Genomic DNA, 288,358 nt, shown 5'->3' with positions numbered 1-288,358 from the left:
ATCTAATGATTAATTATCTATCCACCTAACCAACCACCCACCTACCCATTTATATACCTAACCATCTATCTATCTTTCTGTCTATCAACAGTTAATGCACTCAGTGAAAAAAATATGTGGGTCCCGAAGGATAATAACTCCCTGCTGGCCAAGCTGCACTATTACACAAGGAGTGAGGGATCACCCACATATTTTTTTAAGAGGTATTGCACTTCACCCACCTATCTATATAATAATGTACCATTTATCTACCCTCCCACCCACTTATCTGTCTATCTTATGATTCACTATTTATCCACCTACCCAACCACACACCTACCCATTTATATACCTAACAATCTATCTATCTTTCTATCTATCTACAGTTAATGCGCTCAGTGAAAAAAAAATGTGGGTCCCAAAGGATAACAACTCCCTGCTGGCCAAGCTGCACTATTACACAAGAAGTGAGGGATCACCCACATATTTTTTTACAGGTATTGCACTTCACCCACCTATCTCATAATTTACCATTTATCTACCCTCCCTCCCACTTATCTGTCTATCTAATGATTCACTATCTATCCACATACCCAACCACACACCTACCCATTTATATACCTAACCATCTATCTATCTTTCTGTCTATCTACAGTTAATGCGCTCAGTGAAAAAAAAATGTGGGTCCCAAAGGATAACAACTCCCTGCTGGCCAAGCTGCACTATTACACAAGGAGTGAGGGATCACCCACATATTTTTTTTACAGGTATTGCACTTCACCCACCCACCTATCTATCTCATAATTTACCATTTATCTACCCTCCCTCCCACTTATCTGTCTATCTAATGATTCACTATCTATCCACATACCCAACCACACACCTACCCATTTATATACCTAACCATCTATCTATCTTTCTGTCTATCTACAGTTAATGCGCTCAGTGAAAAAAATATGTGGGTCCCGAAGGATAACAACTCCCTGCTGGCCAAGCTGCACTATTACACAACGAGCGAGGGATCACCCCACATATGTTTTTACAGGTATTGCGCTTCCCCCCACCCACCTATCTAAGAGTTTAACATTTATCTACCCACCCATTTATCTAATGATTTACAAAATACCTACCTACCCACCTAAGGATCCCACCCTTCCTGTTGGTCAAGATGCCCTATTATACAAGGAGTGAGGGATCACCCACATATTTTTTGTGGGAGGTAGGGCACTGACTGAAATAAAAAGTGTGTTACTGAGTTCCCTTCCTTCACCTCCATGTCCGCCAAGCTGCCCTAGTGGACAGTGAAGGGGGAAGGTATGTTTATTTTTTACTCTTTTGATTTCTCTCTAGCTATCTCTATTTAACTGTACACTTAGTTATCACAATATACAATAATAGAAGAGTCCCTAGCGAGAACTCCTATTTGTGAATTTCAAATGTATACCAAAACATATTATCAGTAATTAATTTTCATTAATTACCTGACTTCGTTTTTGTTCGTTGACGTGAGGACAATTCTGCAGTCCAGGTCACCTCGCAGTAGTCGGCTGGTATGACCTCATCATCTGTTTTATGGAGAATTCTCACTTAAAAAATGAAAAGAGGCATGATAATATGTTCGCAGTATACAATGACCCTTAAGCCCTTTACACACTGGGAGTATAGGGGCCCCATCTATATAGTTAACTATATTAGTGGTTCCCCTATTCACACTGAATGAAATCGGTTACCGAAATCGTTCAGTGATGTCCCAGTGACCTGCTGAACATGCGGGTCATAGGCTATATGGCCAGAGTTGACCTGGATGTTCAAGTGAAGGCGGAGGTCGTTAATGATGCGCGGGAGCGCACATCATTACTGATATTGAGTATACACACAAGAGATTTTTTTTCAAAGAAAAGAGTTTGCTGAAAAATGCTCTTCTGAGTGATATCTTTTCATTTCTCGTGTAGCGTGTATGGGGCTTTAGAAAAATGAGAGGGAGGGATCACCCACCTCTTTGTACATGCCTCTACTTTACAAATCAATGCAGCTATGATTTGTCTATTTAATGGATCATTTAGCATCTATCTACCTATCCACCCATCTATCTGCCTATCCAATAATTGACTAACACTGTAATATGACAGTTAGCAGGTGATTGGCTGGATGTTTATCTCTCTTTATCATCCTTGCATTTATCTCTTGTTAAGACTTAATACATCTGCCCCTATGTACCTATCCAACCATCTATATATCTAATGAATTATCATCTATCTACCTACACAGCCATTCATCTATATGTCTATCTAATGATATAGTATCTATCGGCCAGCCCACCTATCTGTATCTCTATTTATTTAATTACAGGTATTGCGCTCAGTGAACAAAATATGTGGGTCCCAAAGGATAACAACTCCCTGCTGGCCAAGCTGCACTATTACACAAGAAGTGAGGGATCACCCACATATTTTTTTTACATGTATTGCACTTCACCCACCTATCTAATAATTTATCATTTATCTACCCTCCCGCCCACTTATCTGTCTATCTAATGAGTCACTATCTATCCACCTACCCAACCACACGCCTGCCCATTTATATACCTAACCATCTATCTATCTTTCTGTCTATCTACAGTTAATGTGCTTAGTGAAAAAAATATGTGGGTCCCGAAGGATAACAACTCCCTGCTGACCAAGCTGCACTATTACACAAGGAGTGAGGAATCACCCACATATTTTTTAACAGGTATTGCACTTCACCCACCCACCTATCTATCTAATAATTTACCATTTATCTACCCTCCCACCCACTTATTTGTCTATCTAATGATTCACTATCTATCCACCTACCCAACCACACACACACCTACCCATTTATATACCTAACTATCTATCTATCTTTCTATCTATCTTCAGTTAATGCGCTCAGTGAAAAAAATATGTGGGTCCCAAAGGATAACAATTCCCTGCTGGCCAAGCTACACTATTACACAAGGAGTGAGGGATCACCCAAATATTTTTTTACAGGTATTTCACTTCACCCACCTGCCTATCTATCTAATAATTTACCGTTTATCTACCCTCCCACCCACTTATCTGTCTATCTAATGATTAATTATCTATCCACCTAACCAACCACACACCTACCCATTTATATACCTAACCATCTGTCTATCTTATGATTCACTATCTATCCACCTACCCAACCACACACCTACCCATTTATATACCTAACAATCTATCTATCTTTCTATCTATCTACAGTTAATGCGCTCAGTCAAAAAAATATGTGGGTCCCAAAGGATAACAACTCCCTGCTGGCCAAGCTGCACTATTACACAAGGAGTGAGGGATCACCCACATATTTTTTTTACAGGTATTGCACTTCACCCACCCACCTATCTCATAATTTACCATTTATCTACCCTCCCTCCCACTTATCTGTCTATCTAATGATTCACTATCTATCCACATACCCAACCACACACCTACCCATTTATATACCTAACCATCTATCTATCTTTCTGTCTATCTACAGTTAATGCGCTCAGTGAAAAAAATATGTGGGTCCCGAAGGATAACAACTCCCTGCTGGCCAAGCTGCACTATTACACAAGGAGTGAGGGATCACCCCACATATGTTTTTACAGGTATTGCGCTTCCCCCCACCCACCTAATAGTTTAACATTTATCTACCCACCCATTTATCTAATGATTTACAAAATACCTACCTACCCACCTAAGGATCCCACCGTTCCTGTTGGTCAAGATGCCCTATTATACAAGGAGTGAGGGATCACCCACATATTTTTTGTGGGAGGTAGGGCACTGACTGAAATAAAAAGTGTGTTACTGAGTTCCCTTCCTTCACCTCCATGTCCGCCAAGCTGCCCTAGTGGACAGTGAAGGGGGAAGGTATGTTTATTTTTTACTCTTTTGATTTCTCTCTAGCTATCTCTATTTATTTAACTGTACACTTAGTTATCACAATATACAATAATAGAAGAGTCCCTAGCGAGAACTCCTATTTGTGAATTTCAAATGTATACCAAAACATATTATCAGTAATTAATTTTCATTAATTACCTGACTTCGTTTTTGTTCGTTGACGTGAGGACAATTCTGCAGTCCAGGTCACCTCGCAGTAGTCGGCTGGTATGACCTCATCATCTGTTTTATGGAGAATTCTCACTTAAAAAATGAAAAGAGGCATGATAATATGTTTGCAGTATACAAAGACCCTTAAGCCCTTTACACACTGGGAGTATAGGGGCCCCATCTATATAGTTAACTATATTAGTGGTTCCCCTATTCACACTGAATGAAATCGGTTACCGAAATCGTTCAGTGATGTCCCAGTGACCTGCTGAACATGCGGGTCATAGGCTATATGGCCAGAGTTGACCTGGATGTTCAAGTGAAGGCGGAGGTCGTTAATGATGCGCGGGAGCGCACATCATTACTGATATTGAGTATACACACGAGAGATTTTTTTTCAAAAAAAAGAGTTTGCTGAAAAATGCTCTTCTGAGTGATATCTTTTCATTTCTCGTGTAGCGTGTATGGGGCTTTAGAAAAATGAGAGGGAGGGATCACCCACCTCTTTGTACATGCCTCTACTTTACAAATCAATGCAGCTATGATTTGTCTATTTAATGGATCATTTAGCATCTATCTACCTATCCACCCATCTATCTGCCTATCCAATAATTGACTAACACTGTAATATGACAGTTAGCAGGTGATTGGCTGGATGTTTATCTCTCTTTATCATCCTTGCATTTATCTCTTGTTAAGACTTAATACATCTGCCCCTATGTACCTATCCAACCATCTATATATCTAATGAATTATCATCTATCTACCTACACAGCCATTCATCTATATGTCTATCTAATGATATAGTATCTATCGGCCAGCCCACCTATCTGTATCTCTATTTATTTAATTACAGGTATTGCGCTCAGTGAACAAAATATGTGGGTCCCAAAGGATAACAACTCCCTGCTGGCCAAGCTGCACTATTACACAAGAAGTGAGGGATCACCCACATATTTTTTTTACATGTATTGCACTTCACCCACCTATCTAATAATTTATCATTTATCTACCCTCCCGCCCACTTATCTGTCTATCTAATGAGTCACTATCTATCCACCTACCCAACCACACGCCTGCCCATTTATATACCTAACCATCTATCTATCTTTCTGTCTATCTACAGTTAATGTGCTTAGTGAAAAAAATATGTGGGTCCCGAAGGATAACAACTCCCTGCTGACCAAGCTGCACTATTACACAAGGAGTGAGGAATCACCCACATATTTTTTAACAGGTATTGCACTTCACCCACCCACCTATCTATCTAATAATTTACCATTTATCTACCCTCCCACCCACTTATTTGTCTATCTAATGATTCACTATCTATCCACCTACCCAACCACACACACACCTACCCATTTATATACCTAACTATCTATCTATCTTTCTATCTATCTTCAGTTAATGCGCTCAGTGAAAAAAATATGTGGGTCCCAAAGGATAACAATTCCCTGCTGGCCAAGCTACACTATTACACAAGGAGTGAGGGATCACCCAAATATTTTTTTACAGGTATTTCACTTCACCCACCTGCCTATCTATCTAATAATTTACCGTTTATCTACCCTCCCACCCACTTATCTGTCTATCTAATGATTAATTATCTATCCACCTAACCAACCACACACCTACCCATTTATATACCTAACCATCTGTCTATCTTATGATTCACTATCTATCCACCTACCCAACCACACACCTACCCATTTATATACCTAACAATCTATCTATCTTTCTATCTATCTACAGTTAATGCGCTCAGTCAAAAAAATATGTGGGTCCCAAAGGATAACAACTCCCTGCTGGCCAAGCTGCACTATTACACAAGGAGTGAGGGATCACCCACATATTTTTTTTACAGGTATTGCACTTCACCCACCCACCTATCTCATAATTTACCATTTATCTACCCTCCCTCCCACTTATCTGTCTATCTAATGATTCACTATCTATCCACATACCCAACCACACACCTACCCATTTATATACCTAACCATCTATCTATCTTTCTGTCTATCTACAGTTAATGCGCTCAGTGAAAAAAATATGTGGGTCCCGAAGGATAACAACTCCCTGCTGGCCAAGCTGCACTATTACACAAGGAGTGAGGGATCACCCCACATATGTTTTTACAGGTATTGCGCTTCCCCCCACCCACCTAATAGTTTAACATTTATCTACCCACCCATTTATCTAATGATTTACAAAATACCTACCTACCCACCTAAGGATCCCACCGTTCCTGTTGGTCAAGATGCCCTATTATACAAGGAGTGAGGGATCACCCACATATTTTTTGTGGGAGGTAGGGCACTGACTGAAATAAAAAGTGTGTTACTGAGTTCCCTTCCTTCACCTCCATGTCCGCCAAGCTGCCCTAGTGGACAGTGAAGGGGGAAGGTATGTTTATTTTTTACTCTTTTGATTTCTCTCTAGCTATCTCTATTTATTTAACTGTACACTTAGTTATCACAATATACAATAATAGAAGAGTCCCTAGCGAGAACTCCTATTTGTGAATTTCAAATGTATACCAAAACATATTATCAGTAATTAATTTTCATTAATTACCTGACTTCGTTTTTGTTCGTTGACGTGAGGACAATTCTGCAGTCCAGGTCACCTCGCAGTAGTCGGCTGGTATGACCTCATCATCTGTTTTATGGAGAATTCTCACTTAAAAAATGAAAAGAGGCATGATAATATGTTTGCAGTATACAAAGACCCTTAAGCCCTTTACACACTGGGAGTATAGGGGCCCCATCTATATAGTTAACTATATTAGTGGTTCCCCTATTCACACTGAATGAAATCGGTTACCGAAATCGTTCAGTGATGTCCCAGTGACCTGCTGAACATGCGGGTCATAGGCTATATGGCCAGAGTTGACCTGGATGTTCAAGTGAAGGCGGAGGTCGTTAATGATGCGCGGGAGCGCACATCATTACTGATATTGAGTATACACACGAGAGATTTTTTTTCAAAAAAAAGAGTTTGCTGAAAAATGCTCTTCTGAGTGATATCTTTTCATTTCTCGTGTAGCGTGTATGGGGCTTTAGAAAAATGAGAGGGAGGGATCACCCACCTCTTTGTACATGCCTCTACTTTACAAATCAATGCAGCTATGATTTGTCTATTTAATGGATCATTTAGCATCTATCTACCTATCCACCCATCTATCTGCCTATCCAATAATTGACTAACACTGTAATATGACAGTTAGCAGGTGATTGGCTGGATGTTTATCTCTCTTTATCATCCTTGCATTTATCTCTTGTTAAGACTTAATACATCTGCCCCTATGTACCTATCCAACCATCTATATATCTAATGAATTATCATCTATCTACCTACACAGCCATTCATCTATATGTCTATCTAATGATATAGTATCTATCGGCCAGCCCACCTATCTGTATCTCTATTTATTTAATTACAGGTATTGCGCTCAGTGAACAAAATATGTGGGTCCCAAAGGATAACAACTCCCTGCTGGCCAAGCTGCACTATTACACAAGAAGTGAGGGATCACCCACATATTTTTTTTACATGTATTGCACTTCACCCACCTATCTAATAATTTATCATTTATCTACCCTCCCGCCCACTTATCTGTCTATCTAATGAGTCACTATCTATCCACCTACCCAACCACACGCCTGCCCATTTATATACCTAACCATCTATCTATCTTTCTGTCTATCTACAGTTAATGTGCTTAGTGAAAAAAATATGTGGGTCCCGAAGGATAACAACTCCCTGCTGACCAAGCTGCACTATTACACAAGGAGTGAGGAATCACCCACATATTTTTTAACAGGTATTGCACTTCACCCACCCACCTATCTATCTAATAATTTACCATTTATCTACCCTCCCACCCACTTATTTGTCTATCTAATGATTCACTATCTATCCACCTACCCAACCACACACACACCTACCCATTTATATACCTAACTATCTATCTATCTTTCTATCTATCTTCAGTTAATGCGCTCAGTGAAAAAAATATGTGGGTCCCAAAGGATAACAATTCCCTGCTGGCCAAGCTACACTATTACACAAGGAGTGAGGGATCACCCAAATATTTTTTTACAGGTATTTCACTTCACCCACCTGCCTATCTATCTAATAATTTACCGTTTATCTACCCTCCCACCCACTTATCTGTCTATCTAATGATTAATTATCTATCCACCTAACCAACCACACACCTACCCATTTATATACCTAACCATCTGTCTATCTTATGATTCACTATCTATCCACCTACCCAACCACACACCTACCCATTTATATACCTAACAATCTATCTATCTTTCTATCTATCTACAGTTAATGCGCTCAGTCAAAAAAATATGTGGGTCCCAAAGGATAACAACTCCCTGCTGGCCAAGCTGCACTATTACACAAGGAGTGAGGGATCACCCACATATTTTTTTTACAGGTATTGCACTTCACCCACCCACCTATCTCATAATTTACCATTTATCTACCCTCCCTCCCACTTATCTGTCTATCTAATGATTCACTATCTATCCACATACCCAACCACACACCTACCCATTTATATACCTAACCATCTATCTATCTTTCTGTCTATCTACAGTTAATGCGCTCAGTGAAAAAAATATGTGGGTCCCGAAGGATAACAACTCCCTGCTGGCCAAGCTGCACTATTACACAAGGAGTGAGGGATCACCCCACATATGTTTTTACAGGTATTGCGCTTCCCCCCACCCACCTAATAGTTTAACATTTATCTACCCACCCATTTATCTAATGATTTACAAAATACCTACCTACCCACCTAAGGATCCCACCGTTCCTGTTGGTCAAGATGCCCTATTATACAAGGAGTGAGGGATCACCCACATATTTTTTGTGGGAGGTAGGGCACTGACTGAAATAAAAAGTGTGTTACTGAGTTCCCTTCCTTCACCTCCATGTCCGCCAAGCTGCCCTAGTGGACAGTGAAGGGGGAAGGTATGTTTATTTTTTACTCTTTTGATTTCTCTCTAGCTATCTCTATTTATTTAACTGTACACTTAGTTATCACAATATACAATAATAGAAGAGTCCCTAGCGAGAACTCCTATTTGTGAATTTCAAATGTATACCAAAACATATTATCAGTAATTAATTTTCATTAATTACCTGACTTCGTTTTTGTTCGTTGACGTGAGGACAATTCTGCAGTCCAGGTCACCTCGCAGTAGTCGGCTGGTATGACCTCATCATCTGTTTTATGGAGAATTCTCACTTAAAAAATGAAAAGAGGCATGATAATATGTTTGCAGTATACAATGACCCTTAAGCCCTTTACACACTGGGAGTATAGGGGCCCCATCTATATAGTTAACTATATTAGTGGTTCCCCTATTCACACTGAATGAAATCGGTTACCGAAATCGTTCAGTGATGTCCCAGTGACCTGCTGAACATGCGGGTCATAGGCTATATGGCCAGAGTTGACCTGGATGTTCAAGTGAAGGCGGAGGTCGTTAATGATGCGCGGGAGCGCACATCATTACTGATATTGAGTATACACACGAGAGATTTTTTTTCAAAAAAAAGAGTTTGCTGAAAAATGCTCTTCTGAGTGATATCTTTTCATTTCTCGTGTAGCGTGTATGGGGCTTTAGAAAAATGAGAGGGAGGGATCACCCACCTCTTTGTACATGCCTCTACTTTACAAATCAATGCAGCTATGATTTGTCTATTTAATGGATCATTTAGCATCTATCTACCTATCCACCCATCTATCTGCCTATCCAATAATTGACTAACACTGTAATATGACAGTTAGCAGGTGATTGGCTGGATGTTTATCTCTCTTTATCATCCTTGCATTTATCTCTTGTTAAGACTTAATACATCTGCCCCTATGTACCTATCCAACCATCTATATATCTAATGAATTATCATCTATCTACCTACACAGCCATTCATCTATATGTCTATCTAATGATATAGTATCTATCGGCCAGCCCACCTATCTGTATCTCTATTTATTTAATTACAGGTATTGCGCTCAGTGAACAAAATATGTGGGTCCCAAAGGATAACAACTCCCTGCTGGCCAAGCTGCACTATTACACAAGAAGTGAGGGATCACCCACATATTTTTTTACATGTATTGCACTTCACCCACCTATCTAATAATTTATCATTTATCTACCCTCCCGCCCACTTATCTGTCTATCTAATGAGTCACTATCTATCCACCTACCCAACCACACGCCTGCCCATTTATATACCTAACCATCTATCTATCTTTCTGTCTATCTACAGTTAATGTGCTTAGTGAAAAAAATATGTGGGTCCCGAAGGATAACAACTCCCTGCTGACCAAGCTGCACTATTACACAAGGAGTGAGGAATCACCCACATATTTTTTAACAGGTATTGCACTTCACCCACCCACCTATCTATCTAACAATTTACCATTTATCTACCCTCCCACCCACTTATTTGTCTATCTAATGATTCACTATCTATCCACCTACCCAACCACACACACACCTACCCATTTATATACCTATCTATCTATCTTTCTATCTATCTTCAGTTAATGCGCTCAGTGAAAAAAATATGTGGGTCCCAAAGGATAACAATTCCCTGCTGGCCAAGCTACACTATTACACAAGGAGTGAGGGATCACCCAAATATTTTTTTACAGGTATTTCACTTCACCCACCTGCCTATCTATCTAATAATTTACCGTTTATCTACCCTCCCACCCACTTATCTGTCTATCTAATGATTAATTATCTATCCACCTACCCAACCACACACCTACCCATTTATATACCTAACAATCTATCTATCTTTCTATCTATCTACAGTTAATGCGCTCAGTCAAAAAAATATGTGGGTCCCAAAGGATAACAACTCCCTGCTGGCCAAGCTGCACTATTACACAAGGAGTGAGGGATCACCCACATATTTTTTTTACAGGTATTGTGCTTCACCCCCACCCCCTACCTATCTAATAGTTTAACATTTATCTACCCACCCACTCATTTATCTATCTAATGATTCACTATCTACCTACCCACGCAATCACCCACCCATTTATCTACCTATCTATCTACAGTTAATACACTCAGTGAAAAAAAAAATGTGGGTCCCAAAGGATAACAACTCCCTGCTGGCCAAGCTGCACTATTACACAAGGAGTGAGGGATCACCCACATATTTTTTTTACAGGTATTGCACTTCACCCACCCACCTATCTATCTAATAGTTTAACATTTATCTACCCACCCACTTATTTATCTATCTAATGATTCACTATCTACCTACCCACGCACCCACCCATTTATCTACCTATCTATCTACAGTCAATGCGCTCAGTTAAAAAAATATGTGGGTCCCAAAGGATTACAACTCCCTGCTGGCCAAGCTGCACTATTACACAAGGAGTGAGGGATCACCCAAATATTTTTTTACAGGTATTTCACTTCACCCACCCACCTATCTATATAATAATGTACCATTTATCTACCCTCCCACCCACTTATCTGTCTATCTAATGATTCACTATCTATCCACATACCCAACCACACACCTACCCATTTATATAATTAACCATCTATCTATCTTTCTGTCTATCAACAGTTAATGCGCTCAGTGAAAAAAAATATGTGGATCCCAAAGGATTACAACTCCCTGCTGGCCAAGCTGCACTATTACACAAGGAGTGAGGGATCACCCACATATTTTTTTTTACAGGTATTGCACTTCACCCACCCACCTATCTATCTAATAGTTTAACATTTATCTACCCACCCACTTATTTATCTATCTAATGATTCACTATCTACCTACCCACGCACCCACCCATTTATCTACCTATCTATCTACGGTCAATGCGCTCAGTTAAAAAAATATGTGGGTCCCAAAGGATAACAACTCCCTGCTGGCCAAGCTGCACTATTACACAAGGAGTGAGGGATCACCTACATATTTTTTTTACAGGTATTGCACTTCACCCACCTATCTATCTAATAATTTACCATTTATCTACCCTCCCACCCACTTATCTGTCTATCTAATGATTAATTATCTATCCACCTAACCAACCACCCACCTACCCATTTATATACCTAACCATCTATCTATCTTTCTGTCTATCAACAGGTAATGCGCTCAGTGAAAAAAATATGTGGGTCCCGAAGGATAACAACTCCCTGCTGGCCAAGCTGCACTATTACACAAGGAGTGAGGGATCACCCACATATTTTTTTACAGGTATTGCACTTCACCCACCCACCTATATAATAATGTACCATTTATCTACCCTCCCACCCACTTATCTGTCTATCTTATGATTCACTCTCTATCCACCTACCCAACCACACACCTACCCATTCATATACCTAACAATCTATCTATCTTTCTATCTATCTACAGTTAATGCGCTCAGTGAAAATAATATGTGGGTCCCAAAGGATAACAACTCCTTGCTGGCCAAGCTGCACTATTTACACAAGGAGTGAGGGATCACCCACATATTTTTTTTACAGGTATTGTGCTTCACCCCCACCCCCCTACCTATCTAGTACTTTAACATTTATCTACCCACCCACTCATTTATCTATCTAATGATTCACTATCTACCTACCCACGCAATCACCCACCCATTTATCTACCTATCTATCTACAGTTAATACACTCAGTGAAAAAAAAAAATGTGGGTCCCAAAGGATAACAACTCCCTGCTGGCCAAGCTGCACTATTACACAAGGAGTGAGGGATCACCCACATATTTTTTTTACAGGTATTGCACTTCACCCACCCACCTATCTCATAATTTACCATTTATCTACCCTCCCTCCCACTTATCTGTCTATCTAATGATTCACTATCTATCCACATACCCAACCACACACCTACCCATTTATATACCTAACCATCTATCTATCTTTCTGTCTATCTACAGTTAATGCGCTCAGTGAAAAAAATATGTGGGTCCCGAAGGATAACAACTCCCTGCTGGCCAAGCTGCACTATTACACAAGGAGTGAGGGATCACCCCACATATGTTTTTACAGGTATTGCGCTTCCCCCCACCCACCTAATAGTTTAACATTTATCTACCCACCCATTTATCTAATGATTTACAAAATACCTACCTACCCACCTAAGGATCCCACCGTTCCTGTTGGTCAAGATGCCCTATTATACAAGGAGTGAGGGATCACCCACATATTTTTTGTGGGAGGTAGGGCACTGACTGAAATAAAAAGTGTGTTACTGAGTTCCCTTCCTTCACCTCCATGTCCGCCAAGCTGCCCTAGTGGACAGTGAAGGGGGAAGGTATGTTTATTTTTTACTCTTTTGATTTCTCTCTAGCTATCTCTATTTATTTAACTGTACACTTAGTTATCACAATATACAATAATAGAAGAGTCCCTAGCGAGAACTCCTATTTGTGAATTTCAAATGTATACCAAAACATATTATCAGTAATTAATTTTCATTAATTACCTGACTTCGTTTTTGTTCGTTGACGTGAGGACAATTCTGCAGTCCAGGTCACCTCGCAGTAGTCGGCTGGTATGACCTCATCATCTGTTTTATGGAGAATTCTCACTTAAAAAATGAAAAGAGGCATGATAATATGTTTGCAGTATACAAAGACCCTTAAGCCCTTTACACACTGGGAGTATAGGGGCCCCATCTATATAGTTAACTATATTAGTGGTTCCCCTATTCACACTGAATGAAATCGGTTACCGAAATCGTTCAGTGATGTCCCAGTGACCTGCTGAACATGCGGGTCATAGGCTATATGGCCAGAGTTGACCTGGATGTTCAAGTGAAGGCGGAGGTCGTTAATGATGCGCGGGAGCGCACATCATTACTGATATTGAGTATACACACGAGAGATTTTTTTTCAAAAAAAAGAGTTTGCTGAAAAATGCTCTTCTGAGTGATATCTTTTCATTTCTCGTGTAGCGTGTATGGGGCTTTAGAAAAATGAGAGGGAGGGATCACCCACCTCTTTGTACATGCCTCTACTTTACAAATCAATGCAGCTATGATTTGTCTATTTAATGGATCATTTAGCATCTATCTACCTATCCACCCATCTATCTGCCTATCCAATAATTGACTAACACTGTAATATGACAGTTAGCAGGTGATTGGCTGGATGTTTATCTCTCTTTATCATCCTTGCATTTATCTCTTGTTAAGACTTAATACATCTGCCCCTATGTACCTATCCAACCATCTATATATCTAATGAATTATCATCTATCTACCTACACAGCCATTCATCTATATGTCTATCTAATGATATAGTATCTATCGGCCAGCCCACCTATCTGTATCTCTATTTATTTAATTACAGGTATTGCGCTCAGTGAACAAAATATGTGGGTCCCAAAGGATAACAACTCCCTGCTGGCCAAGCTGCACTATTACACAAGAAGTGAGGGATCACCCACATATTTTTTTTACATGTATTGCACTTCACCCACCTATCTAATAATTTATCATTTATCTACCCTCCCGCCCACTTATCTGTCTATCTAATGAGTCACTATCTATCCACCTACCCAACCACACGCCTGCCCATTTATATACCTAACCATCTATCTATCTTTCTGTCTATCTACAGTTAATGTGCTTAGTGAAAAAAATATGTGGGTCCCGAAGGATAACAACTCCCTGCTGACCAAGCTGCACTATTACACAAGGAGTGAGGAATCACCCACATATTTTTTAACAGGTATTGCACTTCACCCACCCACCTATCTATCTAATAATTTACCATTTATCTACCCTCCCACCCACTTATTTGTCTATCTAATGATTCACTATCTATCCACCTACCCAACCACACACACACCTACCCATTTATATACCTAACTATCTATCTTTCTATCTATCTTCAGTTAATGCGCTCAGTGAAAAAAATATGTGGGTCCCAAAGGATAACAATTCCCTGCTGGCCAAGCTACACTATTACACAAGGAGTGAGGGATCACCCAAATATTTTTTTACAGGTATTTCACTTCACCCACCTGCCTATCTATCTAATAATTTACCGTTTATCTACCCTCCCACCCACTTATCTGTCTATCTAATGATTAATTATCTATCCACCTAACCAACCACACACCTACCCATTTATATACCTAACCATCTGTCTATCTTATGATTCACTATCTATCCACCTACCCAACCACACACCTACCCATTTATATACCTAACAATCTATCTATCTTTCTATCTATCTACAGTTAATGCGCTCAGTCAAAAAAATATGTGGGTCCCAAAGGATAACAACTCCCTGCTGGCCAAGCTGCACTATTACACAAGGAGTGAGGGATCACCCACATATTTTTTTTACAGGTATTGCACTTCACCCACCCACCTATCTCATAATTTACCATTTATCTACCCTCCCTCCCACTTATCTGTCTATCTAATGATTCACTATCTATCCACATACCCAACCACACACCTACCCATTTATATACCTAACCATCTATCTATCTTTCTGTCTATCTACAGTTAATGCGCTCAGTGAAAAAAATATGTGGGTCCCGAAGGATAACAACTCCCTGCTGGCCAAGCTGCACTATTACACAAGGAGTGAGGGATCACCCCACATATGTTTTTACAGGTATTGCGCTTCCCCCCACCCACCTAATAGTTTAACATTTATCTACCCACCCATTTATCTAATGATTTACAAAATACCTACCTACCCACCTAAGGATCCCACCGTTCCTGTTGGTCAAGATGCCCTATTATACAAGGAGTGAGGGATCACCCACATATTTTTTGTGGGAGGTAGGGCACTGACTGAAATAAAAAGTGTGTTACTGAGTTCCCTTCCTTCACCTCCATGTCCGCCAAGCTGCCCTAGTGGACAGTGAAGGGGGAAGGTATGTTTATTTTTTACTCTTTTGATTTCTCTCTAGCTATCTCTATTTATTTAACTGTACACTTAGTTATCACAATATACAATAATAGAAGAGTCCCTAGCGAGAACTCCTATTTGTGAATTTCAAATGTATACCAAAACATATTATCAGTAATTAATTTTCATTAATTACCTGACTTCGTTTTTGTTCGTTGACGTGAGGACAATTCTGCAGTCCAGGTCACCTCGCAGTAGTCGGCTGGTATGACCTCATCATCTGTTTTATGGAGAATTCTCACTTAAAAAATGAAAAGAGGCATGATAATATGTTTGCAGTATACAATGACCCTTAAGCCCTTTACACACTGGGAGTATAGGGGCCCCATCTATATAGTTAACTATATTAGTGGTTCCCCTATTCACACTGAATGAAATCGGTTACCGAAATCGTTCAGTGATGTCCCAGTGACCTGCTGAACATGCGGGTCATAGGCTATATGGCCAGAGTTGACCTGGATGTTCAAGTGAAGGCTGAGGTCGTTAATGATGCGCGGGAGCGCACATCATTACTGATATTGAGTATACACACGAGAGATTTTTTTTCAAAAAAAAAGAGTTTGCTGAAAAATGCTCTTCTGAGTGATATCTTTTCATTTCTCGTGTAGCGTGTATGGGGCTTTAGAAAAATGAGAGGGAGGGATCACCCACCTCTTTGTACATGCCTCTACTTTACAAATCAATGCAGCTATGATTTGTCTATTTAATGGATCATTTAGCATCTATCTACCTATCCACCCATCTATCTGCCTATCCAATAATTGACTAACACTGTAATATGACAGTTAGCAGGTGATTGGCTGGATGTTTATCTCTCTTTATCATCCTTGCATTTATCTCTTGTTAAGACTTAATACATCTGCCCCTATGTACCTATCCAACCATCTATATATCTAATGAATTATCATCTATCTACCTACACAGCCATTCATCTATATGTCTATCTAATGATATAGTATCTATCGGCCAGCCCACCTATCTGTATCTCTATTTATTTAATTACAGGTATTGCGCTCAGTGAACAAAATATGTGGGTCCCAAAGGATAACAACTCCCTGCTGGCCAAGCTGCACTATTACACAAGAAGTGAGGGATCACCCACATATTTTTTTTACATGTATTGCACTTCACCCACCTATCTAATAATTTATCATTTATCTACCCTCCCGCCCACTTATCTGTCTATCTAATGAGTCACTATCTATCCACCTACCCAACCACACGCCTGCCCATTTATATACCTAACCATCTATCTATCTTTCTGTCTATCTACAGTTAATGTGCTTAGTGAAAAAAATATGTGGGTCCCGAAGGATAACAACTCCCTGCTGACCAAGCTGCACTATTACACAAGGAGTGAGGAATCACCCACATATTTTTTAACAGGTATTGCACTTCACCCACCCACCTATCTATCTAATAATTTACCATTTATCTACCCTCCCACCCACTTATTTGTCTATCTAATGATTCACTATCTATCCACCTACCCAACCACACACACACCTACCCATTTATATACCTAACTATCTATCTTTCTATCTATCTTCAGTTAATGCGCTCAGTGAAAAAAATATGTGGGTCCCAAAGGATAACAATTCCCTGCTGGCCAAGCTACACTATTACACAAGGAGTGAGGGATCACCCAAATATTTTTTTACAGGTATTTCACTTCACCCACCTGCCTATCTATCTAATAATTTACCGTTTATCTACCCTCCCACCCACTTATCTGTCTATCTAATGATTAATTATCTATCCACCTAACCAACCACACACCTACCCATTTATATACCTAACCATCTGTCTATCTTATGATTCACTATCTATCCACCTACCCAACCACACACCTACCCATTTATATACCTAACAATCTATCTATCTTTCTATCTATCTACAGTTAATGCGCTCAGTCAAAAAAATATGTGGGTCCCAAAGGATAACAACTCCCTGCTGGCCAAGCTGCACTATTACACAAGGAGTGAGGGATCACCCACATATTTTTTTTACAGGTATTGCACTTCACCCACCCACCTATCTCATAATTTACCATTTATCTACCCTCCCTCCCACTTATCTGTCTATCTAATGATTCACTATCTATCCACATACCCAACCACACACCTACCCATTTATATACCTAACCATCTATCTATCTTTCTGTCTATCTACAGTTAATGCGCTCAGTGAAAAAAATATGTGGGTCCCGAAGGATAACAACTCCCTGCTGGCCAAGCTGCACTATTACACAAGGAGTGAGGGATCACCCCACATATGTTTTTACAGGTATTGCGCTTCCCCCCACCCACCTAATAGTTTAACATTTATCTACCCACCCATTTATCTAATGATTTACAAAATACCTACCTACCCACCTAAGGATCCCACCGTTCCTGTTGGTCAAGATGCCCTATTATACAAGGAGTGAGGGATCACCCACATATTTTTTGTGGGAGGTAGGGCACTGACTGAAATAAAAAGTGTGTTACTGAGTTCCCTTCCTTCACCTCCATGTCCGCCAAGCTGCCCTAGTGGACAGTGAAGGGGGAAGGTATGTTTATTTTTTACTCTTTTGATTTCTCTCTAGCTATCTCTATTTATTTAACTGTACACTTAGTTATCACAATATACAATAATAGAAGAGTCCCTAGCGAGAACTCCTATTTGTGAATTTCAAATGTATACCAAAACATATTATCAGTAATTAATTTTCATTAATTACCTGACTTCGTTTTTGTTCGTTGACGTGAGGACAATTCTGCAGTCCAGGTCACCTCGCAGTAGTCGGCTGGTATGACCTCATCATCTGTTTTATGGAGAATTCTCACTTAAAAAATGAAAAGAGGCATGATAATATGTTTGCAGTATACAATGACCCTTAAGCCCTTTACACACTGGGAGTATAGGGGCCCCATCTATATAGTTAACTATATTAGTGGTTCCCCTATTCACACTGAATGAAATCGGTTACCGAAATCGTTCAGTGATGTCCCAGTGACCTGCTGAACATGCGGGTCATAGGCTATATGGCCAGAGTTGACCTGGATGTTCAAGTGAAGGCTGAGGTCGTTAATGATGCGCGGGAGCGCACATCATTACTGATATTGAGTATACACACGAGAGATTTTTTTTCAAAAAAAAAGAGTTTGCTGAAAAATGCTCTTCTGAGTGATATCTTTTCATTTCTCGTGTAGCGTGTATGGGGCTTTAGAAAAATGAGAGGGAGGGATCACCCACCTCTTTGTACATGCCTCTACTTTACAAATCAATGCAGCTATGATTTGTCTATTTAATGGATCATTTAGCATCTATCTACCTATCCACCCATCTATCTGCCTATCCAATAATTGACTAACACTGTAATATGACAGTTAGCAGGTGATTGGCTGGATGTTTATCTCTCTTTATCATCCTTGCATTTATCTCTTGTTAAGACTTAATACATCTGCCCCTATGTACCTATCCAACCATCTATATATCTAATGAATTATCATCTATCTACCTACACAGCCATTCATCTATATGTCTATCTAATGATATAGTATCTATCGGCCAGCCCACCTATCTGTATCTCTATTTATTTAATTACAGGTATTGCGCTCAGTGAACAAAATATGTGGGTCCCAAAGGATAACAACTCCCTGCTGGCCAAGCTGCACTATTACACAAGAAGTGAGGGATCACCCACATATTTTTTTAAATGTATTGCACTTCACCCACCTATCTAATATTTTATCATTTATCTACCCTCCCGCCCACTTATCTGTCTATCTAATGAGTCACTATCTATCCACCTACCCAACCACACGCCTGCCCATTTATATACCTAACCATCTATCTATCTTTCTGTCTATCTACAGTTAATGTGCTTAGTGAAAAAAATATGTGGGTCCCGAAGGATAACAACTCCCTGCTGACCAAGCTGCACTATTACACAAGGAGTGAGGAATCACCCACATATTTTTTAACAGGTATTGCACTTCACCCACCCACCTATCTATCTAACAATTTACCATTTATCTACCCTCCCACCCACTTATTTGTCTATCTAATGATTCACTATCTATCCACCTACCCAACCACACACACCTACCCATTTATATACCTAACTATCTATCTATCTTTCTATCTATCTTCAGTTAATGCGCTCAGTGAAAAAAATATGTGGGTCCCAAAGGATAACAATTCCCTGCTGGCCAAGCTACACTATTACACAAAGAGTGAGGGATCACCCAAATATTTTTTTACAGGTATTTCACTTCACCCACCTGCCTATCTATCTAATAATTTACAGTTTATCTACCCTCCCACCCACTTATCTGTCTATCTAATGATTAATTATCTATCCACCTAACCAACCACACACCTACCCATTTATATACCTAACCATCTGTCTATCTTATGATTCACTATCTATCCACCTACCCAACCACACACCTACCCATTTATATACCTAACAATCTATCTATCTTTCTATCTATCTACAGTTAATGCGCTCAGTCAAAAAAATATGTGGGTCCCAAAGGATAACAACTCCCTGCTGGCCAAGCTGCACTATTACACAAGAAGTGAGGGATCACCCACATATTTTTTTACAGGTATTGCACTTCACCCACCCACCTATCTAATAATTTATCATTTATCTACCCTCCCGCCCACTTATCTGTCTATCTTATGATTCACTATCTATCCACCTACCCAACCACACACCTACCCATTTATATACCTAACAATCTATCTTTCTATCTATCTATCTATAGTTAATGCGCTCAGTGAAAATAATATGTGGGTCCCAAAGGATAACAACTCCCTGCTGGCCAAGCTGCACTATTACACAAGGAGTGAGGGATCACCCACATATTTTTTTTACAGGTATTGTGCTTCACCCCCACCCCCTACCTATCTAATAGTTTAACATTTATCTACCCACCCACTCATTTATCTATCTAATGATTCACTATCTACCTACCCACGCAATCACCCACCCATTTATCTACCTATCTATCTACAGTTAATACACTCAGTGAAAAAAAAAATGTGGGTCCCAAAGGATAACAACTCCCTGCTGGCCAAGCTGCACTATTACACAAGGAGTGAGGGATCACCCACATATTTTTTTTACAGGTATTGCACTTCACCCACCCACCTATCTATATAATAATGTACCATTTATCTACCCTCCCACCCACTTATCTGTCTATCTAATGATTCACTATCTATCCACATACCCAACCACACACCTACCCATTTATATAATTAACCATCTATCTATCTTTCTGTCTATCAACAGTTAATGCGCTCAGTGAAAAAAAATATGTGGATCCCAAAGGATTACAACTCCCTGCTGGCCAAGCTGCACTATTACACAAGGAGTGAGGGATCACCCACATATTTTTTTTACAGGTATTGCACTTCACCCACCCACCTATCTAATAATTTACCGTTTATCTACCCTCCCACCCACTTATCTTTCTATCTAATGATTATCTATCCACCTAACCAACCACCAATCCTACCCATTTATATACCTAACCATCTATCTAACTTTCTGTCTATCAACAGTTAATGCACTCAGTGAAAAAAATATGTGGGTCCCGAAGGATAACAACTCCCTGCTGGCCAAGCTGCACTATTACACAAGGAGTGAGGGATCACCCACATATTTTTTTACAGGTATTGCACTTCACCCACCTATCTATATAATAATGTACCATTTATCTACCCTCCCACCCACTTATCTGTCTATCTTATGATTCACTATCTATCCACCTACCCAACCACACACCTACCCATTTATATACCTAACAATCTATCTATCTTTCTACAGTTAATGCGCTCAGTCAAAAAAATATGTGGGTCCCAAAGGATAACAACTCCCTGCTGGCCAAGCTGCACTATTACACTAGAAGTGAGGGATCACCCACATATTTTTTTACAGGTATTGCACTTCACCCACCCACCTATCTAATAATTTATCATTTATCTACCCTCCCGCCCACTTATCTGTCTATCTTATGATTCACTATCTATCCACCTACCCAACCACACACCTACCCATTTATATACCTAACAATCTATCTTTCTATCTATCTATAGTTAATGCGCTCAGTGAAAATAATATGTGGGTCCCAAAGGATAACAACTCCCTGCTGGCCAAGCTGCACTATTACACAAGGAGTGAGGGATCACCCACATATTTTTTTTACAGGTATTGTGTTTCACCCCCACCCCCCTACCTATCTAATAGTTTAACATTTATCTACCCACCCACTCACTCATTTATCTATCTAATGATTCACTATCTACCTACCCACGCAATCACCCACCCATTTATCTACCTATCTATCTTTAGTTAATACACTCAGTGAAAAAAAAAATATGTGGGTCCCAAAGGATAACAACTCCCTGCTGGCCAAGCTGCACTATTACACAAGGAGTGAGGGATCACCCACATATTTTTTTTACAGGTATTGCACTTCACCCACCCACCTATCTATCTCATAATTTACCATTTATCTACCCTCCCTCCCACTTATCTGTCTATCTAATGATTCACTATCTATCCACATACCCAACCACACACCTACCCATTTATATACCTAACCATCTATCTATCTTTCTGTCTATCTACAGTTAATGCGCTCAGTGAAAAAAATATGTGGGTCCCGAAGGATAACAACTCCCTGCTGGCCAAGCTGCACTATTACACAAGGAGTGAGGGATCACCCACATATTTTTTTACAGGTATTGCACTTCACCCACCCACCTATATAATAATGTACCATTTATCTACCCTCCCACCCACTTATCTGTCTATCTTATGATTCACTCTCTATCCACCTACCCAACCACACACCTACCCATTCATATACCTAACAATCTATCTATCTTTCTATCTATCTACAGTTAATGCGCTCAGTGAAAATAATATGTGGGTCCCAAAGGATAACAACTCCCTGCTGGCCAAGCTGCACTATTACACAAGGAGTGAGGGATCACCCACATATTTTTTTTACAGGTATTGTGCTTCACCCCCACCCCCTACCTATCTAGTAGTTTAACATTTATCTACCCACCCACTCATTTATCTATCTAATGATTCACTATCTACCTACCCACGCAATCACCCACCCATTTATCTACCTATCTATCTACAGTTAATACACTCAGTGAAAAAAAAATATGTGGGTCCCAAAGGATAACAACTCCCTGCTGGCCAAGCTGCACTATTACACAAGGAGTGAGGGATCACCCACATATTTTTTTTACAGGTATTGCACTTCACCCACCCACCTATCTCATAATTTACCATTTATCTACCCTCCCTCCCACTTATCTGTCTATCTAATGATTCACTATCTATCCACATACCCAACCACACACCTACCCATTTATATACCTAACCATCTATCTATCTTTCTGTCTATCTACAGTTAATGCGCTCAGTGAAAAAAATATGTGGGTCCCGAAGGATAACAACTCCCTGCTGGCCAAGCTGCACTATTACACAAGGAGTGAGGGATCACCCCACATATGTTTTTACAGGTATTGCGCTTCCCCCCACCCACCTAATAGTTTAACATTTATCTACCCACCCATTTATCTAATGATTTACAAAATACCTACCTACCCACCTAAGGATCCCACCGTTCCTGTTGGTCAAGATGCCCTATTATACAAGGAGTGAGGGATCACCCACATATTTTTTGTGGGAGGTAGGGCACTGACTGAAATAAAAAGTGTGTTACTGAGTTCCCTTCCTTCACCTCCATGTCCGCCAAGCTGCCCTAGTGGACAGTGAAGGGGGAAGGTATGTTTATTTTTTACTCTTTTGATTTCTCTCTAGCTATCTCTATTTATTTAACTGTACACTTAGTTATCACAATATACAATAATAGAAGAGTCCCTAGCGAGAACTCCTATTTGTGAATTTCAAATGTATACCAAAACATATTATCAGTAATTAATTTTCATTAATTACCTGACTTCGTTTTTGTTCGTTGACGTGAGGACAATTCTGCAGTCCAGGTCACCTCGCAGTAGTCGGCTGGTATGACCTCATCATCTGTTTTATGGAGAATTCTCACTTAAAAAATGAAAAGAGGCATGATAATATGTTTGCAGTATACAATGACCCTTAAGCCCTTTACACACTGGGAGTATAGGGGCCCCATCTATATAGTTAACTATATTAGTGGTTCCCCTATTCACACTGAATGAAATCGGTTACCGAAATCGTTCAGTGATGTCCCAGTGACCTGCTGAACATGCGGGTCATAGGCTATATGGCCAGAGTTGACCTGGATGTTCAAGTGAAGGCGGAGGTCGTTAATGATGCGCGGGAGCGCACATCATTACTGATATTGAGTATACACATGAGAGATTTTTTTTCAAAAAAAAAGAGTTTGCTGAAAAATGCTCTTCTGAGTGATATCTTTTCATTTCTCGTGTAGCGTGTATGGGGCTTTAGAAAAATGAGAGGGAGGGATCACCCACCTCTTTGTACATGCCTCTACTTTACAAATCAATGCAGCTATGATTTGTCTATTTAATGGATCATTTAGCATCTATCTACCTATCCACCCATCTATCTGCCTATCCAATAATTGACTAACACTGTAATATGACAGTTAGCAGGTGATTGGCTGGATGTTTATCTCTCTTTATCATCCTTGCATTTATCTCTTGTTAAGACTTAATACATCTGCCCCTATGTACCTATCCAACCATCTATATATCTAATGAATTATCATCTATCTACCTACACAGCCATTCATCTATATGTCTATCTAATGATATAGTATCTATCGGCCAGCCCACCTATCTGTATCTCTATTTATTTAATTACAGGTATTGCGCTCAGTGAACAAAATATGTGGGTCCCAAAGGATAACAACTCCCTGCTGGCCAAGCTGCACTATTACACAAGAAGTGAGGGATCACCCACATATTTTTTTTACATGTATTGCACTTCACCCACCTATCTAATAATTTATCATTTATCTACCCTCCCGCCCACTTATCTGTCTATCTAATGAGTCACTATCTATCCACCTACCCAACCACACGCCTGCCCATTTATATACCTAACCATCTATCTATCTTTCTGTCTATCTACAGTTAATGTGCTTAGTGAAAAAAATATGTGGGTCCCGAAGGATAACAACTCCCTGCTGACCAAGCTGCACTATTACACAAGGAGTGAGGAATCACCCACATATTTTTTAACAGGTATTGCACTTCACCCACCCACCTATCTATCTAATAATTTACCATTTATCTACCCTCCCACCCACTTATTTGTCTATCTAATGATTCACTATCTATCCACCTACCCAACCACACACACACCTACCCATTTATATACCTAACTATCTATCTATCTTTCTATCTATCTTCAGTTAATGCGCTCAGTGAAAAAAATATGTGGGTCCCAAAGGATAACAATTCCCTGCTGGCCAAGCTACACTATTACACAAGGAGTGAGGGATCACCCAAATATTTTTTTACAGGTATTTCACTTCACCCACCTGCCTATCTATCTAATAATTTACCGTTTATCTACCCTCCCACCCACTTATCTGTCTATCTAATGATTAATTATCTATCCACCTAACCAACCACACACCTACCCATTTATATACCTAACCATCTGTCTATCTTATGATTCACTATCTATCCACCTACCCAACCACACACCTACCCATTTATATACCTAACAATCTATCTATCTTTCTATCTATCTACAGTTAATGCGCTCAGTCAAAAAAATATGTGGGTCCCAAAGGATAACAACTCCCTGCTGGCCAAGCTGCACTATTACACAAGGAGTGAGGGATCACCCACATATTTTTTTTACAGGTATTGCACTTCACCCACCCACCTATCTCATAATTTACCATTTATCTACCCTCCCTCCCACTTATCTGTCTATCTAATGATTCACTATCTATCCACATACCCAACCACACACCTACCCATTTATATACCTAACCATCTATCTATCTTTCTGTCTATCTACAGTTAATGCGCTCAGTGAAAAAAATATGTGGGTCCCGAAGGATAACAACTCCCTGCTGGCCAAGCTGCACTATTACACAAGGAGTGAGGGATCACCCCACATATGTTTTTACAGGTATTGCGCTTCCCCCCACCCACCTAATAGTTTAACATTTATCTACCCACCCATTTATCTAATGATTTACAAAATACCTACCTACCCACCTAAGGATCCCACCGTTCCTGTTGGTCAAGATGCCCTATTATACAAGGAGTGAGGGATCACCCACATATTTTTTGTGGGAGGTAGGGCACTGACTGAAATAAAAAGTGTGTTACTGAGTTCCCTTCCTTCACCTCCATGTCCGCCAAGCTGCCCTAGTGGACAGTGAAGGGGGAAGGTATGTTTATTTTTTACTCTTTTGATTTCTCTCTAGCTATCTCTATTTATTTAACTGTACACTTAGTTATCACAATATACAATAATAGAAGAGTCCCTAGCGAGAACTCCTATTTGTGAATTTCAAATGTATACCAAAACATATTATCAGTAATTAATTTTCATTAATTACCTGACTTCGTTTTTGTTCGTTGACGTGAGGACAATTCTGCAGTCCAGGTCACCTCGCAGTAGTCGGCTGGTATGACCTCATCATCTGTTTTATGGAGAATTCTCACTTAAAAAATGAAAAGAGGCATGATAATATGTTTGCAGTATACAATGACCCTTAAGCCCTTTACACACTGGGAGTATAGGGGCCCCATCTATATAGTTAACTATATTAGTGGTTCCCCTATTCACACTGAATGAAATCGGTTACCGAAATCGTTCAGTGATGTCCCAGTGACCTGCTGAACATGCGGGTCATAGGCTATATGGCCAGAGTTGACCTGGATGTTCAAGTGAAGGCGGAGGTCGTTAATGATGCGCGGGAGCGCACATCATTACTGATATTGAGTATACACACGAGAGATTTTTTTTCAAAAAAAAGAGTTTGCTGAAAAATGCTCTTCTGAGTGATATCTTTTCATTTCTCGTGTAGCGTGTATGGGGCTTTAGAAAAATGAGAGGGAGGGATCACCCACCTCTTTGTACATGCCTCTACTTTACAAATCAATGCAGCTATGATTTGTCTATTTAATGGATCATTTAGCATCTATCTACCTATCCACCCATCTATCTGCCTATCCAATAATTGACTAACACTGTAATATGACAGTTAGCAGGTGATTGGCTGGATGTTTATCTCTCTTTATCATCCTTGCATTTATCTCTTGTTAAGACTTAATACATCTGCCCCTATGTACCTATCCAACCATCTATATATCTAATGAATTATCATCTATCTACCTACACAGCCATTCATCTATATGTCTATCTAATGATATAGTATCTATCGGCCAGCCCACCTATCTGTATCTCTATTTATTTAATTACAGGTATTGCGCTCAGTGAACAAAATATGTGGGTCCCAAAGGATAACAACTCCCTGCTGGCCAAGCTGCACTATTACACAAGAAGTGAGGGATCACCCACATATTTTTTTACATGTATTGCACTTCACCCACCTATCTAATAATTTATCATTTATCTACCCTCCCGCCCACTTATCTGTCTATCTAATGAGTCACTATCTATCCACCTACCCAACCACACGCCTGCCCATTTATATACCTAACCATCTATCTATCTTTCTGTCTATCTACAGTTAATGTGCTTAGTGAAAAAAATATGTGGGTCCCGAAGGATAACAACTCCCTGCTGACCAAGCTGCACTATTACACAAGGAGTGAGGAATCACCCACATATTTTTTAACAGGTATTGCACTTCACCCACCCACCTATCTATCTAACAATTTACCATTTATCTACCCTCCCACCCACTTATTTGTCTATCTAATGATTCACTATCTATCCACCTACCCAACCACACACACACCTACCCATTTATATACCTATCTATCTATCTTTCTATCTATCTTCAGTTAATGCGCTCAGTGAAAAAAATATGTGGGTCCCAAAGGATAACAATTCCCTGCTGGCCAAGCTACACTATTACACAAGGAGTGAGGGATCACCCAAATATTTTTTTACAGGTATTTCACTTCACCCACCTGCCTATCTATCTAATAATTTACCGTTTATCTACCCTCCCACCCACTTATCTGTCTATCTAATGATTAATTATCTATCCACCTACCCAACCACACACCTACCCATTTATATACCTAACAATCTATCTATCTTTCTATCTATCTACAGTTAATGCGCTCAGTCAAAAAAATATGTGGGTCCCAAAGGATAACAACTCCCTGCTGGCCAAGCTGCACTATTACACAAGAAGTGAGGGATCACCCACATATTTTTTTACAGGTATTGCACTTCACCCACCCACCTATCTAATAATTTATCATTTATCTACCCTCCCGCCCACTTATCTGTCTATCTTATGATTCACTATCTATCCACCTACCCAACCACACACCTACCCATTTATATACCTAACAATCTATCTTTCTATCTATCTATCTATAGTTAATGCGCTCAGTGAAAATAATATGTGGGTCCCAAAGGATAACAACTCCCTGCTGGCCAAGCTGCACTATTACACAAGGAGTGAGGGATCACCCACATATTTTTTTACAGGTATTGTGCTTCACCCCCACCCCCTACCTATCTAATAGTTTAACATTTATCTACCCACCCACTCATTTATCTATCTAATGATTCACTATCTACCTACCCACGCAATCACCCACCCATTTATCTACCTATCTATCTACAGTTAATACACTCAGTGAAAAAAAAAATGTGGGTCCCAAAGGATAACAACTCCCTGCTGGCCAAGCTGCACTATTACACAAGGAGTGAGGGATCACCCACATATTTTTTTTACAGGTATTGCACTTCACCCACCCACCTATCTATATAATAATGTACCATTTATCTACCCTCCCACCCACTTATCTGTCTATCTAATGATTCACTATCTATCCACATACCCAACCACACACCTACCCATTTATATAATTAACCATCTATCTATCTTTCTGTCTATCAACAGTTAATGCGCTCAGTGAAAAAAAATATGTGGATCCCAAAGGATTACAACTCCCTGCTGGCCAAGCTGCACTATTACACAAGGAGTGAGGGATCACCCACATATTTTTTTTTACAGGTATTGCACTTCACCCACCCACCTATCTATCTAATAGTTTAACATTTATCTACCCACCCACTTATTTATCTATCTAATGATTCACTATCTACCTACCCACGCACCCACCCATTTATCTACCTATCTATCTACAGTCAATGCGCTCAGTTAAAAAAATATGTGGGTCCCAAAGGATTACAACTCCCTGCTGGCCAAGCTGCACTATTACACAAGGAGTGAGGGATCACCCAAATATTTTTTTACAGGTATTTCACTTCACCCACCCACCTATCTATATAATAATGTACCATTTATCTACCCTCCCACCCACTTATCTGTCTATCTAATGATTCACTATCTATCCACATACCCAACCACACACCTACCCATTTATATAATTAACCATCTATCTATCTTTCTGTCTATCAACAGTTAATGCGCTCAGTGAAAAAAAATATGTGGATCCCAAAGGATTACAACTCCCTGCTGGCCAAGCTGCACTATTACACAAGGAGTGAGGGATCACCCACATATTTTTTTTTACAGGTATTGCACTTCACCCACCCACCTATCTATCTAATAGTTTAACATTTATCTACCCACCCACTTATTTATCTATCTAATGATTCACTATCTACCTACCCACGCACCCACCCATTTATCTACCTATCTATCTACAGTCAATGCGCTCAGTTAAAAAAATATGTGGGTCCCAAAGGATAACAACTCCCTGCTGGCCAAGCTGCACTATTACACAAGGAGTGAGGGATCACCTACATATTTTTTTTACAGGTATTGCACTTCACCCACCTATCTATCTAATAATTTACCATTTATCTACCCTCCCACCCACTTATCTGTCTATCTAATGATTAATTATCTATCCACCTAACCAACCACCCACCTACCCATTTATATACCTAACCATCTATCTATCTTTCTGTCTATCAACAGGTAATGCGCTCAGTGAAAAAAATATGTGGGTCCCGAAGGATAACAACTCCCGGCTGGCCAAGCTGCACTATTACACAAGGAGTGAGGGATCACCCACATATTTTTTTACAGGTATTGCACTTCACCCACCCACCTATATAATAATGTACCATTTATCTACCCTCCCACCCACTTATCTGTCTATCTTATGATTCACTCTCTATCCACCTACCCAACCACACACCTACCCATTCATATACCTAACAATCTATCTATCTTTCTATCTATCTACAGTTAATGCGCTCAGTGAAAATAATATGTGGGTCCCAAAGGATAACAACTCCTTGCTGGCCAAGCTGCACTATTACACAAGGAGTGAGGGATCACCCACATATTTTTTTTACAGGTATTGTGCTTCACCCCCACCCCCCTACCTATCTAGTACTTTAACATTTATCTACCCACCCACTCATTTATCTATCTAATGATTCACTATCTACCTACCCACGCAATCACCCACCCATTTATCTACCTATCTATCTACAGTTAATACACTCAGTGAAAAAAAAAATGTGGGTCCCAAAGGATAACAACTCCCTGCTGGCCAAGCTGCACTATTACACAAGGAGTGAGGGATCACCCACATATTTTTATTACAGGTATTGCACTTCACCCACCCACCTATCTCATAATTTACCATTTATCTACCCTCCCTCCCACTTATCTGTCTATCTAATGATTCACTATCTATCCACATACCCAACCACACACCTACCCATTTATATACCTAACCATCTATCTATCTTTCTGTCTATCTACAGTTAATGCGCTCAGTGAAAAAAATATGTGGGTCCCGAAGGATAACAACTCCCTGCTGGCCAAGCTGCACTATTACACAAGGAGTGAGGGATCACCCCACATATGTTTTTACAGGTATTGCGCTTCCCCCCACCCACCTAATAGTTTAACATTTATCTACCCACCCATTTATCTAATGATTTACAAAATACCTACCTACCCACCTAAGGATCCCACCGTTCCTGTTGGTCAAGATGCCCTATTATACAAGGAGTGAGGGATCACCCACATATTTTTTGTGGGAGGTAGGGCACTGACTGAAATAAAAAGTGTGTTACTGAGTTCCCTTCCTTCACCTCCATGTCCGCCAAGCTGCCCTAGTGGACAGTGAAGGGGGAAGGTATGTTTATTTTTTACTCTTTTGATTTCTCTCTAGCTATCTCTATTTATTTAACTGTACACTTAGTTATCACAATATACAATAATAGAAGAGTCCCTAGCGAGAACTCCTATTTGTGAATTTCAAATGTATACCAAAACATATTATCAGTAATTAATTTTCATTAATTACCTGACTTCGTTTTTGTTCGTTGACGTGAGGACAATTCTGCAGTCCAGGTCACCTCGCAGTAGTCGGCTGGTATGACCTCATCATCTGTTTTATGGAGAATTCTCACTTAAAAAATGAAAAGAGGCATGATAATATGTTTGCAGTATACAATGACCCTTAAGCCCTTTACACACTGGGAGTATAGGGGCCCCATCTATATAGTTAACTATATTAGTGGTTCCCCTATTCACACTGAATGAAATCGGTTACCTAAATCGTTCAGTGATGTCCCAGTGACCTGCTGAACATGCGGGTCATAGGCTATATGGCCAGAGTTGACCTGGATGTTCAAGTGAAGGCGGAGGTCGTTAATGATGCGCGGGAGCGCACATCATTACTGATATTGAGTATACACATGAGAGATTTTTTTTCAAAAAAAAAGAGTTTGCTGAAAAATGCTCTTCTGAGTGATATCTTTTCATTTCTCGTGTAGCGTGTATGGGGCTTTAGAAAAATGAGAGGGAGGGATCACCCACCTCTTTGTACATGCCTCTACTTTACAAATCAATGCAGCTATGATTTGTCTATTTAATGGATCATTTAGCATCTATCTACCTATCCACCCATCTATCTGCCTATCCAATAATTGACTAACACTGTAATATGACAGTTAGCAGGTGATTGGCTGGATGTTTATCTCTCTTTATCATCCTTGCATTTATCTCTTGTTAAGACTTAATACATCTGCCCCTATGTACCTATCCAACCATCTATATATCTAATGAATTATCATCTATCTACCTACACAGCCATTCATCTATATGTCTATCTAATGATATAGTATCTATCGGCCAGCCCACCTATCTGTATCTCTATTTATTTAATTACAGGTATTGCGCTCAGTGAACAAAATATGTGGGTCCCAAAGGATAACAACTCCCTGCTGGCCAAGCTGCACTATTACACAAGAAGTGAGGGATCACCCACATATTTTTTTTACATGTATTGCACTTCACCCACCTATCTAATAATTTATCATTTATCTACCCTCCCGCCCACTTATCTGTCTATCTAATGAGTCACTATCTATCCACCTACCCAACCACACGCCTGCCCATTTATATACCTAACCATCTATCTATCTTTCTGTCTATCTACAGTTAATGTGCTTAGTGAAAAAAATATGTGGGTCCCGAAGGATAACAACTCCCTGCTGACCAAGCTGCACTATTACACAAGGAGTGAGGAATCACCCACATATTTTTTAACAGGTATTGCACTTCACCCACCCACCTATCTATCTAATAATTTACCATTTATCTACCCTCCCACCCACTTATTTGTCTATCTAATGATTCACTATCTATCCACCTACCCAACCACACACACACACACCTACCCATTTATATACCTAACTATCTATCTATCTTTCTATCTATCTTCAGTTAATGCGCTCAGTGAAAAAAATATGTGGGTCCCAAAGGATAACAATTCCCTGCTGGCCAAGCTACACTATTACACAAGGAGTGAGGGATCACCCAAATATTTTTTTACAGGTATTTCACTTCACCCACCTGCCTATCTATCTAATAATTTACCGTTTATCTACCCTCCCACCCACTTATCTGTCTATCTAATGATTAATTATCTATCCACCTAACCAACCACACACCTACCCATTTATATACCTAACCATCTGTCTATCTTATGATTCACTATCTATCCACCTACCCAACCACACACCTACCCATTTATATACCTAACAATCTATCTATCTTTCTATCTATCTACAGTTAATGCGCTCAGTCAAAAAAATATGTGGGTCCCAAAGGATAACAACTCCCTGCTGGCCAAGCTGCACTATTACACAAGGAGTGAGGGATCACCCACATATTTTTTTTACAGGTATTGCACTTCACCCACCCACCTATCTCATAATTTACCATTTATCTACCCTCCCTCCCACTTATCTGTCTATCTAATGATTCACTATCTATCCACATACCCAACCACACACCTACCCATTTATATACCTAACCATCTATCTATCTTTCTGTCTATCTACAGTTAATGCGCTCAGTGAAAAAAATATGTGGGTCCCGAAGGATAACAACTCCCTGCTGGCCAAGCTGCACTATTACACAAGGAGTGAGGGATCACCCACATATTTTTTTTACAGGTATTGCACTTCACCCACCCACCTATCTATCTCATAATTTACCATTTATCTACCCTCCCTCCCACTTATCTGTCTATCTAATGATTCACTATCTATCCACATACCCAACCACACACCTACCCATTTATATACCTAACCATCTATCTATCTTTCTGTCTATCTACAGTTAATGCGCTCAGTGAAAAAAATATGTGGGTCCCGAAGGATAACAACTCCCTGCTGGCCAAGCTGCACTATTACACAAGGAGTGAGGGATCACCCACATATTTTTTTACAGGTATTGCACTTCACCCACCCACCTATATAATAATGTACCATTTATCTACCCTCCCACCCACTTATCTGTCTATCTTATGATTCACTCTCTATCCACCTACCCAACCACACACCTACCCATTCATATACCTAACAATCTATCTATCTTTCTATCTATCTACAGTTAATGCGCTCAGTGAAAATAATATGTGGGTCCCAAAGGATAACAACTCCCTGCTGGCCAAGCTGCACTATTACACAAGGAGTGAGGGATCACCCACATATTTTTTTTACAGGTATTGTGCTTCACCCCCACCCCCTACCTATCTAGTAGTTTAACATTTATCTACCCACCCACTCATTTATCTATCTAATGATTCACTATCTACCTACCCACGCAATCACCCACCCATTTATCTACCTATCTATCTACAGTTAATACACTCAGTGAAAAAAAAATATGTGGGTCCCAAAGGATAACAACTCCCTGCTGGCCAAGCTGCACTATTACACAAGGAGTGAGGGATCACCCACATATTTTTTTTACAGGTATTGCACTTCACCCACCCACCTATCTCATAATTTACCATTTATCTACCCTCCCTCCCACTTATCTGTCTATCTAATGATTCACTATCTATCCACATACCCAACCACACACCTACCCATTTATATACCTAACCATCTATCTATCTTTCTGTCTATCTACAGTTAATGCGCTCAGTGAAAAAAATATGTGGGTCCCGAAGGATAACAACTCCCTGCTGGCCAAGCTGCACTATTACACAAGGAGTGAGGGATCACCCCACATATGTTTTTACAGGTATTGCGCTTCCCCCCACCCACCTAATAGTTTAACATTTATCTACCCACCCATTTATCTAATGATTTACAAAATACCTACCTACCCACCTAAGGATCCCACCGTTCCTGTTGGTCAAGATGCCCTATTATACAAGGAGTGAGGGATCACCCACATATTTTTTGTGGGAGGTAGGGCACTGACTGAAATAAAAAGTGTGTTACTGAGTTCCCTTCCTTCACCTCCATGTCCGCCAAGCTGCCCTAGTGGACAGTGAAGGGGGAAGGTATGTTTATTTTTTACTCTTTTGATTTCTCTCTAGCTATCTCTATTTATTTAACTGTACACTTAGTTATCACAATATACAATAATAGAAGAGTCCCTAGCGAGAACTCCTATTTGTGAATTTCAAATGTATACCAAAACATATTATCAGTAATTAATTTTCATTAATTACCTGACTTCGTTTTTGTTCGTTGACGTGAGGACAATTCTGCAGTCCAGGTCACCTCGCAGTAGTCGGCTGGTATGACCTCATCATCTGTTTTATGGAGAATTCTCACTTAAAAAATGAAAAGAGGCATGATAATATGTTTGCAGTATACAATGACCCTTAAGCCCTTTACACACTGGGAGTATAGGGGCCCCATCTATATAGTTAACTATATTAGTGGTTCCCCTATTCACACTGAATGAAATCGGTTACCGAAATCGTTCAGTGATGTCCCAGTGACCTGCTGAACATGCGGGTCATAGGCTATATGGCCAGAGTTGACCTGGATGTTCAAGTGAAGGCGGAGGTCGTTAATGATGCGCGGGAGCGCACATCATTACTGATATTGAGTATACACATGAGAGATTTTTTTTCAAAAAAAAAGAGTTTGCTGAAAAATGCTCTTCTGAGTGATATCTTTTCATTTCTCGTGTAGCGTGTATGGGGCTTTAGAAAAATGAGAGGGAGGGATCACCCACCTCTTTGTACATGCCTCTACTTTACAAATCAATGCAGCTATGATTTGTCTATTTAATGGATCATTTAGCATCTATCTACCTATCCACCCATCTATCTGCCTATCCAATAATTGACTAACACTGTAATATGACAGTTAGCAGGTGATTGGCTGGATGTTTATCTCTCTTTATCATCCTTGCATTTATCTCTTGTTAAGACTTAATACATCTGCCCCTATGTACCTATCCAACCATCTATATATCTAATGAATTATCATCTATCTACCTACACAGCCATTCATCTATATGTCTATCTAATGATATAGTATCTATCGGCCAGCCCACCTATCTGTATCTCTATTTATTTAATTACAGGTATTGCGCTCAGTGAACAAAATATGTGGGTCCCAAAGGATAACAACTCCCTGCTGGCCAAGCTGCACTATTACACAAGAAGTGAGGGATCACCCACATATTTTTTTTACATGTATTGCACTTCACCCACCTATCTAATAATTTATCATTTATCTACCCTCCCGCCCACTTATCTGTCTATCTAATGAGTCACTATCTATCCACCTACCCAACCACACGCCTGCCCATTTATATACCTAACCATCTATCTATCTTTCTGTCTATCTACAGTTAATGTGCTTAGTGAAAAAAATATGTGGGTCCCGAAGGATAACAACTCCCTGCTGACCAAGCTGCACTATTACACAAGGAGTGAGGAATCACCCACATATTTTTTAACAGGTATTGCACTTCACCCACCCACCTATCTATCTAATAATTTACCATTTATCTACCCTCCCACCCACTTATTTGTCTATCTAATGATTCACTATCTATCCACCTACCCAACCACACACACACCTACCCATTTATATACCTAACTATCTATCTATCTTTCTATCTATCTTCAGTTAATGCGCTCAGTGAAAAAAATATGTGGGTCCCAAAGGATAACAATTCCCTGCTGGCCAAGCTACACTATTACACAAGGAGTGAGGGATCACCCAAATATTTTTTTACAGGTATTTCACTTCACCCACCTGCCTATCTATCTAATAATTTACCGTTTATCTACCCTCCCACCCACTTATCTGTCTATCTAATGATTAATTATCTATCCACCTAACCAACCACACACCTACCCATTTATATACCTAACCATCTGTCTATCTTATGATTCACTATCTATCCACCTACCCAACCACACACCTACCCATTTATATACCTAACAATCTATCTATCTTTCTATCTATCTACAGTTAATGCGCTCAGTCAAAAAAATATGTGGGTCCCAAAGGATAACAACTCCCTGCTGGCCAAGCTGCACTATTACACAAGGAGTGAGGGATCACCCACATATTTTTTTTACAGGTATTGCACTTCACCCACCCACCTATCTCATAATTTACCATTTATCTACCCTCCCTCCCACTTATCTGTCTATCTAATGATTCACTATCTATCCACATACCCAACCACACACCTACCCATTTATATACCTAACCATCTATCTATCTTTCTGTCTATCTACAGTTAATGCGCTCAGTGAAAAAAATATGTGGGTCCCGAAGGATAACAACTCCCTGCTGGCCAAGCTGCACTATTACACAAGGAGTGAGGGATCACCCCACATATGTTTTTACAGGTATTGCGCTTCCCCCCACCCACCTAATAGTTTAACATTTATCTACCCACCCATTTATCTAATGATTTACAAAATACCTACCTACCCACCTAAGGATCCCACCGTTCCTGTTGGTCAAGATGCCCTATTATACAAGGAGTGAGGGATCACCCACATATTTTTTGTGGGAGGTAGGGCACTGACTGAAATAAAAAGTGTGTTACTGAGTTCCCTTCCTTCACCTCCATGTCCGCCAAGCTGCCCTAGTGGACAGTGAAGGGGGAAGGTATGTTTATTTTTTACTCTTTTGATTTCTCTCTAGCTATCTCTATTTATTTAACTGTACACTTAGTTATCACAATATACAATAATAGAAGAGTCCCTAGCGAGAACTCCTATTTGTGAATTTCAAATGTATACCAAAACATATTATCAGTAATTAATTTTCATTAATTACCTGACTTCGTTTTTGTTCGTTGACGTGAGGACAATTCTGCAGTCCAGGTCACCTCGCAGTAGTCGGCTGGTATGACCTCATCATCTGTTTTATGGAGAATTCTCACTTAAAAAATGAAAAGAGGCATGATAATATGTTTGCAGTATACAATGACCCTTAAGCCCTTTACACACTGGGAGTATAGGGGCCCCATCTATATAGTTAACTATATTAGTGGTTCCCCTATTCACACTGAATGAAATCGGTTACCGAAATCGTTCAGTGATGTCCCAGTGACCTGCTGAACATGCGGGTCATAGGCTATATGGCCAGAGTTGACCTGGATGTTCAAGTGAAGGCGGAGGTCGTTAATGATGCGCGGGAGCGCACATCATTACTGATATTGAGTATACACACGAGAGATTTTTTTTCAAAAAAAAAGAGTTTGCTGAAAAATGCTCTTCTGAGTGATATCTTTTCATTTCTCGTGTAGCGTGTATGGGGCTTTAGAAAAATGAGAGGGAGGGATCACCCACCTCTTTGTACATGCCTCTACTTTACAAATCAATGCAGCTATGATTTGTCTATTTAATGGATCATTTAGCATCTATCTACCTATCCACCCATCTATCTGCCTATCCAATAATTGACTAACACTGTAATATGACAGTTAGCAGGTGATTGGCTGGATGTTTATCTCTCTTTATCATCCTTGCATTTATCTCTTGTTAAGACTTAATACATCTGCCCCTATGTACCTATCCAACCATCTATATATCTAATGAATTATCATCTATCTACCTACACAGCCATTCATCTATATGTCTATCTAATGATATAGTATCTATCGGCCAGCCCACCTATCTGTATCTCTATTTATTTAATTACAGGTATTGCGCTCAGTGAACAAAATATGTGGGTCCCAAAGGATAACAACTCCCTGCTGGCCAAGCTGCACTATTACACAAGAAGTGAGGGATCACCCACATATTTTTTTACATGTATTGCACTTCACCCACCTATCTAATAATTTATCATTTATCTACCCTCCCGCCCACTTATCTGTCTATCTAATGAGTCACTATCTATCCACCTACCCAACCACACGCCTGCCCATTTATATACCTAACCATCTATCTATCTTTCTGTCTATCTACAGTTAATGTGCTTAGTGAAAAAAATATGTGGGTCCCGAAGGATAACAACTCCCTGCTGACCAAGCTGCACTATTACACAAGGAGTGAGGAATCACCCACATATTTTTTAACAGGTATTGCACTTCACCCACCCACCTATCTATCTAACAATTTACCATTTATCTACCCTCCCACCCACTTATTTGTCTATCTAATGATTCACTATCTATCCACCTACCCAACCACACACACCTACCCATTTATATACCTAACTATCTATCTATCTTTCTATCTATCTTCAGTTAATGCGCTCAGTGAAAAAAATATGTGGGTCCCAAAGGATAACAATTCCCTGCTGGCCAAGCTACACTATTACACAAAGAGTGAGGGATCACCCAAATATTTTTTTACAGGTATTTCACTTCACCCACCTGCCTATCTATCTAATAATTTACCGTTTATCTACCCTCCCACCCACTTATCTGTCTATCTAATGATTAATTATCTATCCACCTAACCAACCACACACCTACCCATTTATATACCTAACCATCTGTCTATCTTATGATTCACTATCTATCCACCTACCCAACCACACACCTACCCATTTATATACCTAACAATCTATCTATCTTTCTATCTATCTACAGTTAATGCGCTCAGTCAAAAAAATATGTGGGTCCCAAAGGATAACAACTCCCTGCTGGCCAAGCTGCACTATTACACAAGAAGTGAGGGATCACCCACATATTTTTTTACAGGTATTGCACTTCACCCACCCACCTATCTAATAATTTATCATTTATCTACCCTCCCGCCCACTTATCTGTCTATCTTATGATTCACTATCTATCCACCTACCCAACCACACACCTACCCATTTATATACCTAACAATCTATCTTTCTATCTATCTATCTATAGTTAATGCGCTCAGTGAAAATAATATGTGGGTCCCAAAGGATAACAACTCCCTGCTGGCCAAGCTGCACTATTACACAAGGAGTGAGGGATCACCCACATATTTTTTTTACAGGTATTGTGCTTCACCCCCACCCCCTACCTATCTAATAGTTTAACATTTATCTACCCACCCACTCATTTATCTATCTAATGATTCACTATCTACCTACCCACGCAATCACCCACCCATTTATCTACCTATCTATCTACAGTTAATACACTCAGTGAAAAAAAAAATGTGGGTCCCAAAGGATAACAACTCCCTGCTGGCCAAGCTGCACTATTACACAAGGAGTGAGGGATCACCCACATATTTTTTTTACAGGTATTGCACTTCACCCACCCACCTATCTATATAATAATGTACCATTTATCTACCCTCCCACCCACTTATCTGTCTATCTAATGATTCACTATCTATCCACATACCCAACCACACACCTACCCATTTATATAATTAACCATCTATCTATCTTTCTGTCTATCAACAGTTAATGCGCTCAGTGAAAAAAAATATGTGGATCCCAAAGGATTACAACTCCCTGCTGGCCAAGCTGCACTATTACACAAGGAGTGAGGGATCACCCACATATTTTTTTTTACAGGTATTGCACTTCACCCACCCACCTATCTATCTAATAGTTTAACATTTATCTACCCACCCACTTATTTATCTATCTAATGATTCACTATCTACCTACCCACGCACCCACCCATTTATCTACCTATCTATCTACAGTCAATGCGCTCAGTTAAAAAAATATGTGGGTCCCAAAGGATTACAACTCCCTGCTGGCCAAGCTGCACTATTACACAAGGAGTGAGGGATCACCCAAATATTTTTTTACAGGTATTTCACTTCACCCACCCACCTATCTATATAATAATGTACCATTTATCTACCCTCCCACCCACTTATCTGTCTATCTTATGATTCACTATCTATCCACCTACCCAACCACACACCTACCCATTTATATACCTAACCATCTATCTATCTTTCTGTCTATCAACAGTTAATGCGCTCAGTGAAAAAAATATGTGGGTCCCGAAGGATAACAACTCCCTGCTGGCCAAGCTGCACTATTACACAAGAAGTGAGGGATCACCCACATATTTTTTCACAGGTATTGCACTTCACCCACCCACCTATATAATAATGTTCCATTTATCTACCCTCCCACCCACTTATCTGTCTATCTTATGATTCACTATCTATCCACCTACCCAACCACACACCTACCCATTAATATACCTAACCATCTATCTATCTATCTATCTACAGTTAATGCGCTCAGTGAAAAAAATATGTGGGTCCCGAAGGATAACAACTCCCTGCTGGCCAAGCTGCACTATTACACAAGGAGTGAGGGATCACCCAAATATTTTTTTACAGGTATTTCACTTCACCCACCTGCCTATCTATCTAATAATTTACAATTTATCTACCTTCCCACCTACTGATCTGTCTATCTAATGAGTCACTATCTATCCACCTACCCAACCACACACACCTACCCATTTATATACCTAACCATCTATCTATCTATCTACAGTTAATGCGCTCAGTGAAAAAAATATGTGGGTCCCAAAGGATAACAACTCCCTGCTGGCCAAGCTGCACTATTACACAAGGAGTGAGGGATCACCTACATATTTTTTTTACAGGTATTGCACTTCACCCACCTATCTATCTAATAATTTACCATTTATCTACCCTCCCACCCACTTATCTGTCTATCTAATGATTAATTATCTATCCACCTAACCAACCACCCACCTACCCATTTATATACCTAACCATCTATCTATCTTTCTGTCTATCAACAGGTAATGCGCTCAGTGAAAAAAATATGTGGGTCCCGAAGGATAACAACTCCCTGCTGGCCAAGCTGCACTATTACACAAGGAGTGAGGGATCACCCAAATATTTTTTTACAGGTATTGCACTTCACCCACCCACCTATATAATAATGTACCATTTATCTACCCTCCCACCCACTTATCTGTCTATCTTATGATTCACTCTCTATCCACCTACCCAACCACACACCTACCCATTCATATACCTAACAATCTATCTATCTTTCTATCTATCAACAGTTAATGCGCTCAGTCAAAAAAAATATGTGGGTCCCAAAGGATAACAACTCCCTGCTGGCCAAGCTGCACTATTACACAAGTGAGGGATCACCCACATATTTTTTTACAGGTATTGCACTTCACCCACCCACCTATCTAATAATTTATCATTTATCTACCCTCCCGCCCACTTATCTGTCTATCTTATGATTCACTATCTATCCACCTACCCAACCACACACCTACCCATTCATATACCTAACAATCTATCTATCTTTCTATCTATCTACAGTTAATGCGCTCAGTGAAAATAATATATGGGTCCCAAAGGATAACAACTCCCTGCTGGCCAAGCTGCACTATTACACAAGGAGTGAGGGATCACCCACATATTTTTTTTACAGGTATTGTGCTTCACCCCCACCCCCTACCTATCTAGTAGTTTAACATTTATCTACCCACCCACTCATTTATCTATCTAATGATTCAATATCTACCTACCCACGCAATCACCCACCCATTTATCTACCTATCTATCTACAGTTAATACACTCAGTGAAAAAAAAAATGTGGGTCCCAAAGGATAACAACTCCCTGCTGGCCAAGCTGCACTATTACACAAGGAGTGAGGGATCACCCACATATTTTTTTTACAGGTATTGCACTTCACCCACCCACCTATCTCATAATTTACCATTTATCTACCCTCCCTCCCACTTATCTGTCTATCTAATGATTCACTATCTATCCACATACCCAACCACACACCTACCCATTTATATACCTAACCATCTATCTATCTTTCTGTCTATCTACAGTTAATGCGCTCAGTGAAAAAAATATGTGGGTCCCGAAGGATAACAACTCCCTGCTGGCCAAGCTGCACTATTACACAAGGAGTGAGGGATCACCCCACATATGTTTTTACAGGTATTGCGCTTCCCCCCACCCACCTAATAGTTTAACATTTATCTACCCACCCATTTATCTAATGATTTACAAAATACCTACCTACCCACCTAAGGATCCCACCGTTCCTGTTGGTCAAGATGCCCTATTATACAAGGAGTGAGGGATCACCCACATATTTTTTGTGGGAGGTAGGGCACTGACTGAAATAAAAAGTGTGTTACTGAGTTCCCTTCCTTCACCTCCATGTCCGCCAAGCTGCCCTAGTGGACAGTGAAGGGGGAAGGTATGTTTATTTTTTACTCTTTTGATTTCTCTCTAGCTATCTCTATTTATTTAACTGTACACTTAGTTATCACAATATACAATAATAGAAGAGTCCCTAGCGAGAACTCCTATTTGTGAATTTCAAATGTATACCAAAACATATTATCAGTAATTAATTTTCATTAATTACCTGACTTCGTTTTTGTTCGTTGACGTGAGGACAATTCTGCAGTCCAGGTCACCTCGCAGTAGTCGGCTGGTATGACCTCATCATCTGTTTTATGGAGAATTCTCACTTAAAAAATGAAAAGAGGCATGATAATATGTTTGCAGTATACAATGACCCTTAAGCCCTTTACACACTGGGAGTATAGGGGCCCCATCTATATAGTTAACTATATTAGTGGTTCCCCTATTCACACTGAATGAAATCGGTTACCGAAATCGTTCAGTGATGTCCCAGTGACCTGCTGAACATGCGGGTCATAGGCTATATGGCCAGAGTTGACCTGGATGTTCAAGTGAAGGCGGAGGTCGTTAATGATGCGCGGGAGCGCACATCATTACTGATATTGAGTATACACACGAGAGATTTTTTTTCAAAAAAAAGAGTTTGCTGAAAAATGCTCTTCTGAGTGATATCTTTTCATTTCTCGTGTAGCGTGTATGGGGCTTTAGAAAAATGAGAGGGAGGGATCACCCACCTCTTTGTACATGCCTCTACTTTACAAATCAATGCAGCTATGATTTGTCTATTTAATGGATCATTTAGCATCTATCTACCTATCCACCCATCTATCTGCCTATCCAATAATTGACTAACACTGTAATATGACAGTTAGCAGGTGATTGGCTGGATGTTTATCTCTCTTTATCATCCTTGCATTTATCTCTTGTTAAGACTTAATACATCTGCCCCTATGTACCTATCCAACCATCTATATATCTAACGAATTATCATCTATCTACCTACACAGCCATTCATCTATATGTCTATCTAATGATATAGTATCTATCGGCCAGCCCACCTATCTGTATCTCTATTTATTTAATTACAGGTATTGCGCTCAGTGAACAAAATATGTGGGTCCCAAAGGATAACAACTCCCTGCTGGCCAAGCTGCACTATTACACAAGAAGTGAGGGATCACCCACATATTTTTTTACATGTATTGCACTTCACCCACCTATCTAATAATTTACCATTTATCTACCCTCCCACCCACTTATTTGTCTATCTAATGATTCACTATCTATCCACCTACCCAACCACACACACACCTACCCATTTATATCCCTAACTATCTATCTATCTTTCTATCTATCTTCAGTTAATGCGCTCAGTGAAAAAAATATGTGGGTCCCAAAGGATAACAATTCCCTGCTGGCCAAGCTACACTATTACACAAGGAGTGAGGGATCACCCAAATATTTTTTTACAGGTATTTCACTTCACCCACCTGCCTATCTATCTAATAATTTACCGTTTATCTACCCTCCCACCCACTTATCTGTCTATCTAATGATTCATTATCTATCCACCTAACCAACCACACACCTACCCATTTATATACCTAACCATCTGTCTATCTTATGATTCACTATCTATCCACCTACCCAACCACACACCTACCCATTTATATACCTAACAATCTATCTATCTTTCTATCTATCTACAGTTAATGCGCTCAGTCAAAAAAATATGTGGGTCCCAAAGGATAACAACTCCCTGCTGGCCAAGCTGCACTATTACACAAGAAGTGAGGGATCACCCACATATTTTTTTTACAGGTATTGTGCTTCACCCCCACCCCCTACCTATCTAATAGTTTAACATTTATCTACCCACCCACTCATTTATCTATCTAATGATTCACTATCTACCTACCCACGCAATCACCCACCCATTTATCTACCTATCTATCTACAGTTAATACACTCAGTGAAAAAAAAAAATGTGGGTCCCAAAGGATAACAACTCCCTGCTGGCCAAGCTGCACTATTACACAAGGAGTGAGGGATCACCCACATATTTTTTTTACAGGTATTGCACTTCACCCACCCACCTATCTATATAATAATGTACCATTTATCTACCCTCCCACCCACTTATCTGTCTATCTTATGATTCACTATCTATCCACCTACCCAACCACACACCTACCCATTTATATACCTAACCATCTATCTATCTTTCTGTCTATCAACAGTTAATGCGCTCAGTGAAAAAAATATGTGGGTCCCGAAGGATAACAACTCCCTGCTGGCCAAGCTGCACTATTACACAAGAAGTGAGGGATCACCCACATATTTTTTCACAGGTATTGCACTTCACCCACCCACCTATATAATAATGTTCCATTTATCTACCCTCCCACCCACTTATCTGTCTATCTTATGATTCACTATCTATCCACCTACCCAACCACACACCTACCCATTAATATACCTAACCATCTATCTATCTATCTACAGTTAATGCGCTCAGTGAAAAAAATATGTGGGTCCCGAAGGATAACAACTCCCTGCTGGCCAAGCTGCACTATTACACAAGGAGTGAGGGATCACCCAAATATTTTTTTACAGGTATTTCACTTCACCCACCTGCCTATCTATCTAATAATTTACAATTTATCTACCTTCCCACCTACTGATCTGTCTATCTAATGAGTCACTATCTATCCACCTACCCAACCACACACCTACCCATTTATATACCTAACCATCTATCTATCTATCTACAGTTAATGCGCTCAGTGAAAAAAATATGTGGGTCCCAAAGGATAACAACTCCCTGCTGGCCAAGCTGCACTATTACACAAGGAGTGAGGGATCACCTACATATTTTTTTTACAGGTATTGCACTTCACCCACCTGCCTATCTATCTAATAATTTACCATTTATCTACCCTCCCACCCACTTATCTGTCTATCTAATGATTAATTATCTATCCACCTAACCAACCACCCACCTACCCATTTATATACCTAACCATCTATCTATCTTTCTGTCTATCAACAGGTAATGCGCTCAGTGAAAAAAATATGTGGGTCCCGAAGGATAACAACTCCCTGCTGGCCAAGCTGCACTATTACACAAGGAGTGAGGGATCACCCAAATATTTTTTTACAGGTATTGCACTTCACCCACCCACCTATATAATAATGTACCATTTATCTACCCTCCCACCCACTTATCTGTCTATCTTATGATTCACTCTCTATCCACCTACCCAACCACACACCTACCCATTCATATACCTAACAATCTATCTATCTTTCTATCTATCTACAGTTAATGCGCTCAGTCAAAAAAATATGTGGGTCCCAAAGTATAACAACTCCCTGCTGGCCAAGCTGCACTATTACACAAGTGAGGGATCACCCACATATTTTTTTACAGGTATTGCACTTCACCCACCCACCTATCTAATAATTTATCATTTATCTACCCTCCCGCCCACTTATCTGTCTATCTTATGATTCACTATCTATCCACCTACCCAACCACACACCTACCCATTTATATACCTAATAATCTATCTATCTTTCTATCTATCTATCTATAGTTAATGCGCTCAGTGAAAATAATATGTGGGTCCCAAAGGATAACAACTCCCTGCTGGCCAAGCTGCACTATTACACAAGGAGTGAGGGATCACCCACATATTTTTTTTACAGGTATTGTGCTTCACCCCCACCCCCCTACCTATCTAATAGTTTAACATTTATCTACCCACCCACTCATTTATCTATCTAATGATTCACTATCTACCTACCCACGCAATCACCCACCCATTTATCTACCTATCTATCTACAGTTAATACACTCAGTGAAAAAAAAAATGTGGGTCCCAAAGGATAACAACTCCCTGCTGGCCAAGCTGCACTATTACACAAGGAGTGAGGGATCACCCACATATTTTTTTTACAGGTATTGCACTTCACCCACCCACCTATCTATCTCATAATTTACCATTTATCTACCCTCCCTCCCACTTATCTGTCTATCTAATGATTCACTATCTATCCACATACCCAACCACACACCTACCCATTTATATACCTAACCATCTATCTATCTTTCTGTCTATCTACAGTTAATGCGCTCAGTGAAAAAAATATGTGGGTCCCGAAGGATAACAACTCCCTGCTGGCCAAGCTGCACTATTACACAAGGAGTGAGGGATCACCCCACATATGTTTTTACAGGTATTGCGCTTCCCCCCACCCACCTAATAGTTTAACATTTATCTACCCACCCATTTATCTAATGATTTACAAAATACCTACCTACCCACCTAAGGATCCCACCGTTCCTGTTGGTCAAGATGCCCTATTATACAAGGAGTGAGGGATCACCCACATATTTTTTGTGGGAGGTAGGGCACTGACTGAAATAAAAAGTGTGTTACTGAGTTCCCTTCCTTCACCTCCATGTCCGCCAAGCTGCCCTAGTGGACAGTGAAGGGGGAAGGTATGTTTATTTTTTACTCTTTTGATTTCTCTCTAGCTATCTCTATTTATTTAACTGTACACTTAGTTATCACAATATACAATAATAGAAGAGTTCCTAGCGAGAACTCCTATTTGTGAATTTCAAATGTATACCAAAACATATTATCAGTAATTAATTTTCATTAATTACCTGACTTAGTTTTTGTTCGTTGACGTGAGGACAATTCTGCAGTCCAGGTCACCTTGCAGTAGTCGGCTGGTATGACCTCATCATCTGTTTTATGGAGAATTCTCACTTAAAAAATGAAAAGAGGCATGATAATATGTTTGCAGTATACAATGACCCTTAAGCCCTTTACACACTGGGAGTATAGGGGCCCCATCTATATAGTTAACTATATTAGTGGTTCCCCTATTCACACTGAATGAAATCGGTTACCGAAATCGTTCAGTGATGTCCCAGTGACCTGCTGAACATGCGGGTCATAGGCTATATGGCCAGAGTTGACCTGGATGTTCAAGTGAAGGCGGAGGTCGTTAATGATGCGCGGGAGCGCACATCATTACTGATATTGAGTATACACATGAGAGATTTTTTTTCAAAAAAAAGAGTTTGCTGAAAAATGCTCTTCTGAGTGATATCTTTTCATTTCTCGTGTAGCGTGTATGGGGCTTTAGAAAAATGAGAGGGAGGGATCACCCACCTCTTTGTACATGCCTCTACTTTACAAATCAATGCAGCTATGATTTGTCTATTTAATGGATCATTTAGCATCTATCTACCTATCCACCCATCTATCTGCCTATCCAATAATTGACTAACACTGGGGCAGATGTATTAAACCTTAACAAGAGATAAATGCAAGGGTGATAAAGAGAGATAAACGTCCAGCCAATCAGCTCCTTACTGACTTTTTTTCAAACACAGCCTGTAATATGACAGTTAGCAGGTGATTGGCTGGATGTTTATCTCTCTTTATCATCCTTGCATTTATCTCTTGTTAAGACTTAATACATCTGCCCCTATGTACCTATCCAACCATCTATATATCTAATGAATTATCATCTATCTACCTACACAGCCATTCATCTATATGTCTATCTAATGATATAGTATCTATCGGCCAGCCCACCTATCTGTATCTCTATTTATTTAATTACAGGTATTGCGCTCAGTGAACAAAATATGTGGGTCCCAAAGGATAACAACTCCCTGCTGGCCAAGCTGCACTATTACACAAGAAGTGAGGGATCACCCACATATTTTTTTACATGTATTGCACTTCACCCACCTATCTATCTAATAATTTATCATTTATCTACCCTCCCGCCCACTTATCTGTCTATCTAATGAGTCACTATCTATCCACCTACCCAACCACACGCCTGCCCATTTATATACCTAACCATCTATCTATCTTTCTGTCTATCTACAGTTAATGTGCTTAGTGAAAAAAATATGTGGGTCCCGAAGGATAACAACTCCCTGCTGACCAAGCTGCACTATTACACAAGGAGTGAGGAATCACCCACATATTTTTTAACAGGTATTGCACTTCACCCACCCACCTATCTAATAATTTACCATTTATCTACCCTCCCACCCACTTATTTGTCTATCTAATGATTTACTATCTATCCACCTACCCAACCACACACACACCTACCCATTTATATACCTAACTATCTATCTATCTTTCTATCTATCTTCAGTTAATGCGCTCAGTGAAAAAAATATGTGGGTCCCAAAGGATAACAATTCCCTGCTGGCCAAGCTACACTATTACACAAGGAGTGAGGGATCACCCAAATATTTTTTTACAGGTATTGCACTTCACCCACCCACCTATATAATAATGTACCATTTATCTACCCTCCCACCCACTTATCTGTCTATCTTATGATTCACTATCTATCCACCTACCCAACCACACACCTACCCATTAATATACCTAACCATCTATCTATCTATCTATCTATCTACAGTTAATGCGCTCAGTGAAAAAAATATGTGGGTCCCGAAGGATAACAACTCCCTGCTGGCCAAGCTGCACTATTACACAAGGAGTGAGGGATCACCCAAATATTTTTTTACAGGTATTTCACTTCACCCACCTGCCTATCTATCTAATAATTTACAATTTATCTACCTTCCCACCTACTGATCTGTCTATCTAATGAGTCACTATCTATCCACCTACCCAACCACACACCTACCCATTTATATACCTAACCATCTATCTATCTATCTACAGTTAATGCGCTCAGTGAAAAAAATATGTGGGTCCCAAAGGATAACAACTCCCTGCTGGCCAAGCTGCACTATTACACAAGGAGTGAGGGATCACCCAAATATTTTTTTACAGGTATTGCACTTCACCCACCCACCTATCTAATAATTTACCATTTATCTACCCTCCCACCCACTTATCTGTCTATCTAATGATTAATTATCTATCCACCTAACCAACCACCCACCTACCCATTTATATACCTAACCATCTATCTATCTTTCTGTCTATCAACAGGTAATGCGCTCAGTGAAAAAAATATGTGGGTCCCGAAGGATAACAACTCCCTGCTGGCCAAGCTGCACTATTACACAAGGAGTGAGGGATCACCCACATATTTTTTTACAGGTATTGCACTTCACCCACCCACCTATATAATAATGTACCATTTATCTACCCTCCCACCCACTTATCTGTCTATCTTATGATTCACTCTCTATCCACCTACCCAACCACACACCTACCCATTCATATACCTAACAATCTATCTATCTTTCTATCTATCTACAGTTAATGCGCTCAGTGAAAATAATATGTGGGTCCCAAAGGATAACAACTCCCTGCTGGCCAAGCTGCACTATTACACAAGGAGTGAGGGATCACCCACATATTTTTTTTACAGGTATTGTGCTTCACCCCCACCCCCCTACCTATCTAGTAGTTTAACATTTATCTACCCACCCACTCATTTATCTATCTAATGATTCACTATCTACCTACCCACGCAATCACCCACCCATTTATCTACAGTTAATACACTCAGTGAAAAAAAAAATGTGGGTCCCAAAGGATAACAACTCCCTGCTGGCCAAGCTGCACTATTACACAAGGAGTGAGGGATCACCCACATATTTTTTTTACAGGTATTGTGCTTCACCCCCACCCCCTACCTATCTAGTAGTTTAACATTTATCTACCCACCCACTCATTTATCTATCTAATGATTCACTATCTACCTACCCACGCAATCACCCACCCATTTATCTACAGTTAATACACTCAGTGAAAAAAAAAATGTGGGTCCCAAAGGATAACAACTCCCTGCTGGCCAAGCTGCACTATTACACAAGGAGTGAGGGATCACCCACATATTTTTTTTACAGGTATTGCATTCACCCACCCACCTATCTATCTCATAATTTACCATTTATCTACCCTCCCTCCCACTTATCTGTCTATCTAATGATTCACTATCTATCCACATACCCAACCACACACCTACCCATTTATATACCTAACCATCTATCTATCTTTCTGTCTATCTACAGTTAATGCGCTCAGTGAAAAAAATATGTGGGTCCCGAAGGATAACAACTCCCTGCTGGCCAAGCTGCACTATTACACAAGGAGTGAGGGATCACCCCACATATGTTTTTACAGGTATTGCGCTTCCCCCCACCCACCTAATAGTTTAACATTTATCTACCCACCCATTTATCTAATGATTTACAAAATACCTACCTACCCACCTAAGGATCCCACCGTTCCTGTTGGTCAAGATGCCCTATTATACAAGGAGTGAGGGATCACCCACATATTTTTTGTGGGAGGTAGGGCACTGACTGAAATAAAAAGTGTGTTACTGAGTTCCCTTCCTTCACCTCCATGTCCGCCAAGCTGCCCTAGTGGACAGTGAAGGGGGAAGGTATGTTTATTTTTTACTCTTTTGATTTCTCTCTAGCTATCTCTATTTATTTAACTGTACACTTAGTTATCACAATATACAATAATAGAAGAGTCCCTAGCGAGAACTCCTATTTGTGAATTTCAAATGTATACCAAAACATATTATCAGTAATTAATTTTCATTAATTACCTGACTTCGTTTTTGTTCGTTGACGTGAGGACAATTCTGCAGTCCAGGTCACCTCGCAGTAGTCGGCTGGTATGACCTCATCATCTGTTTTATGGAGAATTCTCACTTAAAAAATGAAAAGAGGCATGATAATATGTTTGCAGTATACAATGACCCTTAAGCCCTTTACACACTGGGAGTATAGGGGCCCCATCTATATAGTTAACTATATTAGTGGTTCCCCTATTCACACTGAATGAAATCGGTTACCGAAATCGTTCAGTGATGTCCCAGTGACCTGCTGAACATGCGGGTCATAGGCTATATGGCCAGAGTTGACCTGGATGTTCAAGTGAAGGCGGAGGTCGTTAATGATGCGCGGGAGCGCACATCATTACTGATATTGAGTATACACACGAGAGATTTTTTTTCAAAAAAAAAGAGTTTGCTGAAAAATGCTCTTCTGAGTGATATCTTTTCATTTCTCGTGTAGCGTGTATGGGGCTTTAGAAAAATGAGAGGGAGGGATCACCCACCTCTTTGTACATGCCTCTACTTTACAAATCAATGCAGCTATGATTTGTCTATTTAATGGATCATTTAGCATCTATCTACCTATCCACCCATCTATCTGCCTATCCAATAATTGACTAACACTGTAATATGACAGTTAGCAGGTGATTGGCTGGATGTTTATCTCTCTTTATCATCCTTGCATTTATCTCTTGTTAAGACTTAATACATCTGCCCCTATGTACCTATCCAACCATCTATATATCTAATGAATTATCATCTATCTACCTACACAGCCATTCATCTATATGTCTATCTAATGATATAGTATCTATCGGCCAGCCCACCTATCTGTATCTCTATTTATTTAATTACAGGTATTGCGCTCAGTGAACAAAATATGTGGGTCCCAAAGGATAACAACTCCCTGCTGGCCAAGCTGCACTATTACACAAGAAGTGAGGGATCACCCACATATTTTTTTACATGTATTGCACTTCACCCACCTATCTAATAATTTATCATTTATCTACCCTCCCGCCCACTTATCTGTCTATCTAATGAGTCACTATCTATCCACCTACCCAACCACACGCCTGCCCATTTATATACCTAACCATCTATCTATCTTTCTGTCTATCTACAGTTAATGTGCTTAGTGAAAAAAATATGTGGGTCCCGAAGGATAACAACTCCCTGCTGACCAAGCTGCACTATTACACAAGGAGTGAGGAATCACCCACATATTTTTTAACAGGTATTGCACTTCACCCACCCACCTATCTATCTAACAATTTACCATTTATCTACCCTCCCACCCACTTATTTGTCTATCTAATGATTCACTATCTATCCACCTACCCAACCACACACACCTACCCATTTATATACCTAACTATCTATCTATCTTTCTATCTATCTTCAGTTAATGCGCTCAGTGAAAAAAATATGTGGGTCCCAAAGGATAACAATTCCCTGCTGGCCAAGCTACACTATTACACAAAGAGTGAGGGATCACCCAAATATTTTTTTACAGGTATTTCACTTCACCCACCTGCCTATCTATCTAATAATTTACCGTTTATCTACCCTCCCACCCACTTATCTGTCTATCTAATGATTAATTATCTATCCACCTAACCAACCACACACCTACCCATTTATATACCTAACCATCTGTCTATCTTATGATTCACTATCTATCCACCTACCCAACCACACACCTACCCATTTATATACCTAACAATCTATCTATCTTTCTATCTATCTACAGTTAATGCGCTCAGTCAAAAAAATATGTGGGTCCCAAAGGATAACAACTCCCTGCTGGCCAAGCTGCACTATTACACAAGAAGTGAGGGATCACCCACATATTTTTTTACAGGTATTGCACTTCACCCACCCACCTATCTAATAATTTATCATTTATCTACCCTCCCGCCCACTTATCTGTCTATCTTATGATTCACTATCTATCCACCTACCCAACCACACACCTACCCATTTATATACCTAACAATCTATCTTTCTATCTATAGTTAATGCGCTCAGTGAAAATAATATGTGGGTCCCAAAGGATAACAACTCCCTGCTGGCCAAGCTGCACTATTACACAAGGAGTGAGGGATCACCCACATATTTTTTTTACAGGTATTGTGCTTCACCCCCACCCCCTACCTATCTAATAGTTTAACATTTATCTACCCACCCACTCATTTATCTATCTAATGATTCACTATCTACCTACCCACGCAATCACCCACCCATTTATCTACCTATCTATCTACAGTTAATACACTCAGTGAAAAAAAAAATGTGGGTCCCAAAGGATAACAACTCCCTGCTGGCCAAGCTGCACTATTACACAAGGAGTGAGGGATCACCCACATATTTTTTTTACAGGTATTGCACTTCACCCACCCACCTATCTATATAATAATGTACCATTTATCTACCCTCCCACCCACTTATCTGTCTATCTAATGATTCACTATCTATCCACATACCCAACCACACACCTACCCATTTATATAATTAACCATCTATCTATCTTTCTGTCTATCAACAGTTAATGCGCTCAGTGAAAAAAAATATGTGGATCCCAAAGGATTACAACTCCCTGCTGGCCAAGCTGCACTATTACACAAGGAGTGAGGGATCACCCACATATTTTTTTTTACAGGTATTGCACTTCACCCACCCACCTATCTATCTAATAGTTTAACATTTATCTACCCACCCACTTATTTATCTATCTAATGATTCACTATCTACCTACCCACGCACCCACCCATTTATCTACCTATCTATCTACAGTCAATGCGCTCAGTTAAAAAAATATGTGGGTCCCAAAGGATTACAACTCCCTGCTGGCCAAGCTGCACTATTACACAAGGAGTGAGGGATCACCCAAATATTTTTTTACAGGTATTTCACTTCACCCACCCACCTATCTATATAATAATGTACCATTTATCTACCCTCCCACCCACTTATCTGTCTATCTTATGATTCACTATCTATCCACCTACCCAACCACACACCTACCCATTTATATACCTAACCATCTATCTATCTTTCTGTCTATCAACAGTTAATGCGCTCAGTGAAAAAAATATGTGGGTCCCGAAGGATAACAACTCCCTGCTGGCCAAGCTGCACTATTACACAAGAAGTGAGGGATCACCCACATATTTTTTCACAGGTATTGCACTTCACCCACCCACCTATATAATAATGTTCCATTTATCTACCCTCCCACCCACTTATCTGTCTATCTTATGATTCACTATCTATCCACCTACCCAACCACACACCTACCCATTAATATACCTAACCATCTATCTATCTATCTACAGTTAATGCGCTCAGTGAAAAAAATATGTGGGTCCCGAAGGATAACAACTCCCTGCTGGCCAAGCTGCACTATTACACAAGGAGTGAGGGATCACCCAAATATTTTTTTACAGGTATTTCACTTCACCCACCTGCCTATCTATCTAATAATTTACAATTTATCTACCTTCCCACCTACTGATCTGTCTATCTAATGAGTCACTATCTATCCACCTACCCAACCACACACACCTACCCATTTATATACCTAACCATCTATCTACAGTTAATGCGCTCAGTGAAAAAAATATGTGGGTCCCAAAGGATAACAACTCCCTGCTGGCCAAGCTGCACTATTACACAAGGAGTGAGGGATCACCTACATATTTTTTTTACAGGTATTGCACTTCACCCACCTATCTATCTAATAATTTACCATTTATCTACCCTCCCACCCACTTATCTGTCTATCTAATGATTAATTATCTATCCACCTAACCAACCACCCACCTACCCATTTATATACCTAACCATCTATCTATCTTTCTGTCTATCAACAGGTAATGCGCTCAGTGAAAAAAATATGTGGGTCCCGAAGGATAACAACTCCCTGCTGGCCAAGCTGCACTATTACACAAGGAGTGAGGGATCACCCAAATATTTTTTTACAGGTATTGCACTTCACCCACCCACCTATATAATAATGTACCATTTATCTACCCTCCCACCCACTTATCTGTCTATCTTATGATTCACTCTCTATCCACCTACCCAACCACACACCTACCCATTCATATACCTAACAATCTATCTATCTTTCTATCTATCAACAGTTAATGCGCTCAGTCAAAAAAAATATGTGGGTCCCAAAGGATAACAACTCCCTGCTGGCCAAGCTGCACTATTACACAAGTGAGGGATCACCCACATATTTTTTTACAGGTATTGCACTTCACCCACCCACCTATCTAATAATTTATCATTTATCTACCCTCCCGCCCACTTATCTGTCTATCTTATGATTCACTATCTATCCACCTACCCAACCACACACCTACCCATTCATATACCTAACAATCTATCTATCTTTCTATCTATCTACAGTTAATGCGCTCAGTGAAAATAATATATGGGTCCCAAAGGATAACAACTCCCTGCTGGCCAAGCTGCACTATTACACAAGGAGTGAGGGATCACCCACATATTTTTTTTACAGGTATTGTGCTTCACCCCCACCCCCCTACCTATCTAGTAGTTTAACATTTATCTACCCACCCACTCATTTATCTATCTAATGATTCAATATCTACCTACCCACGCAATCACCCACCCATTTATCTACCTATCTATCTACAGTTAATACACTCAGTGAAAAAAAAAATGTGGGTCCCAAAGGATAACAACTCCCTGCTGGCCAAGCTGCACTATTACACAAGGAGTGAGGGATCACCCACATATTTTTTTTACAGGTATTGCACTTCACCCACCCACCTATCTCATAATTTACCATTTATCTACCCTCCCTCCCACTTATCTGTCTATCTAATGATTCACTATCTATCCACATACCCAACCACACACCTACCCATTTATATACCTAACCATCTATCTATCTTTCTTTCTATCTACAGTTAATGCGCTCAGTGAAAAAAATATGTGGGTCCCGAAGGATAACAACTCCCTGCTGGCCAAGCTGCACTATTACACAAGGAGTGAGGGATCACCCCACATATGTTTTTACAGGTATTGCGCTTCCCCCCACCCACCTAATAGTTTAACATTTATCTACCCACCCATTTATCTAATGATTTACAAAATACCTACCTACCCACCTAAGGATCCCACCGTTCCTGTTGGTCAAGATGCCCTATTATACAAGGAGTGAGGGATCACCCACATATTTTTTGTGGGAGGTAGGGCACTGACTGAAATAAAAAGTGTGTTACTGAGTTCCCTTCCTTCACCTCCATGTCCGCCAAGCTGCCCTAGTGGACAGTGAAGGGGGAAGGTATGTTTATTTTTTACTCTTTTGATTTCTCTCTAGCTATCTCTATTTATTTAACTGTACACTTAGTTATCACAATATACAATAATAGAAGAGTCCCTAGCGAGAACTCCTATTTGTGAATTTCAAATGTATACCAAAACATATTATCAGTAATTAATTTTCATTAATTACCTGACTTCGTTTTTGTTCGTTGACGTGAGGACAATTCTGCAGTCCAGGTCACCTCGCAGTAGTCGGCTGGTATGACCTCATCATCTGTTTTATGGAGAATTCTCACTTAAAAAATGAAAAGAGGCATGATAATATGTTTGCAGTATACAATGACCCTTAAGCCCTTTACACACTGGGAGTATAGGGGCCCCATCTATATAGTTAACTATATTAGTGGTTCCCCTATTCACACTGAATGAAATCGGTTACCGAAATCGTTCAGTGATGTCCCAGTGACCTGCTGAACATGCGGGTCATAGGCTATATGGCCAGAGTTGACCTGGATGTTCAAGTGAAGGCGGAGGTCGTTAATGATGCGCGGGAGCGCACATCATTACTGATATTGAGTATACACACGAGAGATTTTTTTTCAAAAAAAAGAGTTTGCTGAAAAATGCTCTTCTGAGTGATATCTTTTCATTTCTCGTGTAGCGTGTATGGGGCTTTAGAAAAATGAGAGGGAGGGATCACCCACCTCTTTGTACATGCCTCTACTTTACAAATCAATGCAGCTATGATTTGTCTATTTAATGGATCATTTAGCATCTATCTACCTATCCACCCATCTATCTGCCTATCCAATAATTGACTAACACTGTAATATGACAGTTAGCAGGTGATTGGCTGGATGTTTATCTCTCTTTATCATCCTTGCATTTATCTCTTGTTAAGACTTAATACATCTGCCCCTATGTACCTATCCAACCATCTATATATCTAACGAATTATCATCTATCTACCTACACAGCCATTCATCTATATGTCTATCTAATGATATAGTATCTATCGGCCAGCCCACCTATCTGTATCTCTATTTATTTAATTACAGGTATTGCGCTCAGTGAACAAAATATGTGGGTCCCAAAGGATAACAACTCCCTGCTGGCCAAGCTGCACTATTACACAAGAAGTGAGGGATCACCCACATATTTTTTTTACATGTATTGCACTTCACCCACCTATCTAATAATTTACCATTTATCTACCCTCCCACCCACTTATTTGTCTATCTAATGATTCACTATCTATCCACCTACCCAACCACACACACACCTACCCATTTATATCCCTAACTATCTATCTATCTTTCTATCTATCTTCAGTTAATGCGCTCAGTGAAAAAAATATGTGGGTCCCAAAGGATAACAATTCCCTGCTGGCCAAGCTACACTATTACACAAGAAATGAGGGATCACCCAAATATTTTTTTACAGGTATTTCACTTCACCCACCTGCCTATCTATCTAATAATTTACCGTTTATCTACCCTCCCACCCACTTATCTGTCTATCTAATGATTCATTATCTATCCACCTAACCAACCACACACCTACCCATTTATATACCTAACCATCTGTCTATCTTATGATTCACTATCTATCCACCTACCCAACCACACACCTACCCATTTATATACCTAACAATCTATCTATCTTTCTATCTATCTACAGTTAATGCGCTCAGTCAAAAAAATATGTGGGTCCCAAAGGATAACAACTCCCTGCTGGCCAAGCTGCACTATTACACAAGAAGTGAGGGATCACCCACATATTTTTTTTACAGGTATTGTGCTTCACCCCCACCCCCTACCTATCTAATAGTTTAACATTTATCTACCCACCCACTCATTTACTAATCTAATGATTCACTATCTACCTACCCACGCAATCACCCACCCATTTATCTACCTATCTATCTACAGTTAATACACTCAGTGAAAAAAAAAATGTGGGTCCCAAAGGATAACAACTCCCTGCTGGCCAAGCTGCACTATTACACAAGGAGTGAGGGATCACCCACATATTTTTTTTACAGGTATTGCACTTCACCCACCCACCTATCTATATAATAATGTACCATTTATCTACCCTCCCACCCACTTATCTGTCTATCTTATGATTCACTATCTATCCACCTACCCAACCACACACCTACCCATTTATATACCTAACCATCTATCTATCTTTCTGTCTATCAACAGTTAATGCGCTCAGTGAAAAAAATATGTGGGTCCCGAAGGATAACAACTCCCTGCTGGCCAAGCTGCACTATTACACAAGAAGTGAGGGATCACCCACATATTTTTTCACAGGTATTGCACTTCACCCACCCACCTATATAATAATGTTCCATTTATCTACCCTCCCACCCACTTATCTGTCTATCTTATGATTCACTATCTATCCACCTACCCAACCACACACCTACCCATTAATATACCTAACCATCTATCTATCTATCTATCTACAGTTAATGCGCTCAGTGAAAAAAATATGTGGGTCCCGAAGGATAACAACTCCCTGCTGGCCAAGCTGCACTATTACACAAGGAGTGAGGGATCACCCAAATATTTTTTTACAGGTATTTCACTTCACCCACCTGCCTATCTATCTAATAATTTACAATTTATCTACCTTCCCACCTACTGATCTGTCTATCTAATGAGTCACTATCTATCCACCTACCCAACCACACACCTACCCATTTATATACCTAACCATCTATCTATCTATCTACAGTTAATGCGCTCAGTGAAAAAAATATGTGGGTCCCAAAGGATAACAACTCCCTGCTGGCCAAGCTGCACTATTACACAAGGAGTGAGGGATCACCTACATATTTTTTTTACAGGTATTGCACTTCACCCACCTATCTATCTAATAATTTACCATTTATCTACCCTCCCACCCACTTATCTGTCTATCTAATGATTAATTATCTATCCACCTAACCAACCACCCACCTACCCATTTATATACCTAACCATCTATCTATCTTTCTGTCTATCAACAGGTAATGCGCTCAGTGAAAAAAATATGTGGGTCCCGAAGGATAACAACTCCCTGCTGGCCAAGCTGCACTATTACACAAGGAGTGAGGGATCACCCAAATATTTTTTTACAGGTATTGCACTTCACCCACCCACCTATATAATAATGTACCATTTATCTACCCTCCCACCCACTTATCTGTCTATCTTATGATTCACTCTCTATCCACCTACCCAACCACACACCTACCCATTCATATACCTAACAATCTATCTATCTTTCTATCTATCTACAGTTAATGCGCTCAGTCAAAAAAATATGTGGGTCCCAAAGTATAACAACTCCCTGCTGGCCAAGCTGCACTATTACACAAGTGAGGGATCACCCACATATTTTTTTACAGGTATTGCACTTCACCCACCCACCTATCTAATAATTTATCATTTATCTACCCTCCCGCCCACTTATCTGTCTATCTTATGATTCACTATCTATCCACCTACCCAACCACACACCTACCCATTTATATACCTAATAATCTATCTATCTTTCTATCTATCTATCTATAGTTAATGCGCTCAGTGAAAATAATATGTGGGTCCCGAAGGATAACAACTCCCTGCTGGCCAAGCTGCACTATTACACAAGAAGTGAGGGATCACCCACATATTTTTTCACAGGTATTGCACTTCACCCACCCACCTATATAATAATGTTCCATTTATCTACCCTCCCACCCACTTATCTGTCTATCTTATGATTCACTATCTATCCACCTACCCAACCACACACCTACCCATTAATATACCTAACCATCTATCTATCTATCTATCTACAGTTAATGCGCTCAGTGAAAAAAATATGTGGGTCCCGAAGGATAACAACTCCCTGCTGGCCAAGCTGCACTATTACACAAGGAGTGAGGGATCACCCAAATATTTTTTTACAGGTATTTCACTTCACCCACCTGCCTATCTATCTAATAATTTACAATTTATCTACCTTCCCACCTACTGATCTGTCTATCTAATGAGTCACTATCTATCCACCTACCCAACCACACACCTACCCATTTATATACCTAACCATCTATCTATCTATCTACAGTTAATGCGCTCAGTGAAAAAAATATGTGGGTCCCAAAGGATAACAACTCCCTGCTGGCCAAGCTGCACTATTACACAAGGAGTGAGGGATCACCTACATATTTTTTTTACAGGTATTGCACTTCACCCACCTATCTATCTAATAATTTACCATTTATCTACCCTCCCACCCACTTATCTGTCTATCTAATGATTAATTATCTATCCACCTAACCAACCACCCACCTACCCATTTATATACCTAACCATCTATCTATCTTTCTGTCTATCAACAGGTAATGCGCTCAGTGAAAAAAATATGTGGGTCCCGAAGGATAACAACTCCCTGCTGGCCAAGCTGCACTATTACACAAGGAGTGAGGGATCACCCAAATATTTTTTTACAGGTATTGCACTTCACCCACCCACCTATATAATAATGTACCATTTATCTACCCTCCCACCCACTTATCTGTCTATCTTATGATTCACTCTCTATCCACCTACCCAACCACACACCTACCCATTCATATACCTAACAATCTATCTATCTTTCTATCTATCTACAGTTAATGCGCTCAGTCAAAAAAATATGTGGGTCCCAAAGTATAACAACTCCCTGCTGGCCAAGCTGCACTATTACACAAGTGAGGGATCACCCACATATTTTTTTACAGGTATTGCACTTCACCCACCCACCTATCTAATAATTTATCATTTATCTACCCTCCCGCCCACTTATCTGTCTATCTTATGATTCACTATCTATCCACCTACCCAACCACACACCTACCCATTTATATACCTAATAATCTATCTATCTTTCTATCTATCTATCTATAGTTAATGCGCTCAGTGAAAATAATATGTGGGTCCCAAAGGATAACAACTCCCTGCTGGCCAAGCTGCACTATTACACAAGGAGTGAGGGATCACCCACATATTTTTTTTACAGGTATTGTGCTTCACCCCCACCCCCTACCTATCTAATAGTTTAACATTTATCTACCCACCCACTCATTTATCTATCTAATGATTCACTATCTACCTACCCACGCAATCACCCACCCATTTATCTACCTATCTATCTACAGTTAATACACTCAGTGAAAAAAAAAATGTGGGTCCCAAAGGATAACAACTCCCTGCTGGCCAAGCTGCACTATTACACAAGGAGTGAGGGATCACCCACATATTTTTTTTACAGGTATTGCACTTCACCCACCTATCTATCTCATAATTTACCATTTATCTACCCTCCCTCCCACTTATCTGTCTATCTAATGATTCACTATCTATCCACATACCCAACCACACACCTACCCATTTATATACCTAACCATCTATCTATCTTTCTGTCTATCTACAGTTAATGCGCTCAGTGAAAAAAATATGTGGGTCCCGAAGGATAACAACTCCCTGCTGGCCAAGCTGCACTATTACACAAGGAGTGAGGGATCACCCCACATATGTTTTTACAGGTATTGCGCTTCCCCCCACCCACCTAATAGTTTAACATTTATCTACCCACCCATTTATCTAATGATTTACAAAATACCTACCTACCCACCTAAGGATCCCACCGTTCCTGTTGGTCAAGATGCCCTATTATACAAGGAGTGAGGGATCACCCACATATTTTTTGTGGGAGGTAGGGCACTGACTGAAATAAAAAGTGTGTTACTGAGTTCCCTTCCTTCACCTCCATGTCCGCCAAGCTGCCCTAGTGGACAGTGAAGGGGGAAGGTATGTTTATTTTTTACTCTTTTGATTTCTCTCTAGCTATCTCTATTTATTTAACTGTACACTTAGTTATCACAATATACAATAATAGAAGAGTTCCTAGCGAGAACTCCTATTTGTGAATTTCAAATGTATACCAAAACATATTATCAGTAATTAATTTTCATTAATTACCTGACTTAGTTTTTGTTCGTTGACGTGAGGACAATTCTGCAGTCCAGGTCACCTCGCAGTAGTCGGCTGGTATGACCTCATCATCTGTTTTATGGAGAATTCTCACTTAAAAAATGAAAAGAGGCATGATAATATGTTTGCAGTATACAATGACCCTTAAGCCCTTTACACACTGGGAGTATAGGGGCCCCATCTATATAGTTAACTATATTAGTGGTTCCCCTATTCACACTGAATGAAATCGGTTACCGAAATCGTTCAGTGATGTCCCAGTGACCTGCTGAACATGCGGGTCATAGGCTATATGGCCAGAGTTGACCTGGATGTTCAAGTGAAGGCGGAGGTCGTTAATGATGCGCGGGAGCGCACATCATTACTGATATTGAGTATACACATGAGAGATTTTTTTTCAAAAAAAAGAGTTTGCTGAAAAATGCTCTTCTGAGTGATATCTTTTCATTTCTCGTGTAGCGTGTATGGGGCTTTAGAAAAATGAGAGGGAGGGATCACCCACCTCTTTGTACATGCCTCTACTTTACAAATCAATGCAGCTATGATTTGTCTATTTAATGGATCATTTAGCATCTATCTACCTATCCACCCATCTATCTGCCTATCCAATAATTGACTAACACTGGGGCAGATGTATTAAACCTTAACAAGAGATAAATGCAAGGGTGATAAAGAGAGATAAACGTCCAGCCAATCAGCTCCTTACTGACTTTTTTTCAAACACAGCCTGTAATATGACAGTTAGCAGGTGATTGGCTGGATGTTTATCTCTCTTTATCATCCTTGCATTTATCTCTTGTTAAGACTTAATACATCTGCCCCTATGTACCTATCCAACCATCTATATATCTAATGAATTATCATCTATCTACCTACACAGCCATTCATCTATATGTCTATCTAATGATATAGTATCTATCGGCCAGCCCACCTATCTGTATCTCTATTTATTTAATTACAGGTATTGCGCTCAGTGAACAAAATATGTGGGTCCCAAAGGATAACAACTCCCTGCTGGCCAAGCTGCACTATTACACAAGAAGTGAGGGATCACCCACATATTTTTTTACATGTATTGCACTTCACCCACCTATCTATCTAATAATTTATCATTTATCTACCCTCCCGCCCACTTATCTGTCTATCTAATGAGTCACTATCTATCCACCTACCCAACCACACGCCTGCCCATTTATATACCTAACCATCTATCTATCTTTCTGTCTATCTACAGTTAATGTGCTTAGTGAAAAAAATATGTGGGTCCCGAAGGATAACAACTCCCTGCTGACCAAGCTGCACTATTACACAAGGAGTGAGGAATCACCCACATATTTTTTAACAGGTATTGCACTTCACCCACCCACCTATCTATCTAATAATTTACCATTTATCTACCCTCCCACCCACTTATTTGTCTATCTAATGATTCACTATCTATCCACCTACCCAACCACACACACACCTACCCATTTATATACCTATCTATCTATCTTTCTATCTATCTTCAGTTAATGCGCTCAGTGAAAAAAATATGTGGGTCCCAAAGGATAACAATTCCCTGCTGGCCAAGCTACACTATTACACAAGGAGTGAGGGATCACCCAAATAGTTTTTTACAGGTACTGCACTTCACCCACCCACCTATATAATAATGTACCATTTATCTACCCTCCCACCCACTTATCTGTCTATCTTATGATTCACTATCTATCCACCTACCCAACCACACACCTACCCATTAATATACCTAACCATCTATCTATCTATCTATCTATCTACAGTTAATGCGCTCAGTGAAAAAAATATGTGGGTCCCGAAGGATAACAACTCCCTGCTGGCCAAGCTGCACTATTACACAAGGAGTGAGGGATCACCCAAATATTTTTTTACAGGTATTACACTTCACCCACCTGCCTATCTATCTAATAATTTACAATTTATCTACCTTCCCACCTACTGATCTGTCTATCTAATGAGTCACTATCTATCCACCTACCCAACCACACACCTACCCATTTATATACCTAACCATCTATCTATCTATCTACAGTTAATGCGCTCAGTGAAAAAAATATGTGGGTCCCAAAGGATAACAACTCCCTGCTGGCCAAGCTGCACTATTACACAAGGAGTGAGGGATCACCCAAATATTTTTTTTACAGGTATTGCACTTCACCCACCCACCTATCTATCTAATAATTTACCATTTATCTACCCTCCCACCCACTTATCTGTCTATCTAATGATTAATTATCTATCCACCTAACCAACCACCCACCTACCCATTTATATACCTAACCATCTATCTATCTTTCTGTCTATCAACAGGTAATGCGCTCAGTGAAAAAAATATGTGGGTCCCGAAGGATAACAACTCCCTGCTGGCCAAGCTGCACTATTACACAAGGAGTGAGGGATCACCCACATATTTTTTTACAGGTATTGCACTTCACCCACCCACCTATATAATAATGTACCATTTATCTACCCTCCCACCCACTTATCTGTCTATCTTATGATTCACTCTCTATCCACCTACCCAACCACACACCTACCCATTCATATACCTAACAATCTATCTATCTTTCTATCTATCTACAGTTAATGCGCTCAGTGAAAATAATATGTGGGTCCCAAAGGATAACAACTCCCTGCTGGCCAAGCTGCACTATTACACAAGGAGTGAGGGATCACCCACATATTTTTTTTACAGGTATTGTGCTTCACCCCCACCCCCCTACCTATCTAGTAGTTTAACATTTATCTACCCACCCACTCATTTATCTATCTAATGATTCACTATCTACCTACCCACGCAATCACCCACCCATTTATCTACAGTTAATACACTCAGTGAAAAAAAAAATGTGGGTCCCAAAGGATAACAACTCCCTGCTGGCCAAGCTGCACTATTACACAAGGAGTGAGGGATCACCCACATATTTTTTTTACAGGTATTGCATTCACCCACCCACCTATCTATCTCATAATTTACCATTTATCTACCCTCCCTCCCACTTATCTGTCTATCTAATGATTCACTATCTATCCACATACCCAACCACACACCTACCCATTTATATACCTAACCATCTATCTATCTTTCTGTCTATCTACAGTTAATGCGCTCAGTGAAAAAAATATGTGGGTCCCGAAGGATAACAACTCCCTGCTGGCCAAGCTGCACTATTACACAAGGAGTGAGGGATCACCCCACATATGTTTTTACAGGTATTGCGCTTCCCCCCACCCACCTAATAGTTTAACATTTATCTACCCACCCATTTATCTAATGATTTACAAAATACCTACCTACCCACCTAAGGATCCCACCGTTCCTGTTGGTCAAGATGCCCTATTATACAAGGAGTGAGGGATCACCCACATATTTTTTGTGGGAGGTAGGGCACTGACTGAAATAAAAAGTGTGTTACTGAGTTCCCTTCCTTCACCTCCATGTCCGCCAAGCTGCCCTAGTGGACAGTGAAGGGGGAAGGTATGTTTATTTTTTACTCTTTTGATTTCTCTCTAGCTATCTCTATTTATTTAACTGTACACTTAGTTATCACAATATACAATAATAGAAGAGTTCCTAGCGAGAACTCCTATTTGTGAATTTCAAATGTATACCAAAACATATTATCAGTAATTAATTTTCATTAATTACCTGACTTAGTTTTTGTTCGTTGACGTGAGGACAATTCTGCAGTCCAGTTCACCTCGCAGTAGTCGGCTGGTATGACCTCATCATCTGTTTTATGGAGAATTCTCACTTAAAAAATGAAAAGAGGCATGATAATATGTTTGCAGTATACAATGACCCTTAAGCCCTTTACACACTGGGAGTATAGGGGCCCCATCTATATAGTTAACTATATTAGTGGTTCCCCTATTCACACTGAATGAAATCGGTTACCGAAATCGTTCAGTGATGTCCCAGTGACCTGCTGAACATGCGGGTCATAGGCTATATGGCCAGAGTTGACCTGGATGTTCAAGTGAAGGCGGAGGTCGTTAATGATGCGCGGGAGCGCACATCATTACTGATATTGAGTATACACATGAGAGATTTTTTTTCAAAAAAAAGAGTTTGCTGAAAAATGCTCTTCTGAGTGATATCTTTTCATTTCTCGTGTAGCGTGTATGGGGCTTTAGAAAAATGAGAGGGAGGGATCACCCACCTCTTTGTACATGCCTCTACTTTACAAATCAATGCAGCTATGATTTGTCTATTTAATGGATCATTTAGCATCTATCTACCTATCCACCCATCTATCTGCCTATCCAATAATTGACTAACACTGGGGCAGATGTATTAAACCTTAACAAGAGATAAATGCAAGGGTGATAAAGAGAGATAAACGTCCAGCCAATCAGCTCCTTACTGACTTTTTTTCAAACACAGCCTGTAATATGACAGTTAGCAGGTGATTGGCTGGATGTTTATCTCTCTTTATCATCCTTGCATTTATCTCTTGTTAAGACTTAATACATCTGCCCCTATGTACCTATCCAACCATCTATATATCTAATGAATTATCATCTATCTACCTACACAGCCATTCATCTAAATGTCTATCTAATGATATAGTATCTATCGGCCAGCCCACCTATCTGTATCTCTATTTATTTAATTACAGGTATTGCGCTCAGTGAACAAAATATGTGGGTCCCAAAGGATAACAACTCCCTGCTGGCCAAGCTGCACTATTACACAAGAAGTGAGGGATCACCCACATATTTTTTTACATGTATTGCACTTCACCCACCTATCTATCTAATAATTTATCATTTATCTACCCTCCCGCCCACTTATCTGTCTATCTAATGAGTCACTATCTATCCACCTACCCAACCACACGCCTGCCCATTTATATACCTAACCATCTATCTATCTTTCTGTCTATCTACAGTTAATGTGCTTAGTGAAAAAAATATGTGGGTCCCGAAGGATAACAACTCCCTGCTGACCAAGCTGCACTATTACACAAGGAGTGAGGAATCACCCACATATTTTTTAACAGGTATTGCACTTCACCCACCCACCTATCTAATAATTTACCATTTATCTACCCTCCCACCCACTTATTTGTCTATCTAATGATTCACTATCTATCCACCTACCCAACCACACACACACCTACCCATTTATATACCTAACTATCTATCTATCTTTCTATCTATCTTCAGTTAATGCGCTCAGTGAAAAAAATATGTGGGTCCCAAAGGATAACAATTCCCTGCTGGCCAAGCTACACTATTACACAAGGAGTGAGGGATCACCCAAATATTTTTTTACAGGTATTGCACTTCACCCACCCACCTATATAATAATGTACCATTTATCTACCCTCCCACCCACTTATCTGTCTATCTTATGATTCACTATCTATCCACCTACCCAACCACACACCTACCCATTAATATACCTAACCATCTATCTATCTATCTATCTATCTACAGTTAATGCGCTCAGTGAAAAAAATATGTGGGTCCCGAAGGATAACAACTCCCTGCTGGCCAAGCTGCACTATTACACAAGGAGTGAGGGATCACCCAAATATTTTTTTACAGGTATTTCACTTCACCCACCTGCCTATCTATCTAATAATTTACAATTTATCTACCTTCCCACCTACTGATCTGTCTATCTAATGAGTCACTATCTATCCACCTACCCAACCACACACCTACCCATTTATATACCTAACCATCTATCTATCTACAGTTAATGCGCTCAGTGAAAAAAATATGTGGGTCCCAAAGGATAACAACTCCCTGCTGGCCAAGCTGCACTATTACACAAGGAGTGAGGGATCACCCAAATATTTTTTTTACAGGTATTGCACTTCACCCACCCACCTATCTATCTAATAATTTACCATTTATCTACCCTCCCACCCACTTATCTGTCTATCTAATGATTAATTATCTATCCACCTAACCAACCACCCACCTACCCATTTATATACCTAACCATCTATCTATCTTTCTGTCTATCAACAGGTAATGCGCTCAGTGAAAAAAATATGTGGGTCCCGAAGGATAACAACTCCCTGCTGGCCAAGCTGCACTATTACACAAGGAGTGAGGGATCACCCACATATTTTTTTTACAGGTATTGTGCTTCACCCCCACCCCCCTACCTATCTAGTAGTTTAACATTTATCTACCCACCCACTCATTTATCTATCTAATGATTCACTATCTACCTACCCACGCAATCACCCACCCATTTATCTACAGTTAATACACTCAGTGAAAAAAAAAATGTGGGTCCCAAAGGATAACAACTCCCTGCTGGCCAAGCTGCACTATTACACAAGGAGTGAGGGATCACCCACATATTTTTTTTACAGGTATTGTGCTTCACCCCCACCCCCCTACCTATCTAGTAGTTTAACATTTATCTACCCACCCACTCATTTATCTATCTAATGATTCACTATCTACCTACCCACGCAATCACCCACCCATTTATCTACAGTTAATACACTCAGTGAAAAAAAAAATGTGGGTCCCAAAGGATAACAACTCCCTGCTGGCCAAGCTGCACTATTACACAAGGAGTGAGGGATCACCCACATATTTTTTTTACAGGTATTGCATTCACCCACCCACCTATCTATCTCATAATTTACCATTTATCTACCCTCCCTCCCACTTATCTGTCTATCTAATGATTCACTATCTATCCACATACCCAACCACACACCTACCCATTTATATACCTAACCATCTATCTATCTTTCTGTCTATCTACAGTTAATGCGCTCAGTGAAAAAAATATGTGGGTCCCGAAGGATAACAACTCCCTGCTGGCCAAGCTGCACTATTACACAAGGAGTGAGGGATCACCCCACATATGTTTTTACAGGTATTGCGCTTCCCCCCACCCACCTAATAGTTTAACATTTATCTACCCACCCATTTATCTAATGATTTACAAAATACCTACCTACCCACCTAAGGATCCCACCGTTCCTGTTGGTCAAGATGCCCTATTATACAAGGAGTGAGGGATCACCCACATATTTTTTGTGGGAGGTAGGGCACTGACTGAAATAAAAAGTGTGTTACTGAGTTCCCTTCCTTCACCTCCATGTCCGCCAAGCTGCCCTAGTGGACAGTGAAGGGGGAAGGTATGTTTATTTTTTACTCTTTTGATTTCTCTCTAGCTATCTCTATTTATTTAACTGTACACTTAGTTATCACAATATACAATAATAGAAGAGTCCCTAGCGAGAACTCCTATTTGTGAATTTCAAATGTATACCAAAACATATTATCAGTAATTAATTTTCATTAATTACCTGACTTCGTTTTTGTTCGTTGACGTGAGGACAATTCTGCAGTCCAGGTCACCTCGCAGTAGTCGGCTGGTATGACCTCATCATCTGTTTTATGGAGAATTCTCACTTAAAAAATGAAAAGAGGCATGATAATATGTTTGCAGTATACAATGACCCTTAAGCCCTTTACACACTGGGAGTATAGGGGCCCCATCTATATAGTTAACTATATTAGTGGTTCCCCTATTCACACTGAATGAAATCGGTTACCGAAATCGTTCAGTGATGTCCCAGTGACCTGCTGAACATGCGGGTCATAGGCTATATGGCCAGAGTTGACCTGGATGTTCAAGTGAAGGCGGAGGTCGTTAATGATGCGCGGGAGCGCACATCATTACTGATATTGAGTATACACACGAGAGATTTTTTTTCAAAAAAAAGAGTTTGCTGAAAAATGCTCTTCTGAGTGATATCTTTTCATTTCTCGTGTAGCGTGTATGGGGCTTTAGAAAAATGAGAGGGAGGGATCACCCACCTCTTTGTACATGCCTCTACTTTACAAATCAATGCAGCTATGATTTGTCTATTTAATGGATCATTTAGCATCTATCTACCTATTCACCCATCTATCTGCCTATCCAATAATTGACTAACACTGTAATATGACAGTTAGCAGGTGATTGGCTGGATGTTTATCTCTCTTTATCATCCTTGCATTTATCTCTTGTTAAGACTTAATACATCTGCCCCTATGTACCTATCCAACCATCTATATATCTAATGAATTATCATCTATCTACCTACACAGCCATTCATCTATATGTCTATCTAATGATATAGTATCTATCGGCCAGCCCACCTATCTGTATCTCTATTTATTTAATTACAGGTATTGCGCTCAGTGAACAAAATATGTGGGTCCCAAAGGATAACAACTCCCTGCTGGCCAAGCTGCACTATTACACAAGAAGTGAGGGATCACCCACATATTTTTTTACATGTATTGCACTTCACCCACCTATCTATCTAATAATTTATCATTTATCTACCCTCCCGCCCACTTATCTGTCTATCTAATGAGTCACTATCTATCCACCTACCCAACCACACGCCTGACCATTTATATACCTAACCATCTATCTATCTTTCTATCTATCTTCAGTTAATGCGCTCAGTGAAAAAAATATGTGGGTCCCAAAGGATAACAATTCCCTGCTGGCCAAGCTACACTATTACACAAGGAGTGAGGGATCACCCAAATATTTTTTTACAGGTATTTCACTTCACCCACCTGCCTATCTAATAATTTACCGTTTATCTACCCTCCCACCCACTTATCTGTCTATCTAATGATTAATTATCTATCCACCTAACCAACCACACACCTACCCATTTATATACCTAATCATCTATCTATCTTTCTGTCTATCAACAGTTAATGCGCTCAGTGAAAAAAAATATGTGGATCCCAAAGGATTACAACTCCCTGCTGGCCAAGCTGCACTATTACACAAGGAGTGAGGGATCACCCACATATTTTTTTTTACAGGTATTGCACTTCACCCACCCACCTATCTATCTAATAGTTTAACATTTATCTACCCACCCACTTATTTATCTATCTAATGATTCACTATCTACCTACCCACGCACCCACCCATTTATCTACCTATCTATCTACAGTCAATGCGCTCAGTTAAAAAATATGTGGGTCCCAAAGGATTACAACTCCCTGCTGGCCAAGCTGCACTATTACACAAGGAGTGAGGGATCACCCAAATATTTTTTTACAGGTATTTCACTTCACCCACCCACCTATCTATATAATAATGTACCATTTATCTACCCTCCCACCCACTTATCTGTCTATCTTATGATTCACTATCTATCCACCTACCCAACCACACACCTACCCATTTATATACCTAACCATCTATCTATCTTTCTGTCTATCAACAGTTAATGCGCTCAGTGAAAAAAATATGTGGGTCCCGAAGGATAACAACTCCCTGCTGGCCAAGCTGCACTATTACACAAGAAGTGAGGGATCACCCACATATTTTTTCACAGGTATTGCACTTCACCCACCCACCTATATAATAATGTTCCATTTATCTACCCTCCCACCCACTTATCTGTCTATCTTATGATTCACTATCTATCCACCTACCCAACCACACACCTACCCATTAATATACCTAACCATCTATCTATCTATCTACAGTTAATGCGCTCAGTGAAAAAAATATGTGGGTCCCGAAGGATAACAACTCCCTGCTGGCCAAGCTGCACTATTACACAAGGAGTGAGGGATCACCCACATATTTTTTTACAGGTATTTCACTTCACCCACCTGCCTATCTATCTAATAATTTACAATTTATCTACCTTCCCACCTACTGATCTGTCTATCTAATGAGTCACTATCTATCCACCTACCCAACCACACACCTACACATTTATATACCTAACCATCTATCTATCTATCTATCTACAGTTAATGCGCTCAGTGAAAAAAATATGTGGGTCCCAAAGGATAACAACTCCCTGCTGGCCAAGCTGCACTATTACACAAGGAGTGAGGGATCACCTACATATTTTTTTTACAGGTATTGCACTTCACCCACCCACCTATCTATCTAATAATTTACCATTTATCTACCCTCCCACCCACTTATCTGTCTATCTAATGATTAATTATCTATCCACCTAACCAACCACCCACCTACCCATTTATATACCTAACCATCTATCTATCTTTCTGTCTATCAACAGGTAATGCGCTCAGTGAAAAAAATATGTGGGTCCCGAAGGATAACAACTCCCTGCTGGCCAAGCTGCACTATTACATAAGGAGTGAGGGATCACCCACATATTTTTTTACAGGTATTGCACTTCACCCACCCACCTATATAATAATGTACCATTTATCTACCCTCCCACCCACTTATCTGTCTATCTAATGATTCACTATCTACCTACCCACGCAATCACCCACCCATTTATCTACCTATCTATCTACAGTTAATACACTCAGTGAAAAAAAAAATGTGGGTCCCAAAGGATAACAACTCCCTGCTGGCCAAGCTGCACTATTACACAAGGAGTGAGGGATCACCCACATATTTTTTTTACAGGTATTGCACTTCACCCACCCACCTATCTATCTCATAATTTACCATTTATCTACCCTCCCTCCCACTTATCTGTCTATCTAATGATTCACTATCTATCCACATACCCAACCACACACCTACCCATTTATATACCTAACCATCTATCTATCTTTCTGTCTATCTACAGTTAATGCGCTCAGTGAAAAAAATATGTGGGTCCCGAAGGATAACAACTCCCTGCTGGCCAAGCTGCACTATTACACAAGGAGTGAGGGATCACCCCACATATGTTTTTACAGGTATAGCGCTTCCCCCCACCCACCTAATAGTTTAACATTTATCTACCCACCCATTTATCTAATGATTTACAAAATACCTACCTACCCACCTAAGGATCCCACCGTTCCTGTTGGTCAAGATGCCCTATTATACAAGGAGTGAGGGATCACCCACATATTTTTTGTGGGAGGTAGGGCACTGACTGAAATAAAAAGTGTGTTACTGAGTTCCCTTCCTTCACCTCCATGTCCGCCAAGCTGCCCTAGTGGACAGTGAAGGGGGAAGGTATGTTTATTTTTTACTCTTTTGATTTCTCTCTAGCTATCTCTATTTATTTAACTGTACACTTAGTTATCACAATATACAATAATAGAAGAGTCCCTAGCGAGAACTCCTATTTGTGAATTTCAAATGTATACCAAAACATATTATCAGTAATTAATTTTCATTAATTACCTGACTTCGTTTTTGTTCGTTGACGTGAGGACAATTCTGCAGTCCAGGTCACCTCGCAGTAGTCGGCTGGTATGACCTCATCATCTGTTTTATGGAGAATTCTCACTTAAAAAATGAAAAGAGGCATGATAATATGTTTGCAGTATACAATGACCCTTAAGCCCTTTACACACTGGGAGTATAGGGGCCCCATCTATATAGTTAACTATATTAGTGGTTCCCCTATTCACACTGAATGAAATCGGTTACCGAAATCGTTCAGTGATGTCCCAGTGACCTGCTGAACATGCGGGTCATAGGCTATATGGCCAGAGTTGACCTGGATGTTCAAGTGAAGGCGGAGGTCGTTAATGATGCGCGGGAGCGCACATCATTACTGATATTGAGTATACACACGAGAGATTTTTTTTCAAAAAAAAGAGTTTGCTGAAAAATGCTCTTCTGAGTGATATCTTTTCATTTCTCGTGTAGCGTGTATGGGGCTTTAGAAAAATGAGAGGGAGGGATCACCCACCTCTTTGTACATGCCTCTACTTTACAAATCAATGCAGCTATGATTTGTCTATTTAATGGATCATTTAGCATCTATCTACCTATTCACCCATCTATCTGCCTATCCAATAATTGACTAACACTGTAATATGACAGTTAGCAGGTGATTGGCTGGATGTTTATCTCTCTTTATCATCCTTGCATTTATCTCTTGTTAAGACTTAATACATCTGCCCCTATGTACCTATCCAACCATCTATATATCTAATGAATTATCATCTATCTACCTACACAGCCATTCATCTATATGTCTATCTAATGATATAGTATCTATCGGCCAGCCCACCTATCTGTATCTCTATTTATTTAATTACAGGTATTGCGCTCAGTGAACAAAATATGTGGGTCCCAAAGGATAACAACTCCCTGCTGGCCAAGCTGCACTATTACACAAGAAGTGAGGGATCACCCACATATTTTTTTACATGTATTGCACTTCACCCACCTATCTATCTAATAATTTATCATTTATCTACCCTCCCGCCCACTTATCTGTCTATCTAATGAGTCACTATCTATCCACCTACCCAACCACACGCCTGACCATTTATATACCTAACCATCTATCTATCTTTCTATCTATCTTCAGTTAATGCGCTCAGTGAAAAAAATATGTGGGTCCCAAAGGATAACAATTCCCTGCTGGCCAAGCTACACTATTACACAAGGAGTGAGGGATCACCCAAATATTTTTTTACAGGTATTTCACTTCACCCACCTGCCTATCTAATAATTTACCGTTTATCTACCCTCCCACCCACTTATCTGTCTATCTAATGATTAATTATCTATCCACCTAACCAACCACACACCTACCCATTTATATACCTAATCATCTATCTATCTTTCTGTCTATCAACAGTTAATGCGCTCAGTGAAAAAAAATATGTGGATCCCAAAGGATTACAACTCCCTGCTGGCCAAGCTGCACTATTACACAAGGAGTGAGGGATCACCCACATATTTTTTTTTACAGGTATTGCACTTCACCCACCCACCTATCTATCTAATAGTTTAACATTTATCTACCCACCCACTTATTTATCTATCTAATGATTCACTATCTACCTACCCACGCACCCACCCATTTATCTACCTATCTATCTACAGTCAATGCGCTCAGTTAAAAAAATATGTGGGTCCCAAAGGATTACAACTCCCTGCTGGCCAAGCTGCACTATTACACAAGGAGTGAGGGATCACCCAAATATTTTTTTACAGGTATTTCACTTCACCCACCCACCTATCTATATAATAATGTACCATTTATCTACCCTCCCACCCACTTATCTGTCTATCTTATGATTCACTATCTATCCACCTACCCAACCACACACCTACCCATTTATATACCTAACCATCTATCTATCTTTCTGTCTATCAACAGTTAATGCGCTCAGTGAAAAAAATATGTGGGTCCCGAAGGATAACAACTCCCTGCTGGCCAAGCTGCACTATTACACAAGAAGTGAGGGATCACCCACATATTTTTTCACAGGTATTGCACTTCACCCACCCACCTATATAATAATGTTCCATTTATCTACCCTCCCACCCACTTATCTGTCTATCTTATGATTCACTATCTATCCACCTACCCAACCACACACCTACCCATTAATATACCTAACCATCTATCTATCTACAGTTAATGCGCTCAGTGAAAAAAATATGTGGGTCCCGAAGGATAACAACTCCCTGCTGGCCAAGCTGCACTATTACACAAGGAGTGAGGGATCACCCAAATATTTTTTTACAGGTATTTCACTTCACCCACCTGCCTATCTATCTAATAATTTACAATTTATCTACCTTCCCACCTACTGATCTGTCTATCTAATGAGTCACTATCTATCCACCTACCCAACCACACACCTACCCATTTATATACCTAACCATCTATCTATCTATCTATCTACAGTTAATGCGCTCAGTGAAAAAAATATGTGGGTCCCAAAGGATAACAACTCCCTGCTGGCCAAGCTGCACTATTACACAAGGAGTGAGGGATCACCTACATATTTTTTTACAGGTATTGCACTTCACCCACCCACCTATCTAATAATTTATCATTTATCTACCCTGCCGCCCACTTATCTGTCTATCTTATGATTCACTATCTATCCACCTACCCAACCACACACCTACCCATTTATATACCTAACAATCTATCTATCTTTCTATCTATCTATCTATCTATCTATCTATAGTTAATGCGCTCAGTGAAAATAATATGTGGGTCCCAAAGGATAACAACTCCCTGCTGGCCAAGCTGCACTATTACACGAGTGAGGGATCACCCACATATTTTTTTTACAGGTATTGTGCTTCACCCCCACCCCCCTACCTATCTAATAGTTTAACATTTATCTACCCACCCACTCATTTATCTATCTAATGATTCACTATCTACCTACCCACGCAATCACCCACCCATTTATCTACCTATCTATCTACAGTTAATACACTCAGTGAAAAAAAAAATGTGGGTCGCAAAGGATAACAACTCCCTGCTGGCCAAGCTGCACTATTACACAAGGAGTGAGGGATCACCCACATATTTTTTTTACAGGTATTGCACTTCACCCACCCACCTATCTCATAATTTACCATTTATCTACCCTCCCTCCCACTTATCTGTCTATCTAATGATTCACTATCTATCCACATACCCAACCACACACCTACCCATTTATATACCTAACCATCTATCTATCTTTCTGTCTATCTACAGTTAATGCGCTCAGTGAAAAAAATATGTGGGTCCCGAAGGATAACAACTCCCTGCTGGCCAAGCTGCACTATTACACAAGGAGTGAGGGATCACCCCACATATGTTTTTACAGGTATTGCGCTTCCCCCCACCCACCTAATAGTTTAACATTTATCTACCCACCCATTTATCTAATGATTTACAAAATACCTACCTACCCACCTAAGGATCCCACCGTTCCTGTTGGTCAAGATGCCCTATTATACAAGGAGTGAGGGATCACCCACATATTTTTTGTGGGAGGTAGGGCACTGACTGAAATAAAAAGTGTGTTACTGAGTTCCCTTCCTTCACCTCCATGTCCGCCAAGCTGCCCTAGTGGACAGTGAAGGGGGAAGGTATGTTTATTTTTTACTCTTTTGATTTCTCTCTAGCTATCTCTATTTATTTAACTGTACACTTAGTTATCACAATATACAATAATAGAAGAGTCCCTAGCGAGAACTCCTATTTGTGAATTTCAAATGTATACCAAAACATATTATCAGTAATTAATTTTCATTAATTACCTGACTTCGTTTTTGTTCGTTGACGTGAGGACAATTCTGCAGTCCAGGTCACCTCGCAGTAGTCGGCTGGTATGACCTCATCATCTGTTTTATGGAGAATTCTCACTTAAAAAATGAAAAGAGGCATGATAATATGTTTGCAGTATACAATGACCCTTAAGCCCTTTACACACTGGGAGTATAGGGGCCCCATCTATATAGTTAACTATATTAGTGGTTCCCCTATTCACACTGAATGAAATCGGTTACCGAAATCGTTCAGTGATGTCCCAGTGACCTGCTGAACATGCGGGTCATAGGCTATATGGCCAGAGTTGACCTGGATGTTCAAGTGAAGGCGGAGGTCGTTAATGATGCGCGGGAGCGCACATCATTACTGATATTGAGTATACACACGAGAGATTTTTTTTCAAAAAAAAAGAGTTTGCTGAAAAATGCTCTTCTGAGTGATATCTTTTCATTTCTCGTGTAGCGTGTATGGGGCTTTAGAAAAATGAGAGGGAGGGATCACCCACCTCTTTGTACATGCCTCTACTTTACAAATCAATGCAGCTATGATTTGTCTATTTAATGGATCATTTAGCATCTATCTACCTATCCACCCATCTATCTGCCTATCCAATAATTGACTAACACTGGGGCAGATGTATTAAACCTTAACAAGAGATAAATGCAAGGGTGATAAAGAGATAAACGTCCAGCCAATCAGCTCCTTACTGACTTTTTTTCAAACACAGCCTGTAATATGACAGTTAGCAGGTGATTGGCTGGATGTTTATCTCTCTTTATCATCCTTGCATTTATCTCTTGTTAAGACTTAATACATCTGCCCCTATGTACCTATCCAACCATCTATATATCTAATGAATTATCATCTATCTACCTACACAGCCATTCATCTATATGTCTATCTAATGATATAGTATCTATCGGCCAGCCCACCTATCTGTATCTCTATTTATTTAATTACAGGTATTGCGCTCAGTGAACAAAAAGGGGATTTTGTACTTACTGTTAAATCCTTTTCTCAGACTCCATAGGTGACACTGGAGAGTTACAGTGGGGAATAGAAGGCGACCACAGGGAGCTTGGGCACTTTAGAATAAATTAATAGTGACTAACTCCTCCCCTTCTACTTCCTCTCCTAGGCAGTTAAGTATGTGCCCGGAGGGAGCTGGAAGAAAGGAAAAACAACCCACTTCCGAGAGGAGGTCAAACATAACATAACAAGTCACACACACACACATACTGTGAACATATAGTTTGAAAAATAGCATTCGTGACAGAATGAACTCATCCATAAAAACTTATAAAGAAAGTTAGAACTCAGACTGAGTATAGCAGTCTCTTTAACCTCAGGTAATTGATTAACCTGAAAACCAACAGTAAACCGAAGAAGCAGCGTCGGGTGGGCGTCCAGTGTCACCTATGGAGTCTGAGAAAAGGATTTAACAGTAAGTACAAAATCCCCTTTTCTCTTTCCTCCACTAGGTGACACTGGAGAGTTACAGTGGGGACGTCCCAGAGCTCCCAACACGGGTGGGATGACGCTGAGAACCCCTTAACACAGAACGGCCGAACCGCGAAGCGGCCGCCGCAAAAGTGTCAAACTTGTAAAAGCGGACAAAGGTCCTCTGACCGGACCACGTAGCCGCTCTACATAGATCCTGTATAGACACTCCACGGGCAGCCGCCCAGGAGGTACCCACCGACCTTGTAGAATGGGCGGAAATTGAAGAAGGTGGCACCCTAGAGGAGGCCACATAAGCCTGACGAATTGTCAATCTGATCCACCTGGCCAGGGCCTGCTTGGAGGCTGGCCAGCCAGGACGCAAGGAGTCATAGAGTACAAATAAGGCATCCGACTTACGTACAGACTCTGTTCTGGCCACGTAAATGCGCAAGGCCCCGACCACGTCCAGAGCCCTAGACTCCTGTGAGTCCTCCCGAAAGGCCGGCACCACAATAGGTTGGTTAATGTGGAATGCCGAAACCACCTTAGGGAGAAAAACACTGGAGGTGCGTAGCTCCGCTCTGTCCTCATGGAACCGCAAGAAGGGTGCCCTACAAGAAAGAGCACTGAGCTCAGACACCCTTCTAGCTGAAGCCAAGGCCAATAGTATGACAGTCTTCCAGGTGACGTATTTTAGTTCCACCTCCTCCATGGGCTCAAATACAGAAGACTGGAGAAAAGCCAGTACCACATCCAGGTCCCATGGAGCAGTAGGAGGTCTGAAGGGGGGTTGCAGCCGCAACACCCCCTGGAAGAAAGTCTGTACCTGAGGAAGAAGAGCCAGCTTCTTCTGGAAGAAAATGGAGAGGGCGGATACTTGAACCTTCAAGGACCCCAGCCGGAGTCCTGAGGCCAAACCCTTTTGCAAGAATAGCAGTAATCTTGCCAGTTTGAAAGTCACAGGTGAAACCCTCCTGGATTCGCACCAGGCCACATAGGCCCTCCAAATGCGATGGTAATGCACCGAGGTAACCTGTTTCCTGGCTCCTATCATGGTTGGAATCACCGCCTGCGGGATCCCTGCCTTCCTCAGGATGGACCTCTCAACAGCCATGCCGTCAAATGAAGCTGCTGTAAGTTGGGACAAGCGAATGGCCCCTGTGTTAGCAGGTCTTCGCAGAGAGGCAGAGGCCATGGCTCGTCTACTAACAGGCCTGTTAGTACCGTGTACCACGACCGGCGAGGCCAGTCTGGGGCTATGAACAGCACCGTCACCGACTCCCGTCGGATTCTCTGCAGAACCCGAGGGATGAGAGGCACTGGAGGAAAGATGTAAAGGAACTGATCCGTCCAGGGTGCTGTGAGAGCGTCCACAGCCTCCGCCCGTGGATCTCTTGTCCGAGCGCAGTACCGGGGCAACTGATGGTTGTGTCTGGAGGCCATCATGTCTATCTGCGGACACCCCCACCGGCGAGTCAGGGTCTGGAAGACCAGAGGGTTCAGGCACCACTCTCCGTGGTGTACGTCCCGCCGGCTGAGGTAGTCCGCCTCCCAATTTTCTACTCCTGGTATGAAAATGGCGGACACGGCCCCTGCGTGCTCCTGCACCCAGCACAGAATCCTCTTTACCTCTCTCATCGCTGCACGGCTGCGGGTGCCTCCCTGCTTGTTGATGTAAGCCACCGCCGTGGCATTGTCGGACTGCACCCTGATGTCCTTGTTCCGGAGAATCACTTCTGCCTGGAGCATGGCATAATACACTGCTCGCAGTTCCAGCACATTGATGGACATCTGTGCTTCCTCCGGGGTCCACAGGCCTTGGAAGTGGAGGCCCAACGTGACCGCTCCCCAGCCCCTGAGGCTGGCGTCCGTGGTGAGGAGCGTCCAATTGTGAATGGCGAACCTCCTTCCCTCCTGCAGGTTGCTGGAGTTGAGCCACCACGCCAGTGACGCTCGAGCCTGATGGGAGAGAGAAATCCTCTGGTGTAGAAACAGGTGTGAGCCTGTCCACTGGCGGAGCAGACACAGATGGAAGGGCCGAGAGTGAAACCGCCCGTACTGCACCGCCTCGAACGTGGCCACCATCCTTCCCAGCAGCCTCGTGCAAAGAAGAACTGAGACTGTTCGATGTTGCAGCACCAGTCGCACTGCTTCCTGCAGGGACAAGATCTTGTCCATGGGGAGGAACACCCTTCTCTGGACCGTGTCCAGAATCATCCCTAAGAACAGGATTCTCTGCGATGGGGTCAGCTGTGACTTCTGGATGTTGAGCATCCAGCCATGGGACTCCAGGGTCCGACGTGTTAGTTGGATGTTGTGCAGCAGAACCTCCTTGGACGGAGCCTTCAGCAGAAGGTCGTCCAAATAAGGGACAATGGTAACTCCCAGAGCCCTGAGTATTTCCATCATGACGGCCATCACTTTGGTAAATACCCGAGGCGCAGAGGAGAGGCCGAATGGGAGGGCTCGGAACTGTAGGTGATAGTTTTGGACTGCGAACCGCAAGAATGCCTGGTGAGGAGGCCAGATGGGGATGTGCAGGTATGCATCTTTGATATCGATGGATACAAGAAACTCCCCAGGTTCCAGGCCTGCAATGACAGACTGGAGAGACTCCATCTTGAAGCGAGTGAACCTTAAGAAGGGGTTGAGCTGCTTCAGGTTCAAGATGGGTCTCACTGAGCCATCCGGCTTGGGGACCAGAAAAAGGCTGGAATAGAATCCCCGTGCCTTTTCTGGTTCCGGGACCGGGATCACCACCCCCTGATCCCTGAGTTTTTGGATGGCGGCCTGTAAGGCCCTGCCTTTTTCCTGAGAAGCTGGCAAACCTGTGGGAAAGAACCGTTGAGGAGGAGGCAACAAGAAATCTATCTTGTAGCCTACTGCTACCAGGTCCCTTACCCATGCATCCTTGCATGAACCGGCCCATACCTGATGGTAAAAGAGAAGCCGGCCTCCCACCCTGTGATCTGGACAGGAGCTGGGAGAGTCATGCTGAGGGCTTTGAGGTAACCTTTGCATCAAGTATTGGGGCATTGGCTGATCCTCTGCCTCTTCCTCGGAAGCCTCTGGAGCTAGTAGCCGCTCCCCTAGACCTGCCCCTGAATCTGGGGGTGGGGCGAAAGGACCGAAAGGACTGCCCTCCGGTGGTAGGAAATGACCTACGAGGGGGAGGGGCTGCAGTGGGCAGGAACTGAGACTTACCCCCTGTAGCCTGTGAAATCATTTTGTCCAGCTCTGGACCAAAGAGAGCCTCCCCAGCAAAGGGCAATGCCTCCACCGCCTTCTTGGAGTCGGCGTCTGCATTCCACTGTCTCAACCAAAGAGTACGGCGAGCAGACACTGAAAGAGCAGAAATCCGGGCAGCAAGCATACAAACATCAGAAGATGCTTCCACTAAGTAACCTGCAGCCTCACGTATGTGATCCACTAGGAGCAGCATATCACTTGCCCCTGGGTCTAGAGAGGAGGCCACCTGGGATGCCCATACCTCCATGGCCCTATTGACCCAGCAACCCACCTGTGCCGGCCGTTGTAAAAGACCAGCGGCTGTATAAACATTCTTCAGGGCACTCTCTAACCGCCTATCAGAGACATCTTTAAGGGTAGAGGCACCTGGAATGGGTAACACGGTCTTTTTAGACAAGCGTGATACCGAAGAATCAACAGCAGGTGGCGTTTCACATGACTTTCTGGCCTCCTTAGGAAAAGGATAGGCAGTGAAAAATCTCTGAGAAACCTGAAACTTTTTGTCTGGGTGTAACCAGGCTTTTTGCAAGTGTTCATCCAGCTCCTCTGAGGCTGGAAAATATGCAGACTGCTTTTGCCTTTTAGCAAACACTGAGGGACGCGCAGCAGGTCTCTCCTCCTCTGCTACATTGAGGGTTAACCGGACTGCTTGTATTAAGTCCTCTAAACCCTGAGAAGGGACATCAGTGTCCTGCATAAGCGGAGCATTAGGCTCAGCCTCAGGTTGAGCATCAGGGTCCTGAATTTCACCCTCCTCTAGAGCTGGCATGTCATCATCTGTATCATCTAACAGAGGGACCTGAGGAAACATCCTATTAGCAGAAGCCAGTCTAGGGGGAGGGGGTGTAGAGGTGTCTGCATGCAATGCTCTAGACAGACTCTCCACGGCAGAGGTTAACTCTGCCTGCTGATCCCTGGCTGCATCCCTGTCCTGTCTGGCAGAAGATAACTCAGACGCTAACTGAGAAATCACTGTAGACAATTGTGAAGCCCATACAGGTGGTTCCTGCCCCGATGTAGATGGGGTGGGGGCTGGGGATGCAGTACATGAGGGACATAAAATGGCGCCCTCCGCTTGTGGCGCGAACTTATTGCTGCACTTTTTGCACGCAATCTTTTTACCAGCCATCATACACTCCGCAATCTTACACAGAAAGGAGAGAAAAGCTGGAATACTGGACAGGAGAGGAGGTATAGGAAAGAGGCAGAGTCTGCCACGAGGCCGCTACGCGCACTGTATATAAATATAACTTGCGCCGGCTAAGGGACCTTTTTGGACACAGTCCAAGCTGCCCTGACCTCCTATGTCCCGCTGTGACTCACTGAACCAGGGTCACCGGCACTTCTCAGACGCTTCGAGGGAGCCGCGGATCACGCTGCTTCTTCAATGGCCGCCGCTCCTACAAAGAAGTAGGAAGCGGAAGTACCCAGCATGCCGCGCTCTCGCTCCTCAGGAATGGCGCCGTATTTAAAAAGTGCGCTGCCGCGGCTTTTTACACTGAATCCCCCGCTAGCGGGGAATCAGTGTTATACTCACCCCTGCCATAGCTGTCGGGTGCGGCATGCTGAGTGGTCCTCGAGGCGCGCTGCAAGCAGCGGCGACGGGACCTCAGGATCAGTGGATCCTGCAGCCAGGTACCGGAGGCGAGCTGCATGCAGCTGCGACCGGACCCGCCGACAGCGCCCTCGTCGCAGGCAGGTAGGGACAGGGAGCTACCTGCCTGTCCTCTTGCTGATTGTAGCATCGTATATTTAAAAAATCAATAAAGCTCAGGAGTGAGCCTTGAACGCACCCAGCTCCCGCAGGGCACATGCTAAAACTGCCTAGGAGAGGAAGTAGAAGGGGAGGAGTTAGTCACTATTAATTTATTCTAAAGTGCCCAAGCTCCCTGTGGTCGCTTTCTATTCCCCACTGTAACTCTCCAGTGTCACCTAGTGGAGGAAAGAGAAATATGTGGGTCCCAAAGGATAACAACTCCCTGCTGGCCAAGCTGCACTATTACACAAGAAGTGAGGGATCACCCACATATTTTTTTACATGTATTGCACTTCACCCACCTATCTATCTAATAATTTATCATTTATCTACCCTCCCGCCCACTTATCTGTCTATCTAATGAGTCACTATCTATCCACCTACCCAACCACACGCCTGCCCATTTATATACCTAACCATCTATCTATCTTTCTGTCTATCTACAGTTAATGTGCTTAGTGAAAAAAATATGTGGGTCCCGAAGGATAACAACTCCCTGCTGACCAAGCTGCACTATTACACAAGGAGTGAGGAATCACCCACATATTTTTTAACAGGTATTGCACTTCACCCACCCACCTATCTAATAATTTACCATTTATCTACCCTCCCACCCACTTATTTGTCTATCTAATGATTCACTATCTATCCACCTACCCAACCACACACACACCTACCCATTTATATACCTAACTATCTATCTATCTTTCTATCTATCTTCAGTTAATGCGCTCAGTGAAAAAAATATGTGGGTCCCAAAGGATAACAATTCCCTGCTGGCCAAGCTGCACTATTACACAAGGAGTGAGGGATCACCCAAATATTTTTTTACAGGTATTTCACTTCACCCACCTGCCTATCTATCTAATAATTTACAATTTATCTAACCTCCCACCCACTTATCTGTCTATCTAATGAGTCACTATCTATCCACCTACCCAACCACACACCTACCCATTTATATACCAAACCGTCTATCTATCTTTCTATCTATCTACAGTTAATGCGCTCAGTGAAAAAATATGTGGGTTTCAAAGGATAACAACTCCCTGCTGGCCAAGCTGCACTATTACACAAGGAGTGAGAGATCACCCACATATTTTTTTTACAGATATTGCGCTTCACCCCCACCCGCCTGCCTATCTAATAGTTTAACATTTATCTACCCACCCACTGATTTATCTATCTAATGATTCACTATCTACCTACCCACGCACGCACCCACCCACCCATTTATCTACCTATCTATCTACAGTTAATACACTCAGTGAAAAAAAAATGTGGGTCCTAAAGGATAACAACTCCCTGCTGGCCAAGCTGCACTATTACACAAGGAGTGAGGGATCACCCACATATTTTTTTTTACAGGTATTGCACTTCACCCACCCACCTATCTAATAATTTACCATTTATCTACCCTCCCACCCACTTATCTGTCTATCCAATGATTCACTATCTATCCACCTACCCAACCACACGCCTACCCATTTATATACCTAACCATCTATCTATCTATCTTTCTGTCTATCAACAGTTAATGCGCTCAGTGAAAAAAAAAATGTGGGCCCCAAAGGATAACCACTCCCTGCTGGCCAAGCTGCACTATTACACAAGGAGTGAGGGATCACCCACATTTTTTGTATAGGTATTGCACTTCACCCACCCACCTATCTAATAATTTACCATTTATCTACACACCCACTCATTTATCTATCTAATGATTCACTATCTACCTACCCACGCAATCACCCACCCATTTATCTACCTATCTACAGTTAATACACTCAGTGAAAAAAAAATGTAGGTCCCAAAGGATAACAACTCCCTGCTGGCCAAGCTGCACTATTACACAAGAAGTGAGGGATCACCCACATATTTTTTTTACAGGTATTGCACTTCACCCACCCACCTATCTATCTAATAATTTACCTTTTATCTACCCTCCCACCCACTTATCTGTCTATCTAATGATTCACTATCTATCCACCTACCCAACCACACACCTACCCATTCATATACCTGAGTGAGGGATCACCCACATATTTGTTTTACAGGTATTGCGCTTCACCCACCTATCTAATAGTTTAACATTTATCTACCCACCAACCCTTTTATCTGTCTATCTAATGATTCACTATCTATCTACCTACCCACTTACCCACCCATTTATCTACCTACCCATCTATATATCTATCTATCTATCTACCTATCTATCTATCTACATTTAATGCACTCAGTGAAAAAGATATATGTGGGATAACAACTCCCTGCTGGCCAAGCTGCATTATTACACAAGGAGTGAGACATCACCCACATATTTTTTTTACAGGTATTGCGTTTCACCCACCCACCTATCTATCTAATTATTTACCATTTATCTAACTACCCACTCATTTATTTGTCTATTTAATGATTAACTATCTATCCACCTACCACCCACCCACCCACTAATCTACCTACCCATCTATCTATCTACAGTTAATGCACAAAATGAAAAAATATGTGGGTCCTAAAGTTTAACAACTCCCTGCTAGCCAAGCTGCACTACTGCACAAGGAGTGAGGGATCACCCACATATCTTTTACAGGTATTGCGCTTCAGCCACCCACCCACGCATTTATCCATCTATGTATCTATCTAGTGATTTATCATCTATTTACCTACCCACCAATCTATCTGTCTATTTTATGATTTACTATATACCTACCTACCTACCCACCCATCTATTTACCTAACCTTCTTTGCATCTATCTATCTATAACTGTATCTAACTAACTAATGATTTACCATGTATCTACCCTACCATCTATCTATATATTTATCTACAGGTATTGCGTTTTGACCACCCACCTACCCATTTATCTATATATCTTATCTATCTAATGATTTATAAAATATCTACCTACCCACCTAATGATCCCACCCTTCCTGCTGGTCAAGCTGCACTAGGGAGGTAGGGCACTGACTGAAATAAAAAGTGTGTTACTAAGTCCTTCCCCTTCATGTCCGCCAAGCTTCCCTAGTGGACAGTGAAGGGGGAAGGTATGTTTATTTTTTACTCTTTCTATTTCTCTCTACCTATCTCTATATAATTAACTGTACACTAATGCTTCTTTCTCACTGCAGGTCTTAAACCTTATATTGCCGTTTTTTCCCCTTTCTAAACATTTAAGGCTGCAGTGGGAAAGCACCAGAGTTGATTTACCGGTTAAAGTTAACCGGTATTTCAACCCGTTTCCAAAGCTCATTAGATATGCGCATATTTAATGAACGTCTCCGCTATTACCCATTCGCGGCAGCGACCCCCGCCGATGAAATGACAATCTCCTAATGGACCTCCCTCCGCTTTCTCCTCCTGAGCACGAACCGCGCTGCCCGGATCCCCAGTGCCCCCCGCTGTCTGTGCACCAGCCTCCTCCTGCATGATGCTTTCAGCAATCAGTCTGGGAACTGCTGACTAGGAGCCCTTGAATGCCCGCTGCCTACCCTGCCTACCATGCTGCCCCGATGCAAGGTACCAGCTGCAAGGTACCAGGGGATGGGGGGAGCAAGGTACCAGGGCATGGGGGAGAGGGGTACCAGGGAAGGGGGGGGGGGGGCGAGGGTACCAACTGGCAGGTACGGGGGGAGGGGGGCAGGACAGGTACCAGGGGATTAAACGGTTTACTGCGATGTGAATGGTACTTAAACGGTATTTAAAACGGTAATCTACTACAATGTGAAAGCTAATACCGTTTTAAATACTGTTTAAAAATACCGGTTCTTTAAACGGCTTGGCAGTGGGAAAGCAGCATTAGTTAGCACAATGTACAATAATAGAAGTCCTATTTATTAATTTCAAATGTATACCAAAACATATTATCAGTAATTAATTTTCATTAATTACCTGACTAGGGTCTCCTGTAGCTGTGCTTCATCTTTTTTTGTTGACTTGAGGACAATTCTACAGTCCAGGTCACTTCGCAGTAGACGGCTGTTATGATCTCATTTTCTGTTTTATGGAGAATTCTCACCTAAAAAAATGGAAAGAGGCATGATAATATGTTCGCAGTATACATTGACCATTAAGTCCTGTACACACTGGAGACTAGGAATACTCACGATACAGTTAACTTTATCGGCGGTTCCATTGTACCAAAGTTGACCTGCATGTTCAGGGCATGGGGGAGGGGGGTGGTCCTTAAGGATGCTCGGAAGCACACATCATTAACGATATTGTGTATATACACTAGAATAAAAGAGATCGTTTAAAATTGCCCTTTGAGTGATATCTTTTCATTTCTCGTCAACTGTGTATGGGGCTTTAGAAACATGAATCTACTTTTTAAATTAATCTAGCTATGATTTGACATGGGAACGTCCAGCATTTTATGGACGTCCCCATGCTAACGCTGGGCGTTCCGCTGCACATCCTGCCCTGTCTTTAGTCCGGACCCAGCAAATATAAATCAGTCTCCACTGACTTATATTTGCGAGCCCAGGAAAATCATTTGATAGTCGCCGACCATTGAATGATATCTTCCTGCTGAGGGACATGCAAGGGGATGTGTTTCATGCAGCGGCAGTGGGGGCGTTTTGTCGGTGGGGTTGGCATTCTGGGTCCTAAAGTCTGTGATTGGCTGGGGAGACTACTGCCATTGATTTACTAGGGCACTGGTGCACACAGCCAGATCATAACACATCTTGTGGGACCCATTCATATTCTAAAAGGGGGTCCAAGGCAGGCAGCTGTCTGTCAGTAAAAGCTTTCATTGGTAAGCAGCTGAACAACACTAACACTAACAAAGTACAATGTTCCTATTAATATATCTTATATTTTTTTAGCCTGAGAAGTATCAGTAATTAATAATGATAAATGACCTGTCTTCCTCTCCTGTTGATGCGGTTCCTCTCTGATCATTGTCTCTAGTAGAAGTCTGCAGTCCAGGTCACCTCACATTAGTCGGCTATTATGATCTCATGGAGAAGACTCACCTAACAAAAAAGGAAATAGGCGTGATAATATGTTCTGAGTATACACTGACACAGAGAAAAATAAACCATACTTTACATGCATCTACCTTATAAATAAATCTATATGACTTTTTAATTAAAATAATTATTATCTATCATCTATATATCTAACAAAATGTCTATCTACAGTGATCACGCAGAGCAAAAAAATAAGTGGGTCCCAGGGATCCTTAACTTCAATTAGAGCACTGTACTAGCAGACAAAGAGGGAGACACTGCAGGCTTAATTTGCTGAAGAGGCTACTGGCAGTGATTGACTAGGGGGGCTGGCACACACAGCTGATTGGTTGTGAGTGGCATGGGGGGGGGGCAGGATGCGGCTGTCAGAGCTGAGCTGACAGCCTCTCTAATCAGAGGAGCTGAGCGTCCTGTCAGCATAGATGAAGAGGAGCTGGGCCGCTCCTGTTACCACACGAGGGTGACTTGGTGGATCCAAGCAGGTGGCAACAGTTTATCACTGACATCCCTGGAGCATGCAGCACACTGCACAGATTGGTAAGTGCACCTATACCTACTACTGTTACCCCATGTGCCCCTCTCCTCTGTTTGTGTGACCCCCGCTAACCCCTCATTCCTAGTACATGGCCCCCTGTACCCTTTCACTCCCAATATGTGACCTCTTCTACCCTCTTATTCCCAATATGTGACTCCCTGTACCCCCTGTATGTTAGACCTGGTACCACCCTACCTGTGTATGTGTGATGCCCTCTACCTCTCTCATCCACAAAGTGCGAGCCCCCCCCCCCCCCCCCCACTATTCCTATGTATATTTGAGACACCTTGTCCCCCTACCCTCTCATCCTCTGTTTGACCTCCCCTATACCCCCTTTCCCTGTGCATGTGAAACTCCCTCCCCACACTTCCTGAGTGTGTAACCCCCTGTACCCCTATTATTGTGTGTGAGACACCTTGTCCCCATTTATCTGTGTCTGTCACCCTCTACTTCTATAAATGTATTTCACTGTGACATACTGTGCTCTCCTAATACCACTCCCATATATGATACTGTGTACACCCCCTAACCCTTTTGTGTGTCCCCTACCCTGATATGAGTATTTGTGACACTTTATCCCCACAATACTCTCTGTGTTACACTATACTTTCCCTCTGTTAAAATGTGTCTTTAGTTGGAGTGGGGAGAGACAGGTTGGTGAGGGAATAAGAAGCATATGTTTGCACCTGAGCCTACTACTCTTTAGTTCCACCACTGGTTCTAGCCACATCTTGCTGCACTGACACGCCATATGCCTCTACTGAGAATAGCGTGTCAGCAATTACAGGTCCCCCCTGCCGCCACCACCACCCCGTCATAAGATGTTAGGGGGGTAGGGAATGCCTGCTCCGTGATGGGGGGATGCCTGCTCCATGATTGGGGGAGGGGCGGGGGCTGTTCCGTGATGGGGAGGATGCCCTCTTGGGGGGCAGCACCCTGCCCTAAAAAAAAGGTAGAGATGTGATACTACTTCTACTGGATGTATCCCATTATGCCTGGCCCTACTGGCAAGGTGATTTTGCATTATGACAGCATCTCCCATTCCTTGGTGTTACCCAAGGGTTCTGGATGAGTGCCCGACAGTCGGGCTTCCGATGTCAGTACTCCCAGCTGTTTAAATGCCGACAGTTGGGATCCCGGCTGACAGGGGTTATTCTCCCTTGTGGGGTTCCACGACCCCATAGAGGGAGAATAGAACCTGTGGCGAGCGAAGGGAGATGCCGAGCCTGCAGCATGATGAGCACAGCGAGCCCCTCTGCGCTCGCCCCGTCGGAGCATCGACAGTCGGGATTCCGATGTCGGGATACTGGCCGACAGGATCCCAATTGTCAGACCGCTATACCACACCCGTTACCCAATGCTACTCACTGTCACCCTTTGTCTCTCGGTCTTCCACTATTTCTCCCTGTCGCCTATCAAGGTTTCTCCTTTCTATATCCCTCTGCCTCTCCTTCTCCCCATCACCTTTTTTGCTACTTCAGGTCACCCACTGCCTCTCCCCTAATGCCTATCCTCATCACCTTCTCCCTGTCACCCACAGCCTTTTTCTATAACCCTTCCCTGTCACCCACTGCGTCTCCATATCCCTCTAGTGCTCTTTACCATCTTTCTCTTCTTTCACAATCTACTAGTTAATATTGTCACATTGCAGGGCTGCCAATACGCGAGTTCTCACTAAAACCGCGAGATCTCCAGCACAGCCCAAGCCAGACGCAGGGCTAGCATTGTCCCCACAGTGGGGAATAGGACAACGCTAGCCCTGAGCTGGCGAAGCGGCCGGGATAAATTAACGCCTTGAAGGCTGTTAATACATCGCCCCGGCCGTTAATCCCTGGGGGGATTGCAGGGGACAGCCCCGCCGAGCGTAACTCGGCGGGCTGTCACTAGCGCACGTTAGGTGCGCTAGTGATACATTAGGGAAATCCTAATCCCCCCCAGTTAACCAGCGTTAAGTGCATTTTTGCACTTAACTCTGGTTCATACATCTGCCCCAGTTTCCCCAATTCCCATTGACATAGTCTCCCCAGTTCATATTCTGCCACATTACATTTCCCCCTGTTCATACTGTGCCTCATTGCAGTACCCTCCAGTACAAGTTATGCTGTCATAGTGCATCTATTTCATATTGTACTATATTAGAGTGCCTCAGTTCTGATTATGTAACATTATAGTGTCATGCACTTTACATAGGCCTCCAGTTCAATTAATGCCACATTACACTTCCCTCTTACCATTTTAACATTGACTACACATTCCTCTGAGGGGCAGATGTAAGAAGTCTGGATAAGTGGTGAAGTAACCGTGATAATGCCGCAGTCAGTCAGCTCCCAACTGTCATTTTTCAAACCCAGACAGTAACTTAGCAACTAGGGGGTAGATTTATTAAGCTCTGTGAAGTGATAAAGTGTCTGGTTTTTATCACTGGCCAATTAGCTCCTAACTGTGAAGTTACAGACTTGGTTTGAAAAATGACAGGTAGGAGCTGATAGGCCGGTGATAAAAACCAGACACTATCACTTCACAGAGCTTAATAAATCTACCCCTAGGAGCTGAATGGTTGCAGGGTTATCACTAGCTACATTATCACTTTCCCAGGCTTTATACATCTGTCATTGAAAATTTTATTTCATTCAATTCTGTATGGGCAATCGATCAGACCCAATTGTTTACCATGAAAATCTGGTGAATTAGTATGCAACTTTATCATAACCCTGATCCTCTAGGCCCCATACCAATGGCACCCTTGCACCCCAGCAACAGTGAATGAGAGGTATTATAAAATATACACTCAGCTCGGGGTTACAATTAGGGATGGCCATCGACCATCAATGAATCGAAATCATCAATGGTTCATGGCCAATGTTGAATACTTTTGCCATCGATGGGGGAGAACCAGATGGTTTCCCTCCATCGATGGAACAGCAAAACAATGTTTTTCTTTTTTCTCAAAGTGCTGGATTTGATTCATGAATCAATCAAACACAATGGATGACCATCGATATATGTAAAAATATTGATAGTCATCCAGTGCATAGTTTAGCACTATCGATGGCAAGTTGCAGAATTGCCATCGATGGCAACCATCGATGGTGATGGCAACGATGGCCATCCCTAGTTACAATTCTATTTTCAGGTTAATTAAGCTGTAAATTTGGAAACTTATTTTATAAACTTCTCTGGCTGTGACCATCTCTTACAGAGAATACTGACAATCACATAGATGCTCTGTGTACTGCTTGGCAGTCACTGGGATGCTGGCTGTATTGTCTGACGGTTGAGTGGTATAGTAAAGACTTGTAGTTGTATACCGCATATTTTCAAGTTCCGCTCATGCACTCCTATTAGTACATATGGCTGTCTGTTCCCAATTAAGCAGTGAACACACTGACAGTGGTGTAGCTAGGTGCCATGGTGCCCGAAGCAAGGGCATATTTCGCGCCACCCCCACCCCCCGGTAATGAATTGGGGGCGTGGCTAACATGTGTTGGCATGTTACATTTGAAATATAAGACACTGGGCCTTATTCTGATCGGTGCGGCCGGATCCGAATATGCGGCCAGGACCGTGCGTGCGAAACCCCGCCTTCCATACGGATCGCCAACTCAGTCCGTACGTGGTAAGAAGCTGGCCGAACGGACCGCGCGTGTATTTTTCATGGAATACGCCTCCTCCATCTCAGGGAACCTCCCCCATCATTCGATGGTCGCAGACCATCGAATGCAGGACCGAGTGGTCCACCAGCTCCCGCAACCTCAGACCACACGGACATTTTTCCGTGCCAAAGCAGGGATCTGGGCGGGGAGCTGACATCCGGCGATGTCATATGTCCGCCCCCTACACGTGCGTGACGGCCGCATTACCATACGCACGCCCAGCGTTTGCATGGGAACGCCCATGAAACGCGGGGCGTATGCATATGGTAATGAGCCCAAATAGCCCTTCACGCCCCTCTCCACCCCCTGTTCGTAGTTTTCACATTTCATGCGGGATTTGGCCGTATGCCCCACTCGCACATGTGCAGAGACGCCTCTGCACATGCGCAGACACAAAACATCGGCGGACCGACCCCATGCGGACATTACCGCACCAACCAGAATAAGGGCCACTGTAACGGAATCTGCTGCACTATATATATCTCACTAGCAGAAGAATGACCGTCCACCACTGAAGACAGGTAAGGCGGCGGATGGGCGGGCGGCAGGCGGGCAAGCGGTGGATGGGAGGGGGCTAACTATAGTACTGCAGCCCCCCGGCGCCCCCACATGCACAGCGCCCCCCCGCGACTGCGGGGGCTGCGGTGCTATAGTTACACCACTGCTGTAACGGAATCTGCTGCACTATATAAGACGCTGCAACGGAATCTGCTGCGCTATATAAGACACTGTAACGGAATCTGCTGCACTATATAAGACACTGTAGCGGAATCTGCTGCGCTATATAAGACACTATAACGGAATCTGCTGCACTATATAAGACACTAACAGAATCTGCTGCGCTATATAAGACACTAACGGAATCTGCTGCGCTATATAAGACACTGTAACGGAATCTGCTGCGCTATATAAGACACTGTAACGGAATCTGCTGCGCTATATAAGACACTGTAACGGAATCTGCTGCGCTATATAAGACGCTGTAACGGAATCTGCTGCGCTATATAAGACGCTGTAACGGAATCTGCTGCGCTATATAAGACGCTGTAACGGAATCTGCTGCGCTATATAAGACACTGTAACAGGGGCTGACTGGCAACTTTCAGCCTGGGGGACAGGCACAAGCAAGTGGCCCAGCTTCTCACAGGGAAAGGGAATGAATGTAATGTTAGGGGAGTGGCTTTCAAATATATATATATATATATATATTCATCCAAAAATGCCGGCACTCCAATGTACTTGCAGCATCAACCCAGGTGCCAGTAAACGAATTTACACAGTCCAAAGTCCCACCAGGTAGGACAATAACGGCACTCAAAGGGATTTTTCAACATAAGAAAAACTGTATTAAAATACAGACATGTACAGAGTAATGGGTAACGTTTCGGGGGACAAACCCTGTCCTCAGACCCTCCTACAGTGTGAGGACGGGGTTTGTCCCCCGAAACGTTACCCATTACTCTGTACATGTCTGTATTTTAATACAGTTTTTCTTATGTTGAAAAATCCCTTTGAGTGCAGTTATTGTCCTACCTGGAGGGACTTTGGACTGTATATATATATATATATATATATATATATATATATATATATACACACACACACACATTAGGAGACACTGCTCACCTCTGCCCTCTCTTCCAGTCCGTGGGTGTCTCTTCATCGTGCTGCTCCTCTTCCTTTGATAGCAAGCCCCTGATTAGCCCTCCCCTTTTTCCACCCTTGCGTTCCATGGAAAGGAAACCTGGAAACCCATTGGTTGTACAGCGGCCATCTTTTTGTAGCCTACTATGGAGGCAGACACATATTCTGTTGACAACTGCTACTCCATATCCCTTAAATGCTGAGCAACCAATGGGATATACGGAGTAGCAGGTGTCACTGTGTGCCTGCCTCCCTCCGACGGTTGGGACTCGGGAGGCGCTGGCCTGGGAAGGTAGGGTTGTGGGGAGCAGATGACACCCTGCCCCCTGGACCAGGCCGCTTAATTGATGGCTGCCGGACCGAGCAGCAGCAGCAAGGCAGGAGGCAGGCGCCGGGCAGGGCAGCCGCCGGCACACGCTGCCCGCCGCTGTATGTATCATGCAGGGATCATTTGCGGAGGGGGGGTGCGGGCCGACAGCACCATTCCACCAATCGGCGCCTGGAGCATGAGCTCTGGTGGCTCCGCCCTCCCTACGCCTCTGCACACTGAGCTTGATTTATAGGATGTCCAGCCTCAACGGTCACCGACGACGCCATGTGAGACGGAGGAGGTACACTCATACATCGACGGGCTAACCAACTGCCAATAGAATGTGTCTGTGACGTAACAAGGTTGCCGTAAGTCGCGCCCCTCACGTTCGCAATAGACCACCAGCCAATGGACGGGTCGCGCGATAGGACGTTGTGTGAATTGAGGGAAATTCACTTACTGTTAGACGAGCTTCTCAACACACGAATGCCAACTGTTCCGGAAGAAGATCCGCCCCAGGGATCCAACGAAGACCGGAGTGACACTAGAGGGGAAAGAGATACCTATAAAACACAGTCGGGCCGTATAGCAAGACGGGGTCACCTACGGACACCCACGGGTGGCTGCGAACTTCGCCGGTTAGGCGAAAGTCATCATCGGCCCAAGGCCTCAGCCACCCTAACTTCACCTATTCGCACGTAGGTGGTAGATGTGGTTCTCTCACGGGAGAACCACGGACCGGCGCTCAGGGACGAAACAAAACACACAACGCTGAAACTCACCGATGGTATTCCTTGTCACCTTGCTAGAATATCTCTGCACCTGGGGATCAAGCACACAACAACAGCCTCTCTACAAACCTAACTTAGCTTAACTAGGACTAACCTGTCCCTCCTATAACACAATGCCTATTCGGCTGAACTAACAATAACAAATGGTCCTTACAGTGCTCTAACAAAACATGTAACGATACAAGCAGGCGACGACAGGAACATATTCATAACACACTATAGCAAATATGTGAGTGCGTACACGGTAGTGAAGTGCCGGGGCCTCAAGGGGAACCGGCGGGGTACTCCTAAGCCGGTCACCAACACCTGGGTAGACAGCCGTCTATCCCAGCCTCAATATACAGGCAGGAGGCCTGACTAATTGGGGACAGGCAGGAGGCCTGACTAATTGGGGACAGGCAGGAGGCCTGGTTAATAGGGGACAGCCAGGAGGCCTGGTTAATAGGGGACAGGCAGGAGGCCTGATGAGTGGGATCAGGCAGGAGGCCTGATGAGTGGTGTCAGGTACCCAGCTGGGTACACGGGGGCCAGGAGGGCCAAACAACTCAATGCCCACGGACCTAGTGCCCGAACACCAGGTGGTCTAGGTGGAAAGTAGGGATGGGTAATCATATGATGTTTCATCGGTAACATCGGATTTATGGTTCCAATGTTCGATGTTTAACCCTGCAATGTTGAGGATCCAATGTTTCATCTACATCGCTAGATTTCTCCCCCGATGTTTTTCTCAATCTTCCAATGTTTTTTCTTTTGTGTGTCAATGTGTGCTGCTTTCAATGCTTTGCAGCCAGCTCACTCTCGCCTTGATTTATATTCATTAAAAACTTAAGAGACTGATAATAAAAAAAAAAAAATTAACAAACATGACAGTATCACTGTTGGCTGGTCTTTCATATGTGTGTGTGTGGCTGTGTGCTGCTGCTGTGGATGGTAGCTGACAGTGAAAGACAGTCTGGCCAGCCATTCAGAAGCACACAGGACAGCCCCACCCCTGCCTCACTGCAACTGGTGCTGTTAGTGAGTCACTGTCGTACAGGTCTGGTTTGCATATCAGTGTTGATATACAGACCACACTGTGCTAGAAGCACTACAGCAGACAGCAACACTCCAGGCAGGGAAGAGGAACTGCATGGGTTTTCAAAGATAGCGGGTGCTAGAATGAACAGTATAAATGATAGTCACTAGTAGTGACATTGTGGTGAACTCCCTTCATATTTATTTATTAATAGTTTCTTATATAGCGCAGCATATTCACTTGCGCTTTACAATAGGAGACAGTGATACAACAAACTGGGTATTTACGGTCAGTCAAAGGTATGAGGGCCCTGCTCGCAAGCTTACAATCTATCAATTGATTTATTATTATACAGCAAGCATATCACAGCAACTTACAAAGGGCCTGATTCAGTTGTGGATGCAGACATTTGCAGTTTATTTCTGTGCAGTGATTTATTAGTAACAGCGGCTGCAGATACTGAGTGACAGGTACAGTAGTTTCTATTTGAGGGAGAGGATGGGGGCTGGGTTGTCAAATGCATTGCAGACATGTTTCAAACATTAATTTGCAGTTGCACTGGCTCCAGCGTCATTGTTCTGATGGTTATTCTAAGCAACAATCGGGTTGCTCAGATGTTTGATGTTGGCAATGTTGCATTTTTATACTTAAGTGGTGGATTTGAGAGTGCAACTGCATCCACCTCTGAATTAGGCCCAAAGTTTTTCCATATTAAAAACATTCGTGATAAAGTATTTTTTTTTTTATGAATTAGCAATAGCTTGCTATTACAAATGCCAGCAGTCATGTTTTTTTATAACTTGTTACTGAGTCAGAGAGTATCATGGAGAACCCACTAAGATAAACTTAATAGAAGGATTATCATTTCAGAAGCCTATTAGTGTATTATATGCTTTGGTAACCAGTTTATTTTAAAAAATATCGAAACATCGGGTTCACAGTACCAATGTTTAGGTCTATGATGTTTTGCAAACAATGTTGAAAAACATCATTTGACCGATGTTTTCTTTCGATGTCCCATTCCCTAGTGGAAAGACGGATGACAGGTCCTACCCGTCACGCTGGGAGAGGGCACCACAGGGAGCTTCGTTTAGCTCTTTCGCTCTCCACTGTGGCGCCACCCTCCGTCCTCTACAGGCTGGGCGGGGCTTCCTCCCTCTTTTCCTACTGCTCTGCTGGCCGCCGCAAGGCCTCTACCGGCGTCTCTGCTGGATCCCGCCGGCCGCCGCAGTCCTCAATGCTCTGCCGCCGCCTTCTTCTCCTGCTCCGCCGCTTCTGCCTTCTCCTTCCTTCCAGGAGGTCTTCTCTGCTCCCTCGCCGCCGACGAACTGCGCTCCGCCGCTCCGCAGCGTCTAATATAAGACGCTGGGAGAAGGCGGAGCTATGACGCGACGTCCCGCGCTGATTGGCCGCCTCGTCGCGAGCACTGATTGGCTCGCGCGAGGCGCGCCATTCGAAATACCGGCTGTTGATTGGAGGAACTTGAATCCTCCCGGACTCAAGTTCCTCCAGGCCGCAATCCCGCCGCCGACGGCCCAGCGCCGCAACGGGGAACCAGCCGGAGGGGAGACGGAGGTAAGCCTCCTCCGTCCCCCGCCCCAGCACAGCCCCCCGCCGTCTGTCCCCTCACAGGAGCGTGGCGTGCGCAATATGATGGCGGAGAGTAAGAGCAGCGGCGGTAGGAGGGGAGATACATGTAGGCAGAGGAGGAGCGGTGGCGTTCCGTCTGCTCCTGTGTCTCTCTGATCGGCCCAGGTGTATGTGGCTGTGCTGCTCTCTTCCCTCACTGGTGGTAACGCAGGTGGAGAGATGCTTACTGACATAGGATCCGCCCCGCGACCATAGTCTAAAGGTGCGCACAGACCAGACATTTTTTATTTACATGTTTGCACTAAGACCATTATTAACATTATTGCACATATTGTCTGGTGGATTTTGGTACACATCACGTTTCCTTTGGGACCCCAGCTCGGTTCTGCACATGCGCAGTTCTGATGACCACACATGTGCAAGGACAGTGCTGGAGTGGCATCCCTTTTCTGGTCAAGTCTGTGGAATAGATAATTTCAATATCTGCTGTGGTCCGCCAGATGTTCATCTAGCAGATACTTATGTGTGGGGTTATGCCACAAATATTCTTTAATAAACCCAATAGCATACTTAAATCATTTTCATCAGCAAAATAACGCTACACATCTGTATTCTTTTCATTTTCATTACAACCTGTAATAGTATCACTTGTAGGAGTCAATAAAAGTTTCTGCCAAGTGTAATGCCAGCACCGCATCTTGTACCATTAGTGTCTCCAATTTGTATAAATGTGCCAGCAGCCTTAAAGGGCTGTCAGCAGTTTTGCCTGAGTTCAGCCTGTAGTAAAGTGTGACTGTTGCTGCACTAACTCATGGGTGCGAGAAATTCACCTAATTGAATTGACCCCTGACTATGTCACCTGCACCGCAATCTGCTTCCTAAAAAAACACTTATGATATTGTAATCAAAATGGGACATATTCAAATGTTTAATCGCACTCGTTCTCCCATCTCACATGATGGGAAATTGCGGGGCGATATTCAATTGACCATTTCTATCACACATTTCTCCCTCATTAAAAGCTAAACCCGAGCAAACTAATGGGTTCGATGTGAAAAGTCCCATTGGAGTGCTCGTACAGAGGTGAATTTTCGCACATTTCAGCTCACCACCAGCAGCCATTAAAGGCCAAATGGCCCCCTCTAGTGACTGTCTGCTTGAAATCATATAAATATGGCCCATTACACACCTCATTCAGCACTTATAAGTTCTATCCAGGACAGTGGTTCCCAAACTGGGTGCCTAGAAGTGAGACCTGTCCCACATTACATAACTGAACCTAACGCTGTGTACACAGTACCAAATAATTAACTATATCGGCGGTGCCAGGAGAGAAAGATATAGGGCAGGGGTGGCCAACCAATCAGAGGCAATGAGCCAAAAAGTTTTTTATGGTAAGACAAAGAGCCGATACTATGCAAAAATGGGGGTGGCCTATCTCCCTCAAGGCCATGCCCCATTTTTAAATGACCGGTGCTCCCTACATTTGAGCTGTCCTGCCAAATATGCTATCTATCTATGCAACCCAATATGAGGCGGTATGGAGGATCAAGATAGAAATACAGGGGTGTGAGTAGGATTTAGTGAGAGAAAGGGGGGAAACAAAGTTTCAGTGAGAGAAAAAGGGGGTCAGCGAGAGTGAGAGTGTTAGAAAGCAAGAGATGGTGTCAGGGGCAAAGTGAGAGGTTGAAGAGAGTGAGGAGTTTGAGAGACCTAGAAGTATATGGGGGCATACACAGGACAGGTGAAGGAAAGGGGGACAAATAGGCGGCGAATGGGAGGGAGGGTGCATAGATGGCGAGTAGGAAGCAGAGGGGGCATAGACAGGGTGGGGGGGAGGGGGCGTAGACGGGCAGAGAATCATATGGGGGCATAGATGGATACAGGGGGTGGATTGGAATAGAAAATCAGCCTAGGAAGCATGAAGATACACTTACATAGAACATGATATACACACACTCAGATCACCAGCATATACAGTACACATACATACTGTAGATGAGTTCCCAGGCAGATATTGATGGGCTCTTATCCTTCCGCACAGCAGGTCCCACATGATCACCAGGGTGGAAGGTGGGCGCTTGTTCTGAGTGAGCCATAGTGAAGAAGTGAAGAAATCTCTCCCTGGCTGGGACCCTTGGGTACAGTGATCGCCAGACGTGATCTTCTCGGGCACACCCACCCACTCCCACCGCCAACTCCATTCCCCTCCTCCCCTGCGCTCCATTCTCATCCTCTCCCCTGCTGCCCTCCTGTACTCTGCTCCCCTCCAGCCTCCGCAATCAATGCTGGCCGCACAATCCCTGACAGCCCTGGCACACTGCCTCTGGGCTGTGGAACGCAGATTGCGGAAGTGCACCAGAGAGGGGAGAGGTGCACTGGACAGTGCCGACTGCATAATACCTGGACACACAAACTTCCGGTCAAGCGCGTCCCGCTGCAGGGGATGCGCTTGCCTGCTCTTTGTGGTATCAGTAAGCAGCCACATTACAGGGACAGGAGAGTGATCTCGGGGGCCGCAGCCCGGTGACAGGCGAGCCGCGGGTTGGCCACCCCTGATATAGGGCATACACATTGGCTGATATCGTTCACGATTTATGGATAACTGTAAACATTGTTGGCTGGTTTAAACCAAATGTGACTACTGGCACGGTGCCTTGACTTCTGGAGAAAAAAAAGGGTACTCGTTTTCTAGCACGGCGCCCACGATTTTGATTGTAGTACATCTTATACAATCGCATTGCATGCAATATAGCGGCATACGATGCGATTCGATTTTTAATTGTACAAGCACCCTGACAGTTGCTTACAATGTTAAATGCACCCCCATTGTCAACGGCAACCCTAAGCGTGGCTAGCGGCGGCGGTACGCGCCCTCCGACCTTTTCATACCCCCACTATCCACGTTGGCGTGGAGCTGATTTTAGATAGTGTAGCGAGCCACCGAGCCCGAAGCGTGGCGAGCGGACACAGACTATTTTATATGTATTCCGCGTCTGCTCGTCACGCTTCGGCTCGTATTCTGCGTCCCCTCGCCACACTATCTACAATCAACTCCCCGCTGACGTGGATAGTGGGGCTATGAAAAGTTCGGAGGATGCGTACCGCCGCCGCTCGCCACGCTTCGGGTTGGCGTTGATAGTGGGGGTGACACTGACAATGGGGGTGCATTTAACATTGTAAGCACCCATCACTGTACAAATAAAAATAGCATTGCATCGAATCGCATGCCATTTGCTGGCATGCAATGCTATGCGATATTTCAATGTACAAGCACTCCTGTTAATTTAACGGGAATATCGCATCGCACACCACTAACTACGGTATGCGATGGGCGCCGTGCTAGGAAACAAGTACCAAAAATAGCCTTTTATAATTAAAAAAACTGGTATTTAATGCTAGTGGCTTGCCAAGTGCCAATGCTTAACTCAATACTTGTATGTATTAATGTTTATAGGTGTATTCAATGCCGCAGCGAGGGGGGTTTGTATGGCGAGGGTGGCTTGTTTTCAGTGAGTAAAAGCCATCCTCACCATCCAACACCGTTGCAGTATTCAACGTTTTGCCAGAATCCTGGCCTTCAGGGTCCCCTTAAATGATGAGGTGCAGTGAGTCCGCTGCATTTTTTAGCGTGCCCCGCTGTTTTGATTAGCACAATCGCCGTTTCCACCTAGCTTAAAAATGGTATTAACCCTTTCAGGTCCAATGCCTAGTCAAGCTCAACAGCCCTAGCGCTAGTAGCAGATCCAATGGTGAGCCACTTAAGGAACATTAACATTGTTCAACATTCAATGTAGACCATTTTTTTTAATAAAAAAATTACAATTAATTTAAACATTTAAAACAAACTGAATTGCAAAAAAAAAATTGGACTGCAAAGGGTTAATGTTAGAAAGCATTAAAACTCTGCTGGGTCATCATATTGAGATACGTCATTAGGTCTACACCAGGCATGTCCAAACTGTGGCCCTCCAGCTGTTGTGAAACTACACATCCCAGCATGCCTTGCCATAGTTTTAGCATTCCTTAATAGCAGAACTGTGGCAAGGCATGCTGGGATGTGTAGTTTCACAACAGCTGGAGGGCCATAGTTTGGACATGTCTGGTCTACACCAACTAGGTCGACAAGCATTTGACGACACCACTAGTTCGACATGGGTCTAGGTCGACATGACATTAGGTCGATACAAGTATTAGGTCGACATGGGCTAGGTCGACAGTCGAAAAGTCGACATGGGTTGTTTCACTGTTTTTTGAGCTGACAGGCATGCCCTGGTCTACACCAACTAGGTCGACAAGCATTGGGTCGACACCACTAGTTCGACATGGGTCTAGGTCGACATGACATTAGGTCGATACAAGTATTAGGTCGACATGGGCTAGGTCGACAGTCGAAAAGTCGACATGGGTTGTTTCACTGTTTTTTGAGCTGACAGGCATGCCCTGGTCTACACCAACTAGGTCGACAAGCATTGGGTCGACACCACTAGTTCGACATGGGTCTAGGTCGACACAAGTATTAGGTCAACATGGGCTAGGTCGACGTTTAAAAGGCGACATGGGGTTTTTCACTGTTTTTTGAGCCAACATGTGCCAACAGGCGGTATTTTATGCCCTACCATCCACTAGGGCAGTGGTTCCCAACCACTGTGCCACGGCACACTAGTGTGCCGCCAGCAGTGGTCAGGTGTGCAGCGAGAGATACGCTGCCGGCTTTAAAGTATAGGCAGCGTAGGTGACGGGGATGCGGTTGCTATAGGGACCCAGACTGCCACAGGAGCCAGTGTCCCGCCACTCCATCCTGCACCGAGTAAGTCACGCACGCTGCAGTACTAGATAGTGCTTTATCCCCTTCCAGCACTAATGGCTCCATTAGCCCACGCACCCTGCAGCGCTGAACGGCTCGTCCCCCTGGTGCTAATCGGCTCTCTGCAGTGTCTGCACAAGTGACAGCGATTGCCGGAAATAAGTCCCGCCTGCCTGCAGGAGATCACAGCTAGGGATGGCCATCGTTGCCATTGCCATCGATGGTTGCCATCGATGGCAATCAGGCAACTGGCCATCGATAGTGCTTAACTATGCAATGGATGACCATCGATATTTTTACATATCGATGGTCATCCATTGTGTTTGATAGTGTTCCTTCTAGGAACCAAACGGGGCAGGGCGCTGGAGGGCGTGCCCGGGCCGAAGCGTCACAATTGGGGGCGTGCCCGGGCCGCCGCGTCACTGAAGGGGGCGCGCCCGGGCCGCCGGGACACTGAAGGGGGCGCGCCCGGGCCGCCGGGACACTGAAGGGGGCGTGCCCGGCCGTAACTAGGTCCCCGAGCTGCCGGGAAAGTGCCGTGCACCGCAATCTATGGCGGCGCTGGGCTTCACCCGTGCGCTCCGGCGGGCAGGCAGCAGGCTGTTTTAGCGGGGCGCTTCTAGAGGGGCAGGGCGCATTCTGCCCTTTAAAAATCGGGCAGGGCGCAGCGCCCCGCTAAAACAGCCTAGCGGGAACACTATTTGATTGATTGGCCTCTGGGCCAATCAAAACACGGGGCGGGGCTTCACGGGTGTCGAGGCCCTTTGGGGAAAAAAAACCACAGCAAAACATCGTTTTGCTTTTGCATCGATGGAGGGAAACCATCTGGTACTCCCCCATCGATGGCAAAAGTATTCGACATCGGCCATGAACCATCGATGATTTCGAATCATCGATGGTCGATGGCCATCCCTAATCACAGCTCTGAGCTCAGCCTTCAAGTACTGGCTGCATGAGATTACACTGGGGCTGGCACAAGCAGGAGCTGCACAGCAAAACACCACTATAGAAAGTAAATAGGGTGAGACAGAGACTATGCAGAGGGGCTGCTGAGTATGTGTATAGAGCTGCCAAAGTGCATGGGCCAGGCAAGCCATCCACAGGCAGTGTAACCATACCCTGTGCCTAGCCCAGCCCCCCCCCCCCCCCCCCCCCCCTCCATCTAACTACCATCCCCCTTTTTCAGATCAGTTGCCCCTCCATCCCAGTGTGTCTCACCCTGCTTCCTTGCCCCCCTTCCCTCCACAATCGGCCAACCTGCCCCATCCCACTGCTCCCCCCCCCCAACCTCCACCCCGTGCCAGCACATTCACACTGCCCCTCAGACTCATTCAGCACAGTGTCCCCACCCCTTTTGCCCTTCCCATCCTCATTATTTCTCTATATAATATATATATATATTTATATTAGGGATGTGCACCGGCCACTTTTCGGGTTTTGGGTTCTGATTTCCTTGAGGTTTTGGGGGAAATTTACTAAAGGAAATTTGTAAAAAAAATAGGTGTATTTGTATCCAGAAATACACTTATTTTTGACATTTACTATCCCGAAAATACGGCAATTCGTAGTCGTATTGATGTGCTATCAATACGAATACGAATTGCCGTATGTTCGGGATAGTAAATGTGAAAAATAAGTGTATTTCTGGATACAAATACACCTATTTTTTTACAAATTTCCTTTAGTAAATTTCCCCCTTTGGGTTCTAATGGGTTTTGGCAAAACACCTCCTAAGGCCGGTTTCACACACTCCGGCTCCTGCCGGACGGTGAAATCCTGCACGGCCAGGGAGCCATGCCGCACACATTAGCCGTGAATGGACACTATTGTGTCCATTCACGCGGGACGGCCACGACCCGGCCGCACGGTTGCAGCCGGATCCCGTCACTGGAAGGGACGGCTGCCGGGCTGTGGCCATCCCTTCCATGATAAACTAGTGTGTGTGGCACGGCTCCCTGGCCGTGCGGGATTTCACCGTCCGGCAGGAGCCGGAGTGTGTGAAACCAGCCTAAGTGTTTTGTGTTTGGATTTCTTGGGTTTTGGGTTCTGATTTTTTTGTTAAAAAAGCATAAAAACTGCTAAAATCACAGAATTTGGTTTTTTTTTTTGCTCCTACGCTATATTAACCTCAATAACATTCATTTCCACTCATTTCCAGTCTTTTCTGAACACCTCACAATATTGTTTTTAGGGCAAAAGGTTGCACCGAGGTAGCTGGATAACTATGCTAAGCCACACAAGTGTGCGGCACAAACACGTGGCTCATGTAAGAGTGACACTGCAGAGGTAGATACGGCAGTATTAGGCAGTGGGCCCCAGACCAGACAGGTAGATTCGGCAGTACTAGGCACCAGACAGCTAGATACGGCAGTACTAGGCACCAGACAGTAGATATGACAGTATTAGGCAGTGGGCCCCAGACCAGATCGGTAGATACGGCAGTACTAGGCACCAGACAGTAGATACGACAGTATTAGGCAGTGGGCCCCAAACCAGACAGGTAGATACGGCAGTACTAGGCACCAGACAGGTAAATACGGCAGTACTAGGCACAAGACAGGTAGATATGTTAGCAATACTAGTATGTGCACCAGCAGAATTTATAATAATTCATTTTATTATTAGGTACTGCTTGGCAGTGACCAGAGGCGTAGGGAGGGCGGAGCCACCGGAGCTCATGCTCCGGGCGCCGATTGGTCGAATGGCGCCGCCGGCCCGCCCCCCCCTCCGCAAATGATCCCTGCATAAGGAGGATCATACTTAATAGTATAACGGTAATGGCGGGCAGCGTGCGCGGTGGCTGCCCTGCCCGGCGCCTGTCTCCTGCTCGCCCGGCGGTCCCTGCCGCCAAGCGCACCGTCTGGGCGGCTGACTCACTCCTGTCTAAATTGCTGCTGCTGCCCGGTCCGGCTTCAGGGCAGCGCAGCAGCACTCCAGTCACCTGGATGTTTATGGGTGATTACTGTGCAGATGCACGGAACCCAATGACATCCGTTTCAGTGTACATGTCCATTGTAAGCTGAAGTCTCTGAGAGGTTCTCAGAGACTTCAGCGTTCCCAGTAATCCAGTGCGCGGGTGGCGTCATGACGTCGCCCGCGCACCGCAAGTGAGGAGCAGGAAGCAAAGCAGCAACAACGGAGAGATGACACAGCAGCGTGGGACTCGGGAGCCCTGTGTCCAGTGGGGGATTCTCATAAGCAGTGAGGAGGCACAGTGGCAGCACGGAGGCTCAGCCGGCAGCGGGGATCCTGGCAAGTACAGTAAAATTGTGGTAAAATGCACTACATGTGGGGTGGGAGGTTTTCTCCAGTCTTCTATGCTCTTACACGGAGGGAGGGGGAAGTGGGCATATTCACAAGTGTAATGTCGTCCCAGTTGCTGCTTGTGATTGAAGTTTTGTGCCTTCCTTAAAAGTACATAAACATTTTTAATGGGGCACAAAACTCCATCATAGGCTGCAACTGAAACAACATTACACTTGTAAAGAGACCCTCCTCCCACTGCATAACCATATTTCGGCTCAATCTGTGTGTGAATTTCGCCGCATTCCGTGTGACTTTTTGTGAATTTTGGCGCTTTTTAGTGTGACTTATTATGATTTTTGGCGTATTCTGTGTGACTTATTGTGCATTTTGGCGTATTCTGTGTGACTTATTGTGATTTTTGGCGCATTCCGTGTGACTTATTGTGCATTTTGGCGTATTTTGTGTGACTTATTGTGATTTTTGGTGCATTCCATGTGACTTATTGTGATTTTTGGCGCATTCCGTGTGACTTATTGTGAATTTTGGCGACACTCTGTGTTACTTATTGTGAATTTTGGCACACTCTGTGTGACTTATTGTGATTTTTGGCGCATTCTGTGTGACTTATTGGGAATTTTTGGCGCATTCCGTGTGGCAAAATGTGAATTTGGCGCATTCCGTGTGGCAGACTGTAATGTGAATTTTGGCTCATTCTGGCATGATGTTTAAGGGGCATATTGCACTGGCAGGGGAATATTTTGCAAAGGGGGAGATTCCGGTAGATCCCCAGTGAGTAAGTGGATCCCGGTGAGTAAGTGTACAAAAAGTAGATCCCGGGTTCCAAAAGTCCGGCCACCTCTGCTGTAAGGCATGGTTGAGGTTTGTGGACAGAGATGGGAAGTATGTCTCAGAGGTATCTTTTGCTTCCAGTACATGCTTGGTGTAACTGCCAATACAAATGAGGACAGCAGCCAAGACAGCAGTGGGCACCATGACCATGTGCATGATGACAGGAAGATAATGGCAGAGATGGGCACATAACAGTGGCGGAACTCCCAGAGACAATGGAGTCATCTGCCGCCGGGCGTCAGCCTTAAAGGGGGCACTGGCTCCGTTGCGCCCGATGTTCTGATCAGTTTTAGAGGTGGTGCCCGGTTGGTAGTACCCTTGTACGCAGCGCCCCCCCCCCCCCCCCCCCTCCTGGTAGTACCCTTGTATGCAGCGCGCCCCCCCCCCCCCTCCCGGTAGTACCCTTGTATGCAGCGGCGTCCCCCCCACCCCCTCCCTGCCAATTGATTGTACTCACTGAGTGACAGCGGCCTTAGCAAGTGGGGAGTCGGGCAAGGAGCCGCGAGATACGGCAGGGGTCTCTGCAGCCAGTGCCAGTGCTACTCAGGGGGGGGAGGGGGGGGGGGGACTCCGTCCCTGTGCACAGCATACAAGCTTCCCAAGCGATGGCTGTAGCCTGGAGGAGAAGAAGGTTTTCTGCTGCCGCCCTGTTATCTCGTTATTCAAGGTGGATTTCTTTTTTTTTTTTAAAGCTAATTAATGATGTTAATAAACAGTAATAAACTTGGGGTTTGGGGGATTCGTGGGGCCTGGGGGAGGGGAGGGGGGGGGAGTGAATCTCTCTGGCTTCTGCTGCCTCCCTGCTGTGCTGTACAGTATTTATCTTTATCTGTATATATATTTATTTATTTACAGCTGTCAGCATCTCATATAGCGCAGCAGATTCCGTCAGTGTCTTATATAGCGCAGCAGAATCCGTTACAGCGTCTTATATAGCGCAGCAGAATCCGTTACAGCGTCTTATATAGCGCAGCAGATTCCGTTACAGTGTCTTATATATTGCAGCTGATTCCGTCAGTGTCTTATATAGCGCAGCAGATTCCGTTACAGCGTCTTATATAGCGCAGCAGATTCCATTACAGCGTCTTATATAGCGCAGCAGATTCCGTTAAAGCGTCTTATATAGCGCAGCAGATTCCGTTACAGCGTCTTATATAGCGCAGCAGATTCCATTACAGTGTCTTATATAGCGCAGCAGATTCCGTTACAGCGTCTTATATAGCGCAGCAGATTCCATTACAGCGTCTTATATAGCGCAGCAGATTCCGTTACAGCGTCTTATATAGCGCAGCAGAATCAGTTACAGCGTCTTATATAGCGCAGCAGATTCCGTTACAGCGTCTTATATAGCGCAGCAGATTCCGTTAAAGCGTCTTATATAGCGCAGCAGATTCCGTTACAGCGTCTTATATAGCGCAGCAGATTCCGTTACAGTGTCTTATATAGCGCAGCAGATTCCGTTACAGCGTCTTATATAGCGCCGCAGATTCTGTTACAGTGTCTTATATAGCGCAGCAGATTCCATTACAGTGTCTTATATAGTGCAGCAGATTCCGTTACAGCGTCTTATATAGCGCAGCAGATTCCGTTACAGCGTCTTATATAGCGTAGCAGATTCCATTACAGCGTCTTATATAGCGCAGCAGATTCCGTTACAGCGTCTTATATAGTGCAGCATATTCCGTTACAGCGTCTTATATAGCGCAGCAGATTTCGTTACAGCGTCTTATATAGCGCAGCAGATTCCGTTACAGTGTCTTATTTTTTACAGTTTTTATTTTCAAATGTAACATGCCAACACATGTTAGCCACGCCCACAATTCATTACCAGGGGGGGGGGGCGCAAAATATGTCCTTGCTCCGGGCACCATGGCACCTAGCTACACCGCTGGCAGTGACACTCAGTGGCACACGTCAGTGCACCAGCAGCATGGAATTATTTTTTTACAGTCCCACACAGCACAAGTATTATTTTTTAATTAAATTAGATATAGCAGCCTAGTATGTAGTTGTACTACTAGGTAGGTACACTTAGGCCAGGGGTGGGGAACCTCAGGCCTGGGGGCCATATGCGGCCCCCGTAGCCGGTCTGAGTGGCCCTCACACCCACCCGGTTGCTTTGCCGGGAGTCAAGTACAGGGGAATCTCGCAAGAGGTCGGTAGTTCTTGCGAGATTCCTCTTAATCTACAGCAGCCGGAGGCTGTCATTCCTATTCAGCGGCAGCCGCTGGAGCGTGGGACGGCTGCAGCAGGACAATTTGTAAGAGAAACTTTTAGTTATGGCCCCCGAAGGATTTTTTCCCCATATAAACGGCCCTTGGCACAAAAAAGGTTCCCCACCCCTGACTTAGGCAGTAGACTGAGTAAATAATACTGGCAACCACTTAGGCAGTGGACTGAGTAAATAATACTGGCAACCTCTATTCACAGTATTCAGTGCAGGCAGCACCAGTGGACTATATATAATTCAATTAATTATTAATAATATAGCAGCCTAGTAGGTAGAGAAAATAAACTACTAGGTAGGTAGGGAATGGGATCATTCGTCAGACTGCATTTAGGTCTACAGTCATTAGGTCGACCCCACTAGGTCGACTGGCAGGAAGGTCGACCTGACTTAAGGTCGACATGGGCCAAGGTCGACATGACTTAAGGTCAAATTTGCATAAAGGTCGACATGAGGAAGGTCGAGTGGTCATAAGGTCGACATGGGTTTTTCACTGTTTTTTGATCCGAATGTCGACACAGTCGACATGGACACAGTTGGCAATGAGAATCGGACCCTCGCATCGCTCGCTTCGCTCGCAATGCTTCGGGCACGGTGCCTCGCTGCGCTCGGCACACTATTTTATTCTCCCACCACGCCCTAGTGGATGGTAGGGCATGAAATACCGCCTGTCGGCACATGTCGGCTCAAAAAACAGTGAAAAACCCATGTCGACCTTATGACCAGTCGACCTTCCTCATGTCGACCTTTATGCAAATTCGATCTTAAGTCATGTCGACCTTGGCCCATGTCGACCTTAAGTCAGGTCGACCTTCCTGCCAGTCGACCTAGTGGGGTCGACCTAATGACTGTAGACCTAAATGCAGTCTGACGAATGACCGCATCCCGTAGGTAGGCAGGCAGTAGCACTGCCAGTGGTCACCTCAAAAGGTAGTTATATTACACACCACCATTAGCTTTATGCAGTGCACCAGCAGAATTTATATAATAATTAATTTTAGATTAGGTACTGCTTGGCAGTGGCACACGTCAGTGCACCAGCAGCATGAAATTATTTTTTATAGTCCCACACAGCACAAGTATTATTTTTGAATTAAATTAGATATAGCAGCCTAGTATGTACTAGGTATGTACACTAGGTAGGCAGAAGCACTGCCAGTGGCAACAGTGGACTGAGTAACTAAATAATACTGGCAGATTCAGTGCAGGCAGCACCAGTGGACTATATATATATAATATAATTTAATTAATTATTAATATATAATATTACAGGCACAGCACAGCACCAGAGGTAGGCCCCACCACAGAGGAGACAGTAGTACTACAGGTAAACAGACTGTTCTCCTAAGCAGAGAGGAGAACAGAGTACACAGCAGCACTGAGGGAGACAGCCCCAGCGAATAAAATAATTCTCAGAGACTTCAGCGTTCCCAGTAATCCAGTGCGCGGGTGGCGTCATGACGTCGCCCGCGCACCGCAAGTGAGGAGCAGGAAGCAAAGCAGCAACAACGGAGAGATGACACAGCAGCGTGGGACTCGGGAGCCCTGTGTCAGTGGGGGATTCTCATAAGCAGTGAGGAGGCACAGTGGCAGCACGGAGGCTCAGCCGGCAGCGGGGATCCTGGCAAGTACAGTAAAATTGTGGTAAAATGCACTACATGTGGGGTGGGAGGTTTTCTCCAGTCTTCTATGCTCTTACACGGAGGGAGGGGGAAGTGGGCATATTCACAAGTGTAATGTCGTCCCAGTTGCTGCTTGTGATTGAAGTTTTGTGCCTTCCTTAAAAGTACATAAACATTTTTAATGGGGCACAAAACTCCATCATAGGCTGCAACTGAAACAACATTACACTTGTAAAGAGACCCTCCTCCCACTGCATAACCATATTTCGGCTCAATCTGTGTGTGAATTTCGCCGCATTCCGTGTGACTTTTTGTGAATTTTGGCGCTTTTTAGTGTGACTTATTATGATTTTTGGCGTATTCTGTGTGACTTATTGTGCATTTTGGCGTATTCTGTGTGACTTATTGTGATTTTTGGCGCATTCCGTGTGACTTATTGTGCATTTTGGCGTATTTTGTGTGACTTATTGTGATTTTTGGTGCATTCCATGTGACTTATTGTGATTTTTGGCGCATTCCGTGTGACTTATTGTGAATTTTGGCGACACTCTGTGTTACTTATTGTGAATTTTGGCACACTCTGTGTGACTTATTGTGATTTTTGGCGCATTCTGTGTGACTTATTGGGAATTTTTGGCGCATTCCGTGTGGCAAAATGTGAATTTGGCGCATTCCGTGTGGCAGACTGTAATGTGAATTTTGGCTCATTCTGGCATGATGTTTAAGGGGCATATTGCACTGGCAGGGGAATATTTTGCAAAGGGGGAGATTCCGGTAGATCCCCAGTGAGTAAGTGGATCCCGGTGAGTAAGTGTACAAAAAGTAGATCCCGGGTTCCAAAAGTCCGGCCACCTCTGCTGTAAGGCATGGTTGAGGTTTGTGGACAGAGATGGGAAGTATGTCTCAGAGGTATCTTTTGCTTCCAGTACATGCTTGGTGTAACTGCCAATACAAATGAGGACAGCAGCCAAGACAGCAGTGGGCACCATGACCATGTGCATGATGACAGGAAGATAATGGCAGAGATGGGCACATAACAGTGGCGGAACTCCCAGAGACAATGGAGTCATCTGCCGCCGGGCGTCAGCCTTAAAGGGGGCACTGGCTCCGTTGCGCCCGATGTTCTGATCAGTTTTAGAGGTGGTGCCCGGTTGGTAGTACCCTTGTACGCAGCGCCCCCCCCCCCCCCCCCCCCCCCTCCTGGTAGTACCCTTGTATGCAGCGCGCCCCCCCCCCCCCCCCCCTCCCGGTAGTACCCTTGTATGCAGCGGCGTCCCCCCCACCCCCTCCCTGCCAATTGATTGTACTCACTGAGTGACAGCGGCCTTAGCAAGTGGGGAGTCGGGCAAGGAGCCGCGAGATACGGCAGGGGTCTCTGCAGCCAGTGCCAGTGCTACTCAGGGGGGGGAGGGGGGGGGGGGGACTCCGTCCCTGTGCACAGCATACAAGCTTCCCAAGCGATGGCTGTAGCCTGGAGGAGAAGAAGGTTTTCTGCTGCCGCCCTGTTATCTCGTTATTCAAGGTGGATTTCTTTTTTTTTTTTAAAGCTAATTAATGATGTTAATAAACAGTAATAAACTTGGGGTTTGGGGGATTCGTGGGGCCTGGGGGAGGGGAGGGGGGGGGAGTGAATCTCTCTGGCTTCTGCTGCCTCCCTGCTGTGCTGTACAGTATTTATCTTTATCTGTATATATATTTATTTATTTACAGCTGTCAGCATCTCATATAGCGCAGCAGATTCCGTCAGTGTCTTATATAGCGCAGCAGAATCCGTTACAGCGTCTTATATAGCGCAGCAGAATCCGTTACAGCGTCTTATATAGCGCAGCAGATTCCGTTACAGTGTCTTATATATTGCAGCTGATTCCGTCAGTGTCTTATATAGCGCAGCAGATTCCGTTACAGCGTCTTATATAGCGCAGCAGATTCCATTACAGCGTCTTATATAGCGCAGCAGATTCCGTTAAAGCGTCTTATATAGCGCAGCAGATTCCGTTACAGCGTCTTATATAGCGCAGCAGATTCCATTACAGTGTCTTATATAGCGCAGCAGATTCCGTTACAGCGTCTTATATAGCGCAGCAGATTCCATTACAGCGTCTTATATAGCGCAGCAGATTCCGTTACAGCGTCTTATATAGCGCAGCAGAATCAGTTACAGCGTCTTATATAGCGCAGCAGATTGCAGCAGATTCCGTTAAAGCGTCTTATATAGCGCAGCAGATTCCGTTACAGCGTCTTATATAGCGCAGCAGATTCCGTTACAGTGTCTTATATAGCGCAGCAGATTCCGTTACAGCGTCTTATATAGCGCCGCAGATTCTGTTACAGTGTCTTATATAGCGCAGCAGATTCCATTACAGTGTCTTATATAGTGCAGCAGATTCCGTTACAGCGTCTTATATAGCGCAGCAGATTCCGTTACAGCGTCTTATATAGCGCAGCAGATTCCATTACAGCGTCTTATATAGCGCAGCAGATTCCGTTACAGCGTCTTATATAGTGCAGCATATTCCGTTACAGCGTCTTATATAGCGCAGCAGATTTCGTTACAGCGTCTTATATAGCGCAGCAGATTCCGTTACAGTGTCTTATTTTTTACAGTTTTTATTTTCAAATGTAACATGCCAACACATGTTAGCCACGCCCACAATTCATTACCAGGGGGGGGGGGGGGGCGCAAAATATGTCCTTGCTCCGGGCACCATGGCACCTAGCTACACCGCTGGCAGTGACACTCAGTGGCACACGTCAGTGCACCAGCAGCATGGAATTATTTTTTTACAGTCCCACACAGCACAAGTATTATTTTTTAATTAAATTAGATATAGCAGCCTAGTATGTAGTTGTACTACTAGGTAGGTACACTTAGGCCAGGGGTGGGGAACCTCAGGCCTGGGGGCCATATGCGGCCCCCGTAGCCGGTCTGAGTGGCCCTCACACCCACCCGGTTGCTTTGCCGGGAGTCAAGTACAGGGGAATCTCGCAAGAGGTCGGTAGTTCTTGCGAGATTCCTCTTAATCTACAGCAGCCGGAGGCTGTCATTCCTATTCAGCGGCAGCCGCTGGAGCGTGGGACGGCTGCAGCAGGACAATTTGTAAGAGAAACTTTTAGTTATGGCCCCCGAAGGATTTTTTCCCCATATAAACGGCCCTTGGCACAAAAAAGGTTCCCCACCCCTGACTTAGGCAGTAGACTGAGTAAATAATACTGGCAACCACTTAGGCAGTGGACTGAGTAAATAATACTGGCAACCTCTATTCACAGTATTCAGTGCAGGCAGCACCAGTGGACTATATATAATTCAATTAATTATTAATAATATAGCAGCCTAGTAGGTAGAGAAAATAAACTACTAGGTAGGTAGGGAATGGGATCATTCGTCAGACTGCATTTAGGTCTACAGTCATTAGGTCGACCCCACTAGGTCGACTGGCAGGAAGGTCGACCTGACTTAAGGTCGACATGGGCCAAGGTCGACATGACTTAAGGTCAAATTTGCATAAAGGTCGACATGAGGAAGGTCGAGTGGTCATAAGGTCGACATGGGTTTTTCACTGTTTTTTGATCCGAATGTCGACACAGTCGACATGGACACAGTTGGCAATGAGAATCGGACCCTCGCATCGCTCGCTTCGCTCGCAATGCTTCGGGCACGGTGCCTCGCTGCGCTCGGCACACTATTTTATTCTCCCACCACGCCCTAGTGGATGGTAGGGCATGAAATACCGCCTGTCGGCACATGTCGGCTCAAAAAACAGTGAAAAACCCATGTCGACCTTATGACCAGTCGACCTTCCTCATGTCGACCTTTATGCAAATTCGATCTTAAGTCATGTCGCCCTTGGCCCATGTCGACCTTAAGTCAGGTCGACCTTCCTGCCAGTCGACCTAGTGGGGTCGACCTAATGACTGTAGACCTAAATGCAGTCTGACGAATGACCGCATCCCGTAGGTAGGCAGGCAGTAGCACTGCCAGTGGTCACCTCAAAAGGTAGTTATATTACACACCACCATTAGCTTTATGCAGTGCACCAGCAGAATTTATATAATAATTAATTTTAGATTAGGTACTGCTTGGCAGTGGCACACGTCAGTGCACCAGCAGCATGAAATTATTTTTTATAGTCCCACACAGCACAAGTATTATTTTTGAATTAAATTAGATATAGCAGCCTAGTATGTACTAGGTATGTACACTAGGTAGGCAGAAGCACTGCCAGTGGCAACAGTGGACTGAGTAACTAAATAATACTGGCAGATTCAGTGCAGGCAGCACCAGTGGACTATATATATATAATATAATTTAATTAATTATTAATATATAATATTACAGGCACAGCACAGCACCAGAGGTAGGCCCCACCACAGAGGAGACAGTAGTACTACAGGTAAACAGACTGTTCTCCTAAGCAGAGAGGAGAACAGAGTACACAGCAGCACTGAGGGAGACAGCCCCAGCGAATAAAATAATTAATTACAGCACAGCACACCAGAGGTAGACCGCACAGAGGAGACAGTAGTACTACAAGTACACAGTTAGACTACACAGCAGCACTGAGAGACAGCACCAGCGATTGAAAAATATTGCGCTCAAGGTCAAGCTCAAGTTTAAGCCCCAGAAGCAGCACCAACACACCCTCTCCCAACCCACTACTTGACTGGAGTGAGTGGCCTTAAGGCTCCCATACACGGTCCGTTCCCGGACCTTCCATTTTGTACTATGAGATGCGCGCTCCCGCGCATCTCATCGTACGGTACAAAAAGTATGTGCTGCACATACTTTTTGTACTAGGTACACATCGCATCGGATCACAGTGCATGCACTAGGGATGCGATGCGTGCTAATTAAGTGCCGAACAGATCCGTTAAACGGACCGTGTATGGGCACCTTTAGGCAAATGCCTAGATTTGCCTAGTGGTGGCGCCAGCCCTGGATGTGTACGCTTACATATCTGCTAGGATGCGGCACACAGAGGAGAAAATCATTCAATAGTTGCTTAAAATCAAATCTCTCTCTGTTTGCAGCAGAAAAGTAGCCCAGGACTTCCTTTTCGGCTGCATTTATTTTATTCATTACCAGTTTCTTATATAGCGCAAACATATTCCACAGCGCTTTACAGAGTATAGTTGCCCATTCACATCAGTCCCTGCCCCAGTGGAGCTTACAAACTATATTCCCTACCACATGTACACGCAGCGGTGTAGCTAGGTACCATGGTGCCCGGAGCAAGGACATATTTCGCGCCCCCCCTCTCCCGGTAATGAATTGGGGGCATGGCTAACATGTGTTGGCATGTTACATTTGAAAAGAAAAATGTAAAAAATAAGACACTTTATAAGACACTGTAACGGAATCTGCAGTGCTATATAAGACGCTGTAACGGAATCTGCTGCGCTATATAAGACACTGTAACGGAATCTGCTGCGTTATATAAGACGCTGTAATGGAATCTGCAGTGCTATATAAGACGCTGTAACAGAATCTGCTGCGCTATATAAGACACTGTAACGGAATCTGCTGCGTTATATAAGACGCTGTAATGGAATCTGCTGGGCTATATAAGACACTGTAACGGAATCTGCAGCGCTATATAAGACGCTGTAACGGAATCTGCTGCGCTATATAAGACACTGTAACAGAATCTGCAGCGCTATATAAGACGCTGTAACGGAATCTGCTGCGCTATATAAGACACTGTAACAGAATCTGCAGCGCTATATAAGACGCTGTAAAGGAATATGCTGCGCTATATAAGACGCTGTAACGGAATCTGCTGCGCTATATAAGACACTGTAACGGAATCTGCAGCGCTATATAAGATGCTGTAACGGAATCTGCTGCGCTATATAAGACACTGTAACGGAATCTGCTGTGGTATATAAGACACTGTAACCGAACCTGCTGCGCTATATAAGATGCTGTAACAGAACCTGCTGCGCTATATAAGACGCTGTAACGGAATCTGCTGCGCTATATAAGACGCTGTAACGTAATCTGCTGCACTATATAAGACACTGTAACGGAATCTGGTGCGCTATATAAGACACTGTAACGTAATCTGCTGCACTATATAAGACACTGTAACGGAATCTGCTGCGTTATATAAGACACTGTAACGGAATCTGCTGCACTTTATAACAACCTGTAACGGAATCTGCTGCGCTATATAAGACACTGGAACGGAATCTGCTGCGCTATATAAGACACTGGAACGGAATCTGCTGCGCTATATAAGACGCTGACAGCTGTAAATAAAGATAAATAAACCCTCATTTTATGCCCTACCATACACTAGGGCATGGTGGGAGAATAAAATAGTGTGCCGAGCGTATCGAGGCAATGTGCCAAAGCATGGCGAGTGCAGCGGTGGTATATTTTGGGGGACAACATGTGCCAACAGGTGGTATTTCATGCCCTACCATCCACTAGGACATAAGGGTAAAAAAAAAAAAGTTGACTCTTTCACTGTCGACCTTACCTAGGTCGACCTTATGACCCTGTTGACCTTACCCATGTCAACCTAATGACACTGTCGACATTAACCCTGTCGACCTATGACCCTGTCGACCTAACCTATGTTGACCTAGACTCATGTCGACCTTCCTGCATGTCGACCTAGACACATGTTGACCTAAACGCATGTCGACCTAATGGTGTTGACCTAATGACTGTCTAACAACTTGCTGATAACCAACTGATCCACACCCATGGTTTAGGGGTACACTACACTCCTGTGCCACCAGCATAATGCAATATTTTTTCTGTCTCTGCCATGTGTGTGTGACTTAGGGGTACGCTACTCTCCTGTGCCGCATATATCATAACTCCAGAAAGATAACCCCCATAGAACATGAAATGCCATCAATGTCATCTGACAAATCCAAAATGGAAAAGTACAGTGTACATTGAAGAAAAAAATAAGTCTAAATCCTTGGAGGAGAAACGTAGTGGTTCAGCTTCACATGACGATCACAGCCCTCCTTCTCATCCACCCCCCCCCCCTCGCCACACCCCCTAGAAATGTAAGGAGAGCTCTGCCTTTTTTTTGCCTAGACATTTTCACTGGTTATACATCGAACACATTACTGTTTTATAACACATTTAAGCAGAAATCATGTAGGGCTTCACAAAAATAAACTTGAGAATTATGATGCGTACAGTATCATTCAGTATTATGAAGATGACAAATGAAATGTACAGACTACGCTGAAACAGAACAGTCAAAAGAAAGCAAAGGGTAAGCAAAAAGCTTATAGACTAGATTTAGAATAGATCCTTCATATGCAGATTCACTGGCACACCCCATATACTAAAGGGGATATAATAAAGAAGGGGGGTTATGTCTGGCTAGTAGGTTCCACTCCTTTACAGCTCTGCAGTGCATCTATTCCATTCATTGGCTTCTCTTTTCCACTTGGGTAAGAAACGCTTGGCCATTGACAATGTATTTGTTTATTGCTTTCTCTCGCCTAACTTGCTGTAAAACAGAAAGTTGCTGACATTCTTTTGGAAGCTCAGAGCAGATCTCAGGGCTGCCCAAATCATCCACTGTTCCTTGGCTATGCATATTTAAATACCCATCAACCAATAATGTAAAATCAACTAACATGGCATTCAACATTGCTAGGCACAGAGCCAAGAGGTGTAAGACTTCCAGAGCCAATACTTTCAGTAAATGTGGGGACATTGGACGATCAAGCCATATATTGGGGTTATCCTTTATTAAAGTTTGCTTGTAAGTCAGTAATGAAACTTGTGAAGACAGCATGTCGAGTCAAACATTCCTTAAGTTAACACGTACAATTAGGAAGAAGCCCACAGTTTCCATGAAGAACAGGTATGCATATCCTACCTGTGTTGCTAAGAACCACCCCATATTGGTGGGACAAGACATCCTCCAGCCAGCGACAGTCATGGACCACCTTTAGAATGCTTTTGTATTCAAGCACCATTTGTAGCCCATTTCTGAAAACTCCAGGCCCCAAGAGAAGGACATCAAAAAAGATAAACACATTTTTTCGTAGAAACCTGCAGCCAGCACAACTTTCCATGGCGACACAAGTTCAGTCCCACTGCACTTAAGCTCAGGAGCAACTGCAAACAACCGCACCCTCCTAAAGACATTTTATCACAAATCCCCATGGAGCGTCTAAGGGTGTTGATGGTTGCGATGCCAGACCTTCCCATTATGCTGGACCTTCACATCACTGTGGTGGAGAATTACTTTAGTAACAGCATCCAAGTAGACATGTCAGTCCATACCTGTACTGGCAGGAAAGAAAGGCAGTTTTGAAGCCCCTGTACAAACTGGCTCTATGATACCTGAGTTGTCCCCATCCAGTGTATACTCCGAAAGAGTTTTTAATGCAGCGGGGAACCTGGTCAGTGAGCGGCGTAGAAGGTTGCTTCTGCCGCAAAATGTGGAGAAGTCCATAAGTGGACGGAAAGCGTTGGGACCATCCTCCAATCATCTATGCTATTTAGCCTCGGAACTGATGCTCTGCTCCATAGTTCCTAACCAAAAAAAGGACTTTCAAAAACTCCCTTTTTTTTTGATGAGCTAAGTACTATTTGTGGTTTTTAAATTTAATCGAAAATTTTTATGCTTAATAGATAATCATATTACCCACCTACCTACTTGCCCTCTGTTCCCCCCACCCACCCCCTCCCATCTTTATTAATTATACTTATATATGTTTAATGTATTTTTTTTAATATATTCTGTTCATCTCCTTTTTATAAATTAAAATGTCTTCTTTTAAATTAAATTTCTGATATCTGTATAATTTTATTATATATATTTTATTACATAAGTCTGGTTAGGCACCTGTTTTCTCTTCATACCTTCCATATATATATATATATATATATATATATATATATATATATATATATATACACACAAGCTTTGGTTGCTCGGCACTCTGTGTAACGATGCAACTGCGTGCTGGTGCCTCCCTGGATACTGGACAATGTAGACAAAATCCAGGGGGGGGCCTGGTAGGGGTTACCCCAGGAAAGGAGGTGGCACTCAGACGTCTTTTTTAGAAGATATTTATAAGGAGAAGTTGCAGATCAAAACATAGCTGTGGTCAACGTTTCGAGACGGCTGGAGTCTCGTCCTCTGGACGTGTGCTGAAAGTGCAAGGTGCAAGTGCATATAAGAAAGGGAGAATACAGAACCATTAGGCTCTCTTACCTTATAAGTGCTGCGTGTGGGTTAGAGACGCTGTTCCCCGCTGCCAGGACTGAACGTTCAGCTTCCGGGTGTGAGGCTCCGCCCATGTGTGATGCGGCCGTTGCCTAGGCACCATAGACGCTGTGTGTCTGAGATCACCGGCGTCTGGGGGAAGTACATCTTGGTAGGACCAGCTTAGAACTGCTGGAAATAAGTGAGAAAATGTGTTATGATAATCAAACTTAATAAAAAACGTGCGTGCAGCGTTTAAAACACTATGGCTGTGGTAACTATTTAAGGAACCACTGCATTTCGTATAATTTGAGGCCATCATAGAGAAGTATGTGTTACAGACTCTCTACTGGCACGGACTCAGATAGCGGGCATCTCTTGCACATTCTCTGTTCACATCTTAATACAATGAGTCAATAATATACATGTTACTAAAATAGGTACCTGTGGTACATACATGATAAAGACATATATCCATATTGTACATATAAACATTAGAATGTGTACATGTTTGGAAGATACGATAAATATATTAGATATTTGGCAAGTGGGTATTAATGCTGTATTGGCAAATATGTCATGGCTGATAGAGTACAACACTCTTTAAATAAGTGCTGTATTGGCAAATATGTCAAATATTTCATTTAAGCCTGACGGTGCCAGCGCATTGAGTCGGAATATCCATGCCGACTCGCGCTGTGTCAACAGTTTTTGACGGTCTCCACCTCGAGGGAGTGGGGGGATGTGATCAATGATCATGCTTCTTAGGCTTTCCAGCTTATGGCCACACAATTTGAAATGTTTGGCGACTGGCTGCTCTATTTTATCACCGCTAATACATGCTTTTATTGCGGAGCGGTGTAATGCCATGCGCTCCCTGAATGTTCTAATGGTTTGTCCCACATAATACTTGCCACAGGGGCATATGATTATATATATAATATACTGGTTAATTTTAAATTTTTGCCCTGTGGTGGGGTGTGAGAACTCAGAACCTGCTATCATCGTGCTGCATGTAGTACATGTTGGGCATTTATAACACCCTGATTTCTTTTTTTGCACGTTAAAAATGGGTTCGATGGTTTTGTGTGGGATGTTGGTTTTCACCAGCATATCCCGAAGATTTTTACCACGTTTGTAACTGGGCATTATGGTTTTATTTTTAAAGATGGGCAAGGTTTTATCAGTGGTCACCAGGGGCCATACTGCTTTAGTCGCTCTGGAGAGTGCCTGGCTGGCAGGGGTATAGGTGGTCCCAAACGGGATTCTGTCGAATGCAGATTTGCTGGATTTTTTTTTGGGCTTAAGAAGTTGAACACGGGATATATTCATCACCTCCATTTTTTGTTGCTTTAATGTTGAAGGGTCATAGCCTCTCTGGATGAATTTGGTGAGCTGTTTGTCTAAAGCTGATTCAAGTGCTGTTGACTCGCTGGTGATCCTAGCCACCCGGATCATTTGCGATTTGGGGAGAGCCCTCTTCAATGGGGGGGCATGAAAACTGCTATGTTTCAGAAGGGTGTTTCTGTCGTTTTTTTTTTTATAAACCTGCGTTGTTATGGCTTGGTCTTTAAAAGAAACAGTAACATCCAAATAATTTATGTCGGTTTTACTTATTGCATGGGTCAGTTTTATGGGGCTGTCTGATAGATTAATTTGGAGAATAATGTCTTCCAGATCATTACTGGGCCCACCCCAGATGAGAAACAGGTCATCTATGTACCTGGTGTCCATGATGATGTGGGAACTGATTTTAATATCTGTAAAGAAAAAGTTATTCTCCTGTTCAAACATGTAAACATTTGCTAGTGATGGAGAGACATTAGACCCCATAGAACACCCAGTGAGCTGTAAATATTATGAACCGTGATGCAAAAAATAATTTCTGGTTAGTGTCAGTTCCAAAAGGTGCAAAAACAAAGGAATGTCCAATGATGAAAAATTGACTCTGTGTAGGAAAGTCCGCATGGCTGCCACAGCTTGTCCGTGTGGAATCACCGTGTATAGATTTTTAACGTCCATTGTGCATAATATTGCCTGTGCGGGTAAATTATCCAAATCGTTGAGTTTGTTGAGAAATTGCGTGGTATCCTTTAGGAAGGTTTTTTGAGCCATGATGTGAGGCTGCAACAAAGAATCCAAAAAACGAGAAACGGGCTGAAACAGGGAATTGCGGGCTGAAATAATAGGACGTCGGGGTGGGTTGAGAGGATCTTTATGAATTTTGGGGATTGAATACATGACCGGGGTGACTGGATGTGCTGTGGTTAAGGTGTTGAATACTTTCTTGCTGAACAGTCCAGCATCATATGCTGTTTTAAGCTGAAAGTCCAGTTCCTTTTTAAAGATCGTAGTTGGATCGTTGGGCAGCTTCTTGTATGTCGATATATCGGCCAATTGGGTATCCAAATCCGCGATGTACTTGTTGGTATCTTGTATCACTATACCCCCACCTTTGTCGGCGGGGCGTATAGTGATATCGGTTCTGTCAGCCAGGTTTTTTAATGCCTTAATTTCATTCCTACTCAAATTAGAGTGGTGTTTGGAGCTGTTAGCGTCGAATCTTTCCACTGTCTCATCCACAATTTTCGTGAACGTCTTGATTGACGAATTGTGAGATTGTGGATCAAAATTGGAATGTGAATATTTACTTAGAAACACTTGATGTGGATCCGTTTGAGTTTGGACAGTATTTTGGAAATATTCTTTCACTCGCAGGGATCTGCTAAAGCGGTGTAAGTCTACGTTCCATTTAAATGGTTCATGTTTATTGGTGGGCACGTAGGATAAACCGTGGTTCAATACTGAAACTTCATCTGGTGTTAGCTGATGAGACGATATGTTGAATATTAGGCTTTCTTTTTGTTTGTGCTCCTCGGAGGCTTTGAGGATACGTTTGGACTGTCCCCCTCTCCGTGTCGGCCTGTTGCTTTTGTGCCGGTGCGAGCCCGGGTTGCCCGTCCTAAAGGGAGAGCCTGACTGGTACCTTCATCAGAATCTTCGACTGCAAAGTCGCTGTCGCTTGTGTACCGGCTCACATCCCTCCTGGGGCGATCACGCCACTGCGTTTTGTTTTGAAAACGGCCTCTGGTTCTTGGGGGGGCAGATCCACTAAGCCATCTGTAGACACGTCCTTCGTCATAGTCAGCAGTTACCGTAGCCCATTTTTTTCTTTTTAAATGCTTCCAACTCCTTTTTGTGCTGTTCTATTTGCGCACTTAATTTTTCCCATAAGGGATGGTTTTTTTTGTCTGGAAGGAATTGTGCTTGGTCCTGTTTGTGCTCAGTTGACTTTGTCCTGGTCTCTTGTAGAATGTTACCAGCTTCTTCTATTTATTTACATTTATTAAGGATCAAAATCCGAAATCGGCATGGATATTCCGACTCAATGTGCTGGCACCGTCAGGCTTAAATGAAAAAATAGCCTGGAATTAATTTATTTAAAGAGCGTTGTACTCTATCAGCCATGACATATTTGCCAATACAGCATTAATACCCACTTGCCAAATATCTAATATATTTATCGTATCTTCCAGTCATGTACACATTCTAATGTTTATATGTACAATATGGATATATGTCTTTATCATGTATGTACCACAGGTACCTATTTTAGTAACATGTATATTATTGACTCATTGTATTAAGATGTGAACAGAGAAAGTGCAAGAGATGCCCGCTATCTGAGTCCGTGCCAGTAGAGAGTCTGTAACACATACTTCTCTATGATGGCCTCAAATTATATGAAATGCAGTGGTTCCTTAAATAGTTACCACAGCCATAGTGTTTTAAACGCTGCACGCACGTTTTTTATTAAGTTTGTTTATCATAACACATTTTCTCACTTATTTCCAGCAGTTCTAAGCTGGTCCTACCAAGATGTACTTCCCCCAGACGCCGGTGATCTCAGACACACAGCGTCTATGGTGCCTAGGCAACGGCCGCGTCACACATGGGCGGAGCCTCACACCCGGAAGCTGAACGTTCAGTCCTGGCAGCGGGGAACAGCGTCTCTAACCCACACGCAGCACTTATAAGGTAAGAGAGCCTAATGGTTCTGTATTCTCCCTTTCTTATATGCACTTGCACCTTGCACTTTCAGCGCACGTCCAGAGGACGAGACTCCAGAAGTCTCGAAACGTTGACCACAGCTATGTTTTGATCTGCAACTTCTCCTTATAAATATCTTCTAAAAAAGCCGTCTGAGTGCCACCTCCTTTCCTGGGGTAACCCCTACCAGGCTCCCCCCGGATTTTGCCTACATTGTCCAGTATCCAGGGAGGCACCAGCACGCAGTTGCATCGTTATACAGAGTGCCGAGCAACCAAAGCTTGTATTACATGTGGGATCTTTGCAATCGCAACTCTCCCCGAAGTGTTAAGGCACCTTCAGCCCATTGTTCGACTTGTCTTTTTGGCCCTATTATCCTGCATATTATCGATATACTATACAGGACGCTGTGCTCTCTTTTCAAGCAAATTATTTGCACCTTATCACCAGCACTTTGGCACTTTATTTAAAGGCACTCAGCACTTACATAAGTACCAGCACCAGCACTTTAATACAATATGGAACCACTTGCTAATGAAAATATTTCCTTTGTGGACATCCAGAAGCGCCTCAATGAGACTTTCTCTTTCTCACAACAAAAAGTGGATGCCATCCTATTTAAAGAGGATGCCGAATCAATCCAAGCTTCCAAAACCCCAGAAGACGTTTATCACATTTTGCTTAAATTGCAAAAAAAGGAAATAGACTTTAAACTCCATGGATCCACACTATCGGATTATTACCGTGCCCGCATGATCCCGCGTGGATTTAGGATTAATAACAGTCCTACAATCAGTCGTAACAACCCTCAGTTTTGTCTGAAATGGATTTCGATCCTTAATAAATGTAGCCAAGACCTAATGGTCTTGGTAATAGAAGAAGCTGGTAACATTCTACAAGAGACCAGGACAAAGATAACTGAGCACAAACAGGACCAAGCACAATTCCTTCCAGACAAAAAAAACCATCCCTTATGGGAAAAATTAAGTGCGCAAATAGAACAGCACAAAAAGGAGTTGGAAGCATTTAAAAAGAAAAAAATGGGCTACGGTAACTGCTGACTATGACGAAGGACGTGTCTACAGATGGCTTAGTGGATCTGCCCCCCCAAGAACCAGAGGCCGTTTTCAAAACAAAACGCAGTGGCGTGATCGCCCCAGGAGGGATGTGAGCCGGTACACAAGCGACAGCGACTTTGCAGTCGAAGATTCTGATGAAGGTACCAGTCAGGCTCTCCCTTTAGGACGGGCAACCCGGGCTCGCACCGGCACAAAAGCAACAGGCCGACACGGAGAGGGGGACAGTCCAAACGTATCCTCAAAGCCTCCGAGGAGCACAAACAAAAAGAAAGCCTAATATTCAACATATCGTCTCATCAGCTAACACCAGATGAAGTTTCAGTATTGAACCACGGTTTATCCTACGTGCCCACCAATAAACATGAACCATTTAAATGGAACGTAGACTTACACCGCTTTAGCAGATCCCTGCGAGTGAAAGAATATTTCCAAAATACTGTCCAAACTCAAACGGATCCACATCAAGTGTTTCTAAGTAAATATTCACATTCCAATTTTGATCCACAATCTCACAATTCGTCAATCAAGACGTTCACGGGAATTGTGGATGAGACAGTGGAAAGATTCGACGCTAACAGCTCCAAACACCACTCTAATTTGAGTAGGAATGAAATTAAGGCATTAAAAAACCTGGCTGACAGAACCGATATCACTATACGCCCCGCCGACAAAGGTGGGGGTATAGTGATACAAGATACCAACAAGTACATCGCGGATTTGGATACCCAATTGGCCGATATATCGACATACAAGAAGCTGCCCAACGATCCAACTACGATCTTTAAAAAGGAACTGGACTTTCAGCTTAAAACAGCATATGATGCTGGACTGTTCAGCAAGAAAGTATTCAACACCTTAACCACAGCACATCCAGTCACCCCGGTCATGTATTCAATCCCCAAAATTCATAAAGATCCTCTCAACCCACCCCGACGTCCTATTATTTCAGCCCGCAATTCCCTGTTTCAGCCCGTTTCTCGTTTTTTGGATTCTTTGTTGCAGCCTCACATCATGGCTCAAAAAACCTTCCTAAAGGATACCACGCAATTTCTCAACAAACTCAACGATTTGGATAATTTACCCGCACAGGCAATATTATGCACAATGGACGTTAAAAATCTATACACGGTGATTCCACACGGACAAGCTGTGGCAGCCATGCGGACTTTCCTACACAGAGTCAATTTTTCATCATTGGACATTCCTTTGTTTTTGCACCTTTTGGAACTGACACTAACCAGAAATTATTTTTTGCATCACGGTTCATAATATTTACAGCTCACTGGGTGTTCTATGGGGTCAAATGTCTCTCCATCACTAGCAAATGTTTACATGTTTGAACAGGAGAATAACTTTTTCTTTACAGATATTAAAATCAGTTCCCACATCATCATGTACACCAGGTACATAGATGACCTGTTTCTCATCTGGGGTGGGCCCAGTAATGATCTGGAAGACATTATTCTCCAAATTAATCTATCAGACAGCCCCATAAAACTGACCCATGCAATAAGTAAAACCGACATAAATTATTTGGATGTTACTGTTTCTTTTAAAGACCAAGCCATAACAACGCAGGTTTATAACAAAAAAAACGACAGAAACACCCTTCTGAAACATAGCAGTTTTCATGCCCCCCCATTGAAGAGGGCTCTCCCCAAATCGCAAATGATCCGGGTGGCTAGGATCACCAGCGAGTCAACAGCACTTGAATCAGCTTTAGACAAACAGCTCACCAAATTCATCCAGAGAGGCTATGACCCTTCAACATTAAAGCAACAAAAAATGGAGGTGATGAATATATCCCGTGTTCAACTTCTTAAGCCCAAAAAAAAATCCAGCAAATCTGCATTCGACAGAATCCCGTTTGGGACCACCTATACCCCTGCCAGCCAGGCACTCTCCAGAGCGACTAAAGCAGTATGGCCCCTGGTGACCACTGATAAAACCTTGCCCATCTTTAAAAATAAAACCATAATGCCCAGTTACAAACGTGGTAAAAATCTTCGGGATATGCTGGTGAAAACCAACATCCCACCCAAAACCATCGAACCCATTTTTAACGTGCAAAAAAAGAAATCAGGGTGTTATAAATGCCCAACATGTACTACATGCAGCACGATGATAGCAGGTTCTGAGTTCTCACACCCCACCACAGGGCAAAAATTTAAAATTAACCATGTGGTAACATGTAAGTCCCAGTATATTATATATATAATCATATGCCCCTGTGGCAAGTATTATGTGGGACAAACCATTAGAACATTCAGGGAGCGCATGGCATTACACCGCTCCGCAATAAAAGCATGTATTAGCGGTGATAAAATAGAGCAGCCAGTCGCCAAACATTTCAAATTGTGTGGCCATAAGCTGGAAAGCCTAAGAAGCATGATCATTGATCACATCCCCCCACTCCCTCGAGGTGGAGACCGTCAAAAACTGTTGACACAGCGCGAGTCGGCATGGATATTCCGACTCAATGCGCTGGCACCGTCAGGCTTAAATGAAATATTTGACATATTTGCCAATACAGCATTAATACCCACTTGCCAAATATCTAATATATTTATTGTATCTTCCAGTCATGTACACATTCTAATGTTTATATGTACAATATGGATATATGTCTTTATCATGTATGTACCACAGGTACCTATTTTAGTAACATGTATATTATTGACTCATTGTATTAAGATGTGAACAGAGAATGTGCAAGAGATGCCCGCTATCTGAGTCCGTGCCAGTAGAGAGTCTGTAACACATACATCTCTATGATGGCCTCAAATTATATGAAATGCAGTGGTTCCTTAAATAGTTACCACAGCCATAGGGCAGTATTCAATGAGAAAAGTTCTCCGTGTTTTGTGGAGAATTTGTGCTTTGTTCGCCTTGGACGGAGCATTTTGCTCTCCAAAAGCGAGCAACCCTATTCAATGTGAAATGTTCTCCGTCTTTCTAAGTGACTTTCTCCGTGTCTCTCCGTGTAGCAATTCTCCATCTTTTGATGGAGAGCTGGAATGTGAACTTTTAAACTAAAAGGTTTTTTTAAGAAATTTTGGTGTCAAAAAATCAGTTTTTTTTTCTGTGAAGGGGCATGTTATTTTTATTCATGTGCTTATAGCACATGAATATATATTTAATTTAAAAAAATATATTTTTTTTAATTTTTTTTTTTTTTTTTACACAGTGCAGCCAGCAGGGGGCCGGAGCGCTCGAGCCGCTCATTAGATATTCATATATTCACTGCACCCGAACGTAACTATGCACAAACGGGTGCAGTGAATACTGGGTCCCCCGCTGGCTATAGGGGGGTGCAGCCTGGGTCCTGGAGAGCCCCCCTCCCCTCCACAGTCCTCTGGAGCAGCCAGGGAGACTTTAATCTCTCTGGCTGCTTCCGGCTCCCTGAAAGCTCCCTGCTCCCTGCAGGGGTTAAGACTCTCCGCGAGTGGCGGAGAGCATCAGCCACATTGAATAGAGGGAGCAGGAGTGGCAGAGAGCCCTCCGGAACACGGAGAGTGCATGGAGAGCGAAATAAAACGCTCTCCATGCACGGAGAACTTTTTCATTGAATACTGCCCATAGTGTTTTAAACGCTGCACGCACGTTTTTTATTAAGTTTGTTTATCATAACACATTTTCTCACTTATTTCCAGCAGTTCTAAGCTGGTCCTACCAAGATGTACTTCCCCCAGACGCCGGTGATCTCAGACACACAGCGTCTATGGTGCCTAGGCAACGGCCGCGTCACACATGGGCGGAGCCTCACACTCGGAAGCTGAACGTTCAGTCCTGGCAGCGGGGAACAGCGTCTCTAACCCACACGCAGCACTTATAAGGTAAGAGAGCCTAATGGTTCTGTATTCTCCCTTTCTTATATGCACTTGCACCTTGCACTTTCAGCGCACGTCCAGAGGACGAGACTCCAGCAGTCTCGAAACGTTGACCACAGCTATGTTTTGATCTGCAACTTCTCCTTATAAATATCTTCTAAAAAAGACGTCTGAGTGCCACCTCCTTTCCTGGGGTAACCCCTACCAGGCTCCCCCCGGATTTTGTCTATATATATATATATATACATATATATATATATAGATAGATAGATATATAGATATATATATATATATATATATAGAGCGGCACTCAATGGGTTTTTAAAAAAAAACGTGTATATTCTCCAACGTTTCGGTGACTAGCCCCTTTGTCAAGGTGCACCTTGACATTGGGGCTAGTCCCCGAAACGTTGGAGAATATACACGCTTTTTTGAAAAACCCATTGAGTGCCGCTGTCTGTTTGTACCTAGTTACAGCCACGCTATCCATTGCATCCGGAGGGCACCTGGGAATTTGTGCCACAAAGTTGGAGTGCCGGGCCGCTACATACCTCTACCTCTATATACAGATGGGGCAGGTCCCATCTTGGCACCTATGGCGAGAGTTCCGCCAGCTGGCCATGGCTGGCCACGGCGCCCGCCATCGCAATACATTTTAAATGCTTGGCGATTCGCCGTGGCATCTCCGGATGAGTGCAATACCAGGGATCATCCACCAGATGTCACTTTTGAAAACCTCTTTTCGCATGCGTAAAATTTGTGCTGCAGCGCGTGCATGAAGCACAGGAACTACAGTAAATAATTTATTGTACCTGGCAAGCCTAGTCAGCGCCTCTCTTACACCACTGGCAGGAGCATGATCCCGTCTCTTTGGAGGAGAGGATCATGCTGATGCGGGCGGAGAGGCGCTGCATTTGTTTGACACGAAGGAGCGTCTCTGACGGATGCTCTTGCGACCCAGTTGCACAGACGTTCCAGTAATGAGACGCTTTTGCGTCTGAGTTGTTATTACGGCAGGGTACTACAGGGTACTACAGTAAAGTACTTTACTACTATTGTGCTGTGTCCACCAAGCTGTACTGTTCTATAGATAGTGTACACACTAATAAATCTGCGTCTGAGACGGCCCGACCCTTGGCGAAACCAGCGTCTGAGATGGCCCGCCCCTTCGTGGATTAGCGCTGCAGGAGATGTTGTAGTGTAATGTCCTGTAATGTATTTAAGGTCAGTTCAACCCCCCTTCACCCCTGGGGGGAGGGTAGGAGGCGTTTGAATCGAGCAGAGTTTGAATCAAATGACTCTCACCATGTGGTTTTGTCCACAAGAAATGCAGACAAAAATGCACAAGTGTGTAACCCAAACAGGCGTCCCTGGGTGCTGGTCCACAATGGGGGTCATTAGAAAATGTCCTCTGTCCTCCCAAACTGGTTTGGGATGACAGAGGATGTTTTCTAAGTACCCCCATTGTGGACCAGCACCCAGGGAAGCCTGTTTGGGTTACACACTTGCGCATTTTTGTCTGCATTTCTTGTGGACAAAACCACATGATGAGAGTCCTTTGATTCAAACTCTGCTTGTTTAATTTTATGTTTTTATAAAAATTAAAAAAAAAAAGGTATTGCACTATTGTGTTTTCCTATCCCTTTTTTGAGTGACTACCTTAAAGGAGAAAGGAAGAAAAGGATCGTTTGGTGATGAACTAAGTCCCTCCATCGAGCTCACATGTCTGCTAATTTGAGTAGACACATTTAATTGGTACGAGGCATATATATCTCGGTTAATAGAACTTCTTTAACGTTGCAGTATTATACCATTTTGTTTCTCCTTCTCTTTTTGGGTCAAATCCCCTGGAAAGGGAGAGAGGAGAGTTTACATCCAGCGCCCAGGGATGTCTGATTGTTCTTGTATTGGTATTGTATGTTTTTGAAGAGGTTCTTCATATAATCAGTACGGCATTCAGAGCTGCTTATAAGCGCACGGTAGATTGGTTTTAATCCAAACTCCTTCTACATCTTTTGTAATGCATGACAAGTCTTTTAAATGTGTTTTTGTTTTTTTTTCTTCACGATTTCTATACAGAGGCTGCAAGATTTGCAAGAACCCCTCAATAACGGTCCTACTAAATATTTGGAAAGCAAACTGTGAGGTTCTACCAGAATGATGGAACTACAGCAGCTTAGACAGCAGTCATTGGTTTATTCAATAACAACAAGTCGAGAGACATTGGTTACTCTAATTAGAAATACCCAGTGTTTGCTTGATAATTTAACTAACAATGGCTACTTTTCCACTGAAGATTCTGAAATTGTTCTACAATTTTCAACACGGGCAGACAGGGTAAGACAAATTACTCCTTCATTTCTTAATCCTCCTGATATACTTTTAAAGTTATAGGTATTTCAGTCTGGTTTGATTTATAAAAACTTGCTCCCAATACATGTTGTAAGACAAAGAAAGGGAATAAAATCATAGTGTAAAACAGCTTTACTAAACATACGGCTGATCCTCCGCCAGAATGTTTCAGCCATTTAAATTCTTCAAGTCTTCTCATCTATTGTTCTTTTATGATGTGTGCATCAATGTGGGTCTTTTTGTTTCTTCTATACTGTTCTACATTATTGATTGTGATATTGTTATTGGTGGATTCTCAGAATTACTTTGTTTTTTAATCACAAGGAGGTAGACTATAAGTAATTATGGGAAATACGTGTTCAGAGACTGTGGACATGTGTTGTGCTGAAACCAGGGCTGGTGCTATGGTGTCCGGCGCCCTCCTGCAAACCATACATTTTGTGTCCGCAAACTGTTGCAGGCACTAAAGGTGCCCATACACGGTGCGAGAATTGCATACGTTATGGGCTAGATCGCATGCAATGTGTGTGCAATGCGATCCGAAAGCAGTAAAAAAAAGTATGTGCAGCACATACAGTGGCGTAACTAGCTTTTGGGCGCCCCCCCGCCGTTGAAGGGAGGGCGCCCACGCACCCCGCCGCACCAACCCCCGCCCGCACCGCCGCACCAACCCCCGCCCGCACCGCCGCACCAACCCTTGCCTGCCCCGCCGCACCAACCCCCGCCTCGCCGCCCATGCAATCCCCCCCATCCCCCGCAGTCTTACCTACGCTCAGTACGTGCTGGTCCCGGCTCCCTTCTTCTGCTATGAGGACCACCACAAAATGTCCGCCCCCATGCAGCAGACAGTTTCAGAGAACTGTCTGTTAAATTTGGGAGGACATTTTGTTGTGGTCCTCACAGCAGAAGAAGGGAGCCGGGACCAGCGCGTACTGAAGAAGACACTGACAGGTAAAGACTGCGGGGGATGGCGGCGGGGCAGCGGGATGTAACTATAGCACTGCAGCCCCCGGCGCCCGCACATGCACAGCGCCCCCCCCCCCCCCCCCCCCCCCCCGCGGTCGCGGGGGCTGCGGTGCTATAGTTACGCCCCTGAGCACATACTTTTTCTACTGTGCAATGCGATGCCCTCAGGAGCACACATTGCATCGCACGCTGCTATTGCAGCATGTATGGCCACCTTTGGGCACATAACCCAGCCCATTATTTAAAAAGTGTCTAAATTAATATAAAAAAATCTACAATTATTAAAAATTTTGTTATAAACATGTATAATAAAAGACTCTCTTTTATTTTGCTGTTTAACTCTTGTGCAGTCCCTCGTCTTCTATCTGCATAGGCAGGATGCTGAGAAAACCATTACACCCCACTTGTGACTGAGGTGGAAAGGAGGGGAAAGAAGGAGGAGGTGGAAGAAGAGGGGAGGAGATAGAGGGGGCGTAGTGTTGAAGACTGGTAGTGGCACTGGCACAGCACACTGAGAAGAGGGAAGGAAGGGGAGGCGGCGCTGCTGATTGTTCGTCATTTGATTTAAAGGCGCAGGGAGCAATGGGTAGGGGGCGGATCCAGACATGACATTTCATCCATGCATTCACAGACAGCGCTACATGCCTCAACGCAAGTGTCCGTGAGGAAGAGGGGGCAGGTCGCAGGAGGAGGACAGTGTGTGCACGGTGCAGGGAGCTGCTCAGCCTCTCCATACTGCCACCTGATGTCAGACAGGCACTGTGGGCGGCGTGCAGGCTGTGTGCACTCGCGGTGCAGGGAGCAGCTGTTTATACTGCCGCACGCTGTCAGACAGGCGCTGCGGGTGGCGTTCAAGAGGCAGTGACAGTGAGGGCTGAGGCAGCTTTAGCAGAGCAGGGAGGGAGACAGCGCCTTTTCAGCATGGCGCCTCCCTGCTTTGCAGGAGCTGCTGAGTGGGTAGCGCCGGCCCTGGCTGAAACTCTCCAGAGGTAATATCACTGACACTGATAAGAAGTAGAGCTCATGCCAACTGTCATTAAATGCCAATGTGATTACTTTTTGTTATCAGCAGTCGATTTTATTATAAAGATGCCATTTTTGTGTTTTTCAAAAACAAAGTTTTTCCATTGAAAGATGCTAAATGTAGAATTCTCATTGATGTGGTTTCATGTCCTGAATGTTCATAAATGCATTTTTGTAAGTTAGACCAATGTAAATGAGCCACATACAGGTTGAGTATCCCCTATCCGAAATGCTCGGGACCACGAGCATTCCGGATAGGGGAATTTTTCGGTTTTTGGAATAATTTTTTTAGGCATACTTACATGTGCCCTGATGGTGTCCAGTGGTCCCTCTGGGTCCACGCAGTCCCCGGGCGTCCACAGCAGGCCTCCGGCATCTTCTCTGGGTCTCCAGCGGTCCCAGGAATGCATTGCGCGAGTGTGCACACTCGCGCAATTCATTCCTGGGACCACTGGAGACCCTGGAGAAGATGCCGGAGGCCTGCTGTGGACGCCCTGGCACTTGGTAAGTATGAAAAGAGGGTTAGGGGGGGTTAAAAAAAATTTCGAATGATTCCAAAAACCACGGTTTTTGGAATAATTTGGATAAGGGATGCACGGATATGGGATACTCAACCTGTATATGATTTTATTATTTAAAATATTTCCTATTGTTACAGGTACGTCAGATTCTGGATCTGGTTGGGAGTAAAGGAGAGGAGGTTGCTCAATGTTTCATATATATACTTCACAAAGTGCCTGAAGCTTATTTTGATTTAAACTCTTGGTTACAAGAAATCAATTTTCAAGCTTCAGAACAAATGCAGAGTTTGCATATTACAAAAAAGGACCCTGGTATGAATATCTTATTTCGTTACTAGTCAATGTTAACATATCTTTTTTAGCATATCAGCTCAACTATTTAGAACTAGAAAGTAATTTCTAGCAGCTTATTTGTGGCCTGTTTTATAAGTATGTTTACTGTGAAAAGAATGTATTAACCAGTTTCAAGTATAATCTTATGCTAGGCACTCGCAAGGCGGAAGAATTGGCTGTCTTGCCTGTTGGCTGTTTGACATCAGTCATTTACATGTGCCCACTCATTTGTGATGTCATTCATCAACAGTCTCTACAAGAAGTGTACAGACGGTCTGCAGACCACCCAAACACACAGTGTTTTTGATATATCTGCAGATATATTGGCCATCAGATAGGCTGCAGGGCCAACGTGATATGCCATAAAATGTATATCTTACAATCCATAACTATGGTCAGTTTTCGTACATACTGTAACTGATATCAAATAGACATGTATACTGTAGGTGAATGCCCTTTAAAAAGCCCATCCCTAATCCATAGGGTTCCCTAGGGCTTCTGTGCACAGTAACAGAGAATGATTGCATCCCATCATGGTCAGAGAAGAATCTACAGTTCTGTTGTCCAGATAAATTGGAACCATACTTTCTCAAAGATAACTGGGAACTAAAACTCTGAGGGCTAACATGGCTGCCTTCAGCTTTAGCAGATTGAAGTGAGCCTTCTGATCTATGGATCATCTCCCTTTCGCTGCCTAGACTTGACTGATTATCATGCCTTCATTGTATATTCTAATTTTGGACTATCAATGAACCATGATTCTGCCCATCTCTCTGGAGGAACCACCATAGAGAAAGAAGGGGTGTCTACTTTGAAACAAAACAGATCAGATCAGATCAGACCAAAGTGCATTTATATATAAGTGGAGCTTGGCCAAAGTCAACAGAATCTGAACACAGTCTGATCTGTTCCAGCAGCATAGTATGACTAGTATGTCTATTTGAGATTATTTTTCGGAGTCGCATGTCTGTCTTGTAATAAACCCTGCGGCAGGAAAAGTTTGCTGATGGTGCGGGATGCCAAACAAACTACAATTTCTTTTTAAAGTGGCAATGGTTTGCCTTGGTTTTGGTAGATGGTTTTAAAAGAAAAACATCCGAGTTCATCCTGAAACCTGCACTTCCGGTGACCTCGGACTGTATTACATCCCGCTTCTGATCTCATTTATCAAATCTGAGTTAAATTACATTAAAATTTTTGTTAAATTTAACATATTGAGCATGTGACCATTAGCTCAGTGAGCAGATGCTTGGCCATGTCCTTCTTTGTCAGAACAAGCTAGGGGCCTGATTCAGAGTTGATCACTGATCAGCGACTTCGCAATTCAGCTGCTTATCAAATTACTGCGCATGCATATCAGCCACATGGAGCATGATTGTACTCCCAGTTTGATCACAGTAGTCTCAGTTTGATTGACAGTAAGTGTGGTCGAAATAAGGGTGTGCCCAAGCATTTTTTTAGGAGGGTCTGTAACCAAGTAATTAAACAGAGATTAATTAAACAAATATCTTGGTTTTGAACACTGGCTTGAAAGGCACAATAATAAATAGAAAACACGCCTGGTTTTGTATTTAAAATGATTGATCCTTTAGTGAATAGCACTGCTTAAGATGGTAGTAAATTTACCCCATGCATATGATATTTGAAAGCAAATAAATTAAAATATAGCCTGAGCCCAACAAGATTTTCTCCAGTGCCTTATACAGCTTTTTGAAGTGGCATCTGGGTGGCCCTTAACCCCTTCTGTGGTGGGTTTTTTTTTGGGAGCGCTCCCCACTGGGCGAGTTTTTTATGGGGAGCGCTCCCTTTAAAAAACCCACCACCGCCTACCTGGGTCCGGGCAGCGCCACTGAACTGTCACTCAGCGGCTGCCCGAACCTGCGCCCCCCCCCCCCAGCACTGCGTCCCTTTATACTTCATACAAAACCCGGAGGGGAGGGGGGAGGAGGAGGGAGCCAGAGGCGCCGCAGAGGGGAGGGAGCCGGGAGTTCAGTGAGTGAACTCAGCAGCGCTGCCCGGCTGTAAACAGTGGCAATCCCGAGAATTTTCCGGGCTTGCCAGACTGGGCACTGAGGCACAGCCCGGAAAATTCTCGGGATTGACACTGAAGAGGTTAAAGTACAATAGCGTTACAATGGACATTTTGTAAAAAGAAAACGTAAAATTCCATGGGTCACTAAATATTCATTAGGACAATTAATAACATAATTTATTTAAATAAATAAATAAATACAATTTTTGAACTACAGTATGTTGAACTATTTTCAAAAAGGTTAGCTACAGTACTAATAGAAGATTTTTTATGTTTTATCGCTGTTCTTTGTTAGGGTTAATTATTTTTTGTTAAATGTTATGGGCTGGATTTACTAAAAACGTTTTGGGCAGTGGCTTGACGTGCTGGATATATCTAGCTTTTCTGCATAACAAACTTTAATGTATAGCTGCTGTTTAAAAACTCTGTAATTGCGGGTGCCGTATGGCTCACGTTTCTCCGACATCAGAATCCTGACTGTCAGGAGCCCCACAATTGGAATCCTGACTTAGACAGGTTATTTTCCTTCATGGGGGTCCACAACCCCCATAGAGGGAGAATAGAATAGGTGGAGGGCGCAGCCAGCTAGGGGCTTAAATGCACTTGCCCCCTGTCGGGCTTCTAACAGTCTGGATTCAAATGTCGGAGAAACAACCATCAGAATCCCGACTGTCGGTGAGTAATACCATACCTGTAATTGCATGCAATTTAGGGAAAACCACCATCAGCCAAAGATGGGTTCTGCACCTAGCCAATGCTCAGCATCATTGGATTGGCTCACTGTTATATCAGAGATATCCCCTTCCACCTTTGTGAAGAAGGGGAAGAACCTATGTGCTGCCGACCAGCACTTGCTTCCTCATGCGTAGGAATCGTCAGTTGTGGTTGCTCCGGCTCAGCTCCTACCACCAGCTTGTTTTTTAAGTACTGCCGGGAATGGGTCATACCTGCCAGAGCGAGGAGGCCTGAAGTCATTGTGCCCACCAGGGATTTCAATGACACCTGCTAATAAAATATATGTGTAATATGAGTAATATAAGACTTTACTACACATCTTTTTAATGCCTTCTTTTTAACACCAGTGTACACTTCCACTTGTATCTGCTGTTTAAAAAACTCTCATTTGAGTTCTTTATTGATTTGGAGGGATACAGTATTTACTTGATATCATGTGTGTGGTTCCTAATCCATATATGAATTATATATCATTTATTGTTTCCTTTTTTTCAGTTACTATGTATATGATGAAGCTCAAACAAGAATTGAGTAGTGGGTCCAGGTTTGTTGATTCGTACAACCATAGGGAGGAGATGATGCTCCAGGAAACATACATCAATGGCATCATGGAGCTGGTCAATGCTAGAAATTAAACGATGGGACGTGTAAAAGATTTACATTCCGTGTTTGATGACACTGGGGTAATCAATGAAGATGGAGAAACTACTTTCATCTATGGTGATGCTGGCATGGGAAAAACTCTCTTGATCCAAAAAATGCAGAATATGTGGGCCAAAGGAGAATCTTATTGTGGTATAAAATTCTTTTTTAGGTTTCGGTGTAGAACATTTATCTTTTTCAAACCGAACACTACCATGTCTCTGAAGGACCTTCTCTTCAAATACAACTGCACTCCGGACCATGATCCAGAAGAAGTATTTAGATATATTATTAACTTTCCAGAAACTGTTTTGTTCACCTTTGATGGCTTTGATGAAATACCTTCCAATTTTGACATGACATGAACAATGTTCCAGAAGTGTTGTCACCCACTGACTCCACCCAAGTTTTAAGTGGAAAATTATTGAAGGGGTCAAAGAAAATTTTAACAGCAAGGACAATTTGTCAGGTGAATGCTAACTTTGTCCGTAAGAAAATAATGCTCCGTGGCTTTTCTACAGATAACCTAAATGAATATATTGGTTTGTTCTTTACAGAACCCGAAGTTCAAAGACGTGTGTTTAGCAACCTGGAAGCCAACCACAACATCCTCAGCTTGTGTTCAATCCCCTTATTTTGCTATATAATATTTAAGTCTTACGAACACTTTTATCTTAAGAATGAGAGTTTCAAGCAGTTCAGTAACACTTACAGATATCTTTTTACTCATAACTGAAGTGTATTTGAGCTTATTAAGTGCTAAAGCCTCAAAAAGTCAGTTTGAGACTTATAAAAGCTGTCAGGGCTCCTTGCTGTCCATTGGAAAGTTAGCTTACAGTGAAATGGACAAGTCGCAGTTTGTTTTTGACCAAGACGTCATCACGTCTCTTGATATTCCTGAGAAAGATCTCCAATTGGGAATCCTCAGGACAGTGAAAAACTACAGTGAATGCGATGACAAAGCGTCTTTTGAATTTTTTCATGTGACACTTCAGTCTTTCTTTTCTGCTTTATTTCTTGTAATTGACAATCAAACAAGCACTACAGATCTCCTGAAATATTTCAACCATTGTACATATTTTCAGCATGAAGGACCGCAAGCTTCCCTTATGTCATGTTTTTGTACAAAGAGGCGCAAACCGGGCGATCCTTTCACAAATTACAATCACTTGCAGTTCGTCAATCTTTTTCTCTGTGGGCTGCTCTCCAAGCCAAAGCAAGCCCTTTTAGAGAGCCTAGTACTTCCTCTAGTTCTGAAACTCAAGAGAAAAGCAATCAAGCAACAGCTCTTCAAGAGCGTCAAATGTCACTTAAAAAACTTGCCCTGTTCACGTTTTATGGGGTATAACCGGGTCCATGCACTGACTCACTTCATTTGGATGGCACGATGTGTAGTGGAGACTCAGAATGAGAAAGTGGGGAAACTTGCAGCCAAGGGCATTTGTGCTGATTACATTAATCTAAGTTTCTGTGATGCTTGTTCCTCTGACTGGGGCCATCGCCTTTATACTGAACCATTATCAGAAAAAAATAGCTTTGGAACTGGACAACAACAATATAAATGATTATGGAGTGAGAGAGCTCATACCGTGCTATGGAAAGCTCACTGTGGTTAGGTAAGGATTCTTATCATTTGTTGTTAGAAATATATTCAGCTGCCCTGCACGTAGATGTAAAGCATGGTAGCATAATCATCTACATTTCCATTTTAGAAATCAGGGTAAATAATCCCCATCACGAATCGGTACCATTGGTGTCCCAATCTGCTAACTTTTATTCAGTTAAAGTCCTAAAAGTCAATATCGGTACTTGTGTATTTTGGCGGCGCCCATCGCATCGCAGACCATTACACATGCGATGGTATGCAATGCGACGCGATTTCGTTGGTTAGTGTACGATGGCATACAATTTTCAAATTGTATGCCATTGTACATGGCATACAATGCCATACGATGCGATGCGATTAAACATTGTATAAGCACCCTAATGGGTGCTTATACAATGTTAAGCACCCTAATGGGTGCTTACAATGTTAAATGCACCCCCACGCCACCCCCCCACTATAAACGTGAACCTGAAGCGTGGCGAGCGCAGCGGTACGTGAGGGGCGGCGGTGAAGCCCGCGAAGGGACGCGTTTACCTTTGAAGGTATCCGCGTCCCCACGCGGGGCTCGCCACGCTTCGGGCTCGGTGGCTCGCTGCGCTCGCCATACTAATCTATTCTCAACTCCACGCCGACGTGGATAGTGGGGGTATGAAAAGGTCATAGGACGCGTACCGCCGCCGCTCGCCACGCTTCGGGTTCACGTTTATAGTGGGGGGGGTGGCGTGGGGGTGCATTTAACATTGTAAGCACCCTTTAGGGTGCTTGTACGATTTTTCATCGTATAGGGGGTCAAAATCGCATTGCATGCCATCGGGTACATGGCATGCGATGCGATACGATACGTTCATCGTACAATGCTGAAATCGGGCGCCGCCAAAATACACAAGTACCTCAATATCTTACAGTCTGTACTATTTGTTGTAATATAGCATGTGTAAATGCATATAAAGTTGTACAAAAATAGTTTTGAAAGAGATAAATGCACAATATTTATTACGTGTGTTTCAAGACATGGGGCACGGGAGATCACATTTTCCGAGCCAGCAGAATGACATGGATGCAATGGGAGTAGCGACTGACTGTTTTGTGTGAAAGGGCTAGAGTGGCGTGATGTCACATGCAGCCACTGTGACCGGGTAATGTTCAAGCACTTCGCTGTGTAGTGAAATGCTCAGACTTTAACAATGTGCCCGCAAAATTTTGCAGCACATCACTGAGTGGTACCCGATATGTGGGGCAGCCTTGCTGGGATGCACCCTACAGTCTTCCACCACGGATTTTAGTTTTGGGAGGATTCCCAAAACTACAACCCACTCTAAATCAGGCCCTTAGGCCGGTATTCAATTATCCCTAAAGAAACATCGGGTGGTTTTCGCAATTTTTCCTGGTGTTTCTCCAATTTACTTTCTTTCAGGGTTATCCAATTTGGTGGTCCAAAAGAAAATACATGTTTGCCCAAACAACACAGTTTTCAGGGATTTTGCTTTGCCTGCTGGAAACACCTGAAACAAAATCTCAGATAAGCTAAATTAACAGCCCACCGGTGTGACAATTCCTTTCAAATCTTAGTAATGACTTAAGCATTAATTTAGTTAACACTAGGGATGTGTACCGGGCACTTTTCGTATTTCGTGAAACGCGTTTTGCGTCTGTATCTCGGGCAGTGTTTGGATCTTGATCTGTTTCAAAACACCACCATTTTCCTGTTTCGTGTTTTGGATCTGTATTTTTTTTGCCAAAAAACAAAAAAATTGCAGAATTTGTTTTTTTTATTGATCCTACGCTATTATTAACCTCAATATCATTAATTTCCACTAATTTCCAGTATATTCTGAACACCTCACAATATTGTTTTTAGGGCAAAAGGTTGCACCAAGGTACACAAGTGTGTGGCACAAACACATGGCTCATCTAGGAGTGACACTGCACCCCCGCCCACCCACCCACCCTTATGTTGGGTAAATAGGACATGCACACTTTAACAAACCAATCATTTTAGGGTTGATTGTGGCTGAAATTATTGGTTTGTTTGGGCCTCCACAAAAAGAGAAGCAAATCACCTCTCCCTGTACAAATTGGCTCTATAGAGGCAAGATGTCCTCCTCATCCTCAGATTCCTCATTCCTTCAGTGTGTACTTCCTCATCCTCACAGATTATCAATTCATCCCCACTGGACTCCACAATCACAGGTCCCTCTGTAGTCTCTGGAGGCAATTGCTGGTCTTCGTTCAAGAATTGATCATTCATTTTGATGAACATCATCTTCTCCACATTTTGCAGAAGCAACTTTCTACACCGCTCACTGACCAGGTTGCCAGCTGCACTAAAAACTCTTTCGGAGTACACACTGGGGGGGAACAACTCAGGTAAAATAGAGCCAGTTTGTACAGGGGCCTCCAAACTGCCTTTTTTCCTGCCTTGGATGCTGTCGCCAAAGTAAGCCTTCGCCATTTTTTCAATGGTGACAGCATCCAATGCAGCGACAGAAGACATGTCAGCAATCATTGGCAGGTCCTTTAGTCCGGACCAGATATCCAAACTCGCTTGTGCCTGCCCTGCATCCCTGCCCAGTGGGTTGTGTCGGAAATTTCAGCTGTTTCCTCGCAGCACAGGTGTGGGAGAAAATGAGGGAGGAGCTGTTGCCATGTTACGGTCCGCTTCAGATGACAATCTCCTGACCAGCAGGTCTTTGCACCTTTGTAGATTTGTGTCTGCTGGAAACAGAGACACAATATACGCTTTAACCCGAGGATCGAGCACGGTTGCCAGAATGTATTCCTCTGACTTTAACAGACTTACCACCCTCTCATCCTGGCAAAACGTATGGAGGGCTTCATCCACAAGAGCTGGCAGTGTCGGAGCTGACTTCACGTGTGGCAAGTTCAAATGGCTGGAGAACCTTGCACAACATGGAAATCAGCCTCCACTGTGCTTGAGTCAAGTTCATCCCCTCTCCTCTGCCTATATTGTAGGTGTCCGTGTAGGCTTGAATGGCCTTTTGCTGCTCCTCCATCCTATGCAGCATATAGAGGGTGGAGTTCCAGCGCATCACCACTTCTTGTTTAAGGTGATGGCAGGGCAGGTTGAGGAGTTTTTGTGCCGCTCCAGCCTTCGGCAGGCAGTGGCAGAATGGCAAAAGTGTCCAGCAATTTTGCGGGCCACCGCAAGCATCTCCTGCATGCTCCTGTCAGTTTTTAGGAAAGGCTGCACCATCAAAATTGCCCATATGCCCACACAATGTTACTGGCATTGTCCGACCACACAAATCCCCAGGAGAGTCTAAGTGCCACTGCGAGATGATTTACCTCAGTTTCTCTAAGAGGTTGTCGGCATTGTGCCTCTAACTGAAACCGGTGATACACAGTATAGCCTGCCTTGGAAGGAGCTGGCATTTTGGAGATGCTGCTGCTGTTGTTGCGGAAGGCGATGCATCTACCCAGTGAGCTGTCACAGTCATATAGTCTTTAGTTTGCCCTGAACCACTTGTCCACATGTCCCTGGTTAAGTGGTCAGTGTGTACAACAGCATTTTTCAGGGCACAGAGGACACTTTTTTGGACGTCTCTGTATATCCTCTGTATCACCTGCCTAGTGAAGTGGAATTGAGACGGGATTTGGTACCGGGGACACAATACCTCCATCAACTGTCTAAATCCCACTCCACTGATGGCGGACACAGGACGCACATCTAACACCAACATAGCTGTCAAGACTGCAGTTATCCGCTTTGCCATTGGATGACTGCTGTCGTACTTCGTCCTCATGGTGAACGACTGATGGACGGTCAAATGCTTAGTGAAAGATGTAGCAGTGTTACAACTTCCCCTCTGGGACGATGACCGACTCCCAGCAGTGGCAGCAGTAGTAGGCATACCGCTCATCAGCAGCATTCTCCTCCTGGTCAACTTCCTCCTCAGTGCCAGCTCCATCAATTTCGTCCTCCTGGTGTACAACACAATTGACAACTTCAAAATCAGGAACTGGACTGTGGGTGATCCTTCCAGCATATGCAGAGGGCGTGCCGCAAATGGTAGAAGGAGGCACCTCTTCCCGTACAGTGATGGGAAGGTCAGGCATCGCAACCGCCAACACCCTTGGACTCTACTTGGGGATTTGTGATACCATGTCTTTAGAAGGCAGGGCTGTTTGATGTGTTTTTTATGACAGCTTAACTCTCTTTACATTTCTAGGTGGGGGAGAGGAGGATGAGGAGGAGGGCTGTGATCATCAAGTGAAGCTGAACTAGTCAAGAACATAGGCCAGAGCCTTAGCTGTTCCTTGCCACTCCTTGTTGTAAATGGCATATTGGCAAGCTTACGTTTCTCCTCCAAGGATTTACATTTTTTTTTTCTACAACAACTGAACTTTGCCATTTTGGATTTGACATGCCCTCTACGATGTCATTGGGCATTGGCCTTTTCAGACGACATTGATGACATTTCACGTTCTTTGTCTTGACTAGTGGCAGCAGCTTCAGCACTCGGAGGAAGTGGTTCTTGTTCTTTCACTATTGGAGTCTCCATATTTTTGTTCTCCATTATCATTCTGGAGTTATAAAATATGCGGCACAGGAGAGTAATGTACCCCTAAACCTCCCCACACACACAGCAGAGACTGAAAAGATGAAAGGGATTATTAAACCCCTTTAGTGGCAATCCCGAGAATTTTCCAGGCTGTGCCTCAGTGCCCAGTCTGGCAAGCCTGGAAAATTCTAGGGATTGACACTGTTTAGAGTTCACTCATTGATCTCAGGCAGCTTCGGCACTGCCCGGCTCCCTCCCCTCTGCGGCCCCTCCTCCTCCCCCCTCCCCTCTGTCTTTTGCATTGTCCTGTCCGGTGCCGGCTTATGACAAGCCAGCTACAGGGAGCAGGGCCGGGGCGATGGGGAGCAGGGCCGGGCAGCGCTTTATTCACATTCCAGTGGTGCCTGGACCCAGGGAGAGTGTGGTGGATTTTTTTTAGGGAGCGCTCCCCAAAAAAAAAACAGTACTCTTTACCTAGAACGCGCCCATCGCGGGCATCGCATGCCATTATAATGGCATGCGATGCGACCGATGCGATGCCCGCGATTTTACATAGAAATGCATGTTAAAATGTAAATCGCGTCGGTCGCATCGCATGCGACCAAAAAATCGCATGCGATGTGACCGACGTGATTACCGCGATTTTACATAGGGAACAATGTTAAATGGCCCAATTGACCCGATTTTACATAGGGAACAAAGTTAAATGGCCCACAGACCACAAATAGCCACCCTGAAGTGTGAAATGGCCCCCCCAATTGTTAACGCCACCCCACGATCAACGTCAACCCGAAGCGTGGCGAGTGCAGAGAGCCCGCGAGGGGCGGCTGTACGAGTCCTACGACCTTTTCATACCCCCACTATCCACGTCGGCGCGGAGTTGAGACGCTCACTGCGCTCGCCACGCTTCGGGCTCGGTGGCTCGCTACGCTCGCCACACTTTCTATTCTCAACTCCACGCCGACGTGGATAGTGGGGGTGTGAAAAGGTCGGAGGACGCGTACCACCGCCCCTCGCGGGCTCGCTGCGCTCGCCATGCTTTGGGTTGACGTTGATCGTGGGGTGGCGTTAACAATTGGGGGGGCCATTACACACTTCAGGGTGGCTATTTGGGGTCTGTGGGCCAGTTAACATTGTTCCCTATGTAAAATCGGGTCAATTGGGCCATTTAACATTGTTTCCTATGTAAAATCGCGGTAATCGCGTCGGTCACATCGCATGCGATTTTTTGGTCGCATGCGATGCGACGACGCTATTTTTTACCTTGCGATGCCTAAGATCAAAATCGTGGGCGCCGTTCTAGGTAAAGAGTACCAAAAAAACTTGCCCAGTGGGGACCGCTCCTTAAAAAAAAAAACACCACTGAAGGGGTTAATAACCCCATTTATTGGAAAAATATTATGCAGCCTTCACAGGAGAGTAATGTACCCTGTCCTTTATACACACACACACACACACACACACGGCAGAGACTGAAAAAATTAAAGGGATTATTAATAACCACTTTATTGGAAAAATATTATGCAGCCTTCAGAGGAGAGTAATGTGCCCTGTCCCTTACACACACATGGCAGAGGCAGAAAAAAAATGATTAATAACTTGTTAACCCCTTTATTTGACAATTATGCTGGTGGCACAGGAGCGTAGTGTACCCCTAAACCCCACACACACACACACAGCAGAGACTGAAAAAATTAAAGGGATTATATCAATAACCCCTTTATTGGAAAAATATTATACGGCCTTCACAGGAGAGTAGTGTACCCTTACACACACACAACAGAGACAGAAGAAAATCAGAAAAATAAATCTTTATTCTTTAATATTTTTTACAGTGTACAGCTGTCGGCTTCCGACAGGCTGAGTTTCCACCTACATTAAAAAGTAAGAGAAACGCCTCAGCGAAAACTGACCAATCGATTAGAAAGTGGGTGGAATGGATTTGCTTTCCCGCCTTGACAGATTGTATATTAACTGTGTTTGCTGCGTGGTCCTGTTCACTATTTTGACTACCTGCAATGAGGAGAGGGGTGCTGCGGAGCAACTCAAATACGTTTTTTTGCTGTGGGAAAGTGCACTATGGAGAATAAGAACGTCCGGGGGGGGGGGGCAGCAGATTGCTGCTGTCCAGCAGGGGGGGGGGGGGAAGGGCAGCGGGCGCCGAGCGCTGACTACCGCACTCCAGGGGGGGGGGGGGCAACAACTTGATGCTGTCCGCCCGCCCCTCCCCCCCCTCACCCGCTCCAACACCCCCCCTCACCTGCTCCAAATGGGGGGGGGGGCGTCGGATTGCTGCTGTCCAGCATGGGGGGAGGGCAGCAGGCACTGGGCGCTGACTACCGCGCTCTATCCACGGGTAGGCTCCAGTCAGGGGTGGAGGTGGGGGGGGCATGTGGTGTACTCACCTGCTCCCTGTTTCGTTGAATTGGCTTTACAGCTGCTGCAGCTTTCCAGCTTTCTTCCAACTTCCTGGTCTCCTCGGCGGCTCACTACCACCCTCCAGTGGCCCTGCATGGGTGGGTGGTTGTTGTCCAACTTACCTTTTGGTGTTTGGTTCTTATTTGCTTTTTTGGAAGATGCCTGACGTCAAAACATTTAATGTTGACAGCAGTTTCTAAAAACCACTGACTGCGTGATTTGACCGTACACGACGTTCCAGGTCTGGATCCAACAGATCATACAGTGAATGTGAGACGATAAGATATAATTTTGTATCACTTCTGCCTCAGAGAGGCTCTTTCAGTTCACGCCTAGTACGATACTGCTGTGGAAATGAGGCACGCACTGATACACCAATAAAGGCAATTCCTGTCCACGATCATGATTTCCATTTTTCATTTGTAGGCAGTGTTAAAAAATGATGTGTAAAATGAATAAATGCAGATTGCCCTAAAATGAATGTTTCCAATACAGCTGACTGCTGAGGGGTGAATAGAATCCTGGGTAAAAATGTGTATCACATGGGTATAACAGTGCATCATGGGTAAAAAATAATAATTATAAAAAATATCAAAATATATTAACGTGGCTCAAATAAACCTCAAAACATAATATATCTCTAAAAGATAACAATAAAAAAAGATAAATACAAAAAAAATGAAACCTTTTATGTTCGTATGCTGCTTTAGAGCCTAAAAGATGTTGGAATTACATTTGCAAAAGTCACATCCAAAAGTCTTAAAAGCATTTTGAAAATCTGATATAGAATAGTTTATAACATGAAAGCAAGTATTTTAACATTAGACAAATTCAAATGTCTAAACATTCAAAAGTCAAAAGCGTTTTCACAGTCGGAATGTATCGGAAAGTTGGAAACAAGTCATGTAGTTTTATTGGGATGAATTTCCACCTTTTAGTGGTACCTCTGTGGAAAAGTGTATTTCTGGACACACTTTCGCCATTGTTGAAAAACATTACAGTGTGCAAATGTGACCAGGGGCGTAGCGAGGGCGGAGCCACCGGAGCACGCGCTCCGGGCGCAGAGAGATCAAATGGCGCCGGAGCCGCGTGCCACCGGCTCCCCTGCCCTGCTTCCCCGCCCAGCTGCAGCGTTTAGTTACTTACAGTCGGAGTGGAGGTGCCGAGATTTAGCTGCCTGTGACTCAGGCACCCGGCAGGTCAGAGCAGCAGGGACAGTGGCATCATGGGAATTGTAGTTTATATGTTACTGCTCAAACTTTGAGCAGTTAACGTTTAAACTACAAATCCCATGAGGCCATGCTTTGCCCTGGGAGGAAGTCTCACACAGGTGAACTTGTGAGACAGAGAATGGGAACCGCGCTGGTGGGATCAGGAAGGATGCATGCAAGGTCAGTGAATGTGCAGTTGAGAGATAAGGCTGTCCTGGAGGGAGATAGCTCCCAGCCTCACCCCCTCACCCCCTCCTCCCTGGCTACAGCAGCGTCATCAGCCTCAAGAGCTGGCTGTAGTTAGCCGCCCTGGAGGAGGAGAAGTTTTGCTGCTGCCGCCCTGTTACTCCTTACCTTCAATAAGGTAATTAATGTAGTTAAAAATAGAAATAAACATAATAAACTTGGGGTTTGGGATTCGTGGGGCGGGGGGGGGGGGGGGGAGAGGGAGAGAGTGAATCTCTCTGGCTTTTACTGCCACCCCGGCCATGCTGTGTGCTGTATTTATCTTTGTTCTTTATCTGTATGTATGTATATACATATATATAGCGCAACAGATTCCGTTACAGTGTCTTATATAGCGCAGCAGATTCCGTTACAGCGTAGCAGATTCCGTTACAGTGTCTTATATAGCGCAGCAGATTCCGTTACAGCGTCTTATATAGCGCAGCAGATTCCGTTACAGCGTCTTATATAGCGCAGCAGATTCCGTTACAGTGTCTTATATAGCGCAGCAGATTCCGTTACAGCGTCTTATATAGTGCAGCAGATTCCGTTACAGCGTAGCAGATACCGTTACAATGTCTTATATAGCGCAGCAGATTCCGTTACAGCGTCTTATATAGCGCAGCAGATTCCGTTACAGCGTCTTATATAGCGCAGCAGATTCCGTTACAGTGTCTTATATAGCGCAGCAGATTCCGTTACAGTGTCTTATATAGCGCAGCAGATTTAGTTACAGCGTCTTATATAGGGTCTTATTTTTTACGTTTTTTCTTTTCAAATGTAACATGCCAACACATGTTAGCCACGCCCCCAATTCATTACCGGGGGGGGGCGACAAAATATGTCCTTGCTCCGGGCACCATAGCACCTAGCTACACCGCTGAATGTGACATGTAACAAAGACAGTTAAGACTCCTGATGTTCCACAATTCAAGATTTATTATTGCCTGATACTTGTAGGGGTACATTTTCTAAGATGGGAGTTCTATTGAAGATAAGATTTCGCCCATAGCAACCAATCAGATTCTATTATCTTCTAGAAGGTTGCGAAATAAATAATAATAAGAATCTGATTGGTTGCTATGGGCAACATCCCATCTTTGATAGAACTACCATTTTAGTAAATTTATCCCAGTGTCACACAGGGAAAATGAGAAAATGCAGGTGCATACCCTAAGCAATGAGAACACTACTAATCATACATACGTCTATATCGGACTGTTACTACACTGTGGGGTTTATTCTGATTCACTCGGAAAGGCACAATCACTCTCTAATGGACAAAACCATATGCACTGCAGGTGGGGCTGATGTAACAGCTGAAGAGAGAGTTAGATTTGGGTGTTCTATTGTTTCTGTGCAGGGTAAATACTGGCTGCTTTATTTTTACACTGCAATCATAGATATCAGTTTGAAGTAAACCCCCCACCCAAATCTAACTCTCTCTGCTCATGTTACATCTGAAGAGTTACAATGTTACAATGTTACATGTTACAATGAAGAGTTATTAACAGTTATTAGGAAGCAGCGGCTTGTGTGTCTGCTTCTGCCGGCGTGCGTTCCAGCTGAGGTGGAACGCACAGCGATATTTGTACCATATCTAAGTCCCGCTGATGGAGTGAATGAGCGGCATGGAGGTAACTTGTACATGTCTTATTGGGGGTGTTTACTGCTGTAGACTAGATTAAGTAGATGTGGCTAGTGCAATGCTAATAACTCTTCATTGCCATTTCCGGTATTTGTCTGTGCTAAGGGGCGGAGTAATGGGATACAGGGTATAAAATCCTGCAGGGCTCCACTGAGGGGTATACACTTGCTCCTGGAGGTGGTCTTGAAAAAGGTCCCACAGAGGACCGAAACGTCGACTCTATGCTGTTGTGAATAAACATATATGGATATGCAACAAGCCTGGTGAGTGCTCTCTGCAATGTACCCCATATATATATATATATATATATTCTGTGCTGGCTCCGGCACTCTGCTGTCCCCCTGGACTCACTGGCTCTGGTGCCTTCAGGTGTGGCCGCTTGGGTCCCCTAGCATACAACAAAGATATTGCGAGCGGCACTCAGAAACTGGATACACTAAGTAACACTGCAAATACGTGTTTAATGCAAACTTCAACGTTTCGGGGCGCTGGTCCCCTTCGTCAGGATAAACACAAGGTGTCACACACAAGAAATTTATAGAAAAGACTTACCCCACTTCTAATCACTGCTGCCCCTCCCGCTGCTCTGGGACACCTGGCAGTGCAGCACGATGTCCATTCCCCCGTACTGCAGTTTCCTGTTTCCGGAGGAAACGTGTCATCCTCTCCCTGCCGGTTCCTATGGCAACGTTCGGGTTAACAATCTGAAATAACCACATAATAAACATTAAAACCGCAATTATATGCTGTGTCATTATTCATTGTTTACAAAGTGCTTAATGTAAGTGATTTGTTGCATCAGTGCTCATGTTTTTACAAAAAGAGGCTGTACTGCTTAAGCCTGGACGACGGCTGAAGTAGCCGATATTGTGCTGAAACAAAACCATCGGTTAGTGCATACATATATATGAAGTTACATTTTGCTTCCCTCATGGTTCCCCTGTTTGGGCTATTTAGTCCCAAATTGGAATATGGTGGGGCCCATCCCACCCGCAACTATTGTGCTGGAGGCATGGTCGACATGCTGTGTCGCCACTCCCCTCCTACACTTGGTGGTTTTCTTTTGTCTACCCCGATTATTTTAAGGGACACACTGTTTATGATCACTGGTGACCAGCTGGCATTTACAAGTGGGGGGACCTGTCAGGGTGAGCATAGAAAGATGGTAATTAGATGAAATTAATCAACCCCAAGTGCTCATTGAGTCCCTTGGGGCGCATGGTACCCAATCTGTAAATCCATCGGGTTTCCAAACGCAATAGGGCTTTTCCCCTGTCACCCCTTCTCAGGCTTGGGGGGACATGGTCAATTATCTTGTATTTTAACATGGCCATGCTATGTTTGGCCACCATGAAGTGCTTGGCTACCGGTTGCTCGCCAGCGCCAGCACTGAGTGCTGCCCTAATTGCTTGTCTATGCTGTGCCATGCGGACCTTAAATTGGCATTCCGTTTTGCCAACGTAGTAAAGTCCGCATGGACACAAAATAACATAGACCACGAAGCGACTGGTGCATGTGAGGGGCCAGTTAATTTTAAACCTTTTCCCCCTTTAGGGGTGTCTGATAGAATCCCCAGTCTCCATGTAACTGCAAGTCGTGCATTTGATACACTGGAAGCATCCATTGCCCCTTTGCAAAAAATGGGTGGGTTTGGGTTTCTTGAATTTAGATAAGTCTGTTTTGACCACTAGATCCCGTATATTTTTGCCCCTGGAATAACTGGGCATTAGGCGTTTACTGGCTAGCTCTTTTAAATCCCTATCTGTGGTGATGATTGGCCATAGTTCTTTGGCCCTTTTAGATGTGTGTCTGCTGTTAATATTGAATTGGTTCACCCATGGATAAGGAGGCTCTGATTTCTAAATTTTTTGGGGAATTAGTAATTCTGCTCGTGGTCTTGCACTGGCCCGCTGCCGTGCTTTTACAAGCTCCCCGGGGGGGTATCCCCTCTGTTGGAATTTCAGGGTCATGGCATCCAGTTGGTGTTCCCTTTCTGATGCCTCACTGTTGGTCCGACACACCCGTATAAACTGAGACATGGGTAACCCCTTCACTGTTGCCCTGGGGTGGAAACTCTCATGCCTAAGCATGGTGTTTCGGTCAGTTGGCTTAGTGTATAAGCTAGTGGCCAATTCTTTCTCTTTTTTTGTGATCTTGATATCGAGAAAGCAGATCTCGTTTTGGTCATGCAGCATGGTGAGTTTAATGGGGCTGGCTGATCTATTGTGGGCCTCGACTGTGCTAACCAGGCTTTCTACTGGGCCCTGCCACAAAATCAAAATATCGTCGATGAAACGTATTTTTTTTTAAGTATTTCGTATGGTATCTCATTGTTGTATGATATTTTCAATGTAGATCTCAATAGTCATGGATGGTATCATAAAACAAAGGAGATGAACCAAACATAGGGGGTTATTCTGGTTCACTTGCAAAGGCACAATCTAATGGACAAAACCATATGCACTGCGTGGGGCTGATGTAACATGTGCAGAGAGTAAGATTTGGGTGTTTTGTTGTTTCTGTGCAAGGTAAATACAGGCTGCTTTATTTTTACACTGCAATATAGGGTACTTATGTAGTATCTGGGCTGCCGATTTCTAAATCGGGTACATCGCATCGCATGCGACCATCGGATGCGATGCGATGACCCGATTTTTCCATAGGAATCAATGTTAAAATGGACTGAGTCCATTTTAACATGGAATTCAATGGGAAAAAGGGGTCCTTTTCATACCCCTACTATCCAAGTGGGCATGGAGTTGGATATAAACCTGTGGCGAGCATAGCGAGCCACCGAGCCTGAAGCGTGGCGAGCGGACACAGAATACCGTCCCCTAGCGGGGCTCGCTTCGCTCGCCACGCTTCGCTCGCCACGCTTCGGGCTCGGTGGCTCGCTACGCTCGCCACAGGTTTATATCCAACTCCATGCCCACTTGGATAGTAGGGGTATGAAAAGGACCCCTTTTTCCCATTGAATTTCATGTTAAAATGGACTCAGTCCATTTTAACATTGATTCCTATGGAAAAATCGGGTCATCGCATCCGATGGTCGCATGCGATGCGATGCAATATCGCATCGCATCTGATTGTATGCCTTAACTTAAGGCATACAATCAAAAAATCGGCAGCCCAGATACTACATAAGTACCCAATATAGATATCGGTTTGAAGTACAAAATCTAATTCTCTCTGTACCCAAGTCGAATTCTCTCTGCAAGTTACATCTGCACCACCTGGAGTGCACGTTTTTGTCCATTAGAGAGTGATTGTGCCTTTCCGAGTGAACCAGAATAACCCCACAGTGTAACACAGAACGGATGGAGAACTGTGATAAAAAAAAACAGTTCTCAAACAGCGCTTCAAATGGAACTGGCAGTTCTAGATACTGGCATTTCACATGGGTGCTAACTGCACAGCCATGTAGCCAATGATTGGATGTTGACTACATGGCTGTGCAGTTAGCATACCTGAAGCATTGGGTTCTCAAACACTCAGGGAGAATATTGCAGCATTTCTTGAGTGAGTAGACTATATCCTTGCACACTACTCTTCAGACCATGACAGGAGGAAATATATTTTAAAAAATGGTGGCACTTATCCAACAACATCTGGAGATTTGAAATACAGAGCCTGATTCAGAGATGGGTGGAACTTCAGGAGATGCCTCCTGCATGTAGCTGCAATCCAAGCACTGCGATCCAACACCAGAGGGCTTTAAGGCAAGAAAGTCTGTATGGTGACATGCAGATCCTCCTGGCATACACAGAACGGGTCTTGTGTAGCAGCAGATTTCCAATAATTGTGAATCAACGTAAAACTTAGAATCACCCTTACATTGCAGCAAATAAGGGATGGGCAAGATGCAGTTGTCACGTTCTCAGTCTCATGATGTTGGTCACCAGGTCACTCCAGTCGCGGACCCCTGAACAGGTTCTTCATGTAGCACTGGCAAACTCTTGAAAACCGGTAGCGTGGATTTAGCATTACTCGTAGTCATCTTAGCTGGGTCGTACACTGGTAGTCACGGGGCACGGTACATGAGGATCAGGTAGGAGAGTAGTCAGAAGACAAGCCGAGGTCATTCACAGGTAATCAGGAATCACAGGATAAGACACAAGAAAAGCTGGAGGTGGTGTGAACCTTTACTCTTGTGGGGATTGCCCACCAGGAAAGTGCCTTTTAATGGGTGTTAATGTGTCACTGATGCCCCTACGTGCGTCACTAATGCTGTGTATCACCGACGCTCGTGCTTATTGTAGGCATAAATGTATCTCTGGTGAGGCACGCACATCCTAAGAGGGCCGCGATTCCGTCTCTGCCGCTACTTGCGACTCCGGCACTCACAGGGAAACTGAAAGACAGGCATCCATAGTTGTTGCTAACTGCGATCCAGGCACTTAAGGGACACTGGCAGCCAGATGTCTGCTACCGTGTTTCCCCGATAATTAGACCTACCGCGATAATAAGCCCTACCCCAGATTTGGAACATTTGTCCAAAATAAGCCCTCCCCCGAAAATAAGGCCTATGAATTTTCCCATAAATTTTATTAAAGTTATTAAAATGTAGCCCTGCTCAGCCCCGCTCAACTCTCCTGTACCTGTACGATAATACCGCGGCTCCCGTTCCCAGGGATGCATTGCGGTAGGCGCTGCGTGACGTCACGCCGCTCACATCACGCCGCGCACATCACGCGGCTGCTGAACAGTACAGCCTGTACAGCACACAGCGCCGACAGCACACAGGGGCCATCAATACAGTTCTGGCTGTCTCGGTAAGCAAACAGAGGTTTGGGGCCATCAAGAATGTGGGGGCATGTGGAAAGGTTTGGGGCCATCAAGAATGTGGGGGCATGTGGAAAGGTTTGGGGCCATCAAGAATGTGGGGTCTATCAAAATAAGCCCTCCCCCGAAAATAAGACCTGTGGTCTTTTTTGAGAGGAAAAAAAAAATAAGACAGTGTCTTATTATCGGGGAAACACGGTATCACTGCTAACAGTACTCTTACAGACCCTGGAATAGGTAAGTCACCAGAACAACCCTAAAGGTTGTGACAGCAGTGATGTCATTAAATGTGCGGGCAGCGGGCCACACCTGGATGTCACCCTCCGAAGGGTAACACCAATGTGCTCATCACTGACAGAAGCCGGGTACTGCACTGTGACATTCAGTGCACAACCTGGCTCCTGTCACAGTTTAGGAGCCAGCTCTGCAGCCAAGGGGACAGCCCAGCCCCCATATTAACTAAAAAAGGGGTTCAGGCCGAGAGATCATGCTCACTACCCCATGAGTCCACGCCCCCATAAATCACACCAGGTATCTGCAAAAATAGGGCCGTCACTGGCAGCATGCACCAATTTGGAATAAAGGAAAATTTGGGGAGCTGGCTGAAATGTGGAATGAGAAGATACAGAATACATTTGGGGTTACTTTAAGTACTCAGGGGTAGATTTATTAAGCTTTGTGAAGTGATAAAGTGACTGTTTTTTTTATCACCGGCCAATCAGCTTCTACCTGTCAGGTTTCAAACCAAGCCTCTAACTTCACAGGTATTAGCTGATTGGACTATATAGTGCAGATCCTCACTATATAGTCTATGCAGCCAAGACTTTCTGCATGAGATCCAGATGAGATTTTGACTATATAGTGTGTACACAACTTAAGTGTTTTAAGCAATTGAGAGTATAATGTAAGATTTCCCACTTGAAATAATGTGATTAAGGGCTAACTGCAGCGCTGATAAGTATATGTCCCAGATTTTCTGTAGGGTATGCAGAGGAATATTAAACAGTTCTTGAGGAAAAAATATATATGATCGTTGCACTTTTTTTTTTTTTTTTTAAACAGCCAATACTTTATTTCCACCAACCAAATTAGAGAAAAACTTCCTCTTTAAGGAAAAAATAATAAAAAATGCAAAAATTGCAATACACATTTAAAAACAGTTATTTCCACTTGAACAAACAGAGTTTTACTTTGAGCTCACCGGACCTCCAGGGGAAGCAATTTTTCTCTCCTCTCCACTTGATGTTATAAATCCACTTGTCACACTAGGACTCCTCTTCTGGACGTCGCACTGCCACTGCTGCTGGCCTTCAGATTACCTCCGTGTGTTAGGGATAGTGGACAGGTGGCTGATGTCTCCGAGCTAGGTGTACGGCTATTAGAAGCACACGTGTCACCCTCCCATCTGTCCCACTAGCGCCTGCAGGTCAGCGGGGTCTCACGGCCATGATTATCATAATGCCGGCGCTCAGGAGTGCTTCAGCAGGCTTGGGATCTTTATAAAGCCGGTCAGTGCCGCAGATGTCTCAGGCTTTTGCTTGGCGGCTACTGACTGCTCCCTTGTGTGCGGTAACTCTCTCTCCCACAGTGAGCAGCTGGAGACCGAAGCCTGTGGGAGAGAGAGTTACCGCACACAAGGGGAGCAGTCAGTAGCCGCCAAGCGAAAGCCTGAGACCGGCTTTATAAAGATCCCAAGCCTGCTGAAGCACTCCTGAGCGCCGGCATTATAATAATCTTGGCCGTGAGACCCCGCTGACCTGCAGGTGCTAGCGGGACAGATGGGAGGGTGACACGTGTGCTTCTAATAGCCGTGCACCTAGCTCGGAGACATCAGCCACCTGTCCACTATCTCTATATTTGTATGGTCAGCAGTGCTAATTTTGTATTGAGTTAGTTAATAAGGAATGTCAACATACCTTGCATCAACTGAAGTTTATCGTAAGAGACTGTCATGGAATATGTTTAGATTTAAAAACAGGAAGTATGTTATTACACCAGTATGTAGTTACAGCAGTGCTGCGTACAGTTAGAAGGTTCTGTTCTTATGTGCAACAGCTGCCTGAAGAGTGTTTGCTGCCTCACCAAGGGCCTTATTTTGGTTCACTCTTTCTGACAAAATCCTTCTTAGATGGACAAAACCATGTGCACTGCAGCGGGGCAGATGTAAAATGTGCAGAGATAATTAGATTTGGGTGAGTTATTGTGTTTCTGTGCAAGGTAAATTTTTACAATGCAAAATAGATCTCACTTTGAAGTAAAACCCCACCAAAATCTAATTCCCTCTGCACAAGTTACATCTGCCCCACCTGCAGTGCACATGGTTTTGTCCATCTAAGAAGGATTTTGTCAGAAAGATTGAACCAAAATAAGGCCCCAAATTTCATGTGGATATGATGGCAGCAAAGAGCATTGTTCGTGATAAAACCAGTTCCAAGACTAATAAGTAAATATAAAGACAAATCAATCAACAAATTGTACCAACCAATTTCCTAAATGTTATAACATCTCATACTTGCCTACTTTTAAAAACTAGTTTCAGGAAGATTATAGTTGGTAGCAGAATTTTGCAGTGCCCCATTGAGGGGGCATGTCATGCTCCTCTAAAGGGGGTGTCTATGACATAGAGAAAAAGATTTCCATAAAAAGCACAGAGCATGGATATACTAAAGAGACAATTAAGGATATGCTGAGTAAACAGGAAAGTCGAGTCTGTTTTTGAAGGATTCTAGAGTAGGGGCTCTCGCACTGTGCGAGGAAGCAAGTTCCATAGTCGGAGCAGCATGATTGAAAACACGACTCCCAGAAGAATTTTGGGAAATTCTAGGTACTGTACTTCTAAAATATATAAATGCATGTATGACTTTTGGCAGGTCTTTAGAGAGAATTAAGTGCTTGATGCTGTTTCTGAATTGAAAGATTGAGGATTTAATTATGGTTGATCTCTGATGTTTTAAGTGTCAATTCACCATCCAGGACAATGTCGAGATTCAGCACATGATCAGAGTTTTGTAATTCTGAATCTCCAAGTGTAAATCCAGTTGAGAGGGTATGCTGCAGTCTTGCTCCTTGATGTTGAGGTCCTATCTGTTTATCAGGATGTATTCACAGCCAACTGACACACATCCACTCCTAAAGTTCAGCCCAACAGCCATTTAGGGTCATCACGGAGCTCTCAGTACCCAGAGCAAAGGACATGCAAAATTAAATATAATCTGCATAGCAGTGGTAGACTAGATGATGACGCCTGTGGTGTAGCATGTGTACTGCATTCCCAAAGCATTGGGGATAGTACAGAATCTTGTGGAACACCACATGGCAGTGACACTGTTGGTGATGAGTACACTGCAGTCAAGACTCTTTGTGATGTGCATTCTCTATAGCAACGCTTAAGCAAGAACTGTTAAGCAACATCATTTTTTGTCCCTCAAACCTGGGTGCTACAGGAGCACGGGTTGCGCAACATGTAGGTAACTGAAAAATGGTAGTTCTATCCATCACCCAAGATAAGACAAACCTGTTTCTAGAAAATATGTAAGCACATGTAGGAGAAACTATGTAATTCACTTTATTAAATGTCCCTGTAGTAAGCTGTCGCTGATCAGGTGCTGATGACAGGCGTCGGTGTAGCGCAGCGCTGTGCAGGAGGGCTGGCGGATGGCAAGGGTCAGCAGCAGCATTTAAAACACTGGGTGGCGGGAGCGTGGCCTGGCGAGCTAGCAGGGCAGACGTGTCTAGCTAGTGCTCCTGTCCAGCTATCTTAAATAAGCCCTTTTTCTCATCCATCCTCCCAATATCACCTCCCACCCTCACCATATCCTCCCCCTCCTGCGCCCCGACCACTACAGTCCTCTGCTGCGGATCCGGGGAGCGTTTTTTAACAAGCAGAAGGCAGACGCTGTTGCTGTCCAGGAGACCCATTTCAACTCCACTAACCCTCCACGCAAGTGGTCCATTCAAGCGCAATGGAGTTGCCATCCTATTCAATAAACACACCTCCTTTGTCCTGCAATCTCAAACTCCAGACAAAAATGGTAGATACCTGATACTGAGGGGTCTGTTAGAGGACAAACCGACTACTATTGTATGACTCTATGCACCTAATACCAATCAAATTTCATTCTTACGCAAACTATTCCTCCTTATACGGAAAACCTATAGAGGCTCCTTGATAGTTCTTGGAGACTTCAACCTTAGCCCTAGATCCCAAACTAGATAAGTTCCAACAAACAAGATCCCGCCCCTCCCATGTATCTGGCCCATCCTTATCCTTTCGCAATCTCCTTCTAGAGTTCTATCTTTACGATATCTGAAGGACTAAATTCCCCTCTGGCCGAGATTACACCTTTTATTCCCTGGTACACAATTCCTATTCCAGAATAGACTATATCCTTTGCAATAATTATACCAAGGATGTTGATATTCTGCCTATCACATGATCTGACCATGCTCCTGTTACATGGAAGTGGTGCCCGAACCCATAAACAATCCCTCCGAGGCCTTGGTGACTCTTCCCCCACCTGTTAAAAGACCCTACAGCTAAAGATACCATTTTAAATTCCATTAAATCCTATCTCTCTAATAACTCCCCACAAGATACATCTATCACTAATCATTGGTGTGCATTCAAGGCGGTTACGAGAGGAGCCGCTATACAGGCTGGATCCTACCTCAAACGTAGTACTATTAAGGCCCAACAAGACCTAGAGACCAATTTATCAGAGCTGGAAACTCAAAATAAAACAGCTCAATATAGAACCTTGAAGCTGGACATATCAAGCATACGCAGCCAACTTCAAAAACTCCTTTTAGCCCGTACTCAGTTAGCTCTAAACAGAATGCGACATAAATTTTATCTTTCCAGCAATAGATCAGGCAGAATGCTCGCCCGAAAATTGCGGGCTCAACAGGCCAGAAATAGAATTAGACATATCATTACCCCCACTAAAGAGAAAATTATAAACCCCAAGGACATTGCTAACCAATTTGCTAAATACTACTCCCAGCTCTATAATCTATCCTCCGATACCTCCACACCTCAACCCACCATGGATACAATATCTTCCCTCCTGGACAAGGTACAACTCCCATCCCTAGATGTCCTTAATGCCCCTTGGTCTGATACGGAGATTCAATCAGCCATTCAATCCCTCCTTCGCAACAAGGCCCCAGGCCCAGATGGTTTCACAACTGATTTCTATATCACATTCAAAGATCTATTAACCCCACTTTTAACAAACCTCTTCAATGAGCTATCCTCCCTGGGCCAACAGAACTATTAGAAGCCTGTATAGTGACCTTCCCGAAGCCGGGGAAGGACCCAGCTTTTTGCCAGAATTATCGCCCTATAGCACTTTTGAATTGTGATATTAAACTGTTTGCCAAACTAATGGCCCTCTGTGTCAATTAATTCCTTCCAGTGCTGGTGCACCCGGACCAGACGGGTTTTGTTCCGGGAAGACAGGCCTCCGACAATACAAGGAGAGTATTTAACCTGATCGATTCCCTTTCTAGAGAGCAAGACCTTCTTCTCCTATCCCTTGACGCTGAAAAAGCGTTCGATAGGCTGAACTGGCAATATATGCAAGAAGTGCTCACACGCTTCGGCTTCAGAGATCGGATTCTCAATTCGATCCTGACGCTCTATAGCTCCCCCACGGCTCGGGTGTTCAGCAATGGCTTCCTTTCTGAATCCTTTGGTATCACCAATGGCACTAGACAGGGGTGTCCCCTATCGCCCTTAATCTTTGTTCTCTCAATAGAGCCCCTAGCCATTACCATACGCAATGATAATAACTTCCCCGGTTTGCAGATAGGCCCTCAATATCATAAGTTAAGTCTGTTTGCTGACGATGTATTACTCTTCGTGACCGACCCCGTTAGAACACTCCCTTCCCTGCATACGATCTTAGACTCTTATAGCGCAGCTTCCTATTACAAACTAAACACCACCAAAACAGATGCCCTCCCGATTAATCTCTCTGGATGCCTATCCCACTTAAAATCAATTTACAAATACAATTGGCAAACAGAATCGATAAAGTACCTGGGTATTTATATTCCTTCGAATACATCCAAATGTCTTTAATGTCAACCTCACCCCCCTCCTCGCAACGCTGTCCACTCTAACGAAATCTTGGGTGTCTTACTATATCTCCTGGATGGGAAGTATGGCTGCTTTTAAAATGTCCTTACTCCCTAAATTAATGTACTTGTTCCGCACCATCTCCTACGCAATCCCTAAGAAATACCTGCAACTTGGCACGTCTATTTTGACAAAGTATGTGTGGTCGTCCAGGCCCCCAGCTATAGCCCATTCCAGAATGTCATTACCTAGAGCCTTTGGCGGCCTGGACCTCCCGGACTTAGTTACCATACAGCGTGCCTCCTAGCCCCTCTTAAAAATTATACGGACACTAATTCCCCCATAGGCTGGGTATCCATTGAACAAGCTTCGACCCCTCATATTCCCCTTGCGGATTTAATTAGAATCCCAAAACACGCCAGACCCACTCAACTATCACTACTCCCATCCACCAAGGCATCTTTACAAGTCTGGGACCAATTGTCGGCCACTCTATCTGCCCCGGCAAACGCTATACCCACCATCCCCATTACAACCATAGCGAAACTGATCCCTAACCTCAACTTAAACACATGGAAGGCTCTTGGTATTAACACCCTAGGAGATATATTAGAAGCCCACTCCTTGCTCCCATTCTCTAACTTACAACGTCAATTCTCTATTCCCCCCTCTGAATACTACCATTACCTACAAAAAGCGCATTGGTGGAAGGCCCACTTTTCTTCCTATACCCCCCAGACGCAACATCTCAGACACTCCTGTCCAGACCTTTCATGATAGGAACTAGAGACGACATCTCCTTTTGGTACAGGACTTTGGTGACCCCTACTGTCTTTTCCAAAACGCCCTCGCACGTGAAATGGGAATCGGATCTAGGTATAACATTTACTCCGGTACTTGTGTAGTTTCACGGCGCCAGTATGGCGCCATGCGTCTGAGTCCCCTTGCGGGGCTCGCTTCGCTCGCCCACGCTGCGGGCTCGGTGGCTCGCTACGCTCGACACGCTATTTAAAGTCAACTCCATGCCAACATGGATAGTGGGGGTATGAACTATCCATGTTGGCATGGAGTTAAGTTACTTTTTTAACATAGTTTGTGGCGAGCGTAGAACCCGGAAGTAGCCAGGCGCCGTGAAACTACACAAGTACCTTTACTCCTTTACAGTGGCGACAGATCTTTCATACCTCTTATGCAATGTCCCGCTGCTTAAATCATACAGAGATGCACATCAAACTAATTAATAGACTATACCTGATACCAGACCGCCTACACACCTTCTGGCCATCTTGCTCTAACCAATGCTGGAGGCTATGTGGATATATAGGCAACATATACCATATTTTCTGGTCCTGCCCTATAATTCAACAGTATTGGTCCGAAGTTTTCAGCTTGATGTATTGAAGATGGTGGTAACACCTGACCCAACCCTTGCTCTATTTCATATCTACCCTCAGATTATTCCCCCTAAGGAAAGGTATGTCTTTGGACAAATTCTTATTGCTGCCCGAGCCAACTTGGCCCAACATTGGAAACAACCTTCCCCTCCACCCTTGCTACAAGTCATTCTGAAGACAAATCATAATTTCCGAATGGAAACAAACTTTGCCCCATTTTTTACCTCGCCCACCTCCCCCCATATACGATGGATCTCATGGCATATTTACATAACGGAGGGCGAGGGTGCAAAATATTTCCCCTCCTCCTCTCTTGCAGATCTGCATCAGTTAGCCTAAATGAATCTCCAGAGAGTTGATAATAACCTGGGCTATCTGTCTATGTCCACCTTTCTCAATAGACACTACCCCTCTTAGGAAATGTAATATGACCTCATTTATTTTTGCCTGGTATATCCTTTCTTCCTTTTTATCTGATGTTGATACTATTTGTTATTGATTTTTGTTTGTTCTCCTTGCTTCTTTCTCATCTATGCCGTCCATACGTTGTTCGCTCTGCGAAGCGAAGTACATTGTATACTGGGTATGCTTGTTACCCGATATCACCTTCCCCCCCACCCCCCAAATGCCCCCCTTTCTCTTTTCTGTACCCCATATTAATAACCTGTCACAATAAAAACTTATTGATGGAAAAAAAAAAACACTGGGCGGCCCTCTGATTGGCCGAGAGAGCTCTCAGCCAATCAGAGGCCTCACATCCAGGCAACCGCTGATTGGCAGAGAGAGCTCTCTCTCAGCCAATCAGAGGGCTGCCCAGTGTTTTAAATAGTTTTTTTCAAATGATGCCACCGCTGACCCCCTCCGTCCGCCAGCCCTCCTGCACAGAGCTGTATTGCTGCCCATCAGCAGCGCTACACTTATGCCTTCCACCAGCACTCCTCCCCGAACCCACCAACAGCGCTCCTCCACTGCATTAAAAACCACATGATCACTCATGCAATTTGATATATGTGCAGTACATAGACACAACATTCTACCGGCAGGCCCCTACATTGCGTCGGGTGACCCATTCGACATGCATAAAATCCTTTGATTTATGGCACAGATCTGGTCGAAATTGAAGGATTGTATGCAATATCGCCCTAGTGTATGGGCACCATTAAGCAGTATGGATACATTCCATAAATACGATGGCTTCTCAAGGGCTGAATGAGTCTGAGACAATTTAATTTGCTTGTTTTTTTTGGACAATTGATTTATAGTAGTAATAGCAGATATTTTTAGGTATCTTAATATATGCATTGTATTATAGGTCCTCCACTTTTCTGGACTTCGATTCGATAGGACGTTTGATTTGATCTGGCTTTCGATCCGATTTCTACTATACACTTGCCTGGCAAGACTATATTTTTTTTCCACTAAACGTGAATGCCCATTGGGATCGAATCTGCATTGAATGCTGCTAAATTTGTGTGTACACAACATTAGCTGTGTCTAATGGGACTAAAAGTCGTAAAATATTGACTGCAATAGATTATACGGGTATAAATCACATCTGATCTGAGTGGACTATGTGCATTATTACCTTATTCAACCGAGTATATCGAATTTTAGCTATTTTGGTGTCAGTTGGAACCAAATATATGTCAGGTAGTCTGAGATTCTTTCCTGCTTAGGAAACATTATTATTAAAGTGGTGAAGCAGCTGCTGTTGGGTGGGACAGGAGAGTAAACGCACTGGATTGCGGGCAGAGCTGCCTGATGACTCTTCAGATCTCTTGGCCCGTAATACAAGGAGTCTCAAGTAACTGAGAAGTCACTTGAACTGTATGACTCCTTGGATCCCTGATTGAGAGATTAGAGGCATCATTAGCCTGACAGTCAGCAACATGGAGTTGTAACCCCATGCTGAGATGGATGGGACCCACAGTTTAAGAACCGTTTCCGTATGCCATTTGTATGATCTTAGCTTGGGTACCAATTCTTCTTTAGTCTTGTTGATTGGATCATACTCACTTTCCATTACTCACTTGTTGCATCAATCAGGTCTCATTTGGATTAACAACTTTATAAATAATACTTCTAGTCCGTGTACTGGGGATAACCAAGTACCAGGGAACTTGTCATTTTGGTAGCTGGTATTGGTGAAGGGCCACTATTGTTGGTTTCGAGTGCAACAGTTTAGTGACACTTTTATTCTGGACCTCTGACGTAATCTGGGAAGAACCAGTGAGTCACAACTAGAAGCATAGCTCACCAAATATAGTTTCTTTGGAACTTTAATCAACCTCCGATATCATTTACATCACTTAAACACGCATAACTTCAAATGCAAATACTCTTCTTGGTTGAATGATTGTGATGACACCAGCATTTTAAAAACTGAAAAGTCCGGCAACAAACCGGCACAAATCACAGTATTTTTTATTAAGTTCATTTCACACACTGAAATAAGAATCCTGCCATTGACATCATTCTTTTCCCATAATCTGCAGTTGCAACACTTTTAGAAATAATTACAATAATTTAACAGTTACATAGACCTTGAATGGAAAGTTTATTTGTATTAATATGGATATTAAGCTATGATGAGCCATCATATGTCCATTGGGTAAAAAAAATGACAGAAACCAGATATGCACTTAAAAGGAATAAATCTTCACTATACAGGACAAATAAGAAAGCGTGTACTAAATCCTTATTTTAAGATTCGTTTGAAGGGCGAACTCTTGAATGAAGAAAATTACTAAACATTGGACTTTATTGTATTTTGCGTATTACCATGAAGCAGAAGAATCCTAAATAATTCTATATGATCATCATTTGATGTAGCGCCTGTAAGTGTAAACGATTGTTTTGCAGAATAAGATTTCAGTACTTGGTTGTTAAACTATAGGATTCTACTGATCCCGACCATTGTGAAAACCAGTGTTGTTCTGTCTAATGTTTTATTTCATGCATCTTTCATTAAAAGTAAATATATCATTTAAGGTGCAGCCTCTACTTGCAGGAGTCCAGACTGACAGCAGTCCTGTATTAAAACAGAGTAAACCTAATTTATCTAAACACCTTTATAAGCATGTGAATCCTTACATGACACTTTGGGCTGGATTCTGAGTTGGGAGCAAACCAATATTGAGCAAGTAATGGTGCCCCTTGGTAAAACCATGCTGCACTGCAGGTGGGGCAGATTTAACATGTGCAGAGAGATTTAGATTTGGGTGGGGTATGTCCAAACTTAGGGCCTTATTTTGGTTCATTCTTTCTGACAAAATCCTTCTTAGATGGGCAAAACCATGTGCACTGCAGGTGGGGCAGATGTAACATGTGCAGAGAGAATTAGATTTGGGTGGGGTTTTACTTCAAAGTGAGATCTATATTGCAGTGTAAAAATAAAGCAGCCAGTATTTTCCCTGCACAGAAACAAAATTACTCACCCAAATCTAATTCTCTCTGCACATGTTACATCTGCCCCCCCCCCCCCCCTGCAGTGCACATGATTTTGTCCATCTAAGAAGGATTTTGTCAGAAAGAATGAACCAAAATAAGGCCCTTAAATCTAAATAGCAGCATTTGTGAGAGACTTGCAAAAAATGTATTGGCACCCATTGCATCGCAACTTATTGTACACAGTATGGAGCCCTTTATTGTACACAAGGACAGACATGTAACTCCCAGTATGCATATAATCCGTGTCTACCAGTAAGGCTGTAGCCATAGTTTCATTACTCCCATAAAAACAAAACCAGTACACACTCAGGGGGTAGATGTAATATAACTGCATTGATCAGCAAAGAGGCGAAGCAGAAGCCCCACCATCCTGTCTGCCATAGTGGGCGATCCCCGCTAGAGCTTAGTTCTGCTGCGCTGTGTCTTTCCCCCCAGCCAGCTCCACTGGTCATGCATAAGATCTAGCTATAATCGCAAGATTTCTCCTGCAGCCCAGAGCCAGCAGCCACCGCAAGCTAGGACACAGTTGTCCCTGCTGCGGTGTACGGGCCATGAAACCTGCATCGGTCTAAAAATCTGCAGGTGCTGGAACAGTTAGCGCTACCAACCATTCAACAAGTGCCCACAGCATTGGCGCAGAGAGAACCAGATTTCTGTAACAAAATAGTGTAATGTAGGTATTTGGCTGGATGTATAGGGTATTCAGTTTGCATTATATATGCAGCTGCCAATTCCTGAAGGGCAATGCTGTGTATAATACATTAAAAACAAATGATATAACAATGTGCTATGGTGATCCATGTTACACTATATCATGGAAGACACATCTAGCAGTTACAATACAACTTACACAGTGCTTCAAAAAGTGATGAATCGCTACAGTTCTGTATATTTTAAGAACTGTTCATTATCTAGAACAAACTTTGAAGTACCCACAGGAACGATCAGTGCCCATGACTAAACCTATTGCCAGTAAGAAGAACAGACACTTATTATTAATTTTGAAGCTGTTGCATGGCTATTTTTACTTTATCTTTCTTTCTACTATGATGGATCCATCCGATAGGGCCCAGCGGGCATTGAGGGGCCCAGAGTATTCTGACCAGGAGCTATTTTTTGACCAACACTATGTGATACGGGGATCCAGACTAATATAATGCCTAGGGCGCTTAGGGCTAAATCAGGCACGGGATTAGAACAACCCCTATAAAATTCATTACTGCAGTTGACTGCTCTTCTAACCAAGCTAGACTTACCATAAAATTCCTTAGAACTGGACATTCATTAATGGTGGCTGGCTGGACGCAAGTCTGAATTTCACCTGGTTTTACTCAGCCACAAAACCTATGTAACCCACGTGTGTCCAGGTTTAAAGGGATGGTATGTTAAGCCTAAACCAAACTGTTTTACAAAGTACTTAAACATGTTGAATTATAAAGTGATACAAAAATGAACCATTGGAAAATTGATACAAAATTGAACCCAAAAGGTATCTCTGCTTGGATACATTTTATGACATTGGTAAAACAGACCCAACACAGAATTTACTTTCTTTCCTAACTTTCACTTTAGATGGATAAACATTCACTTTAACAATAATATATATATTATATATACAAAACACTAATTACAGCATACTTTGTGTACCATAATGGCTGATATTAATTACCCGTAAATTAAAAGAAATTGTACTACTTAAAAAAAAATAAAAAAACAACAAAAAACAATAATCTATAAAACTTGCATAGCTGCAACATTATGGTGCCTTGATTTTGTTGTTCAGAACCTGTAACACAAAGGACACCCACTTGCATTAACCCTTTCATCCCTGAGTTTTAGAGCTTGCCTGTACTTCATAAGTGATTTAAACATAGAGTAAAAGTAAGCAGATATTAAGCCATATTTCCATATAGACTTTAGTAAGTTGATTGTATGAACTATAAAAGTTATATCCAATGTATATGTTTTACTATGCAAACAAAATTAAATATATACTACAGTATGTAGACAAAAGTGACTGGACAAACTGGTACAAGCAAATGGTGTGCTCCTGCAGTAGACACGTGTTTGTGAAGGTATAAAACGGGCAGAGGGGCACAGATTACATAATTTGCTAATGAAATGGCTAGCCGGAAGAAATTTACAGAGTTCCAAAAGGGGATCATCATAGGCTGCTTGATTGGAAGTATGTGTGAGAATCATTGCGGAATGCATCCTGGAAGATCTCCAAAACTGCAACCTAGGTAATGGAGAGCGATAACCAGTGAGCTGCGAAAGAACAAGGGTCATCCCATGCATATAATTCCTACTAAAGGTACCTACACTTTGTAGGGAGGCTCTTGCACTTGGATATTATGGGTGAGCAGTTGTTCATAAACCTCTAATCACAAAGACCGCAGCCCATGCTTATCCACTGTACTGGCCAGCTAAGAGTTCATAGTTTAACCTCACTGAGAACCTCAGGGATGAACTGATCCAACAGGGCCGACTTGAACTGCTTCAGTGACACAGTTGGTCACTGTACTTAAGGTGGATACTGTCTGCTGCTGTCCAGGAATTTGTGTAATGTTTGCAAAGAAGGGATTCTGCAGTACTAAAATTAATAAAATCTTGTTGATCTATGTGCTGTCATTGTCCAGTCACTTTGTCTTCACAGTGTATGTAAAGTAGCTGTATCCTTGCTCCCAGTAAGCCAATGAAAAACAGCTGCATTGCAATGCATTGAGTTGTCTATGGCAATTTCGCTAGGGGCAGTAGATTAGATGCCCCTAGATGTACAGTAGCTACTCAACAGCAACTAGAGTTCTGCAGAATAGAATAACGCCACCAGGAGACGCAGAGTCACCAGCACTTCTCCTTTGGATTAACATCTGTAGTCTGTGACTGCTCTCTGCATATTGAGGACAGTCATTGTTCTATATAATAAGGCTGCTATGTCTATAAAACAGTTTTAGATGCTTAGATCACAGATTATTAAAAACATACACCTTTATTTTAATGTTTCTTCAATTTAGCACATTTTACAGTTTTGGGACAGCACCTGTGGGGGAATTCAATTGTTTTATGCGCAGTGTTAATTAATGAGTGCCTGACAGAACAATTCAATTGTTGCTCAGATTGTGCAGGAATGCCGCGGATGCCCACATTTCTGCTTGAAGCCTACTGGTGAACACAAATGTGCAAAAAGTTAGCTTGCCTTTTTTGGCAAGCTAACGAGGATGTTGGATTGGTTTAGCCGTTTAATGCAGCTACACGTAATCTATTTGTGTGTGACAAGCAAATTAGTTAATGGGCACCAAAACAACTGCATTGTTCTATCTGGTGCTCAATAATTAGCGATGCGCATTAAACAATTGAATTCCCCTCCTAAGCCTCTATTGGCAGCTCCTGAGTGACATGTTTACTTAAAGATGTCCACTATCTGTCGTACACTCATTTGATTGGATGACAATTTAGCATATGATAAAACTGGTTTTGGTAAATCACCTACAGTGTGTCTGAAATCCATTATTGAAGATGTTATATAGTAAACATTCCAAAAAGTTTCAATAATTTATAGCTTCATATTGTACTGAGGGGCACTATGGGCCTATTACAAACTAACATACTGTATGTAGTCATTTTACAGCTCTAAGGTCAACATATTATTGCATTTATGGAAGTACTTGGAAACCTCACACTGAAAAAGAAAACAAATAATTAAATTGAAAGAAAATACTGTAGATGTAAGTACAATATATTATCTTCATGTTAAGGCATACGTACCCCTTACTTTGTAAACAGACCAAACGGACAAAAGATTATTCACTGCTATTTGAGCACATGGAATGTACTGTAGGTACAGAAGGTGCCTTTACAGACTCTTGCACATTGCAAGGTGTTGGTGTAGAATAGGAATTTATTCTCTACCTCGTACAGAACAAATCCACAAAAACAAAGGTATAGCTTTTCAAACTTAATACCTAAATAAGTTAAAGAGGAGTTGACTGTGCAAACAAGAATTGTTTCTTTTAATTGCTGGGGGATGACAGGTGGTGAATACACTCGGTTCCAGACTGCTCAAAAATAGGCAGATCAATAGGAAGAAATTATTGAAAATGGTTATAACATGATTCCCTAGTCACTGGCTCTTTGTCCCTTGAATTCTCCTAAGTTATTTTATAATAAAATATTACTTACTGAAATGAGGGTGATGGAAGTTGGCCTTAGGAACACTAGGCCACGGGTGGCCAAGGTGAGACTTGAAGTCCACAGGTTCTATTGTTAGTCCGATACAGTTTCAAATATGTGATGCTGACTGACCCAATCTAAATATCCAAATGAACTGTAAGCTGTCCTTGAGGAACGAGTGCATCCTTCCTTACTGTAGGCAGTGCTTAGACAAAAACTATGTTCCTAGATTTCATGGGCAGCATACAGGCAACGTTCACAAGGGGACTGTAATCTTATTTCACATGAAAATGGCAGATAAATGTCTGAATATATGTATATTGAAGACCTTGAACAATCTATGAATAAGTCTAGTCCTATACCAAGGTAAATTACAATAAGTACGCAAAAGAGAACAAATATAACCCAAAAGAGAGAACAAAAATAACCACAACTAAATACTTATTGCCATGTGTTAAATTAGAACTATGGCTATTCGCAATAATGTGCTAAATGAAAGGATTCCCAAAGTGTACTTCCCAGTTCTAAAAGCATCTATGTGGTTTTCCTGCATGAATAGGTGGGACCAATACATTGTATTCTCCCCCTAAAGCAGCAGAGCGATCAGTGTCCACTACATGAAATTTCTATCATTCAAAAGTCAGTATTTATTACTAAACATTTTTATGCAGATGGGTCCACTCCCTGCGCACCATATCTGTATACCATTCCCGAGAATGGGGCACACGAGCCCCATTCTGGCAGACGGCGCATGAGAGGTGCTCTATCTGTACTTCACTAGAGTAAATTTAATTATTGCAATTATGTCACTGCAGGACTTTACCTGTTGGCTGGCGGTCACCATTTTGTGCAGGTCGTTACCATTCCCTTTTTGCTAATTTATTTCACACTACCTATAGTACATACAGAATAACTATAATATTTTTAAATTAAAATACTACTGAAATATTGAATTCATTGCTTTGTCTTCACTCCAATTTGGCACCTGTTATTAGCACATCTGGCTAAACATTGTAATAAATATTACCAGACGGCCAATACTCAATACATGATTTAAAATAAATTAATCTAATTTAGATATCATGGGTTTTACCACCTTTCATGAACAATAATTCAATTTATTGTATTATAATAATGTTTTACACTTTCCTGCTTATGTGGCATGCACCTCAAATTTACAACTTCAATTTTCATAATGTATATTTATATATTACATACTATATTTAAAGCCACATTATCCTCTTATCTTAATTGTTACTAACCAGCACCTTTCACTCCCTTAACCCAAGGACTTGCATTAGTTTTCTTTAAGAGGGTTCCATGTTTTTTTCTCAGTTTTCCAGACAAAAAAAACAGGGCTTTGAGGTAATGCATGGAAAGGGGGAATGTGGGAGGACCAATGAGAAACAAGAATTAAAAAAGACTGAGGCATACCCCATTCACACTGCACCAATAACCTGAGTCCTCTCGGGTCACTGTTCGGTGTGAAAGGGCCTTTTTGAAAAATCTGGGCCCAGCAACCCAGCATTCTGACCTGGCTTAAATAAAGGGTTTTACCCGGGTCCTGTTCACACTATAGGGAGTAGGCAGTTTCATCTCCCAGTACTACCTCCGCTCGCCACACTTTATAAAAGCAACTCCACACCAACGTGGATAGTGGGGGTATGAACAGGTCGGGAGGATGCGTAACGCGTCCCCCCCCACGCTTCGGGGTGACGTGGATAGTGGGGGTGTGCTAAACGTGGATAGTGGGGGTGTGGTAAATCGCATTGCATCGCATGAGGCAATGAGATCCGCGGGCCGGGGTACCGTGAAACTGCACAAGATGCGATCCTACTATGCTGAATAGAACACTACATTAACTACTTAACAGGCGCCGTGATAATACATAAGTAGCCAGAATAGTAACAGATAAGCATAAATACCAATATTTTCTTATACTTTCCAGTAACATGATGCATCTTATCACACACAACAAAGCCTAAGATAACCGGTCCTCTTACGACCATTGACATTGAATTTTACAATGCTTTTTTTCATGTACAACTTCCCAATAAATATTACCCTATAAAGCCCAGTGATAAATAATTCACTGTACCGGTTGTATTCAAGATTTTCTGCAGATAATCAATATTGAAATTAGGTGACATTTCAATAGAGAAAATCTTCCAAGAAACAAATTTATAAAACATTGGAATTCTCACTGGAAATTAGCGGCACATTACAATCGTGTTTAATTATTTTCCTAACTTATGTAAACAGGCCAACTGCTTAATAGTTAATGGCACTTTGATGGCTTATGTTCCCTGGCTGCATACAAAAAGCTGTACAAGTCAAAAGATGCAGGTTATGCTCACAATAGGAGGTTCTCGGAGATGAAAGGGTTAAGTGGTAAAAAAAGAAGGGTTTACTATAGTCAGAACCCACAGGAGGCAACCAGTGAAAGTCCTTGTATGTAAGTACTGAGCAGACACCGGGAAATGGTGGATATGGGAATCCTATACTATAAGCAAAAACACATGTACAGTACAATTTCACATTTTTGTCAAAGTACAAAAGTTGGGTCTGTACCATAAAACCATAAACCGTTTTGATTTTCAATTTGGCATCTAAAAAGAAAAAAATATATATATCAAGAATAAAAGATTTTTTTTGAAGAGATGTCCTTATCTCAGTCCAGTCGAAGATCTTATGGTTGAATTCCCTTAAGAAAAAAGTTTATTGGCTCCCGGCTGTATATATCTTATAAAACATTAACGCAGGGTTAACTTTGGCCTACATTACACGATGTTCTTTAAAAGAAATGGTGGGGCACAATTGTGTTTTCTTTTTCTTAAACCATATGTGCAGCATTTGGAAATCCCTGTGTGTGTCCTTATATTAAATATTTGGCACACTGATTTCTGAGGAAAGCAACTGTATTCATTCATCGATAGTGGGTCTAGGGTCCAGTCGATATGAAGATCTAAGGCGGGTAGACTTATAAAATGCCCCCTTTCAGGAAATCCACAGAAGATTGTTCCTCAGGTCAATCAGTTCATACAAGCAGGGAGATAAAGCTAGAGGAAAGAAACAGAAAACATTATTACATACATGAAACATATTGATATTATAATGTCTAACCAACATGCCTGGAACCTTTCCTTCTTCCTTTCCACAGGCCGTCTTTTATGTGACATCCCATGTCTCCTGAACCCTGTATCATGCTATGGAAATAACATCATTGGCATTCCATCAGCACAACAACCACATAAATATTGGTTCATTAATGGTAAAAGCGTATAATGGGTGTTGGACGCAAGGCCCTCTTTTTAGTAAAAATATATTTTCTTGCTGATCTAGAAAATGTGGTTTCTAGGAGCGTACCAAAAACAACTCTGCAGCCTACACCAATTTCAGATGTTCACCCAACCTCTCCGCCATAAGCAGAAAACACAGAGAAAAGGGAACAGGAGTCTATTCCCAAGATGACAACTTCCTGCCTGCATTATGTATGAGTGATACAATGCCCTACTTAAAATTAGTTCATAAATGATATCAACTTCCAATGTACACCAGTTGAAATCTCCTTTCAATTCTTATATCCTTTATTCTTTTCCCGCAAGATTTTGTACATTTGATGGGCCTCATTCTTATTTGTACAGAATGATGATGTTCACACAACGGAGAGATTATCAGCAAAATATGCATGTACTGCATCGCGTCAAGTTACCCGCAATCCCACACGCACACTATGAGCATTTCCCGGAGAAGGGACTCCCAGGAAGTGACCATTTGGAGGTGATCATTTGGAGTGGTTGGAAAAATGCAGGTTTGTCATGGTCATTTTTTTTTTTTTGGGGGGGGGGGGGGGGGGGGCGTATTTGGTGTCAGCTGTGAGCATGTGCATGCAAAATAAGGAACCTGCATCGCTACTGCTGTGCCAAGTCTGCGTAGCCATAGTCCAACCCTGAACTTGGTTGTTCCTCATTTTTGCATATGGGACAGGATTGTATATGGAATTGCGTATGAGTTTGCATTGGCTCTGGTGAGCATCTCTTTTCATTCCTGGGAGGCAGCTTCACTTTCTAACATTAGCAGCTCCTAGAGTGATCGGCTCAGATCAGATGCACATGTAGCATATGAGATGTTAAACCCTGGATTCTGCTACAGCCACAATCGTTTTGAAAAATTGAAAGGACAGGCCGGTGAGAGGAGACCTGATCTTGGTGCAAAGATCTCCAAGGGAGATTTTCAGGAGATTGCGGCTGTAGCAGAATCCCGGGGCTTATCTATTCATATGCTACACGTTTATCTGATATGAGCCAATCACTCTGGTAGGCAGACTTTTCAGAAGAGTGTCTCTTGTTATGGAGCGAAGAACGGGGGGTCCTGCTAGTGCGCAGTCAGGAAAGTGCAATCACTCCTGAATTTGCAATCATATTCTTTTTTTTCTCTGTGTTTTTACATTTCGATACTGTTCATGTGCACAAAAAAAAAGTGTATGCTTACTGTATATATGTGTTTCCATATAGCTTGCGTCTCACTATACTGGCAGTGGCTAAATGGGTGGGGAAGGGTAAACCAAGTAGCTGAGCTCATAGTATTTAGGCTAGTTACTGATAAGCCTGAAAAGGGAAGTTGGGCTGGTAGGGGGGTGGAGCAAACAGCTTGGGGTTCCATAAAAACACCACAACCAGTGCCCGTCTAGGCTAGTCACACTGGAATAGGAAATCCCGCAGCATGGGGTCAAGCATTTTCCATTGGTGCACCATTCTGCATTTTTCTTACATGGGCCAGCTAACAGTTAGGAAACCACAGCATCAGGGACCCCGGGCCAGCCTGACTGACGAGTCCACTGCCTGCATTTCCCTTTCACAGGAGACACCACAGATTTACAACATCCCCTTCTCCTACCTCCCCCCCCCCCAAACGAAAGGTGAAATGTTTGTTGTGGGACATAATGATTGCTGATAATCTGCTCTAGATATCTTGTGACGCCCGTCATTAAAACTGATGGGATGGAGAATACTGGTGTCCCCCTGTCGCTGTGGAATACACCTTCATCAAGCTGTTTGATAGTGATGGTGATGAAGACTGGCGACTGCGTCATGATATGCTCACAGCATATGTTAATGTGCTTTATACATATATTCATGCAAACGTCTACTCAAAATAGTAATCAAATTGCACCATTTAATGGCAGCACACATTTTATTGTACACATAAATGTTCTAACCTAACTGATGCCTATATACAGACTACATGCAATGTAATCAGAATGCAATACCTGACCAAGGCCTATGTAAACTTGCACATAGCCAGGCCTGCTAACCAAGCAATACAAACTGAATACCAGCGTTCAGCTGGGACAGAGGGGAAATATGGCTGCTGTGCCATGCAGGACCAGTAGGTGGCGATGCTGTCTAAGGTAGGACTGTAAAACAGCTAGAATTGTTTCAGCTTATTGTGTTTTCTTATTCCACATATGAAATGCATACAGGTTGCAGTTATCTGACTACTGTTCCATACTAACTAATGATCAGATGTTTCCATACTGATGATTTGCTGCCAATCATATACAGTATAAATATGACTTTTATTATTTTCTAACATATACTCAGTCATTCTTATTTACCTATCATACAGGTCAACAGCTGTCTAGTCTGAAGGGTGCTCAGGACATGATCGATTTACTTCAAACCATTCATCTATGCACCTGTCAGTGAGAAGATAAACAGAACAGCAATGTTTGATCAGTGGAGAACAGTATACATACCATGTATATACAATGCAATTCTATTATACCAAGAGTTTTGTAAACACGTTAGTGACAAATGCAGACTGTGGTGATACAATCAAAGGAGTAGATTCATGCGGCTTTGACCATTTTTATGATAATTATTAACGTGTATTTATGAGATACCACATAATTCCACAAGATACAGAATTGGTTTTTTTTAATAACTGCAAGTGTAGACATAGGGTCTAATAGAGACGTGACCGCAGAGCACACATTTTCTCTAATGGGCAAAATCATGTGCACTGCAGGTGGGGCAGAGGTAACATGTGCAGAGTTACAGTAGATTTTGATGGGGTGTTTTGAAACTGAAATCTAACTCACCCAAATCTAACTTTCTCTGCACATATTACATTTGCCCCCACCTACAGTGCTTTGCGAAAAAACATGCTTTGCGCTCAAGTCTGAATTAGGTCCATACTGTAAGTACAGAATTTGCCAACTGGCTGAGATACTGAACCTAGGAGATAACACAAATCAAGAGATAGGAAATCCCTGCCTGCAAGAGTTTATGTTGTATAAAGAAATTGGAGTGAGGATATTGGGGAGATCTAATAGGTTAAGGATGTATGGGAGAAAGACTACAGTATATCAGGCTGATATCTGGTAGGCTAGGGTGAATACGTTTACAGGCGTGTCCTTGTGTATCTATCCTTTTTGTGTCATATGGCACAAGACACCTGGTGTGATCCCCGTGCTGTATACCGTTGCCTTAATTGTGCAAATTTTAAGGGGCCCATACAACAGCAGTGGGCGATCCTATGGAAGCCACGATTCGACGACCAGATGCGCCAATCAATGGCATTGATGATAGTTAACTTAAAAATGAGGAAAAAAGTACACAAACTTATTAGAGCAGCCCCATGGCGTTCAGGCACGATGAGCCACGGGAAGACACATAACAGCTTTCAGGCCACAGAGGAGAAAGGCTAAATCCGTTCTGTCTGAGTGCTTTAGACGGGAGATTGGGCATGCAAAATAATTTACTTAGGATTAGTGATTTGGCAGGACTTAGTAGCAGACATAGAAACATACATAAAAAGATAGAACTGAACAGTAGATGAACCACTTGGCCCAACTAGTCTGCCCATGTACACACTCTCACACACAAAAAGTTATTTATATTTGGGGGGAGTCAATTAACCTTGGAGTATATTTTTGGATTTGGGAGAAAACTGGAGTACGAGGTGGAAACCCACACAAGCACGGGGAGAATATACAAACTCCACACAGTTGGTGCCATGGTGGGAATCAAACAATGGCCTCAGTGCTGCGATGCAGTAATGCTAACCATTACACCATCCATACGGCCCAAAGTCTGTAGTGCACTAAACAGGGCTATTTGGCTTGATTTGTACATGCAGTGCATGTATGCGGTCACATCTGTAATAGTCACAGGATGAACTGTATGTGTTTTTTTAATCTAAAATCTTTGTACACAACACTGTAGGGAACGTTGAGGCATGTTTAAGATTTCACTAACTAGCCTTAAAATAAAACACTTCAAGAAACATCTCTGCCCCCCATTACAAACCCTACACCGATCAAATACAAGTAAATACCAGATTATGGGCTTTATTCGCATCTGTTGCTAATCCGAGAATTCACCATCCGTTCAATTATCAAACAACTGCACAACATTCACACTGCACAGTGGCAATTAGCAAATATATGTACGCATAGAAGTCACAGAGCAGTTGCAATTTGATTGACAGGAACTCAGCGTCTAGAGGCAGAAACATGGTGTTTCCTGGCTGTGTTTGTGAAACTGCAGGTGTGACCAGGGTTTTTTTTTTTAATGGGTGGGTCTCTGACATCAGTGATGACCACTTCCTGCCTGTTTCATTAGCAGGTTAGTGGAAGCCCTCAATTTACTCAGATGCAAAAAACTGTTTGATGGTTCGGCTTTTGCTTATGAATCTGCGAATGCATCTCTATTTGCGATGCATTTTCAATTTTGCAAGGGGGGTTTCTTTCTGTCCGAGCAGGTGATCTTTTTTGATCACAGGCAACTGCTTTTTCTCTAACTAGCAATCCATGATGAATTAGGCCCTAGTTGCCATTTATGGTCATTATTGTGTAATTTACACAGATAACAAAATTCACTGGGGCAATACTAGATCACTAAATACAATCTTATTTCCCCTATTATTTACGTGCTGGCTTTGTGTAATGTCTGTCATTCATTTCCAAAAATGGAAAATGATGAAGCAATGCAGTATAACCTTGCCAAAACAGGGAAATATAAGAAGAGATTTGTGGGTACAATTTAAGGGTAAAATGGATAGGGCTTTACGTTTATTGCTGGGTAGTTGTAGCTATGCACCTTTTAGAGAGGGGAAACAAACTGAACCATTCAGTGACCGTATCATACCTCCCAACTTCTGTGTTGGGGAAATAGGGACACTCGCGCACAGCGTCTATTCTAATAGATTGGGGGGTCTCCCAACTGCCACCCCCCGCAGCGGGACAATGCTTGCCGCGGGTGGGACAGCGGGACAGGACCCGAAAATCAGGACTGTCCCGCTGTAATCGTGACAGTTGGGAGGTATGCCGTATTATTCCAAATAGTGGCCAGTTTCACTGCATTGGCAATAATAAGCTATAGACATTTATATGTGCAAAAATGGTCTCTGGTGTTTACAGCTCTGCCCTCTCATAAGAAAAAAGAAGCCTAAAGGCCTGACATCTTACGGGACAATATGTAACCATTGAAGCGTATACTCACACACGGGGAAATTTACTAAGATGGGAGTTATATTTCAGATAGGAGGTTGCTATGGCCAACCAATCAGATACTATGAATTATCTTCTAGAACAGGGGTCCTTAAACTATTTTGCTCTGGGACCCCATCCGACCATAAAAATAATGACAGGACCCCAGCAAGTTCCTGCAGAAGGTCATCACATGACGTGTAGTCAGCAGACACCACATACATGGCAGCATTGTGGAGGCACAAAATGATGGTAGTAGTCTAATCACTGAATGAGATTAGAAAAGACATCAGCCTGATGGTCAGCAACATGGAGTTGCGACCCCATGATGAGAAGGTTGAGACCCACAGTTTGAGAACCACACAATAAACCAAACGCCTAAAATGTATTTTTACTTTAAACATATTCTGGTAATAAATAAATAAATAAGAATACTTGCCCTTTGTGATATATACATAAACAAGGTAATCTTGCTATTGTGTCCCCTTGTTGTAGATCTTCCAGACAGATGGTACATTCTCCTGTATCTTTACTGAGTACATCCTCTGTTGGGAGAAGGGAGAATGTATTATGTAGCAGTAAGAAGAATAAAGTTCATACACTGAACATAAAATGAATCGGAGGACAATCTAATCATCACTAAATCTTCCACGAGCTCATAACGACATATATGATGGGTGGATAGCATGGGTTGACCTTATTGGTTAAAGGAAACATCAATAACGATAATAGTTACAGAGTACAGAAATTCTACTAATCAAGTTATGTGATCCCTGGCAAGATGGTCTGTGGAAATGTTCTAGGCAGTTATAATAGGGTAAATTATTATGTTTGCTATTAATTAACTCTTTGGAACGCCTTCATTATTACTGAATCAATTGGAAGTGTTTAATTGTGTTGACCTTTCTATAGAGTTGGTTTGTTTCATAGCCAATTGCCCCCGTTAAATCATTGGGAGTGATAACAGGCAGTTTTTCGCAACTTTTTCCGCAAGTTTCTGGGGTGGTCTGGCACTCCGCTCAGCCGTGCAATGTGCTCCGGTGCCTTCAGCAATGTTAGAATAGAGGCTAGGTTTGGTAGCCGAGGCACATCAGAGACTAGTAGTTGAAGACATAGTTTTAATGTAAAAAGTTACATAGATCCCATAGACCAACGGCAAAGACCGAAGTAAATCACAGAAAAGATGGTAGCCATATAAAAGTCATAAACAGAACAAAAAAAAAAATGAATATATTTAATAATGAAAATTGTCTTTCATTCTTACTGCACAGACTTTGACATGTTTGAATACACTGTACCATTACTGCTATAGTCATATTACACGTCATGTACTTAGTCAATATGGCTGGAAGGAAAAGACATTTTCATCCAGACGGCTATTGATTTTTTGTTAGAATACCCTTAGCAATATAAAATAAGCCAGAAATGATTAGCTTCAGACAATTGTACTGTAGGGATCAACATATTGTTCATCAGGTTACAATAATATATACAGTATTATGTTACACTTTTAACTTTTCTATGTCATTTGGAAACTTCCGCTTGTGACGATGATACAGATAGCATATAATAGTCAAGAGGAAATAAAGCAATATTAATGTTATTAGGGATGCTCTTCCCAAACTATACCGCCTATCATAGTCAAACATGATTAGGGTTGGACTGGCCCACAGGGAAAATCCCTGGTGGGTCCTACTGCATTAGAACCCCACTACAGGCTCCAGACTGTGCACTCATATTATACACTGTTCAGTGGTGTAAATATAGAGGGTACAGGGGATGCAGCTGCTATGGGGCCCTGCACCCTTTACATTTCTTTTTCATTGAATTCATTTAGCCATATAATATAACTTCTCCCGGAGGCTGGTTTGGGGGAGGCAGTTTTATTGTGATGGAGTGCAGGTGGAGGGAGGAGAAAGGAGCTGCGCGGCTGACCAATGCGCATTGATGGTACAGTCTGTCAGTTGTGTGCGCAGTTGACATACTGTACCTTCAGTGCGCATTGGTCAGCAGCACACCTCCGGCACATCCCCCTCCGTCAGAGAAACCAACTGTCCTCAACCTGGCGCCTGGGACAGCGGAATCCTTTCCAGCGGCATATCTGAGGGGGAAGGGGGGTGAGAGACGGTCCTGTGGTGGTATGAGGTTGCAACGTTAGCCAGATCCAGAGCTGAGAGGCTGCGGTGGGAGCTGGTCCATGGGGAAGGGTGGATTGTCTGGCCTATAGGAGGGCAGCAGAGAGAACAGATGACCCGGAGAACACAGTGGACTCCCCCATCGAATAAGTAGTCTCTGCATCAGTATGGAGAATGACCTGTCAGATGTCTCCAGTGGGTGTGGTTTAGCTCACTGACAATAACTAGTCAGACAGTCAGTAGGTCAACACCAAAAGTTAGACATCATTAGTCCAACAGTGACAAAAGTAACGACACAAGTACTGTACATGGAAAATCAATATGTGTAAGTGTACACCGCATAAGTGTACCGTGTCCCCTCACATGGCTCCCTACGCTCGTCATACTATTCAATTTCTCCCTCTATACCCACTGGGATGGTAAAGAAAGAACAAGTTGGTTAAAAAAAAAAAAAAAAAAAAACAGTCAGTTGTCGGGATATTGGACCTTATTCTAGTTGACACGCAAAGCTGCAAAATTTGCAGCTATGCGTGTACTATATGAGCAGCCTGCACGAGCGCCTGCCCCCACTCGCACGCCAAATATTACTGCACGCATGCGAATGGATGTTTAGTATAAACTTTTGTTGGTTGCTGACCATCGAATGATTTTGCAAGTGCTCGCAGATCTAAGACACCTCTATAGTGTGTTAGATCTGCGGGCTCCCTCTACATGAAGCCGGCGGGCAGCAGACACCCTTGGGCGCGACCCCTCGCCGCCGACCCACGCACTACTAGGTGCAAACAGGATGGCGAACAAGCAATTCACTGTGCCCGCTCGCACCAAGCTGTTGCACATGCGCATACATTTTTATGCGCATGTGCAGTTGCAAACCATCGCACCACTTCGCGAATGAACAGGGGAGCGAATGGATCAGAATAGGGTCCATTGAGTACTTTGGCATGTCTAACTTTTGTTAATGTCTATCTAATTCATGTCTAACTATTGGTTACCACCTATTGACTGTCTGACTAGACAGTGTCGGTCAGCTGTCTGGAACCCTTTTCCACTTTCTTGTCCACTTCTCTGACTATGGCCAATCAGAGGTGCCCAGACATAGGAGATTCCAGAAGAGTGTATATGAAGCTGGCCATACACACACCTAAAGATTTTCTCTCCAACCAACCAATTTTCTAGGTCGAACGATAAGCTGTTAATGGATGAGAACAAATGCCCATTTGCATCTTAAAACGCCATAAAATGGCTAAAAACAGTCATTTAGACAAATTGGTAAATAACATTTTTATTCCAAGCAATGAATTGGTACAGAAGGTTGGAAAAAAATATTTCATTGGATTGCCAGCTTTAGTTACGTGATCTGGAATATGTAGGATCACCTCACTCTGCTGCCCAAGATTCCTGCTCGCTGCCGCTCAGACCTTAGAAGTGATTCGTACATGCGAAGAAATTACCTCCACAGTAAATCAGAAGAACACAATAGAAGACTTGATCGCAGGAGCCATACTTTTTGGATTGCAAAGCTGGAAAGGTAAGTATACATGAATTGCATCTTAAAGCAATATATTGCATCGAAATGATGCAATATATAGTGTAATACAGTGGGTGCTAAACTGTGTGCCGTGGCTCCCTTGGATGCCTCGGGACACATGCAGGGGTGCCGTGGGTTGGTGGTCCAGGACCAAATCAAATTATAAAAGGTTAATTATTTATGAGCAAAACCAGTGCTTGTGGCTGCCAATCATAGTTTAATGTGTATAAAATGTGTATAAATAGAAGCAAATCCTGCCATTTACCACATAACTGACCCTAAGAATCGCATATAAACCCAATCTAAGAAAAAAAAAACATTTTTTGGCCTAGGAAATCCGCGAAAAAATTCTGATAGTCTGGGGTGCCGTGAATCAAAAAAGATTGAGATCCCCTGGTGTAACATGAACTGATCCCTTAGAAACTATAGGTTCTATTTACTAAGAATACATTTTCTCAATGATAACTATGGAATAATTCATCATATCATTGCAATATTTGACCTTTTTAACATGTGATTCACAAACACGCAACCAGTAAAGAGAAATGAAATCACTGCCCTGCGAAGTGCTGCTGTGGTTTACATGTATGCAGACTGGTAATGATAATGCACAAATACAGTATGTTGCTGGACTATGAAACAGCTGTATTGTTGGCGGGAGTCAAGACTGAATGCCAATGCCCAGACTGAAAGACAAAAGTTACGTGGTCACTAGTAGGGATGTCAATCCCAAGGCATTTTTTTTTTAATCCCGGGTTTTGGGTTGTCGACGGTTGCGGGTGTGGCGGCCGATTGGTGTGGCCAGGAGCGGGAGGCAGGTGTGTTGGCAGTGCGATCTCAGGGTTGCTGTTTAAAACGAGAGACAGAGGTGTGCGGCGGTTTGGGCCCGGGTTTTCTGACGAAAGCAGGCGGCCGCCAGGTGCAGGGGTTACGATTGAAGGGGGTTGGGTGGTATTGGTGCAGCCTGCGCAGCGTGACCTCTGACCGCCACACTATGCTGAGCCACATGCCGGGGATTGGAAACAGCCAGGCAGCATCTGAGCGGGTGCTCAGATGCTGGCCGGCATTAGACTGCGCATGCAGTTTTTTTAAATATATTTCTCCAACTTATCATTCGGTTCTGATTGGTATACTGACATTGAATCATAAATATTTTTTTTAGTGCATATTTTCAACATGCACAAGATGGCCAATGTTTAATGTTATGAGATTTTCCACAATATCAGACATAATGACTTTGCCGACAATTTATGTTAAGAATATACATTATACATATTTCTATAAATACTGTATTATTGCATGAATTAATAAAAGTGAACATACTGAGGAAGAGAGGGATCTAGGTGTCACTATTTCAGGGGACTTAAAAGCAGGTAGGCAATGTAACAAAGCAATGAAGAAGGCAAGTCAGATGCTTGGTTGCATAGGGTGAGTTATCAGCAGTAGAAAGAAAGAAGTAATAATGCCACTGTATAGGTCATTGGTACGACCTCACCTAGAGTATTGTGTTCAGTTCTGGAGGCCATATCTCCAGAAGGATATAAATACATTAGAGACTGTACAAAGAAGAGCAACTAAAATGGTGCATGGCCTACATCACAAAACGTACCAGGAAAGACTAAAAGTAATATGTATACTTTAGAGCAGAGAAGGGAAAGGGGGGACATGATAGAAACTTTCAAATATATCAAGGGCTTTAACAAGGTACAGGTGGGAGACATTCTTCACAGGAAGAGGAGCAACAGAACACGAGGACATGCACTGAAACTAGAGGGAGGAAGATTCAGGGGAAATGTGAGGAAGAATTACTTCACAGAAAGAGTAGTAGATAAGTGGAATAGCCTCCCATCAGAGGTGGTAGACGCAAATACAGTAGTACAATTTAAACATGCCTGGGATAAGCATATTGATATCCTTACAAAAAAATAAGGATCAAATATGGTTTGAGGTAACATGTTTAAAAAAGGGGCAGACTAGATGGGCCAAGTGGTTCTTACCTGCCGTCAAATTCTATGTTTCTAACATTAATAACCTAATGCACTGCAGTCATGTCAATGGGGAAAATTTACTAAGGTGTATGTACTATTGAAGATGAGATGTTGCTATGGGCAACCAATCAGATAATAGATATTATCTTCTAGAAGGTCCTAAATAAATAATACATGTATTCTGATTGGTTGCCTGTAGCAACGTCCCATGTGAAATAGAACTCCCATCTTAGTAAATTTCCACCTTAAGTGACAATTTGGGATATATTCATTGTTATTATGTGTAGCAATGTCATTTGAACAAAATTCACTAAAAAGAGAAACAGAGGGAATTTCAACAATCAACTTTGTACCAAATCCTATTCTTCATTTTGACTACCAAACTGTTACTGACAATCTAGGAGAAAGTTCAACTTCCTACGAAGGCTCCAAATCATATGGTAGAACATAGGCAAGCTTCATTCTGAATGGCTAAAGAAGCTAATAAATCTGAAAGAAATAGTTTAAAATAGCAAATTTTCAGGGACAGCTTGGATGATCTGTTTGATATGACTCACCATGACTCCATGTCTATCATAACAACTGAAGTTTTTAATAGCTCAACGGGAGAAGGGTCGCAGAGGCACTATAGGATAATTTGATCAAACCATAGCTGTTCATGAAAATTGTGTAATGAAGAGAAAGACTGCTGTGGCATCTTAAATGAAGAAAGGCTGGTCAGAAGGAGAAGCTTCAATCTCAGCTGTTTCAGATTACTCATTTTACAAAGCTACAAGCACAAGCCGTGACACCAAAGTAGAGGAGATGTTTGATGCATAACCAACAACACCAAAAACTCCACATCTGCATCTAACAATAACAATTGTTACTAAAGAAGTGGCTGAAGCTCCTGGTTGGAATAAAACTAGCGTTTAAAATGCTGCTCACATATTTTCAACAATAACTGATGCGAGTCAACTCTAGCCAGATGTAGATCAGCTTCTTTTAAGCCCTAGTACTTTACGGCGAGCAAGAATAAAGCACAAAGAAGCTTGCACAAGTGAGATGAAAGCCACGTTTCAAGCAAACGTACCACTGATTCTACACTGGGATGGAAAGATCATGGATCCCGACTGCCCGGAGTCAGACAGCATGGCGAGTGCAAAAAAGCCCCTTGCGGGCACGGTGGCTGGCTACGCGAGCCACCTATTCTATTCTCCCTCTATGGGGGTCGTGGACCCCCACGAGGGAAAATAGCGGGTGTCCGTCGGGCACCTGGCTGTCGGCATTTTGACAGTTGGGATCCCGACGTCGGGTAAATGACTGTCGGGAACCCGTCCGGCACCCGGAAGAGGAGCCCTATAGTAAAATCTGTTGGAATCATAATGTGCCACAGGTTTGTCATAAAACCATATTTCACATTGCAGCCAAGTGTCATTTTAATATAAACCAACTTCAAGGAAGATGCATCAATATGCTTCCAATGGAGGACATTTAGGCATCTGGCTGCATTAATAATTTAAGACATATTACTGACCATTTTGTTCTAAATTTTGGGAAACTCAAGAAAAGTCCATGCCTATTTATCAAAAGGTTGTTTTTTGTGTGTAGTAATAGCATAATACAGATTACACAGAATCCCCTGCAGAAAGATAATTAGGTTTAAAGATTACAGTCCCCCTTTATTATGCATGGGGATTGTGGTCTGATTCTTATGTACCAATTTCAGAAAAGCTAAGCTTTTTGGAGTTTGGCTCTATACAATCTACAGTAGCTTTATGCAAATGGAGGTTTACTCGCAGGAGCATGCTCTTGCAGCCCCTGGCCATGTCTGGAAACAGACGCTGTGTGCATCAGTGTTTAAGATTCCCCAGAGGAGTCTTTCACAGACTCCTCCAATATGCAGAGGAAGTAACTTGCATGACAGCAGTAATCTTTACTGCTGTCACTGCCTGTTAAATTTAGAACATAGCGGGTATATATATATATATATATATATATATATATATATATATATTTATATATATATATTGTAACACTGTAGGGGAATTTGGATACCTTTTCCTGGGGTAGAAGCAGCCAACAGCAGCTGAGTAATCACACCAGTCCAGTCTTTGTGGTACAACTGGCCGCAACCAGTTTTATTTCAGCAGAAAACAAAATAAACATAAAAGAAAATACCTTGCCTGTCCGGCACTAACTATACACAGGGTGCTCCTAACTGTCACTAAAGAAAAATACAAAGTTTCCCAGTCAACACTGGGTGGCTCACTTGTAAAAGGCAGGTTTGCTTCTCACACAGAGACTCTGCAATCTCCCAGGCAATCCTCTCACACTGTTCACTCTGGCAGCCTTTTTACAGCTTGCTTGCTGATTAGCCCTCTGTGAGGCAAAACACCTGTTTCTAAAAGGTGTAGGACAAGAACCTGGGACAAATATACCTGCCCTCAAACACTACTCCAGTTTTTTTGTCACAATATATATATGCACGCCTGCACCGCATGTAGGGACATGTAGAACAGCAAGTCCCAGCATGCAGGGCATTAAAGGGCACGCTGGGTCTTGTAGTTCCACAACATGACAAATAGTGAAATAAAACACAAACACTCACACAGGAACAGTATAACTTTATTACACACTACATTCACACATGCATTACCTATGAATTCCCTTGAAGGCCTGTCCTCTTCTCCAAGTAGAGTCCAAATGGGTACCTGTTCAGCGAAATTATACTCAAATTATACTCACCACACGCCTCCCGGATAGATCGCTGCCTTCTTCGCCTGCCAGTACCCCTGTGAGCGAAGCCTTAATGTTTGTTTACATTTGTGGCTCCTGGGGTGTGTGCGTGTGTGTGTATATGTGTTAGTCCCACCCACCAGCCAATAAGGAGTGACCTTTGGCTGGTGAGCAGGACTAACAACCCCCTCCCTGGCATGCGGGCGGAGCCAGGAATGTAAACAAACATTCGGTCTTCTCTCTGAGGGGTACTGGAAGGTGGAGAAGGCAGCAATCTATCCTGAGGGCATGTAGTGAGCATAATTTCCCTTAACAGGTACCAGTTTGGACTCTACTTGGAGAAAAGGGCAGGCCTTCGAGGGAATACATACAGATGTGTCCACATGCATCTTGGTTTTATTGTGCCATGTATGGCACAATACGGCACACCTTGGACTCTGCAAAAGTCATGCTTTGTGATTTTTTCAAAAAATTTGCTTCTCTAATCTATTACTGTATACAAATTCTACTGCTGCAAAAAAATTTAGGAATCCATCTACTTGCTAGGAAAAGCAGCTAAGCTGTGTTTTGCACGTTGTGCCAAATTGAGATAAATAGCCAAGATGTATATTCAGACATCTGTAGGTAATGAATGTATGTTTACGGTTTGGGCCTAGTGCTGGTTGTCAAAATACGGTGGACCCCTACTCATTTTGTCCCCCATATTTTGGGAACCAGGACCGGGCCTTGAGCCTGGTGCTGTTTTTAGAAATCATGGGGATCCCCTATGTTTTTTTCCCAAGGAATTTCTAAAACCAGGACCGATTTTTGAGCCCGGGGCTGGTTGTACTCAGGAGGGTGGACCCCACGCGGATTTTACAAAAAAACAAAAACCGAACATTAACATGTCTAACAAATCGCACATTTTCATGATTAAAATTCACACTTTATCACATCACATTTTCATGCCACTATACATATTCCATTAAATTGTCAATTTCTTAAAAAAATTGAGTTTTGAAAACATGCGATTTTGTGCAATTTCAGAACCTTATTAAAAATGGCATCCTATTAATGTCACCCATAGGTCACTAAAACGATGTTCATTAATAGCAGTACTAAAATGGTGTGATTGGAATAAAAAGTTAATTTTAGAAGAGTATTATATGTTTGTTATCACTTTATTCAAACTCATTTAAATAGACTTCTCATTATTCAGCTCTGCAAATTGTAATCTACTCTGGCATTTAGGCATTTTGATAAAACAAGCAGATTCTGAAAAATGTTAGCTGACTACAGTGAAAAAGGAGGGGTGGTATATGGTTCTTGTCTTAGATGCATCAGCATTAATTAGTGAGTTAACAGCATTCCGCACATTGACAAAGAAACCGCACAACCAAAGCTCATACGAAAAATTATATATATTATCACATAATATTATATAGATTTTTTTTCTTAAAGCAAATCATAATACCTATCATGGGATTGAAATATCTAGCATTCAAATGTACCAACGGCATGAACCCACCTGATATTTGGAATTCCTAACAGAGCTTGATGTGAATATTTTGCCCTCCTTGTTTGAATTTTAATTCTTGCCCTATGCATAATGCAAACGAGCATGTCTTGTGGGCTGGCATCATTTCAGTGTAAACCTACAGTATGTACAGAGCCCATGACACAATCAAGGAAACATGGAAAAGCTGAAATAGTGTCAAATCCATGTTTTTTAACAAGGTGTGCCAATAAATATTCATTAGCGGAATCTGCTACTCTATATAAGAAACTGTAAATAAATAAATAAATTAGCTACTGTATTACCTACACCAAGCCTTATCCATTTCATAATTAACCCATCAACTTCTGCTTCATTTCACCATGAATTGCTATAATATTGCTAACTGTTTAATATACAGTACACCATGAGAAAAGTTTTCCTATTTATTTCTAAAACTTTCAAATATGGGCATATGGATTAATAATCACAGCAGTGCCGCAATTATTAACAATCTGCCACAGATGCTGTCGTTTCATTTTGAAAAAAAATGGCCCCACAATGAACTAAACTCAAGCCGCAAGGACAGTGGTGGCAATGACTGCTGACCCCGAGAGGTAAGGTGCCCATACACTACTGCGATGTATTGCAGCAGTGTATGGGCCACCCAACCCCTCCTGAGCCGCCTGGGACCTTCCCGGGCAACAGGATCACATGCAATACATCGCATGCTGTCCTTTCACATGCCATGAATGGCATGCATCCCCCGCCGCCGGGAGGGGGGCCGAGTCGGACGGGCAGCAGGTCCGACCTCTGGCCCAAATCGGAGGTGTTTGACGCCCCCATAGGGTCTGATGTGCGGCCCCATGCGCTTAGGACCCGACAGGGGACGTCAAACACCTCCGATTTGTGCTGATTTCTCGGCCCGATTCTTTGGACAAGTGTATGGGCACAGGGGGTCAGATGTAATAAGCCTGGGGAATTGATAAAGTGGCCCGTGATAAAGCAGCAGCCAATCAGCACATAGCTGTCATTTTTAAAACCCAGCCTGTAACTAGACAGTTAGGAGCTGATTGGCTGATGTGTTATAATCACCAGACATTTTATCACTTCACCCGGCTTTAGGGGATATGGTCATTTGGTCTACAACATGACGGTCGACAAGCATTGGGTTGACATGGGACTAGGTCGACACAAGCATTAGGTCGACATGGACAGGTTCTACAGTCAAAAGGCTGACATGTTTTTTTTTACTGTTTTTTGAGCCGACATGTGCCGACAGGCGGTATTTCATGCCCTACCATCCACTAGGTAGAGGTGGGAGAATAAAATAGTGTGCCGAGTGTAGCGAGGCACCGTGCCTGAAGCATGCCGAGCACAGCCAGCCATGCAAAGGGGACGTGGTGCACCTTAACCTGTGTCCATGTCGACTGTGTCGACATTCGGGTCAAAAAACAGTGAAAACCCCCATGTCGACCTTTTGACTGTCAACCTTGCCCATGTCAACCTATTGCTTGTGTCGACCTAAAGCCATGTCGACCTAGACCCATGTCAACCCAATGCTTGTCAACCTACTTGTTGTAGACCAAATGATCCATACCCGGCTTTAGACATCTGCTCAGGACCTCATACAGGTCACCTGGCAGGAGCACTGTACATCTCCAACTGCCACATTTTAAAAATCCACAGGTGACCTGGAAAACATGTACTGTGGGGGGGTCCTGAGGACCAAGTCTGAGAACCTGTGAGTTAGATGAATAATTATCAGAACGACACTTGATTACAGTGGTATTAAAATTTCTAAGGACTGCAGTGTCATGCCTGTAATGTCTATTTTCCAAATAATATCTTAATATATTTAATATAATATATTTAATATAAAAGACTCTTTGAGCAGATAAATGAGTTTATATGTACCTGACGACTAATCTAATAAGTATTAGTTAATAAGCGAGTCAGTCATTAACAGATCTGAAAAGCGTATTCGTTTGCAGAAAGCAACTTGCATTTTAGGGACAATGGGCCAAATGTATTAAGCCTTAACAAGTGATAAAGTGGAGGGTGAAAAAGAGTGATAAAGTACCAGCCAAACAACTCCTACCTGTCATGTTACAGTCTGGGTTTGTACATTGTCAGTTAGGAGCTGCTTGGCTGGTGCATTATCACGTTTATAATAGTGTTCTAAATTAAAACATGCTGTATACATCACCACCACTGTAAAGTACTGCAGGACATTTATTTATGTAGTGCCAATAGATTACAGATCGCACTACAGATGAAGAAGTAATCATTCACTACCGTCCCTACCTCAATGGAGATTATGATCTAGCACTGAGACATGCACACAGGAACATTAACATAACAGTTTTTCAGAATGTGGGAGGAAACTCACCCAAATATGTGATCATACAAACTATACACAAATATAGATGTGCAGCAGTATTGCTAACCACTGTGTCACTGTTTCAATGTTAATCAAAACACATTTTAGCAAGTTCATTAACCCCTTGAGTGGTATGCCTGGAAATTTCCGGGCATACCACTAATATAGAATAGATGTGCGCCAGTGGTGTCCAGGTGTGCACCACTGGCGCAGCACCTCTGGAGCCCCCCCACCCTCCCCAAATCCCTCCAGTCCCCCCCCCCCCCCGTCACCTTTGCTCCGGCGATCGGTGCGCCGGAGCTCACCTGCCCTGACCCGTCACTCATTTTACAGTAACGTCTGCGGCAGGCTCGGGGGGACTCGGGAGCGCTCAGGCACCTGAGTCCTCCCGAGCCACCGCGAACATCCCCCAGCCTGGACGTCACTGCAGTGCTGAATGTGACAGGCGGGTTAGGCAGGGGGGAAAGCTCCAGCGTACTAACGCCGGAGCGGAGGTGAGGCGGGGCTTCCAGCTTTCTGTGGTGGGTTTTGCTGGGGCAGGACAAACCTGCCCTGGTAGGTTTGTCCTGCCCTAGCAAAACCTACCACTCAAGGGGTTAAACACAAGTAATGTTTGGCTAGTATTACATCTTAAGTGTTTGATAGCCCTGAGGTAAAACGATTTACCTCAAAGCTGTATTAGCTCATTACTTGTCATGAACTAATAAAAACGATGTTACAGAATAGTTAAGGTGCATTTTCTGACAAAGCAAATCACTGGTTGATTTAAAACTGTGAACAAATTGGTGGAATGGTCATCAATAACTTTTGTTTTTAGGCAAAAATATATGAACAACTTCCTCTCTGTATGCAAGTCACTTACAAAACCACTACCTGTTCTGATGAACATCGATACATGAAACCATTGTTGTAGCAATTAACAGAGAAGTTACTAATACAGGTTGAGTATCCCGTATCCGTATATCTTTTATCCGAATTATTCCAAACACCGTGGTTTTTGGAATCATTCGAATTTTTTTTTTTTTTCCCCCCCTAACCCTCTTTTCATACTTACCAAGTCCCAGGGCGTCCACAGCAGGCCTCCGGCATCTTCTCCAGGGTCTCCAGCGGTCCCAGGAATGCATTGCGCGAGTGTGCGCGCGCGCCGGTGACGCCCGGGGACTGCGTGGATGCCGAGGGACCACCGGACAGCATCAGGGGACAGGTAAGTATGGCTAAAACTATTTATTCCAAAAACCGGAATATTCCCCTATCCGGAATGCTCGTGGTCCCGAGCATTTCGGATAGGGGATACTCAACCTGTACTGCTTTCACATTGCAGAAACGGGTATTGACCCTGTATTCTTAAATGGGACTTTAAAACGGGTCTGAACCTTAAGACCTTTCACATTGCAGGTGAAAACCGTTTTAAAAAGCATTTAATACCATTCACACATTCAACCCGTTTAACCCCCAAGGGACACGTTTCAAGCCATAGAAATAGAGCCATTCACATTGCCTAAAAAACGGCTTTGAAACGTGTAGGACTCTGCTTTTTAAACGTGTTGAAATACCAGTTAACTTTAACCGGTAAATCAACTCTGGCACTTTCAAACTGCAGCCTTAAACATTTTAAAATGGAAAAAAAATGGCAATATACCGTTTTAAAAGTGCAGTGTGAAAGGGGTATCACTGTCATGCTGCTGTCATCCTACTTAAAGGGGAATGTCACAAATATGGCAAAGGTTAACTAGTAAGTAAGCGAAAACAGCGTGATGCTCGAACAACTCTGTACATAAAATGTAAAATCCTCATTATAATCACCAGATAGGGGATTATTGGGGTGGAGCTAGGATTCATAAACAACATAAAGAGAGCAAGGGAAAAGAAAAATCAACCATCGAGGTCTCTCTACCATCAGTGATGGAGAACCATTGGTACACTGCCATCGATGGGAAACCTATTTGCCGTCTCCATTAACCATCCATGGTCGCTGGCCATTTCTAGGGCTGCTCTTTTACATTTTCTCAGTAGCTGCTAATGTCTGCAGTCATGGTGTGGGGGTGCTGCCGGGTTACCCAATCAGCACTGATCAACTTAGGGGAGGGAACCAGGAATAAGAAAACAGTGGGCCGCACAGTGAGCACAGTGGGCTTTCTGACTGGTCGCATTAGGGGGATCATTCTGGTTTGCTCAGCAAGCTGCAAGCATCAGACGCCGCCCCACTGAATACCCACCCCCCACCACTGCCGATTTCCCTTGTTAACCTGTGAGGACATGTGTAACGAAGATACAATCCCCTCGCATGTCTCCGCTGCAGGAGAAATCATTTGATGGTCACAGACATCGTTCTGCCTGCAAAGCCATGGGAACTGCAAACGTTTTCATGGGGACACCCATAAATTGCTGGGCATTCCCATGAGCGATCCCCGTCCCCATCCGCCCCACCCCGATGTTTGCAAAGGGCTCAGTGACTATGCAAGTCGCCAAAGCCATTCGCAAAGGGGAACTGCACATGTGCATAATCGACCATGGGATGAGGCCATTCATCAGAATAACCCCCTAGATGCGAAGCCCAGTCTAGTGTAGTTGCATCGGATAAAGAAAAGCATTAACATGCCTTAAATCCAGGTGAGTACAAGCCCACAACTATAACAAATAGATTGGCTGTCTACACAAACTACAAAGTTGGTAGAGGATTAAAACATATTTATCCCCAAAAAATCTACAATGTTGAAAAAAAAAATTATATATATATCCAGTGTCACACAATCATGGAGTTGTTTATCTTCCTAATGAATACTTTATAGTAGCATATATTACAGGAAAGTATCACTATCAACTTTAAGTATTAGGAATATATAATGCCCATACAGAAACATCATATATTTGGAAAGTATCTAGACCAGGGGTCTTCAACCTTTAAGACAGCGTGGGCCACCTAAAAAAATCCAGTGAAGCCCGAGGGCCACTAAAATCGCCTACGGAATTTCGGACAGCCCCATAGAATCACAGCTCCCCTATAACGTCAGCACAGTCCTTCATAGATAGTTGGCACAGCCGCCCATACTCAGCACAGAACCCCACACACCCTAATAGTTATCAGCAGCCAATTTGGGTTCCAGTGCAAACAGTAAAATATGTGCCCCCCCCATATATAATTTGATATTGAATAAATTGCACACGCCGTAGGCGCGCTCCCAAAAACAGGAGTGACCTAATTATAAGGGGCGTGGTCTAATTATAACGAGTGTGATCTAGCAGGAAAACAATTACCTGACACCTCTTTTGCAACCTGCATGACCAGACATTGGTTACCGCAGGAATGGTCGTTGTCCTCACACTCTTAAGTTGACTGAAGGCTGCACAATGTCATATAAACATGAAGGCCCACACAGTGAAATAGTATGCCTCACAGATCAAACCCAAACAATGAAAGGCTACTTAAATCAATATACACTGTTTATCCGTAATGCCCATTACACATTGCGCATCACACCATAGTGTCCATTAGACATTATGCCACATACCGTAATACCTGTTGTACATTATGTCATACACCATAATGCCCATTACTCATTATGCCGCACCGTGATTACACATTAATCCACAAAAATTATGCCCATTGCACATTATGCCCCACACTGCTGCCCATTATGCCACAGACCATAATGCCAGCAGTACTCCTGCTTATACATATGATGCCCCAGCAGTGCCCCTCACACACAATGCCCCAGCAGTGCCCCTCACACACAATGCCCCAGCAGTGCCCCTCACACACAATGCCCCAGCAGTGCCCCTCACACACAATGCCCCAGCAGTGCCCCTCACACACAATGCTCCCAGTAATGCCCCCAGTAATGCCTGCAGCTTTGCCAGGTCCCCTGCTCCCGCCAGATGTACCTCCTCTTCCTGCAGCTTTGACGGGTCACCTGCTTCCACCATCCATGCCTCCTCCTGCAGTTTTGCCGGGTCCCCACCGCCAGCTGTGCCTCCTCCTCCTGCAGTTCCAGTGCCGGGTCCCCTGCTCCCGCCAGCTGCGTCTCCTCCTCCCGCAGCTTCGCCAGGTCCCAACTCCCCAGCTCGTGACCAGACGTGCCTCCTCCTCCCTCAGCCGCGCTGGATCCACTCCTCTGCCCTGCCTGCAGCCAATAGAAATCGGGTAGGCGGCACCCAAGGGGACTCCATTACACTGCCTCCCTCGGCAGCATTTTCTTTTACTTAAAAAAAAAATCCTATGCATGGTGGGCCGGCAGGCAGGGGGCCACTGAGATCAGCTTCGCGGGCCACGAGTGGCCCGCGGGCCATGGGTTGAAGACCCCTGATCTAGACTATTCTCCAAGCCCTATGTTGCATTAAATGTATTATATAGCAATTTCATATACTGTGCAATTCATTGTTGTATGACACAAAAGTATCAGGTGTAGACTTTTTAAAGGTTGAAATCTAGGGCAAAAAAAATGGATTATTTTAAATAAAATAACAGAACCAGTCTTTTCAAAATAGTTATTTACAAAAAAAAAAAGGAACGGAATACAAAAATAATATTCAGAATTCACTAGGTGCAAGGTACTGATCTGTGAGGGTGGCATATTTTAATTCCTGGCCCACCTCTCCCGCACAATGAGTGCTACATTATAATAGAATGGGCCATTTCAATGAGATATGCACTATGAGGTTTGTGCTGCTGGAATATATTTCTAAGGCATGAGTCTTAATCAGTGGTATGCTAAAGGTATAGAAATCGCAGCAGAGAACACTGCTGATGTCACGTCACAATAATGACACATACTTGTACTACCCTGCCTTAGTGATAGTGAGACCTGTGGTGACACGTGAAGTTATAGGACTTTTACTGACTGTCCATGGGGAGATTGCACTCAAAATGACATAATATCAGCATGATACATTGGGCAATGGCTGATGCATCTAATGAAGGGCTACAGTGCAGGTACAATTGTTCATATGTACCAATTTAAACAATAAATATATATACATACAAATGACCTGTTTCAAGTTCCAATACTGGCAATTAAGGTGTCTCACTTTCTGCTACCTCTCACGCAGAAATCTCACAAGGGTGTTACAGTATCCATAGCCAAACCTCACATTAATACCGGACATCAGCATAATGCAAACACATTATATTTAATGCTAGAGTCTCTGACAATTTATATTTCTGAACTAATGTTCACAAATCCTTCCCGCAATCCTACTTAATTACAATTTTTGTGTCAAATTCCAGATTTAATCCACAAGATTTATTTGGGCTAATGTGTTTTGGAGGGCCAAAATGATCTGCTAGTAAATGACAAACTGAGCATTGCATTACTTTAAATATATCTTCCATCTAATATGCCCAACTAAAACAAAATGTGCTTGCTAAACATTAGGATGGTCAGATGGTCAACAACCCCCATGTTGACATCATCAGAATGTCAAAATGCAGGGGGGAGATTAGGGTTAGACTTTGGGGAGGGGGTAGGTTTAGACACCTGAGGGAAGGGGTAGGAATTAGGTGTAAAATGATCACTGGAAATGCTGAGCCCTGGCTGCTGGAACACAAGTGAGCACCAGGACCTGGAAAGAGATGCCACTGCCAGCGGGAGAAGTTAAGACTCCACTAGACCACCACAAACGGTTTTCTGACATTTTATTTGTACAGTATGTAGTTAAGGAATACAGATTGACAGAATCCCCACAACCAAATGTCGATGGATAATACACTGACATAGACATAACACTGACGATCGAAACACAGCTGACATAAAAAAACACCAAATATAATTACACAAATACCGAATACAGTTTTTCATGATATTAAAAAAAACAAAACTACTTTTTATCATCCCAGTGGGCATAGAGGGAGAACAGAATAGTGCCTGAAGCATAATAAGCCGTGCGAGGGGATGTAGTACACTAATACTATGTCCCTGTCGACATTATAACTGTGTTGGTATTTTAACATGTTCGGCATTATGATTATGTCGATATATTAACTGTATGCATTTCAACAGTCGGTATAATATAATGTATGTTTTGGCATATTGACCATAGGTATTTACACCCTGCTAATATAACAGTCTCTGCCAAGTAATTGTATGTAATTTAGTTGTAGGTAAGTCATACTTATCCCGTATTATTGTGACCAACATATTATCCGTGTAGACATCTAGAATGTCAACATGGACACATAATATGTTACCCTGATGCATGTCGGCTATCTCTCAACTGTTGAACAATCATATGACATCTCAATGATGTTATTCTATGTTCTCCAGTTTTTTTCGGGGTAGATATATCAAGCCTATTAAAGAGTGGAGGAAGTTGCCCATAACAACCAATCAGCTTCTACCTATCATTTTATACAATGTACCTAATAAATGCTAGGTAAGAGGCCCCAACTGCTGCAAAATTAAACAAATGATCATTGCCAGAAAATCTGTGGTTTGTAGAAGCATGCAAAGTAATGTGTAAGAAAAGAATAGCATAAAGAACACCGGGTTGTAATTAGAAATATTAGTGTAAGGGTTGCAAGGAAATGTGAAGCCAAATTAACCTAATGAGCCTAAAATAATAATTAACTGCACCCCTTTTCAGGTTTACATCCTGGGCAGCTGTACAGTAATACTTTGAAGGGGGAGAAACAGCCAACCTCTAGAGAGTGGGAAGCTGTTCACAGGAAGGATTCCTTGTGGGAGGCACACTTTTCTGTTATAAGAGATAATGAGTGAGATAAAACGTAGCTTTAAATTCCAATCATTTAAAATAATGGCTCAAAAAAAGAATTTTTCATTACACATAATAAACTGTCTATAATAAACAAGTTTGATAGACAATAAAGGATTGTTGCCACTGAGTGTCAAATAAATTTATGTCTGAGCAGTGGCAGTTAGTGGTGTTTTTTAATTAGTACGTACACTGTTGGTGTATGACCGGTTTGTGTCCTTCAATAGGACAACCGATGACAAGTCCAGCTTATTGACTAGTTGTGATTTGAGTGACAGTCATGACATTAGTTAATATAATACAATTAAATGCAGTAAATCACAAAAAGTACCCGTTGGGGGCAATGAATATTTGCGGGTTTGGAAAGCCCTTTTTCAGGATAATATGGCACACCAGGTATCCTTATAGAGGTGGGAAAAAGGGAAAAGGGGAAAGTACAGTGTGTTAGAATCACTCCTTTCTGCTGCCCACCATCATCAAAAATTTTTTTTGAGCGGACGAAGAGTGAGAGAAGAAGTAGACACACCGACAGAAAAGTAGATAAGTGTTAAGAGGACACTTCTGTGAGTAGTGTTAGGTCAGCCCTGATAGAATAGCATTGCAGGACTGAAATTCGCTACCAGAAAGTCTCTCCAACACAGAGTATGAAACAGGTGATGAATAAATACAAATTTGTAGTCAAAGACTAAAAGGCTGCCGTACTATATTTCCAACAGTAACAAACGTTTTATTGGACCGGTGGATGGTCACACATTGACAAAGCAATTAATATAATTCCCACAGTAACAAACGTTTTATTGGACCGGTGGATGGTCACACATTGACAAAGCAATTTACTATATTTCAAACAGTAACAAGCGTTTTAATAGACCGGTAGGTGGTCACAAATGCTTCCTGTACATATCAAACAGCCTCTGTGTAAGATGGATTGGTAATTATAACTGTTTAGGCTGACTGATAACAAATTATGCTGGTATCGCTGGTAAAATTACTATGTATCAAAAGAGAATCAAATGTTTTGATATAATCAATGAGTAATCACAGGAGCATATGCGCCAGAGCAGCCTTTATAGGCAAATAGAGATTCTGACCTAAAGCTGGATGACGCCAAATGATTAAGTTATGTCTATGTAAGGAGAGGGAGAGAAACAGCTAAGCGCAGTGTGTGTGAGAGAAGCCAATGTCAATCACAGCCCTCCCGTCTTCAGCGAGCGGCCGGGGGGATGTGACTGATAGAGCGGCACACTGCAGGGAAAGCAAAGGGGGAGCGTGTACGAGGAACCGGCTGAGCGCGGTGTTAGGTCAGCCCTGATGTTAACAACAGTGCAGGGCTGAGATGCGCCGCTGACGGGTCCCGCCGTGCACGGAGAAAGAAGAGGGGGGGAGAGAGAGAAGGATACCTGTCACCCCACCGGGTATGCTGGAACGATGTCAGGAGCTTGACTGTCAGTTCCCCATGAGAAAGGGAAACTGCTACAGTCCTTCAGAACGCGTTTCACCACGTGGGCTTGGTCACCTGAAAGCCAGCTGTACAGTAACTCACGCACAGCCCAAGTTGCAATCCTACCATCACCTACACCAGGCATGGCCAAACTATGGCCCTTCAGCTGTTGTGAAACTACAAGTCCCATCATGCCTTGCCACAGTTTTACTATTAGGGAATGATAAGGCATGCTGGGATGTATAGTTTCACAACAGCTGGAGGGCCACAGTTTGGTCATGCCTGACCTACGCAGAGAAAAATAACCCATTTTGTTGGCGAACTTAACATACATAGAGGAAGCCTTTTATCATTAGACTCTTTGCGCTTCATGCCTCAGCAACGAAGCACAAGGTCATGGTAAATGGATAGACCATAAAATGGCTGCCATCATTATGTGCTGCCAACCATTACACTATAATAATTCACTTAACTGCTTTGTAAATGGTGTGTCAAATATTTGTTTGCAGTCTACTGTAGGCATCCATTAATGTACAACTCTGTATTGTCAAAGGACTGGTAATACTTACCATTATATGTTATTCTTGGCTTTGTCAAGCACATCACGAGATGCAAATCCATTTCATCTGTGGGAATGAACTTTGAGCAGACTGGGCACTTAAATCCTGTTAAAGAAAAACAAACCGATTAGGAACTTGTATTATAATATAATATGTAACTAAAAATAATGTGATGATGTTCTTACACAGACATAACGAATCATGTTGTATTTTATAATAATATTACACATAACAAAGTACATCTGAGACCAATTACATTGCCACCAGGCTGCAAACGGAGGGAAACCGCTACAGAAAGAACAGTTCTATCAGGTTTCACCTACAGAGCCAATGGAACACAGCCAGCCTTATGCATAAGGATTATTAATCCTTACAGCAAACAAAGCTGGCATACACAGATGCAGCATACTTTACCTATTTGCCTCCCCATATTATAAGCTAGAAAAATGGATAAATGATTCACAAAGTACTGTAGTTGTGTTCATGAATTATGCACAGAGTGGAAGAGCTGAATGAAGTGGTGGAAGAGCCAGGCGCACATGCACTAATAAGGACTGATGCAGGGCTGGATGGAAATTGCCCCCAAACTGCGAGTGTGGTTCATTAGGTCAACAGTAACAGTAACTACTGTAGGTCGACAGTCAATCGGTCAACCGGTATTGGTCGACAGTGAATAGGATGACACTGGAAAAGCCTCGACACAAGCAAAATGTCGACATGAGTTTTCACTGTTTTGGTGTCTATGTGTATCCACGTATTGCTCGCTTTGCTCGCCATGCACGGGCATAGTGCCTCTCTTTACACATTTACCATTACCAATTAATGCATACCGCTGATGGCTGCCTAGGCAGCTGTGCAGATCGTATGTATGTGTACCCTATGTGATAACTGTACTGTCTCTGCTTATATTGTTACCTGCCTGGCTGCTGCAATGACTCATGGTGCAACTGATGGCTGACTAGTCACTGTGCAGATCGGCAGGTATGTGTTCCCTATGTGATAACTAGTAGTAGTAGTAGTACGTTTATTTATAAGGCGCCACAAAGTGTCCGCAGCGCCGTACATAGCAAACAAAAAAGAACAAATTACAAGGTAACGTACAGGGTGTGTAGAAAGATACAGTATAAATAGGGGTATAGCTGGTAGAACTAAAATCAGCATCAGTTCAGAAGTAGGTGTCAAAATAGTCAAGGAGACCGAAGATGAAGTAGAGGAAGGGAAGAACAGGACAGTAGCACAGGTGAGGTAATGAGGTAGGGTGAGTACGTGAGGAAGGAGGGCCCTGCTCATAAGAGTTAACATACTAAAAATAGGTGGGTGGACGAACGAAATACAATAGGATAAGTAGGAACGGAGGGGAACGGAGGCAGGATAGGAGGATCAAACTATACTATAACTATATATAGTTATAACTATACTGTCCCTGCTTATATTGTTACCTACCTGGCTGCTGCAATGACCAGTGGTGCCACTGATGGCTGCCTAGGCACTGTGCGGCTCAGTGAATATATGTTCCCTCCTGCATCTATAACCCCAGGGTACATCTAGCGTATACCTGTATGTGTTATGTATATCTGTACTGTCACTGTTTAACTGTTACCTAACTGGCTGTTGCACAGCAATCCAAATCAAATTCCTAGTATACGCAAGTATACCTGGCCAATAAAGCTGATTCTGGTGCACACAGCACCTATTCATGGGACACATAGGGACAAGGGGCATTGCCAGCAGCTCTCAGAATGGAGCCTGGCTCGTGGTGGCGGCTTTCCCCAAAACGGGGGCTGAACGTAATGAGAACGGGGTATGGCTTTTGGTCACAGCTTGTGAAAACAGATAGTTGACAATCGTGGTGCGCGATTTTGGTCACAGCTTATCAGTGAAGCCACACCCCCTTCTGATGAGGGCACATCCTTTTCAAGATTGTTAGGAGGTATGACATATCTAGAATGTATAATTAAAGCGCACAGGGGGAGATTCTCTAAACTAAAAATGCGGTAAAAACCCTGTTATCTGGGTTTTTACTGCATTTTGGGACGCTGGTTACCGTGGCGGGGATTATCGCCAGAAAAATCTGGAGATGCCCCATAGAAGCCTATGGGCTTCTAACGCGACACCCCACACTGACCCCCGCCGCCCCACACCGACTCCCCCTCACCTGTGTCCAGGCAACACATAGCTGCGCTGCCCAGACCTGTGACCTCCTCCTCCCTGCACTATCATCCTCTTCCGGGTGCAGGGAGGAGTAGAGCCAGCCCCTCCGCAGCAGCAGCACAGTGCCGGTTAAGGGAGGGAGGGGGGAGCCGCCGGGTCCCAAGGGGACCCGCTGACTCACCGCAAAGGACAGCTCTTAACGCAAGCTCTGTCCTTTGCCATAATTATCGCATATGTTACAGCATATGCAATAATTATGTATGCAGTAGCCGGGGATAGGGGGCGGTAAGTGGGCTTTCTATCCCGATTCGATGCCGATGCGCACTCCCGTTCAGCTGAAATTGAAAAGTCAAATAGACAGTGCACCAATGACTATATAGTGCAGATTGAATGTAGATAGTATGAATTGTATGTAAATAGCACGATTTAGCAAAGATTGGATAGCAATCGAATCTTATGGTGTGTACACATGGTGAGATTCCTTTGCGAATCGTCTAAGATTCGATTACTACACAGCATTTTAAAAAAAGGTTAGGTACTTGTTTCCTAGCACGGCGCCCACTAAGCAAATAGCTTAGTGGGCTATTCTGTGTAGGAAAAATCGCATCGCATCGCGTACCGTGTATAGTGCGATGTCTATATTAAGTGCACAGGCGTGCTTATACAATGAAATATCGCATAGGATCGCATGGCACCAAATGCGATGCGATATTTCATTGTATAAGCACCCATGCCATGTGATGTGATGGCTGCTTACTATGCCATTGCGTCACCACCAGTTTCCATGCCACCCCGAAGCGTGGCGAGCGCAGCGTTACGCGTCCTCCCGACCTTTTCATACCCCCACTATCCGCGACGGCGTGGAGTTGATTTTATATAGTGTGGCTAGCGCAGCGAGCCCGAAGCATGGCGAGCGGTCGCGGAATACATGTAAAGTAATGCGCTGCGCTCGCCACGCTTCGGGCTCGCCACTATCCACGCCGACGTGGATAGTGGGGGTATGAAAATGTTATGTCATCAGGATGTTTGTAATTATCTATATAAATACGAGTATAAAAAAGGACACTGAATAAATGATAATTTGAAGCTTTGAAAGACATAAACACTTGACAGCAAAAGAATGAAAGAATATTGAAAGATGATGTAGACCGTGGTTCTCTAGCACATTGCACGGACTATATTTATAACCCTGAGTTATAGCTTTGCATTCTGTTGGCTCATATCTCTGTGATTAATGAATGTTGCCTTCGCTGATATGAATTTTTTATATGTCCATGCCTTGTGCCTTACAAGGTATGTTGCTAGGAACAAAGGTGCCTTACAAGGTATTACAGGTAATAAGCAAAGCTGAATATATATTTGTCTCTGATATTAAACCTCTGTCAACGAAGAGATATGAGGAGATATCTAGAGCTCATTTGCGGAAACTATTGTTTGATTACTGAGGTGAGGAATTTCGATTCATCTGTGAGAATAGGCAGCCAGAGAAGGGGGGTGGGGGATCTTCCATGGGGCCATAAAATCCACTCAATTATCTTTCCTAACACTGCCAAATTTTATTTTACAGACTGTATTGTAAAATATAACTAAAAATAAAATATATAACTGACAGTATTAATTAAAACTGAGGTCGATTTAAAAGGTTAATGAATAGATTAATGATATCACTTCTTAAATTCTGTTAATACAAATAGGCTTGAAGAGGTTTCGCTGACAAAACTGAAACAGGAAGTATGAAGTTATGAGGAAGTTGCAATAATATCTATCACTGCACAGCGGTTTCTGTGATACTGTACATCTTCCTTTTTTTTTTAAATTGAGCTGACAGGCCAGAATTAAAATAACAGATGACCATCTACAGGGTATCGCCAGCTTTTGCCCCAAAGGAGGAGGGTTAGAGAATAGGAAAATGCGGTAAAAACCCTGGTAACGGGTTTTCACTGCATTTTCGCATTAATGCATCCTGCCCATAGACAGCGGTGTGACATGATGTCAAGGAGAAGGAGCCAGTCTACCCATATGCAGATCTGTTTGGAAGCCCAAAGTGAAAGCATGGACAGTTTAATGGTTAGTATTACTGTCTCAAAGCACTGAAGTCATGGATTCAATTCCCACCATGGCCCTAACTGTGCAGAGTTTGTATATTCTCCCCATGTTTGCATGGGTTTCCTCTGGATACTCCGGTTTCATCCCATAATACTGTATATACTGGTAAGTTAATTGGCTCCCACAAAATGAACCCTAGAATGTGTGTGGTAGGGAATATAGATTGCAAGCTCCATTGGGTAAGGGACTGATGTAAATGTTCCAATATTCTCTGTAAAGTGCTGAGGAATATGTGTGCGCTATATAAATAACTTGTAATAAATAAATAACTAGTAATAAATCACCAGGACCGCAGTTCAACTTCTCAACAGCCCTGCTACAACAACAATGCATTAAAACGTCTCCATTATCAAACTGAAATCCATTATTTATCACGATTCAATGACCATGACCTCCACAAGAGCTTTTCAGTAAATATATAAGTAGAGAAGTCATTGCTATATATTCAATTGATGCTGGATCCATTCTGACAAACTTTTGCCGGAATGGATCCGGCATCCATTATTTAAAGCCAGCCAGGTGAGCATCAATCAGCAGCCAAATCCGACATCCGCATATGGCCGCTGATTATTGCTCACCCGGCCAGCGCAGGGACCAGGTGAGCACAGTGGCGGCAGGCATCAGGAGCTGGGATCTTTTTATGCTAAAAGGTTTTAGCTGTGTTTCCGTCGAAAGCAGGTGTATTAGCACGGATGGTGTAATGGTTAGCATTACTGCCTCACAGCGCTGAGGTCATGGGTTCGATTCCCGCCATGGCTCTAACTGTGTGGAGTTTGTATATTCTCCCCGTACTTGCGTGGGTTTACTCTGGTTTCCTCCCACAGTCCAAAAATATACAGATAGGTTATTGGCTTCCAACAAAATTAACTCTAGAATGTCTGTGTGTGTGTACATGTGGTAGGAAATGTAGATTGTAAGCTCCACTGGGGCAGGGACTGATGTGAGTGTTCAAATATTCTCTGTAAAGCGCTGCGGAATATGTGTGCACTATATAAGAAACTGTTAATAAAATAAAATAATAAATAATTAGCGGCTATTGTGTCAATCCTTTTATAAACATTTCGACCTGCCGAAAAAAACAAGCTAGCATTGAATAGATGAGAACCCCCTTCTGATCTATTCATGTCAAAAACTGCTGTCTTTTCGGCAAGATGGCAGTTTCGACATGCAATGAATATACCCGATTGTGTCAGCTATAAGTTTTGTTCCATGAGGTCCTGGGAACGGTGTAATTTTGCAAAAGTACAATTACTAGAGGACATTCTCAGTCTGACACAGGTACGTGTAGGTCAGCAAAATTATCTTTTTAAATTCTCCAAATATCCAAAATACTCAACTGGCACAAAATGGGTCTCCAGGTTTCTGTGTTAAAGGTTCAGCTTTTACTATGGAAGGGAGAATGTCTTTAGGAACTTCAGCAACAGTTTGCGTACTGATAAATTCATGTCTGCAGTGTTAAGGGGCCTACCCAATGCGCGATTTCAGCGCATTTTCTAACTAGATCTAGAACTAGGGGGTAAGGGGAACTATCAAGCCTGGTGAAGTGATAAAGTGTCTGTTTTTTTATCACCGTCCAATCAGCTCCTACCTGTCATTTTTCAAACCAAGCCTGTAACTTCAAAGTTAGGAGCTGATTGGCCGGTGATAAAAACCAGACACTTTATCACTTCACCAAGCTTAATAAATCTTCCCCTGTATCACTTAGAAAATGCCCCTACATCGCTCCGTGTGTAGAGGCCATAGCAATAGACCTCTACACACGGTGAGAGCTGACAGATCGCTCAGCACACATCGCTAACACAATCCTGTGCAGTGCTGTGTCCTGAGCAATCTTGCTGAGCATTCTACACTGCTCAGATCCCTCAGCAACATTGCCCCGTGTGTAAGCCCCTTTAGTTGTATGGATACAAAATCTTTCTAGCAACACAATGAGTGTGTGTTCTACTCCAATATGTAAAATAAACATCAGGAAAGTAAATAGTTTGAGTTACAGAGGTGTAAGCAGTTGGATATAAAACAGATAATGCACAAATTGACAATACAGATGCCCATAGGAAATATGAATTCCATGAAAGTTAATAAACAGCCACAACAAGAAAATGAAAAGCTTTAAGAGTATGTCATCAACACATAAACCTGATCTGAAGGAGCCCTGGCTGAAACTGGGTAGAATAGCATGCTTTGTAAAAGTGATTGCTGGTTTTTACGCAGGTGGTTCCAGATTTGTCTTGCTATGACCGGCTGAAGAGAGGAATAAGGACCTGGTTGTAACCATTCAGGTGCTGGGAAAAGCAAAGGCAGTAGGCCTATATGTGAAAGCTCAAATAAATATCTATAAACAAACTGGTGGTCAACCACACTGTGGCTAACGTTTGAGATTTTAAAATCTCAATAAAAGCCAGTTTGTAATAATTTCAGTTAGGATGGAAAAAAACCATTACAACCCCTACTGGTGTATGTTTGTGGTCATCATCTGACGTGAAATTGGAGGAAGCGACATACTGGTCCTAAGTACAATGCTGTTTTGGCCACTTTTACCATGTGTATCGTACCAAGTTCATTCACTTAATTGCATGGCTGAGAATTTGGTAATGGGCATGCTATGAAAAGGTTTGCACTATAATCACATAAGCAGTTTTACAGTACTCGCCAAACCTGCATTAATAACATCTAGTTTTAGGCACAGATTACGGATATATTTATCATGCAGATATAGTAAATGGTCATTAATTTTTCAAAATAAATATTGAAATATAAAAGGTCATGATTTTCTAACACGCAAACAGTGGCGTATCTATAATGGGATCAGGATTCGCGGTACACATGGCCCTTAGATCATGGCATGCCCACTGCTAATGGTAACGCCTCCTTTTTGTGTGCGTGTTTCTCATTTGCATTTTCCATTTTGTATGACTATTTGGATTTATGTAATTATAAGTAATAATTAGGACTAATGCTTAATACACTTAATCTTAGTTTCAATAACCTCTATCTGAATTTACTTTGTATGCCATGAAAGCTTTAGCCTATCCGCATATTGCTGTCCCACTCACTGTCTTAGCCACATTCAGTGCTCTTCAGCGTTGCACTATTACACATAATTGTAAGCTCTCTAACCTGCGGGTCCTCTCTACCATTTCTGTTCACATCTGCATTGCCACTAACATGTATCTGTTACGCTTTGCCCACAGTCCGATGCTGGGAACACTGTCCAGCAAAGCGCAATAAATATATTTATATACATCTCTTGTGACCTTGGACAAGTGTCTCCTAGCATCCCATGCAACCAAAAAACAATAACATTGGATTGGACAGGGAAAATGTACTGGAAACATCTGAGTTCAGTGCAAGGTAATATGTGATATATAGAAAATAGTACATGAATATACATGATCATTCAATAATATAAATACTATGTAGAAATAAATAAAATGGTATCTGTAGTAAAAGAAGCCCAATTACTTGCAAAAGCCATTAGTGTCATTGAAATTATTTATTGAAGACTTAACCATGGTATTTAAGCTGTAGAGCCGTCCTTTTGCATAGTTAGGGAGCTAGGCATATGGCTGTGCAGCCGCCAAGAGTTTACTAACTGGAATACTACTGCTTCCCTTCTGATGAGAGGAGGATTGCTCGGTTTCCCTCTGGAGTCTTGTCTGAACTTTCTGGAAGCAGAATTGCAGTGAAAGCTGCCCAAAAGAAAAGCCCAGACAGGGACGCAAGGTTCTGGGAATAGAGAACGAGTTCCACGCCTGCCAAGTTTTATGCAAATTCTGAACAGCCATAATATAATGGAAAAGCTTTATGGCAGCAGGCATGCTACTTTATTCAGTTCGCACTACTCTGCAGGGCATGGCATGCTGAAGTGTAAATCAGTGACTGCATATAGTATTACAGAGTAGGTAGATGTGTTTTTCAAGGAACAGACAAAGATAAAGTAACCCATAAGCATCAGATATGAGAAAAATGTGAGCACTGGATGCCATCACCAATAAGCAGCAAGGATGAATATTTGAAGCTATTTAATTGGTATACTGTATGGGGATACGGTCATATTGTCTACAGCATTTAGGTCTACACCACTAGGTTGACCTGCATTTAGGTCGACATGACTGAAGGTCGACATGACTGAAGGTCAACAGGGTCATTAGGTCAACTTTTATAAGGTCGACAGGCAAAAGGTCGACATTAGGGTCATTTGACTGTTTTATGAGTCGATATGTGCCGACAGGCGGTATTTCATGCCCTACCATCCACTAGGGTGTGGTGGGAGAATAAAATAGTGCGCGAGGCACCGTGCCCGAAGCATGGCGAGGGCAGCGGTGCTATGTTGACGCTAAAAAAAAAAAAAAAAAAAAAAAAAGGAAAAATAAATAATCGACTTTTTCACTGTCGACCTAATACCTGTCGACCTAACCCATGTCGGCCTAAATGCAAGTTGGGTACTTGTTTCCTATCTGGGCGCCCGTCGTGGTGATCGCGGGTACATTTATGTCTGGCCGCGACGCGACCGACGCGATGCCCGCGATTTCCCATTGAAACCCATGTTAAACATGGAAATCGCGTCGGTCGAGTCGCGGCCGGCCATAAATGTACCCGCGATCACCACGACGCGATGCACCCGATTTCCCATAGGAATCAATGTTAAATGGCCCGACCGACGCGATTTTACTGTTAAATGCCTCAATGGACCCGATGTGGCCATAGGAATCAATGTTAAATGGGCTACAGAGCCCAAATAGGCACAATTAACCCTTAAATGTCCCCCCAAATTTTTAACGCCACCCCGCCATCAACGTGAACCCGAAGCGTGGCGAGCGCAGCGAGCCCGCGAGGGGCGGCGGTACACGTCCTCCGACCTTTTCATGCCCTACTATCCACTAGGGCATGGAGTGAGAATAGAATAGTGTGGCGAGCGCAGCGAGCCACCGAGCCCCGCGAGGGGACGCGGATACCTTCACAGGTAAACGCGTCCCCTCGCGGGCTTCACAGGTGTCCGTGGCCACGCGGACACAAATAAATACCATAATGAATTGAAGACTCTTAATGCTTGCATCTCTGTTCTATGGAGATGAAAGATATATATATAAATCCTTATACACTAGTGGGGTGGACAATGTGGCCATGTTCCCACTGCGTCTTCCATGTGATATATCCCCTAGCTGAAGAGCAGAGGTTTGTTCTGAATGTCCTTTTTAACATACAACATACTGTATTGTAAGGGGAATGGGATAATTTAAGCTTGCACTATTCTATATTGCTGTTGCTGAATTTTTTTTTTATTTGCTGTAGCTCTGACCATATCCCAGGTATGTTGCTTTTTAAAACAAGCCGCCTCCCACCGCTAAGTCATTGTCTACAGTATATCGCAGGCACGCTGCTTGGTGTATAGACTCACCATCTCCATGTCATACATGCTGGATATAACATTGAGTATGACGTATATGATTTACCAAATCAGGTCAGGGCAGTTAAATTATAGACCTCTCTTCCTGGAGAGGTGGTGTCGGCAGACACAAGAAATACATTTAAAATAAGGTTGGACAAACATTTATTGGTTAAAAACATCCAGGGGTACAACCAACAATCATAATTTGTCCAAAGTAAAACCATAATTCCCCTTTTTAAATAGGGATATATAAAATAGGCCATACCCTCTATAGTCTGAACTAATATGGGTGAGCCCCACCTTGGATATAGCATTTAGTTCTAAAAAAAACATCCTATGGGTCAGTACTCTGCCAGCATGTTTGATGAGAAGTGTCATATCTTGTATTAGACTGCCATGTATTTGTGACGAAGGTATTTCATTAAGGTTATCCAGCCAGTGAAATGTATATTTTGGCTAACATTGGTTAACATACAGTATCAACAGTTGTGATATACCTATAGTCTTTAAAAGTTTTTCCTATAAATGGCTGTAAATGTTTAAACTATGGCCCTTCAGCTTTTGTGAAACTACACATCCCAGCATGCCTTGCAATAGTTTTACCATTCCCTAATAGCAAAACTGTGGCAAGGCATGATGGGAATTGTTGTTTCACAACAGCTGGAGGGCCATAGTTTGGACATGCCTGCTGTAAATGAATGTTAACCAGCAAAAACAGATCCAAATTACATAATTTTACCTGCTTTTGACAATTGTTTTAATAAAATCCCCAAACAAAAGACGTAGGGCCAGATGTACTAAGCTTCAAAAGTGATAAAATAGAGAGTGAAAAACAACCAGCCAATCATCTCCTGCCTGACATTTTTCAAACACAGTATGTGACATGGCAGGTAGGAGCTGATTGGCTGGCTATTTATCACTCTCAATTTTATCACTTTTGAAGCTTAGTACATCTGGCCCAAACAGTGTTAAGCCCCGTACATACGGTGTGACCCGGCTATTTGGCTGAGCGACGTGTTTCAGCACAATCAATCAGCACATATCGTGGTGCACCTGCGATGCTATGCGTTTGAGTGGGGCTTTCCCTATTCTTAAATCTTTTGTTTCTAAAGCAAGCTTATATCACTCCTATTTGGTAACCCCAGTAATTGTGGTGACCTAAGACAAAGGGTCGACGAAAATGTTCTATGAAGAAGGAGGCTTTACATAAAATTGCCCGTGGTGGTTTTTACCTATGGGCTGTAGGGCTGCAGCCCCCCCAGGTAAAATCCGACACTGTACTGAAGCCAGAAGCTTCACTGTGACTGGCAGTGACTTCCTATTGGAAGTCCAACCTTCCAGTCACCAAGGCAGTCCCATTGGGAGGTGTTCCCTTCCTCCGGGACGCCTTTGTACGGGCTGCAGTGCAAAAACGGCGATTGCGCATGTAATTTATATTGTACGGGTGCCAAGACAAAGATTCCTTCTATGGGCTGTTGCCGAAACAGCTCATAGAAGCTGGCCGAATGCACAGTACATATGTTTGCACTGCGCATGTGCCAGTCCCGGCGCCTGCAATCATAGGACAGGCGCCCGGGATGGAAGGAGAGCGGCAGCGGCGACAAGGGGAGGGGGTGCCTGCGGCCAGAGGCAGCCCCCTCCCCCAAAAAGTTAGATGCTGCCACTGAAAATTAAAGAAACTAGTTGTATGTTTCCTCAACCCCGAAAGGGCCCCTGCGACTGTCTGGACTTACTCTTAGGAACATCTCCAGTTATTTTAGCATTGCTATGGATCACATATGCAAATCTACTGCGAGCTGCTTAGCATATGCAATGGCTGAATCAGGCCCTTAGTTCAAGGAAACTCTATACAGTACACAATCATACATGCTCATATATAAAACGAAGCATTAGAAATACATTCTTTAGGAAAAAGCACATCTTACATTTGGTGTCATAGATGACATGGTCATCTCATGACACCATATACTATGCATTTCACCTGCAATCTGGGCTCTTTTCCTGCGATTGCAGCAATCATTCGCAGGAAAAGGACCTGAATTGAAGGTGAATGGCAGGAGGTCCATTGCAATGTTCTGGTCCCGTCGTATTGGCTGGAAAAGCAATCTGCAGGATCGAATGAGATAGATTGCATACAAAAGAACCAGACGGCTCAAGGGGGAATTGCGTGCAACTTCTCTGAGGGGAGAAGTCGACTTAATGTATGGGGGTGAAAATGATATTTGGAAGTCACTTATAAACGCATGTATAGAAAAAGTCAGAACTGCCGCATGTTAGCTTCACAGAGTGGATATAATTGTGCGCATTTTTCATTGGTTACATCAGACAGAGGCTGTTTTATTTTTTATTGTACAAGGCACACAATGCAAATAGTGAATACTATCACAATGCCTCCTTCATCACGTACTGTACAGTAGATAGCTTTACAATGGCTACAGAAAGGATTACATTAATACTTGCATAACCCTACAACACTGACCTTCACGATATAAGAGAATAACAACAGGGATCTGAACTGCAGAAAAGCCAGGCTGAACCCAGGAGCAAATAAAAACTATGAGAATGACTACCGGAAAAGCAAATGGTAATAAATGTTTGCCATCTATACATAAAACACACAAGTGTCATTAATATTATAAGAAATGTCATCTCTTACCCAATTCTACATATAGTGGGTGATTCAACACTGCTCCGTAAGCAGTGGTCATTCGATGCTTAGTGAGCGGCTTAACGCCACCTGGCTAAACGCCCACCCCTGCCTAATCTCCTCGGTAACATACGAGGGGATGTACCTAACCATCAAATGATTTCTCTCCCCATTGGAAATAAAAGACATCAGCCGCCCACCCCCGGCGGTCATCAGCCCGCCTGCATTCCCAGGGGAACGCCCATCATTTTCATGGGGACGCCTATGAAATGCTGGGCCTTCCTCTCCAGACGCCCCCCTCTACTACCCATACAAACACCTCTGCGACTTTGATAGTCGCCGAAGACATTCGCACAGTGGCACATGTGCAAATACGCACATGCGCAGGGCTGCACAATCGGCCCCTGGAGCAAATATGCCAGGGACTGGTTGATCATGAATCAGGCGCATACTGTGTAAATGATGATATTAAATATTTGACATCACAATGTCCCTAACTATTGTACTTCCAGAAAAATAACTCAGTAAGGCCATTCGTTTTTAGTGCATGTATGAGTGGAAGCATTAGGCACACGGTCCAGCTTGCCAAATGATTGCGCTTCCCAGTATCCAGGCTGGTAGTTTACATGCGTTTAATATCCACATGAATCTGACTGCAGGGTCTCTTTTTGAGCATTGTATATACAGTAGGCTGTCTGCATCATCAGTAATGTCATATGACCTACTCAGTTATTTTATGTTAATATTTTGTAATAATACATAGATTGCCATCAGACGGGATGCAAGAGGTCAGAAGATCAAAAGTGGCAACCAAGAGTGGTACTGCAGTAATTGTGCTCTTATAGAAGGACCCTATCTCTCTTTATTGCTGCTCCATCATCTGTTTCAAAGAGTCATCAGTAAAACGTCTATGTATAAAATAATTTAGAATGATGCCATGGTTATGTTAAAATAATATAATTGTATATGTTACTCTTGTTGTAATGTATATATATTAATGAATTTACTATTGAATGTGCATGTAACGCCACTCCAGACAGAATACTCAGCCACACATGGTTGCTATTTGATACTAATTATCAACAAGATTCGATTGGTCATTGGGTATTTTAAAAATCCACATGGGTGAGCTTACAATCCATCTCCTGAGGAAACTGCCACGATCGAGTGTGGAGAAATGCGTTGAGGTGGTCCCTTCATACAGCAGTCTGGTGCTCATCACTGAGCCAGCTACACGTTTCATCTCCAACCAGGTGCCCTCACTCCACAGCTATTACCCGTAAGAAAGTCTCTGGAGTTTTACACCTGCAGCTGCTTCTCCAACTGCAGCCGAGCTTTGAGTGACTAATCGTTCTCGGGCACCTGGACGTCATCTAAACACTGTGTGAATTACCACTGCCCTTGGTGAGAGAAAACACGGCACCCTGGAAAGTGTTAGGTAATTGTGCCTACAAAATCTCTGAAAGCAATCATTGTGCCTGCTTGCATTTTATTTTCATTGAGAGTTTCACTGGCAAATATCACGAAAAGGATACAATTGGGGCAGTTGCTTCTGTCAACTTGAATACTGCAAGCTATCAATCTTAATACCCCTACTCTGACTGGGGATATATCCTGGAGGTAGAGCAAAGCGCCTGCGGAGTTTAATCCTTGATTGGAAATTCTACTGCCAATATCATTGTGCATTAACTAATGACTGTGGTCTTTGACTATATTTTAATGATTTATTCACCAGACTTGCTGTTAGAATGTGGCATGATATACTTGTTTATTAATATGCTTTTATAATGTTAAATTCTTATGAATAAATAAGAATATGATTCTAATCCTAAACACTCTCTAAATAATTGTATATTTGCTACATATTAGTTACCAATAAAGTTATATTGGATTATAAACTGCGTCCCCAAGTTTGCTTCTGCCTCCTAGCGCACAATGTGCACCTATCATCTTCCCTCCCAATACGTACCTCTGTGCCCTGGCTCACCTAGCGTGCCTCTGCCCCCCCCCCCCCCCCCCTTCCCAAATGCAGCTATAATCTTCCATCACTCTATGTACCTCTGCCCCCATCCTCTTAAGTTCCTCTGCCTCCTACCTGCCCTTGTAAACCAATCATCTCCTTCTGTACCTCTGTCTGCTCCTTATGTGTTATTTTGGCTCCCTCTTTCCATTTGGTTTTCTGACCCACTTTCTCATTGTGATCCGCTGACTCCCTCTCACTATCTGTAACTTAGCCGCCATCCCTACTGTGCCTTTGCTCTCCTCCGCAAGGATGGTGGATGCTGATCAGAAGTAGCACGAACATTATCTATGGCAAAAAAACGAGCAATGGCAATTTTAGTGAAGCAAGTAAAATAAACGTTCTCATGAGCACGGGCATGATCACAGGCACATGTATGGCTGGTTGGTGTGAGAGTACATACGGGGCTTGCCCATAGTAAATGCATCTATTTTATTGTCAACAGGTCTCTTTTTTTGATGCACTAAAATTTTTATATTTTATTATCATTATGCCAAGACGGAAAGTGCATATACTGTAGGTTGTAGTGCTCCGTAATTAGTAGTAGTATGTCAGCCACAGGGCCTTAGCAATTGTGAGCACTCAAATAATTGACCCTTGAACCTACTGAGTCAAGTTGATAGAAGATCACATGCCAGTCTGTTGTAACACTCAAACTCCACAATGCTGGTAATCGGAGTGAATCTGCCAGATTAACTAAACCATTAATATGTATCTAAATCATTAAATCTGCCAAACAAATTATATTCCTATGATTACATTACTCAGAGCTATAGCCTCAAATTATTTTAATCTTGAATTGGGATAAAGCTTTTAGAATTTTCTGCATTGAAGGTAATTTTCAGAGAAACAATTTAATGGCTCTGATAAACAGATATATATGAAAGCATAAAATCTACCACTATGGCACATGCTGTATGTACTTCATATATGTATGGACAATAAAAACGTGTAAATACTCCAAACTGACCTTAAAAAGAACGACCGCTGGCTGTCAAGGAGCAAACACAAACGGGGGGATTTCAGTCCCAATTCTACACGATCTGACAAGATCGCGTAGAATCTAGTCACATCGCGTGCTTGCACTGATCGCAGGAAAAGCCACGCTTAGCACGAACGCACAGCACACAGCATCACGTGTGCATCGCAGGTGCACCGCGATGTTTGCTGAGCAATCATGCTTACGGGTCTTAACTGCATTTAAGCAAAGCATAATTTGTTAAAACTATAAAAGGTATCATTTAATTTACACATAGGGGTATATTCAATAAGTGTGTGATCCACTCCGTCATTTGTCGGAATGGATCTGACACCACCTATTCAAATCAGCTGATGGCTGCTCACCCGGCCAGAGTCAGCACCAGGTGAACGCTGATGTGAGTTGATCAGGAGGCGGCCGGAGACTGGACAGCTCAGAGTGAGCTGCTGTCACCCGGCCCAGTGGCGCGACAGGTGAGCACGCCGGGAGGCCACCAGCTGGCGGCAGGTGAGCTGCTGTTCATCCGGTGCCATCCTCCCTGCCACAATGTGAATTTTTTACAAAAGTCTGCTTGAGATGGTTGGAAACGAGGCAAAAAAAACATTTCCGACAAAATCAGGAGGACTGGCAGCTATTCTGCCAATCCACCTGGTTTCTGACAGATCGGAGCATTCTGACCTGTCGGAAAAAGGCCAGAATGGAACAGGTCAGAACCCGTTCAGACCTAAATTAGTCGGAAACTACGATCTTTCTGACAAAATGGCAGTTTCGACTGTAATTGAATATACAGTACCTCTTGGTTGTCAATTTTGAAAAATGTTACAAATCCCAAACTATAACTAGACTATGATCCAAGGTCAAGGTCATTAAGGAGTTGTTCATCTAAGTTATATTCAGCCTTTAGAGTTCTCAGAGTACATTTTAGTCAGCAGCTTCTCATAAAATATTTCAATATTTGATTACAAAACAATGTTCCTTTTGTGACATTCCAAAGATACACATAAAAAGGAAAGTACTGTACTAAGACACCAAAAGTTAAAACAAACACAAAGAACGCAGTCTACCTCAAACAATGGCAGCCATTAATTCGGCATTGTAATACGGAAATGATAAAACATGAGACAAATCTTTTGTTTTAAAAATTGTAGTAACTGCAGAAAACATACAATGAGGGACATTAATAAAACGTAGTAACAGCTGAAAGAGCACATTTTGAACATCTTCTGAAAAATGGATAAGCAACTTGGACACTTCCAGCTATTCAACGGTGAAGCCAATTGGGTGGTTTAAACGCGCTGACTCATTAAGACATAGGTCCTAATTCAGGTTGGATCATATATGCTATACTACAGCTTAGTGTATGTGATCCTTAGCATTGTAAATGCAGGAGGTACATACCACCTCCTGTCTGTATTTACGATGGCTAAAAATGCAAAGCGGTCATTGGGAGTTATTCAGACCTGATAGCACATCACATTTTTTAGCAAATGGACAAAACCATGTGTACTGCAGGTGAGGCAAATGTAACATGTGCAGATAGATTGAAATTTGGGTCAGGTGTGTTGAAACTGAAATCTAAATTGCAGTGTAATAATAATACAGCCAGTAATTACCGTGCACAACCCCCATAGTTCTAGAGCAGTGCTTCCCAACCCTGGTCCTCAAGTACCCCCAACAGTGCACGTTTTCCAGGCCACCCGACAGGTGCACTCATTATTCAGACACTTTTTAAAAGAACCACAGGTGGAGCTAATTATGTCACCTGTGATTCTGGGGTAGATTTATGTACCAGCGATCAGGGGAATCTGCGCTATCCCCTGCTGCTGGCGCTGAGCTGTGCTGTGATCTCGCGAGACTAACGAGATCCCGCGCATGTGCAGTGAGCCGGCCGGGGGGAAAGGAGACGGCGCATCAGTATTAACTGATGCGCTGTCTCCAGGAGGGACATCGCCGGAGGGGGGAGTTAGCGCTCCCCCACTCCGGCGGCAAGATCTTAATAGATCTTGTCGGTGTCCCCTCCTGCTTCGCCTCGCTAATGAGGCGAAGCAGGAACTGTTATAGCGGCGCGATAGGCGCCACTATTATAAATCTACCCCTCTGTGTGGAGACCTGGAAAATGTGCACTGTTGAGGGTACTTGAGGCCGGGACTCGTCTGCTATAGACACAGCAAGTCGGAATGGTCGGAAATGGCCTTGGATTGTGGAACCCCGGGACTTTTTTTTTTTACAAAACTCTGCATTTTCACCAATCCACAGACTGTCTGTCACTAGACATCCGTTAAATTGACTTCCAGCTTTCGAGTTACAGTCAAGTGAAACTAAAAGGGCCCAGGATTCTGTATGGATGTTCCAATAATGGGAATCCTGGATTGAATACCCCCTAAAACTGCTCTGTAGTAAGAGGACATCTAAGCCTCTTTACTAAAAGCAGTAACAACCTACCAGCTTTAAATGACGGTATTAAGCGTAAAAGGCCACTAAAGACTGAAACCATAATGGAACCCTTTGGCTTAATTTTGGGATCACACACTACAGTAGTTGCACTAATATCGCCAATTGGCCTTGTAACGCAACACGTTTTTCTTTCCTGCTGTCAGTGGTGTTAAATATGTACCTGCTGTCTATACCTCTGGAAGAGTTATATCCCATGAATCTAACATACCAAATCTAATCCCCTATTATGCTCATTTAGATGCATGTTACCAAGCAACTTTCAACAAGTTGATATGTCTGGCATCTGTGATGTGTCTGCCAGTGATTTGCAGTCTGGGAGTGTGTGCCAGGTAGAGCACAGTTATGCAGATGCACACTTTTATAAGATGTAAATGTCAGCCTGTCTATCGGCTAACCGTGCTTACTGGAGGAAATGGAAGTCAGCCAGCCGCTAGCGACGAGATCTCTAATGTCCCTGGAATTAAGACATTTCCTAACTAATTTTCATTCACAGAATATAAGGTGTGAACATGTTCAGTGTAAAGAAGTATGAGCAGTACCCGGAGTAATAAATAACTTGTACAAAGAACTCTTATTGCCTGTGATCAAAAGCTCAGTCTTCCTGTACATTAAATCAGTATGGGATTGAGTAGAGACAGCATACTTTATCATTCTCTTTGAATATAACATTCTATCATATAAAGCTTTGTGACACGTGGATCCTTGACAATGACATGGTGAGATCCTAAAAAAGCAGGTGCTATACAAAAACTGCTAATAAATTAACTAAGCCAGTGGTTCCCAAACTGTGTGCCTAGGCACCCTGGGGTGCCTCAGGACACTTGCAGGGGTGCCTTGGGTTGGTGGACTAGGATCAATTCATATAATTTATGGTCAATGTACCAGGCAAAACCAGTGCTTGTGGCTGGCAATCATAATATATGTGGACAAACAGAAGCAAATCCTGTCCCTCACCAGATAACTGTGACATATAAACACAATGCACTTAATTCAATATTTTTTTTCCTCAATTTCTCGATAATAAGCATTTGGCCTAGGGGTGCCATGAAAATATTTTGATGCTCTAGGGCGCCATGATTCAAAAAAGTTTGGGAACCCCTGAACTAAGCTAAAATGTATCATACTAAGAAGCTTTGTGGTTCTGATCCATTAGGTACTCTGTCCCACATCTTCTGAACCTGTCCTAAAATATCACTAATTTCGAAGTGGGTACACCCCCTCATCTCCCAGATCAATGGCAGCCAGATTCCATGAATTGCTTTCTCTTTACTAGACCTTTACCAGATATTGGAATTAAGTTTACACTTACTTACATATGTTACTTGGCTACCTACTGCACTACAAGTGAGAGATACAGTAATACATGTTTGGTGAAACTCTTTTATCTCATACCTCTTTCTGGAATAGAAAAGATATCTGATAGTGCAACACCTTCGGTTTAAGGGAAAATAATTTATTTCTACATTGCACTCACATTACACATAATAATAAAAGCATGTAACACCCGATTGGTGATAAAACAATGGGAATTTGCCGTGACCCCCCCCCCTTGCAGGATCACATGCAATATAGTGCATACAGTCCTTTTGTTCAGCATCCCGCAGTGTTGATGCTTCTGTGGGCAGTCATTCCTGGTAATGATGTGGTAAGTAACCAGAAAGATACAATGGCAAACACAATCTAAAGATAGCATTAGTTAAGCTGTGTACACACAGGGGCGATAGGGGCTGAAATCGCTGGAAATATGGTCGCAGGCGACCATATTCCAAGTGATGGGAGTGTGCCCCGGCGATAAATCGCCGGGTGCGCACTCCCGTTTTCAGCCCCGTTCTAATTGCTGGGCTCCTGCGACCAGCTGATTACCTCTGCGGCACCGCTGGCAGAGGTTCCCTTTCATCAGCCACCATCTCTGGTCACTGATGAAAAGGAGAAACTGAGCAATATATGGCTCAGCCATATATTGCTAGCAATATATGGCTGAGCAATATATCTCCCCCGTGTGTACGGGGCTTTACTGGCCTTGGCAATTTCCACAATAAACTAGCTCACATAAATAATTTAATTTAACTAGTATTTCAATTTTCTATTAGTATGTTACTACTTCACGTCAACAATTTTGCCTTTAAGGGGTATATTCAATGTGTGCCACGCACCTATTCAATGCGGCAATGGATTGGCGAAAAAGGCCCATAAATTCAACAATTTAGCATCTATTTTCACCAATGCAGATTCTACTTTTTTCAAATCTAATCTGCATTGGTGAAAACGGATGCTAGATTGCTGGATTTGCGGATCTTTTCGCCGATCCGCGGACTATCCGACAGTCACATAGATTGCAAATTCGATCTATTATCGGGTATAAGTGACGATAATTCTGACTTTCAGAAAATATCCACACTGATTGAATTCCCCCATAAAACTAAAATGTACCCCTCAGCAAAAGAAAAAAAATATTTCCTACAGTGAACACTCTGCACCTGGGCAAAAACAAACTAATATCTAAATGGCACTGTAACTATAAAGCTGCCCAGTTTTTATCCTGCAGGCAAAAACAATAAATGTATTTGCTCCCCTTGCAAGGAAATATTGGTTGTTACAGTCCCTATTGGTAGTTCTATGTCCTGAAGAATAGAAGTACAATTTATATAATAATTGACATTAGGTTTCTCCAGTGCCTGCACCGCGAGGGCAGGGAAGGGAATTGCCACCTACCCATGGTTCCAAGGTGGCAATGGTACAGACCACCTGGAGAAGAGATTAGGACAGGGGGTAAGTATAGCAGAGATGGTGTGGGACGATGAGAAGATAACCTGGAATATGACAAGTCCATATTACTGGTACACAGTACTATTTATCTGGAAAAATAGGTCCAGGAACTCCAGGTCTGGGGTGGATAAATTAAATAAAAATAGAGAGATGTATATACAGGTTGAGTATCCTTATCAGAAATGCTCAGGACCACAAGCATTTTGGATAAGGGATTTTTCTGGATTTTGGAATATTTTTTTTGGCATACTTACCTGGTTCCCCTGATGCCCTGAAGGTCCCCTGGCATCCATGGCGGCCTTCAGGATTCTCTTCAGCAGGGGACAAGGTAAGTATGAAAAAAAGGGGCGAAATATCCTGAAAAACCACGGTTTTCGGAATATTTCGGTTTTTGGAATACACAGATAATAAGGAAGACCCGACCTGTATTGTATTTAGATACAAAGGCACCCACAGGTGATTTAAAAATAAAACTTATGGAAAGTACATTTTGGCCCAGAACAGGTTCAGGAACCCAGTTCCAGATGATGTTCAGGAAAACAGTTCCTGCTTTCAAAATAGCACTGCTGGTACAACATACTGTAATATAATCAAAATGTGTCAATACAATAAAGAGATTAAAATCAATGAAATGCATGCACATCTATCGATCATGCCTCACCTACTCATCCGTTTGTGGAAATAGTCATCACAAGAATCTCTGCATACGCTCCCCTCTGAATACCCTATGCACAAATGACCCGCTGACATCTAGTTCTACTCACTTAGCCATAAATGGCGATGCTAACAAATGTGAATCGCAGCAGTTAAAAATTTGCATATGCTCAGACATAAAACAATTACGAGATATGTCCGCAAAGCTAACTTGCATGCAACTGAGTCATCAATTCTAGTAGAAATAACAGGCATGACCGAACCTGTGATCACAGACAGAGCAGGGCAGGCTATAAAATCTTGCAAAGAATATGCACAGTATACAAAATATATACAAATGTACTTTTCAACTAAAATAAAACAGGATATGTACAAATGATCCAACAGAAATGAATATGGAATTTAGCCTGCATACTATATAATAATTACATGTTGTATTCATTAGCAGACAGGATAACCCAATATACAGTGTATTGATTTAAAGTAAATCATGCTGCTGGATTTCATCCTAAATGACAGTGACTTGAAAAGATGGCAGCAAAATCACTAGTTGCACGTCATGTTATCATATACTTAGTGCCTGGAAATACAGTGCTGGATAAAGACTCTGGGGAGACTCTCTAAACTAAAAATGCTGTAAAAACCCAATTTTCGGGGGTTTTACCGCATTTTGGGATGCTCTAAACATCCCCTACCGGGTTACCGCGACAGTGGGGCATCGACAGCTGCCCCATAGAAGCCAATGGGCTTCTAGTGCGACCCACCGCTCACCACAGAGCTGTGCTGCCCGGACCTGTGACGTCCTTCTCCCTGTACTGTAACCCTCTTCCGGGTGCAGGGAGGAGGAGGAGAGCCAACCCCCTCGCCGCAGCAGCAGGTAAGGGAGGGAGGGGGGAGCCACTGGGACCCGCTGGCTCATCGCAAAGGACAGAACTGTCCTTTGCCATAATTATCACATATGTTAGAGCATATGCGATAATTATGTCGGTGATGGGCAGCGGAGCTTGGCTGCGGATGTTAGAACATCCCATCCTATGCCTGCTGTATGGACCAATAAGCACAATGATGACTCACTGGGGGAAATTTACTAAAGGAAATTTGTAAAAAATAGGTGTATTTGTATTTAAAAATGCACTTATTTTTTACATTTACTATCCCGAAAATACGGCAATTCGTATTCGTATTGATAGCACATCAATACGACTACGAATTGCCGTATTTTCAGGATAGTAAATGTCAAAAATAAGTGTATTTCTAAATACAAATACACCTATTTTTTTACAAATTTCCTTTAGTAAATTTCCCCCACTCTGTCAGGAAGTGGGAACTAACCAGCCATAAAAACAGGGGGAAAAAAACATTTAAAACTATTATTTAATAAAAGATCCTTCCATACTTAAGCAACAACACCAGCTCATTAGCTATGGTGACATACAGTATATCTTTTAAATAGAGTTGAAAAAGCTGAAGGCAGAAACCAGATTTTAGCTACCTGTACATCCTATAGCATGATAGCGAAGAGCTGATTACTTGCTTTGGGATACTTATCCACCTTTTTCTTCTTTAAAACATTTTATATATCTCTCATATAAAAAAAGTGATTAAATGGAGAGTGATAAACTACCAGTCTGCTCCTAACTGCCATGTTACAGTAATTTCTGAAAAATTACATGTTGGTTTTTCCCTTTCCATAGCTTAGTACATCTTGCCCATAGTGAGCAATTAGCAGCATCTTGCTGTTCCAAATTGAGAAATATAGAATCTGATAAATACACATATTAATTCCTGGGTCTTTACTGTTGGTGCGTCCCGACAGTCAGGACCCTGGCCCGTTTTCGGTCCGCTCGCCTGTATATCGGTAGGGTGGATTCAGTGACCCGGCTACCGATCGGCAAATAGGGGGCGTGTCTGCGAAAACAGCCGTGAATTGTTGAAATCTGGCCGTGAGCTTGACATTCCATGGCTGTTTTCGGCAGAACGGGCCCGACTGACGAGAGGTCGCTTCAATGCTGTTGGGAATGACAGCATTGAATAAATGCCTGCCGCTATTTCCCTTGTCAGAAATAGCGGCGGGTATTGAATAACCCCTTAGGCTATTTGAAGGTGGTTCAATTAGAAGCAATTTCTAGTCACATGGTAGTTTATGATTCCACATAATATGTAGGCCAGACGGTACTTGTTTCCTATCTGGGCGCCCAGGTTTTCTACGTACGGCACCGTAATGAAATCGGATCGCATCGCATCGTACACATACACGATATTGAACGATGCGATGCGATCCGATTCGATTTCCCAAAGGAAACAATGTGAAATGGCTCAATTTAGCCAAATTATCATAGGAACAATAGTAAATGGGCCAAAAACACCCCTGAACATTGAAATGTCCCCCCAAAAGTAGTTGACGCCACCCCGCCATCAACGTGAACCCGAAGCGTGGCGAGCGCAGCGAGCCCGCGAGGGGCGGCGGTACGCGTCCTCCGACCTTTTCATGCCCTACTATCCACTAGGGCGTGGAGTGAGAATAGAATAGTGTGACGAGCGCAGCGAGCCACCGAGCCCGAAGCGTGGCGAGCGCAGCGAGCCCCGCGAGGGGACGCGGATACCTTCACAGTTATACGCGTCCCCTCGCGGGCTTCCCAGGTGTCCATGGCGACGCGGACACCTGGGAAGCCCGCGAGGGGACGCGTTTACCTGTGAAGGTATCCGCGGGGCTCGCTGCGCTCGCCACACTATTCTATTCTCACTCCACGCCCTAGTGGATAGTAGGGCATGAAAAGTGATCCTTTGCACACACCCTTTACGCTCTGCCAGGATAAAATCAGCATGACATAGAGCAGAATGTTTCTTTAAGCATTACACTGATAGCATTGTAAGTTATTGGGAAAATACAGTAAACAGTCAGCCTCTAGTTCCCATTACAGCTACAAGGAAATGTCTATTTACCTTTACAACATGGTCAGGCATTTTGTCAGGAGTATGCTATGTAGTTATCACACGTACATCATGAAAAAGGCTGAAAGGAGCCATGGGTCTAGAAAGAGCTTTCTTAGAACAACACTTAGTTTGTATGGTATGGTAATGAAGTGTCAGATTAGCCATGTAAGATGGAACACACATAAGAATTGTTCATTGCGGTTAGTTAGACACTGATATATTTATTGTAGTAACTGCATTTGTGCAACATTTGCAGTTTATGTATTTTGCGCTTTATTTGTAGGAACACAAAGAATTTGAAAGGGGCCAGGTCTGGACTGTACAGTGGATGACCAAGCTCCTGGATGCCTTTAAGGGCCAGAAAATCCACTACTTTCCAGGACTTGTGGGCAGGTGCATTGTTGTGATGGAGAAGGACACCATGAGCACAAGTTCTTGGATGGTGTCTGAAAAGGTCTTCAAGCATTTGAAGCAGGCATTGGTTGCATACCAGTCCCAGTGAAAATTCCCTTCTGCATGAGTTGTACATGACTATTATTGACCCAAAAAAACGTAGCCACGCTGCATTCATGATGGAACTTGTGGTGGTCCACCTCCAACTAGGGTTCACTGGGCCAATTGTTGTTTAGTCTTAAGGTCAAAACTGTAGATCCAGGATTCATCACTACTGATTATCTCCCTGACAGAGTCTTAGTGAGTGCCATCAATCCTGTCCCGCACCAAAATCACGCGAGCCTCCTACTGTTCTCAGATCAGCTTTTCATGGAGTATAAAGTGGATGGATCCTAATGGATCTCATTCTATAACTGGGCCACAGTGACCCTGACATCAACATCAACATCAACTATGGACAACACATCAGCAACAATGTCCTTGTGATGTGATGTGAACTCAGAACTGCCACAGGCACTGTCTCCTGTACCAAAATTCTGCAAACCACTCAAACACAATGGTATGGAAAACTGCTTCCTAACCAAAAGCAGCTCGTATTTGGTAATAACTTGCAGACAACTCTTTTTGTCATAGAAGATCCTTGTTCTCCAGTGGCCTCTGTTGGGCTCCATAAGGAGTTTGTGAAGGAAGTGTATGTAGTGTACATACTTTTGTATGTAGTGCTTCTTATATACGGTTCTGGGCTTTGACATTTTACAAGGACTGTAGTCAGAGGTAACATTTCACCACCTGAAAATCTTACTGTGTTTACGCTATGTTTGCATTGCACATCCAGTAACATATTGTGCACCCCTTGTATGTCTGGGAGAAACACATTTTGTGGCGACTTTGCACAATTAAAATTAAAAGTTACATCTTAATCTTTGACTTCTGACCAGTACAGTGACAAAAATGAATAAATACAAAACCCTAGAGTCTATGCAAGATGCAGCAATAGTGACTGGCGGAAGGGGTGCCATTGGCAGAAGACCAACAAGGTAAGGGAGAGGTTAAGCACATTTACCCTCTACCCCAAACTCTTACCCTCCTTCCCTGCAGCCAAACACTGAAACTCTCTGCCCTGCAGCATAACAATATTCCCACTCCTTTTTAATGCCTAACCCTAAGCTTCTCTCCCAAACCCAAAGCATTAAAAAGGGAATGGATTCAAGGGATGCCAACGTGCTAGTGCCTCTTTACAAGGCACTGGTGAGACCACACTTGGAACACTGTGTCCAGTTCTGGGCGCCGCACCTTATGAAGGACATGGATGATCTGGAACGGGTACAGAGAAGGGTGAATAAACTGGTTAAAGGTCTCGAATCACTAGAATGCAAAGATAGGTTAACCAGGCTGAATATGTTTTCACTGGAAAAACGGAGTTTGAGAGGTGATATGATTAGTATGTTCAAATACAGGATTGGGAATCGTAAGGAACTGGGATATGATTTGTTCAGTAACATGTACTGAGCCTCGAAGCAAATAAATTCCGTGCTGAATTAAGAAGAAGATTCTTTACCATTTGAGCAGTAACATTCTGGAACTCATTACCGGTGGGGGTGGTTACAGCAACTACTGTTAATGAATTTAAGTCAAAATTGGATTTTTGACCACTAAGGGAATCATATAGATAGGAGTAACTCAAGTCAGTAGATACAAGTCAAATAGGTTGACCTCTATGGACTAATGTCTTTGTTCAGCCTTAATTACCATGTTACTAGTGCCTAATCCTACCCCTACCTCTAAACAGAATCAGGCTGGATGGGAAGTGGGCGTGAAATAATTGTTCTACCATGTCTAGGTAGACAGTCAGTAGGTAAAAACAAACATTAGGTCAACAGATACAAATAGCCGGCAGGGTAAAAAGGTCAAAATGACAATGGTCGACACAAGGTTTCTTTTCGTTTGTTTTTAAGCCACATATGACCACCATTAGTACAAATGTGTATCCTCGTGGATTCACTTCACTTACCATGATTTAGGAAGGTGACAAGCTATTCTCAGTAGATGTCCAAGTGTATTGTAAATCAAGCAAAGGTTTATAAACATATGAAAAGCCCAAAACAAATTGCGTCGACCATTGTCATGTCCACCTTTTGTATCTGTCCACCTAATGCATGTCAATCATATGGTGTTGACATATTGACTACCTAGCCATTGTAGATCAATCATCAGTCTACAGTGTGAGAAGAGGTGCGGAAGCAAATGACACTGTCCACACTATTAGGGCGTGTTTGCTTTGAACAAGGGCAACATTTTTCTGATGGAAAAAATGTAAATAGTTATACAGTATATCACTACTAATAAGCATGTTTTAACTTACAGTGACTAATAGGCAGTGCAATGCTTCCTAATGCGAGCTATAGCACATAGGCAGCTTTAGAGCATACTTTGCATACACAGGTAGGTAGATAGGTTAGGCTACATTTCCCAATATCAGGTTCCACATTGCAGCTTAATTCCAATAGGTGTGTCATGCTCAAGGGAATTAATAAAAACACTCCATTGCCAATATTTAGCATTTACAAAGCAGCGTCAGTCATTTTAATCTAGCTGGATGAATCTAGGTGGACTAGCACATCAACTGGACTCTTTAAAACTATACATGAATACTTTAAAGTTGGTGTTTATACATTTCTCAGTATGTTAGCCAAATATTAATACATAAAAATTGTTACACATTGGGTCACGTGACATATCATACTTAAATTGCCAGATATATTGTCCATCCCAGCATACATGCCCTATGGGCAGAAGATAGTGAAGCAGTACCCACGCCTGCTACCCCTGGTCAATCGCTTGACAGCTGCCAAGTGGTCTCTTCCTGTTGTTTGATTTTACCATCCTGCTCGACTGAGGACAATTTGGAATATATTACACAAGCAATGCTTTTCTGAGGAGAACGTACGCCTGATCTAAATTTAAATGTAGTAAATTTAGCAACAGCTGCCATGTGCTTTTATGACACACACTGTGACATTTATTTTAAGATTGAGAAGCCCTATCAAAATACTCAATGCCAATAACTTGCCCAGAATTTTACATTTTCTGCAAATTAACTGCATAAGAAGCAGGTAGCTGCAAGAAGCATAAAAAAACATTAAAAAAACCTGCAGGTAGAAGATCCCAATGGCATTTCCCATCTTTTTCAATCATTATGGGACATCACAATTACTTTGAAACCAGTCTCAGTGATACTGTTCGAATGGCTCATACTGCATGGGTTATTGCAGTGGCCAGAATTAGATAGATTACAGAGGATAACTATGAAAACTGGTACACATTGTGTTCGCTTTCATCTTCTTACCTACTCTAGAAAAATGAAACAATCTGATCAGATAATTTAATATCAAAGTGGCAGTTTTTTGGTACTTGTGTATTATCAGGGCACCCAATTTGCCTACGTACGCCGGCGTAGAGATCGCATCACATGCAATCGTATGGTACTTGTTAAATTTCACGGCACCCCTGGCCGTGGATCGCATCACATGCGTCCACATGCGCTTTTATCGCGTGTGATCGCATGCGATGCAATGCGATTTAACACACCCCCACTATCCACGTCACTCCGAAGTGTGACAAGCGCAGCGAGGGGACGCGGTATACATGTACAGTAATTTGCTGCGCTCGCCACACTTTATAAAAACAACTCAATCGCATGCAATGCGATGCGATCCGCGGCCAGGGTTGCAGTGAAAATGAACTAGTACCATCGCATCGCACACAAAATTGCATGCAATGCAATGCGATCTCACTACACAGAATAGGGCACTAAGCTATTTAGTTGGCGCCCTGATAATACACAAGTACCGTTTTTATACATATTTCCTATTTTTCTGCAATGACCTTGTATCATAACATTATTTACTTCCTTGGAGAGTGAAGTGGAGTACTTGCCCAAAGCAACCAATCAGCTTCTAACAGTAATTTTCAAATACAATAACAGGGAGGAATCCAATTGGGAGCAGCTGTCAACTGCGAGTACGTGGTATCGCTGAACCTGCAGATTTTTATTCACAGCCCCATAGGTCCGGGACTAGAGGGGGCATTTCTGCTCCACAGGAGGTTTCTATCCTTACTGAGCTCTCCTTAGGACACCTTCACTATGGTTTTACAGTTGTTCCTTCCCAGTCACATTCCCACCTGTCACCGATCCCGCAAGCTGCTTGCACCTAATTGGATTCCCCCCTGTAACTGTATTTGAAAATAACTGTTAGAAGCGGATTGGTTGCTTTGAGCAAGTACTCACTCCTATCTCCAAGGATTAATACATCGCCCCTTTAAGGACTTTACATAATGCAAGATGATAATTCTTAAATCATTATTGCTGGGAACGCACTGGATTACACTTAAAACGATTTTGCAGATTCCGACAGGTCAATACGACAAAATCTATGTGTACATGTAGTAAGATAGAAAAACTAAAAGAATTGAGTGGCTGCGCTAATTATATTTAAAAAAAATTCAAGGCACCACGGATAACCACACTTAACATAGATATTTTTGATAATAATCAATAATATATCATCACATTTATTATGTCAAATAAAATTTTATAAAAACATTCTAGGTGGCCACCTAAAAAATAAATAACAATAATACAATGAAATAAGTATAATATAAAAACAAATAATTATTTAAAAATATAAAGAATTAAGTATTCCTCTTTAAAATTTTAAGTGCACCTGGTCCAGTACTCAGGAACGTATATTTTATATAAAGCCGTCAGCAGTTTGATTATCACAGTTTTGTATTTACTGACAATAAATGGCAATCTCCACCATAGAAATTATTCTGTTTCACTGTTTGATATAATGTACAGTCCTAGGTTGTTTATAGACGTGTGGTCACCGCGTCTCTCACCTGCGCCTCCATGCGCTGTTTGTCCGGCTGATGGCATATGCTAGAGCACATGTCTTCAACCTGTGGCCCTCCAGATGTTGTAAAACTACATGTCCCATGTGCTAGAGTGTCCCTCCGGTATGAAGGCAGGTGGGGAGCAGACCTATAGATGTTCTAGCTGGTCCTTGCTCTCACCCTCCTAGCCTGAGCCGCTGTTGGACTTGTGTGGCTGGCGTCTCTCACTGACGCTTGCCTGCTCTCTCACCAGAGTTCTCTAGGTGCTGCCGGATACAATCTGGCGGTAAGGCATCAGGATAGCTGGCTGCAGGTGCAATCACCTCTTCACCTACTGTAACAGTGGATGCTGGAAGTTTCTCTGCTGGTAGTCCAAAGTGTCACAGGCTGGGTGTACCTCTCGAATGCGCTTCGCCCCGCCAAAAGGCTTTTTTAAAGAGAATGTAGTATGATGGAGAATATCATGAGAGCGATTCCACAGTATGGCAATACTCCCTGCCCCCCCCCCTCCCCCCACTGACGCTAGTCATAGCCGGCACCCCCAAGTGTGTATACATTTGCCTATACCGGCACCCCGCCGGGTCCCGACAGCTAACAAGGTCACCTGGTACACACATCGTTTAGTGTGTACCCTGCTTAAGACTTGAGACTCTTTCAGGGTTTCTATGAACTCCCGCACACTGTATTCATTATGAAAGACAATAACAATAGTAAAGTTCTGATGCAAAATATTCTATTCCTAAGCATTTGCAGTTCAAAGACGTGGTATGAGAAATGGTGGTTCAGTTATTGTTGGGAAAATCATGCATGTTTGGTTTTCATGGCTGCTGACTTACAGCTTAAGGAGCCCATACACGCTCCGTTGTGGTCCGGCTCCGTTCTGTACTATGTGAGTGCTGCACATACTTTTTGTACTAGCTACACATCATATCGGATCGCAGTGCATGCACAATGCATGCGATCCGATATGATGTGTACTTTAAAAGTACATAACGGAGCTGCAAAACGGAGCATGTATGGGCTCCTTTAGAATGATACTGAATAACATACAAAAGGTAGACATGAAAAAGGTCAACACATGACAAGGTCGACATGTTTGTGTGTTCTTATCAACATGGTCCCCCTGTAGAGCGTACCCTATAATGGCTTGCTTCACTCACCATGATGTGGACTTGGTGCCTCGCTCTACTACCAAACAAGTACCTGACTCTGGGTGGACTCACAAGGCTGCAAATTTCGTCCGCCAGTCCCCTCGCACGCCGCAATACCCGGCACGCTGCAAATGGATGATTTGCATAATCATGCATTCACAGCCATGGGTGCGGGTGAGAAATCATTCTAAGGTCTGCGACCATCAAATGATTTCTCCACCGCTCGCAGATCTAGGACACCTCTGTGGTGTCTCAGATCTCCGAGCGCCCTGTGCGGGAAGCAAGCAGGAGGCTGTCATCCGCTGACATCAGTAACCTCCTCCCCCCCCCCCCCCCAGCCATTCCCATGGGACCACCCAGCATTTTTATAGGAACGCTGTGCCCCCCCCCCCCCCCCCCCCCCCCCCCCCCCCCCCGCTGCCCCTTTCCCCCCCGCCCTGCTAGGTGTGAACGTTACGGTGAACATGCAGTTCGCCGAGCCCGCTCGCTCCAAGCGTCTGCACATGCGCAGATGATTGAAATCGCCCCCCCGTCTGAACGCGAGGGGGACTGATTAAATCAGAATAACTCCCTTAATATGGAATCTCTAAGCATCAGCACCAGCAGGATGATTACATTTAGTCCAGTTTTTTCCTAAGATCGGATGTGAATCATTGTTCACCTCTCGTTTGCTGTTGTCTGTTCAGGGCAGAGGGTCAAGGGTCCCAATGCCAATTAGGGACCTCTGAACGACTGTTACCTACTTGTGAAGCCTCTGTATTGCCTGCTGTAAAACTTGCTATGGTGTGTTCTGAGTTTCCAAGCTGTAATCCCCTGTATGCTGTCTACATGCTGAAAATAAAAAAGGCGTATTATTTCTTATCCAGTGTACAGTATGTTATCCTTTCACAATATATATAAAAAAAAAAAACAGGATTTTCTCTTGTTATTTCAACTGCCTGCAAACAAACCTTTCTATTTTACAGTAAGTGCTCACAGTTTATAAAGAAGCAAGAATCAGAGTGAATCCTGGCTGATCTGTAAGCATTAGAACTGGGGGCTGCACGGTCATGTCAAAAACAGAGGACAATAAGTTCCAGTTATGTCTGCATGTGACTGACCACAGTGACTATATAATGAATGAGTCTGGGAAGGTGCAGCTGAAATGCAGGTTCAACAACTTGACATCCCTGCTTAGGGTCAGCTTTGTTGCAGAAATACAGTATATTGTCCTGGTTTCTAAACACATTCCAGTATGGCTAGATTTGAAAACATAAAACCCTAATTGATCAGGCAGAACCATTATTAAAATACCAGCCTACTAGACTAGTCCATCCAATACTCAGATTCATCAGTCAGTCAGAACCATTGAAGAAATTATGGAGTGGTTTAGATTGCTGGGGTACATTCTGATATCACAGGACGAACCATTACTAAAATACCAACCTACTAGTCCAGGGGTGGCCAATCGGTCAGAGGTAAAGAGCCGAAAAATATCGGTAGTCAAGCTAAAGAGCCGACATCATGCGCGCGCTGAAGGCGCATGCGCAAAAAAAGGGGCATAGTCTATTTTGACCCCTTGGGTGAATGTGATACATATGCCCCCAATAGTGGCAGATACACATATGCCCCCCACGGTGCAAGGTATGCACCACACGGTGCCGGGTATGCCCCTACGATGCCAGAAAGCCACAAATTTCCCAGCAGCAGCACTCACCGTTGTTGCTGCTGCTGCCGGGCAGGGAGAGGATAGTCTGGTGTCCCCCTGCAGTCCTCCTGTCATGTCACCGATGGGAGGAGAGCACAGCACACCGTGCTTCTCCTTCCCCCTCACTTCCCTGTGACTGGGCCGTCCACCAATTAAAGCTCGCTGGCCGGCTCCTGATTGGCTGCTGGCCCAGTCACAAGGATGCACAGTAAGGGGTAGGAGAGATGCGCGATGCGCACTCTCCTCCCCTCAGAAGGAGAAGGGATTCAGGGAACCGGCAGCAGGGGGGACTGGGACGGGCGGCGGGCAGCAGTGGGAGCAGGAGCCGCACTTTACAAGGGGGAGAGCCGCAAGGGCCACCACTGTACTAGTCCATCCAATAGTCAGAATCAGAAGTCAGTCAGAATCATTTAAGATATTATGGAGTGGTTTATATTGGGGTACATTCTGACATCACAAAACTTAGGTTTAGTAAGAAAACATGTACCATGCTTAGCACTGTCTGAATTTAAGCTGTGATAGATTATATTACACAAATGTACTTAAACATAACTACATTTCAGTGTTAATGGTCTGGTAAGCAGCGACACCAGGAGAGCAGAGCGGACAGAGGTCCGCAAACTAGTAACAGTTGTCCTGCTGTGGTGCATAAGTTAGACGACTACCCAGAATTCAATATACACCGCACACAGGGAAGATATTTTACCCTTATGTTTGACTTTGCATCCTTATGTAACACCACCACTGAGATGGGCGTTCTATATTTCGGGACATTGTTTTATTGCAATATAAAACCACAAGCTGCTGCTTGTTTTAACCAGAGCTGAAAAGCCAAGTCGTCCACTCCACAATGTGTTTTTTATATAATAGAATGTCAGCACAACACTGCTTGGAATGTGTGCATGATATCTGCTGGCGTCTTATGTCTCTAATCATCGAGGCAGTGATGGGCTGCAGAGAAAGAATCCTTATCTCTAGTGACACCTGTTAAACCAGATTATCAGAGCTAAAGTCGCATAAAAGAGTCTAATCCCTTATGTAACGTAGGGGAAAAGTGAAGTCTTTGCCAAAGGCTCTTGGTAGCTCTGTGGTAGGGGAAGTTTCAATAATGATTTCAGCTGCAATGTTAAAGTGAGACCCAAAATCCTATATTGTTTACCACCACGGGCGGAGTACAAAGTAGGGGGGAAGTGCTGCTGTATACGGGCTGTATGCAGCCAGGCCAGTTCAATGAACACATCAGAGCAGCAAAAGCAGTAACCAAAAGAAACATAAAACAAAATGATGGCACAAGGGCAAGGAGGACACCAGATGATTAAAAACTACAATACCCATTGGCTGTACTAGAGAGAGAATGTGTACTCAAGCAGCTAATCCATTTTCAGTTATAACCCAGAAATTGATCTGTTTACGTTATGTACTGGAGAACATCATTTGGTTTAACATGATTATATGTTACACGTCTATCCAAGAGAGATGATACGTAAAGCTGGCGAAATGGCCATTTTCATCAAGTTTAGGGAATCTTCCTACTAAAGTTCGCAATCAATTACATTATTTATTTTTATTGAACCTGAGTGAGTCAGCAGTGGTGGGTCACATGTCACAAGTATGGTGCATACTGCTGTATAGCGCACCTGACCCTGAGATTTATGGTAGTAAATGCAATAAAGTAAAAATATCAGCGGCAACAGAAAATCTGGCAGAGGTAAACAGACTCTGCTGATACATACAGTATATAAAGAAATAAAAGGAACAGCGCTTAGTGCTGCACATGGAACATGTGCGAAATGGTCAAAATTGCACATATTGGCAATATATATGCTATATTTATGTGCATAGACAGTGTGCTTACATTAGACTCAATACTTTACACTTGAGATATCCAAGACTGTCTTAAGCCAGGTAACCTCGTTAGAGGCAGGACCCTACCCTACAGGTTAGGCAATTGATGTTGGGGCAATATTCATGCTAGGGATATCCTCTGTTGTCCTACATCTGGGGTAGCCAACCCTAGTCCTCGAGAGCTACCAACAGTGCATGTTTTGCAGGTCTCCTCACAGAATCACAGGTGAGCTAATTAGCTCCATCTGTGTATCTTTTAAAATGTGTCAGTGATTAATGAGTGCAGCTGTGCAGCAGCTAGGTTGTCTGGAAAATGCGAACTGTTGGTAGCTCTCGTAGGCTAGGGTTGGCTACCACTGTCCTACATGAACAGACAAGAGAGGATGTTGCTGATGAAATGCAGGAGCAAGCGTCATCAACGATATTGTTGTAATCTGCAAAATAATTCAAAATGTTGTCAAGTGTGTAGCCAGCTTTAGGGACAGACACAGTTGTGCATAACATTACCATATTACAGGAAAATTTTCATTTAATACCCCTTCTACACCAACAACATGGGTCCAGTCCAAGTAACTGAATATAGGTTTCAAGCCGTGTCACAGCAGCTTAAACCCCGTTCACACCAGTCTGGACCCAGGCTAATGCTGGGGTTTCACTCTGCTGGCACTTGGAGATGAGTCTTCATGGGCTGGAAACCTGGATAAGATGACCCAGGTCACCCATTTACGTTGCCCCATTGCCCAAGTCCTTGCTGGGTACACCAAACCTGCTCTATGAAGTTGGTTTCCCGAGGCACGAGACCCAAGTTTAGACCCTTTTACAACTGAGCCGCGACTCGGGTCAGCCTGGCAGTAATCTGGGTTAATCCAATGGTGTTAAGGGGGTATTATAAATGGCTATGGAGTTTCTCAAAGTAACAAATGGCTTTAAGCATCCAGTTAGATACCAGGTAGATGACTGCATTATTTCCAGCATAAATGAACCCACAAATACATGTTTTCCTATACCTGAAGAGGAGCCAAGACCTTTTTGATAAAATAAAAGACAGACCAAAAGGGAGCGATTTATACTGTTCCCACTTTTATGTCCAGACACAGGTGCATCCGGACGTGATGTTCAATGTGCTTGCTGCCTTTTTATCCAAACAGATAACATTTTCATTGAATGACTTCCAAAACAATGCATGGAAAACACAGATAGAGACATGTGCTTTTTAATGTAGTTGTGCTGCTTTCGACAAAACCTACATCAAAGGAAAAATAAATGTACAATATTAATGCTACTTTGTAAGCAGGAAATACATGTCGTCATGGAGCAGGAACACCAGACCAGTGGTTCCTAAAGCCTTTTTTTTTATTCACGGTGGCGGTGCCTTGGAGTATAGGTAGTTTTTTTTTTCACAGCACCAATAGGCCAACAGTTTCTTATTCAAACTTTCTAAAATAAGCAGTGTTTATATGTCATTATTAGGGTCAATTGAGTGGTGGTAGTCGAGCCCGTTCTGCCGAGAACAGAACAGCTGCGGCTGTGGAACTCCCAGCCGCAGCTTGACGACCCACAGCCGTATCTTGCGGTCATGCCCCCTTTTTGGTGTTCGGCAGGTGGGACATTGAATCCCGCCTGCCGATTTCAAGTCAAGCCAGCTGAGAACGGGACAGGGTCACGGCTTTCGGGCCAGCCCGACAGTCGTGAGTCTAGATTGAATATCACCCTATGTGTAGAATTTCCTGCACCAATATTTTTTTCATGATCTCTTTTGTTTTGGACCTGAACCAGGCTACTACCTGAATTTTTAACAATTGCAGATATGAAGTGGAAGAAATTATAACCTTTAATAAAATTAAAATTTATAAGCCACTGCTTTCTCCTTTGTTATTCCAGATCTAGCTGTACTTCAACCCCCCACTCCAATCTTGAATGCATTTTCCAAAAAAATACATGAAACGAAGTCTAAGGTTAGCAAAGTCTAAGGGGCCTGGTGTACCAAAAGTGGCTGTTTGGCACTACTGTAGCAATAATGCATGACGAACATTGGTAAAAATGTGTCTACATACTGTACACCTCGTATGATCACTATACAGCAGTGGTCAGGGAACCAAAATAGGGTAAAAATAAAAAAAGGCTGGGGGTACTATGAATATGGGGGTACTATGAATATGAATCTAGATGCATGCCCGGCGGCGTCTCGAACGTCCATTAACCCCAGGAATTTCATTTCATTGCATATAGAATCTATATAGCAGTGGCGTAGCTTGCTTTGTGGCGGGGGGGCGCCCCCCCGTCGGCCTCCCTCCCCCGGCCGCCCGTGCCCCCCCATCGCCGCAGGCTTACCTGTCTGCGCTGCAGCGCGTCCCGGCTCCCCTCCTGGCTTCAATTAATTCTATGCAGACGGACCACGATAAAATGGCCGCCGCCATACCGCAGGGGGCGGCCATTTTATCGTGGTCCGTCTCCATAGAATTGATTGAAGCCGGGACGCGCAGACAGGTAAGCCTGCGGGTGATGGGGGGCGGGGGCATTACTATAGCACCGCAGCCCCCCCGGCGCCCCCACATGCACAGCGCCCCCCCCGCGACCGCGGGGGCTGCGGTGCTATAGTTACGCCCCTGCTATATAGTTTCTATATGCACACCCGGCTGTGTGTGTTACAGTAGTGTAGTGTAGTGTACAAGGACCTGACGCAGTGCAACAGGCCCTTGTGTATAACTCGCTTCCCCGAGTCCGCCCTCTTCTTCAGTAGAATTCACTAGTTCCTGCGCCATCTCGGCAGTGCGCAGTCTGTACTGCCACTGCAGTGCCAAGTTTATTTGCCTGGTTATAGGCTTCTTTCAAGGTATACCCATCTCTAGGGCAAAAAATCTGCACAGTGTCAACATACAGTACACACAGCCTGGCAGCCATTGATGATGATGATTACCATGTATGGCTGTGTGTGGTACCAATTTTGTAACACACACAGCCATACCTGGTAATAATCATCATCATCATCATCAATGGCTGCCAGGCTGTGTACTGTACTAGCAGGTTATATCCTCAATTTCTGGTGGTACAGTGTGTATTACAATTATATGCTTTCCTTTCTTTCAAATCAAGGGGGTAATGTCGGTGTATCTAAATATATTTTGGGGTACAAGGTAAAAAGGTTCCCTGATCCCTTTTCTACCGCAAACCCCACCAGGCACTGGTAACTGATGCACAGTGTCAAAAAGTAGGTGCAGTCTTTTCCCAGTATGTAAACCACAGTGATAAGAGAGTTTCACACAAATGCTGTACCTGGGAGTTAATTTTACTATATACTGTATATAGGCCCAAATTCAATCAGGTGAAACATCAGTTTTGCAGTTTTCATCCGTTTTCTGGGCGAATTCGATTTGTCCTATTCAATGCCAGTGCTGATTTTTTGCCTGGGGCGAAAAATCAAGCATCGGTGAAAACCACGTGTACTGGCAAAATTGCCGCAAATTCGTGTGGTTGTGGAGAATATGTGGCCATTTTCTGATGTTTTTTATGCCCATTTTCATCCATGTTGATGGCTAAAATGTACTTAAAAACAGGCAAAAATGGCTGTGATTAAATACTGAAATGCAAATCTCTGCCGTTTTTTTCAACTGGTAAAAAACTCGGCCAAGATTGAATACGCACCATAACCAGGATAGTATTGTTAAGGTGTGTACACATGGAGAACTTTTAACAGGAGATTTTGACTAGTCAATATCTCCTAGAAGGTTAGCCAAAATCTCCCTATTTTTCTCATGCTTAAGGCCCATACACACTGGGCGACTTTGAGATGAAAGTATCTCAAAACAGCAGGTTTGAGCGGCTTTCAGCTCAAAGCCGCCCAGTGTGTATGGCCTGGCGATGAGCGCTGCTTGCACACTCCCGCAACATCGCCGGGAAAGCCGTTCATCTGCTGGTAATACCAACAGATAAGCGGCTTTCAGGACGGCTTTACATAGCGCTCCGCTATGCAACGCCATCCTCCCCCCTCCATCGGCGCTGGGCAGGGGGAAAGCCGCTCAGTGTGTATGCAGTGGTTATCGCTGTCCATAAACGCTGGGCATAGTCGCCCAGTGTGTATGGACCTTTAGTCAATATTGTCTAGCAGAAATTGCTTAGCATAGATTGACTTTGCAGGCAAGGCAATTTTGACTAGATCATAGACTATCATTGCTTAGACAAAATCACTTCGTCAAAATCTCCAGTGCATCTAGCCAAAATCTCTCCCAAAATTGCTTAGTCAAAATTGTCAATTAGTCAAAATCTCCCCGTGTGTACACCCCTTTAAAAATGAAAAGTCACAATTTTGAATAAATAGGCCCATATACAGTATCAGCTCATATTTTACTATGTAATACCCCTTTCAGACGTACTACCCGGGATTTTAGTCCCGGTTCAAACCCGGGTTTTTAAAAATCCCTGGTCCATTGCAGGTGCGCAGGACCCGGGATTTTAGAGGACTAAAATCCCGGGTAAACCCTTTCAGACATACCCTAGTCCCGGGATTGTGCGCGTGCACGTGAAAAATCCCGGGATTTTGCCGTATGTCTGAAAGGGGTATAACAGTGTTTTGGAAGCCTATCCAACCTGTGTATGTAATAGTAGAAATTAATGACACTTCCCTCACTTAAGCAGTTATTTTAATTACATATAATTACTAATTGGTATTTTATTCTAAACTCATAAAGCCGTTTAATCTCCTTATTGCATTCTGCGTGAGTCACGAATGAATTATTATTGTCACAGTCTAAACTGACTCTGGCAGACCACATGACATTGCTGAAACTAGTTCATGCAGTATCTAGTGATTTGTAGGGAAGTGGTGGCAGATGTCACTTGTCAATTAAAGGTTAAATAGCAGCCTAGCTCTCTATCAGCACTCTGGCAGCAATGATGCCTCATTTGCATCATAGTGGCAAGATCATTTCAGCAACAACACATTACAGGAAAGAGAATCTAATTTATTGTTCTTTGGTATTTGAAAAGAATGCCTAGTCATCATCTATAAAGAGCCTAATTGCACACTGTATACAGTAATTAATAGAATGGATAATTTGATGTATGGAATTAAAACATTATGGATTATCATTTGGAGATTATGGGTCACTGAGGACTAAAGGACTAGCAAAGCCTTTAAAGTAGAATCTTAAAGTAACTTGTACTATTTTTTATTAAGAATGATACAATTATATAAAAGGAGACCTATAAAATAATCAGATATCTGTATACACTGAGCTCGCTGCACACTGTAATACTATTACATTCAATAATATAATATTCCTTTTAAACAAGTACATTAACATTCACTACAGCGTTCAGTGCTCAGGGAGAACATTATGAATGATTGCCTGATGTGTTTGAATATGAAATAACGCAGAATCCTACTCTAAATTGGGATCTTCCAAGACAGTATTGTCTGGCTGAATACAAGATCACAACCATGCATAACAAGGGTTTATGTATGGGAGGGAGTTCTTCACAAGCAGGATTGTCAATATAGAAAGCACAACTCTGCTAAATACCGATTCTTTTTTATCTCTGCAATGCTGCTCCAAACAGCAATTTTAGATGTGGATCATGTATCCTATCAAACGCTACACGTGATTTTATATATACATACATACACACACACACACCGATGAAATGCATTGGTCATGGTCTGGTTGACGTGGAGATGTATGGAGCTATGCGCTGGCCGGGAGATCTGAGACTAATCAGCTGGTGTTCAATGCTGCTAAGCGCTGTGCCACGCTGTAGGTTACTAGCGGGTAGAGCTTGGATACCGTGAGGAGTCTTGTTTAAACTTACATGAATGTACATGATGTTTTTAGTAAAGTTTGTTATACATTTATACTGAAGCTGCGCCCTTTCTCTTTAGTCTTCTTTCGGGCTCAATGGCTCGCTGCAGGTACTAAAGTCCCTCTTGGTGGCTCGCCACAGGTTCTATTCTCCCTCTATGGGGGGTCGTCGAACCCCACGAGGAAGAATAGCCTGTGTCAGTCGGGTTCCCGACTGTCTGGCATTTGAACAGTTGGGATTCCGCTGTCGGGATGCTGACTGTCAGGCCCCCATCCTGCACCCAATTATGTATAAAACAAATAAGTGGATTGTTTCATATATGTTCCCTCTAGAATTTGTCACATCATTAACAACCTCCCTCCCTTGTCCTGGGTTCTGACGAGGGAGGTCCTCATTAGCGAAGGCCATGGTTGGCGCTGCCCTGGTCACTGCTCCCTTCCCTGAAGGCAAGTGTGTATGCACATGCTGATGCTGGCAGCCCACTGGGTCCCTGCCACCTCCAATATTGGCATTAGTGGGTATTGCAAAGTGTGTAGGGGGCTAAAGACTTCAAAAGAAAGGAAAGAAGAAGAGAATCTGATTGGTTGCCCATGACAACATCCAAATTTCAATAGAACTCCTATATTAGTCAACAAACCCCATAGTATGTGAACAACTGTAAAATATTTTCTCACTCTCCTGTATGGAAATATGTCCTTATCTTTGACTATTGATGTCAGAATTCTAAATAAATGACCACACAGGAAGCACAAAAAGTAACTGATAAAACCATCATCATTGTTGTGTATAAAGATTGCACCATAATGAGGCTCAAAGCATTGCTGTATAACACACAAAAAATTCAGGCATACTTTTTAAGTAGTAATTATAAATCAACATTGAAACAAATTAAATATTTATGTACATTTAAACATTAAAAATGATAAATACATTCAACAGGGTGAAGCATAAAAAAAAAATGTATCTTGAAAGAGAAAAAGCCAATTTTAAGAACATATTCTGGCATAGGAGTTCACACTGTTAATACTGCTACTGGGTTTATAAACCCATAAGTGTTAGGACATTATATAGAGTGACTGCTGGATTACATATATCCATCACTAAACCATGGATTTTTAGGATCTAAAAAACTAGTTTTTTTTTAATCCATGTTTTAGGATTTTTGTAGGTTTATAAAAGATCATTGTAGGAATGTATGCATTGTATGAAATGTATGTATGTATGTATGTATGTATGTAAATAATACAAAAACATGCAAAATATCATTATTGAAAAGTTTGAAACTGTGCCTTTTAGTACAGAGGTGTAGTGGCATCACAAACCCTTCCACCCCACCGTTAAAAAGAGAGTGTGGCTGTGCAGGATGGGGGCGTGACTGAATGGAGGGCGTGGCTCTGGGAATCTGGGAGATGTGGGCTGCCCCGGGAGATTTCCTTGTCTACGGTGTCGGCTCCTGGGAAAGGGGGCCGGGTGTCGCACATAGAGTTACAGTACAGCACACGGCTTATGTCACTGATCAGGAGCCAGCACTTTGGTGTCACCCTTTGCCAGGTGACACCTTGGGGAAGCCCGGACACCCTGCACTCCCCTTGTTATGCCATGGCAGATGTGTCCTGCTGCTGCCACCTTGCAGCGTTTGCAGCTGTGATGCGCATGCATGGCGGGAGCGCTATGATGCATGAGTCTGCGATCCATTTGCTGGGACATGCGAATATCATCAGCCGACAGTCTTTCTATTCACGCTATGCAGCATAGCTGTAGCATTCCACACATTTACACAGTAAATGTATATATATTCAACTTAAGTAACAGAATTAGTTAATTTTAGGTTGTATCGGTCAAAATAAGTAAATTTAGGCACTAATACCCAGATTATAGGTCTTGTAGAAATGTAGTAGGTCATTCTCATGAAAAGCCTCCAAATTGCATGTGACTGTCAGCAGGGGCCGCACATCGCACCGGAGCTTGCGAGTCCCACCGGCCGTAGAAGCGATCTGTTGGATCTCATCAGAGCCGATCAGGCTTGGCTGTGATCACATGTGATATATCATGTGCGAAAGCACTGCATTCAATATAATTACATGCGATCCTGCTGCCTGGGACGTTACACTAATAGAATCAGGATCGAGAGAGGGAAGTGCTGGTGGGGGCTTGTGTGTCCCATGCTGACCATGAGAGACATAAGAAATCCCACCATTGATGATAATACTATAGTAATATTGCTGCTTTAATTAATTTGAATTATTATAGTGACACTGGCAATAATATGGCCACTTAATGGACAAAATGACTCCTTTGTGTGCTTACAGAATGTCTTTTGAGGGATACTGATCTGTTTCAAATGTGATGGATATGGAGATAGGGAGCTTTGAAGACCAAGATTGGAGGTAAGAGCAGATAGGGACTAGGGTTGGGGTGAGTTTGTGGGCTAAAATAACAGTCCCAGCTCAAAGTGAAAGTAAAAACTGTCCCTGCTCAAGGTGAAAGTACATTGCAGAAGCCGTCATAGGCCAGGTACACACCAGAACAACAATCAGCAAGATTTGTCATATTAGACCAACAAATCTTGCTGATTGTTCATGGGATGAGGGTAAACACCAGGCAATGTGGGTTATGTTATTGTGGAAGAGACAGCAAATCTCCACATGAGAGTAATGTGGAGGATTTAGACCAGGTTTGGGAGCAGTAGCAGGAGCCAGGTGTGTAATCAGCAGCACCTGTGATTTCCTGATATAAGTGTTTCCAGGGCAGAAGGAAAATGCTCTTGATGGTGGACTAGCTGCCCAAGCATTAGGTTGGGTTGTGGACTATGGTAGGAACCACTGGAGCATTTGCAAGAGTCTGTTTATGCTGTGATTACCTGAATGCTGCTTCCTGCAACTACGCTTGCCTATGGAATTCATCTGGGTATGCTCTGGCCTGCTTTATAAAATAAAAATCAAAGTATTAATTTGAATCCTTGTGCATGTGATCCTTGTCACAATATATTAGATCTATAGTACTGTACAGTTAAAATGTCGAAATTAGTTTTTTCATCATGGGTTTTCGTTGTCTATGTCGACATGGACACCGTATATGTGTACTGCTGAGCTTTGGGCACAGTGCCCTATTATAATCAACTGTTATAATCACGTGGATGATAAAGTATGAACAAGTTGTTTGTTTGTTTTTTTTTAAAACATGAAAAATGTTGTCATGTCAACCGTTTGACTATGTTGAATTATGACTGTCAACCTTTAGTATTTGTATGATATTCTCAGAAAACAGACCTTTTTTGGGTGATACCCACAAATATGAAGTATATCATTAATGCACTATTGGGGGACTGCTGCAGGGACAAACGCAGCCCCAAAAGAGTTAAATTTACCAAGCAAATTGGGCCCCACATCTAGTGCCACCTAAAACTGATGGATCTAGTGAGAGGACATTTTTCTGTAGCTTGTGTCCATGCTGCCCTTCAAGTAGTTAGAGATAGAAACATAGAATTTGACGGCAGATAAGAACCACGCGGCCCATCTAGTCTGCCCCTTTTTTAAACATGTTACCTCAAACCATATTTGATCCTTATTTTTTTTTGTAAGGATATCAATATGCTTATCCCAAGCATGTTTAAATTGTACTACTGTATTTGCATCTACCACCTCTGATGGTCGGCTATTCCACTTATCTACTACTCTTTCTGTGAAGTAATTCTTCCTCACATTTCCCCTGAATCTTCCTCCCTCTAGTTTCAGTGCATGTCCTTGTGTTCTGTTGCTCCTCTTCCTGTGAAGAATGTCTCCAACCTGTACCTTGTTAAAACCCTTGATATATTTGAAAGTTTCTATCATGTCCCCCCTTTCCCTTCTCTGCTCTAAAGTATACATATTAAGATCTTTTAGTCTTTCCTGGTACGTTTTGTGATGTAGGCCATGCACCATTTTAGTTGCCCTTCTTTGTACAGTCTCTAATGTATTTATATCCTTCTGGAGATATGCCTCCAGAACTGAACACAATACTCTAGGTGAGGTCGTACCAATGACCTATACAGTGGCATTATTACTTCTTTCTTTCTACTGCTGATACCTCTCCCTATGCAACCAAGCATCTGACTTGCCTTCTTCATTGCTTTGTTACATTGCCTACCTGCTTTTAAGTCCCCTGAAATAGTGACACCTAGAACCCTCTCTTCCTCAGTAGTTTCCATTATAGTGCTATTTATACTATATTTAGTCTTTGGATTTCTGAGACCCAAGTGCATGATTTTGCATTTTTTGGCATTAAACTGTAGTTGCCATACTCTTGACCATTCCTCTAATCTACCAAGATCCTCAATCATTTGTTTTTACCCCTCCTGGTGTGCATACCTTTGTGTAATCTGCAAAAAGGCACATTTTACCCTCAATTCCATTTGCAATATCACCAATAAAGATATTAAAAAGCACCGGTCCAAGTACAGATCCCTGGGGTACTCCACTTGTAACCTTTCCCTCCTTTGACTGTACTCCGTTTACTACAACTCTCTGTTTTCTGTCCTGCAACCATGCTCTTATCCATTCAACTATCTTAGAATACAATCCCAAGCTTTCAAGTTTATTTAACAGTCTGCGATGTGGGACAGTGTCAAAAGCTTTACTAAAGTCTAGATAAGCTACATCTACAGCCCCACCTTGATCTATTACTTTAGTCACCCAGTCAAAAAAGTCAATAAGATTTGTTTGACATGATCTTCCCCCAGTAAACCCATGCTGTTTTGGATCCTGTAAATTGCTGTTTTTTAGATATTCTACAACTCTTTGTTTTAAGAGTGTTTCCATCAATTTCCCTACTACTGATGTAAGGCTCACTGGTCGATAGTTGCTTACCTCTTCCTTGCTTCCACTTTTGTGCAGTGGGACTACATTCGCTGTTTTTCAGTCCTCTGGGATTACTCCAGTAGCTAGTGACTGGTTGAATAATTCTGTTAATGGTTTTACCAGCTCCCCTTTAAGCTCTTTTAGTATCCTTGGATGTATCCCATCTGGCCCCATTGATTTATCCACTTTCAGTTTTGAGAGTTCTGTGAGGACTTTCTCCTCTGTAAATGTCTCTCCCTCAGTTTTCTGACTATACTTGCAACTCAACTGTGGCCCCTTCCCCTCTCTTTCAGCAGTGAATACTGAGCAAAAATAATTATTAATATTATCTGCTATTACATTGTCTCCCTCAAGAAAACTTTCACTCTCTGTCTTCAGTCTAATTATTCCACTTTTTGTTTTTCTCCTTTCACTTATATACCTAAAAAAAGTTTCCCCCCCTTTACCTACTGACTGGGCCATTTTCTCTTCAGCCTGTGCTTTTGCACATCTGATTACCTTCTTAGTCTCCTTCTGTCTAACAAGATACACCTCTTTGTCCTCATTCTTCTGCGTCTGCTTAAATTTCTTAAAGGCCAACTTTTTTGCTTTCACAATACTTGCTACTTCTTTTGCAAACCACAATGGCTTTCTTTTTCTTGTGTTTTTCCTAACTCTTTTGACACAAAGTTCTGTTGCTTTTAGAATTGCACTTTTTAATTTTTCCCACTTATCCTGCACTCCTTCCAAGTTCTTCCACTCTGTAAACAGTGAGATAAGAAAAAGAGAATAATGGGGTGGACAGAGAAGGGCGTTGACATTGGAAAATGGGTGATGGGTTGCTGCATATCAAACAATAACTATACAATTAATGCAGTCTTCTTTCCTCACACAATAGATTAAAAGTAAAAAGATTACATGGGGCCTGATGCTGAGAGGCTAGTGCGTTACTTGGCATAGCATGTCTTTCAGTACCGGCAGTTAGTCATTTAAGCATAGATTATGCTTTTCTCTGTGTTTAAGCACAATTCGAAAAGTTGTTTTTGCTGGTTTCTGTTTCTTATTGAAGAAATGTCCAAAGCATAGGTGTAGAGACGTAATGAGAACGGTAACAAAACAATATTCAATAAAAGACCAAAGAAACCGGCGGAGTGGCAAACATATTGTTAGCACACTACACACGGCACTGTACACTAGCACACCGCACACCGTCAAACAATTGTTTATTGTTTTCTTTTTGACATTCACAATTTGGTCCTGCGGTTTTGGGCGCAATTGCGGACAGTACTGCAACAGGCGTTGAGCAACTGAGTATTTACTTTAGAAACTGGTATTCAAGTGTTGTCCCAACGAAGGAATAGGCGACATATACTATCAGTAAGACCACACTACCATTTGCAGAACATTAGGGAAATTTGCAAGGGATACTTATGTTGTGTTGGCAGTGAACACTGTGTCTGCGCTAACTTCGCAGTCATGATCTTAACCATGAGAATACCGAAAGTGGGATCTCAATGGTCAGAATCCACACAGTAAGTACTGGGGTTAGGCTCTAGGGCAGAGGTGGGCAATAAGTGGCCTTCCAGCTGTTGATGAACTACATATCCCAGCATGCCTTGCCTTAGTTTTGCTATTTGGCCATGCAGAAACTGATGCAAGGCATGCTTGGATGTGTAGTTCATCAACACCTGGAGGGCCGCTTACTACCCTCCTCTGCTCTAGTGGAAGGGTCCAAATTGCCTACAAGGTTAGCCAAAATCATAACGTGTGTACACTGCGGGCGATAGCGATGCATTGCCCTGCTATCGCTCAGCGATATAGACAGTGTAGGCAAGGCAAATTTGACTAGCTGCATCTCAGCGCATTTGGCATATGGCTAAATCACACATAGTGGTCGATCCAATTAACCCCGAAGGGTTCGATTTGCCGCTCGGGTGCCATTTTAACGCTGAAAACGGCAGCCGAATTAAGCCTAACACACCCTGCGCAGGGCCAAATTCACTGAAAATTGCAGGCACCCCTATGGAGGTGTGAGCACTTTTCAGCGAATTCGGCTACCACAAAGTGCGCCCGGTATCGTGATGATCTGCACCGTTCGGGGTTATAATAAGAAGATTGACCCCACAGTCAAACTCACTCAGTGCACTTAAGCCAGCAGCTTGCCCGTGTGAACACCCCTTGAAAATTCTAAATCTATTTTTGCAGGATGCCTTGAAGATAAGGCATCCTTATGCCTTATCTTGGATTCCACTACATCATTGGGGACTGGGCATTTTCAACTGGATTTGAAATATGCAGACAACCCAACAAACAATTACTTTATATGTTCTCGAAAATATTACTGTAGTTATGTACATAGACTATTATATTTGTAGCTTAAGTTTAACTGCATTATGGTTCAGACTGCCAGGAAAATGTCGTGTTAACCTTGTGATTTGTTTTTGACAACTGGTAGGTCAGTGCCAGAACATTATTGCTCGAGGGATATTAATGTAGTATCCAACGCACCCTTTAATCTGTCAAGACATGAAAGTGAAACATGCAATTCTAGAACAGAGCCAAGTGTCACTGTCCAGCTGTCACTAGTTTAAGCTAATACATAATATTGTAGAGTTGCAGACCTACAGTATTTGTCTTTATATAAATATCTGTTCCCACAGAAAGAAGCAATAATAAACCATCCTATAAACCTTTACACTTCAAAAGTCCAATATATTGATGCTGCAGATCCCAGATGGGATTAAACTGGACAATGCTTTAAAACAATGTGTAGTATTGTAAACTTTACATGTGACACTTATACCCCTTTCAGACAGAAAATCCCCCAAAACCCAGGTATTTCCTGGATACAAAAACCCTGGTAGAACTAGGCTGAAAGGTGCTGACCCCTTTCACACAGCAACAAAAACCCGGGTATTTCCCGTGTCGACCCCTTTCACACAGAAGCCGGATTTTTCCTGCAAAACTCTGTGTGTCATAAGAAAAGGACAGTTTCAAAGGCACACAGAGATGAGATCATGAAAAGTGGGAGGTGTCTGCTCACTGCATTGCATTAAACATGGTTGACAAGTGTTTTCTCCAATGTGCCATGGCTGTCTGCTTTTGTGCTGCAGCACAGCACATCTGACGCCTCTGCCCTGCCCGCTCAGCCAATCAGGAACCCAGAGCTACCCAGCCAATTGCGCAGCGCCATGCTGCACAGCCAATAAGTGCTTATCAATTGCTGAGATAAAAATTCCATATCAGAGCCTTTCACACAGCCGGGAACACGGGTGAGACATGGGAAAATCCCAGCTAAATACCTGGGTCGAAGTCCAGGGAATTTGGACCCGTGTTGACCCTTTCAGACAGAAAAAAACCCGGGTTGACACGGCAAGAGCCGGGAAATTACCGGGTCTTTTTTCTGTCTGAAAGGGGTATAATATGGACTCTGCCCAACTGTCACTACAGGAAAGATTCCGATGTCACCATCTATTAGGGAGATGACGAATCCTTCCATCCTGGAATGAAAGTGGAGAAAGTCCAAGAGCTACCAAAATACTCTGCGACTGATACTCTTTTTATATGACCCTTTTTTTTTCCATTGCAAAGCAAACACACACACACACATATTATATATAGTGCCTAACATATTCTCTGGTTGATCAGTACTTACTTTCAGCTGCAGCAGGATGCAGGTGACAAAGGTACATCAGGTGACACCATTTCCTATCCTCAGAATACATGACTTCCGTTATCAGCTGAATACCCCTGGTTCCGGTGTACCACACTGCTTCACCCTGATTAGGTGGGTGAAGCGTACTTGTGCCAAACACTACTTGGACACCACCACAATCTCTGAGAGAACATGACTATCCACTTACCCCATGAGTGTAAATCCCATAAAGACCTCCTACTTCACCGATGCTCAGGCTAGGCATAACGCATATAAGATACACAAAAACTTGCTATTGTGACTTTACATCTTTTATGTGACATCAATACTGCATTGGACAACACCTAGATGCTGCTGCTTCCAAGCTCCTCTCATTTAACCCACAAACACTCAGTAACTAAATTAATACTAGCAGAATTGAATTTACCTGATCCTTTCCTATTGTTCTAATTTGGTCTTTTTTATCTCCCAACCAAAAATATGGTCTCCATGTACATCTTTGCTGCACTTTACCCCCCCATCCTCTTTTCCTCACTGGACACCCTTCTCTTTCCCATCTACATTTTCTCCTGCCTTGACCAAACTACTACACTTCATATCACTACACTTCTCTCTGCAACTCATCATGGCAAAGATCAAACATTCTGTTTGCCCCCTTCCTCTACCAGTCTCTGTTGATTCATCATCCGGTCTTCTGTCCCCCAAGTTTGCTGCCTCTGTGTCGTCCACAACTCAGATCTCTCCTTCCCTCCCATACATTAAGGCCATTTGTCATTCCTGCTACATGCCCTTTGAAAGTACCTTTTTACTAAGGAGTACCAGCCCTCCTTTTATTCAACACTTACTTACACAAAACTCTATCATTTATCTTTCGGAATTCACCCTGCAAAAATCCTCTGAGCATTTCCCACCAAATGGGGTATTCTAGAATTTGACCACCTGAACCTATTGTATGCAAAATAAATGGGTTCAAATTAAACCTTAATTGAAAGAACCAAGCAGACACAGTTATGTTCCATGGTTAAAAGACAAGATAATAGTAAGAGAGCAGAAATTAAAGTGGAGCTTTCACACTATAAAAAGAAACCAAGTTCCAAGAAATGGTGCAGGAGATTTAAAGGAAGCGGATTGTTTCATTTTGACAAGTCCACATACAGGAAAAATATTAATGAGCAATCAATATCTGAAGTAAAGATGGTAGGGCATGGTAGGGCATGAAATACCGCCTGCGGCACATGTCGGCTCAAAAAACTGTGAAAAACCCCATGTCGACCTTTTGACTGTTAACCTTCCCCATGTCATCCTAATGAGCACGTCGACCTTCAGTCATGTTGACCTTCCTGCATATCGACTTAATGACCGTATCCCGGAGGAAAGGGTGGTGACCTCGGGCGTTAACACAAAGGCTATTCAACTACAGCCCCTTGTCCTCACCCTCTACATTACCCTGTTAACGCATGTTAAACCATAAAATCCGGGATAAGTTTCTTGACTTAAAATGCCTAAAGCTGGACCTGTAAATAGTCCACTTAATGCAGATTTGTTTTCGAGCCTCCTCAGAAACAAATCTCTATTACCTGCATCTGCGAGCTGCCTTTGGCTCTAATTAAATAGCCCAGATGCTTTAATTTAATTCCTCCCTAAAATAGCATTTGGGCCCTATTTTTGTGCAAATGTATAAATATACCTTACTGTATATTTCACCTCACCTATTCATCAAAGCGTACCCTTCCACTGCATAAACCAGCTGGTTCTCCGACCCCCTGCCTGTTTACATCCTACTATCTAACCACCACCCCCTCGCTTGCACCTCTTGTAATCTGTCTGTCTCCCCTTCCTACTAGATTGTAAGCTCCTCCGAGTAGGGCCCTCTTCTCTCCTGTTGTCAAAGCCCACTTCTCTTCACATTTCACTCACAGCTCTCCTTTACTCCAACACTCAGTGACCATCTTCATACTCATCTCCATCATTGGCCTCAAGCCTCTAGTTGTATGTTGATTGGGTCCTCACTACTTACATTTAAGCTGTAATGTGTATTGAACTGTGGTGCTCTTTATTTGTACTGTATTTTTGTTATTTATTCAATGTTATGCCAAGTTTTGTCTCCCTGTATTGTTCCTTTGTACGGCGCTGCGAAACACTTGTGGCGCCTTATAAATAAAATTATAATAATAATATTACATAAACTGATGCGGCTCACATGCAGGTCATTAACATTAGGGATATTTTCTGCAATAAATAGGCCATTTGGTAACTATGAAAAATGCAGATTAGATTATGAACTTTAAGTAAATAAAATGCAAACATTGATGAAATGTTACATGTTACATGTTTGTTCCCAGTATAACACTGGCTGCAATATATTAGAATTGAACTTTGAAAGCCAACTGCCCAATAAAAATACTCTGCAATATGACAACTTCAATTTAAAATGGCAATGGTTGCCATTCAAGCCGCCACATAGCAACCCAACTGCTACCTGGAACTTATGGGTAGAGGATAGATTTACCCATATCACTGAACCAAACTCATCCAAACATTAAGTCTTCATGTCATTTCCACATTCGTAATACCTACTAACATATTCGAAATCCATTCAGCATTCCAGTGTGCCCATAAAACTCAATTCTTCATACTAATTGACCATTCCTCCCGCCAATTCTGCAGTCACTGCCATCTTTTCCCTTTGTGCCCAGCTATATCCACTATGGAATGTAAGACCATATGTACAGGGCCATCTCTCGTGCATACCTACCAACATGACCCTCTCCATAAGGGACACATTGCTCTGCTCCTGGGCTTTCTTCTTAATGTATGATTACCCTCATCTGTGTTGAACAGGTTAATTGATAAGAAAGGTGCTTCACCACAGGTGATGGCCATCCTAGATAAAGAGGGAAGTACAGAAACAGAGCATTGTGTCCCTCCTGGAGAGGGTCGTGTTTGGAGGTATGCAATTATAACAAATGCTTACTGTAATTATGTATTCGTCTGTCCTTACTGTATGTATCCTTCTGTCATGGTTATCCCTGTGTGCAGTACTAGGGAACCCTTGTAGTGCCTTATTATAAATGAGTGCCTTATTGTGCCTTATTATAAAATAGATCAGGGTTGCCTACCCTCCCGGAATGGCCGGGAGGGTCCCGGAAATCGGGTCCCCCTCCCGGTCCCCCGGAGAGGGTGGCAATCCTCCCGCATATCCCCCCAGCACCTGCGATGTGTCCCTCGGCGGGGGGGTCCGCAGGTAAAATGCCGCGATCGCGGCATTTTAGCCCCGCCCCCCGCAGTGCAGTGACTGAAATACCGGCATTGCACAGCGGGGGGCGGGGCTAAAATGCTGTGACGCTGTAGACATGCCCCCAACAGGGCATCATCTGTGTGGCCACGCCCCCGGACCGCCTCTTTTTCCAGTCCTGGAAATGGCCCCGCCCCCCTGCCTGACAGAGCTGGCTGCCCTCTCCCGGAGAGGGCAGCTCAAAAGTCGGCAACTATGAAATAGACAGAATACAGTACAGTTATAATACCTAAATCAAGGTTAAGAACAAGAAGCCATAATATTATCAAAGCAAGTCAATGTATTTTACATTATCTGTCATAGTTCCTAACAATTAAATTTTTATTTTATTATTTTTATTTCCTTTGTATAAAAAAAAGGAACAGTAATCCTATCCAAACGAGCCTAAAACACTGAAGTAACATTATAAAGTGGTTTCATTATACAAGCCTCCTGCAGTTGTTACTCTTAATTTCAGCAGATGCTATAGCAGCTGGAGCTGTGCTTCTGGCTGCAAGCTACAATTGTCACAGTAACCAAAATAATTACCTGCCATTGTTTCAGTGCAAGTGAACACCAGGGAACTCCGTAATAGAAGACTACACTTGTACCGCACATTTGGAAATCTGCATTTACAGAGTATAAAGGTGATTCTCATTTAAAGTGGTATCACACTGGAAAACATTAACATTAAATAGCCATAACTGAAGACACTTTATTGACAGACTTGAGTCAAGCACCTGCAATCTCCTCCATGGGACCGCTGTTAATCACATGCGATTTGGACACTTTTCATGCGATTGATCGCTGTAATTGCATGAAAAGAGCCCAAATTGCATGTAAATCGCCAAGTGTATGGCCAGCTTTATGTTGTGCCATAGGGCTTTACAATGCACTGATAGAGAACATCAAACTAAAATGATTAATACATATTTTATACAGATTGTCAAGTACTAGGCAGTATATTTCTGTTAACCAGTTAACACATCAACATTTATTGCAGGGGCAGTCCAGTAACAAGGTGCCAATGCCTCATGATGTCATAACTAATTGACCTAGAGGTCAGACGGGAGGATCCATTAACTCCACTCACTAGCTGCTGCCCAGAACGTCTCATAACGGAGGAGGGGGTGGCATGCAGCCAAGACCAGCTGGTACTGACCCCTGGCCATCTCATCCAGTGTGGTCGCACTGCCCACACACCCCTCCTTACAGCTCTGGCAGGCGGCAAGGAGGCCCACTTTGGGAAATACTATAGTAAAAAAAACATGCCTCTCTGCATGAATAATAGCCTTTCCCAACTATGAACCTGATTCAGGTGTGAATATATATGCAGCGGCTGCATGACAATATGAAAAAGTCACAGTAGTCTGGTTTTATATTGAGACATCTCTAAACAGCCTCTTGTGTAGAAAGACGCAACCATCGGATCCACATAACCCTATGGCTTGTCAGCATGGCTGTTGGAAGTAAGACACTTGAAAATCTTTGACAGCCAAGAAATGATAGCACTATTCCTGCACATACAGTATGTCGTCCCTTCCATTACTCTAACAAACGGTGCCTGACTGTCAATTACTTTGTGAATAAATTCACACTGTGACCATTGGCATAAGACCATCGCAACACATCCACAGTGCATTTTTTGCGCAGTGGCATTTAAAAAAAAAAAAACTCCACTGCATCTCTGAATCAGGGCCCATGTTTATACTACTCTAAGGGAATGTTACTGGTAGCTATATAAGTAGTGGGATATTATTTGTGTTCCGCTGCACACATATACCTTTGTAAGCCACAATATTTATTGGTACCAAATACATTCCAGCAGCAAGGAGTATCTGTTTTTTCCCCTCTGTATCCTATTGCCATGTCTATGCTATGGATTACAAAACATGGAAACACAGCAAATTATGTGTTACTTGTTTCCTAGCACGGTGCCCGTCGGGTTGATCGCATGCCTTAAGTTTAAGGTACTTAAGGCATGCGATAGACGCGATTTTTTGTCAATCACCAGTGTTTTTGCCGGTAAAAGAGAAAATCGCGTTGATCGGGTCCATCGCGGCCCATTATAATGGCCCGCGATGCGATTGACGCGATTTTACATAGGGAACAATGGGAAATGGGCCAATATGGCCAATTTCTCATTGTATATGGTTATAAAGTATGGTTAATGCCCCCCCATTGTTAACGCCACCCCACTATTGACGCCAACCCAAAGCGTGGCGAGCGCGGAGATGCGTATACCTGTGAAGTTATGCGCGTCCCCTCGCGGGGCTCACCTCGCTTCGGGCTCGGTGGCTCGCTGCACTCGCCACACTATATAAAATCAACTCCACGCCGTCGTGGATAGTGGGGGTATGAAAAGATCGGAGGACGTGTACCGCCATGCTTCGGGTTGGCGTCAATAGTGGGGTGGCGTTAACAATGGAGGGCCATTTCACCCATCAGGGGGGGTTTGCTATTAAAATGGGGGGTTTTGGGGATTTTTATATTGATATCAATGTAAAATTGGGTCTTAGGGACCATTTTACATTGATTCCAATGTAAAAATCGCGCCCATCGCATGCGATTTGGTTGGCATGCGATGCGATCGACGCGATTCTTACGACCCGATCAATACAATTAAAATCGTGGGCGCTGTGCTAGGAAACAAGTACCTATGTTACAAGTAGAGTAGCCAATCTCGGGATTGGAATAGCGGGATTTGGCCCTAAAATTTCTGGGATTTAAATCCCAGCATTGAAGTGTCAGGATTAGACTGCGCATGTGCAGTCTAATACTGGCAGCACCTGAGCACTGGCTCAGGCGCTGCCCAGATGCTCCATCTCTGGCTGTGCAGCTCTTTGCAGTGTGACGTGGTCAGACGTCACACTGCGCAGCACATTGGACACACCACTGCACCTCCGCTCTGCTGCTCCCGGTCGCACCACCGCTCCCGCCCGCCACGTTCCTGGCCACACCGCCCAACCATGTGAGTGATTGTGCAAGGTGGCCAGTTTGGGGGAGGGCGGGGTTGCTTTTTTTATTAGGGAGGTCAATCCTGGAATTCCGGGAATCCCGGGATTGAGCATTTTTCAATTCTAAATCCTGGGATTGAAAAAACCCCAGGATTGGCATCCCTAGTTACAAGGTATCACTAAAACCTCTTGTTATACACTGCAGCAAACACCTGTAAGTGTGAAATCCTAGTACAGTATATCCAGTAGAGACATACACAGTAACAACTTTAAAATAATGTTACAATTAGATTGTAAATGCGGCAGCAGTTAAGCACTGTAGTAGGCAGGATTATTTACTTAGTCACGGATTACAGCTATCTAACTCACAGACACAAACCACGTGCGCACGGGCTGTTCTCCGAGCCAAGTGTTTATACAACACTTCTGGGTTTCTCCCAACAGTCATACTTCTCCTTTAATTGATATCTGAAATGCCCTTCAAGGATAACATTCCACATGATACATTACAAACTATTAGAAAAAAATAATAACATTAAGAAAATGATCACTTGAACTTTTCTTAAAACGTTTCTGAATATGAATGTCACTTCCATCTACATAATGCAAAGACAAAGTCCTATACATATGTGTCCACGTAAATCTACTGTACAAAGTCCTATACATATGTGTCCACACACATCTACTGTATCCTGCATAAGTGGTGTTACACATAACAGGTGATCTCCATGTTACTTGGTAGTGCCAAGCCTCTTTGCATGCGACTTCTTCCATTAAAATGTGTCTAATTTGCAAAACTGAGCAAACAGGATGCACAGGATTCCAGGAAAACGCTGTAATGTAGCATTTTGTATACAACACACACAGAATACAGGCATGCCACATTTTATTTTAATCAGCAGAATCAGTTTGTGCATCTTCTTCGCTTCGTTTAGTAAATAAGATAAATTTTTACAGAAAAAGTTGCAAAGAAGACAACCTGTGCTAGAGTCGTGTCATGGCATGGTGCAACTAGAAGGGCAGTTAGAAGTGTAAAGGAGGTTATATATATATATATATATATATATATATATATATATATATATATATATATATATATATATATATCATCCGATCGATATGTATCAGTTAGGAAGCAGCAGTGAGGTAATTGGGTCCTCGATGAGGATCAGATGGAGGGCTGTGCTGCACAGAAGATAGGACATAAGCCATTTATCAGCTAACGCAGTGATTTTCAACCTTTTTACCTTGCGGCACACTAAATAAGTTTTTAAAATTGCCAAGGCACACCATGTGATCCCCACAGGGCAAAACACATTGGCCTCCACAGGAAAAAACCAAACCTATTGCCCCCATATAAAAAACAATCACACTGGTCCCCACAGGTAACACAAATAAAATACATCGGCCCTTTAAATGAAAAGAAGAGACCAGTAAATAACACTTGAACTGGTGGTGGCTGTAAACTTGTTTGGGCATCTCTAGATCTGGGGGCACACTTGAGAACAGCTCAAGGCACACTAGTGTGCCACGGCACAGTGGTTGAAAAACACTGAGCTAACGCTCCTACATTGGCACTGTATACACACCTTTACAATCGCTGGTCATTTACCAGATGAACAGTTAATTGTCTGTTAGACTGAAAGATCAAGTATCTGACATGCTAACAACATCCAATATAGTTTTCATATTCTTACTTGAAGTTTAAACGTTTAAGTGTATCAGTATTTTCTTATGGTTCTTTTTTCCCTCAAGAAGCAAGATTATCCACAACTGCCATGAAAAGAGAAAGGTGAATAGTGTTCAGTCTAGGATGAACAGTGGGCATGGCACCATCTAGGAAACTGAAGAGGTGATCGTGCTAAAGGATTGCGTGTCCAAAAGGGGGTGTGGCCACCAGGGGCGTGTCTTCATAACACACCCTTCTCGTCACTCTTTTACCCCTTTCACTCTTGCATAAATATCCCGGGTTTTTGCACATGAACGCGCATCAACTCGGGATTTAGCTCAGTGTGAAAGGGTCTTGAAAGAATATCCCGGGATGAACATCCAGGGATTTCTACCCAGGTCCTGACCTGGGTAGATTCCAGAATTGACCCGGGATTCCGTCAGTGTGAATGGTCCTATACCCGGGATTGGGTACACGGAGCTTTAAAAAAGCTGATGATTGGAGCTTTCTTGGGCTCACAAATGCTGATGTCATCTTTCCGAGCCCATGAGTCCATTTTTAATGACATGCATATGTACTTGCCGGGATTTCCCAGGATCAGTGTGAATTAGGCAGTCCCGAGTCGATCCCAGGTCTGAGTGCAGTGTGGAAGCACACATTCCCGGGAAGCATCCGAGAACACATTCCCGGTTATGACCCAGCTCTGCGAGTGTGAAAGGGGTATCATAGGCATGCCCAGCAATTATAGAGATACTGGGCTGCTCCCAAGCTCTCAATGCTAATGTGACTGCAATCTATTCACCGCTGCAGAGCACTAAACCACAACTTTTCCCACCAACTGGACATTGAGGCCTATTGGTGGGTGCGGCAGAGGATAGGCTATTTTAGAAAGGTGCCTCTACAAGGCGGGGGGGCACATTTTAGTCATTTTAAAATTAGGCAAGGCAAGCATCCGCCCTGAAACTGCCTAGCAGGAAAAAGGGGGAGTGAACAAGTCACTCAGTAGCGCTGGCTGTTAGACAGGGGGGATTCAAACCCTTTTAATCTTTATGCAGTAGGGTGGAGCTGCTGCCACATATACAGGGAGTATGTGTATCCCTGTGTAGATAACCAGAGAAGTGTGTGGGGATAATAAATATAACCACCAAGTGGCGCTGCTCCTCTCAACCATGAATATCAAATGAGGCAATATTTGGGAAAAATAGGAAAATCCTTCTTTTAATAAAAAGGTCATATACAATAAAAATGCGCATTCACATTAAATTACACACTCAAATAGGACATACAAGACATACAACACAAAACATACAAGGCATGGGCTGGCTGTTAGGCTTATATGGCTGCAGTGTTTTTTAGAGGCAGTATCAGGTGTATATCTGAGCAATATTTACCAGTCCCGCATCAATCTGTGGATTCCTGTTGTAAAAGGTAGTGGACGACCAAGTCCTATATCCGAGCGCTGTATTTTTGCTATAATGCAATAGAAGATTCGCTCCCAAGTATGGGAGACAGGCTCCAGGTAATGGCTCCACCCCAGGAAAGTCTGAGTCCACAGTGGGGTATCAGCTGAGGTAGCCGCTGAGAAGAAGGCGGAGAAACGCGTTTTGGAGCCCGTTCTAGCCCCACAACACTGCCAGTCACCAGCCTGTTGGAATACAAATACCCCACTGTGGACTCAGACTTTCCTGGGGTGGAGCAATTACCTGGAGCCTGTCTCCCATACTTGGGAGCGAATCTTCTATTGCACTATGGCAAAAATACAGTGCTCGGATATAGGACTTGTATGTCCTATTTGAGTGTGTAATTTAATGTGTATGCGCATTTTTATTGTATATGACCTTTTTATTAAAAGAAGGATTTTCCGATTTTTCCCAAATATTGCCTCATTTGATATTCATGGTTGAGAGGAGCAGCGCCACTTGGTGGTGATATTTATTATCCCCACACACTTCCCTGCCTAGCAGGAACACTAGTAAAGAGATCGGGAGCAATACTGTAAAAATCTCACATACTAACTTAAATACACCGATTTTACGTGTACAAACAAGGGCAATAAAAGCATGTAGACAAATTGCTCCTCCTACCACAATTACAGCTATTCAGAGAATATCCAATCACGCCATAAGAGGCAATGGCTTATATGGTACCATAAACTGGCTCAGAAAGTGATGACTGTGAATATTAACTTCATCGATTAGTGTTTAATTACCTTTTTGTTATTTTTAGTGTAAATTATCTCTATTAAGTTTCCAAAGCTCATAAAAAAACAGACTTGCCAAAAAATAAAATGACAGCATGTGAAACTATGTTGCTGCAGCAGAAAATACATAGTGCTCCATTTAAAGCTGTGTACACACAGTGCAATATCGCTGGCAATACATTTGCCCCACCTGCAGTGCACATGGTTTTGCCCATTTTGAACACAAATTTGTCCTGCAATCAGGTCTGAATTAGGCCATTTATCTTAAAAAGGTTTTTCCTATTTTAGCAATAATCCAAAATTATATGGTTTTAATAATACCAGAATCCAATGCCAGCTTTCAGGACATCACACAAGTAAAACTGCCTGAAGCCACCAGAGAGCTTATTTTTGCATTTTCATCAGTCATACACACTGGGTGATTTGAGCTCAAAAGTTGCCAAGTGTGTACGGCCCGGCGATGATTGGTGATCGCCGATATATGCTCCTGCTGGTATTGCCAGCAGATGAGCAGCGGGGCGGACAACTTTCCAAATCACTCATTGTGTATGCACCATAACAGTAGCATTTACTGTACTTTTGGTGTTTGTGCCACACAGAGCTCTCCCACTGGCACATCACCAAGCCAGAACACTCTAGTCTAGATCATATTCAATGCGAAGGGTGAAAGGTGCTGTTGCCACGTCATTTAAACATTGGACATGGCACCCATTGTCACCCCCTTCACAGGCAGGTTTCAGTCCATATTCATTGAAAATTGCTCTCTACCCTACGGGTCAGCAAGCACTTTTCTGTGAACTCCAGCTGCCGTAAAGTGCAGCCACTGCTGCAATGATTTGAACATGCAAATTCATTGCAGCTAATTAGGATCGACACCCCCCCCCCCCTCCCTGTTTCACTTGTTATTTTACCTTTACTCGTTTTCTTTTGCTGAAACAATAGCTTATATACAGTATTGTGCTGCATGCAAAGCTGTAGATACGAAAGGATTAGCATTGGTAAGTAGCAAAGTGATTGCTGTAGACAGAGCTCAAAGGTCTTTTTCACGGAAACTCCCCCTAGACATAAGGACACAGCTGTTAAATCACAAACCAAAGGTTGTAAATTAGTCTAAAGAACAAGGGCAATAACACTGCATTGTGATAAGGATCCAGTTGCATTTTAACCCGTTATTTATCTGGGTTCAAAGCAAGATGGATATTCAGGCTGAGTGTCCCATATCCAAAATACTGAATTAATGCACACAAACCTTGCAACATCCACATCATTACTAAAAATATTTGTATAAAATGACCTGCAGGATAGGTGTATACGGCAGGAGTTCCCAAGCACGGTCCTCAAGGCATCCAACCGGTCCAGGTTTTAAACATACCCATGCTTAGGCAATGGTGACTTAAATAAGCTCCTCTGTCAGTTTTATTAAACCATCTGTACACATGCAGGGATAGCCCTAAAAACGGGAATGTTGGAGTGTCTTCTTGAAGACCATGTTTGGGAACCACTGGTATAAAGGGTGTATATTAAACATAAATGCATTCACTGCTACAGATTTGTCCAATACAACACTGTAGTATAAATGTATAGAGCGTACACATGGTGAGATTTCCACTATTTTTCTATTCGATTTTGTATATAGAAGCAAAATCTAATCAAAATGGGCATCAAATGGTTTTTCCAAATTCAATCCCGATACGCGTTCACTTTTAGTGGAAATCGAAAAGAAAATTTGTCTTTCCAGGCAAGACTTTATAGTAGAAATTGAATCAAAATCTAATCAACTTCCATATCGAATTCCATATCTAACCGTGTGTACCCACTATTACAGTTAAAGTGTGAATAATGACTATAAAAATTTTTTCCCCACAATGCTAAGTAAAATCATTTAGAGCCTTGGTTCTCAACTCCAATACTCAAGTATCCCCAACAGGCCATGTCTAGTGGATTTACGGTATCAAAACATGCACAGGTGAATTCATCTATTTTGCTGCATCAATGCTACATGCTTTCACAGACTGCAATTATCAAATCATGACCTATCAGAAAACCTGAAAACCACTGACTTGTAAAGCAGGAACATAAATCAAATGCGAGATGTGTAGCCTTGCCAATGAAATGAAGCTGATAGAGTGCTGCTTGAATGCCTCTATGCTTTGAATAACCATATATTCCATACTATGTATACCCATGGAAAGACTCATTCTTTTGGCCATACACAGGTTTGGATGTATCTTGCACTTACAAATTGTTAGGTCGTCTTTCTATACCCAGTGCCATTGCATTAAGCTCCTCTGGGGTAATGTTTTTCAGAACACCGGTTTTTTTTACTTTTTTAAGGATTAAACACACTGTAAAGCCTACAACAATCTGTGAAATGTTAGTAAATTTTTACTAGCGTTTCCAAAATGTCTATTTTAAGACTATGGAAGCAATTTTAAAACTGAGCTTAGTCATTAAAAAACAAAAGCTGAAAATAACATGTGCGCTACTGTATATGTCCTATATTAAAACTCATATCACAACAGTGTGGATATCGAATGCATATAATACAAAATGTATAAAAACAGTATGTCAATTTAATCACAATAACCGTTCAGGGCACAGGGCAGCAATAATGCAGTAATGTTAGCACTTGCGATGCAGACAGGTAATTACCTCTGGACATTGCAATCGATGGTGCACATTAATTAGTTATACTGTGGTAAGTGATCGATTATGTACTGATAACTGTTAATGCCGTTACAAATGGCAGTGCTAGACAAAAGCTGCCATCCACTGACCAAAGAGAAGGCTAGCCCTGATGTTATCAGCTGCCAGAAGACTCCAGCTCTGGATCATTTACGTACAAGTTTACATTTTTCATTTGCGTCATTTAGATTATATTTATTTATTGGAATTCATCATTTTATCAAAGTAAGTATTAGAAAAACAAGTTGTATATAAGAACTTATCTTCCTATAGAGTTTTACTGTACGTCACAGTTTCCTGGTACTATTTTGATAACAGCACTACATCGCTATTGTGTACTTCTGTGCACTATGGGCCTGATTCAGACCTGTTGGAATAGCTGCCAATTCAAATTCCGATTATCGATTGACTGCGGATGCACATGATCCAATAGCGCGCATGCACAAGGCCTTTTCTGCGAAAATAAGTCTTCATTTTTTGCTGGCCATACGCATTGATTGACAGGCGGTTTTGGGTGTGGCAATCGGCCAATTACTGGTAGTGTCAGGAAAGAAACGCAGGCGTGGAACGGTTTTCAGGGATGGCCTCTGACCAGGGGCGTAGCTATCGTAAGGCAGCCCCCGATGCTGCTTGGTGGAGCGGGGGCTGAGTGGGCGCCGGGTGCTGGCACCAGCCACTGCCCTCCGACCATCTACTTACTGTATAATGTATAATGTATCCCGGCTGAATATAGACGCGGCGGGGGAGGCAGGGTAAGAACAGGGCTATATTTATGAAGGGAGGGGGGCGCCGATATTATCGGGCGGGGGGGCGCAAAAATTGGCGCTACGCCCCTGCCTCTGACATCAGCTCCGGCCCTGGACAGCCTGTTTTATCGCAGCCGCCGAGTAGGTCGTGGGCTATGCACAAGCAGCACATACAGGAAAAATAATTTTATGGTGAGTGACTGCGAATGGAGTTGCAGCTATTCGCAGGGGCTGCTTTTTAGCAGCCCTGCAGCCAGGTCTGAATCAGGGCCAATGCGGATTCCACTATCTAATCTTGGTATACTATACAGTATGTGATTTACTCCTTACATCATGTGTCACATGCAGCCCTGTCTTCACTGACAGAATTACACAACCGGGCAGATCACAGTCTACCATGCAATCCCTACAATAATCTCACCATGCTGAAAATATTCACATGATACGTTTGGTATAAAGTACACACTGTGGTGCACTAAGCCCCATATGTCTGTCTGTGTGTGTATGTAAACCTATGCCCTAACACCCCTCCCCAGACCAATAAATGATCTGTGGGCGATATATCTTCTCCAGCACCACTACAACTCTAGTGCCAATAAATTACCCTCAGCCCCAGTTGCATTACCCACTCCTGCCCCATCTTGCAGTGTGTGAATCAGGGGGGACTGCAGCTGATCTTCAACCTAACAATGCTCAGGGGAGAAATATGTTCCCCTTCTCACACTTCAGTATTGGCACATACGCCCCAGAGTGCCGTTCACATGGCATCCTTGAGAAAGCTTTTGGAAGTGTTGCCTGCGGTCACAGACCACACCATCACTGCCGGGGGGGGCCAGAGCAGCAACAGAAAATCCATTCTACACATGTGATGATCGGATTTCTTCTTTTATATCTGAGGGACAGACAGTGAAAGCTCAGCTGGCTGCCACTGCAACCCATACTACCGTGCCAGTAAAGTGGTTAATCCCTGACAACTTCAAATCTCGGCACACAGCTTATATGAAAGGAATTCAAGATAGAATGCAGTACAGTCCAGTAACAGTCAAAAAAAACAGATAGCATCTAGTATGACAGTCAACAGGTACAAAAGGTGGACAGCGTCAACGGGTACAAAAAGCTGCTAGGTTCAAACAATGTTGACATGAAAATGAATGATACATTTTTTCCCAACATTTGCATGAGAACCTATCCATGTGAACTACGATTGGGAATAGTAACCTGTGGCAAGTGCAGTGGTAGCCGAGCGAGCCCCCTTGCCTGGAGCATAGTGAGCGAAATGAGGGGATACTCTTTTTTACTGATGGTGAGTACATATTACCAGACATACAAAATTTGATCAAATTGGTTTGTTGATCTTTATCATGTCAACCTTTGTACAACATTAACCACTGTCGACTTTTTTGTACCTGTCAACCTAATGCATATTGACCGATTGACTGTCAACCTAAATACTGTACAACTTTTATTCCACACCTGAAATCCTGCTCACATGGACTGCATGGTCAACTTGCACATGCACTACTGCGAGGAATCGCATGCGATACACCGCCAATTCACCTGGCAGCTCCCAGGCGGACAGACCGCAGACGATACATCCAATGCAAAAGGACATATTGGATGTATCATACGCGATACCAGTCATGGCTGCGGGATCCAATAGATCCTTGGTGCAGCAGGTCGATCTCCTGCTTAGATCCGATGCGCACGGGGACCATCGGATCGGAATCGTCGACAAAACACATTCAATTTCACACTTTTCATTCGATTTCTTGGTCCGATCCAGCAAAGTCTGATGAAAAAAGGCCTAAATCAGACTAGTGAAAGTGCACCTTAACCTCCAAAAGGGCTTCATATTACTAATATTTTCTTTTACATGTTAGAACAGTTTAAAGACATCTATCTGTAATATCAGCAGGCATTTAAACAAGTGTTACAAACAAAAGCAAACAAATCTGACAAAGCAGTTAAAAGCAGAATACCATGCCTGTTGCCCATCACTGATCTACCCAAATGTAATTTCAAGATAAAGGAGTCATTAATTCAACTAGAACAGAATATAATGAAGGCAAATAATGACATTACAATTCTATTGACATAAAAAAAACACCCAAAGGTCCATAGCACAATCAAACAAACCCTTATCTATCTTCTCCATGTACTGTAGCCCAAGTGGTATGAAATATTGTATGTAAGGAGCATCAATCAGCCCAGCCAAAGTAATACAATTATCACCACTTCCCAGTCATCTTCTATTAGGTCGGTAATGTTCATAGATGCATTCATAACAGCTAACCACAGATTGTCAAGCAATAAGAGTGCCAAGGGAATAGCTTTTTTTTTTTTAATTAGCTTTTCCTGAAAATTGTGAGTTGATTCTGTAATCAGATGACAAAGGATAGCACATAGATAACTAAGTGGTTATGATCTCTTAAAGAACAGTTTGTCAAGGAAGCCAAACAGATTTTGAGATAGGAAGAAAACCAGCGTAACTGAAGTCAAAGTGGTATAAGCAGAAGAGCATGCTGTGTGGCTATATGGGAACACCATTAAAGAAAAACTGGGAATAATAATTATCCACAGAAGTATACATTTTTCAATCAGCATTACAGGGACAGTTAAACAACAAACAAAAAGAGTTTCAATCAGCAATATGGATATATATATATATATATATATATATATATATATATATATATATATATATATATATATATATATATATATATATATATTCCTGACATTGGTCATGTGGGACAAAAAAAGGCTTCAAATTGTGTAAAACTATATTATTTAAAATATATATACAGAGACAAACAATAAAATAGGGACAAATAGTAAGCAAGCCCCTTACCAGGTGGTATTGTCACCTTGAAAAGGGTAAAGGTAAGCCAGGCGTCCCTGGAAAACACATTCTAAAGTCCCAGTGGAAAACAGTACACAGTCCAAACCAAAGATCCACCTTTCCAACACTTTATGGGTGTTGTTCTGATTTGATCGCTCCCCCGCCCGTTCGCACGGCAGAGCGTTGTTTAGCATCTGCGCATAAGCATTTACGTGCATGTGCAGACGGTTGGTCCAAGCGGGCGTGGCAAACTGCTTGTTCGCCGTTCCATTTGCACCTAGCAGTGCGGACAGAGGGCTGCGCCCATGGAAACTCCCAGCATGGGCGTTCCCATGGTCATTTCACGATGATGCGGGTGCAGGGGGTGGGCTGACATTCCTGCATAGGGCGCACACAGACCTAAGACACCACAGAGCTGTCTTACAGTAGGTCTGGATCACTTCCAAAATCATTAGACAGTCAGCGACCATAGAATGATTTTGTCCCCGCATGCAAGGCTGCGAATGGATGTATATGCAAAACATCCATTTGCATGCGTGTAGGGATATTCGGCGTGTGAGGGGGAGGCCGGTAGTGCAGGCGGTGGAGGGCGTTTGACTGACACGCTAAGCTGCGAATTTTGAAGCTTGGCATGTCAACCAGAATAATCCTTACTTTATTTAACAGAATTAATCTGTAAGGAATTAAGAAAGGAATGGTGGGATGAAAGATTTATTGCGTATGATCACTCAACCTGTAGTGTTATCTAAAGACGAAGCACCTACAGACAGTAGTCTTAGTCATACAAAAAAAAGGAATGTTGGTACCCAAATGTTGCTTACAGTCATTCTTAAACACTGGGGAATATTTGGTCTCTAAACCATCAAAATAGAAAGAATTAGAATTAAATGTGGGCTAAAAACAAATAGGATATGGTACAGTCTTTACGTCATTCTTCACTGGTTAAACCAGACATCTAGTAATGTTAAAAAATACATATTTTACCTCCCAACTAGTTGAAGCCCATAAAACACAAATGAAAACAAAAACTAAACAATGTAGCAAGTGCAACGGTAAAGTACAATCATGATGTCACAGTGAAAAGCCATGACATAACATATAACTATAAGAAAAGGGAAAATTGTCTAACTCAACCATGTTGGTGGAGAGTACCACTATTTTTGGCCAATATTCAAGGGCCTTTGGTAAATAAACACTGCCCATGCTTGCTTTATGTATGCAGTAAACAGATCATATGATCAGAATCCACATTGTTCAACACATGATGTGTCTATAAGTGAAAGCCTGTCTGCCAGGAAGGATTATTTATAAACCAATACTTCTCTAAAACTGAACACAGATACGCAGTTGGTATGTAAAAAATGTACTGCTCAGAATATAAAATAGTAGGGGGAACTGGGATATTTATACATTATAACCGCTGGGACATAAAGCGTATGTCACAGTACAGAGATTATTTGCGCTGTACTACAGTCTGCTGTACTGCTTCTAGCAGTGTGGTCTGTAAATCAGCACTGATATGCAAACCAGACCTGTGCTAGAAACACCACAGCAGACAACGACACCCCAAGCAGGGAACAGGAACTGCATGGGTTTTCAAAGATAGCGGGTGCTAGAATGAACACTAGTAAAGCATGACATTGGATAATATTTCTGAGATTGTGTACAGAATTTGCCATGTAGTTTCTCAGATTTGGTGAACAAATATCATGATCCACAAAGTACTTTTAGAGTAACTTAACATTAATGTGTTAGATGAATTATCTATCACAACCACCATTAACATACCACTGTGCATTAATAAATACAAGACAAAAAAGCTACGCTAATAATAGAGCGACAACTTGTACTTTGAGCTCTAGGCAATCAAAATAACAGAGTTCCATAACTGAATTATTAGTGAAGGTGGTGAAGCAATAATTCTAAAGTTACATTTCATAAACGAAAGCTGGGAACACACACAGCAATATGGACCCGTTTGGGCCCATCAGATGGGCATATGGCCTATATTGCTGACAGAGCAGCACATAGATTGTAAGCTTGTGAGCAGGGCCCCCCTACCTCCATGTCAGTTTGTATCTTCCCAGTTTGTTTAATCACTGTTGTCTTCAATTATAAAGCGCAACGGAATATGCTGCGCTATATAAGAAACTGTAAATAAATAAATCACGATCCACCTAATGCATGCTAATGAAAGATGGAACAGGGATTGTTCTGTTCTTTATTAACATTTTGCCAGTGTGTCCTGGCAAACCTCGTTGATGGGTTTGCGTTCTGATGTTGAAACATGCTGGGATATAATTTCTCTTTTCCCCTAACCTACACCCACCACAGTACTGACATCATTCAACCACGCCCATCTTGACCCTTCACTCTGTCCCTTACATGGGGCACGACCTTATAGAATTATGACTTGCCTAGTCTATAGTAGGTTTATACTACTAAACAGTTTTGCAGAACAGGTGTATGCTGCACACAACTTTCAAGATCACAAAAAAATAATACACTCATTATATTGTATTGTGTATTTACACATATTTACATATTGTGTCCTTGGTTTAGGTTGGGATATGCTAACCAGCAAATACCAAAGCCAACACTTATCAGAGTAGGAGGATAAACCATAAAAGCCATTGCTCACAATATAATATTACAGATGCATTTCTAAACTGGACTCTGAGGTTTCTGTAAGTACTGTAGTCAAATTAAAATTTGTAGAAACTGCACAAAATCCAGCGAAGAATAGTGCTTCAATCATTTCAGAGAATTATCTTCAATGTGAAGTGGTTGGGGACTTTTTCATTTGTTTTGGTGACCAGCACTGATGCCGCCATTTGCGCGGATTTCTGCTCACATGCACCCTCCACGTAAAGCAGTGCTTTGGAGCTGGACGCGAATGCTAGGTGCAGTCCTTCACTGCAGAGTACCGGGCACTTAACATGGGAGAACTACTTCATGGGTTTCAAAATCTTAAAATGATATTAAAAGATTAAAACACTAAATGCATTGTACTTGGTTTACTAAAGTGTAGATGAAGTAAAAGTTTAACATATTTGCATTACACTAGAATACAACTGACTGTGTTGGGATGTCTTCCAGTTCCCATATGCCTAAATATACATGTAAACATTCTGGAAATAACAGAGGGCAATTCTGGATTAAAGTTTAAAGCCAGAAAATGACTATGAAGCACAAAAATAAATGGGCAGACTACATAGAGCAATCTGTCAATATATCTTGCCAATATTAATTCCTGTACAATGATTTACAATAATGCATATTTCATATTTTAATGTTTTTCATTTATTTCTTTTGTTTTTTATTAGACCCTTTAATAAAAAAAATCAAAAGTTTAATACCAGATGATTACTATTTGTTTATGGATTAAGCAGACTAAAGAATGTTAGTACTTCCTCATCTTGCGGCCTCAGGTTACGCTATGCGTAACCCGCACCACACTCTGGGTCCACGCCACCATCTATTACCTTTAGTAAAGTTGTGGCGAGCGAAGCGAACCCGCGAGGGGACAATGATACTATTCTGAAAGTGGCTAACATAACTGGCATAAGCTGTGCCCGCAAAGATGAGGAAGTACCAGAATGTTTTACCTTTTTTTAAACTTATTAAACAATCTTATAAAACTGAAGTTCTGTACACACGGGGTGATGTTAGCCAGAATTGCTGGCTAACTGGTCGCTGTGCGACCATATTCCCATGTATTCAGGGCGATATCGCGAGGGGTGTGCTCCCACAACCTGCCCTGTACTGGCCACTGGTTGCAGGAGCATGCCCTGGCGTATGAAACTTTTCCATGTTATGAGGTGAGGTGAAATTAAAAGGTCGCTGGTAAAAACGGAGCACTGTGTGATATGATCACTGAGTGATCTATAACGGAGTGAAAATAAGCCAAAATTGCTCAGCGACCATATTGCACCATGTGTACACACCTTAAGACTCTCACAATAGTGGCCCCCATGCCTCCAGTTCTCAACCGCAATTACACCAGCAACCCTTATTACAGCAGAGTCCCGTGCACACAGATCGGGGTTTGCAGAGTCTCCTTACTGTATATTCAAAGAGAGCAGTGCTGGACTCAATTACATGTGGCCATGAATGCTATAAACTAGAGGTGTGCATTTTCGCCTTTTTTTTCCCCAAAACAATTTTTATTATTAATTGTTTGCACATATGTATACAAATTATGCCACACAAACTGATAAAGTCACTTCTCAAGCGCCAAAACAAAAAAGTCCTGCAGCTGCTTATCCTCAAACGATAGTACAACTGTATACTAGACAAAAACTGGAAAAATCAACAAAGCTTTTTGAGGCTCTCACACAGCGCTAGACCCTTGGGATCAGTATAAACTGGATGGTCCTTGTTTCCAATGAATAGTGCAGTCCACTCCTCTTTAAACATTTGCAAAAAATGTATTCATTAAAAAAAACATGAAAAACTCCACATCTAAAAAAACGGCTTCCATATACAATAAAAATGCAAAGATATTCTTCACTTAACACAGTCACTGCATCATTGGGGAACTGGGGATTTTTGATGTAGCAAACCAGACCTTTTCTGGGTAACTATGCTATGCCAAAAACAATAGTATCATAGGGAAAGCTGTTATTCCCGGGTATCTCCTATGAGGCTTTTGAACACAGTCTTATAGTAACCGTTTCAAAAGCTTGGAGCAAGAAAATAGAAAAAAAAAAAAGAAAAAAAGGAGAACACTCTCACCCTTCCACTGTAAAGACTGTTAGGGACCTCTCCTTTTGGTTGGGGGGCGTCTCTTCAGGAGAGATATTGTACTTAGAGGTTGCTCTGCCACTGCAACCCCTGGTTTCTCCTGCCTCACAGTATCGCTGACTCCACTTGCGGTAAGTAATGCAGGCGCCAGAGAGATTTCCAGCACGTCCCTCACTACGGAGCGCAGATCACAAACAGCTACAATCAGCTGTGCGCCTCCTGCTCTCGCCGCGTCTGGTAGTCAGGTTACTTTTTAGCAGGTGGGTGGTCTATTTGCGGGACTGTCCATGCGCTTGTTAAACTAAAGGCCCCCTTACATTATGCGATTTGGGCACGATTTTGCCCAAATCGGATGAATCGGGCCGAGAAATCGTCCCAAATCGCATATGGTGACATCCCCTCCGACCCGATGCGCGGCCCCATACGCATCGGATCGGAGATGGGAGGTCGGACGGGCTGCACATAAGATTTGCTAAATCTTATGTGCTGCCCGGAGCCGTGCTCCCCCACAACAGGGGACCTACCAGAGTCAGGCGCAGGGAGCCGGGCAGCATCAGCGGGAGCAGGGGGGGCGGCGCAGAGTACCAGGGAGCCGGGCAGGAGAAGACGCTGCAGCAGCAGCACTTCAAAAAAAAAAAGGGCCATACAAACGCATAGGAAGCCATTCATTGGCTGAGACCTCTCTCAGCCAATCGCTCATTGGCTGAGAGAGGTCTCAGCCAATCAATGGCTTCCTATTCGTTTGTATGGGGTTTTTCTTTTTTTTTTTGGAAGTGCTGCTGCTGCATCGTGTTCTCCTGCCCGGCTCCCTGGTACTCTGCGCCGCCGCCCCCCCTGCTCCCTGCCCAGCGGCTTCCTGCCCGGCTCCCTGCACCCCGACCCCCCCCCCCCCCTGCCCACTCTCTGTTTGCGGGCATATTCCTGCTGCTGTCCCCCGCTCCCATTGTCCCTGCAGCTCCCCGGCAGTGGCATGTGATAAATCGCATGCGATTCATCACATGCAAAACTTGGCACATGAAGTGCCATCGCATGTGTTCCCTCCCGGGGAGCTGCTGGGACAATCGGGTCCGACTTGTCGTTATGACAAGTCGGACAAATGTAAGGGGGCCTTAAGTCCCACAAGCGCCGCTCAGCTCACCGCGTCCAAGTGCTCTCTCTTTTTCCTCCTGCAATCCCCTTTAATCCTTCTCTGTGAATGCAGTGATCCGACAAAACTCCAAGGTGCTGCCGCCAACGCGTTTCTACCCTCTCAGGGTCTTTATCAAGGTGCCTTAAAGGATTAAAGGGGATTGCAGGAGGAAAAAGAGAGAGCACTTGGACGCGGTGAGCTGAGGGGCGCTTGTGGGACTTAGTTTAACAAGCGCATGGACAGTCCCGCAAATAGACCACCCACCGGCTAGATAGAGGGGGCCCAGGGGTACTGACCCCCTGTGCCCCCATTATAATCCAGCCCTGCATATACATATAAAAAGTTAAGGTATGTATGTATTTATTTATGTTCTTCATAGGTTCCTACATGGCTTGATGGGTTTGGACTAAACTTCGTACACATGCTTCCTACTTAAAATGCTGTCAAGGTTTCAGCAGGATCATATTATATGATTATGCATTAGGACACCCCTGCATCAATTGGATGAAACCATTGTGAGGCAGTCTATTTAGGAACTGCCCAGCTTTATGGGGGTTATGGTCCTGTCAGATCTCATGACGGAACGCACCAGCCTGAACTTTGGCCCAGGGAGACTGTTGTTTGGGGTCTTCCACTTGATGAATTTGAAAGAAAACTTGAGAGGAAACATTGCATCCCAGAGGTATATTAGGGTGTTGGGGCCTTAGGAGGTTGAGTCAGTTAGACCAACCAGGGAGCCTGTTCTGGGCCTTCGAACGGTTGGATTTGGGAGAAAACTTCAAAAGTGGTAACATTGGATCCTGGAAGATATATTAGGGGAATGGGATCCCTGTCAGACCTCCTGTTGGTGTATGCTGGCCAGACATTTTACAAGGGGATCCTTTCTAGGCCTGCCACTGAATGGTTCTGGATGAGTGACAATACTGGATCCCAGAAGACATAATAGAGGGTTGAGGTCCCAGGAAGTCCTCAGACCTACTAGCAACACTCCAAAAACAACACTTGGGTGCTTCATTACTTGTACTAGGGCCCATTAATTATTGTGCTTGTCGGACCCAAACAGGCAGGGTTTAGCCACCTAGTACAAAATACTCTGTACTATGCAAACATGCCTCGTCATTTACTATTGCAGTTGCTTGTACAGAATGAATTGTTAATACATTAATAAGAAGCTACTTAATTCAGCACATGTACCCATTATATGGAAGTAAGAAGTAGGTGGAAGGTATCACATTGGGCAGTTTGCAAATGTATCTAATTGTTTGCAGGGTAAAATAAGAAACATATTAGGTAACAACCTTTTTAGTCCTCAGAATAAACTGTTTCAATAGACATTTTTGGGGGGGTTTGAATTTGAAAGCACCTACTTCAGAATAACAGATCATAGCCAGTGATGGCTGCACTAGAAATCAGCTATTTGCTCTACATCATAGATAACCATTATCATCAGACCATACATGCATTATAGTACAAACACAGGAGCAGGCATTTGTTTTTCAATGCAAGCACATGACAAAGATGGATATTGCGCCCAGATCACATTAAAGATGTATTTATTGATAAATGGACACTGCACTGTCAAAACACTAAAATATGGTGGCATACTATAAATAAAGTGTAGCCAGATACAGATGGCAGCACTAGAAAACAGCTCTGTGCCCTACAACACACATAACCATCTTACCACAAAAAAAAATTGCAAAAACACTTGTGAAGACATTTGGAAATTACATAGTAGTGACAATTTCATTACACCAAGGGAAACTCAATTTCTAAGATCTACTGGAATGCCATCGCAGCTTAGTTGCTGGACCCAGAATGCTCACAAGTGACTGCTGTTGCCATCTCTGTTCCTTCACTTGTGATCACTGCAGCCTTCTTGGTGACAGATGTTGCTGCCAAGGCTTCTGCCAACATGGGGAACAAGTATCCTGGCTCGGTGTCTAGCAGCAGACAAAATGCCAAAGAAAAATATCTGGTACACAGCTACTGTACTGTGAGCTGGCAGATAGCGGAGTGTCTGTGTAGCACAAATGTGCATCCATTCTTCAGAATCAAAAGAGAAAGGAGGTTCATTTTAAATAAATGAAGATGGAAAGGCCAGCTGTGGACTTAAGATTTCTATGATATCTGTATTGCTCATTTCTCTATCTTCCTGTCTCTCCTCATTCTAGCCACACAGCACCACTGAGCTGCAGAAGAACTCCAGAGCAGAAGCTTTAATATTGGTGACTGACAATGCTTCTACACATTATAATAACACACTCAGAGAGAGGCCTATTTATCATAAAATTGCATATTCCCTGAAACACCTGTTTTCGGGGTATGTCCATAACTATTTAGTATGACCCCAATGTATGATGGATGGACTGAATCAGATCTCTCTGAGATCTGCTGCTTTCACTTCATTTCTGGAAGCAGCAACTTCCAACTTCCATGAGTTTCTATGAGCAATGCCATTAGATATACCAAGTCCTGGAATGTTTGGGCCCACAGCTAATGCCATGTGACAATGGCGTTGTGCTGCTGTAAACTATGAGCTACACGTCATTAGGTTAGTCTCCGGAACCCTCACCAGTCATGGCTGCTGCGCATGTGTGGTCATCACACAGCAAATGCGTTATAGTACCAACACTGGTGCAGGTGGTCTTTTTACTCTGAGCACATGACAGACTTCTTTCGCAGCCCATGTCTCTGCATGTGCACTTTCATACATGCCAGCGGTATAATCGCCTCCTGCAATGCATTCCACTAATATCGTGCTCAGATCGCATTGAAGATGTGTTTATTGATAAATGGGCCCCTCAGTGTGTAGTGCTAAAATATAGTGGCATATTATAATTAGAACATATTTATCAAGGTAATATGGTTTACAAATTTACAAAGCATGTTGCAATGGGTCCTGCTGTCATTTGTTTTAGGAAAGTATCACGTGCTTTACATACACATACATTCTGTCTTTATGTTAGCACTATGAATTACAGTTAAGCTAGCATGTCCCAAATTATAACCTGCCTGAACTTCTTCAATTTGTACCCCCTGCAGTGTAAAACTGGCCATACACTGCTGCGATGTAACGCAGCAGTGTATGGCCATCCGATCCCCGCAAACCGCCCGGAAAGGTGGATTGCATGCAATAAATCGCATGTGGTCCTTTCACTTGTGATGTATCGCATGCGACCCCTTTTCCCCGCCACCGGGAAGGGGGACCCAAGTCAGAGGTCAGGGCTGCATGCAGGTACGATCTACGACTCAGGTCTGATGCGCACGTGACTGCACATCGGACCCAATAGGACATCAAACACATGCATTTCGGGAGGATTTCTCTGCCTGATCCGTACCTTTTTTTTGCCAAGGTGTAAAATTTACACTTCTTTCTATATTAACTCTGTGCAGCAAATATTCTTTAACTATGCATTAATTCCCAAACTCGGTCCTCAATAACCCCACATTTTCCAGGTCTCGTCACGGAATTACAAGTGACATGAAAATTAGCTCCTCATGTAGCTCTTTTACAATGTGTCAGCTATAGCTCTTTTACAATGTGTCAGCTTGTAATGAGTGCACCTGAAGGGAAATTTATTTAGAGTTTCTTATATAGCGTAGCATATTCCATTGCGATTTACAATTGGAAACAGTGATAAAACAAACTGGGTAGTAACAAACCGACATAGAGGCAGGAGGGCCCTACTCGCAAGCTTACAATCTGGAAAACATGAACAGTGGGGTCCTTGCGGGATCCACTGACCTGGATGATGTCATATTCAAAACTTATCGGAAAAAATAAAACTACCGGTATTTCACGCACTTTTAGATTATTTACCGAAATGCTTAATTGAATTCAAATTTTTTTGTTATTAACCTTTAAAATCTAGGATGTTTTGCCTCACCCTGTATAGAGCACCACAATATAGAGAACAAGTATATAAATCATAATGGGGGAAATAGAGAATGATGTACAAAGCAATGTAGAGGCCCAGAAAGCAAACAGTTTATCTGAACTATGTTTTGCTCAAATGTGCTGCGGCTTTTCTGTGGCTATGCAGGTCTTCATTCAGAAGCCTTGCTACAACCTACCTTTCCCTGTGCATCCCAACTTACAGCTTTCGTTTTTAAAGCTGACAGCCTTCATTTAACTTTACATGAATACACCGAAGGGATAAAATAATCTTGAAGTCAAGAAAGATTTTTAAGTCGCAAATATATATATATATATATATATATATATATATATATATATATATATATATATATATATAATATATATATATATATATATATATATATATGTGTACATTTGTACCCAAATTCAATTATGTACCTGTGAAGCACATATCGCAGTAGAATACTGTACAGGTACTTTACATCGCCAAATTGACTGCGCACCACTGCATAACAATATATTATTGAAATCAGGAGAAAACCTAGTATTCTCTTCTTTGTGGAAACAGTTTCCTATTCCTTTACAAATAATGCCTTGAGCCAATATGAAATATCTACCTGAGAAGGTGTTTGCAAGATAAACATGTAAGTTTATGTATCACTGAAGTGTATTATATTACTTTAAGGCAAAGTCTGCTTTTAGTATTTGTGAGTACAGTAAATAGGTCTTTGTGTCACTAGTTTGTCAAAGGTTTCAATCAACACATGTGACAAAGTACTGGAAAAATGAAACTCCTAAGGTGCGTACACACGGGGCAATATGATCGCTGGCAATATATTGCTAGCAATATATTGCTCAGCAATCATATTGCCCCGTGTCCCGTTTTCATCTGCGACCAGAGATGGTCACAGATGAAAATTTAAACACTGCTGGGTGAAGAGGCAGGGGATGTCACTGGTCGGAGGAGCATGTTCCTCCGACCAGTGACCATTTAGGGGCTGAAAACGGGAGCGCGCACCCGGCGATTTATCGCTGGTGCACACTCCAATCACTGGCAATATGGTTGCTCAGCGACCATATTCCCAGCGATTTCATCCCCTATCGCCCCCGTGTGTACACAGCACTAGGCCTTATTTACTTACCACTGGTGCGAATCCATTTAATGACACCTCATTTCTTTACAACAGGCCACAGGTGCATCATGAGACTTTGCCAAATTAAAAAAACAAAAAAATGTATGTGGTACTAAATGTTGAGAAAACTTAAACAGAAACGCACAGCGATCAATAATGTAATCTTGTATAAATGCAATATTTAGCCATGCAGTACACCAACAATTTAATTCTAATGTAATTTTATTATTGATCTCATGTCAGAGTAGTTCCAGCCGTAAATCACCGCAGGTGCATTAGATCTGGTCACTGAAGAGAATTATAGTAGATGCATTGTGCATCTGAATTACTGATCAATCAGATACTGGATGGCAACATGTCATCAGCAATGAAGATGTCCCCTGCACTAAACTATGACACCCATAAACGTCTTACTACAGAAACACAAGCACAGTCCTAATCTTAAGGCAATCAAGTAGTGTGTGCTACAAAAAATGAAATATAGAATAAATAACACCACACTGTCATTACATAGTATTCTAGATCGAATCAGTCAATGCAGATATGTGAAACAGTATAAATGCAATATTATTATAATGTGAGGTGGACATGTTTTATTTCTAAACTAATTGGCTCTTTAAACACACACACATCTGGTATATACTGTACACAAGCATATATGTTTTTACACAATAAAAAGCATTTTATTTTTATTATTGTTTAAACCATGTTTTAGGAAAAGCTGCTGACACTCCTGCATACAAACACAATGTACACATAACACTGACAGCACACTGTGTATATACAGCATGTCATAGGGTCTGGGGACACAGGGGGAGCAGGAGCAATGCCCAGAGCAGGGAAACCCATCCCCATAAGTGGATTACAGGCTCAGGCACTAGTAGGGCTATATATACACTGTAGGGGTGTTATGCACGTGCATTGCTGGTGACCCCCCGGGGCCCCACGTCATGACGTCACATCAGCACTTACCTCCGAAGAGGTGCGGAGAGAGGTGAGAGGGCAGTGATCCGATCAGTAACCGGGAGCCTCCTCCAGCCGGTGCCCGCTCCCTGCCTCCCTCCTCCGGTGTGCTGCTGCCGGAGTCCCTGGCCGCTCCCGGTATGCTGAGCCCGGCCTGGGTGAGATGGGCCTGGCTGCGGATCCCTCCTACAGACCGGCTACGGGAGCCCAAGGCTGGCGGCGTGTGCTCCGCACCCCCAGCGCCGCCTCCGGCCGCCGCCGCCGCGTGCCCGCTGTGGATGTACGGGTACCTGGCCAAGGGGGAGGAGGAAGAGGCAGTCACAACCCCGGGGCCCCTGATGGGCCCCCGACCCGTGTGGGAAGGGATGTCCGAGCCTGAGTACGCCCTTGTCCGACCGTCCGAGGCCGGGCTGCTGCTTTGCCGTCCGCCCATTCCCAGCACACACCCGTCCGGGTCACCTCGCATCCACCGGGTGCTGTGGCGTCAGTGTGCGGCGGGTGCTGCGGCCGGTCACCTCCTACAGGTCAGCGCGCAGGTACATGGCGTGTGTGCCCGGTGCCGCCTCCTGGGTTACCTGTGTGTGCCCGGCTGCATGGCACAGAGCCCTCCTCACATGCAGGGCACAGCGGGCGGCACAGGGGCGCTCAGCAACTTTCCGCCACAGCCCGGGCGTGCTGCTGGAGAGGCGCCGGGGTACATGGCGGCGGCGTCGCCCGCATCCGATGTGACATGTGCAGCTGCTGTCCTCGTCACGCCACGCTGCCTCGGCTGCTGTCAGATGTGGTCGGGCTGTTGTTGTGCTCAGTCTCACTCTGCTGTCACACACACCGCTGCTGCTGCTCCCCTCCCTCCTGTCACACACCGGCCCCGGCTCCCCTCCCTCCCCAGTGGCTGCTCTCCAGGCGCCGCCTCGTTCTCTCACCCTCCCGGTGCACCTTGTTAGTTACTCCCTCTCCTCTGTGCCTCCTTCACTCCCTCTCCCCGGCTTCCCCATTCATCCTTCCCCTCCCGCCCCTGCAGCCGGCCCGCCATACATGTCACTGTGCCCGTAGTGAGAGCGCTGCTGCAGCACAGGGCACTGCTACCTCCTGCCCCTCTGCCCTCCATTGTGTCTGGGTCTGATTATTCGCATCATCTATTGGTTGTCAGTAATTCTATGGTCTCTTATTTTTTTTTTATGTCTAGTCATTCACTCCCCTTATCACTACCTGATCATCACATTACATTCCCTCACCAACATTTGCCAGTTACATGCCCGCTTTACTTCCATATTCTCATTATAAAATCCTTCGACTCTTTTGTTGTCATTACTGAAAATCTACCCCAAGCTATTTTGTGACATAAGTTTACATATCTCTCACTTCTTAGGGGCTTATTTCTTAAAGTATATTTGCAGAATATCCCTGCAAACATTGAGCATTTTCAGTATGTAGCATGGAGGAAGATATCTCCAATACTGGGACTGGGGGGAAAGCTGGAATGGTCTGGACTGCAGAATGGGGCGCCGGATGACGCTCCAACAGAGGGGATCCCGTCTCACAGGGGCTATTCTTCCTTGTGGGGTGCACGACTCCCATAAAGGGAGAATAGAACCTGTGGCAAGCGCAGCGAGCCCGCAAGGGGCTAATTTGTGTTTGCCCCCCTATCGGAGCATCGGCAGTCGGGATTCCGATCGTCGGGATCCACATGTCGGAGCCCCATACCACACCCACTGAATGATGGAGTGGACCCGCTACCTGTAGCAATCTTGGCCCCTGTGGAGCACTCCGTGCATGTCTCCAGGCACCATTAGCTGTGTGACAAGGCAGCTAGCAGGGTGGGACTCCAGTCCTGGGCCCAGGACTGGAGTTTATAAAGTATAATTTGTCATAAACAATGTTCATATTCCCTTGTAGCAATGTAGAGGTGGAGTAGTGCGGCCAGTGCTGCTGACCCGGGTCTCACCAGGCATTCCAGGTGTTCAAGAAAGAAAAGGGGGGCCCTACCTATTTTATCAGTCCCGGGCCCCACAATTTCTGATGGCAGCCCTGGTCACATACATGGAGAGAGGCAAAGAGAGCCCCACAGTGGTAAAATTCATTGTAGGGAGCTGGTCCAGTCCAGCGTTCCAGAGTCTGGACCATTCTAGCCGCACTGCTCACATTTGGCTACAGGTAAATACCGGAACCGTACTGGACAGGCTCCATTGCTCAATCTGGCATTCTGAAGTGTCCGGTTCGGATGGTGACACGCAGCTGTTGCACTCTGGCAGAAAGAATCGGAGGGGACTAAGTAAAAAGCAGAACTGGAAAGGATCCCAGAATGCCTCTATTCATTAAACTCTATGTTCCAGAGCTTGTAATGTTTGGACCGAGGGGGGTGCCTGTCAAAAGGTTGAGACATGCACAGAGACATTCCGGTGCCCGGACAATTCAGAAAAACCCAATCCCCCAATTTCTGTTGCTGTCCCTCCTTTTCTGACAGCAACACCCGCCTCCATAGCTTTATATGTTGCCTCTCATGTGACTTGCAGTTGGTGGTTGCCTCTACCAGATTTTAGCATTGGAGTGTTTTATTATAATGCAACATTTTAAAATGGGGACTTTTCTGTTTGTAATATGTGGGTTTTCAGCAAGGTGTATTCCTCTGCAATATAAGGCTGTACTTCCTTATCTTTGTGGCCACGGAACTTACGTAGCATAACCTGCACCACCCTGGGTCCACGCCACCCTCCTGTGCCCACACCACCATCTATTTATTACCTTTAGTAAAGTTATGGTGAGAGAAGCTGAGTTGAGCGAGACACCGAGCCTGAAGCATGGCGAACGAAGCGAGCCTGCGAGGGGACAATGGTGCTATTCTGAAAGCGGCTAATGTAACCGGTGTAAGCTGTGGCTGCAAAGATGAGGAAGTACCTATAAGGCTAGCAAATGGCGTGTTCTGAAGTGTATGTCTAGCAGTGTGGTAAACATAGGTGTGCGTACATTGAGTCTTAGGGGTGCACAGGCACCCCCTAATGCTATAATCACCCTTATGAACAACTCCCTGCCGCTAGCAATACCGGTAATACCTTTTACCAAAGACTTTTGCTTTTTAGAACTGTATTCCATTAAAAGAAGCGGCGTCCATCAATCAATTAAGTGTGTTTTGCAATGGTGATTGTACTAGACCATTGTCATATCACTACATACCGGCATCATCCATATCACTACATACCTGCGTCATCCATATATATTTTGGACTTTATTTGCCTTTACTGTTACACAGAGTCATTGGAAGACTAAAACTGAAATAGACAGGAGATTATGGTGTGTCTGAGAGACGTTTTATATTGTAGCGAGTGCCAATAGATAGTAGATATGCCTGATTGATGGTATTAGACACACCCAATAGGCGGTGCTAGACATGCCCAATAGGTGGTGCAAGGCACACCCCTTTGATGGTGCACCCCCTAATAAAGAGTGCTGCGCACGCTTATGGTGGTAAATAAGGTATAATATGGGGTACATTTAATAATATTGGAGTTCTATTGAAGATGGGATGTTGCTATGGGTAACCGAATAGATTTTATCATCTTCTAGAAGGTGCTAAATAAATAACAATATTCACTGAGCATACTATTCGCCTAATCATCAATTCTTAGCAGGTACTGTATGTCAGACTCAAGTAGTTGTCCTACATGTTCCACTCCGTATGCACATCTACCATGATACCATGCAAATTCTAACTGTGGCAACTGCTCTGTATTTCCTTTTTCAATTTATCATGATTAATATTTGTCTTTTTGCGAAGTGATATGCAAATAAAATATAATTAAAAAAAAGTTGCTACGGGCAACATCCTATATTCAATATACTGTAAATTCCATCTTAGTAAATAAACCAATGCAATGCAATCCAGCCCATAATGGGTACGATCGCATCGCATCATGTATGGGAACCTTTATAGTTACATTTTGTCATATACAGCTTCTAAGCCAAACACAGGAGATCTATAATTATGGATGAGTCTCAGAGGGCAAGCAGAATTATTCCCTCCTCTTTTGAGGTAATTCTGATTTGCAGCATGAATTTCTCAGTAATGTCAGGAATTGCTTCAGTGTAAGGAGCCACAAGGAGAAGAAATGTTGACAGCATTGAAATCTAAACTGGAACAAATTCAAATGAAACCAAAAGTCTGCCTGCAAAAATGTAATTTTGGCGTTTTTGAACATTTTCATTATTCATTTTATTTTGCATGCACAGATGTCATACGTGATCTTGAAATGTGTTTGAAGTTAAAATATATAAAATCAAAGCCATATGAATCCCCACCCACATACTGTATCTCTGTAACTGACGGTACTATTCTCTACAGAGATTTAGACACAGTATACACTAATTCTAACATTTTACACAGTTTACAAAGCTTTTGCAGCAGGCGGGAACAACAAGTGGTTCATGACTAATTTGCACAAAAATTGAGCCATGCACAGTTATTCAAAAATGTTATCCTGTAGCAGTGGCAATTTTAGTATGAGGGCTTCACTTTAGATATAGCAGTCTATGGTCAGCTATCTGTTTTAGTCAGGCTACTGAAGCATTTGTTATTAGCAGAGCATGTGCGTCTCTTATAGTTAATAAATACACACATATGCTTAAAGGGGAATTCAGCTGCGCACAAATACGTTTTGCACCGATTTTTTTTTTTTTTTATGGTTTTCGGGCAATTCAATTCCAATCCATTTTTTTATGTGAAAAATTACCTGTTTTCCTGGATCTATGTGTTTGTATGGTTGTGATCGCAAAACAGGTCGGGTTATCAGGGTTTTTTTCTCCTGGCTATGGGCAAGTGATAAAAAATCCCAGATACCGGCTTTAGGGTAAAATTGGATAGTCCCCAAGAGATCAATTAGCCATGGTAAATTGAATTCTGCCTTTGGTGACCAATGAAGTAGGCCTTTGTATAGTAGTACTGGGTCAGGGCCTCATTTCCCCCAGAACAGCCTGAATTCTTTGAGGCTTAGATTCTATAATATGCTGGATACATTGCAATTTTGCTCCATGTTGATAGGAAAACAATATTTAGGATTTCAGGGTCCGGCAGCTTCTAGGCACCCCATTATTGGTATTCTTTCCAAGCAAAGTCTATACAATGAGGACAGACATTCCAAGCAGATCCGGGACAAGGAATTTGACATTACAGTAGCAATCAGTAAAATGGTATGGATGGGAAAAATATAACATGACATCTTCATAAGTTTGAATAAGGAAAGATTTAAAGAATAGGCCCTTGTTAATACAAACCCACATGAAATCCCAGGATCAGTTTCCCCTAATGGGGTATCGATGATAGTGTCAACAGCACTTTACCATTCTCAGCCATAGTTGGCACACTTGGCCATTCCTAATCGTAGGTCAGTAAAAAGTAACAAAATGGGCGGAAACATTAATTGTGAAAAACCCATGTCACACATTTCATGTGTCGGCCATTGTCATGTCAACCTTTTGCTCCTGTCAGCATTGACCATGTGCATGTTGACCGTATAGTGTCGACTTATTGACTTTCGGCCTACACACTGCCAAGCTATCACCTGGATCCTTTCCCAAAGACATAGGAGGCATGACCATCTGGAGGAAGCTTCAATGGTTAAATATAACTGGGTATGGATCATTAGGTCGACAGTCAAAAAGTAGACCACTATTGATCAACAGGCAGAAGTTCAACAAATGAAAAATGTCGACCGTCAAAAGGTGGACACAAGCAAAGGTCAACATGATTTTTCTTTTTTTGGGGGTCTCTCAACATACGTGGATATGGACCATGTATTAGTGTACCTCGTCATCAAGGATCGAGGAAGCACTTGAATAAAATTATTAGGTACTTGTGTAGTTTCACGGCGGCAGTTACGTAGTCAGCGTAGCGCCCCTGTCAGAATCAGCATAGTGTTCCAGTGGCCAGCGTAGTCAGCAGCCCTGCGTATTGTTCCCGCCCGATCGCTGCTAGCCAGAGCTTGCGTAGTTAGCGTAGCCCGTCAGCACTTATTACATTGTGTGGGAACCATTGGCCATTTTAACCTGCCTGACATGAAAGGTGTGAATGTGTTCCTGAAACACCCCCACTATCCATGTCTGCCCGAAGCGTGGTAAGCGGATGCTGTACGGGTCTTCCGTACCCTGTTGCAAAAATTACTGAGACACACAAGTGTCTGAGACGCTTGTGTGTCTCAGACAGATGGAGCGCCTCTCCGCTGGCACCCGCATGATCGCATAATTCTAACATTTTACACAGTTTACAAAGCTTTTGCAGCAGGCGGGAACAACAAGTGGTTCATGACTAATTTGCACAAAAATTGAGCCATGCACAGTTATTCAAAAATGTTATCCTGTAGCAGTGGCAATTTTAGTATGAGGGCTTCACTTTAGATATAGCAGTCTATGGTCAGCTATCTGTTTTAGTCAGGCTACTGAAGCATTTGTTTTTAGCAGAGCATGTGCGTCTCTTATAGTTAATAAATACACACATATGCTTAAAGGGGAATTCAGCTGCGCACAAATACGTTTTGCACCGATTTTTTTTTTTTTTTTTATGGTTTTCGGGCAATTCAATTCCAATCCATTTTTTTATGTGAAAAATTACCTGTTTTCCTGGATCTATGTGTTTGTATGGTTGTGATCGCAAAACAGGTCGGGTTATCAGGGTTTTTTTCTCCTGGCTATGGGCAAGTGATAAAAAATCCCAGATACCGGCTTTAGGGTAAAATTGGATAGTCCCCAAGAGATCAATTAGCCATGGTAAATTGAATTCTGCCTTTGGTGACCAATGAAGTAGGCCTTTGTATAGTAGTACTGGGTCAGGGCCTCATTTCCCCCAGAACAGCCTGAATTCTTTGAGGCTTAGATTCTATAATATGCTGGATACATTGCAATTTTGCTCCATGTTGATAGGAAAACAATATTTAGGATTTCAGGGTCCGGCAGCTTCTAGGCACCCCATTATTGGTATTCTTTCCAAGCAAAGTCTATACAATGAGGACAGACATTCCAAGCAGATCCGGGACAAGGAATTTGACATTACAGTAGCAATCAGTAAAATGGTATGGATGGGAAAAATATAACATGACATCTTCATAAGTTTGAATAAGGAAAGATTTAAAGAATAGGCCCTTGTTAATACAAACCCACATGAAATCCCAGGATCAGTTTCCCCTAATGGGGTATCGATGATAGTGTCAACAGCACTTTACCATTCTCAGCCATAGTTGGCACACTTGGCCATTCCTAATCGTAGGTCAGTAAAAAGTAACAAAATGGGCGGAAACATTAATTGTGAAAAACCCATGTCACACATTTCATGTGTCGGCCATTGTCATGTCAACCTTTTGCTCCTGTCAGCATTGACCATGTGCATGTTGACCGTATAGTGTCGACTTATTGACTTTCGGCCTACACACTGCCAAGCTATCACCTGGATCCTTTCCCAAAGACATAGGAGGCATGACCATCTGGAGGAAGCTTCAATGGTTAAATATAACTGGGTATGGATCATTAGGTCGACAGTCAAAAAGTAGACCACTATTGATCAACAGGCAGAAGTTCAACAAATGAAAAATGTCGACCGTCAAAAGGTGGACACAAGCAAAGGTCAACATGATTTTTCTTTTTTTGGGGGTCTCTCAACATACGTGGATATGGACCATGTATTAGTGTACCTCGTCATCAAGGATCGAGGAAGCACTTGAATAAAATTATTAGGTACTTGTGTAGTTTCACGGCGGCAGTTACGTAGTCAGCGTAGCGCCCCTGTCAGAATCAGCATAGTGTTCCAGTGGCCAGCGTAGTCAGCAGCCCTGCGTATTGTTCCCGCCCGATCGCTGCTAGCCAGAGCTTGCGTAGTTAGCGTAGTCCGTCAGCACTTATTACATTGTGTGGGAACCATTGGCCATTTTAACCTGCCTGACATGAAAGGTGTGAATGTGTTCCTGAAACACCCCCACTATCCATGTCTGCCCGAAGCGTGGTAAGCGGATGCTGTACGGGTCTTCCGTACCCTGTTGCAAAAATTACTGAGACACACAAGTGTCTGAGACGCTTGTGTGTCTCAGACAGATGGAGCGCCTCTCCGCTGGCACCCGCATGATCGCATAATTCTAACATTTTACACAGTTTACAAAGCTTTTGCAGCAGGCGGGAACAACAAGTGGTTCATGACTAATTTGCACAAAAATTGAGCCATGCACAGTTATTCAAAAATGTTATCCTGTAGCAGTGGCAATTTTAGTATGAGGGCTTCACTTTAGATATAGCAGTCTATGGTCAGCTATCTGTTTTAGTCAGGCTACTGAAGCATTTGTTTTTAGCAGAGCATGTGTGTCTCTTATAGTTAATAAATACACACATATGCTTAAAGGGGAATTCAGCTGCGCACAAATACGTTTTGCACCGATTTTTTTTTTTTTTTATGGTTTTCGGGCAATTCAATTCCAATCCATTTTTTTATGTGAAAAATTACCTGTTTTCCTGGATCTATGTGTTTGTATGGTTGTGATCGCAAAACAGGTCGGGTTATCAGGGTTTTTTTCTCCTGGCTATGGGCAAGTGATAAAAAATCCCAGATACCGGCTTTAGGGTAAAATTGGATAGTCCCCAAGAGATCAATTAGCCATGGTAAATTGAATTCTGCCTTTGGTGACCAATGAAGTAGGCCTTTGTATAGTAGTACTGGGTCAGGGCCTCATTTCCCCCAGAACAGCCTGAATTCTTTGAGGCTTAGATTCTATAATATGCTGGATACATTGCAATTTTGCTCCATGTTGATAGGAAAACAATATTTAGGATTTCAGGGTCCGGCAGCTTCTAGGCACCCCATTATTGGTATTCTTTCCAAGCAAAGTCTATACAATGAGGACAGACATTCCAAGCAGATCCGGGACAAGGAATTTGACATTACAGTAGCAATCAGTAAAATGGTATGGATGGGAAAAATATAACATGACATCTTCATAAGTTTGAATAAGGAAAGATTTAAAGAATAGGCCCTTGTTAATACAAACCCACATGAAATCCCAGGATCAGTTTCCCCTAATGGGGTATCGATGATAGTGTCAACAGCACTTTACCATTCTCAGCCATAGTTGGCACACTTGGCCATTCCTAATCGTAGGTCAGTAAAAAGTAACAAAATGGGCGGAAACATTAATTGTGAAAAACCCATGTCACACATTTCATGTGTCGGCCATTGTCATGTCAACCTTTTGCTCCTGTCAGCATTGACCATGTGCATGTTGACCGTATAGTGTCGACTTATTGACTTTCGGCCTACACACTGCCAAGCTATCACCTGGATCCTTTCCCAAAGACATAGGAGGCATGACCATCTGGAGGAAGCTTCAATGGTTAAATATAACTGGGTATGGATCATTAGGTCGACAGTCAAAAAGTAGACCACTATTGATCAACAGGCAGAAGTTCAACAAATGAAAAATGTCGACCGTCAAAAGGTGGACACAAGCAAAGGTCAACATGATTTTTCTTTTTTTGGGGGTCTCTCAACATACGTGGATATGGACCATGTATTAGTGTACCTCGTCATCAAGGATCGAGGAAGCACTTGAATAAAATTATTAGGTACTTGTGTAGTTTCACGGCGGCAGTTACGTAGTCAGCGTAGCGCCCCTGTCAGAATCAGCATAGTGTTCCAGTGGCCAGCGTAGTCAGCAGCCCTGCGTATTGTTCCCGCCCGATCGCTGCTAGCCAGAGCTTGCGTAGTTAGCGTAGCCCGTCAGCACTTATTACATTGTGTGGGAACCATTGGCCATTTTAACCTGCCTGACATGAAAGGTGTGAATGTGTTCCTGAAACACCCCCACTATCCATGTCTGCCCGAAGCGTGGTAAGCGGATGCTGTACGGGTCTTCCGTACCCTGTTGCAAAAATTACTGAGACACACAAGTGTCTGAGACGCTTGTGTGTCTCAGACAGATGGAGCGCCTCTCCGCTGGCACCCGCATGATCGCATAATTCTAACATTTTACACAGTTTACAAAGCTTTTGCAGCAGGCGGGAACAACAAGTGGTTCATGACTAATTTGCACAAAAATTGAGCCATGCACAGTTATTCAAAAATGTTATCCTGTAGCAGTGGCAATTTTAGTATGAGGGCTTCACTTTAGATATAGCAGTCTATGGTCAGCTATCTGTTTTAGTCAGGCTACTGAAGCATTTGTTTTTAGCAGAGCATGTGCGTCTCTTATAGTTAATAAATACACACATATGCTTAAAGGGGAATTCAGCTGCGCACAAATACGTTTTGCACCGATTTTTTTTTTTTTTTTTATGGTTTTCGGGCAATTCAATTCCAATCCATTTTTTTATGTGAAAAATTACCTGTTTTCCTGGATCTATGTGTTTGTATGGTTGTGATCGCAAAACAGGTCGGGTTATCAGGGTTTTTTTCTCCTGGCTATGGGCAAGTGATAAAAAATCCCAGATACCGGCTTTAGGGTAAAATTGGATAGTCCCCAAGAGATCAATTAGCCATGGTAAATTGAATTCTGCCTTTGGTGACCAATGAAGTAGGCCTTTGTATAGTAGTACTGGGTCAGGGCCTCATTTCCCCCAGAACAGCCTGAATTCTTTGAGGCTTAGATTCTATAATATGCTGGATACATTGCAATTTTGCTCCATGTTGATAGGAAAACAATATTTAGGATTTCAGGGTCCGGCAGCTTCTAGGCACCCCATTATTGGTATTCTTTCCAAGCAAAGTCTATACAATGAGGACAGACATTCCAAGCAGATCCGGGACAAGGAATTTGACATTACAGTAGCAATCAGTAAAATGGTATGGATGGGAAAAATATAACATGACATCTTCATAAGTTTGAATAAGGAAAGATTTAAAGAATAGGCCCTTGTTAATACAAACCCACATGAAATCCCAGGATCAGTTTCCCCTAATGGGGTATCGATGATAGTGTCAACAGCACTTTACCATTCTCAGCCATAGTTGGCACACTTGGCCATTCCTAATCGTAGGTCAGTAAAAAGTAACAAAATGGGCGGAAACATTAATTGTGAAAAACCCATGTCACACATTTCATGTGTCGGCCATTGTCATGTCAACCTTTTGCTCCTGTCAGCATTGACCATGTGCATGTTGACCGTATAGTGTCGACTTATTGACTTTCGGCCTACACACTGCCAAGCTATCACCTGGATCCTTTCCCAAAGACATAGGAGGCATGACCATCTGGAGGAAGCTTCAATGGTTAAATATAACTGGGTATGGATCATTAGGTCGACAGTCAAAAAGTAGACCACTATTGATCAACAGGCAGAAGTTCAACAAATGAAAAATGTCGACCGTCAAAAGGTGGACACAAGCAAAGGTCAACATGATTTTTCTTTTTTTGGGGGTCTCTCAACATACGTGGATATGGACCATGTATTAGTGTACCTCGTCATCAAGGATCGAGGAAGCACTTGAATAAAATTATTAGGTACTTGTGTAGTTTCACGGCGGCAGTTACGTAGTCAGCGTAGCGCCCCTGTCAGAATCAGCATAGTGTTCCAGTGGCCAGCGTAGTCAGCAGCCCTGCGTATTGTTCCCGCCCGATCGCTGCTAGCCAGAGCTTGCGTAGTTAGCGTAGTCCGTCAGCACTTATTACATTGTGTGGGAACCATTGGCCATTTTAACCTGCCTGACATGAAAGGTGTGAATGTGTTCCTGAAACACCCCCACTATCCATGTCTGCCCGAAGCGTGGTAAGCGGATGCTGTACGGGTCTTCCGTACCCTGTTGCAAAAATTACTGAGACACACAAGTGTCTGAGACGCTTGTGTGTCTCAGACAGATGGAGCGCCTCTCCGCTGGCACCCGCATGATCGCATAATTCTAACATTTTACACAGTTTACAAAGCTTTTGCAGCAGGCGGGAACAACAAGTGGTTCATGACTAATTTGCACAAAAATTGAGCCATGCACAGTTATTCAAAAATGTTATCCTGTAGCAGTGGCAATTTTAGTATGAGGGCTTCACTTTAGATATAGCAGTCTATGGTCAGCTATCTGTTTTAGTCAGGCTACTGAAGCATTTGTTTTTAGCAGAGCATGTGTGTCTCTTATAGTTAATAAATACACACATATGCTTAAAGGGGAATTCAGCTGCGCACAAATACGTTTTGCACCGATTTTTTTTTTTTTTTATGGTTTTCGGGCAATTCAATTCCAATCCATTTTTTTATGTGAAAAATTACCTGTTTTCCTGGATCTATGTGTTTGTATGGTTGTGATCGCAAAACAGGTCGGGTTATCAGGGTTTTTTTCTCCTGGCTATGGGCAAGTGATAAAAAATCCCAGATACCGGCTTTAGGGTAAAATTGGATAGTCCCCAAGAGATCAATTAGCCATGGTAAATTGAATTCTGCCTTTGGTGACCAATGAAGTAGGCCTTTGTATAGTAGTACTGGGTCAGGG

At 43.0% G+C, this 288,358-nt stretch overlaps 2 protein-coding genes across 2 annotated transcripts; one reads left to right on the top strand and one right to left on the bottom strand.

The window, feature by feature from the left end:
- The first annotated feature begins 129,646 nt into the window (after positions 1–129,646).
- Positions 129,647–140,372, top strand: LOC146079654 (nucleotide-binding oligomerization domain-containing protein 1-like). The gene is given in 7 exon segments (XM_083186341.1): positions 129,647–129,822; positions 131,896–132,153; positions 134,816–134,990; positions 138,274–138,776; positions 138,779–139,113; positions 139,115–139,909; positions 139,911–140,372. Coding segments are annotated over 6 exon segments (2,118 nt in total). The 5' UTR covers positions 129,647–129,822; positions 131,896–131,973; the 3' UTR covers positions 140,041–140,372.
- A 28,357-nt stretch (positions 140,373–168,729) lies between these two features.
- ZNRF2 (zinc and ring finger 2) lies at positions 168,730–276,798 on the bottom strand. The gene is made up of 5 exons (XM_083188623.1): positions 275,932–276,798; positions 199,368–199,463; positions 178,863–178,968; positions 175,547–175,627; positions 168,730–172,988 (listed from the first exon to the last, which is right to left on the bottom strand). Exons 1-4 carry the CDS (start codon positions 276,386–276,388, stop codon positions 175,570–175,572), a joined length of 717 nt encoding a protein of 238 aa, XP_083044749.1. The 5' UTR covers positions 276,389–276,798; the 3' UTR covers positions 168,730–172,988; positions 175,547–175,569.
- Between the last annotated feature and the right edge of the window lie 11,560 nt (positions 276,799–288,358).

This window comes from Crinia signifera, chromosome 5 (genome assembly GCF_055691185.1).
Source record: "Crinia signifera chromosome 5, ASM5569118v1, whole genome shotgun sequence".
In the NCBI taxonomy this organism is placed as follows: domain Eukaryota; kingdom Metazoa; phylum Chordata; class Amphibia; order Anura; family Myobatrachidae; genus Crinia; species Crinia signifera.
The sequence above is the reverse complement of the archived record's forward strand: the minus strand, read 5'-3'. Positions and strand labels throughout refer to the sequence as shown.

Bases quoted from the DNA above. Each gene is read 5' to 3' on its own strand.
- ZNRF2 (XM_083188623.1), bottom strand. From the start codon at position 276,388: ATGCGAGGTGACCCGGACGGGTGTGTGCTGGGAATGGGCGGACGGCAA. The intron at 199,464-275,931 runs GTAAGTGCTGAT...TTTCTTTAACAG, and splicing joins CTCTCCGCACCTCTTCGGAG to GATTTAAGTGCCCAGTCTGC. The intron at 178,969-199,367 runs GTAAGTATTACC...TTCTCCCAACAG, and splicing joins GCCAAGAATAACATATAATG to AGGATGTACTCAGTAAAGAT.